The sequence below is a fragment of the Scomber scombrus genome, chromosome 1 (genome assembly GCF_963691925.1).
Source record: "Scomber scombrus chromosome 1, fScoSco1.1, whole genome shotgun sequence".
NCBI classification, from domain to species: Eukaryota; Metazoa; Chordata; class Actinopteri; order Scombriformes; family Scombridae; genus Scomber; species Scomber scombrus.
Window position 1 is genome coordinate 24,155,485 of NC_084970.1, and position 288,358 is coordinate 24,443,842.

General features: G+C 38.5%; 16 protein-coding genes across 18 annotated transcripts in view; 9 read left to right on the top strand and 7 right to left on the bottom strand.

Annotated features, from left to right (window-relative positions):
* gpc6a (glypican 6a) overlaps positions 1–34,592 on the top strand; it is a 152,514-nt gene extending 117,922 nt beyond the window's left edge. Inside the window, exons 5-10 of the mRNA XM_062415969.1 lie at positions 1,922–2,052; positions 9,347–9,490; positions 11,725–11,754; positions 31,484–31,614; positions 33,153–33,328; positions 34,274–34,592. Coding sequence (XP_062271953.1) covers positions 1,922–2,052; positions 9,347–9,490; positions 11,725–11,754; positions 31,484–31,614; positions 33,153–33,328; positions 34,274–34,491 — 830 coding nt within the window. The 3' untranslated portion in view covers positions 34,492–34,592. The remainder of the gene's footprint in view (positions 1–1,921; positions 2,053–9,346; positions 9,491–11,724; positions 11,755–31,483; positions 31,615–33,152; positions 33,329–34,273) is intronic.
* Positions 34,593–55,199: 20,607 nt separating this feature from the next.
* On the bottom strand, positions 55,200–173,287 carry gpc5a (glypican 5a). Its single transcript, XM_062430722.1, has 9 exons — positions 173,134–173,287; positions 169,860–170,021; positions 143,820–144,280; positions 143,491–143,724; positions 142,577–142,710; positions 142,287–142,412; positions 116,163–116,283; positions 97,017–97,179; positions 55,200–55,348 (listed from the first exon to the last, which is right to left on the bottom strand). Exons 1-9 carry the CDS (start codon positions 173,285–173,287, stop codon positions 55,200–55,202), a joined length of 1,704 nt encoding a protein of 567 aa, XP_062286706.1.
* Positions 173,288–183,067: 9,780 nt separating this feature from the next.
* On the bottom strand, positions 183,068–191,286 carry efnb2a (ephrin-B2a). The gene is made up of 5 exons (XM_062415993.1): positions 191,180–191,286; positions 190,165–190,448; positions 188,468–188,560; positions 186,279–186,389; positions 183,068–185,288 (listed from the first exon to the last, which is right to left on the bottom strand). The coding sequence occupies exons 1-5, from the start codon at positions 191,284–191,286 to the stop codon at positions 184,909–184,911; spliced, it is 975 nt and encodes a 324-aa protein (XP_062271977.1). The 3' UTR covers positions 183,068–184,908.
* An 11,636-nt stretch (positions 191,287–202,922) lies between these two features.
* Positions 202,923–207,838, top strand: LOC133978340 (prostaglandin D2 receptor 2). Of its 2 annotated transcripts, XM_062416651.1 has the most exons (3): positions 202,923–203,376; positions 204,651–204,805; positions 205,278–207,838. In XM_062416651.1, the coding sequence occupies exons 2-3, from the start codon at positions 204,677–204,679 to the stop codon at positions 206,211–206,213; spliced, it is 1,065 nt and encodes a 354-aa protein (XP_062272635.1). In that variant the 5' UTR covers positions 202,923–203,376; positions 204,651–204,676; the 3' UTR covers positions 206,214–207,838. The 2 variants fall into 2 exon arrangements, with proteins under 2 accessions (XP_062272635.1, XP_062272634.1); XM_062416650.1 differs by lacking the exon at positions 202,923–203,376 and having other exon boundaries at positions 204,605–204,805.
* A 490-nt stretch (positions 207,839–208,328) lies between these two features.
* Positions 208,329–214,487, bottom strand: cenpq (centromere protein Q). The gene is made up of 8 exons (XM_062418875.1): positions 214,205–214,487; positions 214,028–214,094; positions 212,827–212,926; positions 212,567–212,635; positions 211,725–211,854; positions 209,931–210,050; positions 209,106–209,180; positions 208,329–208,723 (listed from the first exon to the last, which is right to left on the bottom strand). The coding sequence occupies exons 1-8, from the start codon at positions 214,307–214,309 to the stop codon at positions 208,523–208,525; spliced, it is 867 nt and encodes a 288-aa protein (XP_062274859.1). The 5' UTR covers positions 214,310–214,487; the 3' UTR covers positions 208,329–208,522.
* A 1,543-nt stretch (positions 214,488–216,030) lies between these two features.
* Positions 216,031–219,430, bottom strand: mrpl16 (mitochondrial ribosomal protein L16). The gene is made up of 5 exons (XM_062423754.1): positions 219,216–219,430; positions 218,079–218,150; positions 217,752–217,900; positions 216,977–217,270; positions 216,031–216,628 (listed from the first exon to the last, which is right to left on the bottom strand). The coding sequence occupies exons 1-5, from the start codon at positions 219,283–219,285 to the stop codon at positions 216,437–216,439; spliced, it is 777 nt and encodes a 258-aa protein (XP_062279738.1). The 5' UTR covers positions 219,286–219,430; the 3' UTR covers positions 216,031–216,436.
* A 1,776-nt stretch (positions 219,431–221,206) lies between these two features.
* LOC133984419 (tyrosinase-like) lies at positions 221,207–224,136 on the top strand. Its single transcript, XM_062423742.1, has 7 exons — positions 221,207–222,054; positions 222,156–222,366; positions 222,548–222,689; positions 222,848–223,065; positions 223,173–223,283; positions 223,404–223,453; positions 223,579–224,136. Exons 1-7 carry the CDS (start codon positions 221,278–221,280, stop codon positions 223,762–223,764), a joined length of 1,695 nt encoding a protein of 564 aa, XP_062279726.1. The 5' UTR covers positions 221,207–221,277; the 3' UTR covers positions 223,765–224,136.
* Positions 224,137–224,801: 665 nt separating this feature from the next.
* On the bottom strand, positions 224,802–226,860 carry txnl4b (thioredoxin-like 4B). Its single transcript, XM_062423766.1, has 3 exons — positions 226,697–226,860; positions 226,459–226,610; positions 224,802–225,032 (listed from the first exon to the last, which is right to left on the bottom strand). Exons 1-3 carry the CDS (start codon positions 226,826–226,828, stop codon positions 224,867–224,869), a joined length of 450 nt encoding a protein of 149 aa, XP_062279750.1. The 5' UTR covers positions 226,829–226,860; the 3' UTR covers positions 224,802–224,866.
* A 272-nt stretch (positions 226,861–227,132) lies between these two features.
* trmt10c (tRNA methyltransferase 10C, mitochondrial RNase P subunit) lies at positions 227,133–228,801 on the top strand. The gene has a single exon (XM_062423790.1). It carries the CDS (start codon positions 227,298–227,300, stop codon positions 228,792–228,794), a length of 1,497 nt encoding a protein of 498 aa, XP_062279774.1. The 5' UTR covers positions 227,133–227,297; the 3' UTR covers positions 228,795–228,801.
* A 1,372-nt stretch (positions 228,802–230,173) lies between these two features.
* On the bottom strand, positions 230,174–234,196 carry blzf1 (basic leucine zipper nuclear factor 1). The gene is made up of 7 exons (XM_062423803.1): positions 234,131–234,196; positions 233,782–233,859; positions 231,996–232,444; positions 231,639–231,838; positions 231,239–231,367; positions 230,515–230,740; positions 230,174–230,361 (listed from the first exon to the last, which is right to left on the bottom strand). Exons 2-7 carry the CDS (start codon positions 233,798–233,800, stop codon positions 230,176–230,178), a joined length of 1,209 nt encoding a protein of 402 aa, XP_062279787.1. The 5' UTR covers positions 233,801–233,859; positions 234,131–234,196; the 3' UTR covers positions 230,174–230,175.
* Positions 234,197–234,713: 517 nt separating this feature from the next.
* Positions 234,714–243,330, top strand: ercc5 (excision repair cross-complementation group 5). The gene is made up of 15 exons (XM_062423778.1): positions 234,714–234,912; positions 235,047–235,222; positions 235,331–235,446; positions 235,655–235,756; positions 236,243–236,288; positions 236,633–236,776; positions 236,849–237,059; positions 237,334–238,197; positions 238,277–238,524; positions 239,352–239,471; positions 240,022–240,235; positions 240,917–241,061; positions 241,223–241,423; positions 241,506–241,590; positions 242,315–243,330. The coding sequence occupies exons 1-15, from the start codon at positions 234,825–234,827 to the stop codon at positions 242,846–242,848; spliced, it is 3,294 nt and encodes a 1,097-aa protein (XP_062279762.1). The 5' UTR covers positions 234,714–234,824; the 3' UTR covers positions 242,849–243,330.
* A 449-nt stretch (positions 243,331–243,779) lies between these two features.
* Positions 243,780–247,054, top strand: mettl21e (methyltransferase like 21e). Its single transcript, XM_062423816.1, has 5 exons — positions 243,780–244,176; positions 245,115–245,272; positions 245,434–245,551; positions 245,672–245,769; positions 246,432–247,054. The coding sequence occupies exons 1-5, from the start codon at positions 244,125–244,127 to the stop codon at positions 246,762–246,764; spliced, it is 759 nt and encodes a 252-aa protein (XP_062279800.1). The 5' UTR covers positions 243,780–244,124; the 3' UTR covers positions 246,765–247,054.
* Positions 247,055–247,568: 514 nt separating this feature from the next.
* Positions 247,569–251,873, top strand: LOC133992111 (protein-lysine methyltransferase METTL21C-like). The gene is made up of 4 exons (XM_062430837.1): positions 247,569–247,590; positions 249,766–249,926; positions 251,281–251,398; positions 251,482–251,873. Exons 1-4 carry the CDS (start codon positions 247,569–247,571, stop codon positions 251,871–251,873), a joined length of 693 nt encoding a protein of 230 aa, XP_062286821.1.
* Positions 251,874–252,838: 965 nt separating this feature from the next.
* LOC133992205 (protein-lysine methyltransferase METTL21C-like) lies at positions 252,839–254,473 on the top strand. Its single transcript, XM_062430954.1, is given in 5 exon segments — positions 252,839–252,843; positions 252,909–253,068; positions 253,207–253,322; positions 254,081–254,153; positions 254,156–254,473. Coding segments are annotated over 5 exon segments (672 nt in total).
* Positions 254,474–255,409: 936 nt separating this feature from the next.
* tpp2 (tripeptidyl peptidase 2) lies at positions 255,410–272,404 on the bottom strand. 2 transcript variants are annotated; one of them, XM_062423827.1, is made up of 29 exons: positions 272,235–272,404; positions 270,591–270,719; positions 270,284–270,379; positions 269,753–269,857; positions 269,482–269,606; positions 269,222–269,385; positions 268,871–269,025; positions 268,685–268,761; positions 268,476–268,603; positions 267,707–267,955; positions 267,484–267,599; positions 267,162–267,333; positions 266,890–267,047; positions 266,726–266,802; positions 266,507–266,613; positions 265,318–265,472; positions 264,999–265,115; positions 264,810–264,910; positions 264,631–264,727; positions 264,394–264,531; positions 263,951–264,195; positions 263,495–263,573; positions 262,109–262,147; positions 261,518–261,669; positions 261,312–261,408; positions 261,028–261,158; positions 260,019–260,259; positions 259,418–259,537; positions 255,410–259,285 (listed from the first exon to the last, which is right to left on the bottom strand). In XM_062423827.1, the coding sequence occupies exons 1-29, from the start codon at positions 272,397–272,399 to the stop codon at positions 259,196–259,198; spliced, it is 3,825 nt and encodes a 1,274-aa protein (XP_062279811.1). In that variant the 5' UTR covers positions 272,400–272,404; the 3' UTR covers positions 255,410–259,195. The 2 variants fall into 2 exon arrangements, with proteins under 2 accessions (XP_062279811.1, XP_062279819.1); XM_062423835.1 differs by lacking the exon at positions 262,109–262,147.
* Positions 272,405–280,664: 8,260 nt separating this feature from the next.
* The window catches only part of rasa3 (RAS p21 protein activator 3), a 36,469-nt gene continuing 28,775 nt past the window's right edge, over positions 280,665–288,358 (top strand). The window contains exon 1 of the mRNA XM_062416004.1: positions 280,665–280,837. Within this exon, the coding sequence (XP_062271988.1) occupies positions 280,783–280,837 (55 nt within the window). The 5' untranslated portion in view covers positions 280,665–280,782. The remainder of the gene's footprint in view (positions 280,838–288,358) is intronic.

A 288,358-nucleotide genomic window follows, 5' to 3' on the forward strand; every position in this document is an offset into this window, starting at 1 on the left:
AGAGCCACACCTGATTTACCCCAATGATCTTATTTGTCAATTTTGCAAGGCTCCTGTGCTTTTCTTACTGAAAAAGGTAACGTGTATATGCCAGGTTCCACTGCACAAAGTTAGAACCAACTGTCAAAGTGCAGCAGTCATTAAGTATGTAGCTTTGAGAATGTAGAGAGTTTGTGTTTCATCTCCCACTAACAATCAGTCAGTGTTGGTTTCCTTTAACCAAAATGTCAATCTTTAAACCATAACCAATAAGATAAGACAATGCTTTCTTTTTTTCCCTTTTATTTTTGACAGTCAGGCATCATGGAAGGCATTAAACAATGATTAGTTTTGTCATGTACAGTACTAGTCAAAAGTTTGGACACACTTTCTCATTGATGTGAATGGGAAGGTGTGTTCAAACTTTTGACTGATACTGTATGTAAGATGGGTTGTTCAATTAAGCATATTTCACAAGTAGTAATTTTTAGATGTAGTAGCATTAAATGCAGTTATTTGGCCAGTGTAAATGGTGGAAGATGTGATTTGGAGCCAGTGTCACAGCAGTATTTACAGTCATGTTTTTCCCCCTAAGCCTATAGAGCCGCACTACAGGCACATAATCACTCTGCATCAAAGTTCCAGTTATGATCAAGTTTGATTTACACTGCCATTATCCTGTTGCTAAAGGCTCAGTGGATGAACAGCTGCTGCTCTTTGTAGGAACCAGACCATACAAGTCTGAATAGGCTATTTCTGATTGGTCCACCACATAGCAGCGAATGTCAATGCACAGAGAGTCTTATTGATATAACTTCTCTCTGCCCTCCCACTTAACCAGTTGTAACCCCTTAAACAAGACCTGGTGGATTATTAATTAGTTTTTTGAAAGACAAGATTAAGTCTAATGAAAATATCAGCCACATTATTTTCACTGCCGACATCTCCTGGTCTGACACAATCAATAGTACCATTCCTATGTATGAACATATTAATATCACATTGTTTTAATGAAATGAAAAGTGGCAGTCTGGTGGGTAATCTGTTTTAGGTATTGATTTATGCCATGATAATAAGGTCATGGCCTTTAAAAAAAATTTAGCATAGAGACTGCACATAGAATCATTTTTGTAAAAATTGTTTTGACAAAATCAACAAGAAGCAAACAGCAACAGCAAACAGCATGAAGCTGATTTCATCTCATGCCAGCATATTTCTAAGTGATTCATACAGTAATAGTAAAGAGGATTTGCGTGCTTTTGGTATGCTTAGGGAAGTCATGGTTGACAGAAAGAATTAAGTTAAATACTGAATGTCTGAGATATAATTAAATAGTAATTACTAGTATGATACATTTATTTATGTACTTTCACAGTTTGCAGAAATACTAATGCAACTAGATGAATAAATCAGAGGTCCTGTCATTCGCTGTCTTAAATTGAGAGATGTGCATTTATGCAAATCAGTGATTTGTTTTATGTATATGTTATTTGTAAGTGTAGCACAGTAATGTCTCTTTCAGTTTGACACATCCTCTTAGAGACACCAGAGTTCCTCTATCTGTTTGTGTGTCTGTGTGTTTGAGATGAAGGGTCTGGCTAACCTTCTGTGTTTTGTAGTCATTGGCAGTCACCACATTTGGAGAAAGCACCTCTCTTTGTATCCTGAGTTGGACCCATGACATTGACACATGATAGAGCGCAATACCCTGAAGGTGTTATATTGAGTTAATGCTTGAAAGGATGATGTGAACATATTAATGTATGCACATAAACAAAAAAAAGGTGTGTGTGTGTGTGTGTGTGTGTGTGTGTGTGTGTGTGTGTGTGTGTGTGTGTGTGTGTGTGTGTGTGTGTGTGTGTGTGTGTGTGTGTGTGTGTGTGTGTGTGTGTGTGTGTGTGTTTAATATCTGAACTGACACATGTCCTCTGTGTTATGACAGATGCTATGTTGCAGGTGGCTGACAGACTGGTGGGACCCGTCAACATTGAATCAGTTATCGAGCCAATAGACATCAAGATCTCAGAAGCTATAATGACCATGCAGGACAACAGCATGCAAGTGTCAGCCAAGGTACTGTATGTGAATTACTTTTCATCACAGCACGATGTAAGTCATGATGCAAACTGATTGTATAAGATGTTTGATTAGATTTTTTTTTTCTAGAATTAATATACATTTACATTTAAAGCATAAACAAACCAAGTAAAGCTTAGTTATTTCTAATTATAGCAACCATTTTTCATACATCTCAATTCTCATGATGTAGGTCAGAGCTATACTGTATTAAAATGCAAATACAGTGTATGTCTGGAAGCCCAAAATGATTTTTTTAACCAAGAGAACAAACGAAAACATGTATTATTGGGACAAACATCTTTTTGACACCACCTACAAATCTTGCCACATTGTTTAAAGAAATCTTAAAATTGCTGATATACAATTATGTGATGTGAAAAAGGAGTAGAGCCTAGGTCTATCTTACTTTAGTGGTAAGCATTTCCAGTCCTCCCAAAATACACGTCCATCGTTTTTGCATCTTTGTGGTCTTGATGAGAAGTAGCATAGCCTAATTACCTCTGCTGGTCTTCAAAGGCTGTCCGGTCTGTGTCTGTCATGTCCATGTCCACGTCTGTGGCACATTCGGCAGGAATGGAAGCAGAAAGGAGGCTATTGTTTAACTTAAATTTGATGACATATTACAAAGTTAAATTATAAGACAACACAACTAGAAGCCTGTTCATAACCTGCATGTAAACAGTTTAGGCTATCAGCCAGGCTTATTAAATAAATAACTGGGCTTACTGTAGTGAGAAAGTTCCACCTTTTGGGTCACTGCTGGTGGGCCAGATGTTAATGGGGCAGTCCTTTTACTGCACAGATTTGATAGTGTCAAGGAGCGCAGCATAGTGCTTGATGGCTTAAATGTGGTACATCCACCTTATTCTTCACACCCTCTGATGTGTGCAGGACCCCGCTAAGCGTGCCTGTGATGAGCCAGTTTTGTGGTTTTGTTTTGATGAGGTTGGCTTTGAAAAACATGTTCACATGATGCATTTGAATGTATAAGACATGAGACATTTAGGGCAAACTTGCCCAGTTCACTGAGCACCTTTTTCCCTTCAAAGTCCTCCAAAGTAGAGATATGGTGCCAGAATTCATCCATATCATTTGTCTTTATGTATTATTCTAAGGTCATGAGAGGCAATCGCCTCCATTGGTCATTGATGGCTTGGAGACGGTCTGCGTCTGACATGTCAATTAACCATTAAACATTTGCTGCCTGAGTGGAAGCAGAGGGAGACACTCTGCTCATGCCCTAGCATTAGTTGCAGTGGCAGGAGAGAGGCTCATTATGTGAGTCAAAAGGGCATCATCAAAGTCAAAGCGCATCTTAATTTCTCTGCAGGCAACCCTAAGAAAATGTTGACAGTGCACATGATAATCCATCACGGTAGCTTGTGTAATCTTTGACTGTTGGTCCTGCTGCATAACCTTCACACCCAGGTATCTCATGTTCAGTGGTGTAAGTGTTGAGCAATCAGTTATATCAATCAGATTCATTGCGGTGTGTAGAATATAGTCCCTATTCAGGAAGGTCAGCAGGAGATCTTTGTAGGTCTTGCACATCTTATTTTCTCAGTAATGTATTCGCCACACTTTTGCTCAGAAAGTATTGATTAAGGTCTGTAAACTTTGGCAGTCATTAGGTTTTTATATTCTCCACAGCATTCAATATGGCCTCAACCCAATGGTCAGTGTAAAAAAGCCAGAGGGCATCCCAATGGGTGAACACGTTTGGCAACTTTGCTCAATGACAGCCATCATGTGTAGGAGGGCTTCAGTATTTTGTGAGGTTCGACATGGCAAAATTCTTGGAATTCACAAAGCATTGAGCACTGTTTTTAAAATATCCATGTACGTCTCTGCTTAAATCCTTGCACTGGTGAGGAAGCTGTTTACACTAGAACACAGGTGTAACAAGTGGCAAATACAAGGTTGCACTGTGATCCCTGGCAAGACGTTTCTATGATGACTAGAGACAGAATTGTTCTTCTTATCATAATGTTGCAGCCATCCGACTCAAACCTCACTACATTTTTAAGTGGCACACCTGCGTTGGTGAATAACTTTATCAATTCATCGTAAAGCCTTTCTGCAGTTGCTCCTTCTCTGACAAAATGCCTGTATTGATCTGTAAAAATCTGCACCATTTTCCAGAAAAAACCTGTTTTTGCCCTCTTCAGAAACAACGAACAAGGACATAGTTAGTTTTTACGTTACCAATGTCTGTTGACTTATTAATCAAAATGCTGAAATGTTTTCCTTCTTAGGATTTCTGAAAGATTCTTGAAGTAACAGTTGCCAATAACTTGCTTGGCTATGGCAGTCACCTTTGTATGGCCAACACTGATGTTCTGTGCTGTTTTCAAATCTTTAAAGATGTCCTTTATAACATCCGCCAGCTGGTCTGAGGCCCTTATTGCAATGTTGTGTACTGCTAAAAACATTGCTAGCTTTACCTCTGCAGTTATCACAGCGATGTCTAGCTGGCCTTTGACCGTTCAGTTGAGGCCAGACATTTCTTTTTCTCCTGGGGTTTTTGAGACTTGTAATGACTTTTTAAAATGGAGATCTCAGCCACCATCTGCATGTTGCAACAAAGAAACAGTCTTTACTGTCACATCCTGCAACAGATTGTAGCTGTCCAATAAAATTTGGTTCACTTTTCCCATTCCTGTATATTTGTTGGTGACATTTACTTTTCTTGGCTGTTCCAACAATGACTCTTAGGACTGTGTATGGACAAGAATATGGCGGTACAATACATATCAGAAAACCATATCATGAAAAATTGTAAGCAAGGCGATATAAAGCTATTTTTTAAAATCTAATTTTAGGAAAATTGTCAAAGTATAAAGAAGACTCCACTACATGGATAAAATCTGAGTAAAAAATAGTTTACTGAGATTTGCATTTGTATTTACAACAGTAACATCCAACATCATAGCATTACTTTTTATGCAATCTTATAATGGAATTAACATTTGCCTAAATTAGATAAAAAAAATAATAATAGCTGGAGAATTCTTTAGGTTAGGTTCACATTCTGTTGTACTATGTATGCCAGTTTCTGAAGATGTTAATTAAAGAAAATGTCACTGTAACGTTCAACATCATAACATTATTTTTGTGCAATCTGAACAAAGAAATTACTATTTTATCTGCCCATATCAATGGAAAATAAAGTGCTTGCGAGATTGTTAAAGAAAACACTAAACCAAATGTAAAAATACAGTCAGATGATGAACATTCTAATATCCTTTTAACTTGGATTTCACGTTATTTCAGTTTGTATGAATGTCATCTTTTAATATGAGAGTTTTGTAGTGGAAGATGAGCTGGTCAACATGCCCATCTTTCAGGACACTTCTCTGTGCAGTTACAAATGTCTCTTGTGATGGAGAAAACTCTCTCCGCAGAGACGCTTGTGAACAGAAATGCACGCAAAATTCTTTGCCACTCTGGATAGCCAGGGGTACTCATGTTTGTGTACCTTCCACCAACTGAGAGGATTTTCTGGGAGTAACAAAGGGGTTTCCTCTCTAAACCTCTTAATCTCAGCTGCAGCAGCATCATGCACATGTTGATGCGGCATTGTCTTTGGCAGAGGCAAACTTAGCTCAAAGCAAGTCAGCCAATGCACATGAGCTCTTTTGTTTCTACATAGGTGGTTTGGGGGGCGAGAGCAGGGCCAACCTCATAGTTAGGTGGGTGATGATTAGCCTCCTTTTGACTGGTCAGTCTCTTCCACTGGACTGTGTACCTCCTCTTGCTGCTGAAAAAAAATCAAAGCAACAATCAAGCTAGTATTCATTTTACAGTAAATTTGCATTAACTACCAAAACACATAATCTGAGCCCAAACTCATCCTATTCTTTTTTTTTTTTTTTTTAACATAATTATCCAAGTCCAACTATTAAAACTAAATGGTCATAAATATATTTCATTTGTATTTGTTTAATGCATATTAAAAAAAATAGTCTAATTTTTAAATGTATTTACTTACATTCTGTTGCTTCTTTTTGGCAGCCACCGCAGCATCAGTCATCTTGGAGTAGGTCTCACTGGTCTCTGCTTCAGAGAAAAATGGTTGATCCTTCAATCTATGAAGGATCAAGAGCTGATGCCATCCACAGTGTATTACTCTTTTTTAGCACATCTCTTTCCCAGATCTTGTGCTATAGCAGCCTTGATGTCCTTCACTGTCTGTGTGTCATCCAGACTTTCTTCTGTGCCCATGACAAGCTTGGCGTGAAGTGGTGCAACGATAGACGTAGGCGTGCTCTCCTCTGAAATGACCAAGGTGGCATCCTTCTTTGACATTAGTGCCTTGAGCACTCTGTGCATGTGATGTCAGCCTTGCTCAGTGTTAAGATATCCTTTATATTCTTTCTGACCTCTGGTGAAAAGAGTCCTTCATACATGGCTGGCTTGTTCTTAAAAATCTTTCTAACATGTCATAAGGGCTGTTGCACCTTGTGACAACATCTGTGATCAGTCTTTGTTTTAGTAGCTGGATCAGATCTGTGTTTTAGCTGGTGGCTGGCTATGGTGCTGCATCTGAAAAAGGTTGTGACACATCTGATCCTGCTGAGTAGTGGCACCACTGTTGGCAATTTCAGTGCATTCTGTGAGGCAAGATTCACGCTGTGTGCAAAACATTGTACGTTGGTCATGTCTGCAAGTCTAGCCACAACATTCATTTTGGATGTATTATCTGTTATAATGACAAGATATTATACTTCCAATCTCGAAATGGCCTCCTTCAGTGATTCACTGTTATGGTTACGTATGATTCAGTGGCCCGTAATGTCTAAGAGTTGCATGTTGAAGCAATTTCTCAGCTGAGCAGAGACTCCAGCACCCTCATTTTTACCTCTAGATACAACATGGGTACAGTTGAACCAAAAACTAAAACAGCTTTGAGCCTGGCTCAAAATCCCCACCATTGCTGCTGGCTGGTGTGAAATGCATTCTGCAATATTTGGCTGTCCAAACAAGACGGTTCCTGATGTATCCTCAATCAAATGAGTAGGTTTGGAATGTACTTGGCTGGACATGGACTTTGAATTGGAACAATACTTGGGCTGCTACTGATGACGTTTCATGAGTAGAAAAGAACACAAGTACAGACAAAAACACAGATTGAGAAAGTCTATGGTCTGTCTCACACAACGATACAGTGTTCAAACAGGAAACAAAAGAAGCATTCCTAGAAGCTACAACAGAAACTATAGTTAAGTTAAGAAGTTAACAAGTATAAAGTGATAAAAAGTCTGTGTAAATGATTTTTCTGATTTTGAATGGTGGCTAAACGACGGCCACTATGGCCCTGATTACAACACACCATATACACTACAATGTATGCAAGACACATATGAACACATGCACGCCCTATTCTGCTCCTGCTAGCTTGCCAGTGTAGGTTCCATTTGATTTTATTTATTTATTTCAGGAGGGGTAGAGCGTGCCATTGCTGGGGTAAGTCGCCCCTCCAAGGCAATGGTAGGGGAAACACTGGACAGGCCCAGTATACAAATTTACAATTATATATGTCTAATTTACTAAATCAAATTAGCTTTGAAATAAACATATTACCAACCAAATTACTTTTTTTTTAATCAACATAATGTAGGAACATTACCAACCCTAGGCCCCTCCCTTAAGACTTCTGTGCAGTCCAAGAACATTTCCTGCAAGATGTATTTGGCAAAACCATTTAGTAGTATTAAAGATGATTTTTAGGACACATTTGAGATTTAACATGCAAGAGACAGCTCATTTCCTCTGTAGCCTCCATAGAGTTGAAATTGCTAATCAGTCTTCGAAATAGTTGGTGATTTTAAAAACAGCACATAAAAGATAATATCACACACAGAATTGTTTTGTACTGTCTTTCCTGTCAAAAGGCAAATTTCAATTGAACTTTTTATTCCAATCCTGGGGTGTATTCTGGCCTATCTCCTTGCTAGAGTTACAAAGGTCAGTGTGAATTAGATGTCACATTCTTTCCTATATCAAGTGCACCTCAATTTACAGCTGTACCCATTGTCTATGCACTTGATGCTCCATCCCTGCAAGGTAGTGCTTGGCTGAAAGATTGCTCTGATATTACAATCTTTCTCCACATTCACATTTTAACCATATGTAGTCCTCACCCAATCACCAAGCTTTGGGGAATATGTCAGGCCACATTGCATTGTACCTTCATTCCTGCTGCACGGACATGTTGAAAATCGCTTTACTTGTGTGATGTACAGGATATAAGAATTGTAATCGTGATGAAGAATTGATAAATATTAGAGAAAAGACAGCTCCTTGTCTTGACAGCCATGAAGCACATTAGAGTGCTCCATCACATCCTGAGGCAGTAGCCAGCAGACAGGCCAGAGAGGAATGCTAATGAGCTGTTTGGGGGTATGATGTTTGGGCCCTAATAGCCTGCAGAGACTAAGCCATCTGAAAACAATCTATTCTCACAATGAACCTCGATCAATTACAAATTGATTAATGTCAGGTTCAAATAGTAATAGATCTGCACTTCTATTTCTTTCTTGCTTCACTACAAACAACATTTTTGTCAGTATTACTTAGTTTAAAAACTCTTTTTGTATTTTAGTTCAGAGGTTACTTTGTTGAAAAAGAGTTTTCTTATTAAATGCTGACTTATATTGTACTTTGTGACAAATTGGATTGAGTCTACCACAAAGAGGGTTTTGACCTGGAAATCCTGGTCAGTGCAGGACTGTCTGAAAACACTGTCATTTTGTAGCACTGGCTTTCTGTGAGTAACAACATATCAAGTGTTAATTCATTTTTTGGCTCCAATATGACACATCCTGTGAAAGCAGACTCAGGCACTGATAGGCAGCATTGGTTCCAGGCTGGTTCTGTGTCATTTTCTCAAATCAGACCAGGAATGGTGCTGTGAGCAAATTGACAGAGGATTTTCAAGGTAAAAATGTCAGTGGTGTATAGGCAAACTACAACGTTTGGGGAATCAAAATGGATGTGTGTCCTACAAAGAAGTTGTTGTAACCCTCACTCAGTACGATGTTCATGCAGCTTTAGACTCCTGATAAGATGACTTTTAAGCCATACAGCACCTCAGTGAGGAAAAAAATCTCTCATTTCTGAGGTTATATTGTAAAAAACAGGCAAGTTCCCTTAAGATAAATGCAAAACACTTTCATAGACATTGTCTGGTCAGTATCCTCTTTCACTTTTCCCTCATGTTGTAGTCATTGCTCACCCCCCACCCCCACCCCATCTTTGTGGTAATTTTATCTCACTCTGTTTTTAGGTTTTTCAAGGGTGTGGCCAACCAAAACCTTCAGGAATAAGCAGATCTACACGTGGCATATCAGATGTGTTCAGTGCTCGTTTCAGACCCTACACCCCTGAAGAAAGGCCAACCACAGCAGCCGGGACGAGCCTGGATAGACTGGTACGTATAGTAGAGAGACAGACTAACACTATAAATTGATTGGAAATATATAAAGAAGGGAGTGAATAAATTATCAAATACAGTATGTAAAAAAAATCAAACTATACAAGCCACTTAGGTTTGCATTTATACATTTGTATTGTTAAATGGCAAAATAATAATGAAACATGATGCATAAATAACAGCATGATATAGAATAGCTATTCTTAGAGAGAAATGACTAAAAGTAGAAAAGCTAATACATTCCTGAAATAAATCTTTAACTGTGGGGCTTTCTCTTTGAAGCCTAAAGAAGACTGAAATATCCAATACACATTTATTTTATTGAAAAAGTCAATTATAACAGCTAGTGATGCTGAATACTTTTAACAGCTCAACTGGTTTTCAGGACTGAACAGAAGTGTGTGTTGAGAATTTTTCACATATTTTTGGTGGAGGGCATGCTGAGCTTAAAGCCGATTTACGAGGGCTCATATCCAAGGTCTGAAATGTAATTTCTGTTTGATACACACTCTGTGCCAGAGGATGCAGAGATGCCACAAATGCACATGCTTCTCCACATAATTGAGTGGTTCATATTATTTAGGCTATATTCTCACAGTAAGAATTTGTATAACTGAAGAAAAAGAGCAGAAATCATTGGAACAGAGAGATTTTATTCATGACAAAATGTACCTAATTAGAAAAATGACCTACACCTTATTGCAAAATTTGTACTGTGTTAAGAATCAGCCTTGAAGAGGCAACAGCAGATTCAACATCCACCCACCAAACTTCAGTATGGTGAAAATCCTAAGACATTAATTGAGGCTATAAAAAGATCTATTGCACCATCCTATGCCACTGAAATACAGTGTAGGAGGTTATTCCGTGTTAGGCTCCAGTATATGTAACAACACAGAAGCCCTCAAGTTGACAAGATTTGACAAGCCTACATCTGAGGATCTACTTCCCCTCTTTTGCTAGCTAATTGTATTGAACTGTATGCTCCTGTGATGTCTGTATATGCCCACAAAAGCCCACTCAATATCACATTTTAAATATGATATGATGCTGTAACTATTGCTCTTTTTTTAGTGTCCATTTGCTTTATTTTAATATTCCATCCAAATAATAACATGTCATGGTATCATGAAAACCCTTAATGGAATTTTCCCTTTAATAAATGGGTTATGTAATATTAGTGTTTTGAATAGATTTATCTCAAAAATATTTCAGTTGAATAACAGCTGTTGGTAGTTATGGCATATAATTGGATATTATTAAACCAGGTTTTTTTTTGTTATCCATTGGCCAATCCATTTAACAAATGCTTATTTGTGTAATTACTTGTCCATTTGGAAAATCCAGTTATTAAAAAAATGATTGTGCTTTTAAATAAAAGGTACAGTTCATAATCCCCTGCTTTATAAATTGTTTGACAGGATTAAATGGAAAATGTGCAGAAGCAGAGAAGCAGATTAAAGGCTGCAGTGTGTTTTTTTACAACTGGTCTATACCCCCAAGCATCTAGCTGCAATTGTAAGAAATAAACACATATGAAAGATGCTATAATAGCCAGACGCTTAAAAATGCTATCTTTGAATTCAGCATATCTTAACATACATGCCTTGTTTGAAAAATCTTACCATACCCCCTTCTTGCCTCACAACAAACATCAAAAGGAGCGGGATAGGGGAAAATTAATGCTCTCAGGCCAATTTCTTGTAAAAGATAAGAAAAAATCCCTTCAGAAAAGTAAGTTGCTCAGGATGACAACTGTTTCAAGACTTTGTACTCACTTGATCACATCTTATTCACCTTACTTTTCAAAATTTCAAAATCATGAAGCAGGTTAGGTTGAAATATATCTTTGCTTTACACCACAAAGCTTAAAGTGGTTTTGTATATTTCGGTAAGCTGATCTGATTGCACAAAATAAAATAGCTACTATTCAGACTAATTCTCCACATTGTGCTGCTGTTTGCATGCAGGTCTTGATCTCTGCATTGATCATATTTGATTTCAAGCCAATTTCACACTGCAAAATTCATTGTGAAAAAAGTGGTTTGAGGTGCAAAATCTCAGCACAAGATGAGACTGGTGGATGGAACATTTCAGCAGCACCATTTATCATTTAACTTTTTGCTTCATAACTAATAGACATACTTTTGCTCCTATCCTCTCTCTTAGTTTCTCTATTTCTCCAATGTCCAATTAAATCTCTTTCTTCTTCACTTCTCTGCTGCTCCCAGAGGGTTGTCTGGAGGACAATGCAACAAAGTGTAAGCCTTCCACTCCTCCTTTTACTTTCACCAAGTTATCTGTCTTGTGGTGTTTTATTCGAGCTGCTGCAGTTTTTTTGTTTGTTTTTTTACATTATTTGAAGTTTATATTGATTGCTTGTTTGTGACATGGCTGTTTATTTACCTTGATTGAATTATTTTGGTCTTGAAATGAACTATAAGCTGCTGAGAACAGTCTTATTTTGTTTTGTTTTTTTATCGGATATTCAGTGGTTATAACTGTTGCTTAGCTGCGAGAAAGGTGTGGGTTTTAATCACTGTCATTGGTTCCTCTACTTTGAATACTTCACTGTTCATAAGTGTGATCAGCATATGTTACTTTGTGATGACCTAGCAAAATATCTGGAGTGTTTCCTTACCTTTTTCCCAAAGCATGCTGGGATAAGCTTGAGCACCAGCTGTGGCTGTGTGAGAATAGTAGAAGTATACTCCCTTAGTTTTGCTTGATGATGATGTGTGAGGTGATCTGCATTAATGTTTTTGGATTCTTCGCATGGGTTTATATGAGCTGAAGAAAATTCTGTTGATTATCATTCATGATGAAGCTGAAGGATTTTGTTGAGCAGGGTTTCTGACAATTTTAATCAAATCTTTAATCTTAATCTTTTTTAATCACACCATGAACATATCTTGAAATGCTATTATGATCAGCGTTTGCAGTACTTAGCTGATCTATCAAACAACCAGTGGGCAAAAACCCATCAGTGACACCACTTTTTGGCATTTTTGCAAAACAAATTGTTTAATATATTAATACACACAAATTGCAATATATCATGTACATTGTGCCTTAATAAGTAGTACGGTTGTTGTTATATAGGTTGTTGTAGATAATGTCTTTGCTCAAAGTTTTATTTTACACATGCACTATTACATGTACAACATGCAGGGACATGCTTTGTAGCATGCTCCAGCTATCACTGAATATATATTTATTTCCCTGTTTAACAGTGTAGACCAGATTTATTTACATGAAATCACAATGTTTGATGTGCCATTTGTTACATTTATACTTGCAAATCTACATGTAATTAGGATGATTTGCAAAGGCAGCAGCTGATTACATAATCAGTGACTGCTGCCGCCTTCTACACACATTCTGTCATTGAACAAGAGGTCAAAAGTTGCAGGTCAACTGCAGGATTTATTGATATCACCTAGTTTTATAAAAACATGGAGTGGCTCTGGGCACAGAGCATCTGAGATTATGTGTAAATATGATTATCATTACAAGAATTGCAAGCATTGAGTTTTATGAATTACTGTAATGGCTAAAATACATAAGGCACATACGCGACACGCCACATAGGCAGGGTTTTCTACCAGCTATACAAACTCCTATCAGGAGTTGCAGGTGCTTATGCAGGATTTTGACACATAGTCTATATTAACTGGTACTAAATTATTCAACTAGATCACTTTAACTACAGGATCATGGATACATATTGATTTGATTGATTTATTTTAATGTGCAATGTAAAAAACACTAAAGTTTGCACTTCTGTGCATGTGTTCACACGTGCATTGTACTCATTTTTTACACAGTATGTAGTTTTTACCTGTTGGAGAGCTGCGTAGTCGCAAAAAAATAGACGTGCCGCATAAAAATAGAGATGAGCAGTGCAATGCATGCAGGGATGCATGCGGCTTCTGTGTTCAGTGTAGCAGGTTCAGCTGATTATAATGGATGTGCTCTGATGTGGAGGTGTTTTCCTCTTTGAATCACATGTTTACTTAAAAGGTCATTCTAGGTTTGCTTCAGTAATATTTGTGATAACATATCTCTGAAATGTTGCTCTGTTATCTATATCTGAGATCAGCGCTGAATTAGATAAAAGTGTAAGATCACAGCAGAGTTAGGCGAATGAATGTGCTAACATACTGTCTGAGCCACTCACTTCTCCACCTCACTGCTCAACGATTTAATGTCGCTGTTGGTGGTCTCGGTTTACCATATTAATAGCTGACTTATACAGTATTTTCCTAGGTCCATGTACACACCTTTATAATATTTATATATTTATGATACTGCCTTAAATGTTGCTTTTTTCAGCATTTACAATAAATATGTAGTCTTACAGATGAAGTCATTTTTTTGCCTTTGGTGTATTCTGCTTTGTCTGAATGTATTTGTGTACTGTTTTACAGTTTACTGAATGGTTTTTAAAACAGATGGCATCTTACACAGGCAGTGAAAACAACATTTTTATAAGCGACAAACTCACTCTTAAATCTGAGCATTTTAGACGGTTGTCAAAAATTATGAATACTTTGCAGTGTAACTCCAATTTTATTTATTTTCTTTTTTTTTTTAAACATTGCCAATAACTTTAAATGAGCATGATAACAATACTCTGTTGTTTGCAGATGCTCTGTGCTGCAGGAAAAATTCACAACATACACACTGATGTTAAGTAATCCAACTCTTAACTCTGTCAGTTCTTTCACTGTTTGGATAAATTTGTCTGTCGTATAACACTAGAGCATGTATTGCACCATGTATTCGTATTCTAAGGGAGCTGTGAAGTGTGGATGTACGACACCATTTATATTCTTGATAAGCAGATGTCTGATGACACATTTCTGACAGAAATTACTTTGTTCTCTGTCAGTTTAAACTAGCATAGTTGACAAGACTTTTCTGTCAAATTCTGTGTTGCAAAAAATTTGATAGATGTCCTGAAGGAATTCCATTATTCATTTATTTTCTAAATATTTTGGGCCTTTATAATGGGCTGTTTGTTGTTGAGCACTGTAATGAGGATGCAGTCATTAGCAGTGGCCATGCCCTTCTCCACGCTCCATTTCACATTGTTTTAGCAGGGTGCCACAGCCAGGAAATTATATGGCAATGACCATTTTTCTCAGGAAGGAAAAAAAAAGTGGAAAATAAATTTCTTCAATCAATCCCGGTAATCCAGAGTTGATAGGTATCACCTATGTATACTTTCAGGTGCATTTGTTATCGTAGCCACACTGTACTGAGAGGACTAAAGGATTCATGAAGATTTAGGGCAACATGTTATGAATGTGAATGCATGAGAGAAAAACAGAGCTGAGCATCCTTTAACTTCTGAATGGGAGGAGAAATCACTATTCCCACATGAAAGTTTCTGCTTGCCAGAGTAATCACTCATTCAGAAATCGCTCTGCCCAATACAATTGCAGACACAACTGCCAATTATGACCAATGGTATCACAGCCAAATTGGTTAAAACCATGCGCCATGCCATAAAATGGATCTAGTTGCAACTCTAATGAAATTCTGGCAGATCTGTTTGCTGCAGTTTTTCTCTTAAATAGCCCAATTTTTTGTGTAGATCAGTAGGCAAACAAAACGAACAAGTGTTAAGACCAGTTAATCGCAATGGCATGCTAATTCAGTATATTGGGCATGCTGAGCTAATGCAGCAGTAACAACCACAGGGTGTGAACGCTGTCGGGATCTCTAAACTCTGCATTACATTGTGCTGACAAAGATCAGGGGAAACAATTGTACACTTTGTAGTGTCAGTGCCGCATTTTTGAATAAAATCACTTTGACTGGTGAAGGATGACACACTGCAGGCTAGGCCACCTGAAAACTTGGAACACATCCTACTGTATATATGATCAAGGATAGGAACAACATGGAAATCTAAAGGGGCTCACACAACACATAAAAAGACGTAACGACAAACTATAAAGGACACTCAAGACATGTACAGTAGAGTATGGTAGGTCTGCCAAATCAATTCATGCTCATTCATTGCTCTATATGAAGTTTTTGTCAATATAGAAACATTGCTGTGGGCGTACTTTCACCATTATTATGAATCAAGACTTTGAACTTTGACAGCTTCAAATGGTGACATGAACTCAAACATATTGTTTTGAGAGAAGTAGAGCAAGTAAGATTGTTGTTGTGCCCTAATTCAATTCTGTTCTGTGTGTTAGAGGAGCAACCACACCACATTTTTTTATGATTTGGACTGTTAAGATTACTTACTGCTGTGTTATTTTAGGCAGGCATACTAAGGAGGGAATACTGTCAAGGCTTTGTCTATACTGTATTCTAATTAAGAAACAAACTGTTTATTGTAAATTCAATTTAAAACTATGCTGTAGAATCTACATTTTGCCAGCCTACATAAATCTTAAATTGATTAATAATAAGTTTCACATAACAGGATGGTGTGAGATGTGTTGTCTCAGTATTCCTAGTGTGATAGAGGGCAATGAATCTGTCTGTCCACAGGTAATTCTGTCTGTCAAAAGAGATGGAAATCTGACAGAGACTGATGTGTAATAAGCCCGGCTCACTCAACAGAGACCTGTCAGTGAAAATAAATTAGGATTAATGTGCGTCGATAGAGACAACAGATCAATGTGGCCACCTTCTAACTCCTCTGCGTTTAAAGGCAGCCTCATCACTTCACTTATCATTATACCCGTTCGTTTCCCCACCTGCTTTAATTCCTCACAGTTAATTTTGGGGTAGTTTTCTGTCCTGTGTAGTTACACTTTTATGTGCTCCTCTTTAACTTCACGCTCTACTCTTTCTGAGGCTGTGCCCAATCTATACAGTTCCCTAAAGATGGCTGTACTCTTCACATTAGTTCATCTTTCCAACAGTTTCAAGCCTTACTAAATTAGCAATGTGCACATTGTGAATCACAGACAATGCGTTAAGCATTTTCTTCATGGATGTGGTTGTTTATGATGCTCCACTCTCTCACACGACTGAACAAAAATGTAGCTTAAAAGGAGGACCAATTCACTCTGTGTCAGTGTGCCTACTTCTGCTGAAAACAAATAAAGAGGAGTAGTGGTGGACATGCTTGGGAGATGAGCACATTGTGATTTGTCTGGTCTGCAGTAAGATGTGATGGTAAAATTACAATGATGATGTTAATAGCTCCAGTCTCTCCGCCGTGTTTCCTTGCTATCTCCTCTAGACTGTTGCTGCTTACTCTTCTGAGAACTAGTCTTTACAATCTCACATTAAAACAGTGCTCTATGATTTTATGCCCCCAAAATGGACTTTGTTAGAACATTTCTGACTGAGAAGCATGACAGATTTCAGGTTGCGCTCACTTAAATGTGTAATAAGCATGAATGACAGTCTTTCACACAGATTTCACAGATTGCAAAAATTGGGCTAGCACAACCAAACCTGAATTTGTGAAGTGTGTATCTCTCTATGCAACATTGTTTACTGTAATTCTCGTTCACAAATATGACTGAAATTCTGAGAAGTTATTTGACTTATTTGTTGTGAGCAGTGCCGAGAGTTTAGATTTAGGTTTCTAGTTTCTACTCAGAAGTGGAGGACATTTCTGATTTGACTTGACAACATTTTAAAATGGCTGTAACTGGGTGTACTTTGACCTTTTATTATTACAAATCAAGACTTTCAAAGCTCTAGAACCAGACTGCTGTTGTCCTCTAAGTTTTTTTTAAATTCTGCAACAATTGTATCTTGTATCTGCAACCACACAAACACATTCTATCACACACTGTTGTTTTGGTGGACATACGGCAGTAAGGAGAAAATATGCTGTCAAGATTTTGTTCATGCAGTGTTCCTGTTAAGAAACAAACTATTCAGTTTGAACTGACCTGAACAAACCTGCAATCATTCCAACATTTTGCCACGCTTTTTTAATCTTCATTTCACACACATTTTATGTATTTATTGCAAGCAGCACTGATAGTTTAGGTTTGTGTCGTTTATACTTGATTTCAGAAGTAAAGGACAGTACTGATTTAATGTTCCCAAATAAATTTAATGACAAACAATAAACCAGGCAACCAGGGGAGATGTGCTGGTGGGTCTTATGGGCCACCAGAGTTTAGCATTGTCACTAACAATACATTTCATCATTCATTTTTCCTCTGCATCTTATGTAAATGTATACTATTTGAAGAAAAGAGGTGATTAACATACTGCTGCATGTACACACTAACAGTGCAATTGGTGTGTTGTGATGCTGTACACAGACTGAAGCACTCTCAGTGTGCTGTCCTGGAGACAGTCTGATTAATAATCACTTGGCTCTGTCATGCAGCAGTGAGTTAAAATTTCCCTTTAAAATCGTCAGCGGACATAATCTAATCATCCCTGGTGCCATTATTAATAGCCTGTGCCCTCACAGAAAATCTGACCACCAAAACCTGCAGGTACTGCATGTCCATGAGGTAAACAAGGAGGTGTCTTCAATCACAGGCAGTTCATTCACTGGATCCCTGCAACCCTTTCTAAATCATCCCAGTCTATACCTGCTGCTTGCACACAATCTTAACACCGCATCATCTTTAGTTTCTGTGTAAATGAGAGTAAATTCCCATTTTGAATTACTGTATATTTGGACCCAAACTGGTGGTCTATGAAACCTGGCTGTTTTACCAACTGAGCAGCTTGTCAGCAGGCGCTGCCAGAAATCTGCAGCATGTAGTGGTATCTGCCTCAGCTTCAGTCTCACAGCTCTTCATTGGGCTGTTTAGTCCACTGCTGTTTCCCATGACATAGTGTGGTTAGCACATCAGCCTAAAGGTAGAGGGTGTTCACCTTGCTTAAACACAGCAGAGCCTTGTGAGCTTAACTCATCTACGTGGGTAGGCAGGCAAGCTGAAATAAACCACAGTGTGTCCAAGGCAATCCTATTTAGCGCATTATTCAAAGCACTGAATCACAAAATGCAGGGCCATTGTGTCTGAAGTAAGCTAACCCAATTGCTATGAGCATAACAAGGAACTGACCATTTTGTGTTGCTTCCCTTTGGAGATATTCCTACTTTTTTAAATACTTCTTAGCCACGCTTTATATAATTTAAATCCCCCTTTGCGGAGGGGAAGACTGGTTCAGTCATTGGTGTCCATGTGACCTAGAAACTGGAGGAATTTATTTGTGATCCTACAGTCTAACGTTGCATATTTATTAAGGTTAGATAATGCTGTATGCTCCATTTATCTGATGTTGCTGCCTTTCTCTGTAAAGTTTGTGCCAAGATGACCAAAGCTTACTTTGTATATTGCATGGATTGCATGTCAATCCAGATGCTAAAAAATTGTGCGGGTGCAATCAGTCTCACTTTTGTGTATTTTGATTACGAGTTTAAGTTGAAGGTGACAAGGATTTGTTTCTCATGCAGTGTCACTCTGTGATTATTTGGCTGGACACTAGAGTAAAGAAATCCAAATAACACATTATTCTCAATTCTAGTGCCTTTATGCTGATAAATAGCACAAGGTCAATCAAAACTGATTCCATCCCCAATGTAAATGATCTATTCATTTCCATAGCTGCTTATTACTGTACTGATGAAGGGGTTTGACACTGTTCCAATATACACATTTCGCTAGTCTTCATGGCCAACACATTGATTAACACATTCAATAAAACATTGACACCAACATGCAAAGTATTTAAACTCATTTTTTCCATAAAATGTAGATGAGAATGTTAAAAACAGAATTTTTTTTTTATCATTCCTGGGTTTTGGGTACAATATTGGTGCGTAATAATGGGAAAATTACACTGTCATATGCTTTACACTGCTGAATAATTATGTTGATTATATTTTTTCATCTGTGAGTCCAGATGTTAATGCATGTGCACTCATTAATGTGATGCCTTGCTGTATTTATGAAAACTGTGACCAACTTAGTTTTCAAGTTGCTTCAGTAACTTCACCTCACAGCGAGGCATCTGTTTCTAAAGCCTTTCCCCCCAAATGGTAAGTTTACCCTTGGGATGGGACATGAAAGCAGCTGTGTATGAAACTTCCATCTGTGCTTACATTAGTCACGTCACAGTTTGTTTAGCATGAATGTGCTTTGCTAAAACTGCTCAGTATCCCTATCATTGCAGGTCCAATTTTACTGCAATATATTAACATGAGTTTGGTTTTGTCCATTAGGAAAATTTCTAAGGCAAAATCATATATTATTAGGGTTTAGCTAATATCTTCCATGCAGATATAATGAAATGTAATAAATGTTATGTTTTCTTCTCATGATTTGCGGGTATTGCAGGTACGGTACTCACTCACCTGGAGTGTGGGCTTATACAATACGAAAAGTCATAGCTGTCAATTTCTATAGCACCATTAAAGAGATAGCTGAAATTACACATCTTCTAAGCCAAGATCTCAGTAGTGGGGGCTATCCTGTTAAAGTTTTAGAAATAGGCCTTAATGCTCAGGTTAATGTATAAGTCTGTTAGTAATTCATCAGAACAAGAGTGTTGTTTCTGAAGTGCTAGAAATAACGCCACATATTTCATTGGCCTGTAGTTCATCTTGGGACTTCATTGAGTCGTTATCACGACACTGACCCTTATGTTCCATCTTTGATTTTCTGCCTGAATAATAAATCATTTTCAGATTTGTCCCTCAGCAGCAACGTCTACCAATCTGTGTTCAGACTTCTAAAGGGCCAGGTGCTTGGATGGGTTCAGGTGCATCCCCCATCTTTTGGTTTTCATTTACTTTATAGTTTTTCATCAAAATGGCAAAATAAATAACATTCAGATTTATTCCGACCTATTCCTATTTGCTAATTTTTGAGCAAGAATAAAAAATACCATAGAACATGAATGCAAATATATATTAAACAAATATGCATATCTGATATCAGTGTGTAGGAAGAATTACAATATTTGCATGATGAATTAAGACAAGATTCACAGACGCAGTTGTAAAAGGGCTCTTTTCCCTTCAAAAGGTCGACCAGGCATTGGGTGGCTTCTTGAAGTGGACTCATATGAGGATGTCTTCCATATAGGCTGCTGGCTTGTTTCCTGTCTCTCTGGTCACATCGTAGAAGGTTTTTTGTTTATAATCTATTTATGTGCTTAGTCCTGTTTTTTTCCACGCTGCATCAAACGCAGTCCAGCACCACAAATGCAAATTTTATATGAACTATCCCCTGTCCTGGATTTGAACAATACACAAGTTCTCTTCATTGCTTTGTAAAAAGCAGTAAGAGCAAAACTCTGTACAAATGCTGCTAGTGCAGCAATCTGAATATATTTCTCTAAATTTCTAATTTGTGTATTTACAGTGAAAACAACCACCTAAAGTTTGTGATGAATAAGGAGGAAACATGCTGTTAAGGTTTAGTTCATTTGTGGGTTCTTCAGTTTTTTCATGTCTGTGATCCTATAGACAGATAATACAGTAATGCTGTGTAATATGAGCATATCCTTTTATGAGCACATTGCAAATATAATTTGACAGGGATAACAAGAGCACACAAACATACACACACATAGTGAAGTGCTATGAAAACCATGAAGGTTATTGGGCAGTTGTCATGGGGACGGGTTGTGAATGGCATACTAATGATACTATGTGATGTTGGAGTTAATGGATTTGTGGCACATATTATGGTTTCAGAACTGCTGCTAATTCAGTAATTAGCTTTAGACATCATCAACCAGTTCACCTGTTTCCTAAATCACCTGTTTTTGTTATGCAGATACCCACTGCCTGTCTGACCTCACAACCTATAATACATGTCTCTATGTTACATTTAATGATGACAAATTTGCATCTAAATCTCTGGTATGGTGTCTTTTTATGCTAAATTGCTTTGGGTGGATGTGGCATGAAGGTTCTGTTGACAGCTAAAGAAGATACCCCTCTTATGTATTGATTTTAAATGTCTATTGTTGTTATTTAAACCACAGGCCTCTGGGTTTTAAAATCAACATGAGCTTGAACACACTTTGAGATCTGGCAGGGCCTGTCGAGCTTTTCAACTGACTAGACTGTAGATCATCATGCATTGGGGTCTATCTACAGTCTGGCCCATACACTGGAGTGAGGGTAGACACACTTCACAATATCCTCTTTTAAACCAAGGTTTTATATCACTCTCTTTCTTTCTGTTGTTTTTATTTGTATTTGTTTAAAAAATGGTCTTGTTTTGATTTGTGGTCTTCCCAATGTATGAGTCATTTGAAAGGGCTGACATTGCTGGTGTAGCATGCTTTGGTTACGATCAAAGCTTTCTTCTCATACATAGTGAGCCATAGTGACTCACATCATTTTAGTGAAATCGATTAAGATAGGCTTTGTTAATGGCCCATGTGTGTTTTTGGGCAAAGAAACACTGTCGATAAAAGAGACGTAAGCAGAGGCCAATCACAGTTGTTAATCCTTGCTTCAGCGAGCTATGGCTCCACACTCCCACTCTGTTTACACCTCCAACAGTGACAGCCAAGCAGTTTCAAGACAGACAGAAAGCATACACACATTCATGAGCATTCATTAAAAAAGGATTTGGATGTGTCAATACAACAAGCGACACCTAAACCTAAAATAATTTTAATAAGAGACTGGACTGAGGTCTTGCTGTCTGGCCTTGCTGTCTCTACAATGCATCTAGTAAAGATCGATCACAGCTACCGATAGTCTGGGGCAGCTGGGGGCTGGACTCAGTGAACTGTTTGGCTGCTGAAATGAAAGCAGGTAGATATGACCAGTGAAAGTCCTAATTAAAATTACTGGACCTACATTAACATGCATTGCTGGAGGGTGCCCTACATGCTCTGATAGATCAACAAGCACTTGACCAAGACTCAGCAAACCCAGGAGGAGGCAGGCTGGAATAAAGTTTTGTTTGACTAAAATATTTCATTCAGGGAGTACACAATCGAAAGAGGGGAATAGATTAGAATTGTAAAGCAGTACTTATAGGGTGTTTTGTTTTGTATTGTGGCTATTGGAATTGTAGATTTTGAGAAAACTGTGGTTTTATGGCCCTGTTTGGTATTTGCATTGGGTTAGTATATGTTGGACTTAACTGTTTGTTCTTAATATAGAGGTAGGGTGCACATTGAATAAGCATTTTTACTGTAAAGTGTTGTCAATCTAAACACCCAGAGCATATCAGCCCATTATTTTGTAAAATTGTCAATTCGCCCACATTTTTCTGCAGAAGTCATTATGGAAAGTATCTTCACCAGGAAATTGTTAACAATGAAAACTGTCAGCAAGTATCCAGAACATTAAAGCCAAAAAAGAGAGAGAGAAGCAAAAGTAGTGAATGGAGGAAGCCCTTGTGTCATAATTAATAATAAAATGTGCTACTTAATCACCTTGTCCTCTTATAAACTTGCTAGCTATGAATGCATTGACACCTCATAAAACTGGAATCAGTAACATCACTAAACATAAGTTGCAGTCCTGTGAAAAATGTCAGTTCAAACATCACCTCATTGACTTATCATCACTGTAGAGAGTGACAGTGTAGGGAAACTCTCAAGCATACATAGCATCTTTAATCTGAAATGTGTCCAATTTAGAAAAAAAAGTTTTTTATTGGTCTTTTCAACCAATAAACTTGTATTTGCTATTGTTAGCCATTTAGAGTTTTCTTTAACGCACTGCAGCAGTGCACACTGGGTTACCTGTGAGATGGGAAGAAACACAAGGTTCAGCTGTAACGAATCCTGCGGCTGCAGCAGTGACTGTTCTAGCTGGAGTCAGACTTACTGCCCTGGGCACTCATGTAAAGACTCGTGGTTAGATTTTTGTCTTCACATTTTACCCTCAGTACAGTGTGTGCTTATGTGTGCCTGTGTGTATGTTTGCATTTATTTATGAACAAGTGTTTGTTTACTGCTGTGGTTGCATAGCAGAACGCTGTTGTTGATACTGAACTCTTGACTCTGTTTATGTGGACTGTACATTATGTTACAGAGATGGAATACATTGCATTATATTCTCATATGCATACATTCTCAAATTAATCTTAAATGGATGTATTTACTTATATGTTTATCTATAAGTTCAGTTCACCTGAAATCTTCCTATTGGCCCACTTTTTAGTGTCAGAGAGGACCATATCAATATCAAATTACTATGGTTAAATTTAAAGTAAAAAATAAAATAACAAAGCATGTTCTGATCTGATCCATAGTTTGTTGTCAGTACCAGGGTGCTGCAGCTTGCGGGCCATTGTAAATCAGAGTCACACCAGTATGTGTTAAACCTAACCAGCTTTGGTGTCTCCATGACAGGATTACCACATCAAATGTGAGGGCAGTCTCCTGCAGTGGCATCCTGTTGGTACAAGCCCTTTCATGTCCTGTTAAGACCCGAGGCTTCACTGTTCACTCGTCAAAATCCCCAGTTTAAGTAGGACATGATGAGGGTAGTGTGTGTGTAGATGACCACAAGTGTGTCCACTCATAAATATGTGTGTTTGTGCTCAGGATTGTCTTTCTTTTTAAAAATATACTTCCTTCGGCTATTACTGGTGACACATGCACTTAATATATGACTAACTAACTGGAGGGTTGTTCCATGGTTCTCTGAATCATAATTGTACAAAGCCCAATAATATAAACTGGACCTGAGTACATGCTAATTGTATGAATTAGTTGTGGGCTATCATTGATTAGTGGCACGGTGGTGAAGTGGTTAGCAGCTGTGCCTCAAGGAAAGAGGGTTCTGGGTTCAAACCCACCAGTCGATTACAGTGTTGGGCACGTTACTTTGAAAAAGTAATTAATTATAGTTACTCATCACTTCTCCAAAAAAGTAACTGAGTTAGTAACTGAGTTACATCAATGTCAAAGTAATTAATTACCAGGAAAAGTATTTATAACGCCGTTATTCCCATCACTGGTCGATTAGAGCCATTCTGTGTGAAGCTTACATGTTCTCACCATGCCTGTGTGGGTTCTCTCCGGCTACTCTGGCTGCCTCCCGCAGACCAAAAATATGCAGTTTAGGTTAACTGGTAACCTAAATTACCCATAGGTGTGAATTGTTGACTGTCTCTATATATGTTAGCCCTGTGATTGACTGGCGACCACCCCATGTCAGCTGAGATTGCCTCCAGTTCCCTCACGACCCTCTAGAGAATAAGTGGGGAAGACAAAAAACAAAGAATATAGCATTAGCATAGCATTTCAGTACATTTGGAACAACATGGAAAAAGGTTAGGTTAAAAAAATATCTTTTGATGGAGCAGCTTCCATCAGGTATATGTAAGTAAGAATTGACAGAAACATGTCCAAATACAAGAAAACTGAGAATGCGGCGGACACAAAGACACATCCCATGACACTGATCTCATGTTGTTACCCATGAACCTTTAATTAACTAACATATACATAAATCACAACTATTGCAACCAGGGTAATGTGTAGTTTTGATTATTTTAGGCAAAATCGCCTCATTTTATTTGTAGTCTAGTTTGGTTTTTTTGTTTCGATATCACATACATTGTCTCAACAGTCTTTCCAGGCCTGTAACTGCAATGATTTCCCAACTCAGCCTAAACTGTCTATGAAAAACAGGAAACAAAAAACTTTGAGATTTGATGAACATTTTTGAAAAATGTCTGGGTTGACAATAGGCGTTGTAGGTGGAAAGTGGCAATTGCAGAAACAGGAAGAGAAAGTTGGTGAAAATACAAAAGCAATGGGATTATAATTCTACAATAGGATTAGCAGATCCCATGCTAATGTTGTATATCCAGCATAAGAAGTCCAAGAATGGGTAGAGAGAAATTAATCCAGTGACATATGTAAGTCAAATGAGATATGACTGTTTACAGTTTGTCACACATTCCAGTCCGGGGTGTCAGGTGGGTGGAGTAGAGATTAGGTAAAGGACTAACTAAAGCATAACTGCAAGGTTAAACACTCAATTGTCTACATTTTCTTAAATAAATTATTTTAATCTTAGTGAAGGTTATTTTTCAGAACATCAGCTGACAAGTGCCATTAAATATTAAGCATACTGTGAGTTAGTTATATAAGTTGTCAAAATGTAGTCCCCCCATGAATAGCAGAGCTAATTTATACTGTATGAGATGTACTCCATTCAATGAGAGCTTAATTAAATGAACTATGGGCTACTGTGTAGCCTGTAGCCAAAGCCAAGATAAAGAGACGCTGCTGCTCTGTTTCAGTTATCTTTCCACTGGACCTAAACAGCAAAGCAGTTAGTTTGACATATTGAACTAACTGTTAACCACAAGGCATGCAGCCTCCAACAGACATAGCACAGCCATGATTGACTGCTGACAGTTCAGCCCCTTCAGACTTCAGGTAAGGCAAGGCAAGGCAAGTTTATTTGTATAACACCTTTCAACAAAAAGGCATTAAAACAAGATGTAAAAGAAACACAATACAATGTATAGAAAGACACATTTAAATGTTTAAATATCAAATTTAAATATAATAAAATATAAAAATACAAAAATAAGCTCAAATAAAACGAGAAAGATAAAACAGGAGAATGAATAAATAATATAAATATATAAATAAATAGGTGTCAACTATTGTTCTGGACCCAAATACTACTACCAGTAAAGTTATGTAAATTTAATGGTTATGTATTTCTTTTTCAGAGAACGTAATAGGTCTTGCAAGCTTTGGATTTATCCACATGCATGTGGTGTACAGTATATGTTGCCCTAGCCTAAGAATGATGAGCCATCATTTAAAATGTTGTGTTTCCACTGTATTTCCACTGCAGGAGCTTTCCCAGTGGACCTAGAACTGTTTGAGGAACTCAGGAGATACACTTATATTTTGACCAGAGGAACCTGGATCTAACAAGGAGCCTTGTTCTTGTGAACTTTCAATAAATCAAACTTTATTTGTACAGCACTTTTCATACATCGCAATGTAACAAAGTGCTTTACATAGTCAGAACAAACAAAAACAAAAAATAGGAACTCATTAAAAATAGGAACTCAGGAAACGCTATCATAACTCTCAAGAATCTGCAATGAAGAAACACCAGAGGTAGGATAAAAATGTAAAAAAAATAAATACATTTTAAAAATAAATAGCTAATAAAAAATTCATAAAATATTAAGAATATATAAATGGAAAGAATAAAATAAAGCCACTATAAATGAGTAAAACCGGAGATGTTAGGAGTAAGACAGTAAAAGTAATGAAGTAAAACTTTATTTTATTCTTTCCTTTTAACATACATAAAAGGTGGGTTATGAAGAAGAAAACGATAATATAGAATTAACAGAATAGTCCAAGTAGTAAAACAGGCTTACATAGAAAAATTAAAGACATATTCATTGCTTTTCAAGTGACAAGGGAGCTGAATATGTTTGCAATGCATCTGATAAGTAGATATTCCAAATTTGATGAATATGGATCATAAAACAGGAGCTAAAGTGAAGCCATGTACAATGCACAGTGTTACCTCTGGAGTCTGACTTGTGATTTTCAGCACATTGTGCCCGATCTGCTAATAGGTTGCACATGTAAAAATATGTGCATAACAGTTTCCACTGTTGAAAAATGCATGACACCTGATCTGCTAACACTGTTGTTGGCGAATTATGGAAATGATAAGATATTAAAATTAGCTCTCGTAATCAGGGGAACCATCCTTCACTTAAGAAGGAAAAGATTTTACTTAATTGGCTGTTTGTTTGATTAGCCAATTAATAAATCAATAAATCGTAATAAATCATCAAGAAATTTCGGAATCAGTCAAATATCTAAAGTTCATGGCTCTACGGTTCAATAGATCCACTGTATCACTTCAAAGAATAGACATACACAATTGATTGAGTTTTATGGATTTTTTTAACTACACACTACTTATAAATGATTTATAAATAAATGTAATGATGAGTTTGCAATACAATATGAATTCAACAGATGGTTACTCGATATAGCGACATGAATGAAAGATGATGGTGAATGATGAATTTAAATGAACGATATGTAATTATGTGGAAACTAAGAAAACGTGAAAGAGAAAGTATAATGACAGTTCTTCAAATACCCATTTATCTGTGATCGCTGTAATAACTGTTACAATGGAGGTTTCTTTGGGTAATTGATACTGATATAAGTAATTGGTATTGTTTAAACCATACTATTTACTAAGACATTCTTGTTTAAGCTTTTAACACTAATTTTCTCACTTTCATGCTCTGTGTGGTTTCAGGAGACACAGAGGGGAAAGTTAGGAATGTTCAGTGTCTTTTAATTTATGACAGCGGTCTGTGTGACTCTAATCTGACGGTAGAAAGGGTTAGTGAAGTCTCTCCGATAAATTATGACGTCCAAAGGAAGCACCAAAATCTGTCTTTCGTTACTTTTATGTAGTTCTTGTGACTTTTGGTTGCTCCATGGAATGTTAATTGATCTTTGTTTGTCCAAGAGAGAGACCAAGTCAGTCTCTATATCAAACCTGGTCCAATTTACTCATCCCAGGGTCAAAGGTGACTCTGACCAGATGATGTTCTGAGCCGTACCAATGCTGTGTCCGCTTCACTGTATAAGTGATTACATTAATTAATCCCCATACTGTTGAAATATGCAACAATCTGGGAAAGTGTACAATATACAGAATAATGTTTAAATGTATTTATGTGAGAGACTTACACAATGTCTACACAGGATGCACAGTGAAAGCAGCATGTTAGCAGCACCGTGTCTACACAGGATGTGTTCGGGCACAGTATAGAGTGTAGGTCACCTGGCAACACTCTGAGTTCAACATACAGTCACTGTAGTGACTTGCGTAAAATGGAAGAAATTAGACTCAAAGTGTAAAGATATAATTTGCTTCATTGTTACATGTATGAAGCCAAACGTAAGCTGATAAGAGGTAAGTACGGACAGGAGGCAAGTGGTACTCAAATACAAGTTCCACTGCATCAAAGGTCCAGTAAGCATTGATGATATTTCAGTACAAGAACTGTGTATATGTACAGCAGTTCTGTATTAATCATAGATGTGACAACTTCACTTTGAAGTACTTAAAACTGGAGCATAAAAAGGTGCAATGGCCAAGTAGAGACACTGATGTAAGTGTTCATTAGTGAGTTCTTCATTTCATTCATTGTTGAAAATGTTTGATCATGACTTCAACTGGTTTATTTTTATGAAACCAGTTTGGTGGCATTTTCATTACTGCAACTGTTTCATTGCTTCCCATGGCAAAATGAAAAAAACGCTCTGTGTGTAGATGAGCTATAAATCTGATAGTGAGAAGGAGAACACAGCTGCGGCAAAATCTGCTTTAAAATTCTGCCACAGTGTGAACTCTTCTCTAACTTGCTATTATAGACAACTATTGCAGTAATTATTGATGTGTACTTACGTTATATCACTTATCTTGATTTAAGCATTGAATTATTTCTTGACTTTGGAAATAGTAGTAACAGAACAATCCTAATTCAAGGTCAATTTAACTGCTTTTTTCTGAGATTCAGATGTGTCGCCTGGAGCCGCTAACCTCAAGCATTGATGATGAGGTCTGGTACAGTAAATGCACTTCTTTCCAGTTTCACAGCCTCAACTGATATTGCCTCCAGTAACATCACTTGAGGCAGTTTATCAGATATTCATACAAAGTTCTTACACAACTTTTTTTTCTCGCATATGCTCTCACGTATTCACATACAGTATGTAATCCCAATGACCTGTAAACAGACTTTGATGTGTAAAATTGGTCGTCCATGAAAAGCAGCTTTGACTGTGTGGACTTCAGCCAGTGCAGGTAACTTATTAAAATACCAGTTATTATTAATATCATATGTATGTATGTATGATTTGCCAACTTGGCTAAAAACAACTAAGATTAAAAATAAAAGCATTGGGCTCTGCATTAAACGAGGTGTTGTTTTTGAAATATAGGAGAATAAATTGTATGCGACAGATTTTTTGCACTCTGCTTTTCAGAGCCTTGAAGAATTCAGCAGCTGAAATTGGTTCAAGTCCAAAACAATTTAGAGAAAAAACTGCGACACTGTTGAAAGCAATAGAATTTCCAAGAGAAGGTCGTGACCTATCAACAGTGTCTCTCTTGCCAAAACACACAAACACACAGACACACACTCACAATCGATACATCACCTGTCTAATCACAGCTAGGGCTCAGATTGTGGCTTTGGTTATTTTTGTGGATGCAGGCTATAAGATCACTTGTGTTTCTCTTCACACTTGGGCATTTTTGGTATAACTGTACTAATCTTACAAACAAAGTCATCAACTCAGGAGAAAGCAAAAACATAATGTAACCAAGAATCTGTACATCTGGAATATTTTGTGTACATTACCCTTCAGAAGCCAGACAGTGCTCGTTTTTCTGTAGTGTTATCCAAAAGAAAATCAGATGGCATGGGTTTTGTCCATGGTAGAAATACTTCTGGCTTAGATTTAGATTTACAGCAAACATGATTTATCATGATCAGTGGTGGGAAGCCTTTAAAGGGTCCTGTCCTCATATATAGTGTTTGAAAAGTTAAACCCTTTATATGCAATTGCATTATCCTTATACATTTTCAAAGATTTTGGTGAATACACTTATTCATGTCCTTTCTTTTTCTTTTAGGTTTAGATGAGTAGATTGATTCCACTCTCACGTTGGTAAATATGAAACTTGAGCTAGGAGGTGGTTATCGTAGCTAAAGACTGGAGGCAGGGGGAGACCACGAGCCTGGCTCTGTCCAAAGCTCAAGAAATCTGCCAGCACCTTTAAAGCTAAATAATTAATTAAACAAATTAATACATTATATCTTGTTCATTTAAGCGATGCAAAAGTGTAAAAATGAGAGAATGTGGTTTTAATTTTATTTTTTCTAACTTTGCGGGAAAAACAAATAAGCATATTCCCAAAAGACAAGCCATTTAAGTCTGTAAAAGAAGTAAAGAAAGTATGCACGCTGTAGCTCCCAATGCAGATATAGATATCAAGAGTGATGTTTCAAGCCTCTTGCTCTTCTTCAGAGCTGTTTAATTTTGACATTTTGGGAAATACACTCTTTTGTTACAGAATCATGCCTTGTTAAGTGAGTTGGTTTTCATTCTAAACAAAGTGAAGACGTATACCAGTATGAAAATATTACATCTGTATCCAACATATTTATACATTTATACCACATACTTATGATTTAAATAACAGTATATACCTTGGTAAATATCTTACCGGTACTAGTTGTTATTCAGATAAGTTATGCGGTAAGCTTTTGCTCTCTGTCATCATGATTGTTACCAACTACATCAAAATGACAAAAGCAACACAATGTACTTCTGTTCATGATAAATCTCCATGTTTTTTTCTCCTGTTTGCTGGTCACCCGCTCAACCGTCTTGCTGAGCCCAGATGGAATCAGTCGGGGGTGACCGCTCATGCCAAATATCAAATCCGAAACCCCAAGTCTGTCTTGTATGAATCAGAGATGAACACAATATGGATGCAAGTGGACAAGATGCGAAATGTTAAGAAAAAGAACTCCGGGCAGTCGAACAGCACCTCTCTCCCGATGGAATAAATAAAAGAGATGGTGCAACTACACAATTTTGCTCCCAACTGAATGTTTAGAATGTAAAGAATGTGTGTCCCACTCTATACGAAGATACATTTATTGTGTTCCTTTTTAAATGTTAGTTTCATTATTAGCACATGGACCCCTGACTTTTTTCATGTTTTATTTAATTTATGGTTTCATCTATTTCTTAATTACATCAAATACATTACTATTAATGGGAACTAATGGGAATAATAGTTTTTTGAAGAAAAAAAATGTGTTAGTGGAATAATTTGTGAAATAGTGTTTGACTTAATATTCAGTATGGGAGCTGCATAAGTTGTGTGCATTTGTATTATTATTAAGCATGACAACTTGGCAGTCTATTCACTTCTCACCCTCAAGCCTTTAAAATACTGAATACTAAAGTACTAAATCTTCTGTCCCCTGTTTTGGCCTGTGGCAGGTGATTGAGATCAAAGAGAAGCTGAAGGAGTCCAAGAGGTTCTGGTCCAACCTGCCAGATGACATCTGTGCCAAGGACAAGCTCTCAGAGTCGGATGAGGAACAGTGCTGGAACAGCCACACGAAGGGCAGGTGAGGGCTTCTTTATAACCCCAGAAAAGTCACCCTGCTCTTTGGTTATCTTTTTTTTGCCTGCCAGGGATTAAAATAACCACACTGTGTTCCCAGATTAACACTCTCTCTGCAAGTACAATGGTTAGTGCTTAAATGGAGAATTGCTATAAGCTCTGAGGCTCTAATACCCAGAGGACTGAGGAGTTTCCAGCACCTCTTATCACCACTGCGGTGTGCAGAGTATCACTGAGCCGTACAGTAGATTGGACAGTGAGTTGTTTTCTCTGACAGTGAACCAGAAATGCTGGCAGGGAAAATATATTACCCCATCACTTTGGCCCTCTCCAAGTAACAAAATCACCAGATGGTGCAATAAAAGACATGTTAATTATCTTGTTTGTGCCAGTATCCTTTTTAAGCATCACTCTAAACCTGGTAGGTAAATTGATTGCACAGAGATAATAAAACATTCAGAGACAGGCTGTGTTACAGTGGGAGTTCGTTATGAAATTGGATCATTGGATGCAAAACTAACAGTTAAATAGGACAAAGTAACACATATGCACAAAAAATGTAAAGACGTAAACAAGACTTTAATTAAATGCATTAATTAAATGTTACGCACCGGTTGCCTGTCTCATGCACTGCATTATCTTAATCTCAAATGGTTTTCGAAGTCAAAAAAGACAAAAAAATGAGTGTGCTGTGGGCCTTCGGCATGTTAAGGGCTCACCGTGGGGAGGTGCAACCACTCCCAACACGAAATAGACTATTAAGCTTGATTACACAGTTATGTTTGTCTGATTTAAGCAGCTGTTGACAGAAAAAGTAGATCTTCCTTTTATCTAATTTCAGTTGGTCTAGTTTTGGACTTCTTACACCCACAATCATGATATTCACATTAAAATATGTTTGTACTAAAAATGGAAAAGATAGACACAATGGCTGCACAAAGGGCTGACACTGCAGCCATACTGACAACAACTGGATCGGGTCTGTAACACTGTAATTTGACTTCATTGCTTTTGTGGCAGACAGAGCTCAATGCACACCAATTTAAGAAAACAAATAAGTGTGGTACAACACAAGAAAATTAAGAAAAGATCGTCACTACCATTATACAAAGTTTACAAGGAAACTGAGAAACACATTAAACAATTTCACCACAGATTGACACATTTCTATGCACAACACATTTTATTTATTTGTAGCTCAAAAGGTTTATTTGTTTTAAATGCTGATGTATTGTCAGAGTGGTTAAGATATGATGAATGTGTTTAGACTATGTGCATGTGTTTTCTGAGGCTGCAGTGTATTGAAATCTATACTAGAAGACAATACTAATTTCATTTCTTAGTTTTTTGGATGGTAAACAACAGTGAAATCTAGCAAACATGGAGTCGAAACTCATGTTTTTATTTAAACTACCATTGTATTTTATACGGAAGATAGCAAACCCTATGATATGTCATCAAGCAGCTTTGTATTAAATCTAGAAAATGGTATAGGCCTTTTTTTTCCTTTTTTTTCTAATGTTGCTGTCTTATCCTGTCAAGATATTTCCCTGAAGTGGTGAAGGAGGGTCTAACTAACCAGGTGAACAACCCAGAGGTGGATGTGGATATCACCAGGCCCGACACACTGATTCGACAGCAAATCATGGCTCTGCGTGTCATGACTAACAAGCTGAAGAATGCTTACAATGGGAATGACATATACTTTCAGGACTCCAGTAAGTTCTCCCATCTCTTGAGACAAAATATTCATCATTATTTGGAGTAAAACACTGTGATAAAAGTTTCACTATACATTTCCTTCACTGTGTAGAGTTTATGTTGGCCTTGATTTGGACAATGCCACACACACACACACACACACACACACACACACACACACACACACACACACACACACACACACACACACATGCACACACACACATGCACACAAGAACACCCCCACAGAAATACAAACTGATATTAAAATGAAATCTCAGGTGTCACTCATCATACAACTCCACAGGATGCATCAGGGTTGCACTGACCTAAGACCGACATTATTAGAAGAATAGATAGCTGTAGTTATTGTGACACAAACCATGAAAGACAGTCAGGCTTATGTTTAGTAAGATGCTCTCAAATGTTGCTGTGGATCCCCTTGAGCTGACAAGATGGGAGATTCATACAGCTACAAATAAAATGTGTGGGTGCCTGACTGTTGCCACTAATAACTCAATTTTTGTTGCAGTCCCATTTGTTTTTCTGTAAGGAGTGCTTTCTTGTTTTCATATTTTTTTTCTTACAAATTTGTTTAACCTCAGACACCCATTTTCAATAATGCAAAACCTATTTTTCCATTTTTTAAAGGCCAGATCAAAGCAGCATGTAAAATGTAAAAATCAATCATCATCAATTAATTTCAAAGGAATTGTGGAAATCAGCTGACATGCTTGTGGAGGCCAAGTATACTCCCTCAAATCTTGGGCATTAAGTTCAATGTCCTCATGGTGACCTTTAAAATAAATAAAGTACCTGTGTTGCTCCACAAAAGAGGCATGGTTCTTCACTTCCCTATTGCCACTGACCCAACTAATGGTTTTCCATGGCTGTATTATTATTATACCTTATAATTTATATATATATATACCTTTATAATTTGTGTGGTTTTGTTCCTGCAGGTGATGAAGGCAGTAGCTCTGGCAGCGGCAGTGGCTGCTCTGACGGCTGCACAACAGAGTTTGTTTTTGTTGGAACAGACGCTCCTGTGGTCGGAGCTGACAGAAGCGATGAACGCGCAGCGGCAGCAGGCAAGTCACTCTTCTGCAGACCGTCCCTACTGCTGGTGATGGCTTCCCTAACACTCCCTCTCTGGGCGTTGCAGACTCGATGGAGATAATACCTGAATGTGGCCTGATCACTGACTTTTATACTGTTGCATACAGTATGTTTAACAGCACGTTCTACTGCTGTTCCCTCACTGGACATGTAGAACCTCCTGGAAACCTGTCGAGAATGGCTTACTGTATGGTAGGACTGGAAGTGAGTGCAGTGCTGCATCCTGCTCGTCCCCCAAAGAATGCTCGGTGCCATCACTGAACCAGCTTTCACATCTCTGAAAAAAAAAAAGAATTGTGGTGTTTTCTCATTATTTAAGAGTGGCTTTTGAAAAATATGCTCATGTTTTAGAAAGTGAAAATCATCTGAAGATGGTTCTGTCAAGAGTTTTTCAGAAAATGGGGAATCTATTTTTCTTTTTTCCATTGTATGACAAATTTGTGAAAAACCCTTTTTATCCTATTACTTGTCTCCCCCCCGCAGACAAAATGAGAAAGTCTTACTTGTGTGCATGCAAGGAAATGATGTTAACTGACAAAAAATTGTTTTAGTTTTCTTTTGTTTATGCAGGCTACACAGTTTTGGGTTGATTGGTAGAGGACTGTACAGTGCTAGCAGTTCACCTGGTTTCCCATTTGGTCATATCGGTGTGGCTTCAGGAAGCAGCTTTCCCTCAGCCACCTTTATAGTTGCACATTTGATTATCTCTAATAAAGTGCTAATGTACTGCACTAAGAGAACTACTTTGCACAGCTTTTTGTTGGCTTCATACGTTTATAAAGCTACAGGAAACATCCACCCCACATAGAAATCTATATTTTCAGATAATTTAACTGATTGTATTGTACTGTACCTATCAGTAGTCATGTATTTCACTGGGAGGTACTGTAATGTAATCTTACTGGTTTAGTTAATGGCTAAATTTTTATATATGTATTATTTGTTTTTACAGATTATTTGATCACCTGTAAAATTAAAAAGATATTCTCAACAATGCTAAGCCATTATACTACAATTGTCTGCTACCAATGTTCAGTTACCTGGTTTACTGTGTTCTGTTTGGGTACTTAACATGCACTAAAACATTTCAGATTTCCTTTTTATTTCTCAGAGAACTCAGAGTATATTAGCGATATTAGATATGTGCTAATCACATTTTCATTTGTTTTCTTGGCTCCCATGCTTTAATTATACATTTTGTGTGTTTGGTTCATATTACATGGAAGGACACACATTGTAACCCTAGTTCTATGAGCACATGTGCAGCTCTCTGACAGGCTCTACAGGCTTGCCCACTCACACCTTTGTTGAAATTTGCATTTATTTTTTGGGTCATTGGATCAGACTCACCAAACCTACAGGCGTTAGGTTGTAGTCATGTAACTAAGAGTAAGTAGTCATGCTCTCTTACAAAACACCCACAAAGTCAACAACTCGAACAGAAGCAGTGTGCCAAGGTTAGAAGGCTACGTCTGTATTCATAGAACTAACGTTAATACTCATAACCTTCGGTCTGTTTCATACAGGCTTCGACTTCTAACAGGCTAGAGGTGTGTAAGGGTTAGAACCAGATGGCTTGTACTCCAACACCACAACATGATTTCCATGACCTTGGGTCACACAAAAAAAGGCAGGTTCCAGAAACGTTCCAGGTATACTGTAGACACAAACAAAGGAGCAAAAGTTCCACAAAAGCAAGCAGTCGAGGCAGTCATTATGGTGCATTGTGCCCCGAGGATCCAAACTCATCAGTTCATGAGCATCAGAAAAGCAAGTCTCTGGTCTCAACAGGAGCCTTCCCCACAGCCCACTGCTGTAGCAAGTAAACAGCAGCTATGGCCATCTCAAAGAGATTGTGCACTTCACATAGCATACCAAAGCAAGTAAGGGACACCAGAGCTATTCCTTTCTGTAGCCAGCATGAGAGGAGAGAGAAAAAAGTAATAAGCCGCGTGATCCTAGACCTGAAAAATATTTGATGTTCTTAGGCACAAATGACAGGTGCAAAGGAAGTGTGGTGCGTCTGTGGTCCTTCTCAAGTAAGCAAACAATTCGAGTTCACATTGCTGAAATGTAAATATTATAACTAATGGGAGTCCAGGTAGCTAAAAGGAAGCAGAGATGGTCTCAAGAATGAAAGGAAACAAAGAAAACAGGTACTTACTGGCGAGGCAGGGCAGAGCCGGGCCATCAGAAGATGTTTACCAGAAACCTTTTACAAAGAGAAGTGAGAAATGAGAGACAATCTCACTTCTCACGTCAAGGTTGACATTGTAAGATGAGTGCTGGAGAGGCATTCCAAGCCATTCACCTTGCATTTTAGGGATCCTTGCTGCTTATTCTCAACGCTATGGTGATACAGTAGAAAGAGGGAGACAAGGCATTATTTGACTGCACTTATTCATCTCATCAGTTGTGTTGTGGATGCTGTTAGAATACAAGAAGTGTATATAAGATCTGTTCCCATTAGGGTCTTTGAATACATCCTGAATCGCTGAAAAGGTACATGCAAATTTCAGTATACTGTACATTACAGGGGTGACTGAGAAAGCCTTATGAGGCCTTTAGACGAAAAAGCCTCTATGAGATAAAATCAAGGATGCAGTGGAGATTAAAACGCATGTAAATAATCTGTACCCGCCTCTTAAAATCTAAAATAGTGTTTACGCAGCTATTTATGCTGAATTTACATGGGTTACAAACATCACACTTTTTTTTCTTGTTTTTAAAAAATATATATTTTTTTTTTTTTACATTTTCAATTGCTCCTTACAGATCATGGTATCTTTACAAGAGCATGGAGTGCCCATCACCCAACTGTTAGACAAAGGTGAAAACTAACAAAACCTGATCTGAACTCACTTCTTTAGCAAAAGTGACTGGCGTTGTTTCAGTGGGTCAGACAGATGGGATCCAGCAGAAACTATTTACAACGTGCGGAATATTGAATAAAATACTACAAAAGTAACTAGCTATCATTTTGCCTGGTCTAGGTTTTACACACCCAGGAGTACAGTCCTTGATAGCAGATAATTGCAATGAAGGGAGTTTCATGTAAAAATCATGGTCTGTTACATGGGGCCGTTGGACTGATGTAGCTCAAACTTAAATTTTAGCCACAGACGCTTACATTTCTCAGATAATATATCTACACTATCTACTGATACTGAATGTTCTAACACATAGAATTAAACAAAAATAGGTGTTTTGTCGACACCTTTGTAATGAAGTATCATATATTTTCCCTAAAAATTAAATTTGGCACTAACAGTGTTGCCACCAGATTATCCTTGTGCTTGTATAATTGGAAAATGAAATAAATATACAACATACAACAGGAAGAGAAAAGAGTTAATTAGGTGTACAAGTTAGTGGGTTGTATCGCTGCTGTCAAACACAGCCATATAAATTAAGTTTTTTAAGTATTAAAAAACACTGCAGAGGCAGATATTTTCTGAGTCAGGGTCAGAAGTGAGGCAGAACAATCAGTACAGTGTCTAGTGGATAATAAGGCAGGAGGTTTAACCACTGCGTCTTTGGAAGTAAAAAATAAATAAAAAAATCTGTAAGCATCCGCAGCCATACAAAGGTCGAACGCACTCATAAGAGCTTCTACAAGGTCTGTAATTGCAACAACAAGAATTCTGGATGAGTGAGGATGATGCAGGTTTTTACTGATGTTCCTGAAAAACAGTAAAGCAAGTAAATTAAGAAAAGGCAGTGCCAGGAGTGGGTCCAATTTTTCCAAAGAGCTTGTATTGTTACAAACAGCAGTCTCTACTCATTATGATAGGAATGTTTGCCATGTCCCACTGCCTTGTATATTCCTTTCTCTCTTGACAAGCTACGGTACCCTGCTCAGAAATACAGTATCACTGTCTGAGATGCTTCAGTGCTTAACTTAATTTGTCTGTGAGCCATATTTATTTTTTATTTTTTTTGTCTTGTTCATTCTCCTTTGGTGTTTGAAAAATTGAAAAAAAGAGACTCAATTCAAGGTTGGCTTGAGATTTTTTACAGAATGTTTAGAACAAAATGTGTTATGCAAGGTCTTCTCCATTTTGATGTTAATCGTTTGCTGCACTTTTGCTAAAACATATGCTGTGAGTGTGGTAATGTTGTGATTTGCAAAATCAGATAACTATGGAGCACATAAAGATTTTTGGAGCTGTCAGTGCACGCTGTTTAAAGTGTTTTGGGGGAACTGAAGTTGATGGTTATACAAGCAGACATGCCTTACCATTTTTTAAAAGACTAAATGGATTGCTTATTTGGCTTTTGTTACACATTCTTGTATACAGAAAATAATACAAAGGTAATAATAAACATTTTATTACAAAAAATGACTTACTGCAGTTTTCTCTATTTTGTCTCCATTTATATAATCTCTGTCCAATGAAAACAATGTATCTCTTCATGAGCTGAAGGTTTAGAAGAATTTTCTCAATGCATAAAACATTAAAAAAAAAACATTAAAAAAAACCACAACCAAACTTGGAGATTCAGGGTTATTCACCAAAGAGCAATGTTATACACTGGCTCTGTGTAAATGAATTTAATATGAATTATTTGCATGACAGGACTACTTAAAATACACCTAGTGCTTTATTTACCTGATATTTCTTCAGTTGTTCAAAAAATAAGTAATAATAAATATTTTTAACATTTGTATGTTTTTATGTTGCTCATTTCATCTAACTGAGACTTACATGACATCTTTATGTATATCTATATTTTTCTTAGATTCATTTTACATTAATTTGAAAATATTGACACATCAAACAGATTATAAAAATTAAGACAAATGTTCTCCATTAGAACAGCAGATTGTAGCAAAAGGTCCCCTTTTAGATGCTTATTCATTTGAGAAAGCATGATGAGAGGCTTAACTAATACAGTTCCAGGCTAAATTATAGATCAATGCTAGTGCAATTGATCATTTTCTTTAAAATAACTATTGAATGAGCACTAATTAATCCTAATTAATAAATGCATATTTTATGTTTTCTTTTTCTTTGAGCTCATCATATCACCTCAATACAAGTTCTCCACTTTTCTCACCTGTTTTATTTTATTTCTTTGTGTCAGTTTGCACACAGAGATATTCTTTCACAAATTAGTTTGAATTTTAAGAGTGTGACGATGTGTGTGAAAAAAAAGTGTTGATATATAAGATTCATGCAGCAATTGGAGCTGGATGAAATTACAGTTGTATTACATTTGTCATCACTGATGACAGAAACAATACAGGCGTTATTATCATTACAGCCAATATAACTACATCACATCAAATATAGTGGCTAAATGTAAAATTTCTATTGTTGTAAATTAGTTTAAGCTCTTTTTTAAACAGCCATGTCAGTGATTATGTAAGTCTGTACTTATAGCAGAGCTTTGATGCTCTCAGCATGCTCATATGCTTATAATGACAATGCAAGCATGTTGATGTTTACCATGTTCATCATCTCCGTTTAGCATGTTATAATATAATATTTGCTAATTAGCAGTAAATAATGGTAATCAATCCATCACGTTGAGATATTTCACAGAATAAGTGAAAAATGTGACCAGTTTATCGCACGAGAGGAAAAGTCGAGGGATCACCAACGTCAGTGAGATGCATGCTCTGGGGACCATGACAATCTACACCAAATTTCATGGCAATCAGTACTTGAATTACTTCAGTCTTGATCAAGGTGCCGGACCAACCAACAAAGCTATAAAGCCATGCCACTGGCTAGATGAAAATACTGTTTGTAAGTAATTACAATTCTAGCATATACGTATCCATCATTATTTACCTTGAAATCTATTGAAGTAAAATCCTCAGTGAAGAGTAGTAAAGGAGATATTTTTCACCCCAACAAAAGATTAACTGAGAGTAACAGGCAAGAAAAAGGAAGTGTTCCAGCTCTGTCGAGCACAGTGTAGATTAATATATTAACTGCTACCTGTAATCTATCAGTTCTCAAACTTGGCTCGGTGTCACAATTTGTCAGGGGACGCAGCTGCAGAACGTCTGGCAGACAGAAAAGACAGAGACAAAAAGCGCATTGCATTGCCACATTCAATACATCTTCGTAGCTCCCCTAAACATCCATTTATTCATTTTCACTTGACAACATCAATGGGGACAACACGAAACGGCTTCACATCTGAACCAGAATTATTCATTATAATCTCTCTTTCTGTCTGTACAATTATTTATATGCTTCAATTATGGATAAAGCAGTGTGAAAGGGCCAAACTCCACATGAAATACAAAAAGTTTATGGATTTCAAAGACAGAGCTGAGGTTTTCTGAGGGATCCACTTAATAATTTTGAATTGCTCTTGGCAAAGCCCCCCCACCCCAACCCCCCGACTGTAAAAGGAATTAATTCTGCTTCACTGTAGTGCTGCTGAATACAGTATGAGTGTTAAAACTGCAGCTGCATCATCTGATCTGCTGGCATAGTTTTTAAAGAAAAAATTAATTGAAACCATTTGTTCTGCACTATATCTTTACATTCAGACTATTTTAATAACTTTCACTCAACCGGACAGTTTTAGAATTGTATTAATTTGAGTGATTTTGCCATCTCCTGCTGTTTCAGCAAATGGCTGCTAAAGCATGCAGGTCATGATGTAACCAAAAGATAGCAAAGATGATTTGATCAGTGTGAATATTTTGTCACTTTAAACATTTTTTTTTCCATTCATATTTTATTGTCTCATTGATGATTTATGGAGCAGCTCAAATACTTGAGATTATGAGTTAGTGAGTGGCTGACATGTCAAAAAGTTGTTGGGTGCACTTTTAGTAATTAACTGTGTTTTATTTTTGGGTTTTTTAGATGAATTAGGAGCTGTGCAACCTGTGTATGTAGGCAGGGGTGTAGTTATAGTTTTGGACGATGGTTCCAAATTTGGGATCGGGACCCCTTCAAGGCGCCACGGGTCCCAAGATGATCAAAAGAAGAAACATGTTTCTGATTTTCCCAACTTTCTTCTTATCTTTGGGATAGTTTTACCTCTGTATGCCAAAAATACAGAAAAAAGCTAAAAACCCTAAGTGTTCCCAACATGTTGGCAAACGTAGACTATGACCATGAGGTGCAAGAAGACATACGGTGGCTTTATTTTAAGGGGTCAGAAGGCAAAAAGGAATGTGTCAATTGTGGCATCAAATCAGAAAACACTTACTTGTATATGAGTCATTCTGTTGGGTATTATTTATGGAAATATTTTTTTATTTAATTTTGGTGACTTGTTGCCAGGGTCATGTGTTCATTATTGTTTCACCTGAAGTGGAGTTTACACTCCATAGTTACACACAAATTACACATTATGTAATTACACATTGAAACTTTTCAGCCTGATTTAAATTTTCCTTATAGCCAAAACTCTTAAATTTGGCAGAAAACATAAATAGAAAGAATTATAAGGGGAATTCGAGTAGATTGAACAATTTCATTAATATAGAAAATGTAAGGGGGAAAGTAAACTTTTTTGGTGGTTGGTCTAAATTTTCCTTAACCTCATTATTTCTCAGTCTGGTTTGCATCCTGTGTTGGAGATTTTGACATAACATAAGATTATTGGCTTTCTTGACAAGAGATAGATGAGAGGATCAATTCCACTCTCATATTTGTATAGTAAATATTAAACTATACCCAGGAGTCTCTTAGCTCAACCTAAAGACTAGAAGCAGGGGTAACAAGCAAAGTCTTGTCATCATGAGGTTGCTAGGTAACACAGTGTGTTAATTAGTGAGCATATTTTTAAATATTATATATTATATATATATATATATTAAATATATTTTTATTTGTGCAGATCCAGTCTAGCTGTTTCTATTTGAAGTATTCCTTTAAGACAAAGCTTACTGTAGTCATGTGGTTATCATATCCTTAAGGAAGGTTACAATTTAATGTTGTTTTCCTATCACAAATTTTTAAAGACCTTTTTATTGCACCAGCACAATTATAGTAGCAGGACTAGCTCAATTAAATAACTAAGAAGGATGTGTGAGCATAAGACTTTTTGTTAGTGTCAGATTCAAGGCTTGCACACAAAGGGAACACTTGTATAATGTAATGTAATACAATAGCGCTGCAATAAATACCTTTGTGAAACCGTAATTGCCTCAAACAGACTACCGCAACAGATCTGACAGTGAGACCAATGCCTTTTAATTGTCCTTCACAACTCACAGAACTCAATGTTGCCTCTGAAAGTAGGGTGGTGACTGTAAATATTAAGGTCTGAGGACATTGTTAATGGATTCTCTGATGACACATTTCATCCAGGCACTGATTGTAATTGCTTTTTACATGACAAGTAATGGTGTAAGGGCTTTAGAGACGGTGAAAAATCCCTTGAAAATAGAGACCTATGAAATTAAACCTTGGTTTTCAATTTTCTCTCCCACAAGAGTTGAGCAATTAAATGGATTTAACCCAGTACTGTATAATAAGACATAAATAAGTTTCAAAGTGATTCTCAAGTATCTTATTTTCTTCTGGACAGGCTTCATTAAAAAGTTGCCTTTAAAAAAAAAAGAAAAAGCTCTACTTTAAGAAATAAAAACTGATACTGACGTTCTCTCTGTTCTGTCTCTGTCCGTGTTTACTTTTCACTTCAAAACCAATACAACAGATTCAGCACATTACTCCCTTACCTGCTTCCGATGATATTGATATGACCTCGGTCAGCAGTGTTTATTGTCTTTAAAGGGTTTATTTGAGGTCACCATTTCAGAATGCTAAAATGGTGTGTTTAAAATATAATTGCTGTGCAATGCTTTGTGGGTGTAATTGTAAGAATGAAAAGTCTTTGTGGATATGTATTTCCATCCAACTTTATTTGAAAATTAAAAGTGTCCCCGTGTCAGTGTTTTAAGCCTTTTACAAGCATGGGCAAATGCACTTTTATCTTTTCAGTTTGGTGCATTAGAGAGTTTCAAACTCATTCTCCTCCTATCTTCTGCTGTCTTTCTCTCTCTGGATTTAGGATAAAGACTGAATTACACAGCAGAACAGTCCTGGATAGCAGAGGCAGAGATTACCCTCCCTGATCTTTCTAGAGACAAGAGAGAGTTCAGTCTAAAACCCTCCCTCAGGGCCTTGCCACCTCAGTACTGACAGACTGCGCATTAGCATGCATCAGAGAGGAGAAAGAAAACGGTTTTATCCTTTTTTACCCACCACTTGACTTGAGAAAGAGAGGAATCTAGCGAGCCCATGCAGCCAGTGTTAGGCCTGTCACCACACTGATCAGTGCACAGAGAAAGAAAAGAACCAAGGTGCCTACTGCATACTGCATGTCAGAGGCATATGGCTCATGTGCCAACAGGTATGGCATTCTGTCTTTTTTTCAACTGACAAGAGGAAACTAAAAAGACTCCAAAAGCAGTCCAGATTGTTGGCGCTAAAAATCAGCATATGAAGCTGGTGTTTAATTCTTTGTTGCATATGTTCATGGATGGAGGAATGCTATTAAGAGCACAGACTTGCAGGAGCGATTGTTGGCAAAAATGTAATTAGCTAATAATAGCCCATAATCAACAATAAATGCAAATGGTGCTACTGTACTGTGTGTCACACAGAAAAACATCCATTCTGCTCCTAATGACCTATTTTATATTCGGTATTGTAAAACAATATTAAAGTTAAAGCAGAAAACTATATATTGATTTGTGAATGGTAGAAAATGAATTGGCAACAATTTCAGTAATTGATCAATTGTGTTATTTATCACCAACAACAAGAACATCAATAATCTCTAAATGGTCAATCTGCTATTATTAGCCTCATTGCACTCCTGAAGTGTTTTAATCCTAGTTCAAACAAATAAAGAACTTTGTAATTCTGTTTTGAAAAAAGTTGTATAAATGAAGTTTATTATTATAGTTTATTATTATATTTACAATGTACAGTTTCAGTCAGCAGACATTTTTATCCAAAGAGAGTTGATACAACACAAACAGGGATCTAATCATGATACGACAGCACGAGTTAAGTGCCATAAAAGTAAGTTTGAGTCCAACATGATGTAGGTGCCAACAGGCAGCACAAAAAGGCAAGAAGTGCATAGACAAAGCTTTTTTGTTTTTTTTTTGTTAGTTTGTTTTTGTTCAGTCCATCAAGTACAAATGTATTCAGGAAAGAGCTGGGTCTTTAGTCTTTTCTTAAAGACTAAGAGGGACTCTTGACTCTGATTGAACAGAGTTTGGTAACTCACCGGGAAACTACGATAGAGAAGAGTCTGACTCGTGATTTAGGGCCCTGTTGGGCTGGTTGTATTTCTATCCAACTTCTTCATTTGGTTATATACAGGAGAAAACAAAAGACTAGGACAGCACTCCAAATTTACTTTTTTAATTGTCACACTGACATTTCAGGCAAGTTGCCCTTCTTCAGCGTGCATACTAGTACATTTTAGTTTCTTATTTTTATGTAATATACAGAGGCCAAGTTTTGGCTCAGTTCTTTGGCCTATGTCCTGCCATTCAGTCCAAACTAGAAATCTAGATGGATCCATTCCAGACTTGCAAAACTGATCATTTCCAAAGCATAGCCAGAACAGTAATAACAGCTCATGATGACACATACCAACTGTAAAGTGTCAAATAGAAAAGCATCAATTCAGTTCATGTTTTAAAACCATGTCAAATTATTTCTTAGTTGACTCCATGAAGAAAAAATATCCAGTTAATCTTCAGTTACGTTGCCATTAATATTCATAATCCTCTATGTGAGTTTCACACCATGTGCCCTGAAATTTTGTGAACATCCTGTACTCATGTGCACCTTTCCTAAAATTATCACAATATCATTGCTTGTAGCTAAAATTACCACACCAGCTTTTTTTTCTTTTAAATCATTTTTGCTTTTTTTATATGAGGTGGCAAAGTAACGTTGAAAGTGCCATCCAAGACCCTGATGTACTGAATGTCTCATTCGTATAAGCTTCTGCTTCACCACCTAATTAAGAACCATGAATAATGTATCAGCTTGTGTCATAAATGGAACTGGCAGTACGTCTGCCCTGGATGCAGCTAGAGGATGTGTCAGACGTCAGTCAGGGACTGATGTTAAGCGGGACACCCACCTTGCACCAGAGAACTATGGGAAAAAGAAAGTGGGTGGGAATTGGAAGGGGGGAAAATTAGGTGGTGGTGCAGCAGAGGAGAAATATTAGAGAAGAGATTCAAGCATGACTTATGTGATCTAAAAATTTGAAATTTCGAAGTGCAGGCTTGGCTCGTCTGGCAAATGGGTCAGTGGCTATGGGGATGGTCTTGGTAGTGGCAGCCATGCTTGTACAAGCTGAGATAAGTAGGTCAGTAAATAAAATGTAACTCTTCCCCTTAAACATCATTGAAAGGGATGATGATGATGGTAAAGCAGTTGCCTGAATGCAAATGTAAGAAGCTGATTAATCAACAAAGCATCACACAACCATTATGTCAAGAACGTTTTAATATATTGATCATAATCTAACGACTAAATGATTTTGAGTGTTTAGTATTAAGGTGTAAAAAAGGAGAAGATTGATGAAATCCTTTCCACCCTACAAAACCAAAAAGCATCGAAAGCACATGTGAATTTTAACATTTTCAAGGATTAGCGACAGAATGTCTGATTATCTCACCATGTGCCGAGTTAGCCTTCTGTTTAACGCTGCACATTCTGCAATATTGCTTTGTGTGGCCAAGTGCCAGCTGACCTCCCAAAAGCAGACATGGATGAGGAAGATGAAGATAACTTACCTTTCAGACAGCAGGCACATCAGGAAGGCTGTTAGTTCTAAAAATAATAAAAGGTGGAAAAATATTTGGACAGAATGGTAAATTATCTTATACAGTTAGCTGAAAATGGTAAAATACTCAAATGCTTGTTGTTTGCTTGGAGACATGACATTAATGTAATATATATTTTATTACATTCACATTTTCAATTTTGTTTTTCTTCTTTTTTGTCTGGTATTTCGCAGCTACTCGTCGACTGTCCTAGATTTTCTTCAGCAGACAGCAGGTTCAGTCAACATCACAGCAGTACATCAAACAACATTTTAATAAATGTTAGACTCCTGCACAAATATTTCAAGCTTATTTATGGTCATTTATCCTCACACCTGATCCCAGTTTTCAGTTCATGTAGACATAACTCACATCCACAAAAGATCTGCCAAATTTATATTCAGATTGACAGACACATAAAGTAAAATTATTTGACAATAAACTGAAATATAGTTTAAGGAAGAGGTTTTCAAAGTGGGAGGTGGGCCTACCCAGGGGGGCTCAAACAGTTTCAAGGGAGACTCAGTGAATGAAAGTGAAAAAATATTACAATACTGTAGTTATTACAAAGGAGATCATGTAGAATAGCCTAAATGAGTATGATTTGGTTAAAGAGATAGATATAGAGTTACAGTAGTTATGGGGATTTGTACTGTTTTACTCCCAGAACCAGAAACCAATAAACAGAGATTAGGATATACTTTTTATATATTTGGTGTAGTCTGATGTCATGTCAAATAGCAATATTATGCAATATTGGCTCCATTGTTATGAGTATGGGATCAAATAACAAAATCATAATACAATAGGCATCCGGGAATTGAGTGACACTAAGCAAGTAAACAAAAGGAGGTGGGGGGGTGTCCTTTTCTAAGTTTTATCTGAGGGGAGGCCCACAGTCTCAGACTTTAAAAAAACAACCTGGTTTAAGGCATATAAACATATCAAATTACAGCAGCCCTCAAGGGATATAGCTGCATGCTTATGAAAAAACAGGATTGAAAATGGTGACTAAAGCAGCATTGTCAAGCTAAATGTCACTATAGAGTAAGTTGCAAGAGAGACAGAGAGAGAGAGAAAGAGAGAGAGAGAGAGAGAGAGAGAGAGAGAGAGAGAGAGAGAGAGAGAGAGAGAGAGAGAGAGAGAGAGAGAGAGAGAGAGAGAGAGAGAGAGAGAGAGAGAGAGAGAGAGAGAGAGAGACAGAGAGAGAGACAGAGAGAGAGGAGGAAAGTCAGAGTGATGAAAAATAAGATGAGTGAAGAGGAAAGCCATGGAGGGAAGGGATGAGAGGATTTAGTGTGAAACCTGCGCTGTAGTCCTGATAATCTGAAAGCAGTGGGTGGTTAGACAGCAGGAAAACACTATATTGATGGGACTGTTTACCCCATGCTCTGAGCGAAAAAAAGCTTGAACATAGAAAACGAGAGAGTGGTGAGAAGGCACAGGCTGCTATCTGCAGGAGGTGGAAGAGGTGTGTGTGTGTGTGTGTGTGTGTGTGTGTGTGTGTGTGTGTGTGCGTCCCATTGGGCCGTGCCTTGAGCTAATCCATTAACGTCTCAAAACACACATCAAGAAATGTTAAAGTACCTGTGGGGCAGCGTGGTGGCTCAGTTTGGGGCTCATTGACACTGACTGTCCTCTGAAAATGAAATGAATGAATAATAGAAAATGAACAGTGCAGTCATGAATAAATGTAGGTTCTTAACCTCACTGTTGGATCCAAGATCTGAATGTTCAGTAAAATACACCTTTGATAATCCATAATGTCTCTGTATTTTTACACTGTGCGGGTTAACAGCCGCACTTGACCTAAGCTCCACCTGTTGGTATCAATACTGTTCCCTACTTCAGTTTGGAGCTGTAATTGCATATGTGTATGTGCTTACCTGTGTGTGTAGCAGATGAGTTTGACATTTGTGTAGGAGGGATTTAACTGAAAGTTCACCTCAGATATGTTATTAAACTGAGCATAGATGGATCTCCATGGAACCGAGCAGTATATTAGAGGGTATATTGCTTACCATGTTCATGATCTCAGTTTGGATTTAGAACAGTTGTTAATTAGCACTAAATACACACAGAAAAACTACAGTTGGTGTTTGTCTGAATGTCTGTAAAAAATGTCATGGAAATCCATTCAATAGTCTTTGGGAAATTGAACGCAAAAATACAAATGTAAACCTCATGGTGATGCAACCTGAGAAAGTCAGGTGAACTCCAAAGTCAGATTCATCTGAAGACTAAAACTTTGACCTGCTGGTGACACGGACCATGGATATTTGTGCCAAATTTAATGCCACACCGTCTAATAGTGACTGTTGGGCAAGTTATTTGAAAATTATAATCAATTATTGATTACACATTACTCATATTACTAACAAAACTAGGTGACTCGTATGTAGGTGTACGCATGGCTAATGTTAGAAAGACAGCTAAGAAAACACAAAATTAGAATAAAACACATTTCGAATTACAACAAGTCACACTCCGTACTCCTCAGGACCAGACTGTCAGCTGAACACAGAATCCATACTGATATTAACCCTCCATTAATCCTGGTCTCATGTCAAGTCTGTTCCCCTCCTACAAGAATTGTGTTTTCCTATGGCACCACCTCCACAGAAATGGGTTTAGGTTATGGTGAGGGTTAGGTGTAGCAGAGATACCTGGTAGGGGTCAGGTGAGGTATCTCAGAAGATGACTGGTTGGGGTTAGTGATAAGGTTGGGTGCAGGTTAAGTTATGAGGAAACATATCAACCTTGACACAACACCAGTGACACAGCAAAAAAGTGGACACCAAAGTGTCAAAATAACAGAGCATTCCTGGGATTAGTAACTGTAATGAATATCAATTGTAATCCCTATACCAATTGTTACTGAAAAAGGTAATTAAATTATTGTTAAGTGTTACATCACTGCTAATAGTTGATTAGATATTTCAGTCTGTCTGAGGTGCTAGCATGGATAGCTAGGCAATGCTGAAAAATCATATTAAAAGACATTACTCAAATTCATTAGACAATAATCTTGCACAGACGTTCCAAAATACACAAAGCCTGTAAAGAAAATGCAACTTATTAAGGAAATTTGATGCTAGTAATTAGCCTTAAAAAAACAACAACAAAAAAACACTTTTCTTATATTAAAAAACAAAACAACAACAACTATGCATCTCCTTGACTTATTCAAAGACATATCCTGCATTCAGAGTTAAGCTCCTGCAAACAGCTGTGAACAACTTTAAGAATGATACAAAGCCCTGTCTGTGTCTGCACTGTGATGATTAAAGCTCCCATCTAAGTTGAGGCCAAACGTTAGCCGCTGTCAAGGTCACAGTAATAATTTTGAGTGAAACAGAAACCTCGATGGGAATATGAAATTAATCTCTGTATACGTTTAAGCAGTGCTCAGCAGTATTCTCTTTAGAGGGTCCCAGGAGCTCATCTTCAGTATGCAGAGATAAAAGACTCCAAAGACAATTGTTCATACTATCTGAGGCTTTACCTTGGAGTAATTTTGAAGACACCAAAGTGTATTGTAATTCGACTCACTCCACCACAGAAGCTGCTGCAATGAGAGCTGTTCAAAAATACCTGTCCTCACCTCTTTTAATATGCAGGAGTTCATTAATATCACCATTCATTTCCTGGTCTCTGTGTGGGAAGTGAACATGGTCCTATTACTGTCCAGGTTTCTCAACTCCCAATTACCAGTAATGAAACATGCCAAAGGCAGTTTCTACAAAGAATAACTGCTCTCCACACTTGTCCAAAATTAAACGTGTGTGTGTAGTTTGTTGATGTGATTTGATTTTGACAAGATAGTGTAGTTTAGTTAGTGAACTCTAAATAGCCCTTTGGAGAATTATTTTTCTTTTCCAATGTCCATCATTCACTGGTTACATACTGTCGATGGCGGGGGTTTTCTGTATAAAAAAGAAAGCTACATTTTCCAGCCAGCGTCATGACATTTTATCAGCCCATCCTCAAAAGAAAAATGACCATATAGGTTGAAAAATCAGCCAGCAAAAACAACCACATTTGAATGACAAACGCCATCTAGCAACTGTAGTGATTATAACCAGGAGACATGACGCAGTTCAGATGACATCAATACATTTCCATAGTTGGAGGAGGCAGGTTGGATGAGTGGCTAGACAGATGGAGCCAAAACATGGACTAGCAGCAGGAGACCGCTGTTTACTTCCGGTTTCCAACTGTTAGTCGGGACAATTCTTAAAATAAACAAAGGTAATTACAATTGTTGTGGTGTTTACTGTTGCCATAATGAGGAAGGCTGCCTAACTTTAATGAAGAAGTCATTTTAACCCACAACACATTTCAAATGATCATTTTACCCCAAACCATCATCTTTTCCTAAGCCTAACCAAGCGCTTTTATGCCTAAACTTTAGAGTGATGTGTAATTGTTTTGGTAAGCACCAATAGAAACGGCATATTAGAAAACGCTTGTATGGGTCATTCTGGAGTGCATGGTACAATTGACCTATGTGGTCAATTAATTCTAAAGTTGTGTTGAGTTCTCCACACATGTGGACCAAACAAAACAAAAAAGGAACACCTTTACATCAAAACTAGTGACAAGAAAGATAACAGAAAAGAAATGGTAGCCAACCACTTAGGAATGTGTCTCTTAAGAGTGCAGAGAAATTTGATACTAAATTTGATCCTATGCTTTGCATTCAGGAACAACTTTTAAACAGTCAGTGCATGTTAATATGTGTCGATTAATGCATGAATATCACCTGACAATTGGTATTTTACTCGTAAAATAATATGGTTGCTAAAATCACAGAATTGTCCATTAAAGGAATTATAAAAAACAAAAAACTATTTTAAGTTTAGATAAACATTCAGTCAGAATCAGTGGTGTAAGTATTGAACTGCAGGTAGCATCACAGTTTTAATAAAGTAATGATTGTGAGATTTACATGAATCTATCTTTCATCTTTAAGAAGTTGACTTCTTGTAGAAAATTGACAGACTTGTCTCATTGACAAGAGGCACAGCTAGAAGAATCCAAGACAAAGTTTTGAAAATACATGAAGTCCTGAGATTGACTGCCAGTTAGGGACATTGGCTGTGAGAACAGAGGTCAGCTGTAAAGAGCACCAAATAAGATCTCATTTTACTGCTCAATTCTTGTTCTCGACTATAGTCAGCACTGACTAAAGGGTGAGATTCTTGCATTCAAAGTTTTGACATGAAGATATAGCATTGTAAAAAAAGAAGAGCTCCTGAGGCTGTATCACTGAACAGTGGGGAAAAAATAAGTCAAATGTGATTCTTCTTCCATGCTGCTGCATGTGGTAATAATTACCTCAAATCAGCACTGAAAGAAGATGGCCAAACATCATCAGGAATTGTACGATAGCCTTTATTTTCCATTTTATTTTGCAAAAAGTATTAACATGTCATCATATATTAAAGATTGGACAGAACAGAAATATACATATTTTCTTTTTGTTTTAAAATCAAATTCAGGTTATGATGAGAAATTGCAGTTTTACTGGGAAAATCAGCAATGTATTCCCATGCAGAAATCATTTTCAGCTTTGAGAAAACATGAAACCCTAGATAACATCTAACATTACAGCACACCTGGGAACACTTGGGTGTCTCACAGAAAGAGATGGAGGAGCTGTTCAGTAAAAAGACACTTGTGCTGTGCATGCTGTCTTGAAGCCTGACCAGGAGCCAGGAGCAAGTGAACCAAAATGGATGGATGACAAGCTGAAGCGTCAGGATGCTGTTGTGAACAAGTTTCAAACTTTAAAAACAAGTCTGTAAACTCACTGTATGATAGGAAACTCTAGTAAAAATGAATACTTGGGCCTTTCATAACTCAGGCCATTTGTTTCAGTTATGATAGTATTTTGCCTACATACTGAGAGTGGCAACATTGCAAACAAAAAAAAACCCAAAAAAGGCTGAACAGGGCAAAAAAAAACCCAAATAAAACAACAACAACAACAAAAAAATTACACAAACACTTAGATAATCATACAGGTTGTACACAATGTTTGGAGGTAAAACTGAACATGAGCCCATAGGTGATTTTGCTAATAATCACTGCAAAGCGAAACAGTTAGTTCACACAATTACAGCAAGTGAGGTCAGTCAAAGTTGAACCTGACAGTTTGTCTGTAAACTGTGATCAGTCTACAGTGTGCAGTTTGGGTAATCATTTAATCGTTTTACTTTGTTTTCTCTTCCAAATAGGTTTGAATAACATGGGAGTTTGTTTACAACCTATACGCTTCTCTGACAGTTTGTGTTTATTGTCCTGTCTGACCTATTTCTTGCGATGTTGCTGTCCGAGATCTCATTAAGCGGTCAGTAAAACGTTATCATAACAGACTGAACCAGTGGCCCAAGATATGAAAACAAAGCTCAAGCTGTATTAAACTGGAGTTTTCTTTTAAAGGCTGTTATAAAAATCTTTCTTGCAAGAACAATTACACTCTGGGTCAAAATAGAGTTGCATGTATTACAGGAACGTTGTTTTCAAATAACACTTGCACTGTCTAATACAAATTGAATATCAGAGACATGTTATTCATGAGGTTCTGACACATTGCCTGCAGTATCTGGATGTGGGTGCACATCACCCAGGGCCCCTTTCCTCCATCCTCTGGATAACTGTAATAATCACACAAGACATTAAATTGAACTCTTTCCTCTAAGTAAAGAAGAACCAAATAATCTATATTTAGCCTTGAGGCATCTTTGTGTCTGTGCCGGCTGCCATTTTATCAAGTTAAGAGACTTGACAATGTACTTTGATAGTGTCATTAACGCAGCTGCTCAACCTGCTGTTTAACTACAGTAGGTAGTTAAACAACTGCGTTAAGGTTGTTAAGTAGTGACCACTGTCGTTTTGCAAATATCACCCTAGATCAATAGCCTCATGTACTGCACAGTAACAGCTACAAGACAAAAAATGCAATCAAAGAAGTGTGTATGATTATAATTCACACCAAAGTTACCATTTATAAACCTTGAGATTGCAGGTGAAAGTCAAACTACTTGAGTGGCTTAGATGCTCAAACAGCCTTGAATTTTTACCATGATGAAGGTCTATGTGCTACATAAAGGTAAAAAAAAGCCTAATGACAACAATTACTATGCATGCTTTAGGACACCTGCAGCATGAGGAAGGTCACACGTTTTTAAAATATGGTCAGATATGATCAATCACAGTACCTGAGGAGGTTGTACCTTTGGCTGTAGAAAAATGTTTTGTTTTTTTTAAGAAATCCAATTTGCACTTTGCATTACTCAGTTTCACATTGAGATGAGCAGAATACTAAATAGTCATGGGACACACACACATTTGTAAGTACAAATTAAGTGTAACAGCGCTTCATAAATTAAAGTCACATCATTTTAGTAATCATGTTAACACCATTACAGTTTATTAATGTTATTAAATTAACAAATGTTCTGTAATGTTCTTTTTTTGAGCCCCAATAACATATCTCGGTTCATTTTTACATAAATACACATACATGTAAACATGTATTATTTATATATGATATATATCTGTATAGGTCTATGTATAAAATCTAAATCAAAGCTGCAACTGTAATAACTGTAGTACCGTGTTTGATATATATGTATATAAAGTAAATTAATGGTGACAATAGTTTTTTAACAGTATCCCTTTAGCTTCTGCAGCGTCTCAAGGGTGATTTTTTTTTATAGCTCTGCAACTGCTCCCCCAGCACATATGAGCCAGAGAGCCAATATTCAGTATTGTTGAGCACTTTTCTCTCTTACCTAATGACCAGACATGCATGGCATGTGTGAAACAAATCATTTTCTCTTTCTCTGTAGAGAGACCTGCCAGCAACACAGCAGTAGGAGTATGCAGCCAGGTAACGGGTAGAAGCAATTGGATTCTTCCTCACCACTGGATCCAGGAGCTATCAGCTCCCATCAAAGCCTATGAAGCTAGAGTAGGATTGAGTTTGAAAGATGATAATAGACTCCTGATGAAACTAATCTATTTCTAAAGAAGAAAAGGGTATGAATTCACTCGCTTGGTCCCTACCTTCACCCCCCTCCCCAACTCCTCCATTCACCATTTCCCTCAGCAGTAGCATTGCAGGTCAATTTTGCAGTTGAAATATACCAATTAAATTGACTCTGGATAGCAAAGCAGCTGTTACAAGTGAAGAGAAGCAGATGTCTCCATTTATCCACCTTTTTGCAAGACGTAGAACAACATATAGTACATGTCTGAGATCTTAAGAGATAATCCAAAGCTCAATCTGCACTTTAGTATAAAAACGTTTGTAAAAAAACCCCCCAAAAAACCATTTACCTGGTTTATTCACACAAATGGGATTCCTCTGAAGATGTAACAATAATGGGCCATTTTAATTAGGGGTTGTACAAATATTGCAAATACAAGACCTGCAAAAGCAGTTGTATTTTTAATTTCAATGTCAACACCAAAAGTTACCTTTCAGATTACTTGACTCCTTTCACTGCAGTTGTAGAGCCCCATTTTAAAGAAAGGTGCAAAATATACAACCTGTATTGTGCAGAGTGCATTACAGTGAGATTGCTTCTTGTTTATATCTACAGAACATATATATTATATGCAGAAATACATTTAAATTAATACCAAATTTGTACAAAATATGCTGTAGTTATTTTTGACATTGGCTAATATAAATAAGTCATTATTAGTATTAATGAACGCCAGGTAACTGATGAAAAAATGATCAGCAATTAAAATTCTCAAAGCTGATGCATAGGCTTTCTCATATAAGCCACAGTGTCTTGTACTTTCCACACGGTCATTAGTGTTCACTCACTACCCTGTGTCCTGCACTGTGTGGAAGTGCTGCCCCATTACATACTGGAGCTTGTTAAGTCCACCGGCCCTTTAAATTCTTGATAAATAAACTTGAAATCAAGTCTTGAAAGTTTTGTGCTGCAAAAAAGCAGCTGTTACAATGCCAGGAGCATGTGTAAACAAGGCAATAGCAAGACAGAGACAGATCCTGTCAATCCAAGGCTCCTGGATCTGATTTCCGAACCCTGGGCAGGTGGATAATGATGATGATGATGATTGCGATCGCTGGTCACATCTGGACTCACTGGGGAGAGAGCACAAACCAACATGCCAATCAGAAACATGGTAATAATCAATATAACATCATGGAGGTTGGATGTTATATCTTTCCTGGCAATACATCACGAATTGACTCTTTTTGTAACACTGTGGATAAAGATTCGATAGGGTTAGAAAAATCTGATATTATGATTACTCAGGGAGGTTAATATTTGCCTTCAGTAGAACTCACAGTGAGGAGTGCAAGTGCACGGACATTTCATCAAGTTGAGATACTGCACGTACAGTAAGTGAGACAATGCCTTCTTATATAAGTGTTGGGGTCTTATATAAGTTTTTGTATAAGTTTTTTTTCTTCTAACCTTCAAATCATATACTCCAAACTGCTCGGGCATGACCTCAAACACCCATTTTTGTCTAAGCCTTTGAAATTACACCTTAGCAGCAACGGATATCAATTCAGACAACTGCACCACACCAGCTGTCAACATCCATCTTGCTGTTTACATCTCTTTGGAGGCCTCAAGTGTTAAGAGAGGAAATTCAGTGTCCCTTCCTGAGTTAAACAGAGTGTCCTCTTTAGCTCTGCTGATGTTACCTTAGGACACCTCAGACATCATCCTGGTTCAATCCCACAGGGAAGAGGTGAGTCTGCACCTCGATAGACCTGCTGCTCAAGGAATTTCCAGTTTCTCACTTGGGCCCAAGTGTCATAAGTCTGTCATGGGCAGAATTACTCTAACCCAGACCCTTTCAGAGTTTATAAAGTCACTGTTATCAAACTTTATCTTATTTACTAGCAGAAAAATAAGAGCAGCTGCAGAGGCCATTTGTACTCTGTGGACTTCAATTTAACTTTTTATGGCGCAATAGAAATAGCCTGTAATTCCTTTCCCCAAAGCAGGAACACAGCAATTGTTTCTTGCTGTAATGGCTGAGTTCCCCATAAGAATAATTAAAAAACAATCTAATCCCATCTCACTGTTTACATCCAAATTTAAGTTTCTGAATAGCCACTTTAGATTTCTTACATGCAAAATTTCACCAAAATGGAATGTACTGTCTTTATATAAATACAAATATTTATCGATGACTGCCTCTTTTACATCTAAGAGCTCAAACATGAGCTACTGTTGAGGCGTCTCAGTGTGTACTGAAATTAACCGCCTATTGATTCACTGCCGAGGAGTCCCCAGGACAGCTATTTGACAGTATACAGCTCACAGATAATCCGTCTGTGTTTTGTACCCAAGAGCACTGAACTTCAACACCTTGATCAATTCCTCTTACTGAAGCTTCAAAGTTTCTAATACAGCAACAAGCTGTAGACAGGATGACAGAATGTGTCTTTCTGATGAATAAAGTCTGCACCATTGAAGCTGTTCTTTACTGCAGGGGAAACACCAAGCAATTCATGCTCTATGAGTAAAGCCCCAAACAATAAGACCTGTGACAACTCACAGACTACAGAACTTTGTGTAGAAATACATTCTCATTTATAGGTACTTGTTAAAAAGTATACAAAATTTGAATTACAGGTGGAAATGACAAATCACTTTACTACTTTTTTTTTTCATTAAAAGATAAATACTCAATGATTGTGTAGTTCACTTTTCAGTCTAAGCTGTGAAAGCATTGTCATTCTTGTCATTCAGTGCTAATTCATACCAACTTCAGTTCAGTAGTATGCTCAGTCTTTTGCTGGTTCAGCTGGTTACATTCAGTTCAGTACAAAACTAAGCTTACATAACCACTGTTTCTAAGGTTAATAGCTCAGCAGCCACCTATTTGCAACTGAGTGATCTCATTATGAGGTGTTTTGATCTCTTTACATTTCAATAAAAAAAAAACATTTAGTACATTTAAAGAGTGGGTGAATGTGCAGTTAGACCAAAAAAGCAAATAAATAGGATGCAGAATGAGACTGTGCTTCAGTTACATTAGAACTATCTGTGGCACCCAGCTGTGCATTCAAATTTACTTTAAATCTTTAAAATTAACATAGAAGTAATGAAGGTCTCTTTATTCGACACACGCATACTTAATTACAAACAGAGACATACGCGTGTTATTTAATATCTCACATGCACACACAGTATTGACTCTGACTGCATCACAGCTATTAATAACCATCATCACTGTTGAATCTTCCGGCTATAAGTGGGATCTTTTTATGAATGATAATCAAGGTCAATCAATCAATCAATCAATCAATCTTTATTTGTATAGCGCCAAATCACAACAAAGTTATCTCAAGGCACTTTACACATAGAGCAGGTTCTAAACCGTACTCTTCAAGTTTTAATTTATAAAGAGACCCAACATTCCCACATGAGCAAGCATTTAGCGACAATGGCAAGAAAAAACTCCCTTTTAACAGGAAGAAACCTCAGGCAGAACCAGGCTCAAAGTGGGCGGCCATCTGCCTCGACCGGTTGGGGTAGAGGGGAGAGAGAGGAAGAATAGGAGAGAGAGAGAGTAGCACATTGAAAATAAACATTGAAGCTAGAAGGTCCGGGACTGGAATCTGTCATCCGGACGTCTACAGGCCCAGATTGCCTGTGAGATGAGAAAGCACAGACAACTCCGGGGAAGAAGTGTAGGTTACTGAATGCATTAATAGTACATGAATGTTATTGGATATAGATGGATGGATAGAGAGAGAGAGAGAGGAGGAAAGAGGAGCTCAGTGCATCATGGAGGTAGGAGTCCCCCGGCAGTCTAAGCCTATAGCAGCATAAACTAGGAGCTTGCTAACTATAAGCTCTATCAAAAAGGAAAGTTTTAAGCCTACTCTTAAAAGTAGAGAGGGTGTCTGCCCTCCGGACCGAATCTGGGAGATGGTTCCACAGGAGAGGAGCCTGATAACTGAAGGCTCTGCCTCCCATTCTACTTTTAGAGATACTAGGTACCACAAGTAGGCCTGCGTTCTGGGAGCGCAGTGTTCTGGTAGGTACATAAGGTACTATGAGCTCTTTAAGGTATGATGGAGCCTGACCAGTAAGAGCTTTAAAAGTGAGGAGAAGGATTTTAAATTCTATTCTTGATTTTATGGGAAGCCAATGCAGTGAAGCTAAAATAGGAGTAATGTGATCTCTCTTTCTAGTTTTTGTCAGAACGCGTGCAGCTGCATTCTGGACCAGTTGGAGAGTCTTTAGAGACTTGTTAGGGCAGCCTGATAATAATGAATTACAATAATCCAGCCTAGAAGTAACAAATGCATGGATTATCACATATCATCACTCTAAAAGGACAACTATAACTTCGATATAATGGCCCTACACACGTTTATTATGCCAATTAAGTATTTCAGGAAAATTTAGTCTCCAAATCTAAATGTCTGTATTGGTCTAGCCATTTTTGTACTCAAGCAAAGCTGAATTTGGAGATTTGCTTGCAAACAGCTGCACTAATTGCATGTTTTAGTAAACCCATTGCAGGGAGGTTACAATGTTTGAAAAGGTGCTTGGTCTGAAGAGAGACATAGGTCAGAAAGAGAGGCTTACAGCTGAAAGCAAAATCAATAAAAGCTGATTCCTAAGGACTTGGACCAACAATGATCAATACCACACTAACAGCACCAGGAAAAAAAACATTTAACAACTGCAGTAATAGAAAGTTTCTTTTGTGTGATGATGAGAGAGTCAACATCCAGACCTTCATATCTACATCTTCAGCAGCTATCTGAGTAAGTGAGTTATTATAAAACAGCTCAAGTTTGTCAAACTTCATTACTGCTTCCATTACTTTAGGGAGGCATCTTGCATGTAGATTGTCTGCTCATCTTCAATCACTTGCTGATGAAGCTTGGTATTGAAAACAGTATATTAAGTTGTATGATGCACTGCAGTTGAAATCAAACTGCACAAAATGTGACATATTAGTATTGCCATGTTTTGTGACAGTTTTACCGCATATTTAAAGTGTTAGCAGTGTTTGCAGGAAAACACAAAGGCAGGTATTTGACTATGGAAATCCGTTTGAATACGCCTTTATTGGAAATATTTTTGTTTTCAGAAGTAAACAATCAAATTGTGAAAGACCTAAACCCATTCAGCTTGCTGAAGACTCCTGCCCGAGGCGGAGCTTCAGCACCATTTAACCACATTGATTTCTGTGTTTTTTGACAGCGTGTGTGACAAACTACTACTGCCAGAAATAAACCTGAGAACTGAACCAAAGAAAAGTTGTACAGCCTCCTTCTCAGTCTGCTTTAAACAAGTAAAGTTAGAGAGATTACACCATCACTGTATTAAGATGAAGTGAAAGCAAAATCCATTGATTTAGTTTTCTAATCCTTCTTTCATAAAACATTTCTATACATTTTGGTGGTAAGACAGACGTTGAATAATGGCTTGGTATCAAGACTACAAAAGAGATTTTTGAGTAGATTTGATGGGCAGGTTCACAATTTTTTCAAATCTGTCTTTAAACAATGGTCAGGTACCCATTTGAACATTGAAACAGGTTTTATTTGCTGTAATCATTCTTCCTGTTCATACTGGTCATAAGACCTGCTCAAATGTCCTTACAATGTAAGTGATATAGTCCAATATATTTAAGCAAAAATATATTTAAAAGTTTATCTGATGCTAATATGAAGGTTTAGCCATCTGAGTTGGTACAATAAAGTGGCAATCTGCCACACAGTTATGATCTTTTTGGTAAAAATGTCAATCTGTTTCCTCACCTTTTTCTTGTTTAGCTGTATGAAAAGGATTGTAACAAGAAGAGGGAATTTAGCAATAAAAATTCAGTATAATTTTAAAAGATATCTACTTGATTTGATTAATTTGGACAGCTGAAGCTTCATATAACTTTAAGTAAACTTTTAAATACATTTTTGCACAGAAGGATGGCTATAGATTTTGTCCCCATCACTTACATTGTAAGTGCATTGTGAAGGGAAGGGATCTCTTAATGGTCAGTATGAATAGGGGGAATGATTATCGCAAGAAAGTCATGTTCAACCTGATCTCACAGGAAAACGTGAAATGACTACAACCGAAATATTGTGAACATGTCTTTTAATATGAATGATGTATTCAACATTGATACTCTGATGGGCTCCATCATCACCTAATCATATACAGTACCAGTCACATTGACCAAACATTTGACTGGTACTGTATATAGAGGTTTGTCTTATGTGTGCCAGCTTATTCTTCTTCTTCTTCAAAAAGAACAAAACAATAAATTAAGAAGTAGCAACAACTATTTTGCGAAGGTGGATCATCATAACACCCATAATAGAAAAAAAGTGGGAATACAGCATGAATGCTACAGCCTGGGGATCTATTAAAATTTGGAAAATGGAGTGAAACACAAAAGACAATAGGAAACAACACTTGCAAACATTTGACAAACCATGCTTCAAATCACAAATAAGCTCTGGGCAGACTGTGGCTGTTAATGATGAACTACATGATGAACAAAAGCAATCTTGGAAGATTAATCTCTAAGTTCTGTGATGATGTTGCCATGTAGTAAGTTATTTATTCAAGCAATGAAAAGGACTGGATGTTTAAAAATGTATTATTTTGTTGTGTGTATCAATAGTGCATCAGGTTTCTACCAAGGGTGCTCAAACTTTTTTTTTTTCATCAAAAGTCCACCTTTGAATCTCCTTCATGGTTAGAGGTCTGGAAAAATATCAACAAAGGCAGCAATAAGTCAAGAAGTTGTCCAAAATGTAACACAAACTTACAGCCAATCATATAACAACTCTTGTACTTGTTGATTTTCCACACATTTAGTTCAGTCTACTCACACTGATATTAATCAAAATGCAGTCTTTGTCTGAATGTACAGTACTGTTTGGCAAGCAAGTAGCTCCTGGTCTGAAAAGTTAAGCTAAAACGTATGTGTCTTCAACCTGCATTATCTCCAATGGCCAGCAGGGTGTGATCACACTGGTTGCAAAAGGAAGTCTGACTGTATTGAACTCTATAAGAAAATGACATTACTCCTCACTTGATACAAATTTTCCTAATGAGTTTATGGTCTCAATCGCTAGTTTCTAGTCTTCTTCAGAACAGCATGATGTTCATTTTGTAAATTTTGGTCCCATTTCAAGTAAAATAGACGGTAAAGCAGGCCATGCCTGGCTACCTTGCGACTGTCAAGTCGCTACCATGGCGGCAATGTTGATTACATTAAGTAGCCATGGCGTAACCTCAGATTCACAGAGTATAGCTGTTCATTTCATTGTGTTTTCAGTTCATGAAAGTTAACTGTAACACTTTGATCACCTAAAATGTCTTAAAAAGACCCCCTGAGAAGTCAGCTATTCAGTTATTTTTGTTTTAATGGTTTTAGTATTGTTTTTTGATAGCAAAACATAGCATTAGCTTTAACAATATCACAGTTAACCATAGACTGTAAAGGCACCATGTAAACAAAGCTAGCTGCTAGCTTTAGGGTCAGCTCTGCCCTCTCTCCAAAAATCTGAGATGGGACCGTTCAAATTACTAAACTTGAGGCTTCAAAAACGGCAATCCACAGACCAATGGGTGACGTCACAGTCACTACATCCTTTTTTCCTTTCTTCTTTAACAGTCTGCTTTTTGGCTGACTTTGTGTTAAATACACATATGTATTAATTAACATTATATACATGAGATCATTACACAGCATTTGAAAGTTTGGCTGAAGCAAAATCAGAGATGTAAGCATTTTAATTAATTATTTTATAATGTGCTATGTGTTTTAATCGTATGTAAGATGGTTTAAATATTTTCTTTTTTCTTTTCCTTTTTATCATTATTGGTTTTGTATGTAATATTGTTATCTGTCTTTTAAAAGCCTCACTAGGGATAGGAGATGGGAACGAGCAATAGCTATAATCTCTATATGCAGAACATCAGTTACAGCAGCTCGTTTGTTACAAGCTGAAGTTGTACTACTTTAATTTGCATTGTCCCTAACAAATAAACTAAATAAATAAACATTACCATTAAAAGCAATCTTTTCACAGAGTAATACGTTTTGAAGATTATATTTTAACTAAAATGCGCCGTGACTTCCGGTACCGATGCTGTTCTTAGGTAAAACCTAAGGTTCTTTTTTTGGTGAAACCTTTTTTAATTTCTGAAAATTGAACCTGCCTCTGAATTCATCATTTGTGACAGTGGACAAGTTTTGGCCTTTCTCACATTTCCCCTCACATGGTAAACTGGCCTTACTGTGTAAATTATTTGACACAAATATGTCAGAATATGTCAGATGAGATGCACCTGTCCCCTACCTTGTCCATCAAATCAAAGTGCACAAGCCGTCACGTCTCAGATGAAGATGTTTATGTCTTGTTTTAGCTGCCTGTGCAGTCACGTCATATCCACTAAACAAGTGCTACATCATCACACACAAACCATGCAGTGTTGTACTATTACAGCAATCTACACACCATTGCTTCAAAGGCCATGACAGCAAGAAGACCCAACAGCTCCGGTAGAAACCCTTCACTTTTGATTCAGGAAACCTTGGAAACTGGATGGGTTAAATCATCCCAGTCACATTTCCAAGTATACACACACATACACACAGCATGCAATTTCACACTTTTCTAAAAACACCAATATGCTCGTGGTGAATGTGGCTTTGCTTCTTAGCGTGAATTTTAATGATTAGGATATAGCTCGATCTAAGCTTGACATATAGAGCATGACAAGCAGGATAAGTGTAAATAAAAAGACACATGCATACTGATCTAGTTGTTTTCCCCAAGAATTGTTTTGTTTACACAAAATGAGATCAACTTAGGAGAGAAGCTAAATGAAGAGAAACCACCTGAGACCTCTTGGAGAGAAGGCTGAGTGCTCCCATTCTAAAACAGAACAATTGAATATAGCTCTGCGCTGGAGACGGCATCCCCTTTCAATTAGATTCAGACGCCCAGAGAAAATGGAATAAATTAACTCTTTATCCACATAAATCATGTAATTTTACACAATTTCATTCATTTATGGTGTTTGTACAATTACAATGTTTAATGAATAGCCGGTTTGATTGATCCGCTGTGAATGATCTTTTCATGTTTTCTTCTCTCTTTCTCTTTCTCAATATTGACACAATTGAGAAGTGTCACATCTGAATTTTTAAGCTGCCGTATCAATTTACTGTAGAGCAGCACCAGAAATTGTCAGCAAGATTAGTGTGCAACACCTGAATTGGAGAAAGTGCATACATGAAGCAGAATGAAATCTGACCCGAGGATCACACACTTGCCACAGTGAGAAAATCCTTGGTATTTTATAGCTCGTACAGCTCACAATCAGCCATGCACACATACAGCATAATATATATACAGGCCATGTATATAACACAGTCAGTCCAGAGTCAGTCTTTCAGTATTTTTTGATTTCCCTCCCGTGTCTGTAGCACTCCAAGCTCATTCGTTCTGACTCGAGATGAAAATCTTAAAACAAAGCTCAATTTTCTGAAACAGCTGGGCACTGTAGTTTTGTGTGTTACTGTGTTACTTAAAAAGGAGCAAACAGAGTTGGTTGGGGACTATTTTGCATTGCAGATTAACACACATACTAAGTGTTACGGCAGCAGGACGGTGAATGTGAGATTGACTCCGGTAAACGACAGTGCCCACGTTCATCATAATGAAGGAACATGTCAGCCAGTGCAGCAGTGTGACTCACTGATGTGTTTCTAATTGTTTTTTTAGGGCCAAAATGGAGGTCTATGGCACAGAGGAATAGATCATGTCAGGTTTTGGCTACACAGACAATAATTGTAAGTAGGAACAATGAATTGTTTGTTTGGTCTTTTCAAATCATTTGTTGACAATAAGAAAGCAAAATAATTAATACCAAAATCAATGATATGTCAAAATCCTTATCATAAAATATTTATCTAAATGAATCCTTTGTCTGGGTAGCAGTAGGGAGAGTGATGGCTCCCGAGGCAGCCAGAATTCCTTACTTGTACCTCTGCTGCAAAGCAATCAGACAGCAGCCATCTTTGGTAAACATAAACACACTGTGTTTACTGACAACACATCTCATGCTTGTTTGGGTAGTGAAGATAAAACAAACAGCTATCTTTTGCTGCCATTTGGGAATGTGATTATATGAAGTTATCTATCACAGTAATGCAAATGCATTGTATTAAACAGGTATAACATTGTGGTAATTATATTTAAATAAATAAGTGGAACAAAGTAAAATAATTAGTTTAAGTGTATAAAGATACATATATGATTATGGATAAGAGAAACAGAGACACAACTTTGCTCTCCAAATATAAACATCATCTGACAATCCCTTAATAGTCCAATCACCTTGAATCAGGTCAACCTGCCTTTTGTCTTATTTAATTTACCTTCTTCACTTAAAGCTAAAGTATTTCGAATGTCTGGTCTGACCCCTGATAAAACCAGCATCCATCCTGTTTGTGCAATTATAGAGAGAAGCAGGATCAATGCAATCTAATTTAAGGCTGAAGCATTATTCTAAAACACGGACCCCTGTGCATCTCTGTATGGAGCCAGCAGAATGATTAAGTGCCTTGGTCATATCCTGTATAGCTCTGCTGCACAGGCCACAGTGAGAGTGTTCATGTCCTGGATCCCATCACCCCAGCCTCTATTACATCCTCAGAGCAGTCAATACTGAGCTCTGACCGCCAGTCAGTCACTCTCAGGTTGCAAACACAGGCAGAATACAAATCAGCAAAACTCAAAGCTCTGCATCCGCTCTGTGTCCACACCTTTTCTTTGCAGACTGCTGCCTGGATAAAATGTTTCCCTCAAATGTGCCACAAAGCAAATGATATCCATAAATAGGAAAAAAATAGCCAAAAAACAAAAACAAAAACAAAACAAAAATCACTGAAGACATGAGGTGCAAATATCAGAATGGAGTCAAATTTGGGTTGATAAGCAAAGCTTGGAATAAAATCGACATGAATTCCCCAGAAACATGGCTCCATACTGTTCATGAGGCTACTTATTAGCTTGTGATTTGTGCTGGTCGAATATAAATGAGTGAAGACTGTGAGGATCGCAATACACTATTAACACAGTACAGTGCTTGGCAATGTAATCTTTGATCATCGCCTAATGAGAACAATCTCACCGGAAAGTTAAAAAAAAAGTCATTTCTTGTGCTTATTTCTGGCGAGTGATAAGAGACAAACCTGTTAATATTGTATCAGATGGAGTCAGAGAGTGTTAAGGAGGGGATGTGTTTAATTTTTCATGCGCAGTTCCTTTTTCCACTGAGCAAAACAAAACATACAGGCCTGATCAAATTGACATGCGATGGTAAAGGTCTCTGCAAACCTGCCCTTCTGTCTCTCTCACTTCTTGTTCTTTACCGGCAGCAGCTTATATCCCCTTATAACCCTTGCTGAAGTCAACTTCATGCAACAGTAAACTAACCACCTCCAGTGATACATAAACAGGACAAGGTCATTCAGCTATTTTATCAGAAATACAGTATATGTAACTGTGAATGGAGGCATTAAGGGATCATCGTTCTTTGTGTGTTTTAATAAAAGCAGGATTACAACTGCCAAAAAAGTATTTCCTGCATGATTAAAAATGTATTTTGCAGTTATCAATCAAATGTTAAAGAGCAGTTTCAGCGAATGGTGTGGGGAAAAGGTCTTTGTTGGCAAGTGTTTCATTTCCCATCTGGCTTTATTTGTTGCAATAATTGACTGCACATGAGAATCAGAGAGACGTACTGCAACACTGTTCCAGCCTCGCAGCATTATGCATGGGTAAAATGCTGAGCTCAGCATGACGTTAACTGCATCAGCAACCAATTGGAACACACGGTTCCAGTTTAGATTGTGCACATAATAAAGCATGCACAAGCAGTCAGAAAATATTGGGCGCGAGTTGATTAAAAAAGAAGGAGACTGCTAAGCCAAGCAACTCACCATCAGTTTGACAGTTTTTAATGAAACACCTCTATCAAGAATTATTTCACAGTTTGAGTAATCAGTTCATGTCGGCTTCATAAATAATGAGATCCTTTCTTCAAATTATACCTCAAAGGTGGCTCTATTTTAACCAGTGAAGAGACGATCTGCTAATTAGTATGACCGCATCTAAATCAGACACTCTTTTCAGAAAACACAATTTGCATAATAAGGTTTCTGAATTTGCTCTGTTCCCTCTCTTATTAACCTTCCATTAACCTTTAGATAAACATAGGCAGCTCTGAGCATTATTCCCAGGGATCACACAGCAAAAGGCTTGGCCCAAATTCATCAGACCAGCTGTGGAATTGCTTATGGGTGATTAGGCCACTGATAGCTCCTCGCCTCACCGAAGATGAAGATCTCGTAGAAGACGAGCTGCTCGGGAACCAAGAGGTTACAAGGCAGCTAGTGCTTTGCTGGAGTCTGGATGTCCTCTTTCACACAGGTAATTGGTAAATCAATATGAAAAACACTGACGGAGGCCATTTTTGACCACAGTATTTGTGAAATGAAGCCCTGATGTTATTGTCCAAAACATATTAGTGGATTTAATCCAAGAATGCACTTACGGTATGTATCATCCGGACAGGGCTATCAGTATCACACAACCAGCCACACCTACTACAAGACTAATGCTAATATATATTAAACATTTTCCTCATGACAAAACAAGAAAGAAAGAAAGAAAAGTGGCCCAGCAGTTCTGTGAGCTGTGCTTTGAGATAAATACTAATGTCTAACATGCTCACAATAACAATGCAAACATATTAGTGTTAAGCAAGTTTAATGTTTACCACACTCACCATTTTACTTTAAATTGTTAGCATGTTAACATTTGCTAATTAGCACTAAACAAAAAGTACAGCTGAGGCTGATGGGAATGTCATAAATCAAAGTACTGGACACATTTTGACCTTATTATGGTGCTAGATGAAAGTCAGATAATTACTAAAGTGTTTGCAATTAATTCTGAGAGGGATATGAATGTGTGTACCAACTTTCATGGCAAGACATCAAACAGTTGCGGAGATATTTCAGTCTGGACCAAAATGGTGTATAGAGTGTATCATTTATGTAACTGCTGATTTTGTGTGAGGGATTGAGGCACAGGGACAATGTTTGAAAGATGAAAATCATACATTTCATGAGTCTGGGAGAAGGCAAAAGCAAAAAGAATAGTATATCACTGACTTGAACCCACCACAGCAGCATTTATTTGGAAAATTTAGAATAATAATAACAGCATAGCATTTTAAAACTAAAAGAAAAGCTAAATAATTGTGAGCAAAAATCAGAGAGGGAGAGATATGTAGGACATATTGATCCATTGTCAATTGTCAGAGGGAAATTGTGTGAACAACTTTTTACTAAGTAAGAATTGAAAAGTTTGGAGGACACATACTGTGAAAGAACAAAGTATGGCATAATATTTGAGTTTGTCATTAATAAATTAAAATGCCTGACTGGTGTTTATCTCACTGAAAAGATATTTTGTAGAAAACAATCTTTAACTCTAAATCATGAAAGACATAACCAAGGTAAAGTGGTGAAAACAAGTCCTCCAAATTATACAGCAAAATACATTTTACGTTTATTATTACCTACTTAAATGACACATGAGCAGTATGATATTGCCAAAACTGTCACATGTGGCTAAGAGAAAGGTTACACCCCCCCCCCCCCCCCCCCCCCCCAAAGAAAAAAACAAAAAACACACACACAAAAAACCCTTGACTTGTAGAAAACCAGGTCCCAAGACACACACTTTGTTGATTCGTCAATATACTCAGACCTCTTATCTTAAATATTGCGGCGTTATACCTACATCACACTACTTCACTTTTTGCTTCTGACAGAGAAGAGTCATTATTAATATGACCACAAGATGTTCATGCCAGGTAAAGAAAAATCTAGGCCATTTTAGACACCTGAATAAATGAAGAATGCGGTTTCTTCAATCACAATATGGCAACTGTAAGTGCAATAGAAAGTCATAACCAAGGTGTCTGGTATCAAAGCAGGCATAAATAATCTACAAATAAATAGCCTAAATAGAGACGAGGCCATGTTTGTCCCATGAGTACTTTTCTTTAGAGTAACATATTTCATGCTTGACAGAACAGACTGAAGTGTCTTTTAAGCTACTATTAGTGCAATGATATGCAAATCCTACTCCTTTGAATACAAATAAGTATTAACTCCAATCGTTACGCTTGTCTTAGCATATATGAGTGACTCCTCTGGCAACATCATAAGCCAGCAGACACTTCAGATCACTAAGTACATATACAACATGTGTGGTTCCGCTATCCCAGGCTGTCTTTGTTTTTTCTGCATCTTTTACTGAAAATGTATGGCTTTTCTTATTGTACTTAATATACATAAAACACTTGAACCATTGTTTCTGCATGTATTCTCTTAATAACAGTTATTAACGTTGAAAGCATTACATTTAAAAAAATAATGTCTCCTATTACTATTACTATTAGTCTTCTTCTATTAGTAGTATTTGTTTTTCTTTCTTTACTGGTTTAATGAATAATTTTGTTTTTTTTTTTTTTTTTTTTTACAAATTGTAAAGCTCAATGTTATAGTGTGTTATTTACTAGGTTTAAGGGAAGTGATGCAGTTGTTTGTGTGCATGTATCCCAGAGGACTCTAGTCTAATGGTTCAACCTATTCCTTCAGTTCGGGCAGGGTCTGCCTGCGGTTGATTAACTTTGTGATCCATTAAGTGGCTTCATCCCCTCAGCAGGGAGAAAGTGCCCTCCACCCTACCCTCTGAGGATTAGTGGAATCCCTTAGACATAATCAAAAGGACTCCAAGGTGAACAGTGCTGCTGACTTGCTATGAAGTGTCACTAAAGACTGAGTGAAAGATGAGCAGCAACTCTGTTGAATGCTCTTAAACACAAGACTGATCCAAGAAATATCTCTTGTTTGAGCCCTGAGTTGACAGATCAACATTAACATTAAGTGCCCTATTTTCACTATATGTTTATAAAATAAATAATGATTTTCTGGAAGTGAATATACCAACTAACATGATGATCTTAAAGCACAGTATACATTTTGCTGATTTCAGTTCACTTTGTGAGGCTCATAACAGGTTTAAATAAATACATATTAGGAGAGCTTACTCTCTGCCTGGATGCTGCCAGACTCATTTGAGGATTACTGCCCCATGATTGCCGCACCATATGTGGCACCCAAACTTATATGTCTTCTCTGAGTATACAGTATGGCTTTTAAAAGCAAGAGCCATGTTTTTTATTTTTTTACTATATGGTCTGTTTTGCTTGAGACAGCAGCATATACTGAAGGGTCTTTGCAGTATTTTTGTTAAAAGCTGCAACTAAAAAAAAAGTGCCCTACAAAACATGTACAAATATATTCTTTTTGCACCATTTCCGCTGAGTGTATTACATGTCAGGTTATTATAAATATCATAAACTAATAATTCCTCCTATGTGAGAACACTCCATACATCTTAACATTTTCTACCACAATTCAATTTAGAATTGTTTTAATATGTATAGATTACATTTACATTTGGATAATTTTTACCCATTACAGTAACTCTAAATCTTATATTCTTTATATTAATGCATATTCATTTGCCAACCCTACCACATTTGATATTCAGGAAGCCATCAGTTTCCAGTCATTTCTGCTCTTGATGAAAATCAGTTCACAAAAACTTGAAATTTTCTCAGATAAATAGTCAATCTCAGTGATGATTTGTTGCATTTAACTTTTGGCATTACTTTCAAGGTTGCTCCAACATTCAACATTTGGGGATAATGCACTAAGAAGCATTGCATTCCTGATCTCTCTTCAGAAAAGCAGAACGTTAATTTAGTTTATTTTTTGTTTGTTTGTTTGTTTTCAAAAATATGATGTGTGGCATGTGTATTAAAATGTTGAATGTTAGAGTATCCTTAAATGTAATGGTTGCTAGGAAGGTAAGAAATCAGTCTTGAGGTCTCCTGTAAAAAAGCCACAGACTTTTAGATAAATGGAAAAGTACAAAAAAGAAAAAAGATCAAACTTTCATTCTTAAAAGGAAATGAGCCACAGAAAATGTGATGGTCTAATAAATATTACTGTAAAAACAATAAAGATACATCCTGGCTCAAGCAGAATCCAAGAATATGTTGATCCTCATGATTATCAGGATACTGCCATTAACTGCTATTATCTTGATTTGATTACATTCACAATCCAGGTATTAATAAAGTGCAGCTCATTAAGTATAGCACTCAAACATCTACTTTTATTACTGCAAGGATACGTTTTACAGATTGTGACCAACAACATTTTGAATTGTACACTATGACTGTTGTAAGCCATCGCAGATCATGCACAACACTTCTCAGTATTGAATAAATCAAAAACCTTGGTGTGTAATGTAAATGTAAATGTTCAATGGGGTATGTACGACATATGTACTACATGTACTAAATATAAAATATAAAGTCTCAAAATACTGACACAATCATTTTGTTTACCATCCCATCCAATCTCATCTTCATTAGCAGAATGAGGTACTAAACTAGCATTTAGCTGCAATCATTTCTCATTCAAAGCCACTAACAGTCAAAATACATGTGGCGCAACACGCCTGCTACAGCATGGCCACAGCAGAGTGCATCCATTATAATCTGAAGACCACTGAAACCAGTTGGGCATCATTGCTGCTCATCTCTATTTGTATGCATCTGTTTTTGTTTAGTTTTTCTCTACACACGGTTATTACATGCAGCTACAACAGGTAAAAAAATAAACTGTTTAAAAATGATTAAAATAAATACCTCACTGTCCCAGAGTCAATGCAGTGCAGTGGTGCAACCTTGTGGGTATTTGCACATTAAAATATATCAATCAAATTCATGTTTATCCATGATCCTGTAGTTAAAACAATCTAGTTAATAAATTCAGTACCAATTAATAAAGACTACGCTTCCAAACTCTGCATAACCAACTGCATTATCACTTGACAAAACTCAATATGCATGCAGTGAAGCTGATCATCTGTCGTCCTTCTATTTATAGCAGGAGCTGCCCATGAGTGAGCAAAAACAATGAACATAAGTTATCTGTACTAAGTACTTTGTCTTTTGGAATTTCAAACTTGGCAACACTCGTCTACTTGTTTACATAACATTAAATTTACAGCACACATGTAGACAGGTCATATCTTTGTTAGTTTAAGTGTCAAACTCCTACTTGAAATCTCCTCAGAAAATAAAGCTGGCACATAATCACACATGGAGTCGGTGTAGTAAGAAAACTCTGCCCCGCCTACATGACACGTCACATCCGTGCCTGGTGTATTTCAGCTGTAAGTCAAAATCATACTAGTACAGGAACCATTAACACTCCAAAATGTCTTCTTGTGCCATCCTAATACAAATCAATCCAGAATTCGAGCCGAGCAGTGCTATGAATTATATGGAGCTGCAAGGCCACAACTTTCATTTCAACTTTTCCTCAACAAGCCCAGACAAGGTGTGAATGTGACATGAAATGAGGTACGGAAGCAGGGCCAATTGATATTTAACTAATGCTAGGCCTGACTGGAGGGCCCAGGCTCATCTGCTGCATGTCTCATCCAATATGCATGATTTACAAGTGGGCTTCTTGCCACAGCAAACCTACCACGCAATAAGGAGCATCAATGTGAAGGGGAGTACACAGCCAGCACACATAGGAAGCAAGTATTCTGCCGCAACACTCAGTAAATCTTGACAAATTCTATGTAGACTATGCCAACGTGCAGTATATTTTATGCATAAGATATGAACATATCTGAGAGTACTTAATGCAATAAAATGTCACAGGACCTCAAGGCGGTTAAACTTTGTTTCGTTCAATCTTTGTACCTTAGGATGAAGATTTAAAAGGCCTTGGTAATTTCATTTGAAATATTCATAAGCAAAGTAAAGTATAAACACCTTTGCTGTTTTTGGGAAGCAGTGAGTTGCAGAGGACACTCTTCTTTTTATAAACTGCTGTTATATTAATGAATTTTCTCTATAAAAATGAATCTTGTGCTGGTTAAACTAAAATAAGATTTTACCATTTCCCTGCTTGCAGAATAATGGTATGTTTGAACTCGTTTACATTCATAGTAACTCAAGTACTGTTGTTATTACATACTGAGCACACATCAGAGTATGAAGACAATGGTAATAGCCTTTCACCTGAATATGTGAATAATGTAACTTTGCTGCAACTGCTGCTTTTTTTCTGTGCTATTTTAGTCAAACAGCAGATTTGTTTTGATCATGGGGTTACAGAATGTTGATATGGGACAACCATACCAAATTGCATTTCATCCAAAGGCGAAACTCAGGGTGAGTCAAGTGATGATCAGTCTTTCATGTAATACTGGTGGGTGATGAAGGTGATCTATTATCATTGGTAATAAAGTGGGATGATGATAGCTGGTTGAAAACCAGGTTTTATCATTTTCTGTCACCGATGTCCATTGTTTTAATTCCATTGAGAGCTTTTTGTGGTTTTTAGAATAACATTTTGCATATTTATTATTATAGATTTATGTTTTATTATGTTTTATTGTCAAGTTTGCATGTGTTCAATGTTTCACTTGCATACAATTCTAAATTACACAAATACAAATTGAACGTTAACTTAAAAAAGGTTTCAGTCTTAAAGAGCAATTATGTGTAGTTAGAAGAAAGACGTGTATTCTCTTCCTTACATAAACAACTAAATTGTTTAAACTAAACATGTCTCCTTTAAAGCTCTGGGTTAAGATTAGGGAAGGACCATTGTCTTGCAAATATTGAAAGAGTCAACATTGACTTGAAGCATGAGAATGAACATGTTGACTTCAGTATTTACAATAATATTCAATATTTACCAAATTCCCTTAATCTTTCACAAACCTTGACAAATATTTTGTTGTCTACATTACACCTAACAATACATGGGATAAAGGACATGAACCCTCATCTAAAAGTGAGCTTTGTATACCCAACCATCCACCCGACCATTTCCCTATTACATTTGTGCAGTATGAGGATGTCACACTTCATGTATTAGAAAAAATGTTGCCTGTCGACATTTTTCCCAAGTGTATTTGGAAAAGCCTTTTAGTAGTATAGAAACATGTTCTCAAGTTCAGCTAATGTGAGCCATAATATATACTGCGGGTTTTATTAAGTGAGGGGAAGTGGAATTTAGATTATATTTATAATAGTCTCTAATCAAATTGTGTTTATACTTTCCAAAGATGTACGCAAAGATATTAATCATCAGTGTCTTCATTTATATTTACACTTTAATCCCTATGGAGAGTTTAAGACAGCACCTCCTTTCCCAGGCTGCTGTGCTCCATGAATTGAGCAGGTAGTGGTAACGGGACATTATTTTTCCTGCCTGGGCCCTGTCAGCCCCTGAACATTGCCCACGTTACATTAAATAAATGCCTGGCTTTTCTCAGGAGTCCAGCAGCGTTATTAAACTGCCTACCTGTGTTACAATGATAGATCTCCCCAAACTTTGGACCCCCAGCAAACCCAGGTTACCCATAAATGCAGAACATAAAGAGATTGCTTGTGCGGACAACCAGTATAAGCAATGAAATCAGGCTGCACACAGCTGACTGAGTCTCTATTTGAACAGAAGGCCACTGGAGGGGATAGAATGATAAGCAGCCAGCTACCCAAGCTGACTATATTTGACTTTGATAGTGACATGTCAACAGTAAAAAAGAATTATCCAATAAATCCTAATGATGTCTAGGGGAAAATTCACCAAAAAATATTTAAATATTGTTCACTAATGATAAAATTATAGTAGCATAGATCTCATGCTGGGATGAATACATATGAAGTCCAAGCATGTGATGTGCACGTATTCTACTGTATGTAGGCCAAAGAAGTGACAGACAAAAGAAAAACAATGTAAGTGAGACACATTACACGACAAACGCAACAAAAGACAACACTTAAATGGTGAGGCTTAATCCACAAGCTTAATGCATGATGTAAAGAGCAAATATTGTGGTTGACACAAAACAAAACAACAGGGTAGCTCAGACACTTAAAACAGCTTCATACATATTCTAAGCTGCAATAAAACCACACAGTATAGACTATGGTCAATTAATTATGCAATAGCTTGCTGACAGAAACCAGAGAACCTGAATCTGCATCACAGTCACAATCATGTCTGCCAATTTCCCACCCGGCCTTAGTGACAAGCCTGTGGATGGTGAGTGTGATAATGGATGGTCCTAATGGTCAACCCTGGACCACACATTAGGAATCCGGTCGATTCTCAGTATTGCACACAGGAAGTGCTGCCAGCAATCAATGCTAGGCTAATGTGCGAAAAGGAGTAAGTTGAATGTCAGTGTTGCTAATCAATAACTATTCATTTTCAGCAACCACACTGCCACAAATAGGACACTTAATATTGTGTGATTGGATAATTACCATGCCCAATTAAGGATGCGTGACACTAAGCGATGGATGGTGGATGGAAAACATCTGCCACAAGGTACTAATGGAGACAAGCGCCAGACTCTGATCGACAGTTGTGAGATGGATCTTGATGTCTGCAAACTGTGGGACGCCAGCTAAACCTGCAGGAGTCAGATAATCCTCTCTCTACCTCAACGGCACCAGAGATAATGGATGTCCATCCTCTCAGATTCTGCTCTAACAGGAATACCCTGCACCAAAGGGAAAAGGACACAACCACTTTACAACCACTACACTGGTTGCTAATCCTTCGCATTTTTCATGGTTTTTCCTTTTTTTCTATTACTTACTTCTTCTTTTTTTTTTAGATAAATAATAGATGTTGTTATTCTCAAAATGTTGTTTATGTTCTCTATTTTTACCTAAATGGAAACATTCTATAATTTCTTTTAATTTCAGTTCTTATATCTGAGATGATTCAACCACATTTTAGGACCAGAGCAACAGAAGCTCAGTACAGATTATTTTGTAGTGGGATGGAGTGACATCTCAATCTCATTCATACCAATCCAACTGAATCCAGCCTCGTCTCTGCTGATAATGTCAACTATCTAATCACATTTTTTGACTTAACATGCACAAAGTCCAGTACTATTTGAAACTACATGTATCCCACAGGAGCCTTGAGGTAAAGCAGACTTTCCGACACACACAGTGCAACCCTTGCCCAGCATTTCTTGCCAATAATCCTCCGAGAAAAATAAGATGGATAGTTATGTATAGTCTCACAGCAGCTACTGTACTTAAACCAATTTTAACTCTTAATAACTAAAACTGTACATCTTTGATTTGGTGGTGTACCCAAACATAAAAAAAGAAAACTAAAGTTGGCACCGGCAGTCATGTAATTGACCTTGAGAAAGCCCAAAACAATAATGTTGAAGGATGAATACCATCATATTTTTTTATTTCAGTGATTTCATCATTTTGGTAATCCAACTCTTGGTTGTTTACTCTCAACTGACATGCAAAAATTGGATTAGACGCATGATGTAATGAGGATTTCTGCAGCTGTGAGACAGAAAGTACTTCACAGTGCCTAGTGACAACAGTGTTACTGAATAACATTTTTACAACAGATATACTATAGTTGTTAGATATAAAATTGCCTATTTTCATTGTCTGTTGCTATTGAAGTCATAGGTGTTAATTAGTTGTATTTACTTCAGGACAATATAAATGATGACTCCAATATAATAATTCTATTTGTAGTTGACTAGTTTTTCTGTTACTTCATCAAGAGTAATTTACCTCAAAAAAAGCTCCTCACTGATAGAGTAATGCAATTTAAAACATTGGTGTCTGAGTACTCACACATTTCCCAATACATTTCTAAAAATGGATGGTAACAAATCATTCAACACTTTTTTAAAAGGGTCAGAAAGTAGATTATCTGAGCCTTTCATCAATGATTTGAATTCAGGTATCAAAACATATGAGATGGCTGATAACCACCAATGCCATCTTAGATTAAAATGTTACTTTGTACTATGTATAACCAAGACATTGTAATTTGAGGAGTATAGTTCTAATAAAATCCACATGAAACCAGGTAAGTTGCAAACCCAGAACAAACAGGAAAGATTTGATTTAGTCAATCAGCTAATTTAATTAAACAAAAGAGCTTGTTCCCACTGCTGTTCGTCAGCTCCACCTGCATGTTGCCCAAAAGCTCAAAAAATGAGATTGTCATAAATAGATGAACACACACTGATAAAAAAGGAGACTGAGCAACAGACCAAACATGCTAGAGCAGGGAAACGTGCTGCTCATGGTGTAAAATGTGGAATAATACTGATTTTTTTATCACCAAATCCTGTTGGAACACTTAAACTGTCGATTCATTTGCATCTTCCGGTTTATTACACAATCCCTCAGATTTACATACTGGAATCTCTCAAAACTGGCAAAAGCTACTCAGAGAATGAAATTGCCAAAAAGAACTATGAGACGCATCTTCATGTTTTCCTGTGCATGAAAAGAATTTAGCTGCACTGTAATTAGGGATGTTCTGATCACATTTTTTGCCTCCCAATCCTGATTCAATCCCTTCAATATTGAGCATCTGCCAATATGTAGTCTGATCCAATACCCAGAGCAACCACACAAAAGATTTGAAAGGCATTGGGCTATATGTAGCCAATACCGATCCATTAAAAGTACCTGGATGGGGCTCATGTTGGTAAGACAACAGAGACATGCAAAATAGGTAAAGCAAACAGCAACCCTCCATTTTCCTCATCCAAACTGTGTCTACAAGGTTTGTTGCACCAGGTGTGCTGTTTGTTTCTAACAGCGACAGAATGATTGGTTGCCACCCTGCACTTCTGTAAAACAAAATATAATCTGAATTTGAATGTTACTTTCTAAACTTCCTGATGCATTACTCACAAGGTCCAAACACATTCTTCCATCCATTTACTGTCAGAAATGTGAAATGCAATGAAACTGCCTCTTCAGTCTGTAATGGACTAGGAAGCTTTATCCAGGAAATGCATAATAAACGCAATGCCATGGCTGCTTTCTACAGTACAACTCAAAAAGCAATTGGAGAGATAAGAGACACTTTCAACACAAGTCTTAATGGGGAATTAATTGCTCAAGACTGGCCCACAACATTATATTTGACTTTATTTTCTTTTCACTTTGCAAGAAAGTGTTTCTGGATGTCAATGAATCAATTTCAGGCCAAATGCTGAGGTCAGTGAGGCATTGCTTTGATTACTCAACAGACATTTTGGACTTGAGCAATGAAGAAAAAAAAGTTTACACAGTTCCACTACTTTGTCTTTGCCAAACTAAGCACATTTTTTACATTAAAAACATAGTTCAGACAGCAAAAGCTCTAGAAATGTGTTTAAGTTATATCATTGTTATCATATCCTTTCAGCCTCTCATGTTTGATGGAATGATTACTGGTGAGTAATGGTTCATTATTCTTTGGCTAAACAAGCTGAAACCATTAAACCGCTTGCAAAATCTGACCCTATTAACGGGTCGTTGCATATAAAAACAGTCAGAGCATTTGTGTTATAACTGCTTATGTTTTTGGCAGAGGTGGACACATGTTAACTAACACAGCATTCTGTAATTCAGGTCTTTAGGAAATCAAGTATCTGCTATTCCCGAAATGTTTTATGTCTCTCTCATTGTTAGGCACAGTCAAGCGCTCAAAGTTAATTGAAAAAGAATAAAGAAACCTATTGCAGAAAATACACACGCGCACACACACACAAAAAAAACTCCTGTGTGTGCCAACTGCTCCAATTTTGGCATGTGTGCCTTTTACTGTGCAATCATTCATTCATTGGAGGCATTCAAATGAAAATATGAATTTTGGCCTGAGATGGAAAACATTTCTTCCTGCTCCAAGAAGAAGCACAAAAGGCAGTTTAAATGTTTGCTTTAATAAGGCACCTACTCTGCTAGGCTGTTTACTCTATCTGTTGTTTGTATGGTGCAGGTGACAATATGTTTCACTAATAGGGCTAAAAGCCACAATTATTCTTCAAATCATTCATCAAAACCTGGATTGCTAAAGTATTTACGGCAATTTCTGATTTCACAGTCCTATTTGCTTCTCGTCAGGATAATGTGCAACTGTCTGTGCTATGAACTGAATGTATCCCCGAAACATCCTGGCAATTAAATCTGGTCTGGCTTATTATCCAAAACATTATGAGACACTTTTCTTACAACAGGCTTCCCACCCATTACACAGCTCTAATTTAAACTAAATCCTTTCTTTTCTGAATAGTTTGCACTACAAGCTAACGTGGCACACTCTGTTGTGTGAGAGAATTATGACAATAACACACAAACCAGTACATCAGTTCCAGTTTGTATGCTAAATCGAATTGTAGGTTCCACATGCAGATACAGATTTATATTAGTACTATGTAGCTTGAAACAAAACAGTGTGAGAGAGGCAGAGAGCAGAACAGGAGAAAGTTGAATACGTGTGTGATAGGAAGAGAGTTTCTGACACTTATATTTGGTATTCGCACAGGTCTTGATTCATTTTTAAATTAAAACTGCTGAAAGAAACCTTTATTGTTGTATCAACATGCAATTTATTTCGTTGTCTATGTTTTAACAAACTGGATAAAGAAATAGCTTGAAGTGTACACAATGTGACCTCTGTCTTTACCAGCCTGATATTCACAAACATGCCCTCCTTTGATGTAATCTGGGTGGAATATAAAACAGGTTGTCCGCCATTGTAGGTGCACTAAGGTCACAAGTTAAGTCCTTCCTCCACTCAGGTGATGGTTTGTCTGGTCTGTTATCACTGAAGTCATCTTGCCTTGTGTGCCTCACAGGTGAGGAGGATAATTATATACTTTGTCACCCAATCCCCCTTTTTTGTCTGTCTGCTCTTGTAAGACTATAAAATGTAATAGATCTGGTGCGATTCACAGTGTGTCCAGACATTTTCATTCTCAGGCAACATTTTCTCTGACTTAGGTCCTTAAGAGTTTAGATAAAAGGTCAGGGAATATGGATTTTTGTTAATAACATTCTTCCAATCCAAACCTTAATTCACATACCATTAAGCATTAATGGTTTAAGTATTATTTTTAAAGTCATGTCAGCTGGATCAAAACTAATTCTGAGATTAATCTTACTGTACTGCATGATACCAGCTCTAAATGGCAGCATATGGGATTGTTACAAATTACCTGCATCACCTTTATATTGGATGGTAGAACATTTATCTAAATTGCTATTAAGTGTCTGCTAGAAATAAAGCACATATTAGTTACCATTACTTTTGAAATAACTTTGCGAATTCCGTTTTCACACTATAGCTGCACACAGTGTTGTGACATTCAATCACTCATTGATGTGGAAAATGAGTCATTGTGGGTCTTGAGGAGGCAAACCCAGGGAAAAAAATTGCTCCCACAGGGGGATAACAGATCCCTGACACATATCAGCTCACTGATATCTGACTGATACCATCATGTGGTTGCAATGCTGTTGACATTGGTACATTTTCTGTCCCAGATGGTTATCGTGTCAAATGTTCAAGCCTCCCCTCATTCTTTGCAGCTCAAGAAGCTCCATCTTATTCATCGAGATGATGATATTTGTCTTGTTTCTGAGGTTTACTTGTTTTTGAGAGTAAGAGTTCCATGCAAATATTCATGGAGCCTCACTCAGCCAAAGGGAACACATTCACAAAGTGATCACGTTATTAGGTATACCTGCTAATTTGCCCTGCAACTGAATTACATATTTGAAACTCAATATATAGGAGCATGAAGACAGATTCAAGAGGTCAGTACTGTCTGATTAAAAGGGAATCAGGTGAGAAATTGTACACCGCAACATCTAAATCTTCAAGAGATTGCAGTAGTGAAGAGCAATATGTAGTCAGTGGCAATTTTGTAGGGAGAAAACACCTCGTCAGTGAGAGACAGCAAGGGAAATTGGCAGGGGTCATTCAGTCAAACAGGAAGGCCACAAGTACAGGAATAAAAGTGCATTAAAACAAGTGAGGTCCAGGAGGAATTGTCAGTGCCAAATCTTGAACCTTGAAAATGTGTGGGCTAAAGAGCCAAAGGACCTAACAAGGTCTCAGGGCTATAGCTAATTAGAAGGAAATAAGGGCTACAGAGTGCATGTTTTTTCCCCAAACCTACATGATTGAATAGTGGAAACCTTGTCCACAACTCTTGAATTATGTTGCAACATGTTGATGGTAGGGTGAAAACTTGTTGTTAAGGATATCCTGGTTCTATCCAGTCATGCAGGAACAAACTGGTGATGGTGGTGTAATTCTGTGAGCTGTGCTTCTTGGCACACATTAGGCCCCTTAATGCCAAGTGAGCATAATTTAAATGCTACACCATTCTCAGCTACTGACCAGGAGCATCCTTCAATGGCCACAGTCTACCCTTTTTCAAAAGGATACTTCCAGTAGGATAATGGACCATGCTACAAAGAACTCTTTATCTATAGAAACTTCCAAGAAAATGACAACGACTTCAGTCTACTCCACCGGCCTTTCATAGTCACCAGAGTTAAACCCAACAGAGTACCTTTGACATGAACTGAAATTGGAGGTTTGCAACACGAACGCATTGATGGGAGATTTGTAGGAACTTTGTGATGCTATTAAATGAGCATTAGCCAAAAAATCCTAACAAAACATCTTGTATATTTGTGCATACACTACACAGTAGTCCTAGTTGAAATTAGCTGAAATATACAGTACATAATACTCTCAGTTCTTGTGTGAAATATAAAAAAAACATAAAATCTATAGTAGCTGTTTTACCGTGTTCCAAGTTTCTAGGCCACTTAGTCTCCAAAGTAACTTAACTTTGACTCGTGTTGCACTGAATTCAATCAAATTTTCTTGTGAAAACACAATTTACTTATGAGTCTACCTTATAACCTATCTTAATACTCAAAATATACTTAAAAAATGTACCAAATACCAATATGTTTCCTAACTGGCTCTTTCACAAACAAATAAAAAGCATTTTGCCATCTACATAGTATGAGGCTTGTGTGGAGTATTTCTTTTGTGCATTTGAGAGGTTTGAATCACTGGATGTTCTTTGTTTGAAAAAATAGTTAAGATAAGTTTGTGCTTATCTTGAACAAATGCCATTTTTAATGCAAATAGCATACAATACATAGAACCACTGATACACTTGTTTTATGCAAAACACTGACTGCTGATGCTGAGTTACATTCTTTCCTACTTAGGGCTATTTTTGATTTTTAGTTTAGAATACGTTTTGCCTTTTTATTTGACCAACAACAGGGTATTAGCTTAGAAGGCAAAATAGAGGTAACAACTAATACTTGACTCATTTGATTATGTTGTTTATGTGGACTAGTGCTCAAAGAGGAGAATGACCAGTTTTATAAAACATCCATAATGCCACAAAAAGCTTTTTCTTATTTCAGTGCACTGATGCAGGCCAGGAACACAGCAATCAAAATCAGATTATTTAATTTATGATGGATTCTGTATGCTTATATTTTAAGTCAGACAAGGGTCTTTTGAGAAACCATGTTTTTAATGAAAATGTAACCACTGCTGTGAAATACATCACAACTGGAAATTTTACATCAAAGTGAAACAAATACCATCATGGCTGTCAACTTTCATTTATGACCATGACAAAAATAAAGCTGTTACAGCAATGTCTCCTGCCTGGATATCAGCCTTTTCCATTATTTCTCATCCATTATCACAAAAGGTCACCACAGAACATCAGACTGAGTAGATTCAGACACCTTGTTCCTGTTGGGCGACTCAGATTTTCACCAGTTCACCTGACGTGTTTCAGTTAGTGTGTGTGTGTGTGTGTGTGTGTGTGTGTATGTGTGTGTGTGTGTGTGTGTGTGTGTGTGTGTGTGTGTGTGTGTGTGTGTGTCCATGCATGTTTGTGTACAGATGTGGTTGCATATAGAAAAAGGGTGAGCTGAGAGCTGCTGCAGCAGAATAAAGCATATACTGTAGGTTTCTTCTGCCTGGCAGGGCAGGCAGACAGAGAGGAGACATGATGGGAGAGCAGTGCGTGGGTCTGCCAGGGTTACTGATGCACATCTAAGGATGACCTTGGAGATCTGAGGATGAAGGCTGAGTGAAATTTTCAGATGACATGAAGAGGAAGTAGACAAAACCATATGTCACCATGCTGACAAGTAGTGTGGGTCATGCAAAGTCTACTTGCATGGTGCCACACGATGTAATATATAATTCTGACTATATACAGTATTGGAAATGTAATTTCTAGGACCATAGCACTGAAAATGGCAATGTGAGTCCACCAATTTAAAATATTTAGTTTTTCATTACATTAAATCCCAACCATTGGATGCATTGCCATGAAATGTTGTATAGATATGTATTATTCCCAGAGGATGAAACCTATGTAACTTTGGTTACATACTTTTCTGGTGTTGACAACATGAGGTTGACATTTTGTTTTTTTACTTAAATAGCTTAACAACTGTTGCATGGCTTGTCATGAAATTTTGTACAGATATTCATGGTGTCAAGTAGATGAATATTGTTGATTTTGGAGATCCCCAGACTTTTGCTGTAACACCATTGCGAAGTTGACATTTGGACTATTGGATGCATTGTCATGAAATTTGGTACATTACAAATTTGGACATTAATATCAAGAAGAATGACTTTGGTCAATTGAATATTATACCTCCTTAACATCTGTAAGGGAGTATTGTCATTGTAGGCACGTTAGCATCCTAAATTCATCATTTAACTCAAAGCACTACTGCCCCCCAAGTACAGACTTATGGTATGGCCACATCACGTTTCTGATCAACCAAAATGTCCTTCACTTGGCCCCAAAATATGAGGCATCACATTTCTGATAATAAATAAATACTAATCAGTGCAATCAAATGGTAAACAATGTATGAGAGCAATGCTACAGTTTGTAGTCTGACGGTGTGATAATGTATTACAAATAGTAACGAAACACAATAATACTGTTAATAATTTCTCCATTTCCAAACAGAGTGCAGCAGTGTTTCTATTGGCAGAAGGAACACATCCACCCTGTCAAAGGCGATAAAGGTGAGCTCTGACCTGGGAATCTATGAGAGCAAGCTGTAAATCATACTGAAACAGAAAACATGTGCTTAAATGCATCTTTAGGACAGGCTCCAAAAGAAAAGGATCAAAAAGAAGAGGAAATGGAGTGAATATTAATAGGACAGAAGTGTAATATGCCCAGAACTTTACAGAGCTGTGGCTGTAGACTGTCTGCTTTACTTTTGACACGCATCAATTGATGCTCCTATGGCACTCTACAGGCATCAGATTTGACATGCCAACATCACAGAACTAACACAGATTTGCCCTGTTGTACTATGTATTTACCACTGCATTAGCTGAGTGTAATGAATGGATGAAAAGGAGAAATGCAAAGGAGGACAATGAAAGAAAGAGCATCTGTTTCAACGGTAGATCATTTGTTGAGTGTTTGATTGGTTATTTATTTATGGTTTAGTGCATATCCACCGTAAATAATTAGAAAATAACGCTTTACTTGTCTCATTCACCAGCTTAGTTCTCACTATCGCTCATTCTCCTCACTTGACCACTGCTGCACTCGCTCTCTCTTTCTCTCTCTCTCTCTCTCTCTCTCTCTCTCTCTCTCTCACACTCTCTCTGGTGCTCTCAGCTCGCCCGTGCTATCTCTCTATTTTTCAGCTGCAGACAAAAAACTGCTTTGGTTGTTGGGTCTGTATTTGAAGTTCCAAAATCAAAACAAGGTCAGAGTAGGGGCAAGACAGTTTGACGTGCCTCATAACACTTTTGGTGCACTTTAAGCCTTTTTATCAAAATAGGTATAGGCCTACTTCAAAACGTGCACGTCAGACACTTTTGGCCTTAAACATAGAATTATGCTTAGTGTGTTTTAAAACCAATGGAGAATTTAACCAGCAATGGTGAAAGTAAAAAGCAAAAGTACATCCATCTCAACAGACAACATAACAATAAAGCTGCAAGTGATGTGGCCTCATGACATAAGACTTTTATTTGATTTTTTATTACAGTAATAATAAGAATAGATATAAGAAAGTCATTTTACAATTTTGAGATCAGGTCCAAGCTTACAGCGGAGAAATTGGGACCAGTCACTACAGGCTTTAATGCATCTACTTGGGGACAAACCAGACAGTGAGTAGGAGCCATAGAGACTAGGAGTAGACAGGCAGTGGGAGGAGGGTCACACACCATCAGAGAATAAGTTGTCTTAATGAAACGTTCAGCATCTGTGCTTATTGATAGAGCAGACTTTTGGTAGATGGGCTGTGTGTCTGACACCGAGCTGATTATTAAAACAGTTTGCACAGTGATGTGTGCTTGCCCTTTTCATGGTTCATTAACACAGTGAGATGTCCTTCCACATGCAAGCTGCAGCTCATTAAGCTGGCCATTAAATCATGTGAGGTATGAAAAAATGATTGAAAAACGTGAGTGTGGCGTTCAAGATAATGACAACTTACGGTGGTTAAAGTACTTTGCTTAAAAAACACAAACACCTGGAAGGGAAATGATGAATGAAAATGCAAGGTTTCTATTATGTTATACTAAAAAAATCATTATTTTTACTGTGGCAAATCAAAAAGCAATTGCATTTCATTTTTATCCAAGCATGGAGGCAATGGTGTACGGGGCACATACACTAGGTGTGTATTTCATCTCCAGCAAAATCCAATCTGAGCTGTGACCATATGTTAATATACAGCAGATCTTAATCTGTGTGCTTTCATCTCCGTGCTTCGCAGCTTACTTGTGTGACAGGGTAAAAAAAATTCTTATTTGTAAACAAGCAGGGACAAAATATTTTTTTCTGTCTCTTGAACAAGGGCATAAAACAAAAAGAAAAAGCCCTGTAGTAGTGATTAGTGAGAAGACATGCTGTAAATCCCTTCACCTCAACAATATTTAAAGGGGATATATTAGCCATATTTCCAGTTTACATATATATTCTTCTTTACTGAAATATCTTCGCATGATTTACAGATTGAAAAAGTATTTATTCTATACTGACCCTTTATGCAGCCCCTCAGTTCAGCCTTTGTTTTAGCTTCTGTCCCGATGAGCCCTCTCTGCTCTGATTGGCCAGATTTTGGAAATTGCCCCTCTGCAGACTACATCAACAAACCTCTTTTTCTCACTCTTTACTCAAAATGGAAACTTCTCAAATATGTTTGTACATGTTCAAGTCCTAGTATGATCCAAATTATGCGAGTGGACAATGCAAAAAACCCATGGAACAACCTCAACAACAAACACTAAGGAATAGATGATGTCACCATTAGGAGGAAGTAGAGTTAACATTGCAAATGAAATGTTCAGAGCCATCGGAAGCCAGGGCTTTTGACTTGCAGGAAGCGTTTTCACATATGTTTACTACCCTTTTTGGTAACACTTTAGATGAAGGTATCGTCATAAGAGTGACATGACACTGTCATAACTGTTACATGACACAGTCATGAACGTGTCATGAACATTATGTCAATGTCATAAACGTTTATGACTGTTGTCATTAAGTGTCATTCGGTTTTTGTAATGACAAGTTGACATTGTTTGGGTTGTCTTGATTATGACAACTTGACATTATTCAAAGTGACATTACCAGAATTTGTGTTTGTCATGACAACTTGACATTACATTTGTTTGGGATGTCCTTATTATGACAACTTGACATTAATCAAAGTGACATTACCAGAAAATGTCTTTGTCATGACATCTTGACATTAATAAAATATGCACCTATTTTTTTGTTTATGGCAAGTTGACATAATGATCATTATAATTAGATGTGCAAGGTTACAGACCAATTCTAGCACTTGGTCATAGATGTTTGACAGGATACGGACAGGATAGCCAAAACTGACTGTCATGACACCATTATGACATAAATTCTTCGACCTCAAGTAAAGTGGTAGCATTTTGATTTGTTATTAACATAATGAAGGATAAACTGTCTGTCATGACACCATTATGACAGTGTAATGAAGGGTTACGATTAGCCCATTTTCTGGTAATGTCAATTTGATTAATGTCAAGTTGTCATAATAAGGACATCCCAAACAATGTCAACGTGTCATTACAAAAACCGAATGACACTTAATGACAACAGTCATAAACGTGTATGACATCGACATAATGTTTATGACACGTTCATGACTGTGTCATGTGACAGTTATGACAGTGTCATGTCACTCTTATGACGATACCTTCAAGTAAAGTGTTACCCAATTTTTGGATGTTTGACCATGTTTAACATAGATATCCAAGATCATTACCGTATATAAATAACAGAAATTCACAAAAAGCATCCAGACCATCCAGATCCAGACTCAGACTCCAGGGCTTTTATGGCTTTACTGTTGTTTGGTTTGAATTAAGATCAATCTGCAACATCAAGTCTCATCAGTTTTATATGTTAAACCATGTCAGTAACTACAATGGTGAGAGCCAACCACAAGAGCAGCTACACAGGGTATTTTTGTTTTGTTTACATTACCATACCTAATTTTAGTCTGATAAAAAAACAAGTATTTGATAACTCATTCACATCTATCATTTCCAAAAGGTGAAAGCAGGCTGAGTTGGAGAAAGGTGCACGATTAACCATACGAGTAAGATAAGCCCACACCAAACGGGGGAGGCATTCATGATGAGTCACAAGAGACTGCTTACATAAACTAATCCCACAGTGAAGCTAAAACCTTGAACGATCTGTGGATGAGTAGGAGGCAATGGGGTTAATGTGTTGTTTAAGGTAGTTCAGTAATCTTTGGCATGTCAAGGTAACATACTTTCAACTGAAAATTAAACAATATTATTAAACACATTAAATACAGCGGATAATATGATAGTAGGTTTAAAGTTACTGAGGAAACAAGCCTATACACAGGCTCATCCATAGATTAGAAGAATAAATTGAGTCTGAAATTGAATGAGAAATGCCTTTAATTTTTCTGATAGGGTCACTACACTTGTTTTGTGTATATAGTTGGTTATGTTAAAGTTCTTTCCTTTTTTCTGCATGAGGCCACAGCAGAGACAGCAAAGGGCAGCCAATCTTGGATCAGATTCAAAGCTCTCTGTCACTATTTAGGCTGCCAAAGTTACACAGAAAAGCCAGGGGTATACTACAAAATATTACAGTACACATGCTTGACCAATAACTCTTGATCTGTGAGGTCTAGTATGAAATATTTTCTCTCAAGATAGATCCGTTATACGCACAGAGTCACATAGTGATGGTTAGTTTGTCCATTCCGGGCTATTTAAGAAACACTGGTGTACAATGTGGCAGACTCAGTCGAAGGAGATCCACTCCCTATTACCTCATTCTAAGGTAACAAAAACACAACATTTTTATTATCAGGTGATTAAACACTGATGAAAGCAAACTTATGAATATTTTATTCTATTTCTGCCAGGTCCATCCTGCTAGATTCCACTAAATTCTACACACTACACCTTTAAGGTCACAGTGATCAATACAATCTCCATTATGACAAACCTTAAAATTACCTTTTCCCTCCGGGTGTAGAAATGTAATAAAAAATACTCACACACAGATACACAGATAAACTTTTCATAAAAATGCTGAATTAGGACTTAATTCTCATTATCAAATAATTTGCTCCATAAGCTTTGGACTCTTCATAATGGCAGATGGTGTCTTTTTCTGGCAATCTCTGGCAGCTACCTCATCCATCTGCAGATGACAGGAGCCATTTTATTAATGTACTCCTGAATGCTTCCTGTTTCATACAGTGTCCTTGATGCTAACCTTGACTGTCTCCAGCTGCAGTAGAGGCTGATGGACTAACAGTGTGAGGATTTTCGGTTTCTTGATATCAAAAACTAATGTCTTTCCTTTGCTTGTACTGCACAAGCTGTATATCTGACAACTGAGTGTGTTGATGTGACAATTCAGTGTCTTGGATGTAGCTGTCCTCTTGCTGGTCTGTTATGTGGTCTTTCAACCCCTTCAGTTCCAATTATTCTCCCTCCATTTTCTCCCAGCCAGCCACATTTTCCACTCCAAATGGCTTTCCGGAGTCATTACTGTAGATCCTCTTGCCATTCAGCTTGATGGCTTGCATGTAGAGGAGGTGACTGATGGTGACCCCACTCTTGAACCTGTGCCCACTATTTAATGGTGTTCTGACTGAAGGGGTTAAAGAGGAAGAAGAAGTACTTTACTGATGCCCATGGGGAAACTGATCGTCTGCATTTGACCCATCCTATACACACACACACACACACACACACACACACACACACACACACACACACACACACACACACACACACACACACACACACACACACACACACACACACACACACACACACACACACACACACACACACACACACACTGGGAGCAGTGGGCAGCTGAAGTGCAGAAGCCAGGGACCAGCTCCAGTTCTTTTACCAGTGTCTTGCTCAGGTGCACTGACAGGAGTACTAACCCTAACCCTAACATACATCTTTGATGGTGGGAGGAAACTGCAGCACGCAGTGGAAACCCACACAAACCCGGGTTTAAACATGCAAACTTCTCACAGAAAGAACGTGAAAGGACGTGGGACGGGTGGGGTTCAACCCCTCTTGTTGTGAAGTAACAGTGCTAACCACTCAGTAACCATGAGCCACTGTGCTGCTTAAAGCCAATGCAAACAAGCAGCATGGACAGGTGGAGCAGCAAATAACAGACACTTGTGTGATCGACTTTGAGAGCAGCTCTTAGTGACTTTCGACTTTGAGAGCAGCTTTTACTGGTTTTCACCACAAGTCAGTTGAAGTTAACGTATGTAAAAATGCTCCCTGTAAGACAAAAGCCAGGGCTTTGGCCTTCAGCTATTTGAAAAGTTACCTCTACTTACTCCTTGTGATGACATCAGATTGTTTGTACAAACAGCAATCTGTTCCATAGCCAGTATAAGATAAATAAGGAGAACTGTAAGTGATGCAAAGATATTCCAGTAGAGCACCAGTGTAAAACATAGACCTGGAAATGTCCTCTTGATGTACCCATGAAGTTCATGACAATAACAATATTTTTTTGGATATCTTTATAAAATGCAATGTGTCAAAATAAAGGGGAAAAAATGAACTCATTAATCTGGATCCATCTGAGTGCAATGAATTGTGTACCACTATCACACAGAACACCACAAAAGTCAGTTAATGTTTGTAATGTGCTTGAAATCAGTGCCCTGAACTTGATACCATAATAATACAATATATCCACCAGCTAAAGATCAAACTGCACTGAGGTTGGTCCATCTCTACTTGCAGTCGTGCAGTGACAGTTCTGTTTTCCAATAGCTGCACCTTTCAAGATGATGATTCCTTACAGGAGTTTCCATGTTGGGGAAAAGCAGGTTATTGGACAGTAGTTGGATGGTGCTTCTCCCTTGTGGGGATCTTTCATGATCAGCCTTGAACTGCCTTGTGTTAGACAGTCAGTGTGGGAGTCTGCTGTTAGTAACTGGTTCATTAAAGCGGCGCTTTTAGTTTCTTCAACCAGTAGGTTTGAATCATTTTAGGACCCATTGATACTGTAATGGGGACTGGCTCCTGCTCTGGATGATTACAGTGGTCTGGCTTTGGGTGAATAAGCCACTGAGCATCAGTGTTACTTGATTATTATTTCACCCATAAATTCATGCATGTACTGGTCTGCAGTTTTATTCAACACCATTCCAAAATCTAAACCAAAGCTGTTTTTTAACATTAGATGCTGGAGCTATAACTACAATTTCGTAGTACATGTACAATTACAATAAAGACTATTCTTGTTCTTATTCTTCTTATTCTTATATTCCACAACAGCCATAGCAGAGGGTCAAGAGACCGTGCATTAATTCAATTTAATCAGTACATGTGTTCAGAGAAAACACTGCCGTTTGATAATACACACATTATGCATTCATAGTGTCCCTTCTTAAAATGGCATGAAGCACCTTTTAAATTATGACTTTCCATCTCCCAAATTCTGTAAATAAGAATGGGCCTTTAATGGACAATCAACACAACATGACCTACAGCCACCCTGCTACAAACACACAGCCATTCCTGTCTCTTGTGTTAATTACTGTTACTGAGGGTATAATTAAGGCTCATCGTTTTTGCTTATTTACCAATTTTCATTGAAAACTGTTTTTTTTAAACAGGAGGAGTTTGGTATTTTTATCAGATGTTGATGACTACATGACTATGTTTTGTCATGTATCCAGCAAACAATGTCCTCCTATTTGAATGTATCTCCGAAAACATTTATAGAAAGTTACAAATTAAAAGAAAAAAATACTTAAGGTGCAGAAGGTTGTACACCTTACAGTCCATTAATCCAGTGTAATTCAAACTCTTGTATTGATATCCATTAAACACATTATATATATTTTCTCTGCATCAGATATTTCCTTTATTATTAATATTATATAAAATAAATGACAATACATTGATATCTTTTTGTCATCAAAAATGATGATGATCCTTTGTTACAATGTGAAATGATGTGTGAAGTGTGACGTGATAGTGTACATGAGTGATTCCCAACCAGGGTTACATGAACCCCAAAGGGTACTTGTGGTGCAGTTGTCAAAGGGTACTTGGAAAGACTGTGGAAGTAGTATTTATGTTAAGGAGGAAAATAAACATTCATTTATACTTATACTTTGGTGTGAGACTGATCTTTAGTATATTTATTGTAATAATAACCAATAATCTATAATAAGCTGATTTCACTGGACACAACTCTCACCAGCATACATAAGTCTTCATATATGACAATTTAGAGTGCATGACAGCTAATTAGAAATCGGACAGAGTAATAAATAGATGTATTGTATTTAGAAAGCACTTCAATTTACAATAAAACTGCACTTCATTCATAATATATATCAGCAGTCTTTCTAAGACATGAACTTCTTTGGTAAATCATTTGGTTATTAATTAATTCAGGGGGTTCATTTAATCGAGTGATAATCAGACAACCTTGGAGTCCACTGGTCAGACTCACTGGTTAAAAGCTTATGAGACACACTGCGGTAAATGATTTTCATCCCATTATTACAGGAACAGACGAGTGCAGGAGTCACAGCAGGTGACCTAATTTGATCTAACATTGTAATGAGGATAAAGATCTTTCTAATAGGCACAGCCAAGTAATACAGGGCCTGTTAGGAAAACTCCAAATGGCTCCCAGTGATAGGCCTATTACTGTGCATGCCCCACAAAGTGGCCTTGATGTATCTCTCAGATCTCTCATTATAGGTGAAACATATACAATACCCCAAATTACAACAGAAAATTGGTTTTTCAAAATGTGCACAGGGCCCCCCGTTGAATGCTGTTACGTCCATTATCACTTGACATTAGATAGTGGAGGAGTTGTACATGCAGCAGCTACATTCAGCACTCATTTACCATTGGCCTGTTAGGGAGAAGCTCAGATAACATCAAATACTCTCCTGCTGAGACACTATTAATTAATAAGACTCATGCTTAAGGAGCCTTTCCCCTTATCCTCATTGTGCTTACTTGCTAGAAATCGATTTGTGTCTCTCCTGCTGCCACTGTGTCTGACAGATGTCTTTTTGCAGTACAACGCTCACGCTGCAAGCAGTCACAGTGTCTGCAGCTTAATCATGCCAGGCCAGATAAGAGGCCTAGAGCTGCCTGTTGGGGCTTGAGCATGAAAAAACCTCTTAGTTGTTCTCCACTGCAGACCTTGTTGACAGGTCACAGGATTGGATAAAGGGCAGTTGAGAAAAACTTAAAATTATTCTCTTCTAGTACTTATATATCGTAATCAAGCAGAGAACTACATGTACTTTTTTGTGAAACCGGTTGGCAGTCTTTTCAAGGGAGGGAGATATTTGTTGATCAGCAGACCACTTTGGTCCAGATAGAAATATCTGATGGAAACAACTATTGAATTGATTTTTATGGAATTTGGTGCAGATATTCAGAGTCTCCAAAGGATGAAGCCTAAAAATGTTTGTGATCCTAAGACTTTTCATTTAGCACCACCAGCAGGTCCTTTTTTTCACTTGTCCAGTGAAATTTCTCAACATCTAATCAGTGAATTGGTACACAACTTTGTATAGACATTCATGGTTTTCAATCAAATAATATTTATGGTTTTGGTGATCCCTTCATTTTTTGGGCAACTACTGTATGGATTACCACAGAATTTGGTATAGCTGAACATTTTGAAAGCCTTTATAAGGACTACAAAAAAAACATTAAAGAAACAGCCTCCGTTTTGAGTAATAAATGCCAATTAACAACTATTAGCATACAAACAGGATGAACTAAGGTATTGAGAATGGTAAACATCACACCTTAATATCAACATGTTAGCATTGCCATTATGAGCATGTTAGCATGCTGACTATGCAAATACAGCATCACAGAGCTGCTAACGTGGCTGGAGCTCTAAGTCTTGTTTGTAGTCATCTCACAGCTGTGTACAGATTAATACGCAACCCTATCTAGAATGACAAAACTGGATTTATATTTAAAGCTGAGCCAGGCAAGGTTTTTATGTGATTAAACCAGGTGTGCAATTATCTCATCAACCTCAATCATTCAGTAGGACTGCAGCAGAGAATCGTCTCATCCCCTCTTGAGACCCATCGCCTTCACCTTATCACCAAAATGAAACTCAAGATATTTCTCTTGCCAGCGTTTGCCTATGTTAAGTTTTCTAGTTAAACCAATTAAATGACTGAGACCTTCAATATGTGCTCTAAGGGATAAAGTACTTATCCTTTTATTCCTGCACAAAGCAAATACAATCACAGTCCGGACCACTACAGCGCCACTGATGTTGGATTACATTATATCTTTTCTTGATTGCTATTAAAATTATGCCTGTTATTATTAATAATTATGATTATATTGCTTTTAACATTTTGAAAAGTGTTTATGGTTCAAGAGGTTTTTACCAGGAGCTGATTTATCCACAGAGATATACGCTCCAAAATAGACCCAGTGATTAAAACTGGTTAATATAATACTTACATTACTTAATATAATGTAAGTACACAACTCAACAAGATATGTAACATAGCTCCAGTTGTTTTAAGACATTTTAATGTAGAATAGTTACATGTTATAGCTTTAATTTTGTTTGCAAGAGTGTATGAATGTTGGTATATGAAAATAATTCATAGGTGACATATCTGTATGTAATGAAATAAGCATTTTGTGACCTCTGTTGTTGATAGGTGCCATAATTTTTTTAATTGTTATTATCACTGTTAATGTGGGCAGAAAGTGCTTAATATATATCCCGTATACATCCTCTCTGCGGTAAGTCTTAGTTTCCTGAGTTTTCTTGGTTAGTGCTACCTAATGTGCTGTGAACCTACATGTTGACCAAGGTGAAGTAATTCAATCTTTTTCTGTTTTTGCTGCGTGCTGTTAATAATTATGTGGTTTTGCACAAACAGATCAGCCTAATTGTATTTTTACAAAGACAGCGACTCGTCCAGTTGACTCAGCTATCTGTAGTACAGTGCAGTAAATACTACCATGCTGCCAATGCTTAGCATTCAAATATCCTTGAAATGTTTGAGAAGAATGAACTCCTCACATTGTTTCTTCTTGTCATGCACATATCATTCTCACACAATGGTAATTCTGCTTAATGAGGATAATCCCTTAAATCAGGCCTGTATTGTCAGTATTAAGGTTATCCCATTTTATTTCCTTATCACACTGATCTATCGTCAGCATGTTCTTCTGATAAACATCAAAGACACAAAGAAGAGGGATTATGGATAATTGCAGGGGAAGAAATCAAATTAAATTATACATGGTGTTTAAGCTGTATCTGGCATTGTGCACTGGGGCATGCAATATCACTGTACTCTCTTTACTTTGATAGACTGGCACACGCTCTCATAACTTTTATTTATCTATTTAGTCTAAATTAAAACTACATAAAACTGCATTATATAAACTCTACAGAAAAGATTGCAAAACATTTGTTTTGTGATCTTTGTCTCACTGTTTTTTAAAATATACTATATGATTAACTTCCCCTGTGATTACATTCACTTGTGAACAATGTCATTTGTTTGTCATGTGTTTTTTGAGATGTTAGTATCACATTCAGTTTTTGTCTCACCATCATAGATTTTTTACCTGGTTCTGTGGTTGAAGTTGTTTTTCCTTCTGTAGTTGAATTTAATATTTTATCTCTGTCTTTTCTGTTTTGAGGTTTTGCACACTGAAATAAAAACTAACCACATTCATTAATACTGTATCTCCACCCCAGTGATTTAACCTCATGGTAGCCAATTTATCAACTTTATCGCTACAGCATACGCAGTAACTTCTCAGATTCCCAAACTTTATTTCTAGTTATAAGTTTCAAGTTTCTAATTGCAGGTTTTGTCTTTCTAGATGGCAACCCTGTTCACGGTCCTTTGATAAATGATCTTTGCTGTTTAATGTAGATGACCAAAAAGGCAACTTACAACTTTGTTAATGCCATATCAGATGGCACTATCAGTGTGCATGAGGTTAGACATATTATGATCTATGTGGCTTTGCAGCCCTGCTCTGACAATGGTCTGGCAGTCCTTGGCTTTGATTACAAATAAGAGGAAAACAGGTTTCTATGATAAATGGAAAGGATATCACATTGCACATTGTACATTTCTCAAGCCTCTTTAGTACAAACTAAAGAGGTTGCGATATGTAGCACAACAAGCTAGCAAAGCATTATTCCCTCACAAGTGCAGCAGCATCTGCCAACATGGACCTACATTAGTCTTTGAAGTTGTTTTTGTACAAACTAGTGTTCAAAAATTATTTGCAATATAGGGAGCATGTCATCTAGTGCACTGGTGTGGCTCACTGACATGTTTTCAATACTTCTAGGACAACAGCAGAGTTCTACGGCACAGAGGAATACGATATATCAGCCTTTTCGATGCACACATACTTGTTAGTAGATGTATTTATTGCTCTGCACATGAAATACTATAGGATTACTGTAACTTCTGACAGATGTTTCTGCTCACTTTAACTACTCTCAACCATAAAATTTGATGTTCTAAATAACATATATATGTTCTATAATGGTAGATTATTGGGAGATGTATATTTTTTAAGTTGTGACTAAATAAAGAAAAGTAATCGTTTGCCCATGTAATCAGCAGTGCAGCAGTAACACTTAATGACAGTAAACTACATTAGAGAACTGCTTCTTGTGTGAAGGGCAGTGACCAAGTTTTTATTTGTGACTAACACACTCAAATGATTTGTCAAATGAGGGTTCAGCACATTTATTAACCTGTTTCATACGCCAGTTAGCGTCTGAAAGTGTTAGTTACAAACAATGACAATGGAGAATAATTCAGACCTTTATTCACCTCCTCCAGGTTAAAGATTTTTATTTGTATTAAACCTGCTGTATTATACTCAATTCATTTATTCATTTAAACCTAAAAAATTAAACCATTTTATCTGTATGAAAACCAATTAAATAGACTGAATTTATTTCCTTTTAAAGGTAAGACTGGAATCTGGGGGAATATGTTACCCTGGTATGATTTGAAGGCATGATTTTATTTCTGTTCATAAAAAAGGTTGAGTACTTCTTACTTTTAGAGCTTCTTTAGATTGTGTGAGATTGGTTTCAGAGCTGCTTTATCCTTGGATTTCAGTATTTTCCTAATTGATTTAAATATACTACATCAATGAAACAAAAATTGAAAAATCTACAGCAAAAGCCACTAAGAATAAAAAAATGTTTTTGTAGAAATGTTGAGAAAAAACTGCAGAATCCTGGAGGGACTGACCCTCGGTCTGGCTGAAGTGGGGAATCCTCGGTATTTGTGTAAGGGTCAGGCAGCAGGGGACAGATGCTCAACAGAGGTCATAGCCAACAGTGGGTCATAAATATGGGAGACAGGCTGATCCGTCCTATGACAAGGAAAGGGCGGCTCTACTGTAATGGGTAATAAATGTCAGAGCCTCCCTACAGCCTCAGATGAGCGATTGTTAAGCAGCTTCGCTGAGCCTGAGCTACTAAAGCCTCGAGACAGAGTGACAAGCAGTAGAGGAAACATTTACACGGATAGAACGGCTTGTTTGGATGACGCCCCCCTTCCTCCTTGTCGCCATAGGCAAAATGAGAGAGGTGATTAATCAGGTTGTTAGCATGTTTGATGGAGAGGAGAGGAGAAAGGAGAGGAGGAATCCATGTGCTGAGAGGACAGTGTGAAAGGTAACAAAATGGAGAGGAGCTCCGCTGCTGTGATTCATCAGGGGTTACTGATCCTCTGGGGAACAATAATTTCTCAAGTAACAGGCCTTGATTGCAATAATGTCCCCATAGCAACTATTATCTTTAATGACTATTATTATGACTGTCATAAAATGGAGACTTGAGCAAATGTTATTTAAGTATGATATTGCGCAACTGCACCTTTGAATGATCAAATCCTTCTTTCAATTTTGAAATCTTGCAACTGTAAAAAACAGTAGAAACATTTTCAAGCACTGCAGCTACTAAATAAACAAGGTGCTCAGTATTGATGATTGATTATAGTAGTTTATAGTAATAGTCAATGAATATGGGCTCTTGCTCTGTGTGCTTGGGAACAATGTATTGAAATGGTTAATTGGTTTATTGTCCAATAAAATCACAAAAGGTTGAGACTTACATTTGGGGACTCTCTGCACTTTCCTCTTAACCTCGCCACCACCTGAACCACCACAACCATCCTCGTCATCACAGTCGCCGCTGTAACGCCCCTCTGCATCTCCACTTCCTGTTTCAATTTGGTCCAATGTCCCCAGTTTAGGAATGCTCTTTCCTTGCAGCAGCTGGTTATGAAAAATAAATACACAGAAATAGACATTTATAGATTTTTCACAGAAGATTACAGATTTATTTAGGTGGATTGGTTTATTTTTCCACATATCAAAGGGTGTTTACTGCTGTAAGAAGCATTATATACACAGTGTTATTTATCATATTCACATTTAATATTCACAGTAGGTTACAGTGAACAAGGTCCTCTCATGGCAAGGGCAGTTCACATGCTAATATAAATAGTAGAGTATTTTATATACATCTTAAAACATATCTTGAGGGAATCTATAATATTCAAAATATATAGTTTAATTCCCATGTTTCTGATCATTCAGAAAAAAATTACCCTGACATAATATACACACTTAGGCTGGGAATGCATGTTTGTGAGCACCATGTTTATGAACTATGAGCATCAACAATTACCCTGAATATCACCATGCTTAAATTAATCTATACTATGAATTACATGAAGCTCACCCCACTCAGCAGGAGTGGACTGCAGGGCATCTAAACTTTCTGCTGTATTGCAATGCAGCAAATTCTCAATCAAATACTTTGTGAACTCAATGCCAGGGGAAATGCATACGCTAATTGGCACATTTAAATTCATGATGCGTTACTGGAAACAAGAGGGAATGCTTTGTGTTGATCAGAAAGGTAGTGTCTATAGTCCAGGCATTACAGTCCAGGAGGTAGATTTCTGGTCAAGGGCTCAGTTTGTGGAGTTCAAAGGCTTTAACTTCGTAACTTGAGCTTTTAGATTCAGTTATTTACAGATTTCAAAAGAGACAAAAGGTTAAGATGTAGGTTTAAATATATCTATGCGAGTGAGAGGAAGCTGTGCTATTTTCGTTCACACATAATACATAAATCATCTCCATCACATGACCTTCAGTCAAGTAACAACTTTATTCAGTAGAGAAATCACTGAGGAGTTGACTTGAGTTCAACTGATTTAAAGCTTTGATTATTTGAAACATTTTCTAACTCATTAACTTGACGAAAGGTGTGGTTTCTGTTCCCAGTTCAATCTTACGAATGTATTTATCATGCACACACTGACACCAGCAACTAAAATGAAAGGATATGTTTGTTTCTATTCTATATTTTTGTTATTGTCAACAAATCCCATAAAATAACCAAAACCAACAATGAACTGATCATATTAACAAGCCTAATCTGTGTAGTCAAAGCTAATACAGCTTATTCTGCTGTGCCATAAACCTCCATTGTTCTCATAAAGCTATTAAAAAGTCATCAGTAAACCACACTGTTGCCCTGGGTGACATGTTCTTTCATTATAATTAATATGGGGCTGTAGTTTATTTTGAGTCTGTACTACACCATCCTTCTGCCTTAAATACCCACTAGCGCACCAAATCTGCTGTTGAAAGTAGTCCCTAGCAAATGCAGTATTTACTCCTGTTTAAGAAATGTTTGTTAAAAACCACAAAGCCTGGCTGTTTGGGAAATTACTGAAACTTTTTTGAAAATGCAACTACAGTGTTTCACTACCATTGCCTTGGAGGTGTAGCCTGTCCCAACAATGGTACATCCTGCACCTCCTAAAAGAAACAACTAAAAACAAATGTAACTTATACTTTATACTGGCAGGATAGGATTGCATGTGTTATGTGTGTTGCATAGACCTTATATGTAGTGTTGTAATCAGGTACATTAATGCTTTTAATGCTGCTTACCAACTTAACCAACAGAAGCATCAAGAACTAGCTAATCAGAGGCTAGAGAGTAAAACAATGTATTAATAAATAAAAAAAAGAGTAGGGCGGGTCTTAGCAGAACATTCTCCATCCTTGTAAATGAAAATTTGCAAACAGACCAACAAACCACCACTTTTAAGCTGTTGGACATAAAACAATCACATCAGTTGAGAGAAAGCTTTTTGAATTGATTTTACTGTTGTTTTAACCAGGCTTGGCAGATTTGATATCTTGACTATGTGTCATTTGTAAACAATTACAGTTATTAACACTTTACAATTGACAGTTCTGCTACATACACACTTAGATTTTTTATATCTTCAGACTGAGTGAAGGAGAGACAGACAAAAGTGAGGACCGATTGTAGGATGTAATGGTGTTGAAAGAACAACAAGGAGAAAGTAAATTTAAAAGGAAAAAGGTGTAACTGACTCAGGATTAAAGGAAAAAGTTTAAGAAGGAAAGAGACACACACATGAAGCAGCCCAGGCATCTGAGAGACTTGGACAAATTTAAAGCAGGAAGCAGAACAAACTGTAATCTTACACCTCTATCTAGATTAATAACTGTAAATATTTTTAAAATCACATACTGTTATCAAAAATATCCAAATGTAAACTAAAGGACATCCCAACAAGCAAAGCACAATATTAAAACCTGCTATGAAAGGACATATCTTTTCATACAGGCACAAAGACTTTGTTCAGCAGTCAAAGGTTGTAAATACAGCACTAAAATTGACCACAAAATACTGAATTATCATTGATCTGACTTTTTCAGCTGTAACTGTCACCTTAATTTGGCTTTAAGTTTGAGCACATTATTTCACCATAGGTCAGTTTTGCTATTTTTGTTCTGTTAAAAAACATTGATCTATATTAAGGACCATACAGACGGTGTCATTATGGAGTTTTTTTTTTTAAGATGGAGACTGATTGTTGTATCTATTATCCACTGTGTGCACACATTTCAGCTCAGTATAAAGAAATATGATGACACTGTCAACCCCACATATCCATAAAAGTATTCATTGTGAATAGGTCATTGATTGAAATGTAAAAATACTTTCAACATAATCCATGGATCCAAGTCTGACCAAAACCCATATGCTGCAGTGTCGCTTGATGTGTAAAAGGCAATACGTGTATGAGACAATATTAAAAATTAACATTGGTCCCAAATTCACCAACTTGGACAAATTGTTCTATAGACACCTTGCGGCACAAATACAAACCTTCATTATACGGCATTGCCATTGAACCGCTGGCAACTGCAATTCTTGGTATACAAATTGGTGACTGTGTCCATACTTTGTCTCTCTATGCAGATGATTTATTGGCATACCTCTCAATTCCAGAAAAAATCTATCCCTGCACTGATCGATACAACGAGAGAATATGGAAACAATTTCTGGTTACAACATTAATATAAACAAAAGTGTTGTAATGTCTCTTAATGCCAGAGCTAATGTTCAATCTCCTGGTACCATACTTCAGTGGAGCCTGAATCACATCACATACTAAGGATTCAAAATTCCAAATGAGGAGCAAAATACATTATCTCTTAACTAGACACCATTAGTAAAATATACAAAAAATAAATACATTGTAAAAATACCTGTATCTTTTCCAGATGTTATCAATTCCAATCTCAAACTATTGTCAAACAACTCAGCTCGTCTCACCCAGCTTATACAGAGAAACAAACCACCCAGGATAAAACTGACAGTATTACAAAGACCTTGAAAAGGGTGGACTGAACGTCTCTAATAGAATAATTCTACTAGGTAGCACAAATTAGAGCATAAACAAACAAATTTAAAAAAATTTGAACAACATCAGCTAAATAAGTAGAAATTGGAATCAGCACCATACATCACTTCTTTAAATTCTCTCCTGGTTATAACCACAAACCCAATTATTGTCCATACATTTAAGACTTGCCAAATAGTTCAGAAGAAACCAGGTTATACTCAATCTATTTATTACAAATAAATACATAAATACAATCACAAAACTATGGTTTACAAAAGGTATCAAACTTTTGGGAGTTGTTTAAAGATGAAGCCCTTCAGACTTTTGAAATGTTTTCCTCTCAGTATGGACTACCCTGCACTCACTTTTTGAAATACCTTGAGGTGAGGAACCTTATCATCTCAGAACAAGATGGGCATCTACAATCATTGTTGCTTTTAGATAAACAGGGAGTAAGAGGTTTTATATCGTAAACCTACTCAGGAACTTTTCAAATATGGTAAGTGTAAGAAGTGAAATGCAAATGGGAAGAAGTCATTGAGAATGCTTTTCAAGAAGTGGAAAGTGAAGTCCAGTATTTCTCTTTTAACACTAGATATAAAATTATACCTATACTCCTGTCAGACGAAAGCCTCAGTATTCACAATTCTACCCAAGATGTAAATTGTACATTGATACATATTGTATGTTCTGGGCCTGCCCATGTCTAGACTCATATTGATCAATATGAGAATATGAGACTCAATGTGCTTAATGACATCACAGGAATAACCATCCCAACAGAACCAAGATTACCCCTACTGGGCAACACTATGATAAAAAGTCAATAAAAACAGACTAAAATCTGTTAGAATTGCCTTTATCACAGCCAACAAATGAATAGCCATGGAATGGAAAGATGAACATCCACCTACATCTGTTAGACGTACTAATGAATTAGCTTCATGTGTGCCAAATGAACAGATAATGTCCATAAAATAGTACTCCTTTTATATTCAAATAAGTATTGAATCCAGCTGTCATCTGTGGGTCAGACATGTTTGTTTTATAGTTGTTTTTTATTTTCTTTTTATCCCACTCTTTCAACTAAATTGATACACAAGGGCTATTGCTTATTCCCTCTCTGCAACTATCTTGTTTTCTGATTTAAAAAAAAAAAAAATTTTAATACTACTTTAATCAGAAGTGAAATCTGTATGTATGTATGTATGTGGATAATAGGGTGTGGGCTTCAGGGGATGAGGGGTGGGTGGTGGTGGGAGGGAGGGAGAGCTAGGCTGATCTGGCATCTATGTGATTATATTTTTGTACTTTGTTGCATTATTCAGCTCAAAGGCTGTTACAGTATGTTACAAAATATAATGTTGAAAAAAAATGTCTGTAATCAAAGACTGAATCTATGTAAACATCAGAGATTTCAGTTCAGCAGTAAGTGATGGGAGTACAGCCTTCTGAATTTTAAACAGACTTTCATGTCTTTATCCTCATGAGTCAGTAAAATCTGCTTTCACATAAATTACACATGAGAAAACCTAAGCATGTTGATTTGGTTTGGTTTGTTTCTTGCAGATGACACAATTTGCACCAAACAGTAATTCATTAACAAAACCTTAGTTTTTCGCAGAAATCTCATTTGTTCTGAAACATTTATGGTTGATCAAATCTGTCAATCAGCAGGCAACTCAATTCTTTTATTTTTCAGGGCCAGGGGAGTAACTGCTCTGTGTTTAATTGTATTGAACAGCTGTACTGCTCTTTCTGACACACACTGAAGGAAGCCTGAATAGCCTAACTGTGTTATTAGCCTCAGTTCTGTGAATGACGTGAGGCTTTGTCTAACACTGGCTGTGAGACAGGTGCACTGATTTCATACAGTGCTTCTCCAAATGAGAAACTGCTCTGAGTGGGCACCCTTGGGGCAAGCCTCTGGCTGTTCTTTCAGTTTCTGGAGAGTGACAAACAAATAACACCAATTACTCCTTCCACAAACAAAACTGCCCATGGCATAATAAATCAAATCAAATCATCGAATCAATCTTTATTTATATAACACATTTCATACAGTGGCTGTTGCCAAATGTGCTGACCAAAAGACAAGGCAACAAAAACAAAAGCAAACAGAGGTGAACAAAAGCACAAAAGTGCAAAATAACTGACAGGGCACCTCAAGTAAAAGCCAGGATAAAGAGATATGTCTTTTTATAAAAATCCCACAGAGGTGGAGCTCCTCTGATCTTCAGGCAGACTGGACCACAGTGGCTAAAAGCTGTCGCCCCATGTGTAATGAACTTCACTACTGTGCACTTAGTATGCTTTTTTTAACATGGTCATCCCTTACTAATTGGTAATTTATTTTCTTTTAAAACGGCCAATTAAGAGCTAACACTACAGGAGATAATAATGAACACATTTTCTGCCAATCCTTTCAGTTTGCTGGTTAATTTACTGTTGCTGTTGTTTACCGTCAATACAAATTCTAACACTTTCTCCATTTGTTTCACATTAAAACACCTCTAATTGGTATTATTCACAGTGAACTAGACTTGCAATGTATGATCTTGGTCTTCAGGATTTGCAAACCGTCAGTACAGCATTGAAGTCAACTGGCGGGCACTGCTCTGGTAACCAATAACAGGTATTTGGTGTGCTTATCCAAGTATGTTTGAGTCATTATTGTGTTGACTTTGCTGATCTTGGGCTATTTTGTGCCTTAAATGGGACGTAGTTTTCCAGGTCTATATTTATATTCTGAGGCTCTGCTGGAAAATCTTTACATGATTTACAGTTTTTAAAAATTCTTTATCTGATACTGGCTCTTCATGCAGCCTCAGTTCAGCCTCTGTTTGAAACAAGCGGTTTTGGCTCCTGTGTCTTCAAGGCTTCCAGAAGTTGCCTCTCAGCAGACTACTGGTGGTACCACAGGCTATGTAAACAAAATGTAGTGGCAGGATTTCACCTCTTGTCAAAATGGAAAGCTCTTAAATACATCGATACATGTTCAAGCCTGAATCCAATCTGAAAAGTGCGAGTGGACAATGTGAACAACCATAGCAACACGACTACATAACAGACGGTTGTTTGCGGGTGAACAATATGATGTCATCACAAGGAGGAAGTAGGGGTAACATTGCAAACGCAGTGTTCAGAAGCCTTGGCTATTGACTTGCTGGAAGCATTTTACATTTTTAAGTTTTGGAACTTTGACCATTTAACATTATAACAGTACATAAATGACAGAAAAATCACATAAAGTATAACAAGTCGCCTTTAAGTCTGTCTTTTGATTGACTCATTTTTCTTTTTCTTTTGTGGACTTTGCCAATAGGTTCCATTGATATCCCTGCACCGAGTGCAGTTTTCACTGAGGAGTTACGGCAGTGACAATTTTACTGTCAAGAAGAATTAAGGAAAAGGGGTGCATCTTCGAACTCCTGGAGTTAAGTACTTTACTCTCCTATCCTACCTTGACTTGGGTAATAATTCTCAAACGTGGCAGAATATAACAGAGAGGATAAGGATAACAGATTAAAAAAATGTGTGTCGATAGTCTGTAGCTTTCTAATTAACTTTTAACATTTGCTCTTGTGTGTTAAGTCTAAAACAAGCATTCCAAATTATCTATATAGCTTGTGCAGTCACAGGCTTACAGCAGTTCAGAATTGGCTTTAGCTTACAAGTAACTTTAAGAAGCTCGTCTAAATGACCCGAGTGCTGATTCGCCTCTTATAAAGTGTAAAGTTAATGCTCGGGCAAATGCAACAATTGTAGTCGTGGCAACCGCTGTGCAGTAAGTAAACATTCCATCAGTTGTCCGTTGGAGTTCCTGTTTGATCAATGGGAGGAAACACACTCAGTGGAGAAAACTGCTGAGCTTCTGCTGTTTGCTGTTAATAATAATGAGTATAAACAAGCGATGGCCACAGGAGGCAAGACACGAACCAACTGGATGGGGAGTGAAAATGAGGAAAATTGTTTAAAAATGATTAGTGGAGTGCCACACTAATAAAAGCCCCAGCTCAACACCGAAACTGTAGGAGGGACATAAAACATGATATTTAGCACTTTAATGCAGGCAGCCTCTCTTAGTCTCGAAAACACACACCATTCAAAAATAACATCACCATTCAGAACAAAAGAAAAAAACTATGTTGTATATTTCCATTGTTCACTTGACACAACAGTGCAGCACTCTATGTACTGCCAACTAACATGATTAATAGACCCTAAATATGTTGTTTCATTTCATTTCTTTCTTTTATTTCATTATTTGTCACTTTTTAGATCTTATTCCAATTTTTTTTTAAATAACTTCATCACTTTTTCTATTTATCTATTTATTGATAACACAATATATTCCTTATTACAACACTGGTTTTGTGTATTTACATGTTCTTGAAATCAGCTATGGCCTCTTTGGAGTTGTAAAACTTTTTGTTTCAGACTTTTTTTTATATTTATGCATAATCTTATCTTCTATAGTCAACTCCACTTCACACCTGAAATACCCCAAAAAATCTCTCCTCGAGGTCCAACTTATAAATTTCTAACTTCACTGCTGCACACGTTACAAAAACAATTCTTCCTTAGGAAATCCCAACAAAGAATGTGGTATGTGAAGTCTCAAAGATTTGGCAAGGGAACCGAGGCCGGGCCTAACTTTTATCATTGCACCATAGAGAGGTTTCTGACAGGCTGCATCACAGTATAGTAAGTATATGATATGGCAGTTTTCCCTGTAGAGGACTGGAAACTGCAGCAAAACACTGTAAAGGCAGCATCAAAAATTTACTGGCACAGACCCGCTATGGTTCTATGATATCTTCATTACCTGATGCATAAGGAAAGCCCAAAGCATCATCAAGGACACTAGTCATCGAGCCCACACACTATTCTCACTCCTGCCATCTGGAAAATGCTACTGGAGCATTAAATCATGCACCACCCGTTTCAGAGACAGTTTCTTCCCACAGGTAGTGAGAATAATGAATAGTACCCACACACACAAATATGCACACACAGACACAAAAGCTGCATCTATGATGTGTATAGTTCTGTGTTTGTGTGTATTTTGCGGTATCACTTAATTATACTGCCTATTGCATTTTATATTCCCTCTCCAAGGTTGATAGTGCCAAAGTACAAGAACTTTATTACATTTTTCAACACAGATGAACTTGATCTTGGCATCTGCCTCAGGAGTAAACAAACTGAGGTAGGTTAAAAAAATTAAAAAAAATTTAGTACTTTAGATGTTTTATGCTTTCATCATATGTGTTTTACCTCTGGATAATCATCAGAAAAATTCAACCATGCCATTGATTTCAGAGTGTTTAACGCAATATCAGAACAGGAATAAAATACAGTACAAAACACATAGAAAATTCTCATTGTACAACCATCTAATGTACTGAAATTTTCATCTAGGTTGCACTCAGTTCATGACCTCAAGCCATTAATGCATGTACTTAAGCTGCATCTACGTACAATAATGGAACAAGGTGAGGGCCATGTTACTCATGTTGCATCATCACGATATTTATCCTGCTTACACAACAATTTAGTCTGCTTTTCCACCACAGAAAAAAGCAGATCTTGTACCAAAAAAATGCCAAGAATTCAGACTTTTAGATTTACATTCAGTGACAAGTAATAGCATACAGTTTGTACGGTTAATTAAAATCTACACTGTACATTATGGCATAAGGTGTGTAAAGTAAATGTCCTAAATAGGTGCAGGGTGTCAAGTGGCAAAATGAATCACACCTTTGGATATCTAAGAGATGAATCGAGTTCTGCGTCGGTTTTTAAACTCATTAGTATTCTCTGAACCCGTTCTACCATCAGTAAATAGAGGGTGGAGGAGAGATCTTACAATGATCATATTTGCCAGTCAGAGGAGAAAAGTGTCAGGATGTGAGTCGGCTCCCAAGACACACACTGTCATTTTCCATCTCCCTCACTGCAGCAGCAGCACTGACAGGGTGTTTATTCGGACCAAGTGCAGCAGCAGCAGCTTGACAGCAGGTCAGTGAGTGTGAGGCCAGTTCAGAAATTATAATATAATGTGAGTTGTTGAATAATGTTATTGTTCAAATCACAACACAACATTCGGCCAATTTCAAATGTAAAGCTGGAAATATCTTCTTTTTTTATTGCAAATTAAAAGAACGAAATGAATAATGAATTGATCCCACTAACTTTTGTTTATGTAGCCAAAGCCTGATATTCCTCTGTGCCATAGAGCTCATCAACAACAAAAGCATTTCACTGGGTGACATAAATGTAGATAGTAGTTTATTTTCAATCATCCCACATACATCTTCCTGCTGTCATGAATGCTCACTAGAACACTAAATCTGTATTAATCCACTGCTGAAAATAGTCCTCAAGAAAAGCAACATTTTCAAACTGAAATATTGCTGTACTGTCTTCATAAGAAACCAATGGGCTTGGGGCCGAGAGGCACAGAAAGGGTAGAGAAGTCAGTAAATATTGCGAAATTGAATTTTCATGCCATATGTGAGTTGCCATGAGTGGATAAAGGAGGAAATAAAAGAAAAAAAGTTCAGTTTTTCATTTGCTATGGTTTTCATTAAAGGTTAGTAAAATGTATTTGTTAATATACAAAATATGTTACTTTGTGCATTTTGATATTATTGCATTGCATTACATGTCTGCCAAGACCATTTTTGCTCTGAGAAAATAACACCGTACATTTATTACATGTAGATGTATTTTTTAGAGAAAATGTTAAAATGTTAAAATGTATATTACTCAGATGTGTTCACGCAATGTATTTAGTTATTGCAATATAATAATCATAATCAGTTGCATTCAAATCCTACAAAGAGGATTATGCTGCTGCTGCTCAAACTGTTTTAATTATGGTTACACACATGTAATCAGTTAAGATAAAGTTGTTATCTACAGGTATGCAGCTTAGCTGGATTGTCTTTTAATGGTTTTATTTACTGTGTAATGAATGACATAATGAGTGTGGGTTTAAAAAAAGGTTATTCTGAAGGTTTTGTCTCCAATTATGCCTCACTTGCACAGTCCTGAGGTATCCGACTTTACAGATTCCTAGCATAGTGACATGAATTCATTGAACAAGCTGAATTAGTCATTCTCAGCATGTGGTGTCATGTGAAATATCTCTTTAAATCGACAGGATAATTGTTATAACTGAGATTTTCTTATCTACTAAACTGAACATATAAACTTAATAACTATAAACAGTCAGATGTTAAAATGTTGTACATGCACATTTTGGAGCAAAACAAATAACATGTGAATATATTCTCAGTGTTAATCTTTTGGACTAAGAGGAGAGGGGACATGAATAATTCACAAGCAAAACTGCTGGTCAACCACCACATCAATGAGTGGTAAATAATTCAGCCTGTAGACTGGGTGAGGAGCTGCCTGCCCCTGATTATGATTGAGAGACACAGGGACAGGACCTACTTATAGATTCTTGATGGGTTTTACCACATCAAGAGGAGAGGACGGGCAAGGAGGAGAGGAGCCAACAAATAATTCATAGGAAAGAGCTGCTGATGAGCAAGATGATGAAATCCAGAGTTTGTACGCTCAGACTGCATGATGAATTTGTCAATAGCTGCATTGCTGTTTTGTGTTTTCCTGCAGCCTCGGCTATGGAATAGTAATGATACATTTCCATTTGGTTCTAGAGAAATTGGGAACAGTTTCTGCACTTCAGTTAGTCAAGGTCAGGGGCAAAATAAATGGAAATGGTAAAGAACATTTCTGATATGTAGATGAAAAACATGAAAATCAACATTTGCATGGACACATCACTGTTTCCCTCATAAAAATAGCCAACAGTGTCTTTTTTTAAAGGTAACAGAATTTCACCTTTTTACCTTTCATCCATATTTCAGTGTGTACTTCCCTCTCTCTCTCCAAGCACTGAGACAACCTGCCATTCATGCACACGTGTACTTTAAGGTAAGTTTTGTCCAATTAATAAAGTGCACCAACAGTGATTTACAGACCAAATTATGCCAGATATACCCAGATATGCACACAGCTACTCATGTGTACCATGTAATGAGTGTGTGCACTGGTATATGTAATTGATATTTTTGCCGGTCATAAACTGAGCTGCCATTAACCCCCCACACACACCCTCCCTTACACCTAGTTTTCCGCTACCACGCATACGTTCAATACATTTAAATTTCAAAAGAATCGTTATTTAACTCTTGTTGCATCTTAAATTACAGGCTTCTGAACATAACCCACATATCCTGCTCAAGCCCCAGTTTTACGCTGTCCCTGAATTACAGGACTACCACTTTCTGGGACTCTACATTGTTTATTCTATTCAAAACATGCCTGTGTGTCTAATAACATCTGTGATCAACAACATTAAGACAGCAAAAGAAGGAAATATGAGGGCTGAAAATTATTAAATGACAATTCAGGTCATACACACTTCCTGACACTTTTGCCGTACTTCAGCAGCTAATGAGATGCCAATCAGAGGTTTTTGCAAATCAAGTCCCAATGAGATGATAATGCAAACTAGACTCAAGGACTGTGAACACACAAGCTGTTAAATGAATCATACCAGATGTACAACAAAAAGGTCTTAGACTCTCAGACATAACATCACATGTAAGACCTTCCTGTTCTTCAGTTTTGAACTATTTTAGATACCACATTGACTAATTACACCTCTTCAAACGCATTTCCTGCTTTAGAAAACCTGGGCTCAAGAATATAAGTAGAATACTTGAGACAGCAGGGAGTCTTTGTATGAGGGCCTGATGAGGTGTTTTCATCATGGAAGAAAAAATCACTCCCTACCAACAAGTCCTCATACCAAAATGAAAAACTAGGTTGATTGGCATTGCCTTCCAAAACAGGTCATATGCTCATATGTCACACTGACCTCCTACCCAAAAAAAGACCACTCACACCAGGTGGTATTTTTGAAGGATTTCTGGAGAATGCTTGACTTCCATCATTTGTCAATCTCATGGAACTTCCACTGAAACAAAGAGACCAATCAATCGATTTGTATGTGATTCACATCCAGACGCATCCCGTCATGTTTTTATGCTTTGAGTGTTTTTCAAACAATCTCAGAAATCTGCTACTCTTTGTCTGCTGTGAACTTATAACCAAATACCCATAATCATATATCAAGCTCCCGATTTCACAATGAGCTTTTTGGCTTCATGATAGGCAAATATAGAAAATATATATAGCGCCATAACGATTAGTTGATTAATCCATTAGTCAATCAACAAAAAATGTATCTGCAACTATTTTGATAATCTATTTATGTGCAAGCTGATTTACTAACGCAGCGCACTGAGGTTTGCGTCTTTCAACTGTGCAAGATAGTACGCGCTGTCCATTTAGTACGTTTGACATAATGAATATGCAATGTGGGGCGTTTTTACCCCAGTGTAAAAAATACAGGGAGGAGAAAATGCAAATATGTTATTTAGCACACGGAGTGTGATTTACCAAACTCAAAGGTAATTTTTCTGACGGAAACTGTGTCTATAAATAATACCTTTGAAGGACAGGTATTAACCGGCTGCTCACTGCGCACAGATGACTTCTGTTACTGTAGAGAGGAGGAGACGGAGGCACAATGACAGAATACGCACAGGACGGAGTTTTTCCACCTGTGTTAATATTTTGGAGTGGAATATTTTTGGTTTTACTAACAGCATTGACTTTGTCACAAATACTCTCCCATATGTCGGTTTTTCTTGTAATATTTGTTTTTGTTATAACTCAATATATTTGTTAACCTCTTCCACTAGAACCTGATCACATTTCATTTTGCGCTTGCAGCTTTTCTGCTCGTCCAAACTCTCCATTAAGACACGCAAAACCCTCATTTAAATACTGCTGTCTCCACCCTGTTGCACCTGTTTTCATTTATGCAGTTATTCTTAATAGATCACCCGCAAAACGCACGCAAACGAAACGCGCAATCTATTGCACTGCACATGCAATTTAGTACCCTTTATTTGGGATCTTAGTAAATCAGGCCCTAAGAGTGTTAAGGAGAAAACATTCATAGTGAAAAATGATTGTGCAAATCGGTGCATGATGTAACTGAGCTTACAAGTACAACAACAAAGCAAAGAACTTCCCTTTGAGAATCAGTCTGAGCCAATTAAAGAGTGTAATTTGGCTTGAGTACACTCACAATCTCGCTACAATTAATTTTTTGGTTATGTGCATGTTGAATTATCATAAAACCCAAACAGAGCATTCCCTACAGCAATAAACAGCTAACTGAACAAAAGATCTGGATGGTTAACATCATGACACCAAACAGACAAAGCATGTCTAAAATATGTTGGTTTTTTTAAAGAAAAAAAAGAAAATCGTTTTAAACAGCCAAAAGAACTGATAATTAGCTCTGTATGTCTTTGTCCCTCAAAATATTAACAGCTCAAGCAACATTTGGCGACCTCACAATGTCTTTTTACAATAGCCATTAGTTGGTTTTGTTCAAAGTGGCTTACAGGCAGCATCGTGATAGAAAACACAGAGAATAGCAAAGAGAAAAAAACATGTTGTACATCAGCTTGATATAAAAATCTGTTTAGGCTACATCGTCTTTTCATCTCATGCTGCTTTTGCTGAGTAAATTCTGTAAATGTTTTCATAAATATTTACATTTCGGTGAATTCACAGTCAGTTGCTTTTTAAGGACAACTGACAGCCAGCCAGTCAGTATTATGTAGATGTTATTAAGATGACATTATTTACAGAAGATTAAACACTGCCTGTAAAATGGCAGATTTTTTATTCCATTCATACCAAACACTCCCTCTTATTCATGCATTAATAAACTACTTCTATTCTTTTTCCAAGTAGACTTAGAAGATATGCTCCTGGAGAAAACCAAGGTCAGAACTTTTTGGCAGCAATCATGCATCTGCTCTGTTATTGTTTTTGAATTGTTGCACAGCTTCTTCAAAAATTCAAGACACTGTGTGCAGACTACTGTGCAGTTGCTGAATAACAGAATACCATTTCAGACTTAGATACACCATTACTGCTGCAATGCAAAGATTTTTGTACAAGCTGTGAATCTGAAAATCAAATGCATGTATTTTCTTTCTTTCTTTCTTTTGGTACCAGTCAGACTTATATCAGTTAGTTTCTTCCAACTAGAGATGTGCCTCTCAATGAGGGAGTAAACTGATAATGAGCTACATATCATATGTTGTGCTTGAACGTCATTTTGCATCACTGTTTGTGACAGCACTAACGCATTCACACAATATCACAGCTTTAAAAACAAAACAAGGCAAGTGTAAGGAAAAATGTCTCTTATTTTAGACATAAAATGAACTTTGAGAAGAAAAAAAGAAAAACAAACAGACAAGAAGGAAAAGAAAAATCTGAAAGAGAACAAAAAAAAATCCAACATGTAACGTTTTTCATCACATAAAAGGTATAGTCAGGTATACTCACATAGGTTTACTTCTCAACTACAGAAATAATAACTGACAATTTAGTTTGTTTACCTGCTGTGTTTCCAACCATCACTGATGCAACCAAACCTTTAACAGTGTCAGAAAACACTTAAAAGGTGAATGTAATTGTCATCTAGTATCAAATTGGCAGGGATAGCAGGTCTGTAGAAAAGGCCCCAAAGTTACAGGGTTATTTAGAGTTCATTCCTGTTGTGTGCCTTTGTGTTGTGTTTGATGTTAATTCAGGGTGGTGATATTGTTGAGGTGGGCCAGCCCACGTGGTGGGGTTGTATCTGAGGAGGGGTGTGCACTTTAGTTTCAGTTAGGTTAAAAGGTGTGCAGTGCAATGGCTTCAGTACCAGTGATCTGTGCGTGAATGAAAAGTGAGTAGTTTATCTGCTGTATTACTAGTATTGTATTTCGTTATGTTGATGTAACTGGAGATAAGTTTGTTAGTTAATGTGGAGAAGAGGTCAGAGTTTAATTGTCCGCAATGGCCAGCTCCATGCATGCTAGCTAACAGTCTGGCTAATCAGACCTTGCACTTCAGGTTAAAATATATCATATAGAGTCCAAACTATGTTTACACATGTGTTACCTGTTGAAGTGCCGTTAATAGTGTGTTGTGATTTCGCTGGAGTACAAATTGTTTGATGTGGGGTTTCGTTTCCATTCCGAAATTAAAGCTAAGGCTAATTAGCCACCGGAAGTGACGCACTGACAATGATTTCACAATAAGAGCATCCAGCTGTCACGGGAAGTGGTATGTCAGCATTAGCGGTAGCTTGACACAGTGTAAATGAGCCGGAGAAACCTGTGTATTGAGTGTTTGGAGTATATTTCTGTTTCCTTCTAGTGTAAATGTGCAAGAGAATTGTAAGATTGTAATCATTTGATTACCTCCTTTGGTTTAATTACTGTTAGTTGATATTAGGTTGGTAATATTATTTACATTACTTCATGTGTGTAAGATTAATGTATGGATATGTGGTTATCCTTTATTGAGTTGTATTTGTTATTCTTTCTTTATAGAGAAACCACACAATCACAACTGTAAGATCCAGCTGTTCTGGAAGCTCTGTATAATTACCTGCAAAGAAGAAGTAAAGAGAGTAAACTGCAGATCGGCCTCTCTGTTCTTTATTCCTCCATACTCTGGAAACGGCCTTAAGTGGTGTTCTGGCCGACACTCCTGTGTGAACTCAGTAATATAATCAGAACTAGCACCCAGCTAGAGCTTCTCTTCCCTACAAGGTCCAATCCTGTGTTTTGGATATTAGCAGTGGGGCTGTCTTTTGTGCTGTACCTTAAAGCTGCTATGATCAATCTTATTATATTAACTATGGATCACATGATTGTACATTATGAAAAACGTCACTCATAGTGATGACAATCATCAACTGACTGCAGTTCCAACTTTGTAGCATCTTGCAGGTCATTGTTTTGGTGTCTAGCTCAAAACTTTACTGTTTTTATTCAGTCTAACCTTTCATAATGTTGTTTCCACCCACAGGCAACAGAAAAGTACTAAAATACACTGTGCATGACCTGCAGAGCATCCAGCTGCAGACAGACAAAGTTAGCTACTAGCTAGTGAAGACAGTGGAATGGCATTAAGGATCTGATATTGCACTCAGGACTCGCCATAAGGTGATAGTATGTCAGTGTTGTGTTGACAACTTGTTTCTGCTGCCACCAAGAGGCAAAAAAAACACTTAATGCAAGGAAAATGTGCAAACTTTTGCAATTAGACATAGATGTTCTTCAATATATCTTAAAGCTGATGAAATCAATTCAGTTAAATCTTTAGGAAAGCCCCTAATTAATGAGGAAATAGATGATTTTACCAGGATAAATGAGTGGATTGGAGTCCAGAATGAACAAATACTGAAAATACAGAGACAAAAGACATAGATTGTGAGTTATGATACTAATGAACAGGTTGTCATCTGAAAGTAAGCAGATGAATATTGATTGATAATATTGATTTAAAAGAGTTTAAAGTCTGACTGATCTGTATCATAGTGGTTGCAGTAAATCATGTGCAGCAGATAAATAGTTTTTAAGAATTCAAGCACAGAAAATATTTCTCTTTGAGCCAAACATTCACATAACCTCAAGGACATTCAAAGAAGGACATCTAAGATGCAAACAGCAAAAATACACACACACACACACACACACACACACACACACACACACACACACACACACACACACACACACACACACACACACACACACACACACACACACAGAAAAAGATACACAGGGAATGTCAACGAGGAGGATCAGGGGCTCTCAAATGGTTATGATATAGATTTATGTGTTCTGACACCCCACAGATGGTGTGAATTAGTCAGGGAGGGGGTGCCAGCACGAGGTCAAGAGAGATGACCTGGCCTTCAGCCTGCCACTTAGGAAACCAAAGCAACAGACATGCGAAGCTGCTGCTGCAGAGCAACAACCAAGAGGCTGCTACAGCAGCTGTTATTGAGGAAGAGGAAGTGCTGCCGTAAACTGCCTTAATCTCATCATCCTAAAATATAAACAGCACTGAAAGGAGCCTCAGCAGCACAAATGTGCATAAAAGCAGGCTGGTTGACAGAAAAGCTACACAGATTTCGACAAAAAACAGACATTTTGTAAATATGAACACAAACCACAAACCAGATCAAATGGGTTTTTAAATATGTAATGATTTGCTTCTGTGTACCCCAAAGAACAAAGCAAAAACCTAACAAGAAATACTTAAAGGAAAATTATGGCTTATTTCAATCTGATTTATTTCCCATTAATGTGGCCATTGTATTTCTATGTGTCATGCTAATTTAGCTCATTCCATCTCTGTTACAGAGATTTGGGGAATAAAAATTGTCTATCACGCAAAACAATGATCAATGGGGCAAGCTGCAGGGCATCCAACAACTTTCCAAATCAACATGATTTTTTTCATAAATTGCTCAAAAGTTTGTGTCCGAGTCTGAATGAAAGTAAACAATGCTGTCGTGGTATATCTCTATAACACAGCTCGAGAGAGCAAAATTAGAAAGACACATAGGGCCTGATTAACTGAAGATTTGCGTGTGTAAAACGTGTGCAAACTTGACATCACCCGCAAAAAAATGTACAAGCTGATCTACTAACGCAGCGCACTGAGGTTTGCGTCTCTCAACTTTGTAAGATAGTAGGCGCTGTCCATTTAGTACGTTTGACATAATGAATACTTAATATGGGGCGTTTCAACCCCAGTCTGTAAAATACAGGGAGGAGAAAATGCAAATATGTTCATTTAGCACACGCATTGTGATTTACCAAACCTGAAGGTCATTTTGCTGACGGTAACTGCGTCTATATATAATAGGTTTGAAGAGAAGGTATTAACCGGCTGTTACTGTGGAGAGTAGGAGAAAGAGGCACAAATACAGAATACGCAGAGAACAGATTTTTTCCACTCATGTTAATATTTTTGAAAGTGGAATATTTTTGGTTTTACTAACAGCATTGACTTTGTCTCAAATACTCTCCTATGTGCCGTTTTTTCTGGAAATATTTTTTAGCTGTAACTCAATATATTTGTTAACCTCTTCCACTAGAACCTCTGATTCCATGGCATCAAATTTCATTTTGCGCTTGCAGCTTTCTGCTAGTTCAAACTCTCCATAAAGACATGCAAAACCTTCATTTAAATACTGCTGTCTCCACTCTGTTGCACCTGTTTTCATTCACGCAGTTATTCTTAGTACATCACCCAAAAAATGCATGCTAACTAAACGAGCAATCTATTGCACTGCGCATGCAATTTAGTACCTTTTATTTGGGATCTTAGTAAATCAGGCCCGTAGAGGCACAATGGCTATATTTATGGGAAATACATCAGGTTGAAATTAACCAGAATTTTCCTCAATCATGGCGAATTAGCAGATTGCCAAAGGAGACATTTGCCATATGTTTGACAAACAGATGCAATAAATGAAGAAGGGAAAAAATGTATCTATACAGTAAATACTGTACAGAAGTGAAAGAGTCTTACCTGATTGATGTGTTTCAGTTTGTCTATGATTTGATTTATCACAGGATCTGCTCCCTTCACTTTAACTTCAGGGTTCACTGCCTGAGCCTTAATCCCATTGCCCACCACACGGAGGGTGTAGCTGTGAACAAAATACAGAAGACACAGTTGACTATAGGTATGTTCATATATCCTCCAGTCATATTGAGACATAACATGAGAAAAACACTGAAAATGTGTCAGAAAAGAAAACTCGACACTCTCACAATGAGTGAAGTCGAACCTATTTTCTCTTTTGGGAGTAATACTTAAATGATCAATATTCTGAACTCACACAAAAGTGATGGCGTCATTCATTTGTAGGCATGCCCCGGGGTTAAAACAGGATTTGCAATAGGGAAGAAGCATGATTCACCTCTGTCAGCATGTCTGCATGAAAGCTTGTCTCTGCTGCAGCGCTAAGGCTGCACATTACATGTATGCTTTATTAAAGCTATACTGTATATCAAGCTTTTTATGATCTCATTTGGAAATGCAACTACTAAATCACACAGTAAGTACCACTGGACACAACCATTCACTTATGATTTGCACCTCAACGTTTCAATATGCTGCATTAATCCTTGTTTTAAAGCCGTTCATTGTTGTTATAGCTCGGTAATAGGCTTCAGTTCACCTCAAGGCCTCAACACTTTTTCGTTTCAATGCAGTTTGTCAGATGTAACGACCCTGACCATGGCGGCTGGTGAGTGAGCACAATTTACTCACATCTCAATTTACTGCATATCATTTAATCAAACTAGTAGATCAAGGTAAAGTCACTCATTGCTGAAAGATCTGCTGAGCTGTTTGTGTGCGCCGTGTGTGTGTTTGTGTTTGTGTTTGTGTTTGTGTGTGTGTGTGTGTGTGTGTGTGTGTGTGTGTGTGTGTGTGTGTGTGTGTGTGTGTGTGTGTGTGTGTGTGTTGAATGTGGCTCAGCAGTGCAGAACTTCAATATCTGGGTAATGGATAGAAAATTAAAAATAACAGAGAAAAATACATCAGTAGCCTAAATGACTTTTGTAGCAGCTAACACAAATTGGGTATGGGATTTAAGCAATACAAGGTCAAGAAGAGAAAAAAAATTATGAATAAATAAAGTGCAGGATGCGCTGGTGCCTAATTTATTTAAAAGGAAAGGTAGGTGGCAGACTTCCAATTTAGTCAGGATGTCTGGGTCCTTGAGATGTAATTTTGATATTAATTTCCTGCCAATCGGAGCTCCTATATGTGATTAGCTTTGGGAAAATACAGCTGCCATTCAGTGTCCCTTTTCAACTTTTTATCAGCAATTAGTCTGTTATCTCCACCTTTTTTTTTTTACTTATTGGGTTCTTTATTCTGTTTTGTGGCCTTTGTCCTCTCTGTCTGTGCTGTGGCTGTCTTTCTTCTGGCAGCTACGTCAAATTAAATATTAAAGTGAACATTTAAAATCTGTCTACAATAAAAGTGCTTAGTAATTTACAAGAGCAGATGTGCACAAGTTTGTTTTTTATAAAAGATTGTGTTTAGGATTTTTGTGTTGAAGAACAATCAAAGTGGGGGAAAAAACAAAATCTGTGAGAAGTAATTAAAGTAATGGATTATTCTAGTTTCTTATTGGCTCCATTTATGACTCATGCCTTTTAGTTTTATTAAGGCTATATTTTTTATATTTATATATTTTTTTATTTTTTTATATTTTTTTCTGCATTCAATTGTACATTTGCATGGTTGGGGGACCTGTTAGTTGTGTCTTACACATTTCAGTGGAGTGCATAGATTCTATATTTCATTTGGTGTGCGAGGCCAATTTATGGTTTCTGTGTTTTATGCAAGTGGCATCACCATCATCATCAAAGTGAACAAATGATTAAAAACATCTTGAAGATGAACTATATAGAGTATAATGTGAAAAAATGTCCTCATTTCAAAAGCTGGGTTACCTTCAATCAAAACTGAGTAATTTGATCTTCCATAAATGAGGGCAAAGTGCCGTTCTCATGAGAGGGAGTCTGAATGTAAGAGTTTGAGGACATCTTGTGGGTCGAACAGCTGCATTTTGGGTTTCAAAGTAACAGTTATCCCAGTGCATGTTAACACATTCTCAGATTTTCTGATTTAACCTGATTTCTTTCTCTGAATAACTTCTTGTGTGCATGTTGTAAACATACTGATCGATAAAAATCAAAGGGTGGAAGTGAAGGCCCTGTTTGCTCAAGGCAGCAGCTGCCTGCGGCTGGGGGCGGATGTGTTGAGACTAAGCTGCACCTGAACCCTGAATACTGGAGTTATGATCCAGCTGCCTCCAGCCCTGTTTAATCCCTGGACACACCTGCTGCGATTTATTTAGATTGTATGTGCAAGACCTGGAAAAAAGATAGTCTTACTTATTGGGTATGGGTTACTACTATCCACCTATTAAAAAATATTAGATAGATAGAATAGATTTTTTTTAAATTACTTCATCCACTCGCAATTATAGCCTTGATAATCTCATATAGTTATCATGAGATGCCATCCTATGTAACAAATAGTGCCTCTTCATGACCTTTGCTGCAGTCTTCCCTCCTTCCTGTACAATGTGATTAATAGCAGATTGAAGAGATTACATCAGAGCCATCTGTGCCCACTTCCAACCAAAGAAAATGTGTACAGCCACACATCTGGATAAAGGAAGAGTGCATGTTATTGACAAAAACTGTTTTATATTGAGAAAACCATGGACATGTATGAATTTAGATGCATTTAGATGTGGGAAACACACATGAAATATAATTTGCATCTACACACACACACACATATATACACACACACAAGCAACTCGTCTTGCATTCAGTAATCAATGTATTTCATTATGCCACAGGGATCTATAACCTGAACCACATACAATCTCTTCTAACATGCTGCAGGCTGGCAATGCAACATAAAGACTCTTGGGAGGTTGCAACATCAGAAAATAAGGGCCCGCTCCTTAAAAGGTTTCATAGATTAAAAAAAAAAACATTGATCATAGTCATCACATATTCTTCAGGTTGAGTAAAAAGCATACAGTAGCATCAAGCACAACCTACAAGAGGATATCAAACAGCTGAGTGATTGCCTGTGTCTCTGTGGACCAGCAGCGGGATCCTATAATCCATATCCTTCTCCCCAAAGGGATGCTTGGTTTGCATCTCATCTCTGCTCACACTGCTGTTCAGTCCTAGATTGAAAATTTCAATCATTTTATTCTTGGCCCTTATCCCCATCTCATTCGACTATATTTATCTGTAAGTACAAAACCTTAACATTGGGGAGAAAGAACTCTGAGGCCTTGGTTGCTTTACTCCTTGACTTCAGGACAAAGTAGGATTGGTAAGTCAAAGTAATTTACTCTGATCAGGAGAACTATTATTCCTTACATTTCACTGTCTTATCTGTATCACTTCCATTTGGACTTTAAAAAGGACTGGATGACCGTTTGGCTGCACTGACCATCATTATTGAAGAAGATAACAGTGTTCGATAAATAATAAAAGCATTTTGTGCAAATTGTGATTGAAATTCATTACATTCATCATTAAAAACAACGCACACTATTCTGCATACTTTCATTTTAATTTAATATCAATATTTGAAAACTGAGTGTCTCAGTATATTTGTTTCTGTTTCTATTTGTTTTTGTTTCTGGAAGATGTTTATTGATGGCAACTGAACATTCACATCATCATTTAACTATCAGGTCACAGACTGCTCATACTGTTTTCAGTCTATTAGCATACTTCTGCTGCCTTAGAGGTCACACAATCTTTCAATTGTGTATGTTTTTCTGCCATTTAGACATGTTGACTATTTAAAATCAAATTCAGCTTATCTATTAAGTTCATATGTTTGTTTGTTGTTTTTGGGAGGTTTTTTTACACAGTGGTGTAAAACAGTTGGCTGGCTAGATACAGAGATGTGTTTTTCCCGAGAGCACCTTCATCAAAATGTTATGGAGGGAGGATTTCAGTGGCTCGGGAGATGAAGGAGGTAGACCATGCACACTGTTCATGGTTGGCTGAGAGAGAAACAAAGCAGGCCGGCGGTTAGTAGGCTAGAAGGCAATACCTGCCTTCCAGTCGTCACTGAAGAAACGAAAGTCCTTCTGGCTCACTGCCGAGCATGGAAAGAAGCTGGGAGAGCTCACTACTTCAAAGCCGCCTGTTCACTTAAGCTCAAAAGGACAGAAAATACTTCAGGCAGGACAATGGAACATATGCAGTTTAATGTGTAAAATCAACAAGAGGGACATGCTTCAAACAAACATCTGTTTGGTACAATAACCCAGAGTTAATATGGTAATAAAGAAAACAATACACACAGTAGTTAAATAATACACCAAGATTTATATACCTCCCGCAGAGGAAACGTATATGTCTATATTCCAAAATGAGCCTCATGCAATAACTTTATTTTATTATTATGCTTGCTAAAATATTATTGTGTGTGTGTTTTACCCTGTCTGCTTTTTATTGTAGGAGATTTTGTAGGAACAAAAACAAAAAACCTACAGTAACTACACCTTTTTGGCAAAAGAACATGTCACCCAGTGCAGCAGTTCAGCTCACTGACACATTTTCAATAGTTTTTGCACATAGGAATACAATATATCAGGCTTTGGATACACACACAATACTTCAAAGTAGGATAAGAGTTCATTGTTGGTTTGGCTCTGCACATGAAATTTGTTGACAATAAGAACAATATAAAAAGCTGCATCCTCTAATAACAAATTTTTTCATATAAGTTTTTTAATGTATAGTAAGTCAAGACATGTTTTGACATCTGCAGGAATGTCTTTTCTTTTTGTATTTGTGTAAAAATTCTGAATCTGACAAATAAATTGAGTGACAAAACTTTCAAAGACAGGTTGTGACAGTCCGACAGGTTATAATAAGGTGTTTTCATAAAGGATTATTATAATCAGGATGACAAGGTTTACCAGTATGTGTATCTAGAACTGTGTACCTTTAGTAAGAGCTGTGACAAAAAGGATAATACAGCAACAGTCAGCACTGCCTCTGGCAAAGAATTAGCTCCAAACATCACAACTGCCACATTTGTTCCAATTACTAGGAAGCCCTGGGCCTTGAAGTTGTATTGACGTGTGCCAGGTAGACACTATGGAATTAGCCAGACACAGCTGTTTGAGGAAGGTGGCAGTGGTAATTAATATGGTGTGGTAGTTAGGCAGTGGGCAATGGTCACTTTGTGTCAGGAATTCATACTAAACTGAGATGTTGGCACTTGATCTAAGTATATTGCACAAGAGTCTCTTCTGTTGGCAACAGTTGTCTATCTACACAGTCCTAAAAGGGACAAAAAAGGGAAAATAACCTTTTGTACTTGTATTTCATACTGTATATTGACAGTTTGTTGTTCATGCTTCTTTCATAATTTTCCAATAATGTCCTCATAGTTTGCTTGAAAAAATATGTAAGTTAATACTAATTATGGAAAAATTAGTGGCAAAGTTCAAGTAGCACACTTAAAATTATATAATTCCAATTATTAGACTACAGAGTCTTTCAGTGCACAGCAGGTCAGCTGAACATGTAATTATGTGAAATTTGTCTACAGGCAAGTTTCAACATACACCATACAGAGAAAAGTTGGGTTTAAATGGAGCAGTTCCTCCTAGGATATTCCTATTTTCTCTACAATTACTAACAAATAACATAGTTCTTTCCAGGGATCTATTTAGGAATATTAAAAAATGTAATTATATTTTATCTACTTATATGTGTGTTGCCAGTGCAAAAAATTATTTGATACATTTTCTCATTTTTTTACCCACAATATCCACTCTTGGAAATTAAGCATGGATAGCATTTTTATGTTGTAGGTTAAGCACTCAGTGTGGTTTGGTTAAGGTGAGGGAAAGATCAAGGTCTTGAGTTAAATATTAAGTAAGTCAACTCTGACTCAAAGCACAAAACATTTTCCCTCTCACCTTAACCAAGTGTTTCTGTGGCCACAACCTAACCACACATTTGACACAGGACATACTCCAGCAGTGTTAAAGTGCTGTACTCTATGCATTCAAACAACCACCCCGAGCTCCTCCCAGTGACTTCTTAATGCAACTTCTAGATTGGGAAAATTGTTGGCAGTGAGCGTGCAGTACTGCAGGCAGCAATTATGTTTCCTTCAAAGCATATTTGGCAAAGCAAATTAGTAGTATATAAAAATATATTGTAGGAGATGGAATTGAACGATCAAATATCAGCATGTTTATACGAATCAAAGTTGCTTTTCACTTGATCACACTTCTAATTCCTTTTGACAAATGTGTGTGCCCATTCAGACATTGCAGAAACGACACAGCAGTTTGAAAGGGGCACTTTCTGTTTTTTGTTTGTTGTTTGTTTGTTTGTTCATGATTTTTTACAATGTGCAGTGCTTGGGGAAATTACGACAGATGCCTTTTCAAATGGCACGCAGCCCAAAGATCCCTGCAGAAAAGGAGAACAGTGTGAACAGACAGTATGCTTAGACTGCAGGGGTCAAGTCAATACATACACTGAAATGTATTCATCACTTTCTCTCAGTGACAACACTATGTGAAGTATGCTTTGGTGTAAACAGGTGATATCAAAGTCAGCGAGGTATGACAACAACAACAACAACAAAATCTGTGGTATTTCAAATTGGGCACGTGTGGAAAAAACAAAGCTAAAGTTCTCCAGTGTTTTAATGAAAACTGACTGCTGTTTAGCTTTTTTGCACCTTGTTCCTATGGCCTCCAGACTCACCACTTGATAGCCACAACTCTCGAACAAACTGAATTTCTCCACCGTTTTAAACAAAATTTGTATAAACAAGTGTCAGCATATGGTTCAGCACCTCTCTTAACACACATCCCCAAAATGAGACCTACTGTACCTCATGTTCATAAAAATCCATTTTTGAGGTTGTAAAGAGCGTGTTATATTGTACAGATCATTTCCCTAGGAAGCTAAGTGGCTCTGTGTGCAAATGAGCTAATGCATCGTGCGAGCGGTTAATGCCAAATAGATATCAGAAGTCCTCAAATAGCGATGGAACTTTTATAACACCTCTTAAATATTTGAGTTTTATGAAAGGTAATGAGGACAAATGGAAAAGCTGGCTATCTAGGAGGTACAATGGCCTCATAAAACCACATGGTCACCGAAAGAGGGAATTTTTTAAAAATGTTAATGCCCCATAAGGGCAATAATGGCCAGGATTAAACAGATGCAGTAAGAGCAGGGCAGGCAGTAAAAGACTCATCAGAGGTTTTATGATAACAGTGATCAACACCCTCACATTCAAAATAATCTTCTGCTGTATTTTCTTTATAGTGCACACATACATAGTGTATCTGTCCCATCTGTTTGAGAGTTTTAGTTTCAGAACGCAGAAAAAATATCCTGCAGAATCCCGTGCACTGATTTCTTGGTCTCAATCCACTGCAGATTATCAAAATCATCAGTCTGATGAAAAACATTTTTCCTCTCTGGCACAGAACTTTAGAGGCTTAGAAATCATTGCCATCTTCATTCACTGACCAAAGCTTGTCCAAATTTCAACACCTGCTTCATGGAGACAAACATTGACAGGACGATTATGAATTTATTAGGAGTTCTGTAAACATGCATAAACAAATCAACAAGCTAAGAGCAACACCCGTATTCCCAGGCCATCAAAAAGTCGAGGCAGCAAGGATGTCAGGTTTAAAGCAAAGACTTGAGCTATGATTAGACTTCTTTTCACAGTGGCTTTTTCCACAGCTAGGTATCTATCCAAGCCAGCATTGAAGCCAAAGGAGCACAAATAGATGGTAATAAGGCTGAAAGAAGCTTGCTGTCCCACTCTTGTGTTGAGATATTTAAGCACAGTACTAACATGTCATTTGTCAGTGCTATGCTCACCAGTGCTGCATCTGAAGTCTCCCACTGCCTCTAAATGATCAGTCCTTTACTTTCAAAAGGTATCAGATGCTAAACGAGAACAGGAAGCACACAATTTCTGTAGAAATGTAAAATACATTGACGTGACTGCTGAGAGATCTGCACCCTTTTAATCTCATGCTGGCAGAATGTGTGTACATTAATGTGAGAACCGTAACATGATTTGACTTTTATCTGTTTTCACAGGTATTAAAAAAAATGTTTACTAAAGGAGGGTTTAGAGTCATGCACGAAGGGGTTGCAATGTATTGCTATAGAGCCTACGCACATAGACGCCCACGCTACACTATATTTGAATGACTAAAAATGAACTGCACATCAGAGCAAAGGAGGAGAAATCATGTGGTTAATATGCCTGGGTTGCTTGAGTTTTCTCCTACAAGTTCCTGGTACTGGTTGAGACTGTTGGTAGTGAAGACATCATTAGGCAAGTTTTAAAAAGTCCCAGTAATCTTATCCATTTCAGTAACACAAATTCAGCGAAGATATTTCCACCGGAAACATTCTGCTTACGGAGATCTATAACAGGGAATAAAAAAAAAGAAAACTTAAAGTTGTGGTGTGAAGTTGTGAAGTAACGATGTTTGAGCTTCACAGTGTAGATTGATGTATGTGCAGAGTTCGACACCTTTTACATTCATCTGCTGAAGAAGGAAAGTTTCACTGTGCTCACTGAAAATCTGTGAACCTATTAGCTATACATATGAATATACAGTATACATTGATAGATTCTGTATTTTTTAATGAGTGAGAAGGAGTAGATGTAATTTAATTGATTTTAACGAAATGATTTGTGGAAAAACTATATTATACAAAAGACGCATTGGACACAACTAAAAACATTTATAGAGAGGATCTTTAAAGTAGTCTCCTTTTAAATAGCTGTCACTCTATATCACAAAGTGAATGGAAAAATGTCAACAGACATCTGTCTAATTTTCCACAGGTGCTATAAAAAGGATCAAATTAAATGCTGAGCTTTACATCAACACCTATGCTGTAGGTAGGTATAGCAGACTAGCCATTAACCCCTTACTTACACTGACATCAGGAATGAGGCAACTCTGCTGTGTTTTGTAAAGTACCTGTAGAGTACATTTATCCTTGCAGAGTGCACAGTGATTTTTTTTTGTTATTCCCTGCTGTCCAGCAGCACAGAAGAAGCAATTTTTGACTAACTTGATTTCATTGCACAGAATAACCTCAACCTGTCAAGATGCGTATGCTATTGCACAGATTGCACAATTGGTGTAAAAGAGAGGTTACAAGCAGCACATGTACCACACCAACACATTGTCACATTCACATAGAACAACTGGTTGTGAAAAAAAAATGCCTCAAAACAGTACTGGACAAGTCTGCGAAAATAGTTAATATAATCAAAAGTAAATCATTAAACACAAGGCTTGTTAAAGCTCTGTGTGAAAAAATGGGAGGCAAACACACAAAACTTCTGTGTCGTACTGAAGTTCGCTGTCACAGATGTCTATTTTGAACTGTGCATTGAGGTCAAGTTGTTCCTGCATCATAGCGATTGACTGTGTGACAGATGATTTCCAGTGGCTCGCAAAATTGGCATACCTGGCTGATTTTTTGAGCGCTCTCAATGCTTCGAAGTTGGAGCTGCGAGCAAAAGCCACCACCGCCACCTGTCCTGTCAAAGCTGCACACTGCAAGAATTGTAGTGTGCCGGTCTAGATAGCAGAGAATTTGATTGTTTCCCAATGCTCATGGACTTTCTCGTCACTGCAATAGAGGAGCTGAATGGCGACAAAATTGCAGCCTTCAAGGAACATCTGCAAGGCCTTCACTCGCAATTGGTAAAATATTTACCGGAATTAGACACAGGCTTTGAGTGGATCAGACATCCATTTGGGGACCAAAGATACATCAAACATGACAGTTTCAAGATTCCACCAAGACAGGCTGACAGAATTGTGGTCATCACATCAGATGGGACACTGAAGACAACTTTCAAAGAGAAATGCTTCACAGACTTTTTGATCCACATCTAATCTAAGTATCCCGAGCTGGCTGACTCTGCTCTGAAAATGTTGATGCCGTCTGCAACGACCTACAACTGTGAATTTGGATTTTCCACACTTACTGGTCTGAAAACAAAGCAGCACAACTGAATCAAGGTAGACCACAATATGATACTAAAACTTACCAGTTTGGAGCCAGGACATTGCTTGCACTGATGTCTCACAATAACCAGGACCATTCTTCCCATTAAGATGGGAAAAGAGACAATGAGGAGTGAGTAGGCTATGCTATTTGCAAAGCTGTCATTTATTTAGGCTATAATTTGTAATATACTACTGATGTAGGCCTGTTGTTTTGGGGGATATTTGGGGAGTTAGGTGGTCTGTGAGGTTTTTTTATTGGTTAAGTGGTCTTTGGTCTGAAAAAGTTTGAGAAACACTGATGTTTAGATATTATGGTGTGTCAGCAGTTCAATTTAGTTAAATCAATTGGATATCTTTATTTTCTTTTTAGAATAAAATTCCCTTGTTCCCCCCCCCCCCCCAGACAGCATCTCTTTGTTGAAAAAAATAGGACTTTGGCACTAAAAAGACTGTAGGTTGAAACTTCATATTAGATTTGGATAAACTTTGAAATACATTTTTGCACCGAATGAGGACTGTGGATTTTTTAAGAAAGGATCTTATGAACAGAAGAAATGATTACAATGTTAATTTGTAAACTTGAAGACATGAAAAATTGTGAACCATTCCTTGAATGTGACCAATGCCTCAAGGCACAGCATGGGAGTATTGTAGTATGATAGACTGGCAAAGTTCTCCTCACCTATCATTCAAGAGCAAATAGGTTTTTGAATTTTCCCTTGAATGATATAGAACATATGATATATAATAAGAAATAAAAAGAAAGGTTTTAAATAAGCATTGCTCAGTAGACAGGAAATTATACCAATTTAAAGTCCAACACAGTTTAAAGCTGCAGATTGTGGAGTGTGTCTAAGCTTTTAACTGCACATCTCTGATTGTTTTACCACAGCTGGCAGAAACAAGAAGCCACATCTGCTGTTTTCTCCAGCCACAGACACCCAGATCTACCGCACTGTCACTACACCTCAGAGAGAACACTGCAGATACGCAGCAGTAAACAACACACTGGCAAAAGGGACCACAATACCAACAGTCTAATCATCCCTGTGAAACTGTTTGTGGATATTTGGTTTCGCCTCCATTCTTCTTTCCACTTAGTGTAACGGCAGCTGGAAAAGGGGCAACAGAAAAAAATGTTGCTAATGGTGAAGCCAAACTTCTCCAGCTCCGAGCTTGAATGACGGCTGCAAAACACTAGTCAGAACAATTTGGGGTGCATTCAGGGCTTCTTGAGATTAAGTGAACATCACAGGGCCTGGATTTATCGCAGTGCCATTGTATTAGACTGCATTAGGTTTAGCTGGATGCACCTATATAATAAACAACAGGCAACTGAGTGTATTCAGTGATTATCTGGCCACACGAAAAATAACTAAACGGTAGAGCTGAGAGTGAAAAGAGATAGAATACGGTAGGATTGTTTAACAATTTCCTTCCATGTCATATCACCAATCTTTCTTGAGAGACTGTAAAACTGCTTGGTCTGAATCAATTTTATAGCTGACTGATCACAAAGCGTCCCTCCCTTCATCCTGTGATGGGCTTATCTGTGTTTATGTTTCCACACGGTATCTCCCCTCACTTGTCCCTGTATAGTCAGTTGCAGGAGGATAACACAAACGCAAACAGCCCTTACTGCTCTTAAGACCGCTGCTGTACTCCCCCACAAGTCCATCACGACTTCCTCTATCTCTCAATCTCTTTCTGTTTGATACTAAACCCGTTAATATGTTTTCCCCTCAGATAAGGCTCATTGTTTAACAGGCTGTTGTCATAAAGGAAAAATTAAACAAACACCAGCTTTAAGATGCTGTACTCCCATCTGCTATGCATTCTTTTTTCTTTTTTACAAAAAGCTTTAAAACAACACATTTATTCATTTAAAGAGGGAATGAGAAGTGACATGCATGAGCAGTAAACAAACAAGTGCAGCATCCAAAAAGGAAAAAAAAGTTGATGCATGGACTAATTCAGTATTAGCATATTCAGCAAAACATTCAACAAACAGCCCTGTGCTGTTTGGGATGAAACGCTGTCGCACCATTTTACAAAGTAAGATTAAAGTAACATGTTTATTCATTTGAAGAGCACAAATTGGGCTGAACCTTATTAGCACAAACTAAGATATTCTTCTGTGTTGACTATAGATTTTAGGGGAGAAAATAATTTATCTTCCCACTGTCAGCCTTCTACAAATAGGCCTACTGTGAAAAGTCTGTAAAGATGATAATTTATGTGAGGAAGACTTTTCAGTCACATTACACAAAGCACTTAAAAATACCTGCTATTTATCAGCTTAACACTCACAAATTCATGAATGCCACTTCATGCCCTTGGTGTGGACTGTATGCCAATGGTGTGATGATGTGTTAATTTATTTGAGAGGACATGTTTAAATAACAAGCCCCTGGGGTCGGCCATGAAGTTTTGTGATTATCACCTGTCCTGTGTTACTGCGCTTTAACAACATGCCCTCACTGCCAGGCACAGCGATTAAGATTCAGTCCTTTCTCAAAGAGACTAATTTACCGCTGCCACAAGGTTCTTTGTAGTGTCAGTACAATTTATGACTTAACTGTTATTTCACTTTAGAGGGTGAAATAATTTGCCTCAGTGACAATTCATTCTGATTCTACAAGCCTGACCGCCAGCATGAAATTAATTATAACTGTATTATTTTCAATATTACTTACCTCTGATTAAATTAATAGGAAAGAGTCCATCTGACACCCTTCTACACTGCTACATGTCAACAAAAAGTGGATATGTTATGATTTGTGTCGTAATCAGTGTCTCATGGAGGTTTTACTTCAACCAACCTCATCTTCTTGTCTAACTATCAGTTACCAAATTTCCCACAACTTTCAGTCAATCTCAGACGATAAATGAACAATAAATGAATGAATGACATCAGTTTAACCATGGACACTGTAGATAACGATGTCCATTTTAGTTTATATAGCTCCAAATTTGACATTTATCTCTGACAGCTTTACAACAAACTCAATTCTTTTAAACATTTTTCAAATAAGGAAAGATAAGATTATATAATCAGTTTTGTCGCCCAGTGACATGACAAAAATCAAACGATGCCAGTATGCTCCATCAGACGGGGCTAAACTGCTCGCTCAAATTATCTTCTTTGTCTCACAACTATTTCTGTCAGTTTTTATGTGAACAAATGAGTGCAACACTACGAATGCCTTCCAGGAGAGACGGTCTTAAAATGTGCTTCGTTATCCGCATATTTAAAAGGTTATATTGTGTCTCACCCCTTTCTGTGTCGGCTGGCTGTTCACTCGAGTTAGACCAACATTTTTCTCTTCCGACATGGCCAGCGTGCCCTGGCTCATATACTGCCTGAACAGTAGTATCAAGAAAATATTAGTGTTGCTAAAAAACTGAAACCCAACCAACAACAACAAATGTCTCAGAAGCACAAAAAACCTTCTGAATTGTTCTGTGGAGCATCTTGCACATCTGTAACCGATCACTCAATACACTAAAAAAGAAATGTCAGGAAGAGACTGATAAACAATTCATGCAGCAGAGATTAGATTTAGGCATTATAAATGTGCCGTTATAAGATTTTATAACATATAAAAAAATAAAAATGTTGCCTCTGTGCAATTCTGTAAAATGTCAGAGTGACGAATGGAGCATACAACATATTTGGGTTTGCTCATTTTTGACTGAAGCAGGTTTCCAGGCTATCCAGCGAGCAGAAGCTCTAATCTTTGCAACCTCTTCACACTTCTTCAGCTTGTGTCAACAGCACTGTGAGTCAGTTAGCCATTCATATGCTGCTACAGATGGTCCCATCTCTCTTCTTCAGCTCTGCCGCTGACATGATTCATTGGGCTCTGCGTCTTGATTTAGGGTCTCTTTCATATTTCTTCTAGCCCACAGCAGAGAAGCATTTCTCTAAGATACCCCTGAGGCATTGACCCTGGTCTGCCTGAGAGAAGAAAAAAAAAAGCTCTGCTGGGCAAAACTGGACTCAACACAACACACACACACACACACGCCTTCACACATGTACTTTATACTGTACAGTATGCACATACATACATATGTGAGCTTGTATGGGCAAAGGCAAACAAGTCAAAGTCTCTGTGTCTTTCTCATGCACACAAAATGTGCTATAAAGTCAACAAAAAATTAAAAGTCAGGATTAAATGAACAACCAAAATTGTGCAAATAAGCACTCATTTCTTGCTGTGGCCAAGGTCTCGGCCAACTCATTAGCAAACACCTTTTTTTTTCTTACTTTTTTTTTTTTGCTCCTGTTATTAATCTGCAGTATATTTTCACTCCCAATGTCACTGGAATAAGCATGTCACTAAAAAATAAGCCAGCAGTCATCTGTGATTGTTTTCCTGCTCAATTTCAGTGTGCTGAATTTGTATAATAATAACCTTGTATGTTTCTCTTCTATCTAGAGTGAAATTTTTCCTCCAATTTAGTCCCTATAGGCCTCATATTTCCCTGTCAGAAAGGACTATAACGAAAGACTGTGCACACCACTTTCTTATCTCTACCAGTAAATTACCTCAAGATCAGATACAGCCTGCCAACTCACAGAAACTCTACTCACCACAGAGACACAGAGACAGAAAGAAAGAGAGAGAAAGACAGACAAAGAAAGAGAGAGAGAGGGAGAGAGAGGGAGAGAGAGGGGGGGGGAAACAAGTGTCAAGACATGACAAGAGGAGGAGAGTATCCCCGTGGAGACCGATAGTTTCAGCTGATCTCAAAGGTCATCTGATGTTATCAAAAGATCATCTTCAGTCACCAACATACGCCTTTTACACTCTACTCAACAGCTGGAGTCAAGCACCTGTCAATCAAAACTTTCATAACCTGCAGCTATATCACAGTGGCTGCAGCGTTCCCTCCTCTTCAATGTAATCAATCTGAGTGTTCTCACTGAAGCATTAACATGAGCACTGAATAAAAAGACTGACACCACAGAAGAAGAAGCACAGACACACATCACCTGCAGGATGTTGTATAATTATTCTAATTCTAATTGTTATTTCTATTTCATAATATGTGGGTCAAAAATGTGATGATGTCCGAAAACACAGAATCTTCTGACAAGAAAACAAAATAACCAAATCAACGGATATATGCTATATAGCTTTATCTATTTTAAGCACATTTTAAAATCTGTGCACAGCATAACTACAAACCGTACAAGGCAAAATAAACAGAACAGGATCTGATATTGAAAACCATTGTGAATAGAAACAGCATGTGCAAGATGTGAAGGTTTGTAAAGCAGATATTTGACCAGCTGCATATGAATATAAAAAAAGCTTTTTAACCATTTATTGTTACAATGTGCATTCTAGTTTGATGGTGTGGATCTGCTCATGTGATACTCTGGAACAAATCTGAGCAGGCAGCTGTGTAGCAGTGAAGGCAGTGCTCAGCGTTGGTGTATGCAGACTGAGTTAGTGCAAAATGTTTATATAGACCACATATTAAGAGAAGTGGGTCGTGGACATATATAATTAGAGGGTGTATGGACCATGTGACTATGAACTGGCTTCTGTGCCTGCCTGTACTACCATGAGGCTCCATTTAACTAGTCGAGTAAATTGCCAAAAAAACTGCCAATTCAGATAATCTTGTATAATCAGAATTAATCAATATATCATTTTTCAAGTAAAAGTGTTGAAGAATCTTTGCTTACAATTTTCTAAAAAACAAACAAACAAAAAAACAAAAAGAAGAAAAAAGATTTGCTGCTTTTTTGTTTTTCTTAAGTCATTATAAACTAAACAGCTTTGGGGATTGGACAAAACAAGCAATGTAAAGATGTCACATCGTACATCTCGTAAAGCCTATTTTTTCACAAATATCTGATATCTTACAAACTGAATAATGTGTAGATAACTTTTATATCTCATAAATTGCAGCATTATTTCCCACCAAGCCTCACTCTGATCTATTTGTTGGAAACACTGGTCTCCTTGCTAAAGGAGACTCGTATGTCTCATATGTCTTTAAATATCTCACATGATAAATTATTGAAATGTTAGGTTGGCTGTTACTGCAACAACCCAATTCCCTCAGGGAGAATCAAAATACATAAATGATTTTTGAAAAATGTACATATTGTTGATCATGTAATTACAGTGTATTAATCCTAAACTAATCTCCAGCAGACAAGTATATATATTAATATATGTATATCTTGTCTTGTCTTTCTCCACCTTAACATTCGGCCATGGACTGCTCTCCTTTACTTAAACCACAGGGAAACAGAAACCATCTATTGTATACTTGACATGTAAATAAAACCAGCAGGCGAACTCACACATAATTCACCGTCTTAACATTAGCATGTGTTGGGCTGCTGACAGGTCATATGACAGGCTATAAGTTGAGATGCGTGTGATGATTTTTTTGCAGATGATCACCGATATGTGAGTTGACTCGTCCCGGTTGCCGGGGTGATATAAAATAAGTGGCCTCAGAGACTAGTCAATTTAGTCGCTGGTGGTGTGAAGGTATGATTAAACTCGAGGCGAGTCATCTGGATGCAGGCGGCGGTCTTTCACACACGCCGAGGGACACTGCTACTGTGATACGGACGTGCCTCGACTCCTCTCTGCAGCATTGTGGGGAGCAGCTCCAGCGTGGTGGAACCGAGCAGATGGTGAACGTATGCGGCGCTCATGCATGTCATCATGACCTTCATTAGCTGAAGGTGACATATGACATCATCTGGCCCACGTGCATTACGGGGACCAGAAAAGAGTTGTTGGCTTCTTTTTCTTCTTTTATTGCAGCATGGTTCAAGGTTGTTGATGGGAGGTTTTGGGAGTAATCACAATTCCTCCTCCTCCTAACACACACACACACCTTTCACCAGCCACTCCTCCTCCTCAAGTAAACCCCTTCCCACCACCTCCCAGCATTAAGGTAAATAAGGGCTTCCAGCAGAGAGCCAATGAGCACGGGCCACTGAGCAGAGATGCATGTTTGTGTTGCCTTCCTCCCAGGACCCTGCTCGTTTATCTTGGCTGTCAGGTAAAGGGCAGACTCAGGGAAGGTGAAACTTTTTTTTTTAATAAGGCCGGCTTGGTTTCCATAGAAACTGCAGGACAACATTACAGGGACAATGATAAGAGAGCAAAGTCTGGTCTCAGGGCATCCCGCGGTGTGCCACATTGTTGTTGGAGACATTTGTGTTTACGTCAGAGAAATGAAAGGGCTATTTAGATTAATTCTCAGGGAGCCTCCAGTCTCAGACCTTTTACTGTGGGTGGTGAGATTAATGAGAGCATATTCACACCTAGCTTTCAGCTTAGGTCAGGAGCTAAAAGGTAGGTTTCCACTTATAAAGAGGTGCGGATTCTTCTGTGGGTACAAACTCCCTGATAAAGGAAGACTAGACCCCCAGTGACTGTCATGCTTTTTTGATAAGTAAAATTATATTGCACATTGTAATATTTAAAGGAACTATGAGAGTGCAGATTGCAGATTCCTTGCCAGTAACATTTGTTTTGAAGCAATAAAGAATAAAACACTGAACAGCATAAAGGTTGCCTTCTAAAACTGTCAATACTCCAAATTCAAACTACCTACACATTCAGAATATTCTCCAGGCTAAAAGTGCATAAAGAAGAAACACATTGCACAGGTAATGAATACTTAATGACTACTACATTTTTCACTTTGTGGCAGTAAATGGGAAACATGTTTAGTTAACAAATGAGTGGAAAATCAAAGGAACAGAAGGTACCTCACGCATTGTCAAAAGCCTGCAGCCGTGAGATAAACCAAGACAATGATGCAAAGATATGAGAGGCTTTGTTTCCAAACACACTCCTGTGAGAGAGAAATTAAGTCTCTTCTGGAGCAGAACTCAACATGGATATGGTCCACATGCAGTCATAAAGTCGATATGAAATAAGGTGCCCTTGATAAGACGGCACACAGCTCAAACTCATGCAAACATGCTTAGAGCTACTGCAGGAAAATGTTGAATTCAACATTGAACTTTCATTCTGTATTCATCCCAACCATATGCATGTTTCAATAACAGAGAAAAATACTAAAGGGAATGCACTCTCCTCTCTCCATACACAAAACAAAACAAGAAAATAAATGTCGGGAGCTTTATAGTAGATGGCCATTACTGAAATTGCTCTATTAGTCTGTTGTTTACTGGTCTATAGTGCTGCACTATTCCTGCTAAGCACTGTGAGAAACCGCTTTTGTTATCAAAACAATATTGCAGTGTCCTTGTGATTAAATCACAAGGCAGGACTTTTTTGTCAGCATCTCCGAGTCTTTAACTGCCTTTTATGACGAAACAAATAGATCCCACTCACACACCTTTTATGAGTATTAACTTCACATGTTTTCAATCTCCTTGTTCCCCGGTTTCAGCAGCCTCTGATTTATATCTGAGGTAAAGAGGAAGAGTCCTCCACAGAGACTGGGTGTGCATCTGCTCACCGGTAGACGGAGGCAGGCCGATATCACACAAGGGTGAGGGTGTGATCTGACAGCTCATCAGTGGACAATAAGGCCTTGGCTGTTAATGTCCTGCTACCTGGCACACTGCAGGGTGGCAATCTGCTCCAGATGCTGGAGGCACACTTCCAGTTCGTGGTGGGGGGAATCTGTGGTTGGGATGCAAAAGGGGGTGGACTCACTGAAAAATGAATGGGACGAGACAGATGCACACATGTATGCATGCACCACTTCCAGCCAGCCAGCTCAGAAATGTACTGTCTCCTCTGCTCTTCCAACAGTACTGTAGCAACAACAGAGATAATATCTGGGCACAAATAACTGAAATCTCTCTTTTCCAGGGAACAAGATTGAAAATTCATCTGTTCAGAGCAATCATACATAATTTGAGAACGGGAGGACTAAAGTAGATAGAAACTCACACACACACATCCATGCGCAAATACAAGAGGGACTTATGAACTCAATTTAGTCAGCCAGACAGAGTTCTTGATTCTGTCACTTGGGATAATCGTCAGGATGTGGTACTCTGACCGAGCCCTGCGTCTAAACCCAGGCAGGATATAAGGTCATGTTGGAGTGGAACTCTAGCCATGCAGCACCCAGACCTCAAGTGCTCCAGTGGTTTTGTGGTTATCTGCAGTAGCCAGCTGTCGCAATACAGAGGAGCTCTTCAAGAACGTCCCCTCTCCTCTTCCTCTGCCTCTCATCTTTCTCCCTTCTCTCAATCAAAACTGTCCAAATCTGCACCCCCACCTCTGTCCCCCTCCTGTCTAATTTTAGCATGTGTACATTTATTAATGCTTCAAGTGGATTGTTTGTTTGTTGCTTTTATTTAGTTTAGTTTGTTTCTAGTATTTGCCTCAATTAAGAGGTAGAATGAGTCAACACAAAAATACCATGTTTGTTTTTAGGGGTCCAAGCCAAGACAGTAAATTACCCTCTTGGTTTTCAGGCAGGAATAAAAAAAACAAAAAACATAAAAACACAACTACAGCTATATCCCGCTTTATGAACAGTTTGAGGTACTGGGGGTTCCATACCACATTTATTTTAAGTTGTTTTTTTCATGGGATGGAGGGAAACAACTCTTAACTTTCTCGCATGCGACTGACTAAGAGGACAGCTATGCATAATATATTTGACAGTGCATGTTTAAAAGGTTATTCCTTTCTGTTCAAAATTAGGTCAGTTCATCACCACAAACGAATGCAAGGAGGAGGCGGTGAGACTTGATGTTCTGCAGTGAATCAGTTTATCATTTAAATTCAGTTCTCTGTCTGTCACTGTCAGGGACAACACGGATAAGAAACACCACTCTGTGGCATACATCATCAAAACTGATGTAAAGAAGCTGCGGAGTGATCAGCATTCTGGTGGGTTTCTGACATGTGTGTAACCTAAAGTGCAGAGCTCCACCTGCTGGTCAAAGAGAGCTACAACAGCACTTAATCAGGCCTGAAGCACATGCATTTAGATTTACAACTGCAATGAGCACAGTCATTACTGAATGCCATGAGAAAGCTTAGCCAGCAGGCTTATTAATGGTTGAAGAGTGGGCATTAATATGTGGACTGTTAGAACAAAGATAACCAGCTGTGATATTATGTTTACTTGAGGGCTCTACTTTATATACAGTTTGACATCAGATAATTATTCTGAATATATACATGCTATATTCAGTGGTTCCCAACATGGAGGTAAGGACCCATGCAGGGGGCCACAAAGTAGCTCTCAGGAGCCATGAGATGATTAACAGCAAAGGAAAAGAAATGTACATTTCAGCAACATAAATATGTAATTTTCAGACTTTGCTTAAAGCTTAGCTTCTATCTTCTTAATTACTGAATAATTCTACCTCCTCACTCCTCTAAAAGAAATGTAACTGAATCAATTGTGGAAGAGATATTTACTGTTTAGCTAATTGTTCCCAACTTGGAGACACATGCGACCATTGTGACATTGCCTAGTTTAAAAGGGTCACAAGCTGAAAAGGTCAGGAAGCAGTGCAATATTTTATTATTCAACACATGCTGTCCCCCCGATGGGAGCGCTGTGTGGATTTTGTGGCGTGGCTCAGACAACCCTTTAAATGAGGAAGTATATTTCCAGAGCAAGCGGGGATAACCTAAGCTCTTGATGCTTCTTCAGTGGATTCCTATTAGCAGAGCTTAAAAGCTGTCATTTCGGTTAAGCCAAGGCAAATCACCTGAGCTTCACGTTTAGTGGGGGGATGGAAGAAAAAATGACACAAATGATGAAAGGCAAATGAAGAAAAATAAATGTATGAGGAATGAAATACAATAAAATATAATACAAAGAGAGGGAATTATAGACCTACATTTACAGAATCAATCGTTTCCTCTGTTAACCAGTCAAACATTGCGAAGAGGTCTGCACTACGACTCTAGGACTCTTATTTCCATGTGATTAACCTCTTCAGGATTACCCGGGCAGCAAAGACACGGGAAAGGTCAAAGGTCAGCACTCAGACAGCTACTCCAGCATGAGGGCTGGCCTATTAAAACGAAAGGCCACGCACAAATCTGCCCACCCATCTTCAAGCATCTTTTAAATACATACTGTGGCATTCATCCCTTCGTGTTAAATTTCAACAGCATGCAAGGTCAGTTGCCTTATTATCGTAAAAATAAAAAAACTGTTGTACTCAATTAGAAAAAGGCACTTTGAAAATATAAATACACCGCCAAACACCTGGCGTGTGTTGGCAGCCGTGAGACAGACTGCAGGTGGGGATGAATTAAAGCAGAGTCTCCACCAGAGGAGGTAATCATGAATTAAACATCAGACTCTCGTGCTTGTTGAGGCTGTAGCTTTTTAGCAAGGCTATAACTCCTGGTTGTTGTCTCCTATTGGCAGGGAAATGGGAAAGGAAGGGAGGAAAAACTACCTTTTTAAAAAATAATAAAATACATTCGAAAATGGATTTGCACATGCTCACATATAAGTTTGAAGATCAGACATCAAACCAAATTTTAACATGCGGGAACTGAGGATCCCTATAAACTCTTCCCATGACTGATGCAATTTTGTCATTCAGTTACTCCAACAGAGAGAAAAAAACATGGTAGGTGGAACTTGTGCTGGATTCATTCTTTTGCCACTATAACCGCTATGTAAGTGTATGTGTGTTTGCGCGCTCATAGAAAGGAGGCAGCTCATGGCAGCTTGCCATTCCTTCAGAGTGTGTGTGTGTGTGTGTGTGTGTGTGTGTGTGTGTGTGTGTGTGTGTGTGTGTGTGTGTGTGTCTGTGTGTGTGTGTGTGTGTGTGTGTGTGTGTGTGTGTGTGTGTGTGTGTGTGTGTGTGTGTGTGTGTGTGTGTGTGTGTGTGTGTCCATGACGGATGGAGAAAGCATGTGGGAATGTCTTAACCTTTCTGCCCAGACAGGGACAGCCTCTCCAACCAAATAGGAGCACCAGTTTGAGGGATGTTAAACTAATTTATGGTTTATCTCCGTCTGTCCAGCAACATCAATCATCATTAACTTTGTAATTTGTCTTACAGTGTGATGAATATGAGGGCATAGAAATCACCACACACTTTAAACCTGCAAACCAGGGTTTGGATGAGTATTGTTTGAAATGTTTTGACAATATTAAACAATAAAATAACTGAGTTTCCGCTCAGATACCAAAACAATACATTTGATATCTTACTTTCAGAAACATAAATATATTTTTAGACAAAACCCATTGTTATTTAGATGAAAGAAGCCAAAGCAGGGCAACCTGGTGTTCCATCGGTTTCAGGCACTGACAATGAACCGCAACACTCCTCATTCTAGACCGGATAGGGCCATTTGACAACTGTTGACTATCAAAACAGGTGTGTGCATGCAATTTAAAACAATCAAAAATGTATTAAGTTTTGATTTAAAGGGGATGTTTCATTCACATTTCCACATCTATATTTATATTCTGGTGCTCAATATCTTTATGATTTACAATTTAAACAACAGTTGTTGTTGTTGTTGTTTTTTACTAATATTGGCTATTTAAGCAGCACCTCAGTTCAGCCTCTGTCTGAAACAGGCTGTTATAGGTCCTGTCTCTTTAAGGCCTCCCTCCCAGAGCCCACTCGGTTCTGATTGGCCAGATTCTGAAAGCTGTCCTTTAGCCTACTTCTGCCAGGTGGGAAGTGGGAATAGCGTAGCGTCGTAATTTTCTCTACTTCTCTACTTTCTCTACAAAATATAAACTTCTCAAATACATCCATATATGTTCATGTCCAAATCCAATTTGAAATATGCTAATGGTCGATGCAAACAACCCACAGACCAACCTTAACAACAATCTTAGCAACAAAGGCTATGCAAATGTGGGTATGCAATCTGATGTCATCATGAGGAGGAGGCAGAGTTACCTTTGTAAACAAAGTGGTCAGAGTCGGCTGAAAGCCTGAGCTTTTAACTTTCAGGGAGTGGTTATAAATACTTTCACCTCAAGTTTTGGAGGTGTGATTATGTTTAACATAGACATTGGACATTATTACAGCATATGAATTGTAGAAAATCTCAAATTATTAAAGAATTAATCAACAAAGGTACATATCTAATTTTATACCAACTGTTGGTTAGCATGTATTTGCATTCTTGCTGTGTCCATTCCTACAGTTCAATACAGATTTTTATAGATAAAAAACACTGACATAACAGATGACACTACTGTCAATAGGCCAAAAATGTAATCAGAAAATGCCATGTCCAATCTTTTTTTCTCTCTCAGTGTGCAAGTGAGAAACCAGGAGAGACGGAGAGAGAGACAAACTGAGAGGAAGAATGTGTTTACCAAATCTCCCCTGAAGCGAGACCAAATCATCTACATTCATAGACACTGAGATGAAAGCTGCTTGTGTTCTTCCTCTATGATCTTATCTGATTGTTCTTTATCTTTTTGTTTACCAGGGAACCAGATGAGGACGTGCATTAAATCTCCCTTAAATCTCAGGCTCATGTGTCATGTTTTTGTGCCAGTCCTTTTTTATTAAATAAGACAAAGCTCTTGTGCAACTCACTACTTCTTTAAGACTGTGAAACAATCTGCAGCAGAACGCACAAAGACCTGTTATAAAAAGGCATGTGTACAGCTTCTCACAAACAACACACACACACACACGCAGAAGAACTCAACCAATCGTTTAAGGTCTCTGAGGCCTCGATAAGCTTCTGTAAATCAGCCACCATCCGGCAGTGAGTTTTATTCCCTCTCTCTCTCAGTGGATGTTGGGTTATGACCCGTAGGCAGGAGGTTATTTATTGCTTTTGTCTCAGCTTGTGTTGACTTCTAGCCATTCATCTATGGTTCTAGGCTAATAGAAAACAACATAGGGTTGTAGATCTGCAGGAAGCCTGCAAAGCTGCAGGGACTTGGCTCAATGCTCTCCTAAGAGCCTTGTCTCCCCAGATTCTTAATGTCTCTCAATTTCTCAGCTCTAGTCTTTTACTTCCTTGGTAATGAGCAAAACAAAAATGAAAACCTGTTAGTGAACCTGAGGTGAATGAGCCTCTATTAATGAGTGTTAGTGTGAATAAGGAAAGCGAGGAGAAAAGAGGAAGTAAGGTTAAAGATTCCACAAAACATCTCCCAGAGGCTGCTGGTGGAGATGATAGACAGCCTGTAGCCTGCTGGCCTGCCTTTCTCACCAGCACATAAGAAACATCTCTATTCTTGGAGATGGCGGCTGCCTTTGTAATGGAAACTTGAGGTGTTGTGTTGGAAAATAACAAAAGATGAAAAGAGTAAATTGTCAATGCCAGAAAGAAACTTAACCTTGATACTCTGTCTCCATAGTAATTCCATTTTTGATAAGCACCAACAGACGACACATTCTTTAGAAGACTGTGAATCACTCTGGTTGGTAAGATCGCTACGAAAACCCTTTTCGCCTCCTTCCTCCTTACCTTCACACAGCAGCTGTGAAACAATCTCAACATAGCTGTCACCCTTTACAATGGACCGTCTAACCAGAACTGGCAACTCCAACCTCACCGTAGTTTGAAATACGGGCCCACCTGCCATTCCAACACTGCTGACAGCAGCTGACAGTTAAGAGGAACAACCACAGACTGAGGATATATGAGGGGGTCCTTGAGTGATGACAGCAGGGGTAAGATAGAGAGCTGTGATGTAATGGAGACAAGGTCGCTGACGGATAATACGAAAGAGGCCAGTTTGTCTGCTCCAGTTCACAACCATTCATATCCGAGATCTATGTCTGGGAGCACTAACACCTAATAGATGAATTCTACATCGATGTCAGCTTGTTTGTGGGGGCAGTATATAAGTGAAGGGTAAGGGTGTGTGTATGTGTGTGTAACAGACTGGGGTCAAATGGTGTGCAAACAGTCTAGTCATGCCAGGATCATACAGCAGGATGTGTCTGGAGCTGAAAACCTTTGACTTCCTGTAAACTGAAAATAAACTTTAAATGTTACAGCATGTGTGCAAATTTAGGTAATATTAATTCTGCCAAGGTTATGTTTTCACTACCGTTAGATAGTTTATTATCTGTTTGTCTGCCAGCAGAAGATGAGGAGGTTACCAACAAATTTCCTGTCCATTTAAGTCTTGAGGTAAAGAACCATAGTTTAGATTTCCAGTAAAACCAGAAATTAGATCTCTACTCCAACAATCCTTTATTTAACAATAACTAATAAACCAAGAATTTCAGACTTGCTTCCACATCCTAAAGCTATGTTGGCAGAGTTAAGAAATTAAAAAAAGCACTGAATTAAAGTGAAAGCTCTCCTGTGAAGATGTGTGTGTGCGCTTCAGTATTTTCAAGTAATTTCACGAACTGCACTTTAAAAATGAAGGCAAGATCATCTCAGTGGCTGCAACTAACAAATACGTTCATTAACGATTAATCTATTGATCATTTTCTCAATGAATAAATTAGCTGTTTGGTCCTGAAAGTGTCAGTTACCTGGCAACTAATCCATAAATCAATTGATTGATTGCAATTATATGAAAATGTATGTTAGTAAGGTTTGTGTGTGATGTTTGAACTCTGTTCATAAAGAAAAGTAGTATCCCCTCAGTACTACAGCATTACTTTGTTAACACTACATTTAACCTTTAAATTCTGCCATAGTATATCACTGTGTTATCTCACAAATATGAAACACTTGCATAATATCCATGAAGAATACTGATGTGTGTGTCTACAGATGGATGGCAAATATATGAAATACCTGAATAAATCAGTGGAAAATCGACACCATTCATACAAGGCTCACGGGGTCGCTGAATGTTTTGATGCAAATGAAAATTCTGTGATACAATGGTATGGCCTTCACAATAACCTGGTTCTCAACTGATGATGGATTTTGGAATAGTGCCACTCTCCACAAACATCATCAAAACATAAAATATCCTCTGGAGGAAAAGTGTTCATCCATCCAGTACAGTTCAGAGAATCTGTTTCAAAGGGCTTTGAAGCTACTCTTTCGGCTCATGGTGGCCTTACAAGTTAATAAGACACGTCAAGCTTCATGTTTTTTTTGTCTTCATAAACAAACCTTTTTACGATGTCGGTTCCATTCCAGCAGGAGTGTCCGTCACTGGAGGCCAGCTCGCTCACACACAGCTGATCCGCCAGGCCGCCATAGTATGTACGGTAGAGACGTAGACTGTTCAAAAAATCCCTGAAAAATCACCCACATAGGCACACGCCTTATTAAATTGTTTAACAAAATCTTTAACATAATAATTGCAGATTTAATTAACTATAAATCAGGCAGAAAACCACACAAAACAAGATTCCCTTCTTTCTTTTTATGCACGCATCTGGCATCTGCCACCCACTTACCTTCTCTTGACAGCGAGCGAGTCCCCTGACACTCTGACAAGAGCTTTAAGAGGAGTGAATTCTTTGTTGCTGCTGTGCTGGATGCTGTCTGCCTGTGTGGGCCTCCTGTTCGGTGGGCCACACAGTTTGTGCACCTATTATCCGATCAAAACACAGAGACGCAAATTTTAGTCTAATCACTGAATTAGGAAGCAAGCATTTTTGCAAATCTTGTTTAGGTTTACTGGTGCATGACAAATAGGCCTTATTTTAGATGCCTGATTGACAGGTGTTTATACATAGTACAGAAGTGCAGCCAAACCTATCATCTCCAATTTCTGAATACTGCATGTGCAGTTTACCAAGCAGCAGTGACACCAGACAACCACTAGATGGAGCTGTACTTTCTTCATCAGTACAGCATTCATTTTATAATACAGAACATCAAGATAGACAGAAAGTTACATGTAAATATAAAAACTGTATGTATTACTGGATGGATAAAGGCTGGTTTAGGTAAATGAATCAAAGCCTGAGGAGCAGCTGTTGACTATCTCGCCTGAATCCTCCTCTGTCTGACAGAAGTACTTAGGCCCTGACCACCTCTGAGCTTCCCATGTGGATGTATTTCTGGATGGTTTTGGCCTGCTTTGGCATGACTAGCTTTATATTTGTGTTGTATGTGCATTTTGTAAGAATATAGCCTTGGTCACAACACTACATACTTTTCTGCCTTTCTGGCATGGAGCTATTATCAGACATAGCTTTTAAAATTCCAACTAAAATCTCTTCAGGACTGAGTGGAACAATTTATCCTTAGTCTCTTGTCCAGTTTACCAGAATCAGATTCACTGCTTTTCATCTCACTCTGAGCCCCAGTGATGTTCTAACAATAAAACGGCACCAAGTACATCTCTCCACCAAGAGGATCTGACCTGTGCTGAGAGGCGGGGTCCATTCTTTTGAGCGTGTCCAATAGCATCATGAAGCAGCGTGTGAACTCCTAGAAGCACTTGCTCCAAATCGTGAGGTCCATGCATCCGAGCTGACAGGCCCTCCAGCGAGCGAACAAACTCCCTCCAGTGGGTGTCAATCTCAGCCATGCTTGCCAAACAGCCCCGCATTACGTTGAGGCAATAGCCCATGCAGGGCTTGGACTGGGTTAAGCCCTGTGAAGCAAATTACTTTGGGATCAGTGATGCTGGTAAAGGCTTGCATTAATTCAGATCGATAAGCTGACTTCAGAAGACACATGCATCCATACCTGGCAGTGAGGACAGTAGTGCATCTTGAGCAGGGCCCGTCTGCACTCACGGCTCAGCTGTAAGTGGTCTGTGGTATTGATGACTTCGATGCCGAGGTGCAAAGCCTGAAGCAGAAGTTTCCCGGAGACCCCAGAGCGAGCTATCTGATCAGCCAGGAGGCTTGGCGCCCCACCAAATGGTCTCACATCACGGCTTGATGACCTCACACACTCAGCGTAGCCTGACGATATGTCGCTGAGGCCTGGGTTGATGAGGTGATTGTATACCAGCGGGAAGAGGGAGTCAAAGAATCGCTGCACTAAGTCATCAACGTTGAGCTCAGATCCCAGCAGAAAGAGACTGATGTCGGTGAAGAGTTCTCGCACAGGGCCCATGGCCTGATCAGCCATGTTGCCGTAAGAGTCTTGAAGCACAGTGTTGGTGTAATTCTCCGCCTGCCTCATCAGAACCTCAAAAGTCTCTGTGGGATGGACAGCAGGAGGGAGAGTGAGAGTCAATCACAGAAACAAAGAAAACAGATTTCAGAGACTGCAACTCATTTCAACACATTCTCTTCATATTGCTTCAAAGTTAAGTTGTCCTTGCTGCCAGAATGAAGAGATAGAGAAGAGAAGAGAAGAAAAGAGAAGAAAAGAGAAGAGAAGAGAAGAGAAGAGAAGAGAAGAGAAGAGAGAAGAGAAGAGAAGAGAAGAGAAGAGAAGAGAAGAGAAGAGAAGAGAAGAGAAGAGAAGAGAAGAGAAGAGAAGAGAAGAGACTTCAGGGGTGGCGGCTCTCTGTGTTGTTTCCTAAAGGGAGTCGGGTACGTAGGAAGGGAGCAATTTGTTCTCTAATCAAAAGTTGAGCTGACAAAGAACAATGGAAAAGAAAGAGGCTACAACACATCAGTGTGGAAACTGCTGTGATAAAATATGAACAGAGCCTTATATAGTGCTTTAATAAACCAACTGCTTCTAGCATAGCAGGAGAAGAGAGGAGAGAGGAGAAGAGAAGAAAAAAGAAGAGAAGAGAAGAGAAGAGAAGAGAAGAGAAGAGAAGAGAAGAGAAGAGAAGAGAAGAGAAGAGAAGAGAAGAGAAGAGAAGAGAAGAGAAGAGAAGAGAAGAGAAGAGAAGAGAGGAGAAGAGAAGAGAAGAGAAGAGAAGAGAAAGGGAGAGGAGAGGAGACTTGTGTCATTGGAGCTCTTGGAGTGAGAACAAGAGCAAAAGAGAAAACAGAGAAGAGAGGAGGAGGAGAGACTGAAAGGAGGAGAGGCAAAGGTTAAGAGACAGAAATGAGGGAGAAGAAAGGTTAAAAGAGGCGGGGGGAGATAGAGAAAATGTACTCTGCAAATTAATTCCTGCAAGAACATGCAATTATAATAATGTCCTTTCCATTTGCATACAACACGTGCTGGCTGCCATTATTCAAGCGTACTTACATAATGGATTCGTTACAAAGTGCACTTCCAACCTTAAAACATCTCTTCACCATCAAATCCGTGGCACGATTTTTGGGGTTTTTGTTTTCTTTTTTCTTTTTATCACCAAGCCCAGAAAATGTTTTCACGCAGTATCTGACACAAATGTCTAAATAATGTCTGAAAATACTGATTAACAGAATTCTGGTTCTCAGACTGCTTTATCAGCCACAAGAGGCAAAAACAGACCATGTCTATCACAGAAATATATCCTGCACTGTAAGCAGAATCCAGCTTATATTGCGAGTTTGTGAGAAGTGTTTTAGGTGCAGTTGTTTGGGGAGAGTATACAGGTTGTGTAACACTGTGGCATCCAACAGTCATGTAAGGGGGAAAAATGTTGAAGAGTGCCAAGGACACACTTAAGGACAGAAATAAAAGCATGTTTTCACTGGGCGCCTGCAAATGTAAAGTGTGCAGTATATACTTTATAGGGGCGCACAGATCCAAGGTTTTTCTCAGCCAATCTCATAACAGTGCTCCTTTTTACTTTTTTCAATTTAGAAACTGTCTAGCTCACTCTGGATCTGTTTCTAATCAGTCATCCTAGAACTGCAAGAATTAGTCAATTAATCAAGTGACAGAAAATTTATCTGCAAGTATTTTGTTGATCAAATAATCATTTGTTTGTTTTTTCCAGGGCTGCTAAATGCTAAATGTGAGGATTTGCTGCTTATATGACAGTAAATTAAAAATCTTTTGGTTTTGGACTTGGACAAACAAAACAAGCACTTTAAAGACATCACTACAGGCTCTGAGAAATTGTGATAACATTTTCTCAATACATTTTATAGACTAAATGCTTAATTGATTAATCAAGAAAAATGATTACCATATTAATCTATGATAATAAAAAAAAAAATAATTGGTAGTTGATGCCCTAATTCTTTCATATGTGAGGTAACGAGATTCTACACATCAATCCTTAATGACAGTAAGTTAAAGTGCAGTAAAGATGTTCATAGAACATTGAATTTAGGCTTGTGCATTCTTTATTTTATTGTTAAACTAGGTTTATAAAGGTATTCACTTTATTTTACTGACAACGGTGACTAAGAAACAGTGTTTAAAGGAATGGAAATATGCTAAATTGCTTTCTTGCAGTGAGTTAGATGATTCAATTAGTAACACTACCAGCAGCCAGGTAGCTTGAAAACAGGAGTACAAAGCTTTCCTGGCTCTATCCAAACTGGTAACAATATCCACCTACCAGCACCTCTAAAAGCTCTCTAATTAACACATTATACCTGTTTGTTTACTTTGTACAAAAAGTGTAAAAATGAAGAGTTTTGGTTTTACAGGGGTTTATGTGCTGTACTATTTCTGAGCCTGATGCAGTTACTTCTTTGAGTGTTCACTGGTTTTTGACCAGGTTAGCTGCCTCCAGTCTTTATGCTAACCTATGATAATCTGCTACTGGTTGTAGCTTCACCTTTAGTGTACAGATATGAGAGTGGTAACGGTTTTGTCATCTAAATCTTGACAGGAAAGAGGACAAGAGGACCTGATCCATATAATGAGGTCAATATCTCCACTGATGCAATGGATCAATGCATCATTACTCCTATATATACAGATACAAAAATTAATCAGACTGGTTGGTTGAAAAGTTATGTTAAATATTCAAATTAATGGTCATGGCATTAAGATGCATGGAAATCTGAAATGTGAAGACATTTTAATATAACCTATAATATATTCAATTAATGATTTTGTCTTTTAAATACACCTAGCTTAATAATTTTACACAAGAGATCAAATACACAATATATTATTAGACATTACAGTATGAATGGCCTGGAACAGTTTTAGTCACAGACATGCAGAAATAACCTCTGCACAATAGAAAACGTTCCACCAGTGCAACAAGCTGCCCTTTATCCCTTTGACTCTCCTTTTTCCGTTGTTTTGTTTCAGCTAATACCTGAGACATGGCCATTCTCTCATGTGCTTGTCATGAGTTGTGAGGCAATCGTTAGGGTGAAGGCCTGGAGCTGCCTAGGGGGCTGTGAGGGTGAGGGGGGAGCAACTAGTGTGATGAGGGCTTAGACGGTCGAGTGCTGTACAATATGCACCGACGTGGAAAGATTGACCGAAAGCCCCCTGGAGAGGGGGGACTGCAAGGGGGAACAGAGAGGGGTCTGGCATGCCTACAGGCACTCCGTCTCAAGCAGGCAGCATTAAGCACAGAGGTGCCGGGAACAGAATTTGATCACAGGTCTTCTGTGATGACGCACGGACATGAGAGGTCTAACAAGATATAAAAGGCTCAAAGAAAGAAAGGTGCACTTTCTGCAGAGCAAGCACTCTGATCAGAGCAGCACCGCATGAAAAACAGACAGAGAATGTGTAAAGAATTGCAAAGACAAGAGTGGCAGCTGTGGAGGCTGTATGTATGTGTGTGTGTGTGTGTGTGTGTACGTGTGTGTGTGCGTGTGTACGTGTGTGTGTGCGTGTGTGCATGCATAAAACAAATAAGAGACAGGCAAGCAAACAGGCAGAGAAACAGAGAAAGAAAGAAATATGTGCTCATGGAGGACAGGTAGAGATTATTACAGCCCTCCGATGGATGAAGCAGAGCAGGCAGAGTTATGAAGGGTCCCACAGGGATTAGAGCACGTGTTTCAGGGGGAGTTTACCACATTAAATTGTGGAGATAATGAATCCCACCTGTCAAACCCCATAAAGAATATCTGTGCAGTAAACAAATTTGTCTCCGTTTTATCTCTGTGTCTCACCTCGGAAGTAAATCTTGTCATCAAGTGACTTAGTATATTTCCCCTCATAAGGGGAAACTTTAAAAGGCATGGCTAATAACCTGATCAGTAATTCTGCTGTCTAAACAAGTCTGCTGTAGAAGAACACCCACACAGAAGTTGCTGGCTGTCCAGGCAGGCAGTGTTAATGGCATTCATTTTAACCAAGGAGAAAGTGGGAAGCAGCGTCTCTCACTTGGAGGCCTAGACCAGCGGGCAAGCTTCTGGGCAAGCCTGAGGACAGAAATAAAACAGTGAGAAGGAAAAAGAGAATAAGAAAAGTGGGTTCATGTAGAAGAGTTGGGAGGAGGAGGTTGTGAAAAGTGTCGATTTTTTTAATTTGCCTTTCTGAAACTGAAAGAGTCAAACCAACCAGACCCTCTACTCACACTTTGAAACAGACCAAATATGTTCATTAAAGCTGCTCTAATCATTATTTTCATATTAACAATGGATGACATACATAATATGAAGGAGGTTGCTCATAGTGACAAACCCACTGGCTTATTTCACCCAACTCTGCAGCTCCCTTCAACTACACAGCGCTCTAACATCTCACAGCTCATCATTTTGGTTTAACAACCCTCATATTTATTGTTTTGGTTCACTATCAGTAGGTATCAGTAGATAAATAAAATTAGTAATTAGTTAGCATGTGAATATTGACTCTAAATAAATGCTGATGTTTCGCCAGTTGTGAAAATGTGTTAATAAGCATCTGCCTGCCAACATGTTCACCATATTAACGTTAAAAAGGAAAATCTTGTGTCTGTAGCTTGTTTTCACTGCCCCCAGTGAAAAAACAATCAGTTAATGTAAGTTCAGAATTAAATAAGTTAAGTTAAGTAAGAAACTGAGTTGGTCATATAATCACCTTAACTGACACTACATGTTTCTTATAATTCTTAGAAATATTTCTCATTCCTTTAAATTATACAGGGAAATTCTTCAATCAGGACTGGGAGGATTTCTGGGTAATGAGAATACAACAACAGTTTGTCTGCTTTGCATGTGAGCGTTCTGAGTGTCAGTGACCGGGCTGATAAGAGGAGAGCACAGATGTTTGCATTTCTGGCAGCAGTAGGAACACTGAGAAGAGGCGCATACTGTGGAGTGATTTCTGTTACTGAAGGTCTGATCTTCTTAGCTGGACACACAGTGGGTATAATGGTTTAAATTTCTATATGTAAGAATCAGAAATTCTTTCACAGTGACACCAGTGGCCATAAAGTGAGCTGCAGTCAGCATCTTGTTGCTCGTGCATGTGCTCACACTCCATCAACAAGAGCGAGCACTAGCACGAGAGTACTGCAGGTGATGTCTTTTCTCTCACTTACACTTTTACAGATAATAACATAAAAGAACGTACAAGATCTCTAACATTGTGTTGCAACATGCTTCAGCAAAGCGTCTCTCACTCCTGGTCATTTAGCCCCTCCCCACCCTGCTGTATATGCGCACTCTCATGCACACAAAAATACACACAGAGAGCAAACACACAGAGGCTCTTGTTGTGCTGTTGCCACTGGCTGGTAGTGATGTGCAGGTCAGGGTTTTTCAATACCACACCCACACGACCCGCACTGCCCAACCCACAAACCGCCAGCTTTATTTACCAACTCTGTAACCGGTAGGCTCAGCAAGCTTGGGCCGGACACGCTGCGTTTTTCTTATGAGATGTGTGCTAGTTGATGGAGACACCCAGAAAACAAAGGCACTTTAGCCAGAAACTGTGATATCTGGCATGGTTAGGCAGCTAGCCACCAGCCAACCTGGTGAATAATAGAGCGGGAGAGCTAATATCTGCAAGGTGTTTCTAGTCAGATAAGTTGGCAACATTTATGTTGTGCTAGATGCCGTTCATTTGTTGACATTAGCAAGTGAGGGCAAGACCCTCGGGAGTGCGCAAAAACATCCCATCCTTTGGATTTGGATTGAAGTTTTTCAGATCGAAATCAGTCCACAGACTGTTACAGACAACCAAGAAAGTCAGGGAAGGTCTCATTTTTTATGTTGCCTTACATCTCGTTCACTCATTGGCAACAAAAAACAATTAATTTGTATAAATTGCTTCACAATTGGTACAAACAGAACTTTTAATGGGAGGTAAAAGCTGTGTACATGTTGGTAGATAGATATTTGCAGTAAATCTGAGTATTCATGATGTTTTACAATTATGTAAATACCAAAAAAGATGTCTTCATATGATACACTTGCTCTGAAATTTGATGACTGAACTGACTTGTAAACCACAAACAGTCCCTAAATTGTAAGAAAAATGTTATATTTATGCTCAGCATTTTTCAGTTTTGAAATGAGCATGCATGCAGTTATTATCTCAGTCTTTAATATTTCATTTAAATGGCATCAATTACTGGTTATCTTTTAAAGAAATGAATGGGAAAAGTGCATCTTTCAATCCATCTTGTGCATCATTTAGAGTCAAAATAAGAAGCCATTACAACATGCCACCCATCAACCTGCGGGTACTTGCCTTCTGCCATGCTAAATAAGTTGTGATATATGAACAATTAATGCATTAAAGCCTGTGTGTCACTGGCTATCATTCAGATATATTAGCTATTATATACATATCACAGAGCCCCTTCAGTCAAATCCAACCATGGTTGAGCTTTTCTCCATGTCTAAAAGGCTTTTACTTTTGATCCCATTTTCTTCCTTTCTCCCATAATTGCTGCAATTCTCATTTTCTTTAATGTAGGATGATCTGGTTAAGTGTGACAGTGATGAGTTACACTTTAAGGTCAGGGCTTCTGGCAGTTGGCGCTAAAAAGGGGGAAATCATTTTTATTTCCCTCTGTTTTGCTACACACTATTACTCTCTGCTTCCTCTGGCTCTGAAGGGTTTTGAATTTGATATTTTGGCTTTAAATGTACAGATCAAACATCTAACACAGATGTGAAAGTAGACAATCATTAATAACCATGGAACTATAAAAAGGTAACACACAAAGTAAAGCTAATGTAAAACATGAATTGATAAGAAAGTGCTGTGTGTAGCTTCCTCCACCAGAGGGAGACATTTTTCATTTTAATATGCACATACAGAAAATTGGATCATTGTGACTTTGTAACAGAGGAAAACAGCACTGTCAGTTGTAAACATGTGTTGCATGTCTCCTTCAACTACTGCCTCCAAAATCAGCCACAGACAGCAGATACTTTTTTTTATGTTGTACTTTTGGCAAATGTACAGTCAAAGAATATTAAAAACATAATATAAAGCAGCAGTAGATTGGCAAATATTCCCACTTACATCCCCTGTTTTGGCTTAAATGTTAAAGAAGATGTTTCTAATAAAAATGTGCATCCAGGTTTTTTCTCAAGGTCTCCCTGACTTGTTCTGGGAGTCAACCAAACACTCCACAAACTGCAAAATGTAATGTTTTGGTTGTGCTTTGGCTACGGGCAATGAGACAATTTTACCTTTTCTTGACTATCACATACTGTTACATTCATCTTTAATTAGTATTAAAACACTGCTACATCATCACCAGTAGTTTTAATCTTTAATCTTTATACAACTCCAAAAGTGAAAATTGCTAAAAATTCTAACCATTAAAAAGCAAGAAAAAAATTGTATAAATGCTTACAAGGGCCTTGTGCTGTTTTGATTAATGTTTTTCTATGGCGCGCGCATGTGTGTGTGTGTGTGTGTGTGTGTGTGTGTGTGTGTGTGTGTGTGTGTGTGTGTGTGTGTGTGTGTGTGTGTGTGTGTGTGTGTGTGTGTGTGTGTGTGTGTGTGTGCGTGTGTGTTATATTCATAGGATGTGTCATTGAGGAAAAGATCAGTCAGCAGGATGAGTAATAAGATGAGCCTTTGTAGTTCAAGACCTTTTTAAAACAGACAAAAGACCAAAATCTCTTACTGTCTCTCAGACAAAGACACACACACACACACACACACACACACACACAAGCACACAGAGGAATAAGCAGAGGAATGGTAGATACAGTGTGTTTACTTTTGCAATGCACCCTCAATTGTACGCTGTAATGTGCCTAAAGGGCTTGCACATATATATCAGCAAAACATTTGTTTGAAGCTTCCCGTGTTTCCAGGTTTAGAGCGCTCAAATGCCACCAGCCGACCTCAGCGGGGCTGTTGAGCAACGCAAAGATGGCTTTTATTAATGTAATTCATCCTCTCTGAATGGCCGCGACCACAACAGTGAAGCCCAGTGACATCTGATAGGCTGCAGAAAAGGCCACTCTCCATCTAGAGAGGATGAGTCAGTGGCTATGTGGGCTCAGCTCATCCCAGAGCAAAAGACACACAATGAGAGTCAATGACTAGCAGGGAGGCGCAATCAGTACAGTCAACAGAAAACTATGTGTTTATTGTTGCTTATTGGAGGATGAAAAAGAAAAGCACACGCACATTTTGTTGTTCCAGGATATACTTTGAAGACATTGTTTTCTGTACTGATGTTTGTTGAAGAAAAGGTCTGACACTGACGTACAGTAGAGTTACTGACTATAGGCATCTGTATTTCTATGGTTCGGAGTGACATGCAGTTTTACCCGGCTATGTCCATCAAAGAGAGCTTTCCTAGCAATAAAAAAACTTAAACTTGATTAGAAATCATTATCCCTAAAATGTGTGTAAACCTGCCCTGGATTTAACTGTCAATAAATAAAGTCTATTTTAATAGTTATCTCCTACTCCCTCTGTAGCTGTAAACTGGAAGCTGGACCGCTCTGACCGAGTTATCCCAACAGACCAACAGACTCTTAAGCTGCTGAAGATAGAAAGGTAAAATAAACCTGCCTGTAATCTCTGCAAGACACACTGGTGCACATTTACAACAGTAAAGTGATTATTCACCAAAATCTATAGAATGCAGGCTTGTAGGGATTTGGGTAAAAAAGTTTTAAATATTCCAATTTTAGCTTTTATGGCATGACAGATATTCACACGAGAATGCAAGAGTTTTTTGAAACACACTTTCAGGTTTGAGGGACAGAAGAATTTGACAACTACTCTAGGGAAAGACAAGCTGGCTCTCTGCCCAGAAAGCAAACTAACATATGAAAAAAACACAGAGTAGTGTCAAGAAAACAGATAAATGAATCAGACTTTACATCAAGGCAGCGTTATCATAAACACAAACAAGCACGCACGCAGCCTAGCAGACTGTTCTGATTTAGCAGGAGATTGAGGTGAAGCAGAAAGTGTTATTCAGAATACATGAGTGAGCTCAGTGTACCTGCCTGCTGTGATCTACAAACAAACCACCAAGAAAGACTGGGCCTTATATCGGTGCAAGTGTGTTGGAACATGTGCGAGCATGTTTGCATGAGGAAGGGGGGTGAAAGAGGGGTCTAAATCTGGCTGAGACATATCAAACTGCCCCCTGTCAAAATGTTTCTCTTAGTAAGTTTCGGCCCCCTGGACTGACAATTTGCCTCTTTTTTAACTTGGCCACAGCAGCACCACCAACACTAATGGACTGACCACTCTGACCTGCAAACAGCAGGGAAAATGGGTTCTTGAGAGAAGTTAAAAAGCCCTGGGATGTTTTCTTTTTCCTTCCGTCTACAGTTTCAATAAAGGGGGCATTGTTTTAAAACTGAAAACAGTCACCCGCACAGAGGTGTTACAGAAGTGTGGTCTGGCTCTGAGTTTCTCTGGGAAGGAAAGGAAGGGGGAGAGGAGGGAAGAGTAGGGTAAGGGGGGGTAGGGAAAGGTAGGGGAGAGAAAAGGAGAGGAGAGGAGAGGAGAGGAGAGGAGAGGAGAGGAGAGGAGAGGAGAGGAGAGGAGAGGAGAGGAGAGGAGAGGAGAGGAGAATTACAACCGTAAGTCATTTTAATCTATTTTGCCTGGAGTCAGGCTCAGCTTACACATCAGCCCTTATCTGTGTACTTCCTTCTCTACATCAATAAAAAAAACGTTCCTCCCCACATACATTAACAGTTGACAAACACATATTTAGCCACAGCAAATTTAGGCCTGCTGCCATAAATCTGACAACACCCACCTGAATTACAACAAAAGCTACTTCCCTCCATTGGTCTGTCCCTGTACCTTCCTCTTCTCCATCTCTTTCTCTTTCTATCTCTTTCTTGCTCTCTGCTGCTCTCTCTTTCCACCAGAAGGCTTAAAAGTCAATATTTGAGGATCTGTTGCAGCTCTTGAACACTTCAAAGAGCACAGAGCTCCGCTGTGAACATAGCCTTTAATATGCCGTTCAGGAAAAGAAGCAGAGAGGGTCAATAAAGTGGGGCACAAGTGCTTCTTGTAGAGAAGCGTCTGAGAGTGTGAGTGTGTGTGTGTGTGTGTGTGTGTGTGTGTGTGTGTGTGTGTGTGTGTGTGTGTGTGTGTGTGTGTGTGTGTGTGTGTGTGTGTGTGTGTGTGTATGTGTGTGTGTGTGTGTGTGTGTGTGTGTGTGTATGTATGTGTGTGTGTGTGTGTGTGTGTGTGTGTGTGTGTGTGTGTGTGTGTGTGTGTGTGTGTGTGTGTGTATCTATAGGTCAAATATCCATTCATACATGTTGTGCATATAGAAAACACAGGTCAGGTTTTGCACACATTGCCTTGTAAAGATTTTTCAGGAATCCAGACAGAAAGAGAGAGAGAGAGCCACCGCAGTTATAAAAGCCAGGGTGAAAATAATAAAATCATAATAAAGCTTTCATTAGCTTTCAAAGGTGGCTCTGTGTGAGGCTGTTGAGGGCTTCCTGTGGCTTGCCTGAGGGAGCTGTTAGATGCCAATGTGGGAGCCAACAGGGCTGTCATAAGCCTGAATAGAAGGCCTAATGCACACAGCACGCCTGTGATTACTCTATTGAACTGGATAATTACATTACATTTATAAAAAAAGATGATGTGGAACATTAAGTTCAAGGGTTTGAAAGTGGTAAGCTGTGTAATTTCACCCAGTTCACAATTGCCCTAAACTCAGCATATAACTGGAACTAAAACACACTGGTACACATGCGAAACAGACTATTACAAGTGGCAGACATGTCTGAGACCCATTTTAACAACAGTGAGGCTATTTCAAAGCATCCATAACAAAATCTGCTGTAGTCCTGCTCAGTCACAGCTTGAGCTCATGTTATATTAAATATCCCCTCCAGACATGTTTTAAGATGTATATAGAATACTCTACTTTGAATAATAATTTGACATGGCATTTTTCCACAAAATATGCATAATTACCTCATTAAAATAGTTAAAATGGCATCTATTCTTTCTCCCTCATTAAAAATCCTAGAGTCTGTTAATATGCAAATATTTTGTATTTCAAAAGTTTATCTGCTGGACACAAGATGTTTCCTACTTTCCTGTGAAGTCAATCTTTCATGTACTTGAGGTTGCCAGTTTCCACATCACTCTTGTTTAAGTTCATTAATTGATTGGCTTCCAAAGGATTTGTGATGTCATAAATCATGCTTGTAGGCCAACCCCTTCCACTGTATTTTCAATGAGCCAAGATACACTTCCCACTTGTAGCAGATGAAACAGCCTTCTAGTGTCAAACTCTGCACATCATTTTGCACAATGAAGCTCAAACATTCAACTGTAAAAACAAGAAGAAAAACATGTTTTTGACTGGAGGGGGACTTTAACTGATGAGTGTGAGAAGTTTTTGTGGAGAATCTGATTTTGTTTTGCTATTGTTAAAATTCCTCTCTGATCAACTTTGATTTCTACTGCTGGAAGCACTGTTCTCCACAAAGAAATAACAGCACAAACGTTCTCCTTCAGAAATCTGGGTTACTGTGAAGCAAGTACAGTAATAGATACAAAACAGTTTTTTGCTATAACATAGTCTGTCAATTATTTTCTCAATTTATCGATTAGTCATTCAGTCTTCAGTTCCCCATAGGTACAACTTCAAATGCCTTGTTTTGTTCCAGCCAACAGTCCACAACACAAAGACGTTCAGTTTACTACATATAAAACTCAAGAAACTAGGAAATATTATTATTATTTTGACTGACTAATCGATTGATCAAAGCATTACAACTCTAATAATAACATGATTAATATTCATCATGTAAAAAGATTAGGATGAACATTTTGGTTCATTTGCATGATCCCATATGCTGCAAACACACTGAATAGGCGAAAAGCGGCACACCACAAAAATATCATTTTTCTGCCGTGGGGGCGTGACCTTTCATTTCTGTAATTCTGTGTGCCACAGTAATAAACTACAGATGTGAACCAAAAACATTGCTGATAAATCTGATGTTCTCTGATATCGGTTGCCAAAGACAGTCATCCCACTTAACTTTTTTTTTTCATTCAATTCTTAAAAATTCTTAAATAATCTAAATCATTGATAAGAGATTATTTGCGCCATGGAGAGAGACATCGCTCTTGCTGTTGCTCTGGTGTATTTGAGGAGTAAAAGACGTTGCTTTGCCCGTCTGTGGGTGCAACTGCATCACAGACCGGGAGTGATCATGATGTCATGCAGTGCCCGACATAAACAGCCTATTTCAACACTTGTGTGCAAGGTGGGTATTGAACTTGAAGCAGAAAAATTATCCAAATACTGACCCACATGCAAATATAAAATCTCAGTCACATTGCGCAGACTGGTGATCCCTGTCCATACAGTCTTCTGTTTTCTGCATTACTATCATTGTACAATAAGTTTATCTTCTATGTGTTTCGGGTGGGAAGAAATGATTTGAAACACAAGTCAACATGTCAGACGACTCTATGTATTTATTGGCTGCAGGTTTTCTCTCGTCGTACTTCACCGCAAAAAGATAAACTATTCCCAACTTTTTTTTGGCCGCACCTCACTGCAGAAAAGTGCGTCCAAAGAGCAGGTTTAAATAGATATTGCATGGCAACTTGCCGGAGGTCGCTTTTCGCCACTCTTTGGTGTGTTTGCAGCGTTACAGTTTAACATCCCGCTTTAACATCCCGCTAGATAATAAACCTATTAGCAATCAGCCTCACTTGGTTACGTTTTAAAGTAAAATTGTGTTAAAATTCAGTCCTATATTATTTTTATTTTAGGTCATAATTAATTTACTGGCTTCTAGCAGTAAGGTTGCAAGTTGTAATACACCCTGCCTCTTTCAAGCGTGTAGGAGAACCTATGGTGGTCATGAAACTAGCGAAAAAGGTGAAAGGTCCTCTTTACAGCCAGTGTTTGGTTTATCCATTGTGAGCTACAGCAGAAACATGGTAGTGCAACATGGCCGGCTCTGTGGAAGAGGATCTGCTCCCTATGTAGATATAAAGGGCTCATTATAAGGTAACAAAAACACAACAAATCTTATTTTCAGGTGATGACACACTAATGTTAATTGTTATTATGTTTCATTTCTGCCAAGTCCGTTCCTCTAGATGCCTCTAAATTCTATACACTACACCTTTCAGCCTTTAAGCTTAAAATGTGTAAAACCAAGGTTTACAGTCCATATTATTTTGCTATAACATATGGAAGCATCTTGCATTGGTATGTCTGTTTCCATGTACGGATTGTGTGAACTCAGGTCTCATCTTCACTGCTAAGTATGTTAGAGCAGAGAGCAGAGAGGAGAACACAGAAGTCAGAAAACTAAGACTGCCTTCCTGTCTTGTTCTCTGTCTCTTGTTCTCTTTGTTCTCTTGTGTGTACATTTTGTGTAAGTTGCTTTTATTGTTGTAATAAGACAATGGAAAACTCTGAGATGAGGAAATTATATAGTATTTAAACTAGATGTCACAGCTTTAAAGTAATTCATTGAAGTAGCACAGATACAGTAGTCTGTGTGGTAGTCCCAACCAGTCAAGGCAGATGTCTGCCCACTTAGAGCCCAGTTCTGCCAGAGGTTTCTTCCTGCTAAAGGGGAGTTTTTCCTTGCCGCTGTCGCCAAGTGCTGCTCATGTGGGAATGTTGGGTCTCTTTGAATTAAATTAAAAAGTATGGTCTAGACCTGCTCTATGTGAAATATGCCTTGAGATGACATTTGTTGTGATTTAGTGCTATATAAATAAAGATTGATTGATTGATTACATTTCAAACACCTGATTTTAACTCTTATATCTCAAATGTGTGACGTTATATATTGTAAATGTTTTCAAGTGTTCAATATTATTTTATTGCAGACAGTAACAAACCACTTGTATTACAAACAGCAGTCTTCAGATTGCAGTTTGGGTTTTACTCTTGATGAATGAGCTGTGATTAAGCAGTGGCCAAGTTTAATTAAAAGTGTTTTACACTGTGGTACATGCATTTAAAACAGGATAAATATAAAAATAAATTAGCAACAACTCTAATCATAATAAAAACTTCCCATTAAGCCTATTTGAGACAACAAATCAACATAAATACATCCAAAGGATGAATCGAAGGGGGGGAGGATTAAAACGTTGATATCAGTCTTATCACCAGTCGAGAACAGGCCATCATACACTGGACTCCCAGCAGTAAAAACAACATTCATTTCTCACTCAAGCCAGGATACTGGTGATAAGCAGGACAATTATGCCATTATATCTGCCATGTAGAGAAGGACGACAGGATGAGAGGTGGGGGGAGATGAAGAGGGGAGAATGGGAACAGACAGTAGGCTTGGTGTGTTGCTGTGTGTTGCAGTGTTTAGGATTTCATCGCCCAGACGACTACAGACTAATCCCTGGAGACTCCTTCCTTACTTAGGAAATACTTCCTTCCGTCAGGCTGACAGAAGAAGTGATTTTCCTCCAAATGACTACAGTGAAACAGAGAGGCACAAACCTAAGAGATATGCCCAGAGTTCTGGTGTGAGGAAAATAAATTTGTACTGATGTTTTGATAAAAATTGCAACATGTTTGCGCTTAAACGTTTTTTTCTTAATACATCTTATAAAAAGTCATTTGTCTCCGTCGAATGTTCTGATGTAAAAAAAAAAATACATAAATAAATAATGCCTTAATTTGTGGTTTACCCATAAATTGGATAACTAAATTATTTAAAGAATCTTGGTTAAACTTTTCCAGAAAAAGAGCTTATTATGGCCTGAAGCATTCAAGAAACATAGCAAATCAAAGTAATATGGTTTGTTTGGAAAGCAGTGAGTGTCAGCTCAGTCTTTGCTGTACACTGCTAACAATTTTTTTTAGCAGCACAGTCAGCTCTCTTGCACAAACATGACACTGAACTAATACTAACTCAAAACACACATGTAAAGCTAAACACTTTGTAAATCTCTAAGAGCAAAAATGGTGTAAATCTGTCATAAAAATACAGTTCCTGTTTAGCAACGTGCTGCATCATCTAATCCAGAAAATGGCCCTAAGACAACAGCCAGCAGCCATAAATCTCCATTTCAAACGGGCACACAGGAGACAGACAATGTAAAGTGCTGACAAGTGTGTGTATTTTTAGGGCTCATCTCTATGCAGTTAGTGGCAGTGTTGTGTGTGTGTAAGTGTGTTTAAAAGAGACGTAGATAAAATATAAAACAGAAAGTGTGTGTGTGTGTGTTCGTGTGTGTGTGTGTGTGTGTGTGTGTGTGTGTGTGTGTGTGTGTGTGTGTGTGTGTGTGTGTGTGTGTGTGTGTGTGTGTGTGTGTGTGTGTGTGTGTGTGTGTGTGTGTGTGTGCATGTGTGACCGCAGTGGTCCAGGATTTGAAAAGGTGTGTCAACTGAGCTGGATCTCCTGATCAGCAGTAAACACACACACACAGACACACACACACGATGGAAAGTCAGCAATTAAGTCTTAAGTCTAACACTGTCTAAGTCTAGTCAAATCTAACAGCACTCAAGAGGTATTAAAGAGTTTATTTATGGAAAAAGACAATATAAAACTGCAATTTGCATGCTTTGGATTTTTTGTGGCTCATAAAGACTCAAAGTAAACTAAAATAACTGATAAAGAAGAAATAGAGCCACAGTACATGCTCTAGCACAAAAACATGTTGTAAATGAAAACATGGACACACAATACGTGTCATTAAGCACAGAGAACCGGACACAAGGTTGGAAAAAGCGCTTCGCTAACCAGCATGTCTTACACAGGAGCTGGAATGGCAGACAGAGAGAGAAAAGCAGCCGTGGTCAGTCTGACTACGTTGTTTCATTGCAGCAGCCCAAACGCCTGGATTGTTGAAGGGTATTGACTCTGAATAATCCTGCTTCCCTCTAAATCCTCATCCTCTGACTTCAAACGCTGTGCAAAGACTTTCAATAGAATCTGGCATCCTCCCAACTTTCTCTCCATCAGTCGCTCATTCTTCTTCTTCGCATTCTTTTTCACTCTCTGTCCTCCCCTGGATCAACTGTCCAGCCTTGAATCACAAAGCCAAGCACAAATTCTGTGGGAATCTCGAGGAGGCCCCTGCGTTTGCTGGCATACACACACACATACATATACACGCACGCACACACATACACACACTCCTCTTGTAAGGAGTGACAACAAAGAAGGCACGGCTGTAGACCCGGTGGACAAAGAGTCTGCCAAATGAAAGGTCCCACACAAAGGAGTGCAGAGCAGGTTAGAAAGGATTTGAGGGCCAGCTGTGAGTGTCAACCTATGAAATCTTCAAATAAGTGCAACTACCACTCAGCATATTCAATATATGCAACTATTCATCACACCATTCACCCAGCCATGTCTGTGTGGTTGGAGATACTATCTGAAATCAGTGTTTTAAACTAATTTCAGGTTTCCTATCACCTCACCAGAAAGATACTATGATGTTTTTTAATAACGGACAGGCAGGTCTAGGACTAATGGTTTGCTGATGTTATGGAAAATAAAACACTACAGCCATGCTAGCAGCTCTGTTAGGCTTTACAGAGGCACAGCGGTGCTTTGAGGTAAATTCTAAAACATCTTAGTTTAGCTTGTTAACATTTGCTAACAAGCACTAAACCCAAAATAAAGAGTTTAGCAGATATTTGGTCATGAACCAAAGTAGCAAGGAACTTATTTCAATTCATCCAAAGGGGAGCATGAATTTGTTCAAATTTCATGGCAATCCAAGCAAAAGTGACATTTTAAAACGAACAAATTGCAACTTCATTACAGGAAAAGTAAGGGGATCAACAAAGTCCTTCATCATGTAGGTCTATAAATAAATGTCTTTGTGCCAGTCCATATAGGATGTTGATATACACTCACCGGCCACTTCATAAGGTTTACCTGTGCAATCTAATGCAATCCAATATACAATATACAATCTGCCATAAATTCTACTTTTATGAAGCAAAGCACTTTTTCTATTTTCAGTATTTGTTGACATTGTCAGAAAGGTGATAATTCTACTTGTGAAGTCGTAGTAGGTGGAGGTGGTGGTGTACTGGAGTACATTATAATGATAAGTGCTCGTTTTGCTTATGTATGTTAATTGAGTAGACAAAATATTAGGAACACCATTTAATATAATGCACTTAAGTACATCACCACTAGCCACTATGACCTGAATAATAAACATAAAGAAGAATTATCATCTTTCTGACAATGTCAGCAAAAATTAAAATGTATAAGCCTCATTAAAGTAGGATTCATGGCTGCACTGTGCACAGGTGTACCTAATACACTCACCGACCCTAAAGTGGTGAGCGTATATCACTGGACAAGTGAAAAATGTCCACATATTCTAGAAAAGAAATATGTGTACCAAATTTTATGGCAATCCATCCAATAGCTGTAAAGACATTTCAATTAAAACCACAAATGTTAACCTCATGTTGGCGCAAGAGGAAAAGTCAAGGGTTGACCAAAGTCATTTAATATCATCTACCGAGCACTGAGGATATCTGTACCAAATTTAATGGAAACATTTGTTGAGATATTCCAGTCTGGACCAAAGTGGTGAACCAACAGACTGAACTTTTCCCTCACTAAAGCTATGCTGTCAGCATGGACTAAAAAACTTTTAATATCTGCAAACATGTCACCAAGATGGTATTTTGTAGATTACTTCCAGTCATTATGCAGAATGCAACTGTTGTTTTCCAGCAATCAAACAGAATGTTTTCCATGCTGCTTACCAACAACCAAACTGTAAAACTGGTATCTTTCATTTCACACCTCTGATATTGTAGGGCTTTTTTCAGAAACAGTAAAATCATTTTTTACATGATAAAACAAAAAGCAGCACGTATGTGAGAAAGCCGGATGTGTCTTGAAGGGAATCTAACATTCATTGTCAAGACAAAAGATCCTAAAATGCAGAGTCCTATAAAAAGAAGCATATTTTCCCTGACTGAGGCGAGCAGCCAATTTGTGACCAACATAGAAACTTTACTGGAAGGGAACACTATGTTACTGTAGTCAGTGATGCAGTGCTACTCAGGGCTGGTCACAGCACAGTATCTGTCCTTGGTAAAGAAATTACTGTTTTGAGCTCGAAATTCTTGGAGAAACTGTGGATTGCAAAGGAGCAGTTAGGTAAGTGTGGTGGCAGCTCCAGCACTGCTTTTAGGACAGCTTTTTTGCACAATCCCTTGAAGACTGGCTGGGTAATCACACTGGAATATTACATACAGAATACAGACAGAATGTCTTTATCTGAAAGGCAGACTTCTGAAGCAACTACAGTAGAAATAAGTCAAATGAGAATTCAAATATTTTGTCAGTAGCAAATATAGGTGAGTGCTTCTGCACTGCACATTACAATAATTTAATTTAAAAGAAGATAGCAGGTTTAAGGTAGAATAATTCTTGTGTAAATAGAACAGTGGAAATACATACTATAAATAAATATCAATAATTTTACTTGAGTGATGTAGTTAGATGATATTGCATTTGTTAAACAGATGAGTGCAACCTGACAACAGTAAATCACAGAGAGCATCTCTTATCACAATAATGGCATAGACCTGAGTGTCTCCTCCATCAGTTTCATGTACTCCACAATACAGATTGATAAAAAAATAAGAACAAAAATATTATGAATTCAAGCTTTGACTGATTCTTTTTTTCTAATAAATGTCATTTGAGTTGTGGTTTCTCTGTTTATAGCTTGTGGCTCTGAAGATGGCAGCATTCATCAGTCCATGTGTCTGTTAGTTCAAACCACTTTTGTTGTAAGGAGTAGCATGACTTCTAGGCATGGCCAGATTAGCCCACTAGGACACAAACATGAGTCATGTGCCCCCAATGACACTGAGTCTGTGATCATTCGAAAAAATGTATTTAAGAATATGCATTATGTGATTTTGACAGACATCTCTCAACAAGGTATTAATACATTACCTGCCTCATGCACATTTCCATGTCTATATTTATAGTTTGGGCATCTACTGGAATATCTTTGCATGATGTGCAGTTTGAAAAGCTCATTATTTATCTTATTTGGCTTTTTATGCAGCCCCTCAGTTCAGCCTCTGTCTGAAATATGCTGTTTTGGCTCCTGTCTCTTTAAAGCCCCCTTCCTAAAAAGCCCACTCTGTTCTGATTGGCCAGTTCCCTGAAGCTAGGCAGAGACAGGATTTCACTTTATTCCTCGTTTTTTACTCGAAATGGATCCTTCTCAAAATCACAATTTATTAATAATTACGAAAATGCACAATTACTGTCTTCTTTCTATTCATCAAATTAAAAATATTCTTTTCGAAGATTCAAATCCAGGATGTTGTGGTTTAATGGTTGTAGTTAGAGTTTTTCATATGAGCCAACATTCACTATATATGTACATTTACAACTACTAGCCTCCATATGAAATAATAATGCAAGCAGGATAATAGAGAAACATGCCTGTGTCTGTATCAGTCCCACCCGCACATGCTCTATATGAACATGTGTTTGTGTGTGCTCAGCTGAAAGGTTGTGTCCTGCTGAGAATAGAACAGCATGTCGTCTTCAGTGTTTGACAAATATTAGCAAAAGTCATGACAAAACACATTAAGAATTGCACTGATTGCAAAGACAGGGGACATCCATCAATAGCCGAGCTACTTCGGAAAACACGGGTGGCAGCAACTCTACAAAAAACCCACTGATTTTCCATTATCTTTATCTTTATTGTGCTTTTTACAGCAGAGCCATCTCTAAGACACACTGCAAACACAATAAAACAGGCAACGTTATCAAAGTAACAGGCCTATGTCATATGAGGAAAATGTAGTCTATGCCTCAGCCTCATACAGTTATTTTACAGACTGAAATTTCCTTGAATACTTTTGTATTTCTTGCCATTGATCAATTATGCAAACTAATATCACATGCCCCAAATCATGTTTTAAAAATAAATGTGATGTAATGGAACATATCTGATCAAATATATTTTTCCACATCATGCATTTTAACAAAGATTTACATAATGGCTTATCCTGAGTAATTTTCTCCTGCTTTGTGAGAAACAAAAGATATCAGTGTATGTGACGGAAAAGTAGCATAACAATGTGACAGAGTGCACCAAATTTGGGCTTTTATGGCCAAAATTTGTCATGCATGCCTACTGATCCCCTGTAGCTAGTTAATTTTTCCCACTGGTCCACTGCCTTGTGGAAAGCCCTGGTATGGGTGTTTGCATTGACCTAACTGGACTAAAAAAACTGAATTCATGTACTGACACAGAAACTGCTGTAAAAAAAACCACAACATTAAACATCATCTGTCTATTAAGCAGCATACAGCTTTATTTCCCCCCTACTGAGACCTCCTTGTTTGGCACAGAGTGTGTTGTACTAATTTGACAGCTGATTATGGTTTCCTCTCAGTCAAGCCGTGGGGCCACTGCCATTCAACTATTTTCCTTTCTCAATTCAATGAGTAAAAGATGGGCAGTGGATCCTTTAAGAGCTGGTACACAAAAACAAAATTAGCATCTATGAGTGCAAATAGCAAGTCCTGAGCAGAAAAGGCTAGCTTTCCAGTTCAACAATAGCAACCCTCAGTCCCGACTGTTTGATCTAACATTCATCAGCACTACTTGCGTTCCTGACAAAACAGTAGGTCACAATTACAAGCAGAGCAAATGCAAAAGCAAAGGCCGACTGACTCTTGTCTGCTGGATTCCTGGGTTTCATGTTGACTCAATTTTTTTTTCTCCCAGGCTGGAAACCAAAATGACACATTGACTGGAATGAAGACCACAAGCCACAGAGTGTCGATGGCCTCAACAGCAATATTCCGCAGACATTTAAGTAACAGTAACATTAAATTTATAACAGCCGCTCTCAACTTGCCCATCATCGTGGTCATGTTATATTGGTGGAGACTTTCAGATGAGTTATGGTATATAAAAAAACACACATTGTATTACTTCATATCTATTTTTTGACGTTTTCTTCTTTTTTTTGCCTTTGTAGCTGTAGCTTCCTATTTATTTCACTCTCCTTCCAGTCTTTAAGCTACGCTAGGCTAAACAGGATAAACACCTCCTGATTCTCGCTCAATACTTAACAGACGTGAGAGTGTGAGTGACTTTCTCACCTCCCAGCTGTTTTTTTTTCTCCAAAAATGTGTCACAAAGAGGGGCCAAAAAGTTCAAAGCTACAACTTAATATTATTGAGCTAAAACTAATAGTTGATGTAACAGAATGTGTAAATGTAAAATCATAAATGTTTTATCTGAATGTGTACATGTATCTATGTTTTTAAAGTTGTTACTGAATTCAGGTTCAATTGGGGCAAGACTGACTGCGACTCCAGTGTGAACAAAGTGATTATAAAATCCTTCATTACATCGCACACTGAGGACACTGATTATATTATTTACAGAGTTTGGAGTATCCTTCAGTTCTGCAGTCAGCACAAGGCAATATACACTGCCTTCCAAATAGTTTCTCAATTCAAAGTCTTTCCCAAAGGAGGGCAGTCCTTTGATCTAGTGATCTCAAGAGCATTTTGCTATGATTTGAGCGCCCCTCCTTAGACGCTCTCTCAGCTGATTCATAGTGGGTTGTATTCCTCAGCTTTATTTGACTCCTGCCCCACGGGGTGCTGGGATTGCACAGGTTGGTTGCCATGGATGTAAGACAAACCTGCACAGGATGAAAAAAGATCTCCCCTGAAGCCTGGCTCAGCGGGCTGCATATTTGTGCATTGTGTGGACGCTGTGCAGGAACCTCACAACCGGTGAATGGAAACATGCAGTCCTGAGAGACTTGGGGGGGGGGGGGGGGGGGGGGGGGGGGGGGGGGGGGGGGGGGGGGGGGTGCTGGAAAGCTCAAAGACCATCTGCTTGACAATATTCCATCAACCTAGTCTTTTATTCTTTTGATTTTTTTCTATCCCAGTTGCCCAGCTATCTTTTTTGGCTGTGAAATGACTGGGAAGGCAGCGGTCGGGTTCATTTAAGGACGAGAGAGATAAATGTTGTGGCGCATTGCTCTGAAGAAAATAGAAATATGTAATGAATCATTACTGCAGGATGAGCTGCGCTTTGAGGCTCCACTCATAATTAACGGCTCAGACGCTTGTTTCGCTTATTTGCATTAATATTATAGTATTGACTATACTTTTTCTACATAAAAGTTGCCCTTGAAGATTTTTTATAACTGTGGCACATTACAAGCACAGAAACATGAGTGTGGAATCCCCCAGGAAAAAACATTTTAAATAGCATTTTATGGGTTTGTTTTATTTCCCAGTGTCTCCTGAGTGTTTTAGACTGTTATCCATCTACATTCTTCTAATTTCTTTACCCCCCCCCCTTGCCTTTCAGCTGCATCATATAAAAGATGCCTAATTGAAGGCTTTGCACAAAACAAATGACCACATTAGCCTGCCCCCTTTTAACTCGTCCTCTTTCCTGTCTGTGGTATTGATGCATTATACACTCTGCTTGTTCTCTGTTGTCTCTCAAATTACAGTGCAGGCTGCCAATCATTTGCAAACTAAAACTAAGGGACTTGTTTGTTTCTCTATACCCTGAAAGCCCCCCACCCCCCCCCCCCCCTGAAAATAAATGCTTCCTGTCTATTCTCCTCCTGTACTCCATCAGAGTGTTTTGCCTTTTAACTTGTTCTTGAATTAATCAATAAAAGCTAAATGAGATTTTTCTTCTTTATCTTGTGTTGGTGTTTTGATTCCAAGATGATCTCTTAAGTTGCTGGCCATTTTCCACTGGCATTATAATCTGAAAACAGCCTTTACAAAAACCCACAGCCACACAACATGAATAAGAAACAATTCACTCACATTAATTCAGCGTCATTGAACATTCCCTAGATAGGAAAGAGGGATTAAATGCTTGACTTGAATTTCTTTTATGTCCACGCATGAACAGCAAAACAGCTCTTTCTTCCACCCTGTTAAGATCTAAGAACCTGCCAGACATTTCTGTCCCTCCGTGCTTCCCATACATATGGTGCCACAGTGATTTTTTCTCCATTTGACAAAGGCTCTTAAAGACCTCTACAGCCAAGTAGAACAATGCCACGTGGGTGGCTCTGTTTTTGTGTGTGTGTGTGTGTGTGTGTGTGTGTGTGTGTGTGTGTGTGTGTGTGTGTGTGTGTGTGTGTGTGTGTGTGTGTGTGTGTGTGTGTGTGTGTGTGTAAACAGATAGTGTTAGACTGTTTTAACGACTGCTGATCAAGTGTCATCTTTCTACACAGGTTTTCTAAATTGTCAACAACAACCAATAATGAGCATGTGCACATGAATACTGTTGGAGGTAGTACACATTTTTAAAGTATAATTTGGTTAAAGTTGTGATAAATATAAACCACATTTTACCAACTTTGTTTGGATTAAAGCTGAAACTATTAGTCAGCTATAGATTAGTTGGTTTACATGAAATTACATTTCAACAATTATGATAACAGATTACTTGTTTTGTGAACAAAATGTCAAGCATCCTTCACTCCCAGTTTCTCAAATGTGAGTATTTCTTGGTGTGTGGTTTTCTTTGGATTTTGGACTGTTGGTTGGACCAAACAAGCCATTTGAATATGTCATCAAGGGCTTTGGAAAATTGTGAAGAGCATTTTAGAGTCCAAACACATAACGGATCAATCAAAAAAGTAATCGGCAGATTAATGAATTATGAAAATAGTTGCAAACCTTGTTTGGATTACAATGAAAGAAATCACAAAAATACCTTGAGAACTCTACATAATTATTTCTCAGAGCAGTGACGCTGTAACTCCAATATCATCTGTTGCCACTTGTATTACGCAGCCTGTATGTTGGAAGCAGCCGCCAATGTTTGTTGACCGATGAGAGCCGATGTTGACAGGGAACTCTGTTTGGTTTGGCAGGGGCGCGCTGGCTGCCATTCCACAGATTAAACCATGTGAGGGCTGCTCATTTTGGGAGCATTTTCCAAACAGCTACAGCAGTTCCTGCAGCCTTATTTGACTGCTGCTCTGTGTGAGCAACGTTGTCAACACCTACAATGTAGCAGGAACTTTTGGGAGCAGGAAGGCAAATGCAATTGTTAGAAATTTAAAGAGGGGCCTAAATAGTTATAAAATGATGAGGCTGGTGATATTTTTTTATTTTTACTTAGGGTCAACAATGCCCATGAAAAAAGAAAAAACCAACAAAGAGTTTAACCTGCTAACAACTGTAGCCAAAGCCTGATATGATTTGTTCCTCTGTGCCATAGATAAAATAAGACCTCCCTTGTTGTCCAAAAACTATTAAAAACACATCAGTGAACCACACTGTTGCACATAGTGATTACATTACCTTGTACGTGGGCACAGTACTTTTTCATTCAAATCCCCAAAATACTGTCCTGTTTCAGTAAATACTCACTAAAGCAACAAATGGCTATTTTTAAGCTGCCAGAAATAGTCCCCAACAAATATTTACTTCTGCTTGGGTAGCATTTGTGTCCAGCTGTTTCAGGAAAATACTAAAAACTGGAATATATATTTGTGACCTTTTTTGTGTGACAGGATAGGGAAGTCAGAAAAATATTGAAAGAACGCATTGTTGGCTTTGTTCTTTTGAGAGAAAAATGTAAAATAGTGTCAATCCTTTTAAAACGCTGACAACTTTGATAAGACCGGCAATGTTTGCAACTTTGTTTTAAGTTCAGTTTTTTAAAGATGTCATGCTTCATTAACTTTTTATACAAATGCAGAATATTTCAGTTCAACGTCAGAGCCCAAACAGACACACGAAACATCTGACGACAAAAACAGGGCAATTCCCCTGCAAACCACAACTAAAACACTGTGATCATGTGAGACTTTCCTATAAATCATTTGAGTTTAGGAGGAGGATAACTGTACGTCTTTAAACTGAGAGACATCGTTAAACTGAATTGGCTTAATGATATGTCTGAGACTGTACATTCAAGTCACAAGCTCTGTATTTGTTGCCCACCTATTTCAGCCGTCATGACATCTATCAGCTAGAGTGGGAGAGGCAACCCACACTGGGCAGCAGGAGCGCTCAGACCGAGGCAGGTTGTTGCCTGTAACTATCAGTCAGCCCTGAAGAGTGAAATGATGGTGAGGAATGGAAACAATGTAAGAAAGATGTTGAAACCAAATGCACGAATGGACATCCACTTGAGCAAAGCAGCCTGTTTATGATGGGAAAACCGTTTTCCAGTCATCTAAATAGGATGGTTTGACATTATTATGAGGATACAGAGTTAGACACCTTGCACAGTACCAAAAACAATTAGAAAAAGCCTTGCAGACAGCCTCCTGAGTCTCCTTCAGGAAAAGACAACCTATCTAATCTCAAGATCAGAGTGTAGCGGTAGATCTGGAAGGAGGACAGACTCTACTCTGTTTGCTCTGAAGTGGAGCCTCACCGCACGCACACACACTGACTCATCCAGTGTTTTTACAACACCCACACAAATCTAAACCCCTGAATGTATACTCCAAACTCTGAAACACACACAAACATCTACGCACGTGCAATTATCCATATAAACACTTTGTGCAATAGTCTAAGTATGTGCGTATGAAGTTTAGACCTTACAACAGCTAACACTTACCTTGAAAAGCAGCCACGTTGCGTGAGATGAGAAACTTGAGGCTGGAGCTGGATGTCTGAAGAAGGTTCTGGATGTCTCGCCGGGCCGCCACCTGGTACCTCTCCTCCATCTTCTTGGTGCAGCAGGTCTGGTTCTTAGACATGCACACCTGAAGGTCTGAACCTGAGAGTCATAAAGTTAAACATTAGAAGCCGGAAACACAGATGATAGGAGCAACTAGCAGCAAGACTAGGACTAAGAAACAGGGTGGCTCAGTCTTAGAAATATAGTATCATATTCATCTTCAGCCATGTCTGTATGGGAAATACTTGTGTCTTTATATATGTTATGATAACATTTGAGTAACAGTTAAGCATTCATTTCCTGAAAAAATATATACCCAGCAATCTTTGAAAAACCCAGAATGTTGTTTTAATAACACTTGCTGCTGATATAAAGGTATTTCCTGAATACTCAAAGACTCTTCTAACAGTCTCCATGACAAAATATTCCATCTGTTGCACAAAAAATAGATATTTTGAATCTTACTCAACTCAAGACTACATGTCCTAATCCAAGTGGCCAAAATTACATATTTTTGCTATTCTTGTGCTATTTTGAATGAAAATGACAGAATTTAACATTAATATAGACAAATATGACTGACATGACTGACATTTTGGTTCACGTGGAATAAATTAAGCGAAGACATATATCATATTTAGCTACCATCTTTGTTTGGATCTGGAAACAGAGCCGCAACTTCAGAAACTGAATGAGAATCTTTGAGGATTTTAGAAATAGTGTTGTTAAACGATCTTTTGTGTTTGAAAAATATATACCCGCCATTGTTTGACAGTGACATAAAAGCCTACCTTTCTGACTTGAATGTAATGGTAATACATGAGAGAGGCACAAACTGGGGCCAGGGATTTGCATGCTCCACTTTCCTCCATACATTCCAAAGACACATAAGTCAGGTGTACTTGGACACCCTAAACTGCCCCGAAGGCATGATTATGTGGATGTGTCTGACTATTTTCTGCATTATCTGTAAGATGGGCTGACAACCTGTCTGAGCTGACAGGCCGATTTCTTTCCTTCAGATATGCATTCATCAAAAAGACAAAGCATCTAAATAAATGATCATTTATGTCTGTGTAAAAACATCAGCAGTTAACAAATGATCAAAAAAGCTATATGGGTAGTAAACATCCCCAAAACATTGCTAAAAAAAGACATGCGATGAACATGTTTATCTAATGCGCACGTTGAAAAAAAACTTAAGTGGAGCAAGAAAACCAAAACACCTAGATTCTAAGAGAAGATCTGTATCAAAGAGTTATCGCCTCCCCTAAGAGATGTCTCAGATTTTCCACTACGGACAAATGTAAGCAATCTGCACACATACAGGATCAAATCAAAACATCTTAAAAGCGACCCAAGAAACTCTGCAAAAGCCTCTCTGACAAGCCTAGGCACAGTGGAAGGAGCTGTTGCCAAAGACGCTATCAGCTCCCTGCAAGGTTCAAGAGTAAAAGAGGGAGCAGAGCAGGCGATGGCACACGTGGAGGAATTCAGACTCTTCCAGATAAGACAACATGAAAGAGCCCCAGGTCTTGCTTTTTTAACCTAAACGCTTCACACAACTATTTCCACTTTCCAGCACGGCAGACAACAGCCTTTTGGCCGAGGTGATAGACTTCTGACTTGCTGTGCGCTGACCTCAACTGAAGACTGTTTGGCACTTCTTATCACACAGGCAGCCTCAAACGTGGAAACAGCTCTCTCGGATTCCTGGAATTTCTGGAGGTTATTTTTCACCAGCCCACACCCAATTATAGATAACTTCCAAACATCACGCTCAAGGATCATCCATATCTGTTTCCTCGCTATCTTTCATTACACTATCTGATGTATTACAGTATACTAATCTGAACCTATCAAGGAAATGATTTGCATCTTTCCAGTGTCAAGATGCATTTGCACTTTTAGCAGTGTGAGCCTGCCAGAAAGGTCAGCAGAGGTGCATTTTTAAACAGTAGCAAGTGTTTTTACAGGGTTAGTGGCCAATGAACTAGGAGGTTATCATCACTTAAACTATGAGAGGCACCCACTGCACACAATTTATTTCAGAGAAAAATCATTTAAAGTACTTTTCAGGTTGCAATTCTGCAAAACACTACAGCCCTGGGGTTTAAAACCACACAGCCACACAGACTCTTTTAAGGGGCAGACGTGGTGCTAGTGTTATTTAGAGGTTTAAGAGGTATTTGAGGGTGTTCTGTCAATTGAATCTGCTGCTGGAAACTTGATGAAGTTTAGAGGGAGCAGTTTGCGGCTTGCTGGTAGTCAACACCATTAAGATTTACTTTTCCAGCAAGAATACAAAGCAGCAGCAGCAGCCCACTCAATGACAGCCCACATTAAAAAATCTGCACCCATAATTCCTCTAAATCTTGTAGTAGAAGTATCATGTGGATTTACATTATTGGTGGCATTCTGAAAGTTAACTGAAGCCTAGTTTACCTAACTTTACACAAAATAATTCCTGTTTATCCCTGCAAGCCACTTATCTGCTTTCCAAGAGGCTGAGTTGATTTTTTTTTTCCCCTACCACTACCAAAAGTAATCTCACCAGCTTTAGTTCCTGGTTTTACAGGATTAAAACAGCACATATTTTATCAACACAGTGATGGACACAACTGTGAAGTAAACAATGATAAGTAATCTGCTGTTCCGTTGTACAAACCAATTCCTGATGATAGGCATGTCCCACAGCATGAACTTTAACTCACAATCTGATTATGAATTAGAGAATGTGTTAATTACTATTATGTACTTCCACAAGTTTTGCAGTGATTTAAGACACATCCCTCCTACAAATGTTGCCACTGAAGAGTCACACAAACAGACGCAGTGCAAGCAGCTCAAAGCTCTCATCCTGTATTGTCTATATTATTATTATAACTGCACACACGCATCTGAAATGAGCTTGAAAAAGGTGTGTTTAGCTCACTCAGTACAAAGAGTCCTTAAATAAAAAGCCAGTAAATGACAGTGCAGTCTAGAGAAATGCAATTGCGTGTTGAGCAACTTCAAAAGCTTTCAGTGGTTGACATGTTGATGCTTTGAAGATGGTAAAAATGACAAATATAGGCTATATTCATAAAGAGGAAACATGGCATCAAGTTTCAATTAGTGGTTGATTTGCTAAGATTTGTTTCATTTTAAAACGCAGTCAATCAATGAAGCAGACAGTGTTACAAAGGCTGGATGATGAACTCCTACATACCTTGTCTGGGACTTAAAGGCAATAATTGATTTGGTCCTATTTGCCGGAGTTGGAAAACTTTGCGCACTTCGTCGCATCTGTTTGGGTTTCCAAACACTAATCCACAAAAACATGCCAGGAAGAAAATGAGGTTCGTCCGCAGCAGCACACCCATTTTATTTTTTTTTTTTAAATGCCGGGTAATTCCCCTCCAAAAAGAAAAAGCCTGTGTGGAAGTTGAGGTTTCTTCTAAACCTGCATGTAGTCCTCTCAGGTGAGTCCCGTTCACATGTCAGCTTTAAAGGGGGTTAAGCGTGTATGAGGCGGCTCTGTTCTTGTGGAGGAAATACGTCCGGGTAATTTACTCACATCCACTCAGACAGAAAGTTGCAGCGGTATGAGGAGTGTGTGTCTGAGCGGCATGTTGTCAGACTTGGTTGAACCGACAGCAGAGGCGGAACCGTAACGTTACCTGCTGGATCCGGTGCTGGACGGCAGCCTGGAGGCGCCATCTGCCGGTCACAGTCCGCATGGTTTATTTATTGATTTTTTTTATGACAATAGATTTATTTGTAGGCTGCAAAGATTGAATTAGTCACTATGTAATAATGAATTTAAAATCAGAATATAATGTATATGTATTTTTTATTGATCTTTATTCTTTAAAACGATCATACTTAAAAATCAGTTTTCATTTTTTTTGTACTGCATTTGATCTTTTTTCTTAATGTGAAGTAATTAAAGATATTGAAGTACAGTTATTGTTTACTCTTATTTATATCTTAACGTTAAATTGAAAAAGGAGAGGTTTGAAATTTGAATGGCATTTTTATCACTTCCGTTTCTTATCAACTTTCATCCTACCAAAATATTCAACATACAAGGACTACTGACTGGGGCCCTTGGGGACCTCAAGAATAAACAACGGTGAGAAACAATTACAGCAAAATGTGAACTTATTTCCTCTCACAACATTAGTTATGTTATGTAATTAAAGTAATCTGAATACCAGGTACAATCTCTCCACAAAATGTCTTCAAAAGACTGACAGACTGCCCCTCGGCCCCCTGATAAGAGTGATACTCTAAATTAGGACCAAAGGCAAACATGGACTCAATAAATAGCTCCATCTATTAAATTTGCATAGGTGGAATTCAATTTTTTAAAAACACTAATTAAAACAGGAACGGAAAACAATAATATGAAGTCAATAGGAACAAATTGATCAACAAATTCAAGAAAAACTGGAATAACAAAGAAACAGTGACATAACAAAAAGTACACCTATGAGGTCTGTGGGTACCTCAGTCAGTAGCTTTAGGATAAAATATGCAAATGAACAGTCAAAAAGGTTGAATAAAATGGTCTTCTTGTTTCTGTGTTTATTAACTCCTTTGACTTCTTTTAAGAGGAAATGATATGACAGTGTTTTAGAAAATGTGGTTCAATTTCATACTTCATTGTAACTTGTGTGATATAGTGATTTCTAATGAAGACACATCAAACTCAGTCTTTAATCAAAGTACATATTTTAGCTGCTGTCAGTGTTTTACATCATTTCACTTCTTGTTTGAGAACATTTTGTTAAACATGTAGGTCTTTATATGCTAAATAATTGCATGAAAACGCCCATCATTTGTCCCCTTTACTACACAGTGCACTCTTGGGTGTGAAACACTTGTGATATGTATCACACACACATACATTATCAATAAGGGTTGTGATCTGAAATTTGTCCGTACACTGAGGTACTGCTTCAAACCCAAATTGATGTTACAGAATTAGACCATAAATGCATAAACCTAGTTGGCAACAGCACTCACTTAATTTGGTGGCAAAGGTGGTCAACGTGACACCACTTAGTATAATAGTGCTAAATAGTTTAATCAGATTGTCCCCCCCAAAAAAAATTGAGAATCAAAATCTGTTTGCAAAATAAAAGGTTGCTGACTAAACACCCTGTATCACATGACGATTAACATCTCAACTTTGGGATTTAAAAAAAAAAAAATCTTATAGGGCAATCTTACAAAGTTAATGTTTAACTTCATAAAATAGCCACATAAGATTTTTAAACTATAAACTCTGACCCAAAATGTTAGGACATGTCAAACCTGCAACTGTGAGCCCATTCATTGAAGATTTACACTTTCATAAGAGGTAAAAGAACTCATGGAGAGGGGAAAAGGTGTCACCAATTTAATTTACAACATATGAATACATACAATCCACCAGTACTTACATGCATTTTGTACGGTTACAACAACCATCTCAAATTACGGGACCTGTAGCTTGAGCACATTAGGTTTCTGATCAACAGTGGGGTCCAGGTCAGCTTCATCTCCTCATTCCTACACAGGCCGGGACAAGTGCAATACCTCAAGGTACACAGCATTGCTACTAATCCCCACCTGCACAGGAAGGGACAGTTCCAGTTATCCAAACTGTCATGTGATTAAACAAAAAATAATAATTATGTTGCTTACTCGACAGAACATAATTCATCAACCTAGTCAGTTTTGCATGGATTTGCACAGCGAACATCAGTTAAAGCTGAATGCAAACCAGCAAAACTGACCAAGTAATGATTAAAAGATCACTCCCGATTATTATGGACACCTGAGCTTCAGAAAGATGCAGTTAGTTAGAAGTACTTCAAGTGCTTACATTGCAGTAGATAGGAGCAAAACACTACCTGCACTATAAGCACTTTAGTACTGCTGAAACTGAGGTCACTGGATGAGAACTGCAAACACTCTTGGTTTTTACAGTGTTACGGGTGTATTAGGCCATTAGATTGCGGGTGATGTGACACCCCCAAAACCAAAAAAATCTAAACAGGTGGAGAGCAAGCAGGCCACCATCAGTTTTGCATAGATTTGCACAACTCATCTATTCTTGTAGTGCAACTATGCAAAACTAGCAGAGAACTGCAAGAAATTTGAGCCCAATTAGAAATTAAGAATGGTCTGGTGGCGCATATCACAGCCCCTTATGCCAGAAGGAGCACTTAGGGCAGTAGGTGCTAGTCTATGTCACTATCTGCACTAGATGCACCTTAGCACAAAGACGGTACTTCAAAAAATTACAAGTAACATCAAAAGAAACTGCACATCAGTGTCAGGGTATTGCTGTAAGTGCCTCCACTGCAGTAGATATTACATAGTACTACCTGCACTGTAAGCACTTTGACAATACAGACTGACAGCATCACTGCTATCCGGCGTCATGGGAAAGAGTCACACAGCTCCATGTTGCAATTTTGTTTGGGCATCTTCACTTCAAGATGGATCTGTGGGTAAAAAAAAAAACAACCACACATGAGAGCTTATTAAGATACTGCAACCAGTTACACGCTGCACATGTTGATGTGTGGAGCACATGTGAGAAATTCCTTGTAATTAAATATCTAAAATTCGAGGAATATGCGTCTCCCTCCGTCAGAAGTGAGGATCAATATTACAGGTTGATCGATAATTAGGCGAATTGGTTGTTGTGGTACAAGATGTTATGATTTATTACAGCAGCACGAGGTCACTAGAAATCATGAATGAGCAGCCTGCGGCCCGCGTTCCCTGCGACACGGCCGCGCATGCGCACTGAGCGGTGTTGTTCACCCCTCCCCCACCGTCTTTAACATGGCGCCTCGAAGTGCGCCAACCTTTAGCATAAATGACTTTAAAAACCAACCAGGCTAAACGCAAAACGTTAGCATTTAACACCCAAAATCTTTGCAACAGCGTGTGTGTTTGTCACAAAAGGAGGGGAAAGCGGTGGCTTGCGGTATCGCGGCTTGTTAGGAAAAAAAACAACAAACCTAAACGTCCATGTAGGAGCAAGATAGCTTTAGCAGGTTAGCTTAGCTGCTGTTAGCTCGATGAAAACATGGCTTTTTATCCTGCGATATTCACCACAGTTATACTCAGCCTCGCTGAGGAGGACACTAAAACAGCTATGAGTGCTTTCAGTAAAAACAAAGCTGGCTCGTTTTTATATTTTTGGCTCGCAAGCTAATAAAATAGACACCGATTAGCCAACAACAAACGAGCACGCCTTTAAATAAATACATTAACGGGCTGATAAGCTGCATTTACCCACTATGGCGTTTAATTTATTAGTACAGACACCTTTATTAGAAGTGTTTTTTGTGGTTATTTTGCTTATCTTTCAGGTTTATGCGGCTATGGCTAGGCTAGCTAAGCTAAAACGCGCGGCCTACAGCTGCCCCATGTGCTGCTGCTTTGTTCTGGGGGGCACTTTAACTCACACACCACTGCACCCGACACTCACCAGCTAATTCAACACATTTGCAAACTTACTTTTCTCAAAATAGCACTCCAGTATAATCACACACAAACTCGGGATTGTCACGGAAATGTTTTTCCCCCAACTAGTTGCGGAGAAAAAGGATCTCCGGACAAGCTTTTTCAAATCTCCCTCATTACCCCTCGATGGTGGAGGAGCCGAGAGGGGGCTGCCATGCGCCTCACGCTGCACTGTTTTCATCGCCAAAATATCATTTAAGCGCTCGTTTTTGGGCATAATTCCTGTATAATAGTAACACGTGTGGAAAAAACAAACGTGAAACACACCAATAAGAGGTTTCACACGTGGAAACAGATTGAAAAAATAACCCCAAAAGCCCCGACTTCCTTGCCGATAAACATGCGCTCGGCAGACACTCACCAGCCGAAATCCACCATCTTCGCTCACTTGCTTGGGCTGGCCGCCGTGTAGGATATCTCTCTCTCTTTCTATCGCCGACAAAAAAAGAAAGAGAGGAAATAAATACGTAACTATTCCGAAAACTTTTCTACCGCCGCACCAATACGAGACATTAAGTGAAACCTGAGCCGATCGAGAGTCAATTTATAGCGCAGATACGCTGCTTAAAAATGATTGCGGGTTAGGAAAGTGGCGCGAAGGCGACCAGTTGGTAACCATGTGGGTGAATGAAGGGCGGCTCCCACTGAACGTAAATATCTAGCTACAACCCCCAACTCTCCCTATTAGCATACATAAACTACGGTACTTCCGACCCACATCTCCAACCAAACAGCCTCCACCTCTCCACACCGAGGAGGGAGAGAGAAACAGGAGGGGGATCTGTTGTTTGTATCTTTCTTTTTTAATATACAGATTTACATGCATGAATGTTTGACAGGAAGGAGTCTGTTTAATCATGCAGTTTTAAGTTATGCATTGTAATAATAATTAAAAAAAATGTATACTCTAAAAAAAAAAGCATTTAAACGCGTTTTTTTACACCAGTATAACTGCGCCTGCTAGTATAAAACTATTTTGTCGCTTGAAATCATTTAATTGTTTATATTTTAAGCCTTTATGAAGAAAAATGAAACGAATAATTAACCTGTTGCTTCTCCACTACACGTTAAAATCAGACCTATAGTTTGCTAAACGATATTCATATGCATCGACCTGTAGCTCATTTATTTATATATAATTTTTAAAAAGTTAAGTTTTTGTCGGCTCACATACAGTGAAACGAAAAGAAAAATAACACTCATAGATAATCATGTTAAACAAGTTTGTTGTTTATAGTTATAGTTATTATAGTTAAAGACTTGTTTTCCAAACATATTTAAACACGTGGAGCAGTTAACATTTGTACTCATTTTAAGTTTGCTCTGGAAGACATGAACAAGTGTTTTCAACATATAAACTTAAACAACACCTAGAGGCTACACCTAAACTAGAGCACAGAAATTCAGTAAATTCATTAAGCACCCATTATGAACCCAGAGTGTGAGTTGTAGAATAAAAGGCTATCAAAAGTTTAATAAACATATTCTTTTCATAAATCTTTGAATGTTCAAAGAAGCACTTTTAAATAATTTTGTCAGATTAGTTTATTTTCTCTGTTTATCTTTTGAAAAGTTGTTCATTTGTTATTTCAGTTTGATATGGTATTACATTGATTTATAGTGACTCAACAAGTTTTGTGGGAAGGTTAACTTTACTTAGTTTAGAAGTAACACTTCAACAGAAATCCCACAAAAATTGTAAATATAATTTCACGAAAATTAGCTTCAAAACATGTGTAATTGAAGTAGAAATTTGATTTCATAATAATCAGGACACAGTAAGTGAAATATAAAAATGAGTCAGATAAAGAAGTTGTAGAACAAATTTAAATAATTGTTTTAAGTTAGTAAAACCAATTTGAACATTAGTCTGTTGGTAATGTTTTAGCATTTTGCCTTCAAAACAATTCAAGGCAAAATGCAGAAGAACATTTCATAAAATAAACTAAAATGATTGAAACTACAGACACTTGTCTGTTTGGTTCATGCTGTGTGAAAAATTACACTAATTGAAATTTAATTAGGATTATAAACTGTTTATAATCATGACTGCTTTTTGTGATTCACTGCTCGACTCTGAACTAAATCAAAATATTTGTATCATTTCATGCTCACAATATGCACATCTCCTGGCCGTGCTTTCTTCTCTGATTGAAAACAAAACAGCTGGATATCATAGAGATGATGTGACCATGAGGCATCAGCTATCAAACCACAACAGATGAGCAGTCAAGTACTGCAACAAATTCAGGGCCCTCTGGCAGGACAGGGCCCATGCAGACTGAACCCCCCACACTTTGGCTGCTTGATCACTTAAACAAAAGATATTGTTTAAACGTGTGAAATTAAATAATTATTACAATACTGTACTGTAAAATACACAACATACATAGATCGTGACACACCTGTTATGCAGTCTTCAAAGTTAACGTTCAAGCACTATTCTGCATTTTTAGAAATAAGAATTATTTGTGCAGTGACATGTATGTATAAACTGTATTGAATAAGCTCCCAAACATTGATGTTTTGTGTTTTCTAATGTGTTAAGTTTGGAGATGAACAGGGCCTTGAATTTGTACTTTAATGTAAAAGTTCTAGCTTTTCATCACCAGACAAAGTCTAAGAGTATTCAATCATTTAACATAATTTAGGCCACTTTCCGTTAACTTAAAATTAATACATTGTGTAACAGCCACGGCACCCCTCACTAGACTTTATTTTCACTCTATTTTCCGTTGTAAAACTACAGATTGAGTTTCCTGTGGCTTGGAGGAAAAGAGGGGGAAAATGTCTTTGTTCACGATACAAAGATTTGGGTAAAGTTACATAAATGATAAAAGAAGTGTTTTCCAGCCATACATATGCATTGGCGTTTAATGACAAAGACACAGAATGATGCCTTCAACCTGGGAAGCTGACACATTCATGATCACCTTTCCTTCAATTAAACTGGACCCCTTAGTATAATGGGGGTTCGATGAAAATCAGAGAGTGACATTTACCTTTCAATACAGCAATTTTCCCAAAGTGGATGTGAAAACAATGAACATGGCTCAATCTGCTGCTGGTTTTATCTTCTGCTCTGTGTTAAATCCTTTAAATTGTCACAAACATATGAACGAGATACAGTATGGTAGCTGGCCAGCAGATGGAACTAGCCAACTAAATACTGTACTACAATGACATGATTTCTATTCAACTGTAAAGAGGAAGCACAAAACCCCAACTTCCCCATCACTGTTTTCTGTTGTGTTTTTTAAAATCATCTTTATGCAACACACAGAGTCTAAGAAAGGAGACGGAAGTATTCATTCACAGCACATTCAGGTTCAACCTTTTAAATATTTAACTGTTAAAGTGTCTTTTGCGCTGCATGTTGATGTTGCTGTAAATTTTGCGTAGTGTCCACAGCCAGGGAGGCCTCAGGATGTTTTGCCAGACGTGTGTGATTGAGCTGTAATTTCCACTTTTCTAACTTAGCAGCAACTTGAAAACAAAATTATCTGTTCTTCTCCTCCATTTTTCTGGGCACACTGTGGGAGTGGGAGCGCTCAGTCATGACCCCCAACCCCCCACACAAAGCCAGTGGTGGGGTTAGTTCCTCTGCATATGGAAGTGAGGTGGGGGGTGGGTGGACCAGGGAGGTTGTAGACTTCACATCGTCCCATGTGGTCAGATAAAAGCTTACGGCTCGCCTTACTAGAACCCCCCCACTCCTCCTCTGCAAGCTCTATATGCTCTCTGCACAAATTATAGTTAAAGACCAATCTATATATGAGATCAGGGTTAAAAATAAAACATTTAAGGATACTCTTTAGATTATGTGATTTGGGATCAAGATAAAGGAAAAGCAGTGATACGTGTGGACAATACAGCTGCACATGAAGTCATGAAATCATTGTTTTTCTGCAGCATTAAAGTGAGCTGAGAAAAGACTTCACAGGTAAAATGGGCAATTTAATACATCGTGCTGGTAGCACTTGTGACTTTCAAGCCTGTAGTTGAGATCCAAAACATCCCCTTTGATGCAGCACCACTTCTGCCCCTATTTTCTAAAATGGCCTACCATAACCAGGCTCCTCCCACGACAGGGGCCATGAGCCCGGGGGTCTCTGTTTTGTTCTTCCTATAGAGGCCTGGCTACCCATTGTCTCTGCGTGACCCCAGGGTCAACTGAACTCACCTCGCTCAACCACGGCCCATTCAGCTGTGAAGCTTCACATAGGACAAAAACATCTCGCAAGAGCATGGATCACTTGAAGCAAGGGGGTGGGAAGACACACACACACACACACACACACACAGAGAGAGAGAGAGAGAGAGAGAGAGAGAGAGAGAGAGAGAGAGAGAAGACAATGAACACACTCCCCAATGTTTCAGAGTCAGAAGCTAATTTGTGTTATATTGTTTTTCACAATGTATCATACCATTTCAGCTCCAAAGTGATTGAATTTCTTTTTTTGTCTGAATGAGTTGTGGTATTGGATAGTATGTGTTTTACTCCTGAAAACATTAATGGTAATTTAAGTTGGCACACACACAAACACACTGTTCTGTTAAAGAAGTCCTTAAGCAGTAATGAAGTTATCTTGACACATTTTCCTTTAATTCTCTCTCAGATATTTTAAATACATCTCTTGCCAGTGGAGAAATTGCATTTTGCTGCAGGATAAGAATGATGCAGTGCATGCCTGTCATCTTCTGTTTTTATTAAGGTTAATGTATTAGACCAAAAACGAGTGCATCATAGAAAATATAACTATAACTCACTGCAAAATATGTCATTTTAAAATTAATTTCATCTATGCTCCCTGTTGTTTGATTGTAGCTGAGCTGTGTCCTTGTTTAAAGCACAAAGCACATGTCCTGTATAGACCTTCCAGCCTGGCTTCTTGCATTCAGAAGCAACAGTGTCCCCGGTGGAGAGGAAGCTCATGGAAGCTGACAGGTTGAAAATGTGCGGCATGATGTGGCTGAAGGAGCATGAAACATGTTCACCCATGGATGCTGTGCACAGCGCCACAGGAGAGACTGGGACACAATTAAATGCTGAGATTTTTTACATTTAAAAAGATTTCCATTTGTTTGATGTCTTATAGAATAGATTACACACATTTGTTGAACTGCAACTGCTATATACTTTCATGCATAAGAGGTTTAGAGAAACATATAAAATAACCAATCTGAGATTTTTAATTCTGGTCGTTGCAATTGTATAGAAAATCTTACTTTTTGTGTCAAGATTACTTGTATGAGAGAAACCTGGAAAAATTTTAAAATATTCTCTCACACACAAACGAACATTTTGCTTGTTGAACCCAATAGGACATGATGAGACACTCACCATGGTGCTGTTCACTGCAGAATGACAGTCTCTATCCCAAGCGCATCATTAGAAGTGTAATGATGAGACGTGCTCCTCTGAGCAATGTCTAAACTCAGTCATCCAATCCTCCGCAAAAAAAAAAACGTCCACCTCAAAAACTGCGAAAAACATGTACCAAACATGTATTATAATTCTGTAAATGTAATCCAATGAATTTAAGCTTTTCACAATTTATTAATCATTATTTATTATTTTCATAATTATGTTTTTTTCTCCACAAACTGCTGAAATGATTGAAGTAACATATGCAACCTATGTGCTGCTGTAACTTTCAATTGCTTAAAGTTAGAGCTGCAAGAATTAGTCAATTATTTGACTTGTAAATTAACAGAAAATTATTTACAACTGAGAATCAATTAGTCATTTTGATTTTTTTAGGAATAAAAGACGTAATCCACTGGTTTCAGCTTCTTAGTTTTGAATATGTTCTGGTTCATTCCGTCCCCTATGATATTAAAAATTAATTTCTTTGGTTTTGGGAAACATTAATTGACATTTTTCGCAATTTTCTGACATTTTCTACACATAGAATTAATTAATTAATCCAAAAAAAATAATCATCAGATTAATGAATAGTGAACTGTGCTGTTTTTGTAACTTTGCAACTAAAGACGCTGAAGACATGGGCTGTGATTTATAAGCAGTGTTTTCCAATTCCATAGTAACCATTTTGTTACTATAATCTCTTAATTTTCTGTCTTTTTATGTCAATTGTTTTGACTTCTTCTCTTGTTGGTTTTGGAGAACAGAAAAAAACACAGACAGTGAAGAAGAGACATTTGAGAATTATTTGAGCTAAACCTTTCAGACATTTAACAAGAAACAAACCATTCATGTGTCAAGTAGTTTCATTTCAAATGAAGACTTTTGTTGTCACAGCCCTGGATATACATTAAAGGATCAGTTCACAATTGTTCAAGTCTGGCCTAAAACAACAGTCAGGTGCCCAAATAAACATTGACATGTTTTTCTTGCACTAATCATTCCCCCTGTTCATACTGGCTATAGAAGATCCCTTCATAATGCATTAACAATGTAACTGATGAGGGAAAATCCACAAACCTCCTTCTGTGCAAAAGTATATATTTTTAAGGTTATTTAAAGTTCATATGAAGCTTCAGCCGTTCAAAGTAGCACAAAATCCGCTTTTTTTGTTACAGTTCTTCCACAGCTGAACAGGAAAACAGTCTGTCGAGATACAAAGAGGGAATTTTTCTGTAAAAAAAGACTGTAAATGTGGAACATATCCACTTTATTTGACTAATTTAGATGGCTGAAGTTTCATGGTATTTTCAGATAAACATTAAAATACATTTCTGCTCAAAACAAGGACTGTGGATTTTGTCCCCAAAGTGCATTTGGAGAAAATCTAGTAACAGTCAGTCTGAACAGGAGGAACAAAACTCTCAGTGAGCTAATAATCACCTGCCTGCTTTAAGACAGACTTGAAAAACTGTGAACATATCTTTCAACCATTTCTAATAATATTTACTGTACATTTGAAAAGATGATTATACAATATAAAATACATAACTGTAAGCAACACCCACCGGAAAGATTCAATGTGGATTCCCTTGAAACTTTTTTAACTTTAATTAACAAAATCATGATTTTCATTTCACTTAACAACATTTCAAACAAAGTTTACACAATTCAGTTGTGAAAACTTTGTTTTTGTCTTGGCAGCAAGAATGTGTTGCTTTTCTTTTTTTTCTCTGTGAAAAATAAAAATGTAAACAAACAAATTAATTTACTGCATTTACTCCAACGTCTTTTACTAAAAACTGGAAACAAGTTATGCATGACGAAGATGTGACGAAGCACCAGAGTCTGTTTCTAATGTGAGTCCTCTCTGACGGTCTCCTAACTAAATCAAGAAAAAGAAAGGAGAATTTTGTTCAGTGAGACACAAACAAGCATAATATTGACATTTGTCCTGGTAAAGTCAACACAGGCCTCAGATGAGCATGCCACATGTGACTTTTCTTCATCTGCCACAAACTGTAGCCATAAAAGTGTGTGTAGCCTGAGTGTGTCCCCGACGGTTAAAATATCAGCAGAAGACTGGCATTACAGCAGCAAACATTAGACTTTGTAGTAGATGTTGGTGGGATTCTGTGGCGTTATCTCCTGAACTATGTACACAGGGGGCCCGTAGTCACTGCTCACGCGCTCATAATGACGACAGATCATGCCATCAGAAGCCCGCAGAGGACAGACAACCTCGCTGCGGTCTGAGCCGTTGTTGTCGCTGCTGATGCTGTCCCGCTTTGGTACAGTCAAAGTGTTGAGGGACACAGAGGCAGACTGCTGGCTATCTGGGACGCAGTGACGGCGATGGTACTTCCACAGCAGGACCAGCAGAATTATGATGACCAGAAGGACGATCACGCAGACAGAGACAACCCACATGAACAGTCCTGGCTCAGAGCCACCGCTGCCACTGGGGTTTGTTTGTCCTGTTTCTGAGCCTGCGTCTGTCATGAGAGACCGAAAAAGGAAGGAGAAACAGAGATGAAAGAGTAAATCAGGACACGCGACACAGAGATATAAAAACAATTTCACTCAGTTTATGCCCTGGTACATCCTGATCAGTGTGTGTTAACATGAAAACCTCTGTCAAAGCTGGACACCAGAGAATATGCTCTAATCTTTAGTGTCATACTGGTAAACAGTCTGCTGCCTTTCACTGACACTGAATGGCCCAATGAGTCACAATCCCTGAAGGTTTGAATAGATAGTTGAAACGTGAAAGAAGAAATGATGCCAAAAAATAAAGACAGTTTTCTTGGTTCCAAGTTTATCAGTTTGGATACAATTTGTGGTCTTTTTTGTTCTTTTTCAAATGTATTTAGTGTGTGCAAGCGCAGGATATCAGTAAGGACAAATCTTTGCATATTTCTGAAATAATGCCAGTGCTTTAATTCCACTTACCTTAAATACAGTAAACTGCACATACTGACAGGTAATTTACAAAGCATACTTATACTTACATACTTATATTTAAATGTATCATCTAACAATATGATTATGTCAGAAAACTAATCACAAATTTAACTGAATATTTTTGGGGTTGAGGACTGCTGTTTGACTAAAACAGACACTTTTGAATATGTTAACGTAGGTTTTGTAAAAATTATAATACTTTTAATAATAATAATATTAATATCTTTTTTAAAGACTAAAAGATGAATAAATCAATAAAGAAAAGAATCTGCAGATTAATCGATGACGAAAATAATTGTTAGTTACAGCCCTACTATTATCTCTACCCCCACAGTTGCACAAATACAGATACACAAATAAATGTACAGTGTGTGTGTGTGCTTTGGGAAATGATCCGTTAAAAAGCTGTAAACACACAATGTGCACACAAAAACACAAAACTCCTGTGTGTCAAAATGCAAATAGTTCAATTTAACAAGCAGAAAAAAATCTCTGGCTTATCTTCCTACCAGTTTTGCCATTGTTATCCTGCTCTTTTGGGGAAGGGTCCTTAGACTTCGGTCGTGTGGGTGGAAACCGGGTGGGGGAATCCTGGAGTGTTGAAGGTGGATCGGAAGCGCCTGGAACAAAGCAGGACGGTTGAGCAGTTAACATACCGCATCAGCACTACATCTCACATGTCTTGGTTATTTCTGTGTAGGTGATGTTACGTCAGGCCAAAATGTTTCCAGTGCAACCTTTGTTGAACCGTGAGTTTGATGTCAGTCCCCAAAAAAAGAAGAACTTATTACTGGATTGATTACTGATGTTAATTAATCACACAGGAAGCAGATCAACTATTTCATGACCTCAATGAACCAGAGAAGTAGTGTTTTGAGTCACAGCTGTCACACTCATTTTTTCTTGACTGGAAAAACTATCACTAATGCTTCAGCACTTTCTCCACCTACACATCTAGCATGGCATATAACTGAATGCAGGAAATTCACACTTTTTCAAAGGGAATTAAGGAACATTTAGGAAATCACCAGAGGACCAAAAAGTACTGAGATTTTTACAAGTTGGAGTACCACAATGAAAAAAATACTTTGTTGCAAGTAAAAGTCCTGACTCAAAGTTTTACAGAAGTGAAAGTACTGGCAGCAAAATGTACTCAAAGTATCAAGAGTAAAAGTATTCATTAAGCAAAATGACTCCATTTACAGTGTTATATATCATGGATAGATAGATAGATAGATAGATAGATAGATAGATAGATAGATAGATAGATAGATAGATAGATAGATAGATAGATAGATAGATAGATAGATAGATAGATAGATAGATAGATAGATAGATAGATAGATAGATAGATAGATAGATAGAGTAAAAAGTAAACTCCAACATTCGTGATTATTGACCAATATTATCTACTACTGTATGTGCCAGTGACACCAGTTTCCCAGTAGCTATATCCAATTAACAATCTGAATTTCTTTCTTTGAAATATCATCAAGGATTAATACACATTTTTAGCATAGTAAGCTTTTTTCAGTGCATTATCATTCATTCATCATTGCATTTAGCATTAATGTACAAAATAATTATATGATTAGATTTTTAATTTAAATTCAAAAGCATGATCAGCGAATACAAATCTACACAAGCATGTTAGACTACCATCAAAAACCACAGCACATGGCTGAAAACCGCAGGGACTCCCCGCACTGATTGACAGGACTTTTAATATATATGTTAGGATTAACATAAGATTACAACTAAACCTTAAAGTTATTAATGTTTTCTGCTGCTGTTAAAGACTTGTTTACAGCAGCAGTGTTTGTAAACACAGCGAGAAAGCAGCTGCATATTTTCAAGATCAGATGAAAAGCACACAAAATGCTGATTTTTCATCTCTAAGGCAAATACTTTAATTATTCATATGAATAATACTTCAAGTTTCTGAGGTCAAAAATTAAATTTTTAGGGCTGAAAGAAATTCATCTCTTGAAAGTGTTTAGCAACACACACAGATACAGTGTTTTTCTTTATAATGCATATTTGTTAATATGTGTCATAAGTCGCCAAACAAAATGGTAAGATTCTTATAAACAATCAGCTGTTATAAAGTTACAAGAAATAAAAAAGCACAGTATGTTTTTGTGTGCCAGTGATTTATTTATTTAAATAGAACAAAGTGAATATGTTTATAATCTGGTTTATTACATTTTAATGCTATGTGATAAGACCAGAAAATTATAAAAATGGACCATTGGCTGTTCAGATGTTAATACAGGGTAAAAAAAAAAAAAGGATTGACTTCCACAGCCAGTCCCACTGATTGCATGCAAGATAATACTGATGGCCTTAAGCTGCCAGTGGTTTGAATTAGGGATTTGAGATAATTCATGATGGCAATCTCTCTTCAAAAGAATGAATGGATAATGTAGATCATCTGACCACTTAGTGATCCAGAGAGGAGGTGATATTATTGCATTACACGTTTAATATCCAGAAGCAAACAACTGTGATATTGATCATTTAAGCATTGTTTGTCTTATTATCACGTCTCCCTGTTTATGTCTTTCATTCACACTAGGCCAAGCACACACACACACACACACACACACACACACACACACACACACACACACACACACACACACACACACACACACACACACACACACACACACACACACAATCACAAAGTACTTACTTTGGCCGACTCTCAACACCAGCTTCATGGATTTGGTTCTACACACCCCTCCATTAGTGTTATCCAGACCCTGCAGGAAGCCTGTAGATGTGGCTGATACAGAGTGAGGAGGCAAACATAAAATAATTGTTTGACTTTTTATACTTCACATAATCATCATAATACAAGATTATAGAGCAATGCAGTAAGCTTCAGCCAACTGCTGCTGAATGTTGCATCGCATACACACAAGAAAATGCAGACGTAAGTAGCACACACAGTGAAAGTACCTGCAGTAAATAGATAATCACACATGTAAAAACACCACAAAAGATTCATCTAGGGCTGATACTACTTTCACTATCAATTAATCTGCCAATTACTTTCTTGACTAATTAATTGTTTTATCTATAAAATGTCTGAACATGAAGAAAATGTCCATCCTTATTTCTTAAAGCTGAAGGTAATCTTTAAATAACTGACCAACAGTCTAAAATCCAAAGTTACTCAGTTTACTATAATGTACGATGCTGAAAAGCTCAAATTCTCACATCTGAGAAGCTGCAACAACTGAGTATTTTTGCTTAATTACTAACACGATTATTCAATTATCTACATAGCTGCTGATTCATTTTCTGTCCATTGACTCATCAATTAATTGACTAATCTTTGCAGCTCTAAATGTCTCTTAATGTCTAAATCTGACAATTATTCTTTTGATTAATGGTTGATTGTTCAGCCATTAAAATGTCAGAAAACACTGAAAAATGCTGATTAAAAGTCACTAAAACCCATGCTGACTGTTTGTTTTGTCAGAACGACTGAAATATTTGATTTACTATCAGAAAAAGAAGAAGCTGAAAGTTTCATATTTTGGATTTATACATTACTTAAACAATTCATTATTCGTCTTTAGATCAACTAATTGATGACTCAACCAATCATTTCAAAATGGGTGAGTGGAAACATTAATAAATGTGTTGTTATTTCAGCAGCTAACCAACATAGCAATCACTAAAACACAGACACACACACACACACACCAAGAACTCTCCGTCACCCCTGTCACTCCCACACACACACTCACATAGACTTGTTAGGAGCATTTAGGTCAGATAACAACATCTCACAGGCAACAAGCCGCGTTGCCATGAAAGCTCCCATCAAATCTGCCTGATGCTGTAAAAGCCTTGTGTGATTTGGGGCATGTAAGCCCTTGGAATCACACTGCCCTGCCAGAGCGAAGTGTGCTGTCAGAGCGTGGTGAGGTGGATGAGGCTACATGGTCAGACTTGCTCACTATCTCATGCATCACTTGCCACTAAGATGCTGGTTTAACCGACAGCGGTCCAATAACGAGGCCACATTTTTGATTCTCACGCGAACTGACAAATTGAGAGGGAGGCAAGGATGATGGCTTCCTCTTCTTTGAAGAGAAGGAGGAGGAAGAGGAGGATGAGGAGGGGAAAAAAAGAAACAGTTGCTAGCAAAAGATTCAAATGCTGTTCCACCTGTAGGAACAAGCAGCTTGTGTCTCCATTCTGCTGATTTTAAGATGATCATCTGCAGCGAGACATACATGAATGCACTCTGGTATCATTTCTGAGCTGCATGAGCTGTGAGGTTAAACACACACACACACACACACACACACACACACACACACACACACACACACACACACACACACACACACACACACACACACACAGACTTACAGGTGATATAATAGTCCTTCCCTTTAAGGAACTCCAACCCCCAGAGGTTGGGGCTGAACTCCTGGAACTTAAACGTGAACTTGACGTCCCGGTGAGGCTTGTCACAGTTCAGCAGGGGTGTGTCCGTCTTGTCAATGGTGCAGCTCTCCATCTGACTTCGAGAGACCAGATACACCCGGTAGAACTCCTCCTTTCCACCCGAGGAAGCGTCTGCCCGGGGACACACAATGTCCATCTTGTCCCCTATTTGAGGATAGAGGACCAAACCCTGACCTGGAGTAAATCTGTGCAAGGTGGGACACACACACACACACACACACACACACACACACACACACACACACACACACACACACACACACACACACACACACACACATTACTATTTCAAAACAAAACACAAGTTCCAAAAACCAACAGTCCAAAACCCATACATATTTCATTTTAGATCTGGAACAATTAGACTACTAATTGATTAGTTGGTCAACAGTCAATTAATCAACAACTATTTTGATAATCAAGGTATTATTTAATTCAATAATTCATTTTTCAAGGGGGGAAAAATCTGAAAAATGTCCTACTTTTCACTTCTTGGTGATAAAAAAAAATTGTTATTCAAAAAAAGAACAGCTAGGGCTTCAAGTATTGCGTTGGGCATTTTTCACTATTTTCTAACAATAAACAGTTCATTTATTAATGGAGAAAATAATCCGTGAATTAACAGATAAATATGCTTACTTGCAGCCCCATTCAATTTTCAATACCATAAAACAGAGAAGAGAAAAAAAAGCCAGGTTTCACCTTAGAAAAGCTGCAACCAGAGAATGTTTAGCATTTAAACAATGAATCAGTTATTATTGATTGATTAATTCACTATTTTTTTAGCTCTACATATCAAATATCAAACAGTAAAAACATTGTTGCTTCTGCCCTGTTTAGGTCGCATTACAGGGACAAAGCAGCAGCATAAAGTTGCCTCATTTCCTCCAAGTGTGAAACTGATTGACCCGCTTACTTTGTGTTGGAGCTGCTCCAGTGGATGGACTCCAGAGTGATGGCACGACATGAGCAAATGATGGCCAGCAGGATCACGGCACCACAGCTCCATGTGACTGTCCCCATCACAGGAATAAATCGCAGGTAGTCACACAGCAGCTCGGTATCATGAAACAGAGTTAAAACTGGCTAAAACCTGTCGCCTCTGCATGTCTCCAGTGGCTCCAGGTGCGCGCAGAGGACACATCCCTGAGCAAGAGCCCATCAAGTTGCGAGTCTTCCTCCTGCACTTGTAGGATTTTTTCCACATTGTGCGTAATTGGCTAGAAAACCATTCGTGTGACGAAATCCATGTATTGAGGACAGAGATTGTGTGGAGTATTTTAGTCATCAGCTGACTGACCGGTCCGCCCATAAGCAGGCTCATGCGTAGGGGAGACCCGGTCTGGTTGACACATTTTTTCATCACTCATCTAAATTTCTTCACATTAGCATCAATATCCATGAAAAAGAACTTGGATGGAAACAGTAGTTGTTGATTTTATCTCTACATAACCTTTTTAAAAAAAAATGTATTTTAAAAAACCTTAAGCAACATTAATATTTACAACACACCCATTATACATATAAATACAACCTGTGTGTGTGTGTGTGTGTGTGTGTGTGTGTGTGTGTGTGTGTGTGTGTGTGTGTGTGTGTGTGTGTGTGTGTGTGTGTGTGTGTGTGTGTGTGTGTAAGGTTTCCCTATTGGATTGAGGCCTGGGTTTTGTTTCGGCCACTCCAGAACATTCACCTTGTTGTCTTTAAACCATTTCATGTTCTTGATACTTCTCATGTGAATACATGTTAATGTATATAGTATATAGTGTATACATATACATATATATATACACACATACAGTATGTATATGTCTATGTGTGTGTGTGTGTATATATATATATATATGCACACACACACACATATACATATATATATACACACACACACACAGACCGTGTATATTCAAGAACATGACGTAGGTGTAACATTACACATCACACCTCTAACCAGTTATCAAATGGTTTACTGCAACTGATCCACCCCCTTCTGTTATTCTGATGAGAACAGATGTTTGTAACAGGACATGGGTAAACCTTACAAGACCATAAATGATTAACAGAGACATCTCAATGCCTTTTTTCGATCTGCATTTTGTCTTAGTCTTTTTAGTTCTCCCCTTTGAGACCACCCTGAATCCATTTGAACCATATAGAGTGTGTTTTTGCACAGACTGCACTTTGTACTCTCCAACTGACTCTCCTGCCTTGCTCATCTTTGAGGTCGTCTCTCTTGAAGGTAAGAAGATCTCCTCCTCTGGGATAAGCTGACAAAAGAAATACATTTGATCTAAAATTATAGGAATAATTGTGATTTCATTGCTAAGGATAAAAATGTATTTTTGCTGGGTTTTTGTCATTTTGCAATGGTTTTGTTCAGTTTCCTGATGCTCTGCTGAAGTTATGTGTTTGGTGTTGTAACATGGTTGTAGGATTCATGCTAAGGTTACCCAAGTGAAAAAATATATACTTTCTGAAATTATACCTCATATACTTTAGAGTACTTAAAAGGCCATCTTGGAGTACTACCAGCCCCTTCACCACGTGCACAATGAATCTGTCGATATCCAGCTGTCTGGAGTTCCTGACTAAATAGGTGATATAACAACAGCTGGTGTTATGTTTCTGTTTCTTTAAGCAGGCTCGGTTGTCCTGTTTGTAGATTCTGAAAGACCCCTTCGAAACCTAGGTCAGAGGTTGGGCACCTGTTCCTTAGTGCTTAGTAACTTCTTCATACATGCCAAATTCTACCAGACCTATGGACAAAAAACCTCATATTTGATGCTTTCTCAGTGAATAACACAGAGAGGAAGTTCAGGAAAGTACAGATGAGTGGTGACAAATAAAAAATCGAATGAAAGCTGTGACTCAGTGATCACCTCAAATGAACCCAGTCCGCCCAGTACACACACAGACTTGAATGAGATCAGGAAATAAAGATGTCCATCTACTCCTAAAAGTTGTGTGAATTCCACCAAATACATTGAAATTCATATGATTTCCATTATTTTAAACCAGATTAAATTGTTGGTGGATGGGTTGGGATGGATTTTCTTTAAAATCCTGTATATTCTGCATTTAAGGGAAAGCTGTAATCAATAAGACAATGCTATAATCCTTCATTTTCAGGGAATCTGAACTAATAAAAAGGTTTAAAAGATTACACAAATGTATTTAATTATCATATGATACAAGACAGAGCACATTAATGAATATAAGTATAACATACAAGATGTAAACATGTCAGAGGTAACAAAGATGCTAATCATATCTATGTCACTAACAGCTAAAGTAACAATATGTGAATACAAATATACAAATGCACATGCGACTACAGCAGTGAACTGCACTGAAATGTCTGTTTGTGTACGGGGAACAGACTGGGCTGTGCGTTCAAAGTGCTGGTAACATCTTTCATATTTATAATTCATTTAAACCTCGACATCAAATACACAGAGAACAGACGTACAGACTTTTTCTTACGTAAACACCAAAATATACAAGTCTGACTTATGGTCTTAAACAAACTTCAGATACATGAGTTTCAAATAAGGTTGATTTTATTTTCTTGTCAGGCAGTCAGATGACAATATACACTTACAAGAAAGATGCTGCTCATACAACACAAAGTCATGCAAATTTAGTTTTCACAAAAATAGAAAAATATGAATATACCTTTTGTCTGAAAGAAAAAAAATGCAACTCCAATGTTTGCTGTCCCAAATAAAAATTAAATTAAAGATGTGTTAGAAGCATTAAAGGTGCCCTTAGGTGCCACATGTGTGTGTACGTGTGTGAGCAGTTAGTCCATGCAGGTTTCACTTTAGGTCTATCCGTCATATTCCTAAGTCATACCATGACTTCTTCCTCCCAGTAGCAGCATTGGCAGTTTTGGGCTGTGGCTGCCTTAGTGATGATCTTCAATTAGTTTGTGTGAGATCTCCCAAAGGCGAAGCTAATGCTAACATGTTAGGTGTCTGGTAATGAACAACCCCTATCACGATTAGCATTAACCTCAACCTGGGACAAGACTTGATGGCTGTTTCATCACCCACATGCTTACCTCACTGCTTGTGCTCCCACTGTTGGGGAAAGTCCTGCAGGGGGTGACAGACACAATGATCACTGACATGTTAGCTTTCAGAGATCATTTCTATTTTTGAACTGCAATGTTTTACTGGTACATGAATCACTCAGTGAACTTTGTGCGATCCTAGACTTGAGATATGTTACGATATGAGAGCAAAGGTTTTGGAGAATGTATAACAATAAAACTACCTGCCATTTAATTTAATAGAATATATTTTTCACTGTTCTGTTTAGGTTCAAATCTTTCAGAGCATAAGACTGTAAATTGTTCATGTCTAATCAGCCCCCATTTTTAAAAATCCTTGCACTCTTTGATTTGTGTCAAAGCCACCATTCTCTCACTATCCTCATAGTATTTGCTCTTAAACAGCTCATAAGTTTGATTAAACAGCCTTGAAGCAATTTCCTCTGCCTGTAATTCAGCCTGGCATGTTTGGTATAACCAGAAGTCTAAAATACATATCAGTGTGTACAGGCAGAAGTTTGTAATGTTGGAACCTCTGAAGTGTTTAAGAGTGCTCCAATACAATGTTTTAAGAGGATCAATAGGTGCAGGTGTGCGGAAGTCTATCAGTGAAGTTCTGTTATCTAATATTTCTCTACAAAGACTTTATAAGCAATAACAGAATGTTACAGATGCTGTTATGTGTTGTTTCTAGTTGAGATTTAAGATACAAATCTAAGTTGTGATGTTTTCAGCATGTATGCCCTGTGTGTGTGTGTGTGTTACTGTGTCTGTGCCTGTGTGTCTGTCTGTGTCTGTATGTTAGTTTGTTATATGGTAGGTAAGTAGTTACTGACCTGTCTCCAGCGACAACACTTCCTCTTTCAGCAACTGGTGTCTCTCACCCTCTCTGTTCATTTCCTCTCTCGCTCACCTCTCACCCCCTCTGAGTTTGTTTCGCTCACTCTTCCATTGAACAGTAAAAGAAAATGTGGGTTTAGATGTCTTTTATACACTTGTGTGTGAGTCATGTAAAATCCCCTCCTAACAGAATGACTATGAAGAAGACAGTCATGCAACAAAATTTTGCTACAGAATGCCATTTATCTTATATGTAAATGCTGCCTACAGAAGATAAAAGATATTCATTTCTTGAGTTTAAACTGGTTATTTACAGTTATGTGGACTCTGATGGAAGCAAAATAGGTTGACTCAAAGATGATGGCAGCTTGACATCATGAATGTAAATCATATTTTCAAATTTGTAACACATCACAGATTTGACAGGAAAATAGATGTAATGCATGGCTGTGTTTGAACAACATGCTGGTAGAAATAAACTAAACGGTCAAATAATATTTGTCACCATCTCCTCCTATTCAAACCCAAATAAAATAAATGTCAGCCAAACTAGAGGTGTGACTTTATGGATGGTAAATCAATCTAATGGTTGGTCCACCACTTTGGTCCAAACAGAAATATCTCAACAGTTAGATGGATTGCTATGAAATGTTGTACAGACATTCATGTTCCCCAGCAGATGAATCCCACTGATTTTGATGATCCCCTGACTTTTCATCTAGTGAAACCATTTGTGGATCAGAGTCAAATGGCGCTTTTCCATTATACAGTTCTAGCACTACTTGGCTCGACTCGGCTCAACTCGACTCGGTTTGGTACCAGGAACGACCTTTGCTTCATAGAACCTCCTCAACGTGGGCACAATGGAGGGCATCGAGGCGATGTTGTACTTGCTGCTCGGTCTGTGCCTTTTGTAACACACAAAGCAAGAGAAGAGAGCTGAATCGCTGTAATGCTGTTGCAAGTATTTAAAAATGCCGGGTTCGATTCTTGTGTCGGACGGCTCATGACTCTTCTAGTGACGACACTCTCTGACCAATCAGCGGCCGGCAGTCTGTTGACGTCACATTTTAGTATCGGCTTGGCTCGCTTGGAACCTCGGCAGAGCAGGTACTAAAAAAGTACCAGGTACCAGGTATCCTGTGACTTTTCATCTAGTTTGACCATCAAGTCAAAAACTCAGTTTGCCAAACATGCCCTTTTGTTTAAAAGTATTATATATGCAAGGCCAATATTCACCTTCCTTTAGCTCTATTTTCATGAATCATCTCTCAAAGCCAAAAAAACATCTTCCCCAATTGAGGCTACAGATGAGCGATATAAGCTTCATTAACTTTTAAGAGCCAAGGTCAAAAACATCTGCTCTCTGATGTCCAGGTCTTCCTCTCTGCCTCTTCATGTCATCGACCCTCTGGGGGCTTGCCATTTCAACTCCATTTTACTGTCATCAGGCATAGCCAGATTGAGGATATCCTCAGAAAGATGGAACCCGTTCAGCACTAAAACAGCTCTGCTCAGGATTGTGAATGACCCACTGATGGCAGTTGCAGGATCTCCTTTTCTCTTGATTCTCCCCAACCTGAACGCTGTATTTGACACTGTGGATCACACTATCTCCTAGAGCACTCCTACACCAGACCCTGCACTGTAGTTGTTTCAGTTCTACCTTTCCTGTAGGACTGTGAATGTCTGACTGGGAGCATGCAGGTCTAGATCGCTCCCTGTCACCTGTGGTGTTCCACAAGGATCAGTTCTTGGCCCCATACTGTTTACCTTTACATACTCCCCCTTTGATGTGTCATCAGCAGTCATGGGATGTCTTTTCATTGCTATGCTGATGATACCCAGCTGTACATCAAAACTGCTCCTAGCCCTTATGCAGCCTCAGCACATGTTTTAAAGAGATGAAGGCCTGGATCAGCACAGATTTCCTGCAGTTAAACAGCAGCAAAACTGAAGTTCTCCTTATTGGCACTCCAGTCTAGATTCAGTCAACCCCCCATACCTTTTCTCGCTTTTGACAGCCCAGACATCCCCCTTTCCTCCTCAGTCACTGATCTGGCTATTAGGTTTGACCCTCAGCTGACTTTTCACCAAATTAGACATGTATGCAAAACCTCTTTGTAAGATGAATGTATGTTCCTGTCTCTCTAACCTTTGTTAGAGAGGGACATACCGTCATCTCCTCAAGACTGGACTACTGCCTCTTCACAGAGACTCTAGCCGGAGCATCCAGAACCTCCAGTACATTCAGAAAAACACTGCCAGGATTCTGATGAGATTGTGAAAACACAAACATATAACCCTAATATGGTTTTCATTGCACTGGCACGCACTGCTATTCACATACAAATCATCCATACTAAGAGGAACTGATTGTGCATTAAGCTGAAGATCATTTGCTAATTGTCTCAGGGACATAGAGGCAGCCTTTATGGTTACATAAGAATTAATAAAACTGTTCCAAATTTAAGATTTGTGACCACAGAGATATGTATCCAGCTGCTTCTTTATTAAGCTGTTTAAACCATCTCACTTCGCTCTCTCTATCTCACCTTCCCTACTTCCCTAAAGGCCAAACAAATAACTAAAATTGTTGATGATGTTTCACTTCCTGTTAAGAAAAACTACAGTGAACATTTTTTCCAGATCCATGTACACGTCCATGAGACATCCTGTTTTTGTTGCTGATATACATCGTTTGTCTTTGGATAAGGGCCTGTTCAAACAAAATTTGAATAGATTTTTATATGGCAATCATTTGAGACAGTAGCACAAAAAACATGTCTCAAATGTATATTCATATTTACAACCTTTTACTCAGACAGATATAAATCATCCATTTCTTATCAAGCCACCTGTGAAATAACTGAGCATTATGACTGTACAGGGTCGTGAGATGAATTTGATTTGTTTGTCGGTTATAGGAGTGTCACCAGTGGGGATTTTAAGAGAGACCCTTTTCCACTAAATGACTGATCCTGCAAGCTATCCTCATTACACTGGCCCAGAATCTCATTGCCCGTACTGTTTGCTTGTGGTAACCCTGTAACCAAGTGATACTAAACTGTTTCTGAGAAGACAAGGTGCCTCCCCATAGATTCTCATAACCTCTAAGTCAGCCTCTCTCTCCAACACTGAGAATGGCTCTGTCTGACTGTATGACTGCACACTGCAACCTCATGCAAACCGTTTTTGTTTCTTGCACTCAGTCAGTCACATATACATCACATTCCTTTGAGTGTGTTAAAAAGGAAACACATTAGAAAAGGCAGCCAGTAGTAGTAGTAGTTAAAGGGAAAAGGTAGAAAGTACATGAGGAGGCGGGGGAAGACGCAGAAACACAACAGGGGACCCCCCCTTTCACTGGAAATTCACAATGTGTAATATGCCAGCTGAGGAGGCTTCAAACCTCAATCCTTACTTCTTCTTCTGTCTGGTTTTCTATGTCTTCCTCTTACTTTAAAAGTTCAAGTTTTCATTTTCATTTTAAAAAGCGGTTATGTAGCTGTTGCTGATCAGAAAACTTCCCGTTAAACAAAGAAACATGTGTTGAAAAAAAAAGAAACTGACATCATACATCAACTCATGTCTATTTAGGTGTTGAGGGGAAATCAGATCATAATCTTCTTTTGAAGATCAAATGAAGGGACAATACATTTATCATCGCCATCACATTCACTTCACCTCATCTGCTTTCAGTTCTTTCAAAAGCTACTAATGAGGGAACCAGAATGAAACAATGTGAAAGTTTATTCTTTATGGTGGATTTTGTCTTGACAAAAGAAAGCCTTACTTTCTTTTCTCTGTGTCTTCTCTGTTTCTACACCACCAACGTACTGTACTTCTCTGTGTCACTGAGTGTTTCCACGTGGGCAACCCAAGGGCCTGATTTCTCTATTTTCCTGTCATATGTGGGATAGGCATGAGAGGCTCAACAGACATACAGCTGATATGATCTGATAAGATTGTCGTCACCTTGACTTGTTCTTTGTCCTCAAAGTTTTACATATGTGCCACACGGAAACTTTCAGAGAGATGTAACGCAGCGTGAGAAGAAGAGAACACATCTTCATATTATTACCACACCAGAACTTTTATCCAGATAAACACTGTGAGAGACAAAGTGCAACAAAGCAGAAAGCTGTCTTTTATTCTGGCTCACGGTGACATAAAAGCACTAAGTTTCCCAGATCAAAAACCCCGTGTCTAAAATTAGCTTCTTTATAGGAAGTGTGGGTGAACGTCAGAGGTGGAAAGACCAATGCTGGTTATGATTCAATTCCACAAACTAATTTAAAAACATTTCAAACTCATTTTAAATTTGTAGTATTAATTAAAATCAGTGTGGAACATAAGCTACTGTCCATAATGAAAACTTATATCTTAGAACAACAAAATGATGTCACTTTTGATTAGAAATAAACATATACAATTAATATTTTTTGAGGATTTAACTGTATTATCTGATATTTATTTAACCCTAGTAAAAAAAACAGCTGAGAACTCTTCCTCCGATCAGATACTGAGGTGAAGAAATTTCTTCCACCTAAACTGTGACGTCACTAAATATAAAGAGTCTGGGCACGGTACGATTGCCTAGGGTGAGTGTGCCCTGAGACTTTCACAGTTTCCAATGAATAGAATAGAATCTGTTTCAGAAAATGTCATACACGCATAACATGAAGTATCCAATATAAGATCTAATTTATAATAGTTTGCAATGAAGAAATAAATAAAGTAACGCTAAAGTAATGATTACTTTCATTATGGATACATCTGCAGATTATTATTTTGATTATTTGATCACCAGGTTTGTCTATACATTGATAGAAAATAGTTTAAAAATGCTCATTATTATTCTACAGAGCTTAAGGTAGTATCAGCAACAAATATATTTTAGCAGGTGCAACTAGAAAACATTATATCTGGAAATGTATTTGATCAAAAGAACATCACATGAAGGCTTTAAATAAATTTGTTTTATAGTAACTAAGAAACAAACATGACGGATAAATATTTACTGTATAAGGCAGGTTACATGTATGTAACATATTAGGTTTGGATTTTAATAATGTGATGTTAATGGTTTTGTCATGGTTGTTGTGTTGGTTCACCTGCGCAGTTCATAGCATTTTTATTATTCATACCAAATTATATAGAAGATTATAGAGGACAATATTAAGTGAGCTGCATCTGTAGACTCTATCCAACTGTTTAGGTTCCTCCCAGACATGTAAACCTACATGCAATCATAATAAACCCAGAAATGTTGTGTGGCTATTCATGAACGTGGTTCCTTTATGGGTATAAAACACAAACATTTTAGAATAGTCTCTGGGAAGATTACTCTTTTTGTTGCTCCACATTGTAACATGTCTCTTTTAATGGTCATCAAAGCTTCTATTCGTTCTATTTATGCTATAGAATTACATTTTTGGCCCTAAATCATTAACATGTGTTTTGTTTGCAATTCATTAACGAACAAAGACAAAATTATTACAGTGATAAAAAGGAAATGTGTAGTGTTTTAATCATTTACAAGATTGTCTTGCCTTCTACAAGATACCGCTTGTACACATTGTTTGAATTGGTAATAAAATGTCGGATTGGCAAAATGTTCACTGAAAACACTGCAGAAATGTTCCCTTTTTTTCCCCCCCACACATTTATCTGTCTACTTTGATCAAATGTCGACAAATGTGTCAAATTATTTAATGAATTATCGGATTCAGTTTGGACATGAATCTTTTGAGGTACTTTATGAATTTAGAGTGATATTATTAATATTATTATGAAGCAATTCCTGTCACAGAAAACTTTATCTTTAAAAAAAAGGCAAAATCCTAAAAACCACATCCAGACAGAGATGACTTATCTGAATTTTCAAATGTAAATGAGCAGCGCTGCCATCTCCTGGTGAAAACCCTCTATTGCATCATACCATCATAAAAAACCTGATTTAGTCTATAGCAGATTACAGCAGGGGAATCAGTCATCTCAAACCAAAACACTGATTTAAAGATTGATTTGAGAGCTAAGAGTATGTTTATGTTAATGTAGTATGAAATTGTAATCTATACATTAAAAGGCAATACGTCAGTGCATGCCCTTTATTGACCATTTCCAAATGTAAAGCACTTGTTGTGACGTAGTTTTAAGTAGTAGAAGTAGTTTTAAAATTAACAGCCTGATTTGAACTCTGGAGCTCAACAGATAGGGAGCTTTGAGTTTTGTAAAAGCAGAACATGTATTGAATCAATCGACCTCAATGATTATGACAGTGTTTTGGTGCAACAAGTTACCGAGAATTTAATTAGTGATTTTCAGTATGTGAGGCAACCCAAACCACTCACACTGACCCAACAGGCAGTTTAAAATTGCGCAAGCACACACTGTCTGACACCACGCACCTTTGTAAGCTGGACGACGTCTTGTGAAGCAGTGATTGGAACCCTGAGGGAGATGGCCCTCATTGAAACAATCAAACTTGTAGCTCTTCATTTTTTTTACACTCTGAGACGAATATTATATAGGGTGCACACACAGTCTGTATGCTAAGAAATGAGCAAAAGTGAGGAATTATTCAGCTTTCAGTTTCAATGGCAGTTTCTGACAGTTTGAAAGTATTTTCTTCCAACAGTTAAAAGTTATATCTCCACAACTGTAACTCCGGTAGGGTCAGTTTCTACAACCCACAGAGAGATTTTGGCACTTGGTGACAAAATCTGATTGTATTATATGGTTTCAGTTTTTTAGTTTATAAACATTTATGATCACAACTAACCATTGAATATAGCAGAATTGACATTACAATAAAAAAAGAAATATATCTAGAAATATAAAACTATACGCATCTATATGCACACATGCTCCCATACATTTACACATATGAATTTACAAATATAACCGTGCATAAAATGCCAAAAAATAACAACAAACAAGCAAACAAATAAACCCCAAGGCTTCAGCTACCCATCTTTATGCATATGCGACCGTGAGACTGATAGATGTTACAGTATGTTTTCCACTCTTAAAAACCACAGTCTCACAGTTTGGTTAATATTTACTTCCTTTATCAATTGAAACTAAGTCTAGAGCACTGTACATACTATTACAAAATCAATTTATTGAGCAAAGGGACCTTTGTTTGCAAATCATTTCCTGTCTGTCTACCATCCTTACCTGCAACATCTCTCACTGTCTGTCATCTATCATTTTAAATGTATGTAACGGAAAGTATGTGCGACTATTTAGGCGCCAAAGTTTTGTCTCAAGGGGGAAGAAGTAAACTGAACAAGCCGAGCAAACGAAGTAGGTTGTTTTGATGAGAAAGTTGTATAAAATCATAAGAACTGAAAGAATTAAATAATTTAGAAGTTTTTGGTCTTTTTAACTATATCCCAACTCAACACAACTTAATGTCAGTTTAACGGGTACATTTTGCCATTGTATGCATCTAAGGTTAATATTTGCTCACACAGTGAAGCTGAAAAAAGCTGCTTTGAAACAAAGGAAATGGACTTCATTTGTGAGAATCATATTATCGAATCTGATGCTTCTGATAGGAGGTTGGTGTCGCAATCGCACAGGAAAGAGAGAGAAAGAGAGAGAGAGAGAGAGAGAGAGAGAGAGAGAGAGAGAGAGAGAGAGAGAGAGAGAGAGAGAGAGAGAGAGAGAGAGAGAGAGAGATTGTTCTTATAACAGCCAGCAGGCACTCCCTGCTCCATTTCATCCACACACAAGGCGAATAAAGGAGGTAAGAAGCAAATTCATTAGCAACTAAATGATGAGCAACGCAGACTTTCTGACTTATTTTAATTCATGTTGCCTAAAAGCCAGATTCTAATACTCTGAATTTCACAAGCCTATAATCAAGAAACCAACAAATGCTATCAGCAACTTTGGCACAGGTTAGCGCTGCAACTGTGCATAGACCAAAGGTATGTACTTTTACATAAGTGTGTTTGCATGCATGTTCTTTTCATTCCACAAACAGGCCCAGTCTAGATGCACATAAACCCAGGGCCCTGGAGCAGCACTGACTTCAAGAAGAAAAAAAAGAACAGATTCCTTTTTCTTTAATCATTACTGCTTAATAGAACACCTGGCACAAGTACTGGGAGTGTGAACTGCATGCTTGTTTCTATTAATCACACTGTGGGGACACTAATCTGTTCACACTGCCACATTAGAGGGATGCACCTCCCATCTGGGCTCAACAGGTTGGTCCTAAACATAATAGTTAACCGTTACCTTTCGGGTAAGGTTTGGGATTATACACCAAGTGATTATGGTTAAGGTGTCAAGCAAATGTATGCAAGTCAATGCAATGTCCTGCTAAAGGGACAAAAACAACTGTGTGTGATTGTTTGGGGGAGTTGAGGAGATAGTATATGATATAGACACAGATTGAAATGCTATATTAATTTTGTTCATAAAACCTACAGTATAATTCAGCAATGTTACACATTTGAGTGAATATAAGGAAGGAAGTATGTGACGCCATATTGGTGTGTGATTTAGACATCAGCCTGCCTGTGTTTCAGGAAACTGATAAGTGAAATGCATGTTCATATGCATGGTCATGCTTGTAGAACATTTTACATCTTTGTCCATGGCAACATGATGGATTGCTTTTGTTTTATATTTCATAATGTCATAACGTCATCATGTAAATAAATAAATACTGCAAATCTTGATTCGCTAAAATCTTGTGGAAATACAGAATATAAATCCATCTCAGCAAAAAATCTGTTTTTAAAAATAGTCTTTGATCAATATTTCCACTTCAACCAGCACACTCAGATTCATATTCAATCCTGTTATCTACAAATCAGAAATATTTCCAAAATCGAAGCAAGGTTCCTCAAAAATGGAACAACTTATTCAACCCATCATTTTCTCTCATCTAGACTATTGTAATTCATTATTCACTTCTCTAAATGATGCAGCAGTTGCCTGTTACATTTGCTCCCCATCTGTTACAGAATTAAATTTAAGATACCACTAATTACTTTTAAATCCCTACATAGTCTGGCTCCGCTTTACATTTCAGAACTCCTAACGTGACCGTACCGAGATCCCTCAGATCAGGAAATCAAATGTTGTTAAACGTTCCCAGGTGCAGGCTTAAATTAAAAATTAAGGGAGACCATGCTTTTACTATTGTAGTTCCAACGCTGTGGAATAAACTCCTCCTCAGTATCAGGCCAGTTGAGTCAGTGCCTCTTTTTTAAAAAGCTTTTAAAAACCCGCTTATACAGACTGGCATTTCTTTAATATTGTGTAACTTTTTTTTAATTGTTTATGTGTTTCTTTTATATTTGTTTTATCTCTTTATGCTTGACCATTGTTTTTATTGTGTTTTCATGTATGATGTTCTTTTAATTTTGTTTTGCTTAAATGGTGTGTATTGTTTTTTGTGAAGCACCTTGTAACCTTGGCTTGGAAATCTACGTTACCATTTTATTAAAGATCTGTCCTCAAACTATTTCAGCTCATCTCCAGTTTGACATCACCACAATGGCTGAGATGAATGGCACACAGTTTCCTGTGAAACAAATCCCAACCAGCCTCAACACATCCAGAGACTCTTGGCAGGACGATGCAATCAGGGGAGTCCAAATGGCAGCTACCTTGCTCATTTTCCTGGTGAGAGATCCTATCTGACCCCAGAGTCACCCTAATCCATAAATATTCTACAATGTTATTTTATTGTAACAAAAAAGCGGTTGTGGTTCTCTGCCCAACTCCAGCAAGTCAGTAGTTCTGGCCAATATATAATCCACCACATAACGCCCCCATAAAACCACAACTTGTTTTTACTCTCCAGTTTTTGTACAGATTAAATCCACAAGGTTTAGAGGTGCTGGAGGGCAGATATCTTTACCCTTGTACACAGCCACACTAGCTGTTCCCCCATGGTTCCAATTTTTATGCTCAGCAAAGATAATTGACTGCTGGCTATAGCTTCGTATTTCACTGACAGATGGTTTGATATTCTCATTTAACTCTTGGCAAAAGACAAATAAAGGGCTTTTCAATTTTGCAGAATGTCAAAATATTGCAATACAAGTGAGTCATCAATAATGTAATTAACAACTGGTCTTCTTGGTTCCTTTAGGTTGGCATACCTCTGAATGGGCTGGTGGTTTGGGCACTTGGACTGCGGAGTCAGCGTCACCTGGTACGCAGAGGCAGCGGTGAAGAGACACGTGCCGCCAGCAGTTTCCGTATCTATGTATTGAACCTGGCCCTGGCCGACCTGGTGCTGCTCCTGCGTACCCCCCTCATGCTTGGCTACCTCGCTCACAACAACAGTTGGCCATTTGGCATTGTCTTCTGCCACCTGGTCATGTTCTTCCGAGGTCTGGGGTTGTACGCCTCAGCTTTCCTCCTCTGTGCTGTGGCTCTGGAGCGATGCCTGTGTCTACTGAAGCCTGTGTGGGCTCGACTACGCCGCCCCTCCTGGGCTGTTCCTCTGGTTTGTGGCATCTTATGGCTGTTAGCAACCGTCCTGTCTGCACCCTACCTCTACAGCGCCACCCTGAAAGAAATCAACGGGACATACCAGTGCATTGAGAAGGGAAAGTTTGACATGGGCTTGTTTGTCACAGAGACTGTAGCAGGTTTCATTTTGCCCTTGCTTGTGTTCTTAGGAAGTAATTTGGCTGTTGTGCTCACCATTCATCAAGCAATGCCCTCAACACCAACCTCATCCAGCCCTTCAAATGCTCGCAAGATGGCAAGGATGTACCAAGTGCTCTTTTTCACAATGCTCCTCTTCCTCACTTGCTGGGTACCCTACTTTGTTTGTCGGTTCCTGCGGGCCCTGGCTGACATACAATCTGAACTGTATAAAAGAGCAACTATTGCAACATACTACTCTCTGTTCCTGGTGTACAGCAAGAGTGCTCTAAACCCTGTGCTGTATGTGTTTGCTGCTCGAGGCTTAGGCCGTGCTATCCGAGCTTCACTGGTCTCCACTATTGAACGACTTTTCAATGATGACTCCATGGAATCCATACGAAGGAAGTCACTTAAGAACTCCCAGATGTAGCCAAGAGGTCAACAATGTTGAAATTTAATTAAACAAAGGTTAAAAACTTTAAAATATACACACGCCTTTGCATTTTAAAGAAGTTGTTACATGTAATTTAAATTGGTTGACCCTTTTCCATTTGGGCAAAAAGTTCCACAACTTCTTCATCTGTTTTACAGTTTTACAATAGTAAAAAAAAGTCAACTATACTATTGACTGTCTTCTCAATGGAAGAGCGGAGAGGAGGCTGGCGTTGACTATATTATTATCATTGCTCACCAGTAACATTTTTGGATATTTTTCTTCTTTACCATCACTCGGGGACTCCTGTTTCTGTTCATCGGTGCCACCGTGAAGTATTCACTTGGACAGCCTCTCAGTTTTTCCTGGTGAAGTCAGTCTCTATGCCTGGCCCTGGAACCCACATCTTCCTCCTTCAATTCACAGAATGTAACGAGGCCACTCTACAAATTCAAATTGCCTCCTTCTCCCCAAGACTATACTCAGCACTTTTAAGAGACTTTTAAAAAAAGAAATGTATTTTTAATAGATCTTTTGTCTTTTAATTATTTTCTGATGTTTTATGTTTGTTTTGTCTTGTAGCACTTTGAGCTTTGCTTTGTAAATGTAAAGTGCTTTATAAATTAAATGTATTATCATTATTATTATTATTATATTAGATTAACCAAAATGTGAACTCTTTAAGCACTAAGGGGCTGAGTTACTGTAAAGCAAGGTATCCAATTTAGGCCAGTGTTTCCCAAATGAGTCTGAAAGCCACAGCAAATAAAGAAGTTAGTAGTGTTACACTCCAGATAAGTAGAGATATTTTGATCAAACCTTAAGGAGAGCTTAGTTGGATCATAGTTCGATTACACCCGTTTCCGTCTCTTCACCTCCTAACACACTTTGTGACAGAAATTTCCCTCCAATGGATAAACATTTAATTTAGAGACCTGGACTGATGATGCCTAGGCAATTTCAACATTTCAGATAAAGACAGAAGAAACAAAACAGTGAATCAGGCTGGGTTTCTCTACTGCCAGCCAAGAATAAGAAACTATGTGGACACGAATGTCATTTGACAAAGTTAATGACTGAGACTCCAAAAATGCTGCTTCTGTTACAACACGCTGAAGGCTGGACCATAATTGGGCATGTAAATGAAATCGTGAATCATCTTGTCCATTTGTTAGTTGGCAGGAAACGCCTTCATGGTAAATAACAAGCCAATGTCAACATATCATACTTTTATTGCCAATTCCTTTGCCCCAGGGTAACATCCCACATGTGGAGGGCTCAGAGTCAGAGTCAAGGTTGTATGCTCTGTCTCTGTATGGTCCAAGGAATGTAATACAGGTTGTACCTTATCAAAATCAACAATGACTCAGATCCACTCCTAGATGGACGTAATAAAGTGGTTGCTCAATGTATTTCTGTAGACTCTTTAAGGACTGAAACACAACATGCGGAAAAGGGTCATTATCTCATTGTAAATGCACCTTTTTATGCTAAGATAGCTTTACTAATGTTTGTTCTTAATAAAATCACACATGTTAATTGTTCATACATTGTTGAAAAAGGGAAAATCTTAATTAATTTGTAGCACTTTACATTTATTTCCTTTCTACATTAAAACATGAATAAACAAAAGTCATTTTCTTTAAATGTGAAGTATTCAATGACTTAAGAGACCAGCACCCACTTTATATCTGTCTACACTCATCAGATGCACTCATCTTAAAAGGTCCAATAGGTAAGAATTTAAGTGATATAATATCTGACTTTTCCCCTAGAAAACCAATACATCCTCAGTTTATTTATAATTTACATATGGAATTTAATACTGTCTCTCTGCACACTGGTCTGCACTTTCGCTTTGTGTTTGTTGAAGAGGCATTGACTGTGGTATGAGAGTTTACTTGCTGGGAGTCGACTGAGCAGTTAACAGATTCTACTATGATCAGTTGTGTCCCTGCCAGGTAGCTAACCTGTCAGCAGTTTATAGATATCAAGATGATGATTTGGCAGGAAAAAACAAACAGCAGAAACATCTGAAATATGTACAGTATCTGTGCTCTGCTTAGTCTGTACTAACAGTCAATAGCAATGTACAAAACTGTCAGTCTTGCAGGTGGCTCTGACTGTGGTTTCTTGGGTTCAAAAGTCACACAAAGTGGAACTGAGTAACATCAAGACCAAGTAATACTTCCCCAAAAGTACAAAACAATATTTAAAAAAATCTGCATACATTTTCAAACGTGTTAGATCTGTATATAATATTTCTTTTTTTAATTATTTTCTGCACAGAGTAAGGAGAGTTTTAGCTAGGTTTCCTTTGAACAAGGAGCACCAGTGCCAGGGATGAATGGTGGGAGGTCAAGGTTGAGCAGCTGATCAGCATGTTTGTGTGCTTGCATAAATAGTGCCTGGGCATCCTGAATGGCGTCCGATTTCTGCAAGATTTCTCCCAGTTTTTGTGCAGCAGTCTCATAGTCTGTGTCTGGTATCATTTTTCTCATCTGAGCCTGAGAAAAACAGAAAAATGAAGTGCTGCTGTGTGATTTAGTGCGTCTCTGGTAAATGTGGAATATTATGACAGTCATGTAAATTGTTATCTGACACAAAAACAAAGCTTTAACCTGTAGCTGATAAAAAACAACAGACGTTATAGATACCCTTATGTCACATTCTCTCTGTGCCTTTCGTAAGACTTTCACAATTTTCTTTCAAAATTGCACTAGACCTTCCTGTTCCTGTTGTAGTGTAGTGGAAGTGCATACTAAGACATTTTGAAATCTAATTCACAAAAAAAAGGAAAAAAAGGTGCTGAAAAATATGAAAAGTTTGTTGTGCAACAGGTCTGTGTCATACCTGACATTGTGAAAGTGTGACACTGTTCATGTTTACCTCTAATGTGGTTTGATCCTTTTGTAGAGGTAGAGGATGTAGGTTGAGGACTGCTTGCTCAGTTATCTGTAAGATCTGAAACAGGAAGGAAGGATTAAAGAAAAGTCAGACAGATTTACTGTAGTTTACTACATTTATTTCAGGGACCATGTACAAAATACATTGATCTCAAACAAAGAGAAAATATGCTTTGTACCAGATTTAGCTACCTAATTTCCGTCTGTAGCCCCTGGACAGGTGAACAGAGATGTGTGTAGACTTACTTATGTCAAAGCGGCTGATATTTGTGAGGTTTCCCACTGCTGTTTCTGGGTCACCTCAATACTGATGTCAACAGTAATGAAATGACCTATTTAATGTATTAAAATCTTAAAAACCCTTTTGCCAGAGTTAATAAAAAATTTAAAATATATATTAAAGAAGGAGTGTTTGGCCAATAGCTATGTTATGTAGGTAATACACAAAGACAGATTTTTAAAGTGATTATTTTAAAGAATTTCTCATCCAAACAATCCACATAATGTCTGCAAGTCCAAGTATGGGCAGACTGAAAGAGGATCTGATGGATAGATTCAGTAGACCAGTAGAGGGATGGATACAAGGAAAGCCAGACCAATAATTATACCGCCTTGTCACAACATTTGTTCTTCTTGCCTCCAAATGTAAATATTGAGTTAAAAAGTCACTCATCACAAGTGTAAAAAACCCTACCTTGTTTTACCAAGGAATATGGAGAAAATTAATACCAGATACCATAAATTTAGTACACAGTTACACTGTTACGTTTATGCTGGTTTTATTTGCTGTTGTATGAATGTTTCGCACCTCTTTAGCTTTATCCTCCTCATCTTCCACACTTGCTCTGAGTGTGCTGCATGTGTGCTCTAAAGAGACGGTCTGTTCCTCTGTCTTCTCGAGAGCACTGACCACATCCATCAAGTCTTCCTGAAAACCCAGAAACACAGTGAGACATCAAGTAACACGAACAGAAACCACTTCCACTGATATATCAGATTATTAAATACGCCGATTTACACACATATCCGTATGCACTTTTCAAGGTAGTTTCACTGTATAGCAGCCTCAGAAGGAGAATATACATTTTCAAAACGTATATTATTTTATTATTGGATTACCTTGTCGTTTATTGTATTTTTATTATTGATTAATTCCTCAATTATTTTTGGGATAATCTATTAAACATTTTATCTTATTTTTGTCCAACCAACAAAGGTACAAAGGTTTACTATTTCAAATTGTGGAGAAATGAGTGGAAAATAGTGGAGAAAAGCTGCAAATCTGAAGCTGAAACCTATGGAGGCGTAAAAAATTCAATTGAGAAAAAAATACCTGCTCTGTTTTTCTGAATTAATAAGATAACTCAAAATCCCAGGAGAGGCTCTCTGGGCTTTTTTGGTTCATCATTTAGCCTCTCGTGGTCTTGTCATTTAAAGTATTTGCCTGTTCTGTTCATCACAAGCAATAAAATAGATTGCCTATCATAAAACTGTGTCTATTTTAAACAAAAACTTATTTGTACATTGTTAAATGTGGTCTATACGGTAAAATATCAAAGTACACACACACACACACAATTATGGTTATGGATTAATTATAAGTCAGTAGCCGGGTTTACATGGAGCCTAATATTCCGATTAGAATTGGTTTAGAAGCACAAACCGAATGAAAATGTTCCATGTAAACACCTCAATCGGAATAAACAGGCCCAAACCGAATGGAATTTCATTTGGTTTCAGAGGGGTAGAATATTCCTTTTCCCAAACCGATCAAAGGTAAAAGTTTATCATGTAAACGGTGAAACGGAAAATTTGTGTCACTGCGTTGTTTCTGCGCATGCTCCGCCTTGACGTAGCCTAAATGCACAGTGATGTTTCCTCACTTGTAGATATGGCGGATTCCAAGTAGAGCAACTGGTCCACGGCGGAGAGCTTGCTTCTAATTCAAACTCAAAAAAAAAAATTGTATTATCGCACATTTAGATGGAAGAAAAACAAGAAATACTGAACTGTTCAAAAAAGTCCATGAAAAACTGAACGAAGCCGGGATAGACCATAAACAACAGCAACTAATGTGCTAATCAGTTGACAGATCTCCATCTTTGGTGAATCACGTGATGTTTACATCAATCTTTGCATGTCACACAGCTGAAAAACGTCTGTTTTGATTAAATGCGGTGGCGCATGTAAACACCAGATCGGAATAGATCACGTCACATGTAAACAGTTGTCCTGAAATCTTCAATCGGAATAAAAAAAAGTTTCCATGTATACCTGCCTAATTAGTAGATGATTGTATGATAATGTTTTTTTGGTGCTTCTTAATTTATTCAAAGATTGGTCAAATTTGACCCGCAAACACTAAGGGTGTAAACACTTTTCAAACACAAAAGGAGGGTTCAGTAATCGATAGATGGTATCGTTATTAGTTTGTCGACTTTTTTTTATTTGGAATTTCCACAAACAGGATTTTGAGGTATCTCGTTAATTCATTAAAACAGAGCAGAATTACTTTTCTCAAATGAATGAATGCAAAACAGCACACATGAAGTAGCAACGTCTTACTATGCCCTCCTCCTAACCCACACACAGGGTGTCTCACCTCCAGCGAGTGCAGAGTTTTCTTTCCAGCCACAGACTTCTTGGCCTCCTCCTGGTGGCGGTGAGATGAATGATCCAATTCTTTTTGATTCTGCACTTGAACTTTGAGATGTGCACAGTGAGTAAGGAACCTGGTTTGGAAAATATATCAGCAAAAGTGTTAACTGCCAAAAATAAAGGGCACCTTGGTACATATTTGGCAATTTAAGGTTCTCTCTTCAAAACTTTGAGTGGATGATCTTTGAATCAATACTGGTGGATCAGATTGAGGATTGGGCTGGGAGAAAACCCAATGTTAGTTTTCCAATGTAATGTGAAACAGTGGAACACAGTTCACTGCATTGAACATTATATTTGGCAATTGTATTAAAATGCAGCATAGACAAATATCACCCACCTTTTATCATCTCAAGTTTGTTTTTTTTGCAACCCACGACAACACTATCTTAAAAACTTTATAATGACAATTTACTTGATTAAAGGACACAGTAAGAATAACTCAAAGCAGATTAAAACTAGAAGCAATGCCGTGCAACAAAACTAATCACAAAATTAATGTATCACAAGTTATATGCCGCTATACACATTAAGCCTAATGAATAGTGGATGAAGTGTCACTTTCCATGTTTTTTTCTCTTACCATAATATATGATAACACTTGAAATCAAGGACAATCTCTTGCTGAAATACATGCCCATAGCATTACAGCACCTTCCTTTAGAGACACAGCCAACAACCTTCTCCTACTGATTAAACATATAACTGGAGGAGTTAGTGAATATCTAACCATTACAAAGCATTACTGCCATTTATTTACATCCAAATTTGCACATTCTTCCTCACCTGTTTTTCACTATGTTTAGATGCTCCTGGCTCTCTTTCTTTTCTGTCCGTCTCAAGGCAAGAGTTGATCTGTGGACACAGAAAAAAGTGTCATTGCAAAGTTGATTTATTTTTCTATATTTTCTATTATTAATGAGCACTAATTGAAAAAAATACATATTATACATACATATGTCAATAATAATGAAAATAATGCCTTTCAGAGTAACAACATGAGCCACACAGGTAGTAAAAGTGCTCATTTACATGGTGATACTCACAGTATGGACATGTTCATTAAGTTCTCCAGAGCAATGATGGCTGACTTTGATAAGTTTTCCTGACTTTTGACTTTTTTGGGGACTGAAGATGATCCTTCAGCTATTCAAGACACAGACAGGAGTACCACAAAAAGAGAAAAACATCAGGGTTAGTGAAAATCTTACAGCTAACTTACTGCATCAATATCATTGGAGCTAGCTGCATCATACACAGACATGATGACAAATAAAGTGTCTTAGTATGGTTTTGGGCCACTACACAATACCACAAAAGCTTCAGTGTCTTGGCATTGATTCAACAGTCTCTGAACTCTACTGGAGGGATAAACACCATTCTTCCAAAAAATATTCCCTAATTTGGTGTTTTAATTATGAAGGGTGGAAAGCTGTGTCTAACACATCGGTCTCCCACACATTGTCAACTGGATTGATTCACATTATTTTCATACTCGTCATACCATTCAGTGACCCCTCGTGACATATGACTGGGGGCATTGTCTTCCTTGAAGAGACCACTCTCATCAGGACAGAAATGTTAAAACACAAGATGTGGCAGATGGCCACCCACTTAGAGCCTGGGTCTGCCTGAGATTTATTCCCGTTAAAAGGGAGTTTTTCCTTGCCGCTGTCGCCAAGTGCTTGCTCATGTGGGAATTTTGGGTCTCTTTAATCTAAATTTAAATAGTATGCACCTAGACCTGCTCTATATGTAAAGTGCTTTGAGATTACTTTTGATTGATTGATTGATTGACTTAGGGCAGCTGTGATTTGCAGTGACCCTGCTCTCTAAGGGGACAAGAGGACCCAAATCATGTTGGCAAAATGCCCCCTACATCACAAAAGAGTTACCGGATCCCCTCACGGTAGGGGATCAGAACAGTGCCTATGGTTTTTGGATCAAATGTGCATTTATCTTTGTAATGACACAGTCACAGTGACCATCTTTCAAAGTCACTTAGATATTTTTCTCTTGCCAGACATGAAATCAGAATACACTGGCTCTGCTCAGCTATTTTTATAAATGACTGAGAGCATGATTTAATGTTATGGTTGCTTAATTGTACCATGTAGAGCACCTGTGTAGAAACACCTGCATTCATCGTGTTACTCTTCTAATTTATTCAGGGTTTTTTCCTTTGACACACGTCTGTATTCGTACATCTTAAGAAACAGGACACTGGACTAAAATAGCTGCTTTAACCTTTCCGTTTCTGTGCTGTTTTTGGGTGAGTGCTGTTGCCATGGTGACCGTCACTCGGCTCCGGATCCTGTAGTAACACACATTGGAGCGGATGGAACAGATTAAGTTTAGCAGATAGCGAGTTAACCAAAGTGATAATAAACTGATGCAGACATGTGAGGGCTTTCATTATCTTACCCGATGCTGCGGTGCTTGTTTACTCGTCGTCTTGTCTGATTTTGTCTTGTTTTTCAGGTTTGGTACTTTTGATGCGGCCCGGTTAGAGCCTCGCGCGGGCTTCATATCTGAGTTGACTTACGTAAATGTAGCTAATATAACAGCTAACGTTAATGTAATAACGCTCGGCTCGGCTAAATAAACCAACACCAGCAGTAAAGTATTGACGTTAGATATATAATGAGTCTTTGTGGTGAAAAGGAAGCATCTAAAACAAGTTAATCTCAAACAAACTGGACGTGTTTCCGATTTCGCGCTGTTGTTTTCGAACAGTTCAATGCGCAACACGCATGCGCGAAATTTGTATTTGGTTTAGTTATACCCTAAGTAGTGCCTGTCAGGCACATATTCCTCTCGGCCATCCACTAAACGTTTTAATAGCCTAACCGAATATCAGTCAGACACGTTTGCACACTCCATTGACTATTTTAACTCAATCCAATACAACTTCCAATCTTGTGATACGAAAGTAAATCGCTACCTGCAAGGCCAAAAACGGGGCACACAAATTAAAAGTTCACCATGGTGGATTGAGAACATTATGGGTCACAATTCTCTCTATAATCAGGGGCGATTGTATGATCAGGCCTTTAGGGGGGCTCAGCTCCTAAGGAGAATTTGACATACAATGCCCTTCAAGTATTTAAAAAAAAAAAAAAGTAATTTATTCATTTTTAGGGGTGCACCTTCAGCAGCTATAACTGTTAACATGCTGCTTACACAATGATGCTTCAGTATTAATAATCTAATTATGTCATATAAAATATATCAGTGAGTGGGACAAAATGATTACTCTTACTTTAATATTTGGAAGTACATTTTGCTGCCAATACTTAGTTTTACTTAAGAAGGATTTTTCATGTAGGACTTTTACTTGTAATGGAGTATTTTTACACTACTTGGTTCTTTATACCTGGTGCAGTGATGTTTTTAATTAACATTGTTCTTGACTGCTGAATGTTGTAGATTGTATGATTGATGTTGATGTGGTGCCTTGCACTTATCTTGTACTGCCGGAATCTGTGTTTCCTTGCCACATGCTGGCTGTCTTTGTGTGAAGGTGACATTCAATTTCTAATAGAGGTAATAAAGTACCTCTTAACTCTTAACTTAACTTTAGTAAAAGATCTGAATACTTCTTCCACTGCTGTTCATACTGTTGGCAGGTTACTGTCAAAACTGTGCAGGAAGATTTACAGACATGAATGTGCTAAAAAATAAACCTACATACCTATTAACTACAAAAATTAGGACATTTTCTCTCATAGCATCTCTGGATACAAATCATTTGTGATTGTAACAGTATTGTTGCTTTGCTGCCTGTGAAATGTGACTTTTAAATAAAAGTTATTGTAACAAGTATTACTGGAACAGCAGCTCCCATCTCAGTTGTGTACTAGTTTTTTTTGGCTTGCCCATGATAAGCACATAATGTTCTTAATGATTTAAAAAAAAAAGTTTCTTTGTTTCACAATATAGTTTCATCAAGGAAATTAACAATCAGCACTACAGTTGGAACTAACACGTATTTTCATGACAGAAAATACAGAAAAATGCCCACTATAATTTCTAAAAGTTTGAGTCCATAGCCAAAGATATTCACTATCTTATCATGTATCATTTAAAAAAAACTTCCTATTCTCACATTTGAGAAGCTACAATCACTGAATATTTGGTGATATTGCTTTTAAAATTACTAACACAATTATTTGATCATCAAAATAGTTTCCAATTAATTTTCTGACAACCAACTAATTGATTAAATCAAGTAATCGTTGCAAGTCTAATCAGCACTGTTCTTCAAAATGCAGGTGTACTTTATTAATTACGGACATCATCACTATTAAACTTATTAACCAACTTAAATAGGGTAAATACTTATGCAATCAACTATTTTTTGTTATAAATCTACTAATTAAATCTGTTGAGAGTCTGGTTTTACTGATAAGACAAAAAGACATTTTAATTCAATATTGTTCCAATCCTTGTTCCACCATTAATACCACCATAGAAACTGCAGTACATAATGAAGTTGATCAGGTTTGTAAACAAAAGGAAAAAAACATCCTTTCAACAAAAAGTCAAATTAAAATAGAGTTGAGTACAAAAAAGGAAAGAAGATTCACAAATTCGCCTGAAAATCTAAATGTTTGGATGACACAGTAGGCTATTAGTTTCTGTCCTTCAGGTCCATCACACCCTCCCAGGGAAGTGGAATTTGCCTTTGAAGCGTCCATGGTTGTTCAGGTCAAAGGGGCTAAGGACCCTCCTCATACCCATCATATTGCCCCACGCTATCTCTTTGAAGGTCCAGGGATTCTGATTGTTCTGCTCCATATCAGCCTGCTTCTGTTGCATGACTGCAAGGCTCTCTCTGCTCATCACCTGTAGGTAACACAACATACAAGAAATTATTAGGTTATTAATAGGTTACTTGCACTACTTTACATGAGCAGATATTTAAACTTTAATTAAATCAACTCAAAATTCAGTCTGATTAAATCCAGTTTTGTTCATAAAGCATCGATTCCCACAATATCTTTCTGAATGTGAAAATTCACACTCTAAACTTTCAATACATGTTGGCTAATCTGTAAGAACTGATTCCTTAAGTATACAGTGTCATCACTTTTAGACAAAAGTGATCATATCGAGTTAACTAAAAATTTCAGAACACATTAGATTGACAAAAAGATGGGCAAAGTCCCGTATATACAGTATCTGTAATCTCACCTTGGCAGGGAAGGGCATCTTCTTTGCCACTTCAGTCAAGATGTGCTGAATCTCCCCCAGCTCAACCTTTCCTCCCACTTCCACGATAAGACGACCATACTTGATAGGTGTCACATAGTGGTCGATGGCTCCTTTGCCCCCACCCATGCGGTGTCCCAGACTTTTACGTGTGACTGGCTTAAATGGGCTATTGATACGCCAGCGGGCAAATGTGGTCCGGGGATCCATTTTGCGGTTGATGGTTAGACGCATCATCTCCATGTGACCCCAGTGGAGGTAGCCTCCTCCCAGAGCCTGAGCATCAGAGGAAGAGAAGTTACTTTCATATGCTATGATAAACATTTTGTACTCAATAGTTAATACTAGGGCTGCAACTAATAATTATCTTCATCATTGATTCATTTTTTTAACCATTTGCTTCATTAATCTGTAAGTTGTTTGGTCTATAAAACAGTAAAAATGTCCATTCCCAAAGCCCCGGGTAAAACCTCAAATGTCTTTTTTTGTCCTGACCAATGGTCCACAACCCAAAGTTATTTAGTTTACTGTCACAGAGGACTGAAGAAATCAGATAATAATCACATTTTAGAAACTGGAAACAGATCATTTTGATTTTTTTTTTCAAAAAAATTGTTTACGATTAATTTAATAGTTGGCAATAATCAATTAATTGACTAATTTTTGCAAATTTAATAAAAACATCTATTTTGCATAACTATAAAGAAAAATATGTCAGATATCACCAACAGTATTTATGGATGATAAATGTACTCACGACAATAGCGTACTCTCCAGTCGTGAAATCAGTTCCTGTCTTAGCTGGGCCTTGGATATCCCGCAGCTTCTTCATCTCTTTCCTGGCCTTTTTAAAGTTAGGCACCTTTTTCATAAACTTCAGTTTGGGTTTCTCTGGCAGCACCACATCTTTGAAGGTAAAAACAAGAGTGAGGGACCACACACAAACAACATATAGTGCAGTGAATATAGTATGAGGCAAACATATCCCCTTAAATGAAGGTTAACTTGAATACACTTTGATATGTAACTTCAAAGTAAAATCATAATATATACATGACAAGAGAGTTCACAGAAGAATCATTACCTCTGTAGTCTGGAGGGATTTCATATGTCTTCAGCCCAGCAGCTAGGATTTTCAAATGGCTGTGCAGAAGACCTGTGAAACACACAGCAGGTGTTAGTATTATGTTTGACCAAATTCAGCCTAATACAGAACTATTATAATATGTTATTTTTGGTATTGCACTGCTCAGTTTGAATAAGTTTCTTTGAACAAATCTAACAGGCTGTAGTAATAATGAGAAGAATCCCATTTGAATTAAATAAAACCTTTCGTAATGAGCATTATAAGCAAAATATTTAAGCCAAAGAGCTTAGAGTTAAGTCATTGAAAAGATGTTAATGTATTGACCAAACCTACACTGCGTTAATCTCGATGTTGTCTTTTTCATCTTCAGGACTTGTTATCATTAGTTTAGTTTTAGTTTAATCCTGGTTTGAGACTACAACATTCAGATTAGACTGTGCAAAAGATGTAAGCACTAAAAGTAAAGTGAAGATCCTTCCAAATAGTTCCACATTTTTATCTATCTATTAAGTTAAAGCTCTTTTTGATTTTGCAGAGTAATTTTGGGATGGACCAGACACCTCTCTGGTGGTACTGTATTATGGATGAGAATCTAAACATCTGAAGTACCTAAAACATTTACACAGTACAGTGTGTCTCCACATGAAGAATTTTTGGGTTTTTTTTTGGATGTCAGCTTTGTCAGAGTTCATCACTCCTTGCTATCTTCAGTCTGTCTGTTCTCTATTTACTTGTCTTCTTGCTTGATGTCACCAGTATGTCGCTCGTACCTCTACATCTAAATCAGCATTTTAGCATGTCTTTCATTGTGGCCATATCATTACTGTGTGCATCTATATAATTCTGCTGCGTGCACAATAATTCTCACAAAATAATTATGTAATGTAACATACACATTGTTTGTTTTGATCCCATTGCTGCAGAACTGTTTCATTTGCATATAACGACAATGACATCCACTGGTTAAAATGATATTTTTGGCTAACCCAGTCGCATTTACAGTAATGTTTATAATAATGCACTGTCATTACACCATTACATTAATGAATAAATACATAGACAATCTTTCATTGCTAGTTTACTTAGTTTTGACTTAAACGTCACTACCGTTCACTTTAGCTAACGTTATGTTACCTTGTTGGTGACCGTGGACTCTACAGATGCCGGTCAATCCCCCGACAGCAGTCTTGATAAATGACATCATGGTGGTAACCTTGAAAAAGAGCACTATAAGCACCAAACTGTCACTTTATGCGGTCGGTATAAGACCATTTTACATAGGTTATCCTTTAGACAGCTAATAAACACCACGCTGTACACAAGGTCGCCGGAGCTGCCTGATTTTTTCACCGCCGCATTCCGCGAAGGCCCGCCCTACTCCGACTCTGATTGGTTAGTTCTCGTTGGCTTCGGTAGTTTGATTGGTGGATGTCTCTATCAGAGCCAATCAGAGGCAGAGTAGGGGCGGGTATTAACGGAATGCGGGTTGGATTAAAAAATATGGTTTCTCGAGTTCCGCCAGAAGAAGAAGCATTTCCTGCCTGTATTTCACAATAAAAGCATCATCTGTGCAAATTACAGAATTCAAAAGGACACTCTTATTGTGAAAAGCAGGTTTTCTTAGCTACTTTGTTATTTTTAGTTTAAGCATATGCTTAAATGATAATAAACACAGTCAACTTTTCAATGGGGACAAGAACAAAAAATTCATTTAAAAGTTTATTTAAAGCTAATATGAAGCTTCAACCCTCCAAATCCGTCCAGTGCAGCTGAATGGGAAACATTGTCTATTGAGACAGAAAGAGGGAGGTTTTTTTTTACTAAAAAGAGTAACTGTGGGCGATATTCACTTTATTAGACTAACTGAGACAGCTGAAGCCTCATATTAGCTTCAAATAAACGTTTAAACACTGGAAAAACTGCGAACCTATCAGACAATACTTTCCATTTAGAGTTTCTATTAGTGGTATTTCCCAAAAGCTTGAACATGGGGTTTTCTGTCCATATGTTGAAGGAGCACTATAAAAACATCATCTGATTTGAGTCAGACACATCCTTTACTTACAGAACAGTAATAGTAGACTATTATAGCATGTAAGATGTATAGAAACCCCCATCTTAGCTCTTCAAAGACACGAGAATACACACTACAGAGGAGTACACTGAACTAAAAGTTCCTAGCAGTGGGGCAGAACTTTGGCTCTTTACAGCTTAACAAACACGTACAAAACATTTTCTGGCATGTCCCCTTTTAGTCTGCTTGCAATTTTATTACTTTTGTTGGCATTATTGGTACCTTTAATGGCATATTACCACCAATAACTGTCCATATGAGACAGTGAATGAAATGGAGGGGCATTAGCCATTCTTTAAGGAAAAGGATGTTAATTTACCAACATGTTGGGTAATTTGACATGACAGGCCAAAATGTTTCCTGTCAAAAATGAATGTCAAGTCAAGTCATTCAAGTCAGTGATGGGCCTCTGTGACACAGACAATACAGCGACCAGCTTGTGAAAAACACAGCCACCACTAGTAAACAATAACTCTCAATAATCAAAGTTATGTTTGAATTCCCCTCTTTCTTTGTTTCTTTCTTATCTATTGCTGTTCATCTCTGATACACAAACATGGGGCCTTCCAGGTCAGAACACACACACTCATACAGGACACTGAACTTAGTATGGCCATATTGACACAGCTGATACAACGCACTCCTCTGATTATATCAGAGGATAACAGTGTGTGATGAACCTCTTTGCCTTTTCCAGTGATGTAAGACACTGTGTCTTACGTAAGACACAGCACTGTAATTGTACATCTCCCTGCCTGTCTGCCTGTCTGCCTGCCTGCCTGCCTGCCTGCCTGTCTGTCTGTCTGTCTGTCTGTCTGTCTGTCTGTCTGTCTGTCTGTCTGTCTGTCTGTCTGTCTGTCTGTCTGTCTGTCTGTCTGTCTGTCTGTCTGTCTGTCTGTCTGTCTGTCTGTCTGTCTGTCTGTCTGTCTGTCTGTCTGTCAGAGATTTCAAAGAAGTACCTGCGCACCACCTGTTCAAATATTGCAGCATAGATGTCAATGTTTAAGTCGCTTAGGACATTTACCCTTTAAAAGGACGGGGTTGGTGACTAGCGGGGCTTTCTGTACCATACTGCTGGTTTATAGGGACTTTTTGCTGAAGTTGATCTCCATCTCCTCCACCATGCTGCTGTTGTTCCAGTGGTTTTGGCCATTCCTCCTGCTATATCTGAGTGCCCAAAGTGTGGAGGCTCAGTTTCCACGGCCCTGTACCACACCAGATGCTCTGCAGGCCCGGATGTGTTGCCCCCTCTGGAACGGCTCTCCTTGTGGGTTTAGCTCAGGGAGAGGAGTGTGTGCACCCCATCCTGCAAGAGACCTCCCAAAACCAGCGGACTTTAGAATGAACTGGCCTCGTGTTTTCTATGATTCGGTGTGTACATGCTGGGGAAACTACGATGGATTTGACTGTGGTCAATGCCTACCGGGCTGGAAAGGACCCCAATGTCTGCAAAAGCACCATGTAGACAGGAAAGAGATAACAGATCTGACTGATGAGGAGAGGGACACCTTCATCTCCAGCCTACATAAGGCAAAACAAAGTGTCAGCAGCCGATACATGATCCTTACAAGCAATGACACGACAGTGGACGGGAACTACGCATTTCAAAATGCAAGTGTCTATGATCTGTATGTATGGATGCACTACTATTCAGCTAAACCCTATGCTGGTTCTGCAAACAATGCTGCACACAAGGGCCCTGCTTTTGCCCTCTGGCATCGAGTTTTTCTGCTCTTTATTGAAAGAGAGATCAGGGAGCTCACTGGGAAGCAAGATTTCTATGTCCCATACTGGGACTGGACCAGAACCAACCACTGCAACATCTGCACCAACAAGTACCTTGGGGGAGTTGGCAAAGACGGTCGTATAGACAGCGCTTCCCTTTTCTCAGAGTGGAAGGTGAGATGTTACAGCTTCAAATGGCCATTCATTAATTCCCACTCTTTTACATATCCCTGTGCGTTGTCTTCTAAAACATTTTGTCCTCCTTTACTCCGCAGACCATATGTCCATTTCAGGAAAGTCTTGCTATAATCTGCATCCACACTAATGCTTCTGATCCTCCACATCTGATACGTAACCCTGGAAAGGATCCTGTGTACAAAACACTGCCAACTGCAGAGGATGTTGAAGAAATAATGAAATCATCAGTTTTTGACACCCCCCCATTTGACCATACATCTAGGAACAGCTTCCGAAACAAGCTAGAAGGTAGCTTAAAAAGCTTATCATCTCATTTCTTATTACTAACAGTTAACCATTTATTCAAATCTTTGCAGACAGAACTTTAATAATTTGTCGACTTGTCAGCAACCAACTAGTCAAATTAACAAAAATAGGAGCAAGAAAATTGAAAAAATTGTTTAAATGTGTTTCCCTGACAACACCCCAGGTTTTGATATCCCCAAAGACTCCCGACACCTGAACGCCTCCATGCACAACCTGGTTCACAGATACTTAAATGGCACAATGTCTCTGGTCCCTACTGCAGCCAACGACCCCATATTCATGCTGCATCACAGCTTCATTGACAAGTAGGTCATGCATCTATTGCTATTTATTCATTCTTAATAAAAAAAACCATCCATCTTTGAAATGAAAGAATTTAAGGTGACCTAAGTGTGCATTTGTTTAAAGTTGACTGCAAACAACTTGGCTTCTAAATTATTTGTGCTGTGTCATCTGTCATCAGGCTTTTCGAGAGGTGGTTGCTCAACCACAGTGACACGATGTACCCAGATAGTGACCTGGTCCATCCATCCCAGAGAGCGCGGGCCTACATGGCTCCCTTCTTCCCCCTCCGGACCAACAACTATTACTTGGGCATGGACACACAGAGCCTGGGTTATAGATACGTGGAACACCTCCTCCGTCGCGCTGCAGCCGGGAACAGCATTAGAAAGGCTGCAGGTAGAAATTATTGTAAAAACTCATGTTAGAACAGTTAATTTCTCATTATAATATATTTTTTAGCTGAAGGAATGCTATATATGAACAATGTGTCCCTTATTTTTCAGGGGTTTTAGAGAAATCTACAACCAGCGGGGTCCAGTGGCAGTGGCCTGTTCTGGGTGTGTTTGCAACTGTGATGGTCTTTATTGGTTTGGGAGTTGCAATTAAATACAAAGGTAAGAGTTGTTATGAATGGCAAAATAAAGGATTTAAAGTCTTTTGAGAGAGCTTTTGCTGTAAATACTATATCTATTAAAGATAGATTAATTTTGGCCTCTTACATTGTTTCTATTTAGACAAAATAAGGCGAAGGCGAAACACAGAGACAGAGGAGAAGCAGTCAGCGGTGAGCCTTCACTCTTTTAACATTATTCCTATTTTTGCTTATTCACAGAGCTGAAGTGGACATTAAACACATGGAGAAGTATATTAGCCCTAACTTACTCTCACATCTTTGTCTTTTCAATACAGGTTGATTACAGGGTCAACTCTCTGTATGCTGCCTGGATGACAGAGAGAAACAAGCACACTGACAACTCACCATCATTACCAGCTGACATCACATCTTGTGAGAACATTTCACGAGACGCAACAATCCAATCTCCAAATGAAGAGAGAGAAAAGAGTGTGGATGCAACAGTGGAAGTACACCTTTAAACTCAGAAAGGTGGAGAATGAATCAGCTGAGGAGTGCATGAGAATCTTAAATATAGACCACCAAAAAATGCAAGATAATTTATTTCAGCGTAGACACAGATTTGACTGGGCTCTGTGTTATTTAATCGCATCTACTGATTTATTTTACTTATTATTGATGCTATAACTGATGCAGTCTAATACCACAGCCCTGCAATAAACCCTACCTCTTTGATATTTAAAAAAAAATGTTGATTAAGCTTCATGGTCAATTTGGATGTAGTTTGTGGTGCTATTGGACAAAATTAAGTTATATTAAGAGTGTTGAGTCTACCTTCACGAATTTAGCTGTGAATTTTATTGAAATACATTTCACTTCATGTTTTTGTGACAAGGCAAGATAATAATTGTAAATACAATCCAGACATGGCCTGATAAATGTAGAATGTGCAAATGCCCATTAAAAGTAAAAATGATGAGAAACTAGTGCAAGATAAAATATAAAAGTTTATTGTAACAACACAATGTGTATTTTGCATGAATTCATTGTATCTCTCTGCTGATATACAACTGTTTTCCATGGGAAACATCACAAAGACACTCAACATTTTCACAAGAAAGAAATTCCCAAAACACTAAAATAAAGTTGTTATACTCAGTTATCAAAACTCATAGCATGTCTATCAAACATAAACTAATGAGAAAAATTATGAGACAAAATGTGTTAATAAATTTGACAACCCAAACTATAACAAAGTTTTACAAAGTTCATTACATTTTGTGTATCTGTCATATCTTCACAAAGTTTTAGTATAAAATTTGCATTTAGTTCAGTCTTTCCTGAACCTGTTAACTCTGCGACGTGACACTAAAAGCATTCCCTAGAAGGTTGAGTAAACAGCGCTCTTGTGTACACACAATCTTCAAACACAGCAAGAGGGCACGAAGGGCAATGAACTGTTCTGTATTGTCTATATGTACATATTTATTAAAGTCTATCTGAAAACACTTTATTTCTGGTTTCTGACAAGCTGCAATGTAAAAACTTCTGACAGTTGCTTAGTGGCTGAAAATAAATCTGAAGCTATAAAAGATCAACAGTCAAATGGCGGAGTTGCTCATGCTAAATTCCATGATAAAGAAGATCATATTTGGGAATATTTTGGGGATCTATGGGACTCCGGACAATCATTTTCCCCCGCATGGCTCCCCTGTATATGACTTCAATCAGATCCATGAAGTCCTGTTTGGTTTTGAAGCTGCCGACAAACTTAGTGTGATCTGGTGATCTGAAAGAGAGGAAAAAAATAAACTGAATTATCATCAAATCAAGTAATTTTCTGCCATGCATAGAGGCTCTTCCAACATTTTTTTAATGCAATATTAAAGTCTATGGCAGTGTATTATGTAAGTCTGTGTAAATGTTGATTTGCATGTTTCATGCTGTATGGCAAAAACAACAGTATACCTATGACCCAGACTATGTACATAAAACTCACATTTTTTGCAATGTCATTATCAAACACTTGTGACAAAGACATGTAATGGAGGCATAATATTTTTCAGTTTAACTCAAAACTTTATTTTATAATTCTACTGAAACGGTAAACTTCACTGGGAATTTAATAATTATAAATTCTTATAAATAATAAAACACATACAGCAAAAAAACAACATATGTACCTATAAATTAAACTTGAATTAAGAAAAAGGACCAAATATATGTAAAATCCTGCCAATATAACTTAAAAAAAAAATCAGCCCATATCTGACAACATATATGCCGATACCGATAGATCTGTGATAGGCCGATATCGGCCGATGATATCGGCTCTATCACATAGAGGATGATTGTCTCAACTGTGACTTTGACATAAAGCTGAAACAAATAGTCGATAAATGGATCAAATGAATAAGAAACTATTCTGATGGTCAGTTAGTCGTAAGTTATTTCAACAAGTTTTCAAATGTGAATATTTGCTGCTTTAAGGGCTGCAACTGAGAGTTATTTTCAAATATGATAAATTATTATTATGGTGTTGGGATTATGGGGATGTCATTTATGGAAGAGCAGCTAGTGTACGAGTGTACCACTCAGCCTGAAGGTTAAAACCAACTATCCCTACAGTACCCACCACTGTAGTTGGCTGGCCATCCCTGGTGGTGAGGAGAGATCAACATTGGTTTTTATTCATATATAAACCTTTGTTACAGTTACTGCCATCCTGTATTTGATCATGTTTAATCCTGAAGTCACATTATATTGGTACTCAATCACAGAATAGGTTGTTGCTCTATACACCATTAGTCAGAACTGAAATAGTAAAAATACCATTCTCTTATAATCCACCTTACTTCTTACACTTACACTGCAAAAGGCCTTAAAATTTGATTTTTTTTTACCACCACTACAGCTGTTCAAAAGTCTTATCCCAGACCTGGTTTTAATTGATTGTAATGTTTTTACCTTTACTGTAATCTTTTCTGTTTACTTGTATGTATTCATTGTTTTATTTTCTTTTATCTTTCCAAATATTTTCTTTTATTACTTTATCTTATTGTACCTAATATTGTTGCTGTTGTTTCTCGACACCATTGTAATTGATCAATGGTCTTTCGAGATAAAATAAAGGTTAATAATGTGAGATAAAAATAACTCAGTTAAGTGTATATCTGTAGATCACAGCTGACAAACAGGACCAATAATAAACTCACCCATAGTCCACCTTCATGTGCTGCCCATTGAAGAAGAAGACAGTGGAGGGGATGTAACTGATGTCAAAGTATCGGGTGTAGATGGGAGCTTTATCCACATCCACGATGTAGATCGAGGCCATGTTGCTCAAGTCGTGGGCAGTTTTTGACAGCTAGAGGGGGGAAAAAGGGAGAGAAACGTTGATTTATTGACAACAGAGCGACGTTTAGACAGCAGCTTAAGTCACAGTCTGCTTACAATCTCATCCAGCTGTAGGCAAACTGAGTCTTCGTCTCTTCCAAACCTCAAAACTACCACTTTTTCTGCTACGCCTTTAATCACTTCATCTATGTCTTTTTTGCACGTTAATTTGGGCAAAAACAAACTCATTTTCTTAAAGCTTTTAAAGACAACTAGCTTCTGTTGACACTTCAAGAGGAAGTCATTACTGCGGTACAGCGCTATAAAACATCCGCCTGGAAACAAATCATTATATAGTAAATACATTATTATAACACATTATATCGACGCTTCATATATAATGAAAGTCATAGTATAACATTGTTTAAACATTTTGTCATGGTTAACCGGCTGAACATTTAACACCAGACATGTTTCGACATTTTACTACGACACATTATAGTGTGACACCGAGCAACAACGTGACCTTTCCTCAGTATGTGAGCAGCGTGGATGCACAAACAAGGAAGACACACTTCAGGACTACTTGTTTGGACATTTGACAGGGGTGCAGCTATTATTCACACTATTATAACAATGGAAACGAAACAAAACGGCGTTTAAATCCTCAAACACTCTTTGATACGTCCGCAGTCCTTACAGTTTAGCTTTTATCAAGATGTTGCGACTCTTTACAAGCCGAGGTTTTCATGAACTCTACAAATGCAGTCATGTTGTGGCATCCTGCGTCAACAAGAGGCAGGTTGTCGGTTTTCTTCCAGCCAGCAGTGCAAACATCCTGTCTCGCCACTTCAACACTGGGAGCTCTGTGTGGAAAGATGCCCTCCAGCCTCAAGCAGAGCAGCCAGGGGGAAGAGAGACATTAGATTTGGACAAATGGAAGTCTGTGATGAGGTCTCAAGCTGCATCAGATGAGAAACAACAAGATATTGAGGAAGAGGATGAGGCAGGAAATGATTTAAAGGAAAGCTCTACTCTGGAGGCGACCCGGGAACTGGTTGTGATGTGGCGTCAAGCTGGGAAGCTTGTACCTCAGGAGATGACTGATGAGGAGGTTGAGACGGTGGCAAAGCTCACCACCAAGTCCTCCAGGAAGAAGTACCTGAAGTACCTGGCCCTCAGGGAAGGTCATAAAAGGTTCCGTAAGGAGAAGCAGGAGAAGAAGAAAGCAGAGAAGGAGGAGAGGCTGAAAAAAGATGATGCAGAGGAAGGGGATGATCAGGGAGGACAAGAGCTGAAAAGCACATTCCTCCTCCAGTTTTGGAACCGGAGCCTGGACCGGGTCCTGGCCTGGAAGAGCGCCCAGGCCATGGTGTTCGGTCAGCCGCTGGTGTTTGACATGAGCTATGATTCCAGCATGTCCAGGCAGGAGGTAGAAAACACTGTGTCCCAGCTGATGGAGGTGGAAGGGATGAACCGGCGTGCCACTGAGCCGTACCATCTGCACTTGTGCAACCTGCAGCCAGACGGGGCCTACAAGAAGGAGCTCCTCAAAAGGTATGGTGCAGAGACCTGGGACCGTCTGCTCATCACCTCCACTGAACGCCAGCATTTCGATTTGTTTCCCCGTGAACAACTCGTATACCTCACTGCTGACTCCCCTAATGTCCTCCGCACCTTCGACCACTCCAAGGTCTACATCATTGGATCTATTGTAGACCGGTCGATCCAGACAGGCTTGTCACTGGCGAATGCCAAGCGCCTGAAGCTGGCCACGGCCCGTTTACCGCTGGATGAGTTTCTCCACTGGGGATGTGGAGCCAAAAATCTGACTCTGGACCAGATGATACGCATTATGTTAACTATGAAGGAGACGGGGAAATGGGAGGAGGCGTTGAAGTTTGTGCCTACCAGGAAGCATGAGGGCTTCTACCCACAGCGGGCGCAGAGAGAAATGAGCAACAACAGAGTCACAAGTCATGGACCAAGAGAGGATGGTGACAGGTCGTTAAGATCTGGAGAAAGAAAGAGTGAAAGGATGTTTAAAAGTGGGAACCATAAAGACTCTGGGTTCACTGGTAGAGACAGAGTGTCTGGACTGTCCAATAACAATGAAAATAGATCAGCTGCAACCAGAGTACGGACATCATTTAAGAATAACATGGAGGGAAGAAACAGTGCAGGTAGAGGCAAGACGTGGTGGGATAATGAATGAATTAACATTGTCAGTAACTGGTTAATAAAGACACATCTGTTTATACTGTCTGAGGAAATGTCAAACTGTAACAAATGCTTAATAAAATATTGCAATAGGTTGTCATAGCTGCTTAATAATTATTTTTTTAAGTATCAAGGTCCAGTGCAATGTTTTAATCAAGACAAGAACAAGACATTTCGAAAAAGTAGAAACTACTTTGGTCTTTATTTTGGTCTGACATGAGAAACAATATTGCAAAAGATGTATAAATATTCTTGTGTGCTTTCACTGTAAAGTATAATGTCACCACCACAGAGAAAGAGCACAGTTTTCTATACAGAAATGAAATCAACCAAAATATTCTACAGCTTGGTTTAGAAAAATGCAAAGGACATGTGCAATATATTAAGTCATTTCACAATAGTGAAAAAAACAAGCCATTATATTTTTTAAATAATAAAAAAAGTACCCATCATCCAAATTAATGACATAATTCATGAAAACAATAAATCCTCTTACAAACATTTAGAAATGTGTTGTATTTGGTTTTTTTTTAAACACAACAAAAGTCATTTTCTTGTGTCTGTGGGTATTTCACAATATCTGCACTTTCTCTGAACACAGGTGCCAAACTGCAGAACCGTTACTGTCTACCATTGCACCATTACATCACCTCCAAAATACTGAATGCACATTGTTTTTTCAGGATACAATTCACAAAAATACAGTATAATGATAGCACCATTATACCAAGCAGGGAAACCTCTGAAATGTAAAGTACACTCAATTTTTTTTATAATTTTAATCACAGTGTTTGTGTGACTGTGCTCAGCTCGCTATCTGCTGTTTAATGTTTAGAGGGCTTTACAATAACACCAGGTCTCAGCCTCACCAGTACCATTGATGCATTATAAACCATTATGGATATAAGAGTATATAAATAAAACACATGACCCTAATGTTCAAGTCTGAATAAGCATGTAACACTTACTTCTCTTAGTCTCACAACCCAACAATAAATAGCTCTTTGTTGTTTAAACAAGGCTACAATGGCTCTGAAATGCATTTTTCTTTCGTCACTATCTGATCAGGATTCCTGAACAAACAAATTCAAGTTAAAAAGAATAAACAGCCGATAACACAGATTTTAAAATCATCCTCATCAGAAATAGTGGAAAATCCAATTATTAGGGCTGCTATGTACAAAAGAGGGTAGCAACAGACTCAGACTGGTATGAAAAATGTCCAAGAACAACTGATTTTTGCTGCTAATTCACAAAGTCACTCAACACAGGGCAGCAATATGCTCTATAGTGATCTCCTCTTCACACTCAGTCATTGTGTCAAGTGAGCTCTGTGTGCTGGTCTCAGATAGATATGTACTGCTGCTCTTTGACATCTACAGCACCAGGATGTCTCCAGTGCAGCGCTCACAGCAGTTAAAGGTGATGTTCTCATAGCGGGTGTATGGGTGAAACCTGCCGATGCTCTTCTTATTGCCCAGAAAATTTGAGGCGGGCGAGTCACTGAGTGGAGGCTCTGCCTTGTTTTCTGAACAGGAAATTGGATCTAAAATCTTCAGCACCTACAACAGAGCACAGTTGACACATTTGTGAAACTTTGGATTTTATGACAAACATTAGAAAGTGAAAATGGTAGAAAATTGAAGGGATATATGCCAAAAAAAACTTGAAGATTTGTATGAATAAACAGAGAAGCTTAAAAGCTGATTTTGTACCTTCTCAGCCATCTTCTCTGCTGGTGTGCTGCATAGCTGCTCAGGTGTCGCACTGCTGCTGCTTTTTGCCACACTGCTGCTGGTGTCGCCCAACAGGTGGGAGTTGATGGCGTCTGCTAACTTGTGATTGGCTGCTGCCAGCTCTCCTGTACTGAGGGGCTGTGCGCTGGGGTAGTATGTCTGCTGTCTGCCCCACTGCAAAGACACCAGGAGCTGCTCCAGAGATCTGACGACAGAAAAGTAAGTAAGCACACTATGTCAACAGCATGTTGCAGACAACATAAGCCAGTAAAAAACAACAAACACATACCTAACAGAAAGTATCCTTCCACTATGCAGAAATGTCATACTAAATAGACTAACTTTGGAAGATACTGACTTGATTTTGCCAACTGATGAACCCTTATTTTTGCAGATACAGTGTCAAAACACATAAAATAATAATAATAAAATCAGTCAGAAACCCCCCAAACATATGTTCAGCATCAAAGTGATAGTATGAATTATGAAAAACTGTCAATACAAAAATCCCTATCACGTCAAACTTAACTTAAAAAGGAGAAACTTAATTTTTCAATTCCGACGGCTGTTTGAGATTTCGAACTACGTACTGTATCTCCTGTCCTTTCTCTGCCACAATTTGTTATTTTTAAGTCAGTTGTCATAATATATTAGTTGATTTAGAGATTATAGATCTGTGGTTATGCTACAGTGTGTATGTTACCTGTGGGTGAGCACCATGTCCCTTGAGAACTCTTCTCTCTCCAACAGCAGATCCTGAATTGCTCCTTGTGCCTCTCTTGTCTGGCGCTGCAGAGCTGCTCTGGCATTGGTCAGCTCCTCTGCCATGACTCTGAGGAGACATTGATACATGTGTACATTCAGCATTGAACATAATAACAGTAATTATGTCTTTCCTTATATCTCCATGTACAAGAATAATCTTATATGTTATTTGTCTTCCCCCAGCACCGCTAGAGTGTCTTTCACAGACGCATGCCCAAACTAATCTTCTTATAAAAAGCGATGATGCGATGACACCGTCCCATCCTTTTCTCTATGATTCCATCTCTAAAAATGCCTTATTATCACACATGATAATACACTCATGTCTGTTTTCGTACTTGCTGGCCAGGAATTTGCTCCTCCAAACGTCACACTGGATGCTCATGCGCTCCAGCTGCTCTGCGGTGTGTGCCAGACACCGACCCAAAGCTTCATTCTCCAGAATCAGCTGGTTCTTCTCCCGTGCCAGACGCTCAAAATGGTACTGCAGGTCATCACCCACAGACGCCACCAGCAGTTTCTTTAGCTCGCGGTTCACCTGCCACACAGAAAGAATAAAGATTAAGATATGAGGAAATTAAGTGTTGAATTTATAAGAACTCAAAAGCACCGCCTCACTAAAAATAAACCTGATGGTGCACAGCCTACCAGCATGTTTAATGTCTAACTGTGTATCGGTCTCATCAGGGCCTTACTTCTGTCTGCACACGGAGCTGGTTGGAAAGGCCCTCTTTGTCCTGCAGCAGCCTACGTTCAGAGTTCTGCAGCTTCTCCAGCTCTCCTCTCCAGCCCTCCACAAGAGGCAGCGGGGGAGAGCCTTGCTCCTCAGCCTCTCCTTTCCCCTCAGTAGGTCCCGCACGTTTGCTTCGACTTATAGCAGAACGCGGGACTACGATCCTCATGGCCTCGACCTCTGTGCAGGCCTCTCGACTCACTTTGCCCAGGTGGAGAACCCCAAGAGGCTGGGGTGTCACGGGGGGAGGAGGATGGGTAGATTTTGGGCTGTGTTTGGGGCTTGCCACCTTCAAGAGGGGAACTGGAGACGGACCTCTTGGCAGTATGTCTGTGGTTACCTCCGTGACGGCTGGCGGTTTTTCAGTTTCCATGCCATCACCAGCGCCCCGGACGAGCACATGGGCATAACCTGGAAGAAGCAAACAAGGGTTTTATGCCACAGTCACACTTTGCATTAATATGTATCCTATGTCATCACATCATAATTGGACAGCTGTCTAAATGCAGGTGTGCACATTTATAAATAACATATTGAAGATACAATGGGATCCAGTTACATAAAGTAGATGGCAGCAAGTGACGTGTGGCATTGTGTGAATGCTGATGTGTCCCTAACTGCACCTCGGCAACTTTTCATTGTGCAACAAAACTTTCCTCATCATGACCAAAGGCTTAAATATTCAACACTTACAGCTACTGCAATCCGGCATGAACTTTTAATTTTTGGGACCCAAACATGATTTTATTGAAGATTGTCAAGTAGTGAACGCTGGGATTGTTACCAGACTAAGATTGGATTTTATTCAGGCAAAGGTCTATTTTTGGTTTCTATTTTTGAACAGCAGATACAAATCTGAAGGTAAAATAACTTGAGATGTCTTGTGTTGTATGAATTGTGGATCTGGACCAAACTATGCAAGCTGAACGAGAAACATGAGCTCCCTGTTTTTATGCAAAATAAATAATAACAATAGAAATAACTTTATTAGTTTTGTTTTTCTGTGTAATGGCCAACATTTGGTCCATCCCACATGGCACCACTATTTAATAAAACATGCACTTTCCATCAAAGCATATAAAGAATGTGGAAAAATAAAATAAAAAGAAAACGAAAAAACCACACTAAAATCCCTTATGAACTGATCGTGTAAAAGTAAAGAAGCAACAAGTGTGTTAATCATTTTGTTTTGGCCTCATAACTGTGTCTGCTCTTTGCTATTGTTAAGAAGTTCATTGCTAGTTCTTTGCCTTGATCCATGTCAAGATAAGATACAAGTTATGAGTGGATGTATGACCGCTGCCTTGTCCCTCTAAGTGTTTGCGTCCTGAGGAATGATCTCATTGACTATATTAAGGGGTCTGGTGGTCATCAGGTTCCTGACCTGTGTTAATAAGGTATTTCTTTGTGACTATTTGACACTGGTTGTAGTCATTTAGGTTGACATGTTTGACCAGTCACAGATCATTTCTTTGTTCCTTCAGAGACTATAATAAGTTTGTTCTTGTTGAGATGAGCTGATGTCACGATGTGTGTATGCTGTCTCCTTATTGTACAATTATATTTTTCAGACAATATACACAACAATCACATGATGTAACCATTAGATATCTACAGATTATATCGATTTAATATAACCAGAATGAAGAGTCTTAAAGAAAAGAGGTGAATGGTGCTGCGATTGACAGAAATGTAAATAACAGTTTGTAATAAGTAAACAGGTTTAATCTAACCAGCTGACAACTCACCTCTCACAGTAGCAGCCATGGTGGAAACACAGGAGGAAGAAGGATCTAGATTAGGTGAAACCCGGGTGGCTGCTCCTCCTGGGACACATTTAATAAGAACAAATACGTTAACACATGTTGTTATTATTCAGTGTTTACGACAAAGATAAAAGAGGGCCGCAAGTCAAAGGTCCACAGCTGAGGTGCTGATAATAAGCTAGATAAGCGTGAACGATAGCTGTTTGCTAACTTTATCTGCCGGACTGTAAATCACAGTAAACTCAAGCTATGTTGGAAGCAGAGAGACATTTTTCAGTGGCTGCATTTAGAATAAAATGAGGAGATTCACATGAAATATTAAGAAACATACCGTCTAACAATGACACTTTCCTCCTGTCGCTGTTTCCCAAGCTGTTTATTCTGATACCGGACACAGTTGGCGTCTTAATGGAGACACTTAGGACTAATTATTCCCTGAGCAACTTCTGTCAGGCAAAACTTCCGGTCATATAAATCCCGCCTCTCTCCTAAAAGAGAAAGACACAGTTTCAGAAAATTCACTGTTTGGTTCAATAAACAAACAAAATAAGCCTAACATGAACTCTAGCAACATACTATAACATAAATTACAACATGGTGAGATTAGTAGCGCTGCATTGGAAAGCCTGACAGACGGAGTTCAGGGAAATAAATAACCTTTAACGTTAAATGCACATAAAACTGATCCCCGATCGGCTGCTTTGTTATTCTGTTGGTATTATCACACCAGCAACAACGTGCTTAAACTGATGAAGGACCAGCTAATTATTCATTAAAAATTTGGTGGCGCAGCAGTTAAAAATGACCCGACGTGTATTAAAGGCGGAACTTTTAAACTGAGGCAATGTGCGCTCCACGGACCAAATAGTGGTTACCCCTAGTGTTACTACCCGCAGTTTCTTGTGTTACAAAATTGATCAGAGATGATGCACACATTTGTCAAGTACAGTTAACCCAAGTTAAATGCAGTGTTTAGGATTAATTGCACGTATTTTCAGGGAGGTTTGAACTTTTTTATAGTAATCATGGGAGTGCAGGGACTGTGGAGGCTGCTGGAGAGCACAGGGAAACCCATCAACCCTGAGACACTGGAGGGAAAGGTCCTTGCTGTAGGTATCCAAGCTATTGTCTGTCCATCTGTCTGTCTAATATGTCTCACTATCCATCCAACTCTCCCTTTCCTCCATCCTTCTGTCAGATGTATGGGTGTGACTGTTCAGTATAAACCTTAACCAGACCCCCTCCAGATATCAGTATATGGCTAAACCAGGCAGTGAAGGGGGTGAGGGACCGTGAAGGCAACAGTGTCCACAACGCCCACCTCCTCACTCTCTTCCACCGCATCTGTAAGCTGCTGTTTTTCCGCATCAGGCCAGTCTTTGTGTTTGATGGGGACGCACCGCTGCTGAAGAAGCAGACTCTGGTAGGTGTAGTGGTTATCGAGGAGCCACATAAACTCTTCTAGATACAGTAAACAGATTTCTACCAAATGGATGTGATTGACAGCTTTTCTGTGGCATTTTCCTCACAGATTCTGAGGAGGCAGAGGAAGGAGGAGCTGAGCCGAGAGTCCAAACAGACCAATGAGAAACTCCTCAAGACATTCCTGAAGAGACAAGCTATCAAAGCTGCACTGGGAGACCACAGGTGAGGGACAGGTGGAGGGTAACATCAGCCTCCACAGACAACTAAAGTCTCTGGAAGCCATTTAAATCCACACAATGGCTCTAGAAACAAATCCTGCCAGTGATTTTCCTCCTCTTTATTTGTCCTACACCTCTACTTTCATACTGACAACTCTCTCACTGGTTGGGTCTGAAGTAACCCTTTTTGTTTTTTTCTTTCTCTGCCACAGTGAGGATCATCTGCCCAGCCTCTCCAGTGTGAGGAGAGATGAGGTGGACGATATGTACGTCCTACCGGCCCTGCCACCTGCAGAGGAGAAGGACAAAAGCAGGTCAGAGGTTCGGGAAGGGTTATTTTAATGCATTAGTCATGGTGGATGAAATTTCAAGTATTCATTCAGAATTTTCTACAGTCTACACCACAGGGTTTGGAAGAAGGCTGGGAAGTTTCTCAGCTTTGTATGTGTTAGATAAGCAGGTTCATGTCCACTGTAAAGAGAGAAGGTTTTGTAGTCATTGGATAAAATCATCTGAAGCACTCCAGAAAGGCTAAACAATAACTATAACACATTAAATAGGTTTAAACATTTCAAAAACAGCCAAATAGAAAGAATCACCTTTCCTCCTAATAATCAGAGTGATTTCTTGTCTGTCATCAAAAAGACATCTGTTTCATTTTTTCTTGTAATACAAATTTGTAAAATAAAAATTATATGAGCACTAAAATCAGAAAGTGTGTCTCTTTTAGGATCCAGTTTAGTTTGTACAGTCTTCTCTGCTTTTCACATGTAATCCTACAATTTCTTCTGTCCCAGCAGTTCGGAAGAGTCGGAGGAGAAGTTTGACAGTTATCACATGTATCAGGTAAAATGAGCACATTCACTGTGGCACCAAATAGATAATAAGAAATTGAAATGTGTTCAAGTTGAGCAATACATCCATGTATTGATGTTGTGGTAAAAATACCAAAAAAAAGACTTAATTTGGTATTTTGGACATCGTAATACTTCCATACAGCTTAGATTATGTTTGACCCTTGTCTTAAAAGTGTTTTACAGAGAAGTAATACTGAATCTGAAGTTATTAAACTGCTTTTGCCGAGTTAAACTAACAAGGAAGGCCTCAGTTTGGACATAATGTGTCCTCCACAAAAGGATTTTTTCTTTAACTGATTGATGCTTGAGGTCAGATTGCTCACTTTGTCTCAGGGGGAAATGTGTGAAGACCCCAACTCTATGGACATCAACTCAGAGGAGTTCGCCAACTTACCTCCTGAAATGAAACATGAGATACTCAAAGACATGAAAGAGTTTTCCAAAAGACGCCGGACCATGATCCACAAACCTCCAGAGGTACCTTTCACTCTCATTCACGCAGCTATCCTGTCCTCCTTTCAACATTGACTCCCTTTCATTTGTTCTTAGTGTTCAGGAGACTTTTCCCAGTACCAGCTGGCCGGTCTGCTGCAGAGGAACCAGCTGAACCAACGTCTGGTGAGTGTGGAGAAAGAGATGAACCAGCGGAGCGCTGGCTGCGCCCCACAGCTCTACGAGCAGGACGGGGACCAGCAGAGCCACAACATAGAGTCACACCGACTGGTTTCAGAAGACAATTCCCACTATATCCTTATTAAAGGTGAGACAGCAACTAAAAATCAGTTCATAAACAATCATTAGTTGCAGCCCTGTATTTACACAGTGAAAGCATCAACTGTAATTATTGACTGTGATAGATCACCAATCTTAGTCATCTTTTAAGTCTGCAAGTAGATTGGAGTGCAGTATTGAAATATATATAAAAATTGTTCCTTGTTGTAAAGTGAAGGTTGCATGCTTTGCAGGTGGTAATTATTATCATTTATTACTCAAATGTAACAATCTAAAACTACCGCTCCTATTTTGCTACTCAGGCTCCAAAAAAAGTGAGAAAGCCCCGGAGAGTCAACCCGCAGCAGCACCCTGGTCTGGAAGCTCCCTGTCAGGCAGTAAGAGGCGGGGAGTGGACAAACCTAAGCCCCTGTGGCGTCCTGTTTGTGAGGAAGAAGAGGACATGTGGGACTCCTCTTCAGATGAATCTAAACCCTTTGTATCTAAACCGTCCATTTCCACTCAGGGAGACACATCACCCCCCTCGCCTCGCACACTCACAGCTATCCAAGCTGCGATGAACGACAGCTCAGACGAGGAGAAGGTTGACCAGGAGGAGAAGGATGGCGGTGTGTCTCCACGTACTCTGCTGGCCATCCAAAAAGCTCTGGCTGAGGAAGAGGAGGATGCAGCAGAGCATAGGACTCTTATCAGTAGCTCACCCACCAAGCCACAAGTGCATATTCGTCACCCTGTCCAACAAGTGGTCATCAGCAGCTCAGAGGAAGAGACCGAACCCGATATTCTACCAAATGCTAATTCTTTATCCAATATAAAATCCTATTTTAAGGAGAACCCAACAGACCAAAGTTTACATGTCAAAGATAATTTGTTAGTAAGTAGTTCTGAAGATGAGATGGAGGAAGTTATTGGAGAGAGAAGTAAATCACTTCGCTTTGTGGTGCCACATCAACCTCACAGAGGATCAGAAAGACAAAAAGAGGTACAGATGACGTCAGAAGAGGAAACGAAGAAAGAAAAGTTGATAGAGAAATTAGACAAGCCTTTCAAAAAGACTGAAACTCATCCTTTAATACCAGCGCAAAGAGGAAACGAGTCCATTGCTCTACAGGAGCAAAAGGGAGATGATGTGAAGCCGGAAAGCAGAGAGGAGAGCGAGTCAGAAGGTAATAGTAATTTAAAATCAGACTTTCTGATAATTTCTTTAACAAGAAGATATTAACAAAAAATTTGACAATTTCACAGAGAGCTTCATCGAGGTATCAGAAGAAGAACTTCAAGAGGAGGATTCAGATGAGGTCAGTGACGATGGGATCAAGCAGGAAGAAAAAACAGAGGAAAGTTTGACCGAGGCTCCAAGTGGTGTGACTGCTGCTTCGAATTTAGAGGAGGAAGAGGACAGCAAAGGGCATGATGAAGATGAGCTAAAGGAGGAAGCAGAGGCAGAAACCAGCTCAGCTCCAGTAATCAATGAGTTTGAACACGTTGATCTGGTGAGTATTTTTGTCATTATTGTTAATAATGCTTAATAATATGCTTATAATGACCATTTGAAGAGTTCATAAGAGGAAACTGTTGCATTACTGAACTTCAGTAATGTCTATATTCCCCCCAAAAGTCTATTGGTGGTTAATAAATGTCACCCAAAAGATCAATACATGAGGTGTGCATTTCGCTGTTTCTGACCTATGAAAAGCCACTCAATTTTTGGAAAATAAGTATTTAAAAAAAGGATTTCCCCCAAATTAAGAGAAAACTTACAGATAGTTTTGGTTTTGTTTGCCTCAGGTTTTGATATATTCTCTGATATTTCTCTCTCTACTTAAGTTCAACATTGGGGATGAAGGGAATTCTGTTTGTGGCGTTGACAGCATTTTAAAATAACATTTAAAACTTTGAAGAGCAGCATCTCTTTCTAGTAACAGTACCCACAAATTTGTTTTTTTTCTTACTTGGGTGTAAACAGGACCTGGCTGAAAATGGTAATGTTACCTATGTATAGTGAACAGTAAAAACAGGTAGAAAGGCATGTTTTAAACCTCTCACATATTTATTGTAATATTAGAGCTAAAATAAGCCCTACAGATACAGAAGCTACCTCACATTTAAAAAACCAAACAAAAACAAGACTCCACTGTGCAGATGTTTTGAATTACATGTCTGAACTGGCCAGCTGTGCTTTAGGTGGAGCTGTTCAGCAGTGTGTGTGTGGTGTGTGTGGTGTGTGTGGTGTGTGTGGTGTGTGTGGTGTGTGTGGTGTGTGTGTGGTGTGTGTGTGACGTGCAGCTAATGCAGTGGTCGTGTGTGTATTGTGCTGCAGGCTGAGCTGGAGGCTCTGGAGAGCTCTCTGCAGGTGGAGCAGAGCAACCTGAGGGAGCAGAGACAGCAGCAGGAGAGGATGGCGAACACAGTCACGGGACAGATGTACCTGGAGAGCCAGGTGACGATTTTAAAATCACATCAACACATATGAACCACACAATCCCCACCCCCAACACACACACACACACACAATGTCAATGAACATGAAAAAAAACTCATGCATACACTGAGACTGAGATGTGACGACCAGAAGCAGGTGTGTGACAAACTCTCGGGTATAAATTTCTCTGTAGTGCCTGTGCCAAACATTCCCAGTGCTATGACACGCAGTCGTTGTTATATTTTACTGCAAGTGTGCGTCTGCCAACTGACTCGCAGTCTTTAATGTCACAAGCTGTCAACATTTTATTCCTCATAAAATGTCCAACATGCCTGATGGTTTTTACACACCGGGCTGTTTGATAATGAGCTGTTAAGAGCGAAGGTATTTCTACTATGACTGCACATGACATGCACGAAATCCCTCAGAGTCTGTCGATGAAATATGACATGTTATTTTAAATAATTAAAACAAATGTATTTAAAGTCCTGACAAATGGTCTCGGTTGCATTAAGACACCAGAACACAGTGAGGGTAAAGCATATTGTGGGGTTGTTTGTGATTCCAGGAGCTGCTGCGGCTGTTTGGCGTGCCGTTCCTGGTGGCTCCGATGGAGGCAGAGGCTCAGTGTGCGGCACTCGACCGAGCGGACCAGACTAACGGGACCATCACAGACGACTCGGATGTGTGGCTGTTTGGAGGGCGACACGTCTACAAGAACTTCTTCAGCCAGAACAAATATGTCACACATTTCCAGTTGAGCGACCTGCAGAACCAACTAGGTCTGCGGCTGCCGTTGTGTGCGTGCCTGCGTGCATTAATATTTCATCCTGAAGAAGAATATAAAGAAATGTTGTTATTATTAATTACCTCTTTTCCTCTTTATTATCAGTCTCTGTTAACTTTGAGCAATACATCTAAGTTCTATTATTTTGTTTGTTAAATTGTTATTAGTTTCTAAATATCTTTAGCATTTGAAGGAATTTATAATGATTAGTCAGGTCCTTGTATCAGATCTCTCAAACCAAGTATAGCCTCTATTCATTTTCAAACCATAGATAAAAATCACAATCATGATGCTGTTTCATGGGACCTTGAATATTTGTCTTTCTCAAATTTGCAGGTGTTCTGGCTTACTGTATTTGTTTCTATGCATGAAAGGAGTCTTTTCATGTGCAGCTGCTTACTTGCATACAGTATTGATTCAGTTTCATTCTTGCTGCCAAAGTCTATTTTTTGTCACACATAAATGGGAATAAATAGAAGGTGTTGACATTGTGCTAGGAAGACGTATCACAGCACTTATTTGATATTTATATTTCACATATCAGGCACATGTGCTTGTGTTGGTGATGACTGACGAGCTGTCAACAAACTGACCAAACAGAGTTACACAAGGTTTTACCTCTTTCCCTTCCCTCCTCTTCTTTTTCTGATCTCCGTCTTCCCTTTTTCTGGTTCAGGTTTGGACAGAAGCAAACTGATAAATCTGGCTTACCTGCTTGGAAGTGACTACACAGAGGGCGTGCCAGGGGTCGGATATGTCACTGGTATGGAGATACTGAACGAGTTCCCTGGATTAGGATTGGAGCCATTAACACAATTTAGGTGTGTGTGTGTTTTAAAGTTAGTGGATTTTTAAAGTCTGGAAATCTTTCATTACAGTTTCACCATTTACTCTCCAGGTATTTCTCTACTGTGACTACCAAAATGTTTAAACACAAATTTCAAAAGTGAAAAAATAATATTTAGCTATATCTTCCCTCTAGTCAATGGTGGTTGGAGGCTCAAGAGAAAAAGCGCTTGGTAGCTAACCCTCGGTACACAAAAGTTAAGAAGAAACTGAGGGATCTAAAACTGCAGCCCGGGTTCCCCAACCCTGTGGTGGCCCAGGCTTACCTACAACCTGCTGTCGACCAGTCGGAGGGCTCGTTCAGCTGGGGACGTCCACAACTCGACATGCTCAAAGAATATCCTTTCTCTCCGTGTCTGTATGTGTGTGCTCATGTTCGTGAATGTGTAACTTTTCATTTTCCTTAATCAGTCTTTCACATACTGTCAGAGTCGTTTTGGCTGGAGCAGTCGGAAAACTGAGGAGACTCTTCAGCCTATGATGAAGCAGCTCAACACCCAGCAGGTAACTGAGAGAGAGAGTCTCATATTTGTAATATGAAGGAAAACAGACTGAAATAGGATTACAAAGTGGTGTGATGCTGATCTTTACTATATTTACAATAACCAGTTAGCTGTACACCAACCTCAGTCAGTAATATGTTAACACTGCTGCAGTTGAGAGTGTGAAAACTTGCAGTAGTCAGCTCAAAGCAACAGATAATTAGTTGAGATAGAAGTAGATGCGCGGCTGAAATTGTTACCTCATGTCAGCTAAAAATGATAATGCTAAATAAAGAGTTAAAATCGATCGCTAAAAGCACAGAGACACAGTTGAAATTGTCAGCTAAAAGAATGAATGAATAATTGGTATAGCTTGCTAAAAGTAATGAATTAAATGTTTAAATACTTAGCTAAATGGCTGAGCTGTTGAAATACTGGTAGTTATCTACACATAATGAATTAACAGTTGAAAATCGTAGTAGTACAGATAAAACACTTGAGCAAGGTATCCTAGACATTGACAACTCAATTCCATGAGTAATATGATATAAATAAATAAAAATATAATATTTACATCCAGTTAATAATCTATTCATGAAAACATATTTGGAAGATGACAAAGTTGATAACTACTGCTGTAGGTACAGGTGGCTGGATTTTCAGTCCAGTGTCCAGTTTGTGCGCTTAGTGTCCCCATCTCTTATTGTTCTACGTCAGTCTTACACTCTATCACGGTTTTGGTTTAGACTCAGCTGCGGATCGACTCATTCTTCCGCATGGAGCAACAGGAAAAGCAGGCGATCCGAAGCCAGCGTCTCCGCCGTGCAGTCACCTGCATGAAGAGAAAGGACAGAGAAGAGGAAGAGGAGGACATCGAAGAGGAGGAGGAAATGGCTTCACCATCTAAATCTAAGAAAGGAAAGTCAGCCGGCCAGAGTCAGAGGAAAGGAGTAAAAGGAGGCCAGAGGGAAGAGGATAGGCCAGTGGCAGGAGGAGGGTTTCTGGGGTCGGAGGTAGTGGCTGAAACTCCTCTTACACATGTGAAGTATGTGAGCCCTTCCAGCCAGGAGGCCCCCTCATTAAAGGCTGCTGTCCCTCAATCTACTAAGGCTGTCCCAACGAGGGAGATGCAGAGCAGCGGCAGCAGCTCTGGTGAGGACAGTGATGGCACTGGTGTAGTTGCCATGGTTACAGCTCGATCTGTGTTCGATGGCAGCCGACGAGGACGTGGCGCTAAAAGCACAAGAGGGAGAGGAAAAGGAAAGGGAAAGAAGCTATGAGGGGAAAATTAACTCCATACTTAACATTAACATAAATAGTTCCAGCGATTGTAAAATTAAAGGATGGGTTCACAAAAAACAGTCAGGTGCCAGAATGAACACTGAAATAAGACATTTTTATATTTATTGGTAAATATTCATGTGTAAATGAATCATAAACTCATTAGCAGTTATGAACTGAGCTTTTTAATGATGTGATTGAAAATATGTATATTTGCTTAAAGGTATGTGTGTGGAAAAAATGACAATGTATTATAATACATTTTTGGTACTTTCTTTTCTGCATCAGGAGAAAAAGTTATTGTTCTGTTTTTCTTCATCCTACAGTTAAATGTTTGAGCTTCACTGTGCGGAGTTTGACACTGGAAAGCTGTTTTCAAATGTAAATGCTGAAAATGGAAAGTTTCCCCTTGCTCATTAAAAAACATATTTTTAGGGTGCAGGTGGGCCTATGAGCAGTTTCTGTGACATCACAACTGGTTTGGAAGCCAATCCTGGTCCATATTGAATCTGCACACTGTGATGAGAAAATTTGAAGCCTCCAGTGGACAAACACTGAAAATGGCCTTTACATTGAATTAGCGGTCATCCTGTGTCCAAGCTATTCTAAGGATTTTCAAGTGATAATTGTGTTTTTTGTGTGTGGAAAGACCAGATCAGACACATTATTGTCCCAAACAGAGTATATAGCTTAATACATGTGTAGTTTGGAGGGGATCTTTAAGTAATTAGCACTTATGATGTGTTGACAGTGAGACTCAGACAGGTGCAGGTCGCCATACATCCCTTACATTTGTTTTAGGCTGTATTTAGTAGCTCCTCTTCCTGGAGCACTCAGAAACATAGACACAGGAAAAACCGTTAATGTAAATTTTTTACACTCAGTTTTTTTTGAACTTGTTGGTTAAAGCGGCTATTTTTGTCTTCCTTTCTGTCATTACTAAACACACATTCCTTCTCCTCTTTACTCCTTAGCTCTAGCTCAGCAGTTTCATTGGGCAGCTGCTGCTGTCAGTCATTTTAGGGCATTAGAGGGGGCTCTTAGCATGCCCGCAGAGAGCTAGAAATGTAGGGGGGAGCTGAAGGCCAGGTGGGGTGTTCGGACAAGAAGTTCGGAATCATTGTAAAATTGCTTGTATAGACGTGTGTAACTTAAAACCGCAAAAGGTGACATAGAGACCTGGATCCAGACCGACCCAAATCCAAAGGATTTTATTGAACCCACCAGCCAAGAAAAGCAGTTTCCTTCCTGCTTGGACCCTGAACTCCTTCAGATATGGAGACTCAGCGGTCTGAGGTCATGGAAGACTCCAAGACTAAAGAGGAAGGTGAGAATTTGGAGTACAGACATCAAACTGCAGTTTTCTGTGGTAGTTGCATGGTGGAAGTGCTGTTTGTTTTTTGGAAACAAGGTCATAATTTTTATGTTTTTTATTGTTCATTGTGGAGACGCTTGTAACCTCTGTCTTAAATAAATCAGATGTTTGGCTCATGACAGCTTGTAGACGTGGTTGTACTGAAATATTTATAACTGCATCTGAGTGTTAATGACAAATGTAACAGCTTTATTTATACAAACTGCAGCCAGGTGCATTCACACACACATAAAGGTTATAAATTGAAGTAATCCTATTGTAGCTCTGTGGGCTCCCCTGACCGTTAGTAACCATCAGCACTGACACATAGCTGGAACCTGATACACTGGCATGATATCACACAAACAAATACAGCAGGATCAGAGTGCCATTGTAAATTTGATTCAAATGTTATCTGTAATGTGATATGAAAGAAAAGACAGTGACTCAGCTGTTTGATTTAAGGCTGGAATATTTCAATGGTGGACATTAGAAAATACCTAAAAATAGACTGAACAGGATATGTGCTTGACAACACAAACTATGGCCTCAAAAATGGAAAAATACATCATTAAGAAAAGTAGTATTTTTGTATTATATATATTTACACTTTTATGTGGTTGTAAAGAACTTTTTCACAGCAGAAACGTAAGTTTTCATAGCAGGAAAAGCACAGCTGGAACTAATACCATTGACAACAGATCAATTCCATTAACAGTAAAAGATGACCGCATGAACAATATGACTTAATAAATCCGTGCATCTGCTTTAACAAGTCACAAGTCTTTAATCTTGTGTTATTCTACGTAGTCTAAATTCTGCATTTACCTAACTCTGGTTTTATTAAAATTCTGTATAAATATGTTATATTATGTAACCATGATTTTTCTCTTCTGTGGATATCTAAGCAGGTGTTGCTGCAGATGCAGAGCTTGCCAAAACAATAATGGATCGGCGTTTCTACCCCTCTCTCCTCGGCCCAGAGCCCTGGGAAGGATACATCTTTTCTGACCTGAAGATCCGCATCAAAGAGTCCACAGACCTCTACGGAGCTGTGCTCTGGCCTTCAGTGTGTAAATATATATTTACAACACTCTAGTTTTTAGTTTTTTTCTTTTACTAGCCCTTCTCTATTAATTATGTTAACCATGTCCCTTCAGCCCATAAGTAATTCATCACTAATAGGATGAGCCCTGTCAGTGAATTGTGATCTTATATCTCTCCCAACAGGCTATGGTGTTGTGTCATTTCCTGGAGACCAACCGCGACGAGTACAACCTGAAAGAAAAAAATGTGATTGAACTTGGTGCAGGAACTGGGCTTGTCACCATCGTGTCCAGTCTTTTAGGTATGAACAGAACAATCCAGTGTTTAGCTGTGGTAGTTTGATATTCTCTGGATTCATCTTGTTTTGCATGTATTTTGCATGTAAGTCCCTTTAACTCTCAGCTACACTGTCTTTCTCCAGGCGCTAAGGTGACCTCCACTGACCTACCAGATGTGTTGGGGAACCTCCAGTTCAATGTTATGAGCAACACCAAGGACAGATGCAAGTACACCCCTGTGGTAGGTTTTTTATAGTTATATTCCACAAGACTGGTGTTCACTAAAAGAAAAAATGCAACCACGGCACTGCTGACAAAACAGACATAGGCAATGTATGCTGCTATTTGGTGTCTTTTTTCTTCTTTTTCTTTTTTTTTTGCTTGATGGTATAATTGGGTTAAGGACCAAATGTGGAATTTGTGGAAATGGGCAGTGTTTAGTATTTAGTGGCATCTAGCAGAGCCAACTTGGCAGGGATGGAATATAATACTCATAAGTATGTTTGAATTACTGTATAATCACCTTGCTAAACAGACCTATCTCCATCTTAAGTTCTCCTACACTCTTGGGGGGGCAGGGGGAGAGGGAGGTGTACTTAGTTTGTTGAAATCTGCAACCTCACTGCTAGATGCTACAAAATTATACACACTGCACCTGTAAATGAATTTTTACAACAAAAACTGACAATTCAACATCAGCTATCAGTTTTAAGGTTGTAATTTTGCAAACATACAGGAAGAAATCTTCTAGTACATGAGACATTTATTAATTAGGTGTGAACTTCAATTGAAAATAATTGTACTTAACACCTGAGATCAATTATATAAAACAGCATAATTGTGATGAAAGGGTAAGAATATGATGATGCAACATTAATTAACCCAAAACCATCTCTGCTCCAGGTTACAGACCTCATCTGGGGCCAGGACGTGGAGCAGCGTTTTCCTCGTGCTACACATTGTTTTGATTACATCCTGGCAGCTGACGTGGTGTACTCCCACCCTTATCTGGAGGAGCTGATGGACACTTTTGACCATCTGTGCCAGAAAAACACACAGATCCTGTGGGCCATGCGTTTCCGCCTTGACCCAGAGAACAGCTTTGTTGATCGCTTCCGGGAGCGCTTCCACCTGGAGGAGCTGTACAACCTCCCCAGTCTCAGTATCAAACTTTACCGAGCCTGGAGGAAGGACAAGAGGACCAAGGACCAGGGCGAGGGAGAGGCTGCTGCCTGAACTGTTACCACTTGGGACATTTTTTTTGTTCTGCGTTTTGTGATTGTGCCTGTGAAAACTGAACTCACTGATTCATTCAAATTTGTGAATTGTCTTAGTGAACCTAAAGCGACTCTTCACTTAAATACTCCATGAAGTTTTCATGTGATTCATGTGATTATAGTTTGATACCTCAGTGGTCTCTTGCCGAGTATATCTCAAAATGTGCATCTGCTGTATTTATCTTGATCTTTAATAAACTATCCTGATACATCATAAGGCATTCACCCTAACCATGATGAAAGATGACACCAATGCTCCTAATGTAGTTTTTATTTTTTTCAGGTCACATTAGTCAAGAACCATATCTAAAAGGTCACATTCAGGGATTTTCTTTTAATTGACTGTCCTTCATCATGTTCTCACACATAAGCTCTTGGCTGATGATCATGTTTTGTTGCAGGTCAGATGGAAACAGAAATGGAAAACTGGGCAAACATGACTGTGGATCTTTCCAACAGGTTTCTGATGAGCCCCTAGTTCTTATTTAGGAGCTCTGTTGCTCTGTGACAGTTTGAACAGGTTTAACCAGCATGCATTTGGCACAGAATGATTCATCTGAGAACCATGAATTACTAAAATGTGAAACTGGTAACTTGACAATTCTGACAAATTAGAGCTGAGTCATGAGGTATCCATAACATGCTGCAGATACAAAATACAAACCAGCAGGATTTAGGTTTCATTCATCAAATGATTTTGATTTTGTTTTTTATTTAAGAGAAGGATTTCACCAGCAAGTAATATTTCATCATGTTCAGGAATATGTATTTTGATCCTTTAGGAGGTGAAATTGAATATCAAATCTTACCATATTAGTGTATGCAGCCTCAGTAACATACGTCACACACAGATATATCATTTTTTGGAAGCTAATCAGTTAACTTGTTTATCTTGGAAAGAGTAAGTGTGAGTCATCAGCTATTAATGTGACCTCTTTAATCTGATATCTAATTTATGATTCCAAATCCCCTGACATGGTCACACTCATTTTCTGTTTTGTCTTTTCGCCCAAGACAAACAAATAGTCAGCATGTGAAACCTGTATGCAGCTTTGTACAGATATGTTACGTTTGTCAATCTTTCAATAACCTGTCACTTAGGCACAGAGTGAAGACTCCTTCCTATCCAAATAAGGCTGCTGCACATCAACAAGAAATATATCAAAGTGGAGCAGGGCAATGACCAAACCACTTAAGCACACTGGGGTCCTGGATGGATTTCAATTTTTGGGATGCCAGTGGATTTGAAATTGATGATACCTGAAACTGGGAAGTGATACTTCATGGTCAAACACTGTTAAAATGTAACTAAGGGAGAGGTCTGTTTGAGGTTTAAGTGACAGGAGCTCCCTAATTTTCTCAGGGGTTAATACTTCTGGTTGCATGCCAGCCTGATCCTGTTACTTCCCATCTCTGGTGAAGCAACTGAAGCAGTGAAAGTGAGCAAGCAAGCACAAACATGGGCACGTTCCAAACATCAGGCGTCATTTTTAAATAGACTTTTGGCATGTTGAGGCATTCTTTCATCATCAATTATCTCTGTTGGTGTTCTATTTCAAGTACTGTAGGAGAAGTGACAGTCAAATGAGGAGATAGCCTTTTATGTTTAAACATTTCGATGACCACACACACACACACACACACACACACACACACACACACACACACACAACACACACACACACACACACACACACACACACACACACACACACACACACACACACATTAAGGGCTATCTGCCAGGATGCTTTCAAGCCAAACAAACATCAAATTCTAGGTGTCTCTGTGACTATTTGTAGGGTACCAAGTAACACTGAGGTTGCAGAATGTAATATATTAACTGACCTCAGTCCAGATTCATCGTTTCAGATAGAAATCACTAAGTAAGCCGCTCTTTACAGTTTTTAATATTCCTTCCTATCATGTCCAGAGTACATGTAGAGTTACATGGAGGTTTCCAGAAAGTTACACTGAAAGCAAAGATCCTCGGCTGCTGATATCATGACATTCCTGTCATTCTCTCTTTCTTCCTCTCTCATCAACTCATCTTTACTGTTCTTTTCTCTCTCTCTGTGTGTGTGTGTGTGTGTGTGTGTGTGTGTGTGTGTGTGTGTGTGTGTGTGTGTGTGTGTGTGTGTGTGTGTGTGTGTGTGTGTGTGTGTGTGTGTGTGTGTTTGTATCTGCTCTGCTCTTGGATTTTGCCTGTTTATTTCTCCTGTGCTAAAAATACCCTCATGCCCTTGTGATGAAGCTGGGTGTGTTCAGAAAGATGCTGAGTGTCTTTAACCTCGAAGTCAGATTTCTCCAAATGCACTCTACGTCTGAGATCTTTCTGTCTGTAGGAAAATAAATCTGCAAAAGGTAGGTTAAAAGTTACAGGTGGGGAGCCTCAACATGAGGTTTGCACGATATTTGCAAAGCTGTGTGGGAAGTAGATGCAGAGGAAATCTTTGAATTTGGATAGTATTGTATGTTTGTGGTACCTGCTTATGCACTCATTTTTGATCAAGAAATAATTGTATAACTACACGCCAGATTAGACTCATAGAGAAAGGTTTAAGACATAATAACTAACACTTTCTAATTAGGGACAATCAAAATTATTAGAATTTCTGATTAAAGTAAGATAAAGATTCAAAAAGTAAAAGAAAAGTTTGACTGAAAAAAAACTGCTACATTTTTTATTCACTTCCACTGTTTTTACAAACATGTCATGAACATGTCAACAGGATTTTAAATGGCTACTATGACCACATACTTGGTGGAGGAGACTAATTATATGAGATGCAGAGAGGAGAAGGAAGAGGAGGAAGAGGAAAAGGAGGAAGAGGAGGAGGAGGAGGAGAATGAAGAATATGAGCAGGACAACAAGGTGGAAAAAGGTAAATTCTATCATGATAGGTTACATGTTGCTTCAGACTACAAAGATCTAAGTGTCTCACTTTTGTGCTGTTTAGATGATTCATGCAGCGAGGAATCTTCCGTCCAGAAGCAGAAAAAACCAGCCTGGGCTCCGTGTTTCTTCATCAGGGAAGATAAAGAGGTGTACTATTATGTTGGGCAGAAGATCATAATTCAAGAAGGTCTTGACTCCTATGGAGGCATGATATGGCCAGCTGTAAGTAACACTGTTATAGAGAGAAGCCTTATCTCTATTTATTTGCCATAATATTACATACTGTGTGCACTGTTAAAATCTTTATTTTGTAGGATGGCTGTATTTACTGACGCAATGCAGCATCAACAATACTTTGATTGCAAGACATCTGATTATTCCCTATGTCACCGAAAAAGTGAGACTTTATGACCATAATCATTTTTTTGGAATCATATAATCTGTAGACAAAATCTACTGAAGGAAAAACACACCATAAAATAACCATAGTTTTTCTCCTTGGGCTTAGCAGCAGCACTGTACTCTGTGCTTTGGTGTCATGTTTTGAAATTTCAGGACTCTGATGGCAACAGAGCAGGAATAAATATCAGGGGGCCCACACTTAGGTCACTGTGCATGTATTAGTATGTGTATGTATGTGTTAGAAAATTCTTCATTACTAGTTTGTGGTAACCTGGTTAAGCATTACTTTATTTAGGTAAATGCATCATATAAACAAAAGATAAATTGAAATAATAAATGCTTTTAACTTTATTTTGACTTGGTAAATATAAGGGTAATAATGCAGGTATCACATTAAGCTTAAATTGTTTAAGTTTAAATTGTTACTTAGTAATGCTTACAGTATTAGCAATTGATCAAATTAGCACAAACAATAGTGAACTAGTGAAACAAGTTGAACCTCGAACTCTGGGGCAGTTGCCTGCTTTGACTGGTTGATTATCCAGCCTCGGACAGGAAAAGGTGATTGATTTGGGGTCATTCTCTTACTTTCACCCACTGGCATCATCTACTTAAGTCCTCAGGCTCTGACTTTCATTGTAAAGGGGTCTGTGTGCAAACTGGCTGGAAGAGCACAATGTTAACCCCATTTTAAGGTGGATTTTCCCTTCAAGAGGGTGTATTGTACTGATTGCTAGCAGCTCTATAAGGCTGTGCTAATAATACTAACATGCTAATATTTTATGTTCTGTTATCATATTCAGTAGTGTTGTTTAGTGTGTTAGCATTTTGCCAATTAGCAGTAAACACAAAGTGCAGGTTTGCAGGTATTCGGTCAAACATGAACTTTTCTGACAAATACAAATTTTGACCTGCTGATGGTGCCAGATGTAAAGTCGGGGGATCATCTAAATCAGTAGGACACATCCTCTGGGGACCATCTATGTCTGTACAAAATTTCATGTAAATCCATCCATGGTTGAGATACTGTATGGATGAAAGTGGTGCACCAACCAAATATCAACATCCGCCTCTTATCAGTGCTAAAAACGTTATAACATCAAGATACCAGTCACTAAAGGTCACATTGTTGGGTATTAATACTGATTGTAAAAATCATCTTGATGGCCCCCAGGCTTTGTCTCTCTGTCACCACCTGGACACTCATCGTGAGCAGTTGAATCTTGTGGACAAAACTGTCCTGGAGATCGGGGCAGGAACTGGCCTTGTGTCTGTTGTGGCCGCTCTCCTTGGTGAGGAAGATGGATTAAACTATTCTCAGACACATGTATTTGAGAGCATACTTCAGATGTGATGTTTTTATTTTCTTCCCCAGGGGCCTGGGTGACAGCCACAGACCTTCCAGAGGTCCTAGACAATATGAGATTCAACCTGTCCAGGAACACCAGGGGCCACTGCAGATACACACCCCAGCAAGCAGTTCTGTCCTGGGGCTACAACCTGGAGCGCACCTACCCTACATCTGTCTACCGGTATGACTATGTGCTGGCGGCTGATGTGGTCTACCATCACGACTTCCTAGATGAGCTTCTGGTCACCATGAAGCATTTCTGCATACCAGGAACGACCCTGATCTGGGCCAATAAAATCAGATATGAGGCTGATCTGGAGTTCGTAGAGAACTTTAAAAAGGCCTTTCACACAACCCTTCTGGTTGAAGATGGAGAGATGAAGATCTTCATGGCGAGATCTAAAGAGGAAGAGTGATAAGGTGATGTGGGGCTGGAAGCAGTCATCTGATGAGATAATGGTCCTTGAAGATGAAAATGATGAAGACGAGAAGGATCAATCTGAGAGGGTTGATTCAAGTTGTAGCTCCACAATCAGTGATGAAGTCTTTAAAGATGAGTCTTAATCCTCATCGGTGGAAACACATGAATCAACCTAAAAGTATCTCATAGAGTTTGACGTTAAAGTCCTATTACCTTCTGTTTAAGGGTAATTTCACCCAAATTACCCCAAAAGTCATGATGATACCTCAGTGTTTTAGGGACAAAATACAACAGTTTATGCTATGCAAGGAAATTCTTGCTTTGCAGCTTCTCTGCATTGAGGTTAAAGTATATTTAAAGAGGAGAAATAAAAGAATAGTATCTGGAAAGGCACAGGTCAAGAAGTTTAAAGCCTTAAAAAAAGAGTGAATTGGGCAAACTTGATGTGGTAAACGTATTCTGTTCGTAGCAGTATGACAGTGGTACAACAGTCAATGTTGTTTTGTACAGCACAATATACCTTAGATACTGGGTGGAGCAACATGAATTCATGAATTGTGCAAATTCAAAAGGTCACATAGCTGTCTTGTGACTTGGCGGCATCACACAGAAGTGAAAGAACAGTTTTAGGACTTGAATGCATCTGGCAAGTTTGGAGGCCATAATAAAATGTGAGACACATGTGGTGAGGCCAAAAGGTGGCAAAGCCAATTCTTGTTATGTCAGTACTGTTGTCAAGGTCCTCAGAGACAGAGCCGGTGTAGAGTGTTGATACTTAAAAGGAAGAGAAGCAGGGACTAATCTTTTTCACATGTGAGACATGCCAGTTAAAGTACCGATGTGTCTTTTTGTTACCATATCATTATTTCAAGTGTTTAAACATTTTATTGTATGAAAAGTGCTATATAAATAAAGTCTGATTGATTGATTATTTCAACTCCAAATGTGTGTTGTGGCAATATGAGGTCAGTGTGTGTAAATGTAAATATATTATTATATATACAATATTTGATCCATCCTCTCTCTACAGGACAGGTGCACATCAAACAAAACCTGTACAGCAGGACAGTCCACTGGCCTGGGTTCCAAACATTTATAGCAGGCTTAGTAAAGATATATACCATTACTCAGGGCAGAAAATTGTCATTTATGAGTCCGTGGACACTTTTGGAGCTGTGATGTGGCCAGCAGTGAGTATCACTGAGATCACAGTTATAGAAACTGATATAAATTGTTAGCTGTTTTTCTAGCATCAAGCAATCATATAAATGACAAAATCCTACAAATGCGTCTTAACAAACCACAGTATGCATCTCTCAGTCCTGCAGGCCTTGCCTCTATGCTTCTTCCTCGATGACAACAGGCAAAGGGTGAAGCTGCAGGAGAAGGAGGTGTTGGAGCTGGGAGCAGGAACAGGACTGGTCACCATCGTGGCCAGTCTGCTAGATGAGCAGTCACCAGTCCAATTCACTATATAATGAATCATATATGCAGGCAAAAAACATTAAAATTAAGGGGAAAAAGGAAGGCGTTTGGAAAAGTTCAAATGGCATGATAACTTAATTCAAAACACATCACGCCAAAAACAAAAACTGTTGGTTTTATAAAGGGTACGCTGTTAATATGTCAGACATTATGTAATTTTGACATTTACTGTTTTTGAACTATTGCTTGTTTTTGCTACCTTACACCATTTCGTGTATCACTACAACCAATGAATATGAATAACTACAAACTAAAAAGTACTCTTAATGAAAATACTATTTGAAGTATCTTTAGATTGTAAGCTTGCACATGGTTTTGTTTTTTATTCTATTAACTATTAATAGCATTTATTTTATTGTTTGCACTCATTTTTAAAAAGCACATTTTGTAAATTTTATTTCTGAGGCAACTTTTGTATTTTCCTCAGAAAATCAATCTGGCAAACAACAATCTTAATGTAGTAATTGAATCTTTTAGTCCATTGTCTAGTAATGCATTTAAAAGAAGTTACTTTCTTATTGGTGTATTAAAAAATCTTGAATTTCACAAATGTTACCAAAAACATTTCATTTGTGTCATCTGAAAATCAAAGACCATAATAAAGTATTTTGATCATATGAACTGAGTTTTTTTGCACTGTAAAACCAGTTCAGCACCAGTTTGGTCTTTCACTATTAGTATAGTTATAGTGACGGCTGGTCATATCTCTGTGTCCTCAGGAGCTTCAGTCACAGCTACAGACCTGCCCGAGGAGCTGGGAAACCTCAGTTACAATGTGATGAGGAACACCAGGGGGCGGGGCAGTGCAGTCACATGCCCAAGATGGAAGCTCTTGCCTGGGGCTACGACCTGGAGCACACCCATCCTACCTCTGGATTCAGGTACAACTATATTCTGGCAGCGGACGTTGTCTACCATCACGACTTCCTGGACGAGCTTCTGGCCACTATGAAGCATTTCTGTCAGCCAGGAACGACTCTGATCTGGGCCAACAAGGTCAGATTTGAGTCTGATATAACTTTCATTGACAACTTTAAAAACACCTTTTACACAAGCGTGCTGGCTGAAGATGGAAAGATGAGGATCTTCATGGCGACATGCAGAGAGTGAAGAGGCATGGACCCGAGAAGTCAGAACCTGGCTGTGCTGAAAGTCGACCGTCCATAATATTTCTTGTCAAAAAGTCAAAAGGTTCAGTCAAAAGTAGGGAGGTCTTGACTAGTTTTTTGCTCCTGATCCAAATCCAAATCACTGACTCAGTATATAGACAATATACTACAATGCAATTGACAATAGTCCAGCTTTAAGAAAATGTAACCTGCTTCACAGATTTTATTTTAATTTTGTAGGTGCAGTTTTCAGGCCACAGCAAAACTTTAGAGTTACAATTAAACTGCAAAACAACCACACTCCCCTAACCACAGGTGGAGGGTACCTTGTTCCTTTGTAGGAAAGACATACAAATAAGGTCAAGTTAAAAGCTATAGTTAAAGGTTCGGTGTTAATACTCAGCAGTAGTTTTGTTGTCTCTACTTTCAGTTATACAGGAACTCCATGTGATCCAGGTTTAATATCATATTTGGCCTTAAAAGGGTCAAATTTGTTATAAAATTGCTCATTAGAATGATGTCAGTGATCTCTCTGTGTGGAACTGAAACAATTAATTGACTGATATGACTAGTTTCTGTCATTTTGTCAAGCAATGCTTGCTTGTTTCAGTTTCTCAAATATGAGGATTTATAGTAAACTGAATATCTGTGAATTCGGAAGTGTTTCTAGTAAAAAGTGAGCAATGTTAATATGCCACGTAATTTTTCACTATTTTGACAAAGGAGAAACATCACTTCTTTTGGTACTTTTCTTTGTCATTTCGGAAAAAGAGCTATGCGAAATGTTGAGGGTAATGAAAACAATAAAAGCTCAAGCTTGCATTGCTTTAATTCAGGCTACAAAACACAACTAAATATAGATGCTATTATCAGATGCATTACCACGAGACTCAGACAACTCATGAAAAGCACAAGTGATGACCAGTGCACAGCTCAGTTCTTCCAAATGTTTATTCAGTGTCATTTTCCTTGTTTGTGACTTAATTCCATGTGACCACAAAATAGAGTGACAGTAGCTCAGGTCTTTTCCACACATCATCGAGGAAGAATGGGTATAAAATAACACTAAAAGCATACAACCTTATCTCATAACATTCTGTAAAATATTGGCATTTACTAGATTTTATGACTATAAATATAAACACTCAACATCCAGACGAAGCAAGTCTTTCCTGACACCAGCAGAGTGAGAACGACAGATATGAGAATTCTGTTTGGTGCCAGAAATGGACGGTTTACAGTCCTGTGGTGAAAGTTAAGGCCATTTTCGGAGAGACTGTCATTGGCAACGCGTACTTTAGACAGCTGAGCCCTGAACGTTAACGTCTGTCTGAACCAAGACCCAAACACAGGACGGAGAAAGAGGACCAGGAACACAGAAAATGAAAGAAGTCAAAAAAGATTACTGTAGGTGATTGAAGTTTGCAAACTGACTCCAGTAAACCGCTGAGCACTTGGAGATGCCTGTGCTGAGGCCACTGCAGAAAGTGCACACAAGTCGCTGCTAAAAACAGAAACGCAAGGTGTTCCTACCCCTGGGTAAACATGAGTTGTGACCACTGATGGGCTGTGTGTCTAGTTATCCCAGAAAAGATTCTTTACTTTCATGAGGGTGAAAGGCCTTGGCTTAAAGCAACTGCTTTTACATTCTTAATCTTGCACCTTCCACATCCAGGAGGGGCGTCACCAAATGTTAGAGTCATTTTATTTAGACTAGTGGTTATCAAACTCAAACCTTTTTTTAAATAATGATTTTTGGGGACTTCTTATGCCCTCATTATAGGAAAAGACAGGTGAGAGGAAAGGGGAACGACATGCAACAAAGCTCCCCAGCTGATAAGGGTGTAATTGCAGTCTTGCAGACTTTGACGACACACCCACTTAACTACACAACAACTTCGGACTAACTTGAATGGGGGTCAAAACGATTAAATCCTGCAGATCTTCTAGATTTTCAAAAATGCGATGCAAATTCTGATAGTGAAACAAGTCATTTCACAGGGTTAATATGTATCCACTGATTTACAGATGTCTCTCTCACAATGTAAGTCTATGGGGGGAAAAGCCCTTCTGGGACCAATAGTATCACATGATGTTGCAATTACACGATTTGGCTTCAAAGCCCAGCGCTGTACCTGGGGGCTTCAGTTAAAAGCAAGTATACCTCCGACCTAACCCTAACCATCGCCCTCTTCATACTTAAACCTAACCAAGTGAGTGTGTCATGAAAAGTAATGCAAGTCTGTTAGTTAGATCTACTTTCCCCAGCTCGACACAAGCGAGGACGTTGCGGTTCATGGACGGCGTCTCGACCTCTTGACCACAAGAGGCCCCATGTTTGGAACCATTCAAGGACAAACCATTTTTCTTTGTCTAATCAACATTGTTATGATGTTCAATTCTTTTAAAACTCTGTCATCACATTAATGTCTCATAGTAAAATCATTCTTTGTTTAAGCTGGTCATTCTACAGACTTGACAGGAAATCACAAGATTTATTTACGTAAATGATAAAAGTTGAATATATAACAGATGTGTCATCATTCGTCACATAATTCGGGTGAGATATGTTTAGGGACCATACCAGTGTTTCACAAGTTCTGCTGGTTAACTAAAAATCATGTATTTTTACATCTTTGCTGAGCATTTAGAAATACATGCATTTCTTACTACAGTTTCACACAGACTGGTTTCTATTCATTTCTTTATGGCATGAAAAAACTAAAATTAGATCAAGTCATCTATCAAAGTGAACATTACATCAAGAGTTGCATGATCTTTGCAGCGTAAAGATTACAGTGCTGACGACTTTTGAAATCAATGCAATGTAACTGCATTGACACATTTATTGTATACACTGTGTTGTATAAATTCATTTATACAATACAAGCAATTTTCAAAAGTCTGTTAATAGTATTGTATTGTAAAGAAATGAATGAAACAAACAGAAAAACACACCAAAAATCTAAAACAAAATTTGCAAAAATTATATGATGTGATTCAAAATACATGAAATTTCTAGGGTAATCAGATAAAAAGATGCAAAACTACCAGTATGGTCCATTAAGGTAACTTTTTTTTGTTTTGGGCAGAGGGGGGTGTCACTTATGTTTTACCCTCTAAAAATGGCTTTTAATTATCATTTCAGTTCAGTTGGGAGAAAATATCCATGTAAACAAAATGTGTCCACAAATACACACAAAGTCATTCACAAACGCACTCATGAAAATAACAATCTTGTTTGGGATTAAAAATCTTTGAAATTGAAACAAACTAAAATCTGCTTCCAAATAAAACTATTCTTTTTCCTTACATCCTAAAAGACATGCATATATGCAAAATACATCAATTAGAATAATATTTGTATTATATACCTATTGCATCTTAATATTTTTTATGTTATGTGTGTATGTACATTATTTTATGACACTGTGTACAAGTGCAACATTTTGAATGCTGCAGAGAAATGTCTCTAATACTGTGTGAACATACATAGAAATCTGTTCTGAACATCCTACTACTGCTCACAACTGAATGCAGCTGCATCTGGTGTGTTAGTGAGGTCTGTTGGATGGTCGTCAAATGTGCGGTTTGGGTCACTCAGCTGTATGAAGTTGGTGGAAACGCCTTTAGCGGTGAGTGGAAGTTGAGAAAGTCTGGTTGTGGCTTTTCCTTCACCTGACAGGTCACTGATGGCCTGCATTCAGTGCACAGACGCATCATACTGCTGATACTGCTGATTTTAAACCCACATTTGACACCAAAGGCTGATGGGTGAAATGACTGCAAGTGGTTGGGTGTTGACTGGTGTTAAAAACGCTACTGATTCTGCAGCTTCAGGGGGTCAAAACCCTTTTCCCACTGCTTTCTTTTTTTTCCTCCTGTCAAAAATTATAAGGTACATGTAGAAAGGCACCTCAGCTGTTTTTGTGTTGTGAAATTGTGTACTCGGGTTGAGTCGAAGCCTAAAAAAAAAAGACAAGACTAAACATTTACTTTACAGCCCGGCCTGACTGAAACAACTGATCAGAAAACAAACAAAAATACTTTAAGTTCTACCGAAGCCTCCCTTTTAATTCAGGAACCAGGCAGACTCTGCATGCCCTCGTATGTCCGAAAATCGTGCAGCAGCGAGTCCTCCTGTCTTCTCACTGAAGTATCATAATGGCCAGTATGAGTTTTTTATGTGTGTTGAAGGTGACTAGAGTCATAGTTATTTTTTAAAAGATTTGTGAAGTATCCGTGGTGTCCATACTGGCCCTTATACAGCATATACACGAGACAACAAGGTTACTTATGCGATATGGAGTTCAGACAGCTGTGAATGGGTGGATGTAAAAAGCCTCCAAATGTGTAGGTGACTCAAAAATGAAGAAAACACCCAACAAAGAAAAGACTGAGTGACAGCATCAATGAACCTCATCAAGAGTTTTTACAATAAAACAAAAATTAAAAATGAGAAACTGAATTATTTGCCATTTTGCTGTTGGTGGCATTCAAATGTCCTATAATCCATCAAACAATTATACTCAAGTGTTATCCCTCATTTTGGCGTTCACCTACATCTGAATTTAAAAGCAAAGAAAAAAAATCTCAGGAAGCAGCTGGTTGGTCAGATGCATAGACCATGTGACCCTGAGGGATGTGATATCGAAGTTACTGTGTAATGGATCATGTATGTACTGCTCGTGCATGAGTGTGTGTGTGTGGGTGTGGTGTGTGTCTAGAATGGGGTGTATTCTGCAGGGTACATGACAGGGAGCCAGTTCTCACTGAAGTTGGCACAGTGCGTCCATCTGAGGTGTCGCATGAGCTGAAAAAACAAACAAACAAACAAACATGAAGTGATTCCAGAGAACAAAGCTGACATTTGTTCAATTATGTATGTTTTCTTTTTTTGAAATATTCTAGAGAGTGAGCTATTAAATATCTAATAAATCTGAACCTGGATACAGTTCTTCATGTTCTCTTTGGTGGGCTTCTCCTCCACCATCTTTGAGGCGTATTTTAAGGCCCGGCCGTACATCTTGTTCACCAGAGCATGTTTGTGTGAAAACATCAACACCTGAGCAGAAGATATGAAAAAAAAAAAAAAAATCAATTAATGCAAAGTGATTCGTTTTATGGCAAGTAAATCCTTCAAATTCACATTTCCAGAAGAGAAAACGAAGGAAAGCAAATGTTTTAGTTACAACCTTTAGAAAAAAAAGGTGTATTAATCCGCAGCTGAAAACAGATCCTAACAAATGCATTATTTACCCCTGTTGGAGTAACATTTTCTAAACACACCAGTGCCCAGGTTTGAAATTATTAACCCTTTAAAAAATGAAACTAGAGCTTTGTGAAACCTTTTCTAAAAGGTTAACAGCTGAGGACAGAGGGTAGAAGTTGGAAAGTATTGCGAGACAAACTAATGCAGTGTTGTTTTAGTCTTTTTATGGGATTTGCTGACAATAAGATATATTGTCAGCTTCAACTATACATTTTGTAAACTCAGCTTGCTTCCCTTTTGCTTTTCCTTAATTTTCTGAAAACATCCCACTCACCTTGGAGTCAGTCAGCTCTGCCCACTTCTGCACCTCCCAAAATGTGTCAGTCAGGGCTTTAGCCACGTCATGCAGGCTGTCGTCAGAACTGCTGGCCATCTGTTCGACAGCATCCTCTCCTGCAGCTTGTCCCGTGGAGACAGCACCGGCACTGTCTTGAGGCAGCAGGAGCTGGTCAGCCAGAGCGCAGCCCTTCCTACACAGAGCATCCAGCAGAGACGACTTCTGTTTCTCCATATCGCTGAAACACAGAGGTTAAGTCAGGTCAGGATTGAGGGCATAGATACAGTAGAGCTTCCCAACAGTAACTGGTCTCATACACACACCAACAGGCCTACTAGCTCTTGGGTCTTGCTTGATACCTTTAAGGAAAATCAAACCAGACACACTATCCTAATATTAGAAATATAAAGTTTTGTAAGCTGGTTTACACATTTCTTCTCCAAGTATCTTTACTGTTGATGCCTTTGATGAACCATTCTGCCTTCTAATACTGTTATTTTTTAGCCTGGGTAAACCCATGCTCTCTTTCCAGCGCCATTCCACTTTGCTCAGAAAGTTAGCATGGCCACCAAGACAAAATCTTCGCCTGAGATAGGGAACCAATCACAGAACGGGGAGGCGGGCTCAAGACAATGACGACCGTAGAGCGACTCTGTTTACAACCAGCATGGCGGCCACGGAGGTGCAGCAACCGCTCGAAGCAGCAGTAGATTGTGTGCTAAATAAATTGGAAGGCAAGTTCACTTTGAAAATAGAACAAAAACTTGCGCTACATGATTTTCCCTTCATAAAAAGGATGTGTTTGCGCTGCTCCCTACAGGCTCTGAATACGTCATCGTCTATCGTTGATATGATTGGCTGTGAGTTTGTCCAGTAGCGTACAGAAGCATTTGATCGACATTCGTTTATCCCCTCAAATACGAGGACCCTACCTCAATTTTGGTAGGGTCTGGCGTTAGCCAGGCTAGTTATTTTTAATACAATGCTAATCTGCAGTGTGACATACGTCTTGATGGAAGCAGCATCCGGTCGGGGGTCTGTCTTCATGGTGAAGTAAACAGCCAAGGCCGTCTGGTCAATGTGCGAGATGACGATGTCGGCTGCTGATACCACCTCCCTCAGACGTTTCACACGTTCCTAAACACAAACAGGAAAAGAAGACATGACGTGAATAAATGCTCCAAATTTTTTCCTTATTTTAATTTTATGTAACAAAAAAAACCAACCAAATCCCATTAATAACACTAAAGGTGACTTAAAACAAGCTCTCTTGATGGTTTGTATTATAACCTTTTCAGAGTCCAGCTGGTGCAGTCTTTGCACATGCAGGGGAAGGTAATCTGAGTAGTTTTCCTTGAGTTCATCATAAAGTGAACTGGAGTCCAGCCTGAACAGCAGAGAGAGGACATGACAGATGGTTGAGAGAGAATCGAAAGATGTAGACAATGAAAGCAATGTGTGGAAAAAAGAAAGAACAGATAAAAAAAAGGGCACACTTTGTCATCCACTGAATCTTTAAGTCTCTCATGGCTTCTGCAAACTCCTCCTTCACGTCTTTCTCTTTGTCTCCTTCTTTGTCTTTCTCCTTCCCTCCATTCTTTGTTTTGTTAGGCGCAGGAATTAAGTGGTAGATGACTGGTACAATGTCCTGTATAGGTGCAAAAAGGTAATTTCAAAAAACAATAAATATCTACTGTGAATCAGCAACCCAAATTCTCACCCTCTCCCTACCAATTCCAAGTCCTACAGCTGCACATTTCTTTTGGTTATTTTTCCTCATATCAATTAAGAAAAATGTTGTTTCTCATACCTCATTGAAAGTCATTAAACTAGTTAAACATGTTTCTAGTAGCACTTTACAAATCCATTAATCATTTCACTGACCACCAGAAAACTTAAAACTGTACATAAACATAAATACCAATGATGACTAGACTGTTGAATATTTCAACACAGCGACATTGACATGCTTTGACATCATTAATGCAGATATAACAAATCCCCATCTTTAAGTAAGGAATAAGCCATTTCCAGATGGCAGTAGAGCAGTGGGCGCTCTGTTGTAGTGTTTCTAGCTCATCCAGTACCTTTTTAAACTTTCCTTGTCGTTTTGCAGAGGCCTGCCCCTGGTGGTCAGAATAACACACAGTGAGGGAGAGACAACACAAACACACCAAAAAGGATTCTCTCTCTTTCATTTTTTTTAACTTTTCATCCTCACTCAGAGACTCAAGAGTCTATGCACCTACCTGCTGGGTTTGCATAAATGCTACAGTGGTGTATGTTTTGTGGCTGACGAGCTCAAACTTATATCTCATGCGCACATCTAACAAATGTGCTTGACTGTGTCTCCTATATCCGCTCTGCCACAAGGCTTAAGGACTCCACTTTACTGAAAACCACAATAGTTATAATCATTTGACTTTAATAAAGTACATTTGTGTGCGAAGTTAAAAAAATACACAGATCATCAGCAATGTAATGTGAAACAATATGAAACATTTTGAGTTATAAGTTGCTGCTAAAATTTGATACGATGTGCTTTGCATTGCAAAAACAGCTGTAAACTAAAAATATTCAGATATGTCTGTCACCTGGAAATGTAAAGAGAAGCACATGTAGCCCCTGAAGACAGTGAGAATAAGCTCAGAAAATAACAGAATACAGGAGGAACTGGATTTTTGGTATTTCACTCAAATCATTCGTGGATTTTTGCACAAGCACATCTCAGTGGCCTCGAAAGTCAGCGGTAATACAATCTGATTGAATTTACTTGTAAAAATGTAATTTTCTCATGTGATTTACTTCCATCTAAAAGATACACATGTGAATATACATATAAATTGATGCAAAATCATTTTGACTGTTCTTTTGTGTCTTTACGACTTCCTCAAGGCCAATAGTAAAAAGGTGATCAGAAACTAATTTTATTAGATTAAAGATCATATTTCAACTTGGCCAAGTTCATCTTATGAATTATAAATATTCTAAGTATCAATTGTCTAATGGCTCAGTAAACAACAGCCAGATCAAGTGTGTTGATGTCTGACAAAGTTGAAGACATGAGCAACATCAAACTGTGTTTGTGGCAGCAGACTCAAGGTCAAAAGGAAAAGACATGCATAAACCACAAGGACTGCAACCAATTAAGAGAAGCTCAGGTTTGAAGGTGGTAAACTACAGAGAACTTTTTGTAAAAGAAAAAAAGGCAAAAACACTAGCAGTCAACCTTGATCCTCAGGACCAAAAGTGCATCAGGCATCGAATACTTAATTTCAGATTTTTCATCATTATTCATGTGAAAAGGCAGGGTCTGCACGCTGGCAACCATTACCTGCCATATTCTGCAGTGTATTTTTTTCTTTATTCACTCAACAGTAAGTATAAATCCCAGACTGGATGACAAAGTTGAAAACTGCTTTATGTCCTGAGGAGCAAGAGAATTACTATCAACAAAGAACATAGCCACTCACTGCTTTCTTGCCATACTCGCTCTTGGGAACAACAATGGATCCTGAAAGATAGCATCCTGGACTCGTCCCTTTTGGGATCCTGAAAAAGGGAGAAACCCATGGAAAAAAGACAACGACGGAGACAATAAAGACAGAAATATCAAATTATTGCGAGACAAACATGTTTCTCTTCAGCAGTGCTCTGACCGAACATTTATACCCGAGCATTTAAATATACAGGATATAAAGCTCATTTCTACTATAGATTATAAGAGTCTGAGAGGAGCAGCATTTCTACTGAGAGTCAAAGCTGCTAAACAACTCAATATTCTCTTGGAATAAAAATTACATCTTTTTATGTGTGTACGGACTTTGTTGCTGATTATTACAACTGGCCTTTTTTGCATTGTGCCTTATATGTCTATTGCAACAAGATCTTACAACACAAACAAAACTTCCTGTGCCATTTAAACTCACTTGTCATCTGGCAGGGCTGTGACGTAGAAGTGCTGTGCGGCGCCCGGGGATAAGGTGACAGAGTTGGCCTTCTTTTTGGCCATGAGGGCCGCACGGTGCGTCTCATACACATCTAGAGTGAGGGTGGTGGACAGACGGTGGGAAACCACAAACGGCAGGTCCTTGAGGCGCTCCAGCTCGCTGGACTGCTCATGGCGCACTTGCAGACGCACTGTGTAGTCGCCCTTTTCCAGCTTCAGAGAATACTAGAAAAGTCAAGAAAACAGACAGTGGGGACGAATGTTAGTGCAACTTTCTCCAACTTGTGAGATAAGAGACATATTTGGGAGGGTAAACACATTCAATTTCAAGTAAACAATTCTAACATGTGAAAACAAGTACTGACTTTAGATCCAGGTAAACAACAGTGAAAGCAAATACTTGTAATCTTTCAGTCAAGGTACCTGGTGTGGGTAGGCATCTCCTGAGCCAAGTAGTCTCTTGTTCTGATCAAACAGCATCCAGAGCTGACTGTCAAACTCAGACTCGTACAGCAGTTCACACAGCATGGGACAGCTGGGAGTAACTTCTCCACTCTTTGGCTGTGAAGAGAGCAAAAGAAAATTACACACACACATACAATGATTTATAATGTCAGCATTAATGTCTCTCAAGTTCATGTTGTGCTGACGGTGTTGTACCTGGTGAAAGCTGTAGGTGAGGACAATCTCGTAGAGTTGTCTGTTGTTTGGGAGAACATCCCTCATTCCCAAAGCTTTTATCTTAGAACTTAGAGGCCTGCGATAACAATAATAAAGATAAAACAATTCATTAAACTGATATAATGCAACAAAATATTCATGTGCAAGTGTGTACTTACCTGAGGGGCTGAACCCATGACTTGAGGGTGATAGCGGGGGACACCTCCTCGTACCTCAGAGGCGATGCCACATCGAAACTCGTCACTCCCTCTGAGGCATGCTGAGCAGAGACAAATGAGAGTCACAAACAGAGAACGGATACTGTCTGGAGTGAAGCGTATTTGTCTGCGCGTCTGTACTCTTCTTACTATGTGCACGGGTGAAGGAGAAGTGTTGAGTCCGTGGAACAAGATGCTGTAGTCCACCGTGACGTCGCCCAGGCTCGCCCACCAGCGTGCAATGCACAACTCAACTATCCTCCCTGACTAGAGGAGAAAAAACACACGGAAATGATTCTACCATTATGTCACTGTCACATATATTGATAATTTAATATGGAATGACCTCAAGGCGCTTATTCATGGCATTAAGCAAAGAACTACGGGTGAAAACTGGCCTTTTTAGCAGATCTACACAAAAAGAGTTATTTGCATCCTCCAAATCACGTTAACTGATAACAGAACGTACCAGCACAGGGAACGCCTCAGTGAGTGAGCCTCTTTCCAAAAGTGAAGAAAACTTATAGAATTCATTAGCTCTGTACGCTTTCTGTTTGACCAGGTGCACCGCATGGAGAACAAACTTTGACGACACGTCTCCAGAATGAGAAGTCAGTGTGATCTCTGTGGGAGAAATGCAGGAACAGAGAGGCGAAGAGGAGAAGGACAAAGAAAACAGGGGGGCAAAGAGTTGAAAGAATGATGATGCCACATTTACATAAAATGTACATAAAATACCACTGACTTAACATTTTTCCATGCTAGAGTTCACTTCTTTTGCTATTTACAACAATTAATTATTTGACAATAACACACTCAGTTACCAAGGCAGGAGGAAGATTTTACCTGGATGGTGCAGCATATTTTTAAAATCGTAAGACAAGTTACCCATAAAGGCCAATTTATACCAACCATCTGTGTAGCCATGAGGGTCCACGTGATGCAAATGTCATCATTGGCCCCTCTGAAGATGTCTTTGTGCAACCCAAAATATGTGACTGTGCTGAGTGTACGTATAGCAAGCACATTAACTGCGCAAGTGCTTGAGAAGCAAACAGGAATGCCTGTCTCGTCTACTGTATGTATTCTCATTAAGCTGTCGCTTCTCTTATTTCAAATTGTTCTTGTTGTCCAGCAACATGCAAGAATTCCTCAGCTGCATTCAGAATAAAAACAGCTCCATGTAAAACAATACACCGGGCTGTGTTGGTGTGATCGTGTTATTTTAAGTGCTGGTGAGACAATGAAATACAATCCAGCATGTCTGGTTTGAGTAACAGATTACTGCGCTTCAAGGCTCATCAGAAAAACACTGCACCGCGGTTTGTAATACGCACAGATTGGATTTTACAACTCTGGAAAGTTATTACGCTGCAGCCCTCTTTACTAGTGGGCACATGGGGAACATGTCCGAAAGAGCAAGCAAGACCGCAGCTGTCCATGGAAGCAGAATGCGGAAAGCATGAATTGGCCTTAATGCTAACAAGACCACATAAAATGGTCCTGAACAACTGTGTAAGTATTATTGTCGCTCCCTACTGAAAGAACACTTAAAAATGAGTCAAGCCAAACCAAAATCTAAAGCAATATCTTTAAGTAAAACTAAACATACACACACACACACACTCACACACACACTCACACACTCACACACACACCTGCCCAGGAGGCTCCCTGAGGAACAGTGATAAAGTGGCGTCTGATCTGCCCTGGTCTGAAGTGGACGTCTGTGAAACACACCTCATGATTACGATTATCTGTCACTCTGTTGGACAAAAAAGAAAAAACTGTCAGACACACATGAACACACTCCAACAACCTTTTATTGGAGGGTTCACAAGAAAAAGAAAATATGCCATTATGTTGTAAGAACTTACTTGGTTGGGATAATGACTGTGATGGGAACTCTGAACAGGGGGCCAGAGCCAAGTGCTGCTGTATCGTAACCACAAACCTGAAACATACACACGTTCACTGTGATCAGGCTAATACATACAAAAACGTGTCTCCATCATCTGTTCAAACGAATTTTCTTTATTACCTCTGTGTAGTGCATTCCCTCTCTCAGCCCCACCGGATCAATGCGGACATTGACATGACGACATTGGTTCATCAGTTCTAGATGGGAGGGGCACTGCACCCATGGGGCGGTGCATGTGAGGGCCAAGTGCAGCTGCAAGGAGATTCTCTCAGAGTTTCCTGTGATGAACATCGTAAGAAGAAAGATATGGAAAAAAACATGAAAACACCTCACAAAAACAAGTGACTGATGGTAAGGACTACAAAATAAACAACATTTTGTATGTGTAGTACCGGTGTTTTCTGGAAAGATGGGTTCAATTCCTACTCCATGATCTGAGGGTGAAAGAACTTGGGCTGGGTCCCTGAGGTAGATGCCTCTCTGCGATCCCACAGTTACTGAGAAGCCTAGGTGGCTTGTGGGTAAAGAGGCGTTTTGAGTGAGGTAGTCTAATGCCTTGTCCACCTGAGGGGAAGTAAGGGAGATGATTAGTAGCACAGCAAGAGACAAAAAAGGGTAAAGAATTAGGACACTTGAAACAAAAGATCATGTTCAAACCGTTGCAGAAGACAGAAAATGAAATATAATCCCTGATGGCCGCTGTAGTGAAGTTACCTGGATTATTCCGTGGCCCTGTGCAAACACCTCAATGTCATCAACCTTCAGAGCCGTGTTTTCTAGCGCTCTCCTCACCGCAGGAGCAGAGGGACGAATCCCATTCTGTTTCAGTCCTTTATCACACAAAATCACCCACTAACATTAGTAACACACACATTTGTATTTGCTCACGCTGCAATATAAGGCAACACCTGATATCAATCCATGACCCTGAACACACCTGACAGGACTAGCGCGATGCCGCCGCAGGCATTAGGAGACGACATGGATGTGCCGTTCATCAGCTGGGTACCACGGAGAGTCCAGTTGGGTACAGATGCGATGGCGCCACCGGGGGCACTGATGCTGACACCCAGAGCTCCGTCTGTACTGGGACCTCTAGACGACCAGGTGTACTGGTTGGGAGGCAGCTTCTCCCTCAGGGAATACTCAGCCACCATCATGTCTGGGGTCACATAGGCTCCAACACCTGAGGAGAGAAGGTAAACAATACGTATGTCATGCTCATGACTTTCTATGATCAACACACTACAAATAACTTTAAAATCACAACGGCTGAGACTTAAAGCAGAAAGGTTGAGGCAGCAGGGAAATAAACTAAAAGAAACATAGAGGACACTTGCAGATTGAACACAACATATTTTATCCATATCATTAAGCTCTGCTATAAACCACTTTTAATTGATTAAATATACTACTTATTGAGGTATCTAATGTAGAAGAAGGCAAAATTATGTTCCCTTATTATAGAAATTCTTTTCCTTGTGTTAAAAACTCTTAACTTATTAATACAATTATCTGTGTGGTTTGTTTTTTGCGTCTCAATCATTATGTATATAATAAACACAAATAAACACTGTTTGTGAAAATAGATTTAATGCAACTGATTGTTATTTAAAAATGCTAAAATATATATATGGTATATATGTATTAAATCTCTTACTAATTAAAGAACATAAGTGGGAATAAAATGTTTAATCAGTGTGTACCTATGACACTGCTTGTGGTTCCTCCTGGGCAGCCGACTGTGGAGAGGCACGGACCGTTGTTTCCTGCACTTGAAACAAATACCACATTGTGCTTCTGCACAGCCTCCGTGATCACCTCACAAATTCTCCTGAAAGATAAATTACGAAAAAAATCAGCGATGACGTGCAACAAGAAACAAACCCCCACACACGCACATCGCTACACTTACCCTGAATTGGGCCAGTGGGTGGCTTCCCCATAGCTGTAGTTTACTAGGTCACACTTGTAGTTGATTACTTCAATCATCTTTGAGAGAAAAAAGAGAGAAAAGAAAAAAAAACAGTGAAAAACAATAATAAAGGAGGTAGCAAACTGCTTAAGCTAAACTATATATGACTAAATCTGAGTAGTATACCGCGCGGATGAGCCCTGTGCCTGTTTCCATGGTGCTGAGGCGGGTGTCTCCAATCTTCACAGCCAGGATTTGGGCACCAGGAGCAACACCATTACGCTCCGGTTCCTCTGGGAAGTAACCTGCTGCAATGCTTGCCACATGTGTCCCATGAGCACCTGCAAAAGCACACAAACAAGTCAGACTGAAGCTTACATTGTGGACATCAGCACATTATGCCACCTCAAAAGGACCAGTGTGTAGGATTTAATGGCATCCCTCAGTGAAATTGCAGACTGTAACTTTTTGTGGTAAATGACTGCATCATAAGAAAGCTTTCCTTCAGAGGACATGACATGCATTCAGATACCTCACCTCCACTGGTGACGATGCAGAGTGTGTTTCCCTCATCATAAATATTCACAGAGTAGTTCAGCATCTCAGCATTTCCTAACGTGGCATACTCTTGTGACTCTCTGTAGGAGCTCAGCACTGTGCACTGCGACAGATCTCCACACTCAGAAGTGTCCATCACAGCTCTTAAAAGAACAAAAAGTAACAGACAATGAGAGGGATAAACTATTTTTAAAGATAGTTCAGAGGAAGGTGACAGAAAAAATGTTGGTATGGCTTACTTCCATGTGACACCGTCCTGCCACAGCACACAGTCATATACAGGACCAGGATCACTGTACTTCTTTTCTAGAGATGCTAGCAGCTCTGACTGACTCTGCAGCTCTTCCTTCTGCAACTTCTCTATCTGGGAGACAGAATAAGGACGAAGGATGCATGTGAGAGAGACAGCAGAGAGACATCAGATTAAGAGACAGCAAAATGCAGTGAATAGTAACTACATGCGAACACTGATATGTACATACGCACTCAGCTCAAGTTTGAATGTCTGACCTGGGAGGGTGTTGGGTGTGTGAGGTCAAATTCTTCTGTCCTGCGAGAGACCTCAGCAAGTGCTGCTCTGTGTGGTGGATCCCACACCTTCTCCTTTCTTTCTTTCTAATAGAAAAAAGTAACAGGACAGAGGCTCTTAACAACAAAGGTCGGCAAGACAAACAAGACCATGTACAATCTTTTTCTTATATAGGAGTAATGTGTACCGTCATGCTAACTGCACCACTGCAGCGCTGCAATGTAAGGCCATCAGTGAGGATGGGACATACAGCCACATCATATATATTCAGACTTTTTAACTGTTCATTTATTCATTAATTAACAGGTTTCTCTTATGAGAAGTATTGTGTCATTCAACATTAAGAGTAGGAGAGTATAACAAACCACTTGGGTAAATGTTTTTGGCTATTTATAATATTGTCTAAAATAGATAAGGAGTTATCAGATTGGTGATGCGCAGCACAGGAAGCACAGAGTTTCCAATCCAAACCACAACAGGCCTAGCACAGAAATAATGTCACGTCTTCCTACCTGTATTCTTTCTTTAAGAGCCTTGGGGAAGAACTCATATCCATTTTTAACTCCAATGCGATACTTCCCTGATGGATTGACCCAGGCAGGAGGGATCTGGATGACATAAAAAGACACAGTGTGAGATAGGTTATGAAGGAAACGTAAAGACTTCAGGATTAATGATCTAGTAAAATACACTTAGATAAAAAACATCACACTGTACAGAATTGGTGAATCGTTACAAATAATAACACTAAATGCTCTGAAATTGAGGACAATAGGATCTTTCTGAGCAGGCAGCATAGTGTCAAAAATGTCTACAGACCTTAAGTGTTCTCCCAGAGAGGCCAGTGATTGTCCCATCTTTAGGCTCCACCACCGTGGTCATGTTCACGTCACCGCTGCCTGTTGTGTCGATAATGTCGACGATCTTTGGCTTCCCCTCAGTTGTGATCTAAAGATCCAGCAGCGACAAAAAGTACTCAGCAATCAATAGATCTTTTTTTTTTACAGCAGGCGTTTTGTCTTGTCATAGCAGAAAAAGCACAGGTGGAGCAGATTTGATTACATATACTTGTCTTAAAACAACAGCCAGGTGTCCATATGAACACTGACTTCACTGTAATCATTCCTCCTGTTCATACTGGCTATTAAAAGATCCCCTTCAAAATACTTTCACTGTAAGTGCGCACAGTCATTTTACTCATATCATGTGGATATCTGACACATTTACAGTCTTTTTTAGCATCAAATTCCCTCTTCGTGTTTTCTCGGATAGTGTTTCCCTGTTAAGTTACAGTAGAAGTATAGTAACAAAAAGAGAGACCTTAGCACTAAAGAGACTGTAACATTAAAAAGATATCTACTTGATTTGACTAATTATGATACCTGAAGCTTCATATTAACTTCAAATAAACGTTTAAATACATTTTGTAGCAGAGGGATCACTTTGGATTTCGGTCACTATCACTTACATTGTAAGTGCATTATTTAAAGATCTTCTAAATGTCAGTATGAACAATGGAAATGATTATGACAAGAAAAACCTGTTTCAGTATTTATTTGGCCACCTGACCTGAAAAACTGTTACTAATTGCACCTGAGCCTTTTGTGCTGTTTTGACACTGATTGTATTATGGTCATCAGACTGGAATAGGTGCACTGAACATATTATACACCCTAGAGTGACATAACAAATTAAAAACGAAACACCCACTATGTTACTCTGAGTAGTGTGCGAGACATCCTCAAATGATATATTAAAGTCATAAATGGCCTGCAGCTTTAATGTCCTCCTCGTACACATTTGTTTACACTCACTGTAGGAGTCAAATTCAATCACTCTCCTCTCTTATTTTAGAACAATGTGGTATGTGCTTGACCTTAACAGAGTGTAGTGTTGCCATATAACCAAACCAATCCAGTTACATAGACATAGCTATATAAATGAGCAGCTTCTTATTCACTTATTTAGAGAGTACACAGTGACACTAACGTATCAAGCCAACATGACTTCTGGCAGTCAGTCAACATGTTGTTACGGCTCACCAATCCACAATTAACCTAACACGTGTTACATCTATTATTATTAGCTCAGCTGGCCGCAACAGTCATCCTCTTTCGCCATATTTCACCAAAAATCGTGACAGTCAAACTGAAGTGGACTATTTCAGCTGCTGGTTGCTAGGCTAACATGTTTGCTAGGCTAACGTGCTAGCGCGTGTGCTAACCGGGTTAATGTCAGTAACGTTAAATTGTGACATCGTTTGACAGCAGGAGAAAATACGTCCTATCGACTATTGTGCGTAGATTAGGTTGTCTGTGTAGCTTTAAAGCGTGCTGTCATGGTTGGCTGTGTGTATCTAACGCTAGCTGTAGCCGCTGGGTGACTCTGTACAATTTGTGTGAATGAGTCGGGGCCTTTCTAGCTTAGCCTACACCCAGCGCAGCAGCAGCCGGTCAGATGTACCTGCATGCCGGGGGCCCCGGGATCCACGCCGGTGTCCAGGATAGCGATAAGCACCCCTCGGCCATCGTACTCGGGGAACCTGGTGAGATAAGACGCGGCGCCGGTTTCTTTTTTGGGGAGCAGCCCGTGAAAGGGGAACGGTTCTTCGGTAGAGTGAGCAGCCATGATCAAAAAAGAGCGACAATGAAAACAAAGCAGCGAAATGGGGAAGAAGAAGAAGAGGAGAGCAACACGGTGGGAGAGACGGGGAGGAGAGCTATGGTTTAAAGGGGCAGTGCGGTGCCCCTGTACAGCTACTTCTCTCCTGTATGACCTGGCTATTGGATCCTGATTTAGTCAACACACTCCTTATAATATTGGAGCCACAATTTAACTTTATCCTCAGATTATTTTACTGATAATCCCTCTCTGCCATCTCCAGTCTGCCATTTATCTAGCCTGAAAAGCCTTGATCCTAGATTATGGCTCCCACAAGGCCCAAATTCAACTTGTTTGTATAAAGTGATGAAAAAAATATCCAGATCCTCTACTTAAGTAAAAGTACCAGTAGAGCATTGTAAAAATAGGTAACATTTCAAGTAAGTCCTGCATGAAAAATGCTACTTAAGTAAAAGTACCACATCAAATTGAGTATTGTGAGTATTGCAATAAAAGTATATAAGTATTATGAGCTTGATGTAGTTAAACTATTACAGTGAAAGTACATAAGTATTATGAGTTATGTAGTTAAATTATTACAGTAAAAATACATAAGTATTATGAGCTTAATGTAGTATGCAGGTCCCTCTGACAGATATATTCAATTTAATTCAAGTTTATTTGTAATTTACATGTTTGCACATGAAACAAAATGTGTACTCAGGTCCAGCAGCGTATACACACACACACACACACACACACACACACACACACACACACACACACACACACACACACACACACACACACACACAGTTATAGTGAAGCATCAGTGTTAGAGCAGCATGTTACTGTTGTAGCTGCTGCTGGTGGAGTTAATTTCAACTGCTTTATAGGTCAGCTAGTTTAGTCCAGGGGTTCCCAACCTGGGGTCGGGCCCATCCAAAGGGTCACCAGATAAATCGGAGGAGAGGAAAGGCGAAATAATTGTAATACACAAATCTGTTTTTAGTTGTAGGACTTAGATTTTTGATGAAATATTGTATCATTTGAACATTTAGCCATGCATATGATCAGACTCAGTGGCCCAAAAATGTGATCTTGTTGCCAGAGGCCAGTAGTTGCTTACATTTTTACAGTAACAGCTATTTTCAACAGTAGCAAGACCTGTCAGCTGAGGAGTGTCTGCTATAAGTGTTTGTAGTTTAGGAACACACGTGGGCATTTATTGTCTAATAAACAGCTCAGGATAAAGAGAGTAAAGCAGTGTTTGGTGTCAAGAAATCCACTCCAAAGGTCAAAGGCAAACACTGTCCGTCAACACACAAACAGTCAATTATATATCCACTTGATTTGATTAACTTGCACAGCTGAAGCTTCATATCAGCTTCAGATCAACTTTAAAATACATTTGTGCACAAAAAACAAGGACTGTGGATGTTGTCCACTGTAAATGCATTAGTAAGATATTTTTAATGGCCAGTATTAGCAAGAAGAATAATTACAGTGAATAAAACAATCTTCAAATGGACACCTTATTAATGCTTTAAGACAGACTTGAGAAATTGTGAACCTGTCCTTTTTAGTATTTCAGGACAACCACACCATGCTGTTAATATTACTCTTTGGTCCACTAGATGGTGCTATATGATTGATAGTTGTGTTACTGTAGCAGTCACAGTGTGCTTCTCATTTGTCTTGTGCTGTCTGCTCTTATTAATTTTTTAAGGAGTGTCTAAACTAAATTGAAATCCCCCAAAGAAAGTTTGCAGTGCTGCTGTCACAGTCCAAAATAAATAGATTTTTTCTATAGTTAGTTAACTGATGGACTTTCATGTAAAAATATTCGGACGTTTTTATTTTCTACAGTTGCAAAGTTTAAAATGTCAGAATGGTAACATTCAAGTTAAAAATAACACATTTCGTCAACATGTACAGTAGCTTTCTGCTCCTGTGACTGCTCATGTTGGATATATTAGAGATAAATATTCATATTTAAATCAGAGCCGTATGGCTGTTTTTGTTTTCCACAGACTGAATCAGACACTTCTTCTGAGATTTAATTCATGCTCTATTCATAGAGATTTTACTTATCTTTTCCATAATACCAGGATTAACTTTGCGCATGTCAACTGCCATCTGTTCAACGCAATGTACTCTCTCACACATATACTGTATCAATACACAATGTATGTACAGGGTCTGTTTCAGTTTGCCGTTGCACTACAAAAAAAGAACAAGCCACAGCAGGGAGGGTTCGTTGTAAGTGTGCAGTTATTTTAGGTGTGCCAACGCCCTCAAACCCAGCTCTGGTGGTTGGCTTGTGCGTAATAAAACAACAGTGAGCATCCTTTCACTAATCTGCTTAGAATCAGCATCTGCCTTCACTTCCTCTTTCTGTCCACAGCTCTGCATTGTCATTCATACACATACAAACATATTCATGGACATTGCACTGTTTGATGACAGGCCTGTACTTTACATATTTTAATATCTTATCTCCCCTTTTTTCTTAGATAAATTCTACCTCCAGAATATGAGGGGCTTCTCATTTTCTGTCTTAACACACACAAACACACACAGGCTTGTGGTTTACCACAGGGCGTAGTCAACATAGCCAAACTGAAATAAATGCATGTCATAAACATCATTATTTCCCTATGTGATGCATACAGTTACAAAAAACTGTATTCTTCTCCTCCTCTGTTTGCTTGCAGATATGATACTACTTTGGTTGCCATGTCATGATAGTGGCAATTGCAAACGCTTGCACTGTAGTCTTGGTATTACATCTATGCATGCAAAGTTTTGGTCAAGAGGAAAGTTCTCAGTGTACTTGCAGGGCTAAATTGAAAGAAGTTAGAGTCTCTGCTCTCTGACTCTCCTGTCTTGCTACTAGCTGCACAGACAAGCAGCTGAAGCACTACAGAATGTGGCCAACATAAAGGACCTATAGTATTACTGTTTTCCCATGCTATTATTAAGGTGTGTTTTTTAAGTAAACCTGTCCTGAGAGGGTATTTTTACACCATGGGTAACACCATGGTTATTATCTATGAAAATAGCCACATGGCATTAGAGGAGATAGCCAGCACAGGAACTGTGACACTGATATGCACACAGAGGCCCAACATACACTTTCAAAGAGCTGTAGTGCATGTTGGGGTTGTTGCTGTGTGGAGAGTGTAAATTCTTCTCCTGAGGAGGATCTAACAGGCTAAGAGGAGCGATGAGACATATAGTCTAATTAGATTTAGAGCTATTCTAAAGGAGTCAGAGTTAATCCCAACACCTTGGCCAGCAGAAGCACCGGAGCTGACAGCGTTATTCCCGGTAGAGGGGCTGTCCGACTGCTCTTTAGTCCCACATCTTTTACTGGGTTGGGCTTGGCCAGCTGGGTTTGTAGAGTGTTCCAGACTAGAGTCGGGCTATTTTGAGGAATGTGGTCATCGTGATCTCAGAGGCGTGGCCCAACGGCTCAACTATGGGCTGATGATGACCCTGTGCCTTTCACCTGAATGGATCTTAAATCTTGTCGAGACATCCGTCCCACCGGGCAGGCCAACACCTTGTCCATTCTTCCTTCTGTTAAATTTGGCCCAAGATCAGAGTCAACAGGAAAATAGGGACCACTTATTCTTTCCAGGCTATTGCTGTCTTGTTTTATGACTGCCATTCACAACACTTTGTTTTAGAGCACTTCTATAATTGCCTTGGCCATGGGGGTTAGGTTTCCATTAGCTTCTTTTGTTCTGTCTGTCAGCAAAGCTGTAGTGGTAACATCATGAAACTTTAAGAGACAGAAAATTCAAAATAAGAACTGTACTTACCTTAAAGTTTTGATGTTTTGTCTCAGTGTAATACTATATTGGGATATTATTCAGGCAGTGAAGATTTGCATGCTGGAAATATCTTCTTGAACAGAATAATATGAATGGAAAACAAAGAAACAGGAATGAAAAATTGATTTATTGCTTCAGTATTGTTGGTTGGTGTCAGCTATTTCTTGTGTACATGGATGAAATTGAGGTTGTTTTAAACATAACACATGAATAAACAAATCTTTTTTTATAAACCACCCAAAGACCTAGCGAAGGCAAGTTGATACTTAACGAATTAGATAATTTGTTTTGGCTTTGTGCATATTGTTAGTGTTTCACGTTTCTGTCACTATAAGGCTACATTAAAAAACAACAACTGATAATCAATTCACATTTGGTTCAAGAGGCCAAATCTGATGTCTATTGACTCTCCCCACAATAGCTTCAAATGTTATTATACTGCATGGCATTGCATACAGCATGTCCTGAGTTTGGCATTGTTCATAGTAACAATGTAGGGCTTATGCTAAGTTGTTTACAGTTTATAAAGTTCAGGTCATGGTGACAGCAACACATAATTTTCTCCCCAGCAATAATGACTTAAAGATGGTTCCTGTGGTACATGATCTGTTTTGTTTCTGTAAGCATCTGCAGTCCATTTGATGTAGGCAACAATCAGGGGAGATCCAGTAGAGTCAGGCCCATGCTGCTGCATGTGGGGCCCATGTAGGGGACCAGGGGGTAGCGCTCCTTTCGCTCCACAGCCATAGATGATGCAGGGCCAATGCTCAGAGAAGGAGGTACAAATAATGATGTATGGCTGATGTATATGAGTGTGATGACCTAGCTCTGCCAGTGGCTACACTTATATTTTCTAAATCACTCAACCTTATGGGACAGTTCTTGTCAGTACTAAGTCAAGGATCCTTATGATGCTGCAGCCTGTGTATGAGGGGTGATTAATACCAGTGAGCAGCAGGAAGAGAAGAAGAAATGTGATCAAAGGATTTGGTAGAACGCACATTTCAATGGGATAAAGAGATTAGTATGTTGGCACCACTGGTTTTGGCAGAAAATGGTAGTTGCCACATTGTGTTTTGACAAAGTTTTTTGGTGAGTTCTGCCAAAGTCAAAGAAACTTGAAGTTGTATTTAATCTTGAAATTAAAACAATTCACTGGCTTTTTCACAACCAAAATCAACTTTATTGCCAAGTACATGGACACAAAAGTCGTAAATTTGAGTCCAGTTACTGTAGTACACATGCTGAGAACAAATTTACAGCCGGATACATATGACGTGACTTTTTATCGTTACATAGACTTTAACATTCAACTGCTTCATGGCTGCCCTAAACACAATGCAGACACCAGTAAACATTTCAGAAAATATTATCTGGTTTTCAGCTGTGTGAGGTTTCAGCAAGTCAGACAGCTGAATGAGTGAGTGAATTTTTCCCCTTTAATTAAAGCTACCCTTACCTTTGTTACATTTTTACACATGTTTTTGTTTAGGTTAAAATGCTATTAATAAGGTAATGGCACTCTAAAATGTTAGAGACATCCACCAGGCATAGAAACTCATCATTATTCCATTCTCATAATATTCATAATATTCTGTGAAAACTCTCTATGGCTAAGCAACCTGCCTGTTTTCCCCTTCCGCATTACATAATCGCGCGCGCACCCCCACCCGGAAGAGAGTCTGTTGTCAAAGTGCTGTGTGAAATGCAAGAAAGGTAAGAGTCGCTTTAACAGAAGCTGCAGGTCTTTGCATACAGCAGCAAAAAGGTGAAGTTATGGATTGTCCCTGTTTCATCTTCTCCATCTGTTTCAGTCTAATTTGGTTTTGTCATAGAACATGATATATAACATCATCATTGTATTATATTTATTATCATCAAAAATGTTTTGATATTATTATACAACTTAAAAGAAACTGTGACAAGTCATAACTCCAGTTTCATATTTCAATACCAAATTTGAGTTTCAGTTAGTCATAATTTAAATGAGATAGCTGGTCACCTTATATAAATAGCTGATAAGCAATATAAATGGTTGATAAATCATTAACTGACCCTTTTCAAATCATGAATGAGCCATTAATTACAATATCTTTTGGGTTGCCAGGAAAAAGAGAATCCTCCTCCAACATCAAGCTTCTTTTTTTTTTTATTATTATCAGACAGTATCTAATCCACAATGCAAATGTGGCTACAAACTGCACTGCAAAGCAAATAGCGTCATCCTGCCTGTCCCATTTGCATGTATGTGAGTTAGGTCATATTGATACAGTCCCCATCTATGCAAATAAGCATCGTTGCAAAAACCTATCTAATTCACAAAGACCAGCATCAATTGCCACATGCAGTTAGGGTGAAGATGTTGATGTGTTCAGAGAGTTGGTGTTAAGGGCTCTCTCTCTCTCTTACTCTTTTTGTCTGTCTGTTTGTCTGTCTGTCTGTCTGTCTGTCTGTCTGTCTGTCTGTCTGTCTGTCTGCCTGTCTGTCTGTCTGTCTGTCTCTCTCTCTTTCTCTCTCTCTCTCTCTCTCTCTCTCTCTCTCTCTCTCTCTCTCTCTCTCTCTCTCTCTCTCTCTCTCTGAAGACTTTAACATTATTGAATTGAAAGGCTATTTAATGATATCAAGGGCGAAATCTAAAGCCGTTGGGCTACTTAAAATATTTTCAGTTACTTAAAAATAATATTGTTCTGACAGCTCTGGTGGAGATCAGGGTTTCGTCGATAAGCTCTGATTTATTACAAACAAATCCCACCGTATGAAGTTTTCAGTATGGGACTTTTACAGTGCATTATAGTATATTGCTCTTTGTTGTAAAATATGTTTTAAAATCGTAATCCTGCTAAATAATACCCTTTTTTACTAAATATACCTGTAATCTGGGGCGGCTGTGGCTCAGGAGGTATAGCGGTCGTCCTCCAATTGGAAGATTGGCGGTTCGATTCCCGGCTCCTCCAGTCTACATGTCGATGTGTCCTTGGGCAAGACACTTAACCCCTAATTGCTCCCATTGCTGTGCCAACGGTGTATGAATGCGAGTGAATGGTTAGCTTCCTCCTGATGTGCAGGTTGGCACCCTGTGTGGTAGCGCCTGCCATCAGTGTATGAATGTGTGTGAATGGGGTGAATGAGTTGTAGTGTAAAGCACTTTGAGTGGTCGAAAAGACTAGAAAGGCGCTATATAAGTACAGTACAGTCCATTTACCATTTACCATTTAATCTGATTACGTCTTTTTTTTCTCTCACACTGTAACAGAAGACGGTTACCTTTTCTTAAAATCCTAATTACATAACACCATTACATGTATTCCCTTACTCCCCAAGTCTGCCACTTGCATATTTTGATCGGATTTCGGCTTGCCTATACAGATGTATTCGAGAATGAAAAAAAAAAAGTGAAATCCTTTAACTAAAGTTTGTTTCATCGTTTTTTAATGTGGCCGTTGGAGCTAGCGGATGTCTGACAAGAGGCCACTTCTAAGAGCCGGCCAATCAGAAAAGAGTGGACTCGTCAGGAACGGGCCTTAAAGAGACAGGAGCTTAAACAACCTTTTTCAGACAGAGGCTGAAATAAGTGGCTGCATAAAGGGTCGATATGAGTTAAATGAGGAGTTTTTTAAACTTTAAATCGTGCAGTAGAGTCCCAGATTTAGAATACAGACCTGTAAATGTGCATGATATGTCCACTTTAAATTTCAATTTGGTTTGCTATATATATGTCAGCTTAAAAAAACAACTATGAATGCACACTGTGAAGTGCTGATGAGAGGGGGTTAGAGAGTAAGTGGGCTGTAGTTCATCCAGTTTTTCAAGTATTTCTTAAAACAACAGGCTGGTTTCTATATAAACACTGAAAGAGGTTTTCCTCACTGCAATCATTCCTCCTGTTCATACAACATTTATCTGAAGCTTATATGAGGCTTCAGCAGGCTGAGTTAGTCATATCAAGTGGATATCTGCCACATTTACAGTCTTTTTTAGCATCAAATTCAATATTTGTGTTTCCTCAGACAGTGTTCCCTGTTGAGCTGCGGTGGAAGTAGCAAAAAGACGGTCTTTGGCATTAAGAAGGTTGTAACGTTGGAAAAAAATGACTCGACTAATTTGGCCAGCTGAAGCTTCATATTACCTTCAGATATACTTTCACACACATTATTTTGCACAGAAGGAGACTTGTGGATTTTGGTGGAATGATTATGGCGAGGAAAACCTGTTTAACATGACTATTGTTTTAAGACAGACTTGAAAAAGCTGTGAACCCTTCCTTTAATGGCACCACTTCCTCTCCACCTTTGCAGTGCCAGTGCGGCACGGATCACCCCTCATATACCCAATGCGTGGGCGGTGTTATGTAGAGCCACACCTCCTGGCGCTGCTGCTGCTGCTGCTGCGGGACTGCTTGTTCTCAACCAGCCAGCAGGAGCAGTGGTCGGGACGGAGTGTGATAGCTGTCCGGAGAGCATAGATGTGCAAAACCCCTGGAATATCCGTGCGCTGGAGAGGCCAGAACCGACCACCGTGGAGGACTGTCTTTATTTAGCTGTCACAAGGGAAAGAGCCACGGTGAAAGCATGGCGGTAGAAGAGGAAGGTCTCCGGGTTTTCCAGAGCGTTAAAATAAAAATAGGTAAGAAGAAAATTCCCTACCCCCAGTCTGAGCGCCTCAATGCATATGACTCCATATTAACGGGCCAAATAGGCACTGAGGGCTTGAGAGTGGAGGGGGACAGATCTGATCTGTCTTGTTCCTGCTGTTATTGTAATTCAAATCACACGCTTCCTTTGCAGGGCACAGACTGTAAAAACAATTTGTAAAATTGAAAATGTTGAGGGTAAACACGAGAGGTACAAAGCCTTGTGATAAATTGTGGGAATTTGGCAGCTGGCATTTAGGATCCAAATCATGTGTGTTAGAGGGGGCTGCATATGGAGATTTGAACTGATATTTATCTGAACATAAAGACTCTACAGCTGCAAATATCCAGCTGCTTTATCTGCACACTTCAGATCAAATATACCTTTATTACACCTCAGCTACAACAAACCATTCACATGATAGCAACCCCTTCTCTCTCCCTTCTCCAAACAGCTTTATGCTTCTAGCTATTGATTGTTAGCCCAGATTTCTATATTTAGATGTAGCTGGTCTCCAGTGGGTACCCCCCGGTTTGTAAGAGGCATGTGGTGCATGCATATCCTATGAATGGAGCCTTGAAGAAGCTGAGAGCTGTGTGCAGTGAAAGCTTTAATGGAGAGTGCAGTGTTTTATTCTATTTGTATTTAATTATGCTTGAGTAAAGCTGTACTTAATGGATGAAAGCAGTGTGTAATCACAGCTATCTCAGGGGCTATAATTGATAATAACTTTAATAATATATAGGAAGATAATCATCATCTAAAGTAGAAGACAAAAATAACCTCACCATATGTTTACTACTACGTAAACATACACAGGCACTCTGAAATATTTCTTGTCATGTAATAACAGTAGAATAAGTCAACATCTGAAAATTGTTTGCACTATTGATACATTTTCCCACTATTTTCTCTATCAGATGATTATTTGTTTGGTCTATAAAATGTTGAATAGGTGAAAAAATGTTGATTCAAATGGATGTGTTTCATTTGAGAAGCTGGAGTCAGAGAATTTTGGGCAATTTGTTTGGAAAATTATCAAAACTGTTGCTGATTTTCTATTGAGCAACCAATCAATTATTTTACTAATTGTTTAAGCTTTAATTACAGTAAACACAAATGTTATTATTTTATTAGGGGGAATAGCTAAAAAATGCTGCTCTCTGACCATTTCCATAGACTATATATTTTTGTATTTTTAATGTTGAATCATTAAACGGCACAATCATTTCTTCTGTGAGCTCTAATTGTTATCTCTGGTCAATGTGGGACGTTTGGAACAGTCTCCTTTCGTTTTCACTGACATCTGGCACCCAGTTCATCCTGGCTGTCCGGATTGTTTTGACTCCAAACATGCAACAGAAGGGATGAGCAGGGGGAAAAAATGACAACAAACACATCCAAGCTGTGGGGCTATGTGGCGATGCCAGCCAGCATTAGACAAAAACACTCCCGTGGCCCTTTATTCAGTCGAGCAGATACCAAGTTGGGCTGGGTTTTTTAAGCTCTTTACCTACTGTTAAAATTGGCAGCAGAGACGCTGAGAAATAGCTCGTGATTCAAACAAGGACAAGGAGAGAGAAGCGTGAACAATCCTGACTTGAATTTATCAAAGAGTTCAGCCTCAGTGAGATAATACGCTCTGACCTGTAACTCCAGAGACAGTTGTAATATTTAAATCACAAAGGTCTCATTAGTTTGCTTCGTGAATGACTGCTCAGTTTGCTGGCAGCGTTTATTTCCTGTGAATGAAAACTGAATGACTGGAGGACCTCCTGCCTCCTGAGATAAAAGCTTGCTTACTAATTATGCCAGCAATGCACCTTTATGTTGCCTAGATAAATAGATTACAAGCGTTCTGAATATCTTATGATTTGTGATTTACAGTTTGTTCATGAAGAACATTTAGATTGTTGTCAAGCTCAGATCCCCCGTTACTCTGTAATGTCATATCAATGACGACAGCAGAGTTTACGCTGTCTAGTTACCTAGCAGCAGTCATGCTCACTGTCTGGCTGATCCTCATGGCTCTCTGCTAACAGTAATGTCTATGTAACCGGCGCATCACATTGTTGTCATCAAAGTCTTGTCCTTTGGCATGAGGCTGCGGTTGGCTGATGACTCAGAGAGTTGAAAATCTGCCACATATTTGTTGGAGAGAGAATACTTAATATTACTGTAATGCTCAGCCAGGTGACAGCTCTTCTCAGTTTCCTGGAGGAACACGTGAATTTCGGAAACCGAACGGGCCTATTGGGCCAGAGTCTGCACTGTCTGGGGGAACACAGGAAACAGGAAACTACCCCCAATTCACTTCCTGATTGGCTGGAATAGACTACAAAAGAATTGTGTTTTTTCCTGCATGGCAACAAGTTAACACAGACCAGATGTAGTGGGACACAGAGAGAGGGACAGAGGTGGTGTCTCACATACAGGAGCAGGCTGTGCTTCGTCTTTCAGCCACTGTGTCTCCATCAGTGCTCAGAGTGACGGAGAATTCTCAGTGGCACAGCTGGAGTCAGGACTTTGCTCTAATTAACATCAACACATGTGCATTCAACTGCTCGGTCGCCGCTAAAACATAGTTCCACTAACTCGGACAGATTCAGAGGACTGGAAAACACATCAAACTGGAATGTGGCACAAATTTGTGTACAGTCCTTCGAAGAAATGTGTAACAATGAATTACTGTAACATCCTAAAGCCATCATAAACTCATCCCATCACAGCGCTTTATTTTAAATTCTAATCCTACAGTTGCTAAAGATACAACATCTCTAACTTTAAGGGAAATATGTATATATATATAAAATGATACAGAATACATGTAGATTTTTTTCCAGTTCCAAACATGGAGTCTTGTAAAAATCTACATTGAATGAAGAGCTGGAACAAGACGATACAGAATACCTTAGACAGTGTGGAATATTGGAAATTGATTGTGTGGCCACCTGGAGGCAGTGGAAAAAAAAGCTGTAAACATAAACAAATGGTTGCTAATTTAGACATCCAGCAAATACATTAGTATGCATCTGAAGGCATTTTTCTGGCCACCTGGTGAATGTAAGTCTAATATTTACATTCATTTTAGCTCTGTTTTGATCTCCACCAACTCCTTGGGCAGGTAGTGTACATTGGATTTTTACAGTGAGTTTTGTTTTAGCTGAAAACAGCCGGTTGTACAACCATAACAACAACCATAGCAACAAAGGTTATGTAAAAGATGGCCATTTGTTGGCAGGTGCAGGGCAGATCTGATATCAGTATGATGGGGAAGTAACATTGCGGAGCGTTTATGGGCATTTGACTTACAGGGAGTATTTTTACATATATATTTACCTCACATTTTGTAACTTTGACTATGTTAACATTAACTGGCAATCTAACAGTATGTCATAAAATAACAAAAACAGGTTATGTGCCCTATAATAAAAGGGGAAACTGTATACTCAGTGGTTAAAGGAAGTGTATTTTATATTCTAGATGACAGACCAGATAGATCTATAGAACAATAAAATAATTTGTGAATAAACAAATTTGTTATTTCTGGGCCTGCCTTTTCACACAAGCAGCTTGTGGAAAGCAGAAATATAGTCTCTGTGTATTTACATGTCATTGTTCACTCCCAACCTGAAGGTTTAAAGCCTTCCCGAGCTCAGTGATACCAGGTAATGTGGCTGAGGTTAAGTTATTGGACCAGTAGAGAGTGAATATGGCATCCTCTGGCATCAGTTCACCTCATAAGTCACTCAACCTGCACTGTTGAGATTTTATTGTTGGCCCAGCGGCTGTGTTTTTACTGTTTAATAGTGTTGTTACAATTAAAGTGTAATTTTAGATGTGGTGGAAATAGAGTTCAAGCCTGAGTGGACCACATTGGGAGAGACAGATTACATATTGTGAAGAGGAGGTACGGTGTTGGGCTATCAGGAAAGAGCAGCTGAATTTAGGCAGCTCAGGCTGGATGACTTTGGCGGGGGTGAGCCTGGGAGGGAAAAGTTAGTTTGTAGTGACAGAGGCCCCCTCCTTCCCTTGACAGCTGGCCAACAGAGGTTCCCAAACTTCCCCTTGTCCAGACTGAATAGGAGACATGAAGTGACCAGGAGAGGGAGGGAAGGAATGTTTTAGAAACTCTCTGTCTGCGTGGAGGAGTCCCACTCTTATTTAGGCAAATGGTTCAGATCTTCATGCTTGATGTGGAACTGTGATTTCATTACATTCATGTTTGTTCATACAATACGCATACAGGCGTTCGTATATGCCAAGTTCTCCATTTTTTCCCAGAAAGCCAGCTTTCTGAGAAGTCGTTTGCTGTAAACATGTGTGTTGACTGTTTAGACGTAGACTGTGTTACGGTCCAGGCAGCTTTAGGCTGGTGGAATAATCCGGGTTGGGTACAGTGGCCCTCTTTGCACTCAGTTATATACCCTCCATGAGAAAACATGGAATAGCACGGAACTATCACCGTTGGCCCAGCATGCTGGGTCAGAAGGGGTAAATAAAGGGCTGGAGAGCTCAACCAGTGCACTGCTCCTTCAGGATGTCCTTCAGATGCCCCATGGGAGAAGTTGACTTGATCCCTCCCTTGGGTGACCTCTACCTGCTGACAATGACATAATAACGAAAACATTTACCATGCAATGCACAGTGTACAGTAGAAAGAGAGAAACTGTGAAATAACCTTAACTGAAAGTTCTACAGCAAATAGCTCCACACATGCTGATTAAATCAGATTTTGCAACAGTGCTACTCTCCTCTGGCAACACCAGAAATGTCAGCTTGCCACACAGTGACTTACACCCAGCTCACTCTTTCCTGTGCTTGCAAAAGATAGCATATCTGCTTGCCATTGTGTGTGTTGAGCCTGTGTGAGAGTTGTTGATGTTGTTTACATGTTGACATTTTTGGAGTCAAAAACAAAGTATTCTGGAAATTATGTAAATGGTTAAGGAAGCTGGAGGGAGTGTTGTGGTTAAACTGTATCCTGATGTACAGACCATATAGTTCTGTAAAACACACTCCACACCACCACCACTGGTTTGAAACATTACACTCACATCCTGAGTGAACACACCAGGTTTCTGAAAGACTTTAAAGCCGACCCTGTGGACACAGTGTGAACTTGTGCAAACTTCCACAAGATCTCTGCACACTGTATGTGTGTGTGTGTGTGTGTGTGTGTGTATTTGTGGTTGTGTGTTTGTGGTTGTGTATTTTTGTTTTACTCAAGTTTTCCATTGAGACTAACAGATCTGTGTGAACATTAGCCTTCGGCAACGTAAGACGGAGAGTGAGTTTGATCAGTAACTGAACGCTGGTTTATCACAGGGACTGTGGTGAGCTGCAGCCAGTCTTTAACTGTAAACCCCCCCCCGCCTTTTTTCTCTCCACACTTTCCTCCCTCCTCGTGCTGCTTCAGCAACTGTTGTGGTTGTGTGGAAAATCCAATTTGTGGAAAGCAGCATTGTTTTCAAAAATGTTAGTTAAGAATGGCCAACAGATAGCTGCTGCTACTGCTATAAAAAAGGTCAATAAACTAAAGCAGCTGCTAAATCAGAGAGTGCATACAGTTTGTACCGACATGAACATCTGAGGACTGCCCTTTTTTGTTCAGTGTTTGACATACTGTTGAAGCAAGAGCTTGATTTGTCCACCAATGGATATAAAAGTGCTTAAAAAATCAAATTAAAAATATAAATTAAATACTAAATTATACATCAAGTAGTATTACCAAACATCTGCTGCTTATATTTACAATAAACACCTTCACATCCACATGACCCACTGGGTGTGTTCATTATTATGAATACATATTGTGCAGACACGCATGGTTCAAACAGACACAGCTTTAGTTTAAATGGAAGTCAAGATCCCAAAGTACCACTTGGTATTGTGATTGAGATATAAAAGATATTCAGTTTAGCATCATGTATGACAAAGAAAAGCATCAAGTTCTCACCTTTGAGAAGCTGGGTGTCATGTGACCTGGAATTTTGAATCAATCTACTACCCCAAAATCGCCTCACAGCCATGTGCTGCTCCTGGGTTGAATTGAAGGACATGTGTTTACCAGGCAGGGAGTTTCTAACAAAAGACAGTGTTGAGTTGCATTAGGGGAAGATCCAAGATTCCAGGTGAGGGACTAAAACTCACCTTACAAAATAAAGGGTTTGCTGGCATTCGTTGCACAGATTTTCACATTGTTATTTTAGTATTAAATCATTGCATTGTCCCTGTAAGATGTGACTCTGTTGTTTGGAAACTTTTAGTCTTTTCATCATTGTTTGACATTTTGTATACTATAAGTAACCAGTTAATAGAAAAAGTAATCATGAGATCAACTGATATTGACAATATTGTAAGCTTCAGTCCACAGAAAAGGTCTGTGAACACTGTGCGTATGTGTGTGTGTGGGTATAAAGTTTTTATGTTAAGTCATTTTCAGAAATACAACAATGACTTAAGATTATGTTTCAGTTCTTGTTTTGACACTCGTTTTTATAGAAATCAAAGGAAGTGAGTATCGACACTGGGATTATATATTGCACTTTAACAAGTTTCAGTCTTTCTTCCCTTTCTCACGGTGTCTCTCTCTGTCTTGCACACCCACACACACTCACACACTCTCTCAGGGGTAACTGGGTTGTTCGCTGCTTTTAAACTACATCTTGGATCCAGTTGAAATTCCTTTCTCCTCATCTCATTTCCTGTTGTAGCTTTCTCCAAAGCTAACCGCTCTCCAGCTTTCTATCTGGCTGACTTCTTTCTCTCTCTCTCTCTCTCTCTCTCTCTCTCTCTCTCTCTCTCTCTCTCTCTCTCTCTCTCTCTCTCTCTCTCTCTCTCTCTCTCTCTCTCTCTCTCTGCAGTCTTCCTCTCTCTCACCCTTGATTGAGTACACTGCTTGTATTTTTCTCACTGACAACCCCACCACCCCTCCTTCCCTTAAGCCTGTGTTTCCCAGGCCTGCTAGTCGAGCTCACAGCCACTGAAGGCATTCACGCTTGTGTATCCTCGAATGTGTTCATGTCAGAGAAGATTAGAATAACGAGTGGAGTGGTGCCTCTCGCCGCGTATGTAACTGTACACGCGAGTGTGGCCGACTGAAACGAGTCAACAGAAGAGGAAGAGGAACAAAGCTGCACATTCACTGTGTCCACTGTGTTGCTTCAATCACTTGTGCTTCCTCATTTCTTCCTTCCATCTTCACCTCATTTTCTTCACTTTCCTCTGCAGGAATGAGGTGGGGGAGTCGATCTTTTTTGATGTGTCGATCCACTCCTTTACACCCTCTTTAAGGTGTTCCTGTCATCATTATTTTCTCTGCAATTCAGCTCACTGCCCCTGTGTTTTGCGTGCACTCACACACACGTGCCAAGAGTGTGTCTGTACTGTGTGTTTTGCTCAGATACTAGGGCAAGATATTCTCCAAGGGCAGCTGCAGTGATGAGTTCTTGCTTGATGAAAAGAGAAAGCTGCTGCTGCTGCTGTTGTTGTTTTTTTTAATTTACTGCTT

Excerpts from the sequence above, each read along its gene's own strand:
- LOC133978340 (XM_062416651.1), top strand. The coding sequence starts at position 204,677 with ATGGCTGAGATGAATGGCACACAGTTTCCTGTGAAACAAATCCCAACC. Across the intron at positions 204,806-205,277 it reads CTACCTTGCTCATTTTCCTG|GTTGGCATACCTCTGAATGG; the intron begins GTGAGAGATCCT and ends TGGTTCCTTTAG.
- gpc5a (XM_062430722.1), bottom strand. The coding sequence starts at position 173,287 with ATGGGTGTGCTGCTGCGGACGAACCTCATTTTCTTCCTGGCATGTTTT. Across the intron at positions 143,725-143,819 it reads ACTACTGTCCTCACTGCCAG|GGCTTAACCCAGTCCAAGCC; the intron begins GTATGGATGCAT and ends TTTGCTTCACAG. Across the intron at positions 116,284-142,286 it reads GGAACCGACATCGTAAAAAG|CTACACCCTCCGTGTGGTGG; the intron begins GTTTGTTTATGA and ends TTTTGTTCACAG.
- ercc5 (XM_062423778.1), top strand. The coding sequence starts at position 234,825 with ATGGGAGTGCAGGGACTGTGGAGGCTGCTGGAGAGCACAGGGAAACCC. Across the intron at positions 236,777-236,848 it reads TGATCCACAAACCTCCAGAG|TGTTCAGGAGACTTTTCCCA; the intron begins GTACCTTTCACT and ends ATTTGTTCTTAG. Across the intron at positions 237,060-237,333 it reads CCACTATATCCTTATTAAAG|GCTCCAAAAAAAGTGAGAAA; the intron begins GTGAGACAGCAA and ends TTTGCTACTCAG.
- blzf1 (XM_062423803.1), bottom strand. Across the intron at positions 231,839-231,995 it reads AGCTCCGTGTGCAGACAGAA|GTGAACCGCGAGCTAAAGAA; the intron begins GTAAGGCCCTGA and ends TCTGTGTGGCAG. Across the intron at positions 230,362-230,514 it reads CAGAGAAGATGGCTGAGAAG|GTGCTGAAGATTTTAGATCC; the intron begins GTACAAAATCAG and ends GCTCTGTTGTAG.
- mettl21e (XM_062423816.1), top strand. The coding sequence starts at position 244,125 with ATGGAGACTCAGCGGTCTGAGGTCATGGAAGACTCCAAGACTAAAGAG. Across the intron at positions 245,552-245,671 it reads CATCGTGTCCAGTCTTTTAG|GCGCTAAGGTGACCTCCACT; the intron begins GTATGAACAGAA and ends GTCTTTCTCCAG. Across the intron at positions 245,770-246,431 it reads GATGCAAGTACACCCCTGTG|GTTACAGACCTCATCTGGGG; the intron begins GTAGGTTTTTTA and ends TCTCTGCTCCAG.
- efnb2a (XM_062415993.1), bottom strand. The coding sequence starts at position 191,286 with ATGGGGACAGTCACATGGAGCTGTGGTGCCGTGATCCTGCTGGCCATC. Across the intron at positions 190,449-191,179 it reads TGGAGCAGCTCCAACACAAA|ATTTACTCCAGGTCAGGGTT; the intron begins GTAAGCGGGTCA and ends CACCTTGCACAG. Across the intron at positions 185,289-186,278 it reads GGATAACAATGGCAAAACTG|AAACAGGACAAACAAACCCC; the intron begins GTAGGAAGATAA and ends ACGCAGGCTCAG.
- LOC133984419 (XM_062423742.1), top strand. The coding sequence starts at position 221,278 with ATGCTGCTGTTGTTCCAGTGGTTTTGGCCATTCCTCCTGCTATATCTG. Across the intron at positions 222,055-222,155 it reads CCCTTTTCTCAGAGTGGAAG|ACCATATGTCCATTTCAGGA; the intron begins GTGAGATGTTAC and ends TTTACTCCGCAG. Across the intron at positions 222,367-222,547 it reads CTTCCGAAACAAGCTAGAAG|GTTTTGATATCCCCAAAGAC; the intron begins GTAGCTTAAAAA and ends ACAACACCCCAG.
- trmt10c (XM_062423790.1), top strand. The coding sequence starts at position 227,298 with ATGTTGCGACTCTTTACAAGCCGAGGTTTTCATGAACTCTACAAATGC.
- mrpl16 (XM_062423754.1), bottom strand. The coding sequence starts at position 219,285 with ATGATGTCATTTATCAAGACTGCTGTCGGGGGATTGACCGGCATCTGT. Across the intron at positions 217,901-218,078 it reads AATCCCTCCAGACTACAGAG|ATGTGGTGCTGCCAGAGAAA; the intron begins GTAATGATTCTT and ends TTACCTTCAAAG. Across the intron at positions 217,271-217,751 it reads CTGGAGAGTACGCTATTGTC|GCTCTGGGAGGAGGCTACCT; the intron begins GTGAGTACATTT and ends TCTGATGCTCAG.
- cenpq (XM_062418875.1), bottom strand. The coding sequence starts at position 214,309 with ATGAAGCCCGCGCGAGGCTCTAACCGGGCCGCATCAAAAGTACCAAAC. Across the intron at positions 211,855-212,566 it reads CTAAACATAGTGAAAAACAG|GTTCCTTACTCACTGTGCAC; the intron begins GTGAGGAAGAAT and ends TTTCCAAACCAG. Across the intron at positions 210,051-211,724 it reads AAACTCTGCACTCGCTGGAG|GAAGACTTGATGGATGTGGT; the intron begins GTGAGACACCCT and ends CTGGGTTTTCAG.
- LOC133992111 (XM_062430837.1), top strand. The coding sequence starts at position 247,569 with ATGTATTTTGATCCTTTAGGAG. Across the intron at positions 247,591-249,765 it reads GTATTTTGATCCTTTAGGAG|ATGATTCATGCAGCGAGGAA; the intron begins GTGAAATTGAAT and ends TGTGCTGTTTAG. Across the intron at positions 251,399-251,481 it reads TGTTGTGGCCGCTCTCCTTG|GGGCCTGGGTGACAGCCACA; the intron begins GTGAGGAAGATG and ends TTTCTTCCCCAG.
- tpp2 (XM_062423827.1), bottom strand. The coding sequence starts at position 272,399 with ATGGCTGCTCACTCTACCGAAGAACCGTTCCCCTTTCACGGGCTGCTC. Across the intron at positions 262,148-263,494 it reads GCGAGTATGGCAAGAAAGCA|GGGCAGGCCTCTGCAAAACG; the intron begins GTGAGTGGCTAT and ends TCTGACCACCAG. Across the intron at positions 260,260-261,027 it reads GATGCTGCTTCCATCAAGAC|CGATATGGAGAAACAGAAGT; the intron begins GTATGTCACACT and ends TCTGTGTTTCAG.
- txnl4b (XM_062423766.1), bottom strand. The coding sequence starts at position 226,828 with ATGAGTTTGTTTTTGCCCAAATTAACGTGCAAAAAAGACATAGATGAA. Across the intron at positions 226,611-226,696 it reads GCCTACAGCTGGATGAGATT|CTGTCAAAAACTGCCCACGA; the intron begins GTAAGCAGACTG and ends TCCCCCCTCTAG. Across the intron at positions 225,033-226,458 it reads CACATGAAGGTGGACTATGG|ATCACCAGATCACACTAAGT; the intron begins GTGAGTTTATTA and ends CCTCTCTTTCAG.